This window comes from Oncorhynchus kisutch, linkage group LG8 (genome assembly GCF_002021735.2).
Source record: "Oncorhynchus kisutch isolate 150728-3 linkage group LG8, Okis_V2, whole genome shotgun sequence".
Classification (NCBI taxonomy): domain Eukaryota; kingdom Metazoa; phylum Chordata; class Actinopteri; order Salmoniformes; family Salmonidae; genus Oncorhynchus; species Oncorhynchus kisutch.
Genome location: NC_034181.2, coordinates 35,263,234 through 35,468,101, shown reverse-complemented (window position 1 = coordinate 35,468,101; position 204,868 = coordinate 35,263,234). Strand labels below are relative to the sequence as shown.

The 204,868-nt window shown below is 44.2% G+C and overlaps 3 protein-coding genes across 18 annotated transcripts; 2 read left to right on the top strand and 1 right to left on the bottom strand.

Moving 5' to 3' along the window:
• The first annotated feature begins 58,523 nt into the window (after positions 1-58,523).
• On the top strand, positions 58,524-122,016 carry LOC109895789 (homeobox protein cut-like 2). Of its 5 annotated transcripts, none has more exons than XM_031830208.1 (21): positions 58,524-58,628; positions 59,473-59,520; positions 90,081-90,159; positions 101,525-101,665; positions 103,281-103,428; positions 103,681-103,757; positions 103,841-103,907; positions 108,565-108,613; positions 109,376-109,480; positions 109,729-109,908; positions 110,008-110,066; positions 110,175-110,223; positions 110,504-110,594; positions 110,736-111,389; positions 112,639-112,755; positions 112,954-113,807; positions 114,166-114,331; positions 114,528-114,830; positions 116,035-116,223; positions 116,874-117,150; positions 117,262-122,016. In XM_031830208.1, the coding sequence occupies exons 2-21, from the start codon at positions 59,485-59,487 to the stop codon at positions 118,097-118,099; spliced, it is 4,479 nt and encodes a 1,492-aa protein (XP_031686068.1). In that variant the 5' UTR covers positions 58,524-58,628; positions 59,473-59,484; the 3' UTR covers positions 118,100-122,016. The 5 variants fall into 5 exon arrangements, with proteins under 5 accessions (XP_031686068.1, XP_031686067.1, XP_020345364.1 ...); XM_031830207.1 differs by having other exon boundaries at positions 103,281-103,446; positions 112,639-112,740; positions 117,265-122,016; XM_020489775.2 differs by having other exon boundaries at positions 103,281-103,446; positions 112,639-112,740.
• A 2,158-nt stretch (positions 122,017-124,174) lies between these two features.
• On the top strand, positions 124,175-147,712 carry LOC109895791 (myotubularin-related protein 3-like). 7 transcript variants are annotated; one of them, XM_020489777.2, is made up of 22 exons: positions 124,175-124,283; positions 127,375-127,454; positions 127,775-127,848; positions 129,232-129,321; positions 129,511-129,627; positions 130,788-130,808; positions 131,634-131,716; positions 131,834-132,000; positions 132,097-132,193; positions 132,483-132,596; positions 132,877-133,088; positions 133,382-133,513; positions 133,721-133,832; positions 134,404-134,599; positions 137,504-137,689; positions 137,965-138,135; positions 138,439-138,587; positions 139,531-141,088; positions 141,338-141,448; positions 141,573-141,661; positions 142,751-142,777; positions 143,855-147,712. In XM_020489777.2, exons 3-22 carry the CDS (start codon positions 127,804-127,806, stop codon positions 144,024-144,026), a joined length of 3,849 nt encoding a protein of 1,282 aa, XP_020345366.1. In that variant the 5' UTR covers positions 124,175-124,283; positions 127,375-127,454; positions 127,775-127,803; the 3' UTR covers positions 144,027-147,712. The 7 variants fall into 7 exon arrangements, with proteins under 7 accessions (XP_020345366.1, XP_031686064.1, XP_020345369.1 ...); XM_020489776.2 differs by having other exon boundaries at positions 124,195-124,377; XM_020489778.2 differs by lacking the exon at positions 130,788-130,808 and having other exon boundaries at positions 124,195-124,377.
• citb (citron rho-interacting serine/threonine kinase b) lies at positions 147,713-201,745 on the bottom strand. 6 transcript variants are annotated; one of them, XM_031830198.1, is made up of 40 exons: positions 201,448-201,745; positions 185,528-185,626; positions 184,345-184,488; positions 182,726-182,845; positions 179,040-179,210; positions 178,881-178,934; positions 178,603-178,656; positions 177,933-178,073; positions 177,654-177,779; positions 175,603-175,698; positions 175,275-175,391; positions 174,890-174,999; positions 174,610-174,784; positions 173,225-173,422; positions 173,072-173,125; positions 170,994-171,191; positions 169,822-170,015; positions 169,614-169,749; positions 169,355-169,459; positions 169,059-169,199; positions 168,634-168,756; positions 168,249-168,468; positions 167,737-167,907; positions 167,438-167,461; positions 165,666-165,839; positions 165,345-165,525; positions 164,970-165,058; positions 164,683-164,787; positions 164,407-164,576; positions 159,505-159,585; positions 159,212-159,347; positions 158,946-159,085; positions 158,734-158,826; positions 158,399-158,507; positions 157,848-157,976; positions 157,579-157,659; positions 157,318-157,396; positions 151,052-151,225; positions 149,892-150,183; positions 147,713-148,905 (listed from the first exon to the last, which is right to left on the bottom strand). In XM_031830198.1, the coding sequence occupies exons 2-40, from the start codon at positions 185,534-185,536 to the stop codon at positions 148,882-148,884; spliced, it is 4,938 nt and encodes a 1,645-aa protein (XP_031686058.1). In that variant the 5' UTR covers positions 185,537-185,626; positions 201,448-201,745; the 3' UTR covers positions 147,713-148,881. The 6 variants fall into 6 exon arrangements, with proteins under 6 accessions (XP_031686058.1, XP_031686059.1, XP_031686061.1 ...); XM_031830199.1 differs by having other exon boundaries at positions 168,634-168,744; positions 201,448-201,744; XM_031830200.1 differs by lacking the exon at positions 167,438-167,461 and having other exon boundaries at positions 148,011-148,905; positions 201,448-201,680.
• Between the last annotated feature and the right edge of the window lie 3,123 nt (positions 201,746-204,868).

The following is a 204,868-nucleotide window of genomic DNA, read 5'->3' as shown; positions in this document are numbered from 1 at the left end:
TATAGTCCTACCCACTTCTTCTGAGACCCAGTTAACCCACCATACACCAGCAACTGTTCAGAGATCAAATATAGAGCCAGTTGTTAGATTGATCCATTCATTGTCACATATGAATTAATATTTATAATAAAAAACATATTTGTATGGAAATGTGAAATATATATAATCTGTGGCAGCAATAGGCCTATATGTAGGAATCATTTATCAAAGTTAAGACAGTGGAAGGTTAGTTAAAGTTATTATGAAGTTATTATTTCAAATTAGGCAAACTATATAAGCAGTTTTGCAGTATTATTTCACATTTTGACATGGTCATAATTTAACATGGTCACAGAGTAAACAATTTTGTATTAGTTCACCAGCGTAGGTGGATGCATTCGCAATGGTTACGATCTGCGCCGCTTGCTTCTGATGAGCAGAAATACAAATGCACTTAATGGGTTTAGATTTTTTAGTGCAAAGCCTAGTCTACCCATTCACTGTTATTTGTAGCATAAGCTAATGGAAGGAGAGGTGTAAACATACATAGAGGTAGACTATGCTGTGTAGCCTACTAGTATTTAGGACTCAAGATATGGACGCAACTGTTTTATTCATACTATTGTAGACGGATTTCCATAAACACAATATGCATAGGTCACATTGTTGTTCTCTTCCCCTTTTCCAGACGGTTGTGGTCAACCCCTTACGTCAGTATTGATAACTTTGCCAAACCAAAATCAAGTGCAATTGTCCAGTTAATATCCGGGACTGCACAAATGCATGGATATTCTTTTTTTATGTAGAAAAGAGCACTCGGGGTCCACCGGGATATCACTGCTTTTTAAACAAACATATTTGTGTTAGTTCAGTGGACGTTCATGTGTTCATTATTATTTTTGTTCAAGTAGAACGAGTAGCCTTATCGTAAACGTTGTTAGCGAGGGGAATCCAGCCCACATATTTATTGCAGCCGCTGAAAAAAATCTCTTCAATATCCCCAAGATGGCCGCCGATGTGGGATCGATGTTTCAATATTGGAAGAAATTTAATCTACGGCGGCTTCAGGTTAGTGTTATCCTTTACCCTTCTGGTTATATCTGTTCATATAACATTATGTACTTTAAAATTATGTGAAATGTGTAAACTGTGGACGAATGGAGAAAGAAATCGGCGGTGTTGCATTGATAGTTATTAGAAATTGATCCTCTTCTGCCTTTGTTCAGTTCAATCATTGATCAGCGATGGAGCACCGACCATAGAGTAGCACAGGCGCACTGTATAGCCTTCGCTCTGCGTTCACCGCTGGGATCAACATCACCGATTTAACCCTTATATTTTTTTATACGATTCTTTCTTTATAGTGCTCATCATGGTGTAGATAGAGAACGGAAACTTTTTATGCCCTCATGAATTTAGCTCCGAGGACGTAACTTTTTACCAGCTTAATGTTTTATTCTATGAGTACATGATGGTCGTGCATTCTACTGCATCTCTTTAGCGACATTTGGTTCTACTTTATTTTCTATGTATGATAACAAACAAAAAAATGTCTTTCGTTTTTTATATAAATCAACTTTGTTTGCACAATTAGATTGATGAAAGTTTTTTTCTCTTCATCTGCTAAATAATCTTGATCGCTTATTCAAGCCATATAACCAGGCTAATTGATTGTCTGTTTGTTATTTCTCTTTTAGACTATAACCCAATCAGAAAACTAGAAGATAGGCTTAGTCTACCTATGATGTTATCATTTAGCCTATTTAGGCTATTGGTCATTCCGGTGGTGCGCGTTGTAACATGCGTGTAAAATGATTATAGTGTGTAGACTATAGATGCAGGCTAAATGCAAAGCGTGTTCAATGATCAATAGTCAGACATCTGAATGATGTTTTTACAAAATAGACAGCCCATATTTTGACTTGGTTATCACAAAGTTGTCAATGATCCAGTCGGTTTTACAAACTTGTTTAGTAAATTGACAAATAGTTTCACAATATATTGCCGACTTCCTATATAGCATATGTTATAGCATTTATAATGAACCAGTTTCAATCACATTTCGGTAACACTTGACATCACTAAAAAGCCACAGTGTTGATGATGTAATTCGCCTATCTGTGCGTCTCAGTACGAAATAAGGTTTTCTGTTTTCAGCCCGGTTCCCTTATCTCAAGCCGCATTGTGAGCACTAGGCTATTCGGGCAAGGACTGTGTAATTGTATTCCCCGCTAATGTTTGTAAATCAGGCTCGGCCAGCGCAAGGGCACTGTCTGCCGTATGATTGATGTTCTGTAACATGAGAAATGACAGGAGCATGGCAAGTCAGGTCCTGCGGAAAAGCCTACGGAGAAGAAATCAGAGCTGATTGTTATTCTGCCCCCCAATCGCTAGACTACTCATGTAGTCGGGGATCCAAAGGGCGAGTTGAGCTGTGTTGTGTTACGTAGGGGTTCATTCACATCTTGCCTGTTAGCCTACAAAATAGCATGCTTTTACATCATTCGTTTGCTGCAACCATGTATTAGTGGCCAATGTTAGAATCAAATATCCAATGTAAGGACTGCTTTTCAGGTTTCAGCAGACTACTTAAATGAGAAAATTCAAATTTTCCTACCTGAACGAGGTCTGAAAGCTTTTGTGCTAAGATTAGCTCAAAATAAAGTATTTCCAACCAAAAAGATCCAGATATCTATGACAACGTTGAGGAAGGCCACTGATCTTCTGTGTAACATAGTAATTCTAATTTATGTTATTTTTTACTACTACGTTGATATTGATTAGTGCATTGTTGGGTTTAGAGCTGTCAAGAAAGGAATTTCACTGTACTTGTGCACATTACCTTAACTTGAAAACGTAATGTTTATAATGCAAGGTTGAAAAGAAGAACATGTCTAACATGTCGTTTCTGAATAATATTATTCAATAGAAACATCTTGAACATGCCAATGTTGATGTCAGTCATGTTGGAGTTTCTGTAATGAAGAAAACACTTTAGAATCTATAGAAATAGCTATAAAACATATATATATATATATATATATACTGCAACTCAATATTAGGAAGGTGTTCTTAATGTTTTGTGTACTCAGTATATATATATATATATATATATATATATATATATATATATATATATATATATATATATATATATATATATATATATATATATATACATACTGAGTGTATATATATATACTGAGTATACAAAACATTAAGAACTCCGTATATATATATATCTGTGGTACTGAGTATACAAAACATTAAGAACACCTTCCTAATATTGAGTTGCAGTCACATTTAGCAAGTGACATCAATAAGGGATCATATTTTTCACCTGGATTCACCTGGTCAGTCTATGTCATGGAAAGAGGTGGTGTCCTTCTACACTCAGTGTATATTGTAGCTCTATACCTACAGTCATTTATGAATTATTCTATTAATCAACTGTCACTGACAGAAATTATTCACCATAACATTTAGGCTGCAATTTATATGTCTGTCCAGGGTCAAAATCATCTTATATTTTGTGCATTGCTAGTTTGATGACATGGTTTTCCATAATTGTCAAGGTCGTATTTGCATATTGACAATTTGAAATTCAATTCATTTTATAAAGGATACTAGTGGCGATCTATATCTGGAGATCACCACCAGCAAATAATAATAATATGCTTATAAACTAAGTGAGACATAATTGAAGCGCAGGGGAGATCTTTTAGTTTATTCTTGCTCTTTGGTATACCGATGCCATAGGATAAAAACATGTCACATGGCATGTTACATTATCAGAGTACCTTCCATTGTTGCTTCATTTCAATTCACCATCCTGGTGTCTATTTTAAAGAACATTGCTATGAATCATCTCATTCCAGATCAAAGTGTGACATGCCCCTCTGATCACAGACAGACTTTAATCCATCACCCTTTCAGTGCTATTATCAATATCAACAAACAGGATTGTGAAATATACCATGTCTATGAACTAGATTTCTGTGGTAGAATAGTCTGAGATGAATGATTCATCCACAGCTTTGTAAAAACAGGGCAGGGAAAGTGAGAGCATGGAAGTGGAGTGACCTTGGTTCTCGCTGGCCGCAGGTCACATGGCCATTGCCGCGGTAATCATTCACACCAGCCAGATGGCATTTCTGTTGGCGACCATGGAAAAGGACGGGTCAGGAGCTGTCCTGCCAGCTCCTGCCAGGCCCAAGCCAATTCTCAGCCAATAGGGAGAAAGCCCAGGAGATCATTCAGCCAGTAGGGAGCATTCTCAGACCCAAGGTGAGGTCTGACTACAAGAGGACACAGTTTATGAGAAGGTATTGCATTGTAATAACATTGTGTATTGTATTCGTATATAAAGTCACACATTAGCTCTCCAAAATAGAATTGAGGAAATATATTTCTTTAAAGTAATCAACTATCAATCAGGTACATTTTGAAGTGTAATGCAATGCAATGTGGTTTTTCAAAGTTTCAAGTAAGCGTATCCAAATGTACTCACTAACTTTAGTTTAATATCATTACTGTGGTCCCAGTTTATATTCAATTCATTTGAGGATCCCTCTGTTGTCTTAAAGTGATGTAATTCTGTGTTAATTTTATATGGTTTATTAGCAATATGCTTTTTTGATGCCATTTTCCAGCCCCATGCATCTCCATTCTCTTCTCTCCATCATTCTCTGGGGGATTGAGTCGAGATCAGGAACAAAAGGCTGTGATTGTTCTACATTTAGCATGACTCAGGCACTCTCGTGTCAGCTCTAATCCACAGACAGAGACAACACTATTGCCAAACAGTGAAATTGCTTTGCATCCTGTGAGCCTGGCTGCTTTCTCTGTACGCCGTTTGCTAGCAGCTCCCGCCCCCTTAAACCCTGCAATCTGAAATTGGCTGTGAAAACAGCTCTCTGTTTCCCTTTCATTCATGCTTTAACACTTTTGTTCTTGTAACATTAGGCGCTACCATAATCTAATCATTTTCCAGAAATGCCAGGTCTAGGGCACTATAGGGTTGAAAGGAGGGTTAGGATTTGTGTCCTGAGAAAACTGTGTCCAATGAGTGATCTATAAAGAAGGAGAGGGGGGAATAGCTCCTGAGGCATCCATTGATAGCCTCAACAACAAACAGCATGGGCAACCCAGGGAGGCAGCATGGGTGGAGACAGAGCCCCAGGGTATGCAATGAGAAAATGCACACAAAGACAGACACACTCTTGCACACACATGCACTTTTTTCTATATATATTTTATTTAACCAGGCAAGTCGGTTAATTACAATGACGGCCTACCCCGGTCAAACCCTAACCCGGACGACGCTGGGCCAATTGTACGCCGCTCTATGGTACTCCCATTCACGGCCGGCTGTGATACAGCCTGGAATCGAACCAAGGTCTGTAGTGACGCCTCTAGCACTGAGAAGCAGTGCTTTAACCGCTGCGCCACTCGGGAGCCCCACTTACCTCCTCCATCGGGTACATATTAATCACGTAAGGACAGCCATATTCGTGCACGCAAGGTAATGCAGATGTGCAGTTTTTTATTGACTCACTCCCACATACAAACACATGCAGAGTCAGAGATGGATGCTAAGCTTTGAAGCCGACCTCAAATGCTAAACAAAATGTTACTAGAGTAAAGGGAAGATATGTCCATCCCTTTGGAGCTGTCACTGCAATCTCCTCTTTGACTGGCCTCTCTCAAAAGGCCTCAGTGGATCAAGGATCATTTTAAAAAGCAGTGGGACATAAGCTGCAGCATCACCACCACAGGTCTGCGTTGCATCCCGTACCCTGCTAGATAAACATTCTTCCAACATGCTTTCACACCTCCTCCTCATTGGGAGATATCAGAAGGTTAACGTCTGTCATGGTCTCGTTTACCATAAGCCCCTCTCTTATTCTTTGACAGCGAATACAAAGCAAATAAGAATATAGACAGCTTTTACAGGACTAGCTGGGGTAAATTGAGTTGTGAAATCCAGGAGCCATAACCCGGGTACATAAAATGCAGGCAACATGAGAGAGAGAAGTGAAACTGACTTCAGCATTAAGCTGTTTAACCTCTATGTAGTGTTAGTGGTAGAGACTTCAAAGCAGATGCTTCAGCATTTGGAGTGGAATGACAAATGGGTTTAGAGACAGCTACGGTGAGCATTCCCACAGAAAGAGTAGACCTGTCATTAATGTCAGCTTAATCACGTTGACCTTCCTTCAAGCAGATTTCCATAGCCGCCATCCACAGCCATTTTGCCTCATTCATCTCCCTGTTTGCAGAATAAGTACACTCGGTTTGTTATGGGTGTGCGTGAGGATGTCTTTGTAATGATGATAAGTTGATGCTTTCACTAAACTCGGAGGTAGGCTTTCTTTTTTCAACGGTGTGAGACCATTTCTAACAAGGATCTACATTTGGATATTATTAATATTAAGAATCATAGATTAGTTTCTGATCATATGTTCGTGACCCTTGGGATTCTCTTCCGGTGTCTCACCCTCTGCTTTAGCATTCAGACCTACCTAAAAGCCCTATCCTATCCAAAGCCTGCACCCCAATCTTTCAGCAGTAATCCCCATTTGGTAGTTGACAGTGCTTTCTCGCAAAAGGCATGATATATTTCATGTTCCTGTTTATTTTATTCCGCTGCTCCTAGACTGAAGCAATTTCATTGCAGGAGTAAATAACCAGGTTTAACAAAACTTCAGGGACACATTACTCTGCAGGAGGCATGCTCTTCTTCCTTAGCACTGCGTCAGGCAAGCGGGCGAGGGGAGACGGAGGATTCAGGGGAGAGGTAATGGCTCATCGGTATGGGTATAAATCTGTGTCCTCTCTCCCTGCTGACAGCCAGTCCCCTGCCCAGCGAGTCCATATTGAGCGGTGTCTCTACAGTGGCCCCTCTTTATTTGTTTTGACTGTGACGGCATTGCAGACGTATTGAACACCAAGCCTTTCTTTTTCATTTTACTGAGCTTATATTGAATCCCCTCAATTCTCCTCCGTTCTCTCTCGTTCTCTCTCTCGTCCCTATTCCACCCTTCCCCTGCTGTATTTGGCAGGGCTTCAGTGGCTTTAATTCATTCCCTCTATTGTCCATTTTGTCCTTCAGGGATAAAAAAAAGAAGGAACCCTGGTTTTTGTGTGAGAGCTGGGCTTTGTATGGTGTATGATGTGTGCTGGTGATGCTGGCGGGCCTGTTCTGTTGTGCAGCAGAGGTGAGCGTAGTGTGAAGGGTGCTCCTGGGCCCCTAAGCTCATGAGATCAATGCTTCCCTGCTCTTCTCAAGGGTCTCTATGGGGATCCCGGGGCTCTTATTATGTGTCTTTGCTCAAAGTGTTTACTGGAGAGGAGGGATACGGTGGGCTCTGTGTTGTACATCTTTCTAGGGCCCATTTGTCCTCATTTCAACAGGAGAGGGAAGACCTGAGAAAAGATGGTCCCTCTCTTTCAATGGTTCTTTTTGAGAATCCAAACTGTGTTTGTTATCGCTAAGCAGATGTCCTCCATTTTATAGAAATAATACAAAAGGTGGGTTACAACAAAAACAGATGGATCAGGCTTGTTATGTTAGCCAGTCCTGTCTTTGTGCAGCTGCTACCCCCGCTCCAGTTAATTACTATCTTATTCATCTCCAACAATGGGAGCAGGATGGAATAAATCTGAGAAGAGTTCTGCTTTTTTACTACGAAAGGTGCAGACTGGGACCGTGAAGCGAGCGAGTGGCTTTAAGAGGAACAGTTTATCATTTTTAATGGAGAGGAACAGGAAGTGTAGACGTGAAGCGCTGCTCTATGATTAATACACCGCCTCACTCGAGGAAAAGAGAGACCAAGTCTATCTCTCCATCCAGGCTACTGTTTCCCTGATGCCACTACTGCTCTTGTCGTATCTCTTCTTTGGTGATTTCTGCTTTTTATAAAGTCATGAGGAAAATGCATTTGTCTTGTCGCTGAACTTCCATCTAAGTAACAGTTAACATGGGAGGAGATATCTTTCTGCTACTCGCCATACAAATGTAGACTAAACAATAGGGTCTTTCATTCATTCATTCATTCATTGGGTCCTTGATTGATGTCTTGCTCTGTCTATGATCATTGATGGGTTTTAAGATGTATGCGCTTTAGTGGGTAAATGGAGACTCAACTTAGACTGATTGCCCCCTCACATTTGGCTCCTTTACCTTTTTCTAATTGATTGTTTTTGGCCTAAGTAGTTGAACAGCAGACCGCAAATGTACATGAAAAAAAAGTGAATGTGTTTCATAAGGATTTATTTATAGTGTGTTTCCTTAATGATCTGACTGATGAAGTCACTATGTCCTGAGGGATAAAAGAGAGCAATGTCCCAGAGATCAGTTCTGCCCCCACATAGCCATGCTCCCCGCTCCCCATTCCACACGCCTTCGTTTCCATGCAACCACTTCTTTTGGAATCGCAACTGATGTCGTTCTTCTGTTGTCACTTTCTAATTTATTTTGGTGGCGGAGGACGTTGGGGGTATTGATTGTGTGTTGCGACTGTGTTAGCAGCTCTGCGCGTGTGTAAAGTAGGCCCTAAGGCAGTCTCTCTTTCTGCTAGTTTCAAGGTGGCTCCTGAACTCTCTAATCGGAATTAAATATGCAATCTTTCATGGCAACAGGGTCACTGTTTTTGCATTATAATGTGGTCACAGACTCCCCCCCCAGTTAAAACAAAGGGACTGTTCAGGCATTTTGAATCGTAATTAAAAATAAAATAAAGGAGAAGAAGAACAAAGAGCAGAATTGAATCGCTCCTTTTCAATTTCCCATGTTAGTCTCTTACTGCATTCCCCTATAGTTTTCTCTCTTTTTCCAGATTCATTTTTATATATTATCTCTCTCTTGCTCCCTCTCTCTCTTGCTCGCTCCCTCTCTCCCTCTCTCGCTCTCCCTCTCTCGCTCTCTCGCTCTCTCTCTCTGGCTCTCTCACTCTCTTTCTCTTGCTCCCTCCCTCTCTTGCTCCCTCCCTCTCTCCCTGTCTCGCTCCCTCCCTCCCTCTTTCTCTCGCTCCCTCCCTCTCTCCCTCTCTCGCTCCCTCCCTCCCTCTTTCTCTCGCTCCCTCCCTCCCTCCCTCTCCCCCTCTCTCGCTCGCTCCCTCCCTCTCTCTCTCTCTCGCTACCTTCCTCCCTCTCGCTCTCGCTCCCTCCCTCTCGCTTTTGCTCCCTCTCTCGCTCCCTCTCTGGCTCACTCTCTCGCTCGCTCTCTCGCTCTCTCACTCCCTCTCTCTCTCACACTACCTCTCTCTCTCACACTACCTCTCTCGCTCTCTCTCCCTCACTCTCGCGCTCTCGCTCTCACTCACTCACCCCTCTCTCTCTCTCTCTCTCTCTCTCTCTCTCTCTCTCTCTCTCTCTCTCTCTCTCTCTCTCTCTCTCTCTCTCTCTCTCCTCTGCGGTTTTCCCCAGACAGGTTCTACAGTGTTTTAGAGGGGATGGATTTAATTGCTCTGTGGGGATTGGTTGGCTGTACCGGGCTCGGCTGTTTAATTAGTGTACCCTGCCGGGATTGGTTTAATGCTTCATGATCTTGAAATTGTCTGATTGTTCAGCCCTCAGGGGACTCTCTCTGCCTACGTAGGCCAGCAGGTTTAGCTAAACGTTGCTCCAGGCTTCTGCAGGATGGGGCTGGAGGAAGAAAACCCTGAAGAGAAGAGAAGGAATAGGGAGGTTTAAACCTAAGGGCCATGGCCTTTATTATGACACCAGTGGACCTATTGCTGAACAGGGCAGCATTTAAGGCGCATCCCTTACCCTAGGTGCTCTCTCTCCTCGCATTAAGAGTTGTAGCTTTAGGCAGCATGACCGTCTTTGCACAGAGGATGAGTTCATGTTGCTCTCAAATTGCATGTGTGTGCAAAATATGAAGCCCATTTTTGGAGTGACTGAGGAATTTTGAGGTGGATGAATGTTATATACAGTGTATATATATATATATATAGCACATGCTCATTATCCATAGCCATACTACACACAAGACAACTGTGATTTACACCACATATTTACAACTATTTTGCAATGCTTGTGTATAAAATGTGTGTTTAGGACACATTTGACATTGGTTGTTGTATTTTGTCTATTACTGTTTTCCCAGTGTTTTGAATGTTGATCGTGCGTCTCCCCCACCTTTCTCTTTGTTGTGACATCGCCATCAGGAGAGCCCACGTGGATCTCTTGAGTTATGTGTAGAGTCACTGACGGAAAGAGATGTGGAAATTGCATTTGTGTAAATGGGAGAGATGTGTGTCCTGTATAGCCTGGGGTGCCCTTGGTTGGGTTCAATCATGGCAGGGATGTTGACCTCAACAGTAAATGTTCTTGGCATCAGATGCAGGGTAAGCAGAGAGCGCATGCAGTGGCAGAGACTGGGCGTAAATAGGCCTATATCTATTGAAGGCTGAAGTCATTCCGCTTCATCACTCTCTCTCTCTCTCTCTGTCTCTCTCTCTCTCTCTGTCTCTCTCTGTCTCTCTCTGTCTCTCTCTCTCTCTCCCTCTCTCAAAGAACTCAACCTTGAATCTCTTTTGGATGATTTTAGAAATATGCCGCTCAACACCAGCCTGGACTTTATTGTCTAATTGTCCTCTCAATTGACAATGGCTTGATGCTTGAGTACACTATACCTTTCATCTGGGAGCAGTCCGTTTGGGAATATGAGTCCGTTTGGGAATATGAACTCACTCCCCTCTCTGCCATTGCTACTTTGACTTGATATGTGCTTTGCTGTTGTTGATCGGCTAATCTCAGGAATACACAGGGGGGGGTGTAGTCTCCACTGGTTGTTTCTCCTGTAGTTGCTCATCCCTTAGAGAGGGAGAGGGCGGATGCACTGGAACATGGTCGCCAAGGTGATAGATAGAACTCATGGTGATGGGACGGTTGCCAAAAGTGTACCCCACCCTTGTGCCTCACCCTCTCGCCCTGATTACTGAATGACTCTCTGCCGTGGTGGGGGTGCCACTCTAGCTGTTTTAATTGTCTGCGTGATGATAAGGGGGTAAGTGTATGGAGTCAGTAATCAAGGGGGTTGCCCAGACGAGCTTTTGAATTCCTCCTTGTGAACATCATTTGAAGAGTTATCCTCTAATTTGATTTATTCAGTTATGTTTGATATGAAGTGAACTCTCTACAGCTGAGTGATTTTTGTTTAGATAGCGTGTGGCGGTAGACGGCACCATTAAAACATATTGCAAATACCAATAGAAATCATCATCAGCCGGTCATTGTTTCGTTCGGCTTATGTGTTGGCTGAAATATGAAAGGGAGGATGCACCCAGTGTAACCATGTGTGGATCCATGGCAACAGTCAATAACACCAGCTTATTATAAATGCCCCCAAAGAGTTAATGTTCTGGCACCGGTTTTCCTTTAGAGATAAAAGTATTAGTGGACCTTGGCCTCACTGCCCATAGCCTTTTGGGCAGGGTGTGAACCCGGCGTCCGTCTAGACGTGCAGCATCATTAACCCGCTGTGACCTCAGCCACTGATGAATTCGCTCTCACATCCCCTGCAGCCCTGTGCTATGGCCCCTCCTCCCCTCCTCCCTCCACGGGTGACTCCGCTGGGACCCAGGGCTCCTCTGGACTGGCCATTAGAGCCACTACCCTCCTCTGCCACGCATAAATAGACGTGGTGGCCGTAGCCTCTACTAGACTGCTGAATAATTCAGGGCGTCTGGGCCGTGTCTGGTCCCAGGGCGCTAAGGGACGTGTGCTGCTGGGGTGCAGGGTGCAGAGGGCTGTGTGGAGGTGCAGGGGCTAATGACAGGTCTGCCTCTATGTCAGCTGCTGACCCCCCCCCCCCCCCCCCCCCCACCCCCACCCCACCACCACCACCACTACGCCAACTCCACCCTATGAAAGAATCCTGTTCAGTTGATTAGATTTTTTCGAAATGGATCAATTTTTAATCAGCTTAGTATCTGACTACGGTCAATACCATTGTTGCTGGGAAGACAGTTGCCGGACAGCCATCTTTATTTACAGGAATGTTTTATTTTATTTTACTGTATGCAGATCCAGAGACAGAAAACGGCTAAGTCAGGCCGTACACCACTGCAGCAAATCTACCTCTCTCCAGTTTTCCATATTGAAGGTGTAGTAGGGTGTCTATTTCTGTAGGAAAACACAGTAGTGGACAATCATTATTATATGTGTGTGTCCAATAGAGAGGTCTTTATCATATCTGCCTTGGCTTCTCTCACCCATTTGCATGCGCATAAACATTGAGTAGGACTGAGGAGCCAGCGAACTAGCTGTAATACTGCCATCAAATTTTCATAGAGCCATGGGGAGACTCTTAACATGTTAAATAACGAGGCCCATAAACCCGATGTTCAATGCCCACTCCACAACTGCTGTCAGAATCTAGTGATGACTCAATATCTACAGAGAAATACGAGTCGTTTTTCATTTCGTTTGCTCTTTTATTATCACTCTTCTCAATTGCTCTCAAATATCGCCTGTGTCTCAGTTTAAAGATGCTTCAGCATAATTCATTATTAAAGTACACATATTGTATTTAAATAAGGCATTGTGCAAAGATGAACAATAGTTGGTATCCCTTTAAAAGGTTCCTTTCTTACTGACTTGGGAAGTTGTTTTTGAGTTTTTATGAAACGGTTGTTTTCCTCTATCCACTCTCTGATTCTACAACTGTGTGCGCCGGGCTTTTGAATTCCACGTTGATTGCATGCCTGGTTTTCTTTTAAAACCTTCTAACTTATTACTTTTGTACCACTCTTGAGACATCATTGTTTGACATAGAGAGATATGTGCACTTAGTGTTTAAGCTGAGAAATGGCCGTTGTGAAACTGAAACAGACTTATTTCTTTTGAATCAGACATGACTAAAAAGGGACTCTCAGGAAAGGTGCCTTCAGAAAGTATTCACACCTCTTGACTTTTTCCGAATGTTGTTGTGTTACAGCCTGAATGTAGATGTTGTGTAACTGTCCTACACACTATACCCCATCATGTCAAAGTGGAATTATGTTTTTAGAATTCTTTACAAGTTAATAAAAAAGGAAAAGCTGTCAATAAGTATTCAACCCATTTGTTATGGCAAGACTAAATAAGACTAAATAAGTTCAAGAGTCAAAATTTGCTTAACAAGTCACATAATAAGTTGCATGGACTCATTCTGTTTTTTGAATGTCTACCTCATCTCTGTACCCCACACATACAAATTATCTGTAAGATCCCTCAGTCGAGCAGTGAACACAGATTCAACCACAAAGACCAGAGAGGTTTTCCAATGCCTCGCAAAAAAGGGCACCTATTGGTAGATACAGTTGAAGTCGGAAGTTTACTTACACCATAGCCAAATACATTTTTAACTCAGTTTTTCACAATTCCTGACATTTAATTCCTCTCTTAGGTCAGTTAGGATCACCACTTTATTTTAAGAATGTGAAATGTCAGTAGAGAGAATGATTTATTTCAGCTTTTATTTCTTTCATCACATTCCCAGTGAGTCAGAAGTTTACATACACTCAATTAGTATTTTGTATCATTGCCTTTAAATTGCTTAACTTGGTTCAAACATTTCGGCTAGCCTTCCACAAGCTTCCCACAATAAGTTGGGTGAATTTTAGCCCATTCCACCTGACAGAGCTGGTGTAACTGAGTCAGGTTTGTAGGCCTCCTTGCTCGCACACACTTTTTCAGTTCTGCCCACACATTTTCTATGGGATTGAGGTCAGGGCTTTGTGATGGCAAATCCAATACCTTGACTTTGTTGTCCTTAAGCCATTTTTCCACAACCTTGGAAGTATGCTTGGGGTCATTGTCCATTTGGAAGACCCATTTGCGACCAAGCTTTAACTTCCTGACTGATGTCTTGAGATATTGCTTCAATATATCCACATAATTGTCCTGCCTCATGATGCCATCAATTTTGTGAAGCGCACCAGTCCTTCCTGCAGCAAAGCACCCCCACAACATGATGCTGCCACCCCCATGCTTCACGGTTGGGATGGTGTTCTTCAGCTTGCAAGCCTCCCCCTTTTTCCTCCAAACATAACGATGGTCATTATGACCAACCAGTTCTATTTTTGTTTCATCAGACCAGAGGACATTTCTCCAAAAAGTACAATCTTTGTCCCCATGTGCAGTTGCAAACCATAGTCTCTTTTTTACGACGGTTTTGGAGGAATGGCTTCTTCCTTGCTGAGCGGCCTTTCAGGTTATGTCGGTATAGGACTCGTTTTACTGTGATATAGATACTTTTGTACCTGTTTCCTCCAGCATCTTCACAAGGTCCTTTGCTATTGTTCTGGGATTGATTTGCACTTTTCTCACCAAAGTACGTTCATCTCTAGGAGACGGAACGCATCTCCTTCCTGAGCGGTATGACGGCTGCGTGGTCCCATGGTGTTTATATCTGCATACTATTGTTTGTAGAGATGAACGTGGCACCTTCAGGTGTTTTGAAATTGATCCCAAGGATGAACCAGACTTGTGGAGGTCTAGAATTCTGAGGTCTTGGCTGATTTCTTTTGATTTTCCCATGATGTCAAGAAAAGAGGCACTGAGTTTGAAGGTAGGCCTTGAAATACATCCCCAGGTACACCTCCAATTGACTCAAATTATGTCAATTAGCCTATCAGAAGCTTCTAAAGCCATGACATCATTTTCAGGAATTTTCCAAGCTGTTTAAAGGCACAGTCAACTTAGTGTATGTAAACTTCTGACCCACTGGAATTGTGATACAGTGAATTATAACTGAAATAATCTGTCCGTAAACAATTGTTGGAAAAATTACTTTTGTCATGCACAAAATAGATCTCCTAACCGACTGCCAAAACTATAGTTTATTAACAAGAAATGTGTGGAGTGGTTGAAAAACTAGTTTTAATGACTCGTAAAACTTCCGACTTCAACTGTAGGTAAAAATAAAAAGATAGGAGGTTATAGGAGAAAACTGAGTTACTCCACAATACTAACCTAAATGACAGAGTGAAAAGAAGGAAGCCTGTACAGAATACAAAATATTCCAACACCGGCATCCTGTTTTCAATAAGGCACTAAAGTAAAACTACAAACAATGTGGCAAATAAATCAACTTTTTGTCTTAAGGCAAATGTTTGGGGCAAATCCAACACAACACATCACTGAGTACCACTCTTCATATTTTCAAGCATGGTGGTGGCTGCATCATGTTATGGGTATGCTTGTCATCGGCAAGGACGGAATATAGCTAAGCACAGGCAAAATCCTAGAGGAAAACCTGGTTAAGTCTGCTATCCAACAGACACTGGGAGACAAATTCACCTTTCAGCAGGACAATAACCTAAAAGGCCAAATATACACTGGAGTTTCTTACCAAGACGACATTGAATGTTCCTGATTGGCCTATTTACAGTTTTGACTTAAACCAGCTTGAAAATCTATGGAGACACTTGAAAATGGCTGCCTAGCAATGATCAACAACCAACTTGACAGAACTTGAATATTTTTTTTTAACAATGATGTGCAAATATTGTACAATCCAGGTGTGTAAAGCTCTTAGAGACTCACAGCTGTAATCACTGCCGAAGGGGATTCTAACATGTATTGACTCAGGGGTATGAATACTTATGCAAATAAGATATTTCTGTATTTCATTTTCAATACATTTTCAAAAATGTCAAAAAACAGGTCATTATGGGGTATTGTGTGTAGTTGGGTGAGATTTGTTTTTGATTTCATCCATTTTGAAATCAGCCTGTAGCACAACAAAATGTGGAATAAGTCGGTATGAATACTTTCTGAAGGCACTATGTTCAAGATACATTCTCAGTATCCACAGTATTTGAATAGCATCTATCTAACATGCTGCTGACTATCAATTAGATTGTCAATTTCCATTTGTACACACTCTAGAGCACACTGTGTCTCTTCCCACCATGTCACTGCTGATATTTGGTTCCTCTCTTGTGCACCAGCAGTGTGTCTCCATTGTCTGTTTGTCTGCTTAATATGCAAAGGCTTTCATTCAGGGAGTCATTTTGGACCAGTGTAAACGAACCGGCCACAATGATTAGCTGAGGCTGGGAAGCAAGTGTCCATCAGTGCATCTAAGTACATTTTGAGCTCATCAACCCTCAGGGCCGGCCCTGAGACCGGTCTGTCAGGTCCACAAGAGCATTCTTCAGACACACTGTTTTTTCAAATTCCTAAACATTGCCATACGTTTAAATATAAAAGTGAATCTACTCAAAAGGGATATTTGCATAGTTACTTTCATGCATGCATTAAGAGTCTAAAAAATGCCTTCAGTACATTAAATAAATCTTTGATTCATACATGTACAGTATGGATATGCCTGCTTTAGATGGCTGGATTGATTCATTGATTACCTAGCTTTTTACCAGTGAGAAGCATTTCTACAAAAGATACAAACACAGTACATTGTCATAGCAACAGCATGTGAATGCGTTAGACAGTAGAGGGTCAGGTGTTTTGTGGATTTCTTGCCAATGGTGATGTTTTTTCATAATATCGATAAGAGAGGAGCCAGTGCCTGAATTGACACTGCTGTTTTGTTATTTTTTTTCTATATATGTTTACAAATCGTGCTTCAGGGTGGCACCATAAACGTCCACAGGAAAATATCAGCCTTATTTATTGGAACATTTTAGCTTCAGTTCAATAGCAGTAGTCTGAGGGCTGGGATACTGAGGGTCTCTCTGGAGGAGGAGGAGCCTGGCTTGGCCTCAGCTCCACTGACAAGATCTTATTTACCGTCCAGATCTATGACTCATTTCATGTACTTAATCGTAAAGCACTGAGATTTATGGAAGGGAACGGGACAGTGGGGAATACCCCAGGAGACACACTGATTGAACCCCTTCTCCCCTGGCCTGCTTCTGGCTGCCTGGCTGCAGCAGGTATAACGGAGCTGGAACATGTATGAGCCATTTCTGAGAAGATGGGAAGAGCATTTGACTGCAGATGAGGAAGTCCATATTTCTGGCAGATATGGACAGCTGATTTCTCATCTAATAAAGCAGAGGATGGGTTAATGGTGGGCTGCAGTGACCCCAGCAGTGCTAACAATGCATTGGCTAACTGGGCTGTCTGAGTGTGGGGTGCAGGGATGGGTGGATGACCACTGGACAGAATGCCCTACTACCTGCCATTGTTAAAGTCGTGTGTTTAGGCTACTATCTCCTCTGGTGGGCTTTCATTTCAGACTGCAGGCCTCTCATCTGCACTATAAAATAAGGTCTTTGGATGATTGACTTTGTCTCATTGTTCTGGTCGTTTCATGGATGGGAAAGGTAGATACTGTAAATTAGACTAGATTTACTACATGGAAATGTATAGAGAAATTGACTAACTCTGTATTCAGGAAGACATAAAACCAATGACTAAGGCTTAAAGTAGCCTGATCAATTCAATAAATGCTAGCAAGGGTTAGTAAACTTCCAGTTTGGGGTGGCAGGTAGCCTAGTGGTTAGAGCATTGGACTTGCAACCAAACGGTCTAATTTAGATCTGTCCACAAATTTGGTTTGAAAACATTGATTAAGTAATGTGTGAAAACGATTCACTAGTGTCATGACTCTCTCACTATCATTCCATAGATCTGTCCACAGTAGTAGTGACGGGGGGGGGGAATCGAATCGATACAGTTACATATCGGGATATTATTTTTGACGATTATATTGTGTCTTTTTGACTATCGGAGGGGGATCGATACAGTTACATATCGGGATATTATTTTTGACGATTATATCGTGTCTTTTTGACTATCGGGGGGGATCGATACAGTTACATATCGGGATATTATTTTTGACGATTATATCGTGTCTTTTTGACTATCAGGGGGATCGATACAGTTACATATCGGGATATTATTTTTGACGATATATCGTGTCTTTTTGACTATCGGAGGGGGATCGATACAGTTACATATCGGGATATTATTTTTGACGATATATCGTGTCTTTTTGACTATCGAAGGGGGATCGATACAGTTACATATCGGGATATTATTTTTGACGATTATATTGTGTCTTTTTGACTATCGGGGGGGATCGATACAGTTACATATCGGGATATTATTTTTGACGATTATATCGTGTCTTTTTGACTATCGGAGGGGGATCGATACAGTTACATATCGGGATATTATTTTTGACGATATATCGTGTCTTTTTGACTATCGGAGGGGGATCGATACAGTTACATATCGGGATATTATTTTTGACGATTATATCGTGTCTTTTTGACTATCGGGGGGGATCGATACAGTTACATATCGGGATATTATTTTTGACGATTATATCGTGTCTTTTTGACTATCGGAGGGGGATCGATACAGTTACATATCGGGATATTATTTTTGACGATATATCGTGTCTTTTTGACTATCGGGGGGGATCGATACAGTTACATATCGGGATATTATTTTTGACTGTCGCAATATTCTTTTTTTGCGCTAGTTTGCTGTACCAGCACCAAAACTCTAGTGTTTTTCCATCTTCTTTTTAAATAGTGAGCCAATTTGTTTTCAGCACTTTTATTTCCATGACTGATCTAAAACTCATTTCTCTCGCTTGTCCCTTTGCAGCAGACATATGGTGAGTAATATGTTTGGAACATTGAATCTCAACAAAATCGCAGTATTGAATCACAATACATATAGAATCGTGAAAATCGCAATACATACCGTATTGGCACCTAAGTATCGTGGTAATATCATATTGTGAGGTCCCTGGCAATTCCCAGCCCTAATGTCTAGTAGAAGTGGGAGATAGAACAATAGGGGTTATTGTAATACTGCCTTTGTTCTGACACATGCTCTCTCAGACTCAGAGCCTATTTCCTATGCGTGCCGAAAATTAAAATTTAAGTGTAATTGTTGTGCATGCTGTTTAATCCAATAACCATCTGATGTAACAAACTACTATAATATCTCTCAGCATACATAATTGGACCTGACTTAGCCCCGTCACTTTTTATTAACCTCTGTTGCAAAGGGAGAAGGGCTTCACTAATCTGCCATTGTTGGGTTTGGCAGTCTGTAGCTAGTGCAAAACAGATTTGGCAGTCAGCAGGAAAGTAAAGGCTTTATAATGACGATGGGGCCCAAACTGCTATTTGAGCTTATTAAATCTAATAATGTAATGGCGCTTTGAATTAGGAGGTGAATGGAAGGGGATTGTGGTGATCTGGCAGGGCTTATTTTGGGGGCTGGCTGAGGGTGGGTGTTCCCTTCCTGTGTTCCTTTCTCTCCTACCATTTCGCCCACTCGAAATCGGCAAACAATTTAATCCCTAATGGCCTTTAAATCCAAATGTTGTGTCTGTTTGCTAAAATGTTTTGTCTGGTAGAGCCAGTATCCAGTGTATATGCTGGAGATAATTGTATGTTATCTATTTTGGTAGTGTTGTATCAGAAATGATACATCAGCATTATGAGGAGGTGATTAACTGGGGGAATTCAGTCTCCTGTGACAAGCTGACCTCCTACTGTACACTACATTACAGCAAGGTAGCATCTGCAGCGTCATCACAGCACTTGACTCCTGTGTCCCCTCTGAATGCAATCCTGTAACTTCAACAGAAAGCCGATGGCCAGCTTGCATGCCCTCCTCCTCATCATCCACAGTGGACGAGGTCTCAGCTTGAGATAAAGTAGAAGTTATTTCTTATGTGCTTTGCTCATATTGTCAGTTTGACTGTTCCACTTATTCTGTGTTTTCTGACTTGCTGAGCTTGAAGGGATCTGAGTGCCATTTCACAGTCAGATCTGAGTTGTGTTGATTGAATTAGACAAAGTCAGAAGATAACTCAGAACCGCAAGGCACTGCAAAACTGTCTGCTCCCAAACTGGTGAAAATGAGACGCTGCCACATCAATGAGCGAGCCCGCTCTGCTCGATGTCAGCGCTGGGTTATATCAGTTGACACCCTACCTCCTAGAGCTGGAGCCATTTCTCCCCTCCCTTTCATGTTTATCCAAATAGAATGAATCACAAACCCTAAAACTCCTGCTCCTGACAGTGCAAGACATTTTTAAAGCTTTGTTTCCTTCTTTCACATAAGCATTTTATGACTTTAAGCTTCCAACTGTAGTTTAGCATAAACACCAAAGAGGTGTATGTGTCAAAGTGTAATGTGCCTGATAAGTACAGCGCCAGGGCTGTTTCTTTCGCTACAGTGGCTTCAGAAAGTATTCACACCTTTCCCACATTTTATTATGTTACAGACTGAATTCAACATGGATTAAATAGAGATGGTTTTGTTTCTGGCCTACACACAATACCCCTTAATGTCAAAGTGGAAGTATGTTTGTAGATTTTTTAAAACAAATTAATTAAAAATGAAAATGTGAAATATCTTGAGTCAATAAGTATTCAACCCCTTTGTTATGGCAAGCCTAAATAAGTTCAGGAGTTATCATTTGCTTAACAAGTCACATAATAAGTTGCATTGCCTCACTCTTTGTGCAATAATAGTGTTTAACATATTTTTTTATGACTACATCAGCTCTGTAGCCCACACATACAATTATCTGCAAAGTCCCTCAGTCAAGCAGTGATTTTCATACATAAAGACCAGGGAGGTTTTCCAATGCCTTGCAAAGAAGGGCACCTATTGGTAGAAGGGTAAAAAAAACTAAAAAACAAACAGACATTGAATATCCCTTTGAGCATGGTGAAGTTATTAATTACACTTTTGATGGTGTATCAATACACCTAGTCACTACAAAGATACGGGTGTCCTTCCTAATCAGTTGCCGGATAGGAAGGAAACCGCTCAGGAATTTCATCATGAGGCCAATGGGTGACTTTAAAGCAGTTACATAGTTTAATGGCTGTGGTAGGAGAACTGAGGATGGATCAACAACATTGTACTATACTGTAGTTCAAGGGGGGGGGGGGGGGGGCAAAGTACTGCGTGCTGGGCACTTCAATCCGGCCCAGGAAAACCTGGTTCAGTCTGCGTTCCACCAGACACTGGGAGATGAATTCACCTTTCCGCAGGACAATAACACGAAAACAAAAAGCCAAATCTACACAGGAGTTTCTTACCAAGAAGACAGTGAATGTTCCTGAGTGGCCGAGTTACAGATTTGTCTTAAATCTACTTATAAAAATCTATGGCAAGATCTGAAAATGGTTGTCTAGCAATGATCAACAACCAATTTGACAGAACTTGAAGAATTTTTAAAAGAATAATGGGCAACTGTTGCACAATCCAGGTGTATAATTCATACTGGTTATCGAACACTGACACCTCATCACATATCTCCTGGTTGTCACATAGGCCCACTTTATGTAGCTTCAGTGTGCACTGGTAATCTTTTCTGTCCTTGATAACAGATCATTGATGGTGACCGGCACAGATTTGATGCTTTCTGACCTTGATATCCTTGGCTATCCCTAGCCTTCTGTCTATTTGTTCATGAGCAACCAGACCTGGCCAGACCTTGTGTCTCACCAATAAACATATATATATAAACATATATATATATATATAAACTCAGCAAAAAAAGAAACGTCCTCTCACTGTCAACTTCGTTTATTTTCAGCAAACTTAACATGTGTAAATATTTTTATGAACATAACAAGATTCAACAACTGAGACATAAACTGAACAAGTTCCACAGACATGTGACTAACAGAAATGGAATAATGTGTCCCTGAACAAAGGGGGGGTCAAAATTAAACGTTACAGCCAGTATCTGGTGTGGCCACCAGCTGCATTAGGTATTGCAGTGCATCTCTTCCTCATGGACTGCACAAGATTTGCCAGTTCTTGCTGTGCGATGTTACCCCACTCTTCCACCAAGGCACCTGCAAGTTCCCGGACATTTCTGGGGGGAATGGCCCTAGCCCTGAGTTACACCTCCGATCCAACAGGTCCCAGACATGCTCAATGGAATTGAAATCCGGGCTCTTTGTAGGACATGGCAGAACACTGACATTCCTGTCTTGCAGGAAATCACGTACAGAACGAGCAGTATGGCTGGTGGAATTGTCATGCTGGAGGGTCAGGTCAGGATGAGTCTGCAGGAAGGGTACCACATGAGGGAGGAGGATGTCTTCCCTGTAATGCACAGCGTTGAGATTTCACTGCAATGACAACAAGCTCAATCCGATGATGCTGTGACATACCGCCCCAGACCATGACGGACCCTCCACCTCCAAATCGATCCCGCTCTAGAGTACACGCCTCGGAGTAAGGCTCATTGCTTCGACGATAAACGCGAATCCGACCATCACCCCTGGTGAGACAAAACCGTGACTCGTCAGTGAAGAGCACTTTTTGCCAGTCCTGTCTGGTCCAGCAACGGTGGGTTTGTGCCCATAGACAACTACCGGTGATGTCTGGTGAGACCTGCCTTACAACAGGCCGACAAGCCCTCAGTACAGCCTTTCTCAGCCTATAGAGGACAGTCTGAGCACTGATGGAGGGATTGTGCGTTCCTGGTGTAACTCAGACAGTTGTTGCCATCCTGTACCTGTCCCCCAGGTGTGATGTTCGGATGTACCGATCCTGTGCAGGTGTTGTTACACAGTCTGCCACTGCGAGGATGATCAGCTGTCCGTCCTGTCTCCCTGTAGCGCTGTCTTAGGCGTCTCACAGTACGGACATTGCAATTTATTGCCCTGGCCACATCTGCAGTCCTCATGCCTCCTTGCAGCATGCCTAAGGCACGTTCACACAGATGAGCAGGGACCCTGAGCATCTTTCTTTTGGTGTTTTTCAGAGTCAGTAGAAAGGCCTCTTTAGTGTCCTACGTTTTCATAACTGTGACCTTAATTGCCTACCGTCTGTAAGCAGTTTGTGTGTTAATGACCATTCTACAGGTGTATGTTCATTAATTGTTTATGGTTCATTGAACAAGCATAGGAAACAGTGTTTAAACACTTTACAATGAAGATCTGTGAAGTTATTTAGATTTTTATGACTTATCTTTGAAAGACAGGGTCCTGAATAAGGGACGTTTCTTTTTTTTGTTGCTATCTTGGCTGATTTATTTAGATTTTCCCATGATGCCAAGCAAAGAGACACTGAGTTTGAAGGTAGGCCTTGAAATACATCCACAGGTACACCTCAAAATGACTCAAATGATGTCAATTAGCCTATCAGATGCTTCTAAAGCCATGACATAATTTTCGGGAATTTTCTAAGCTGTTTAAAGGCACAGTCAACTTAGTGTATGTAAACTTCTGACCCACTGGAATTGTGATACTGTGAATTAAAAGTGAAATAATCTGTATGTAAACAATTGTTGGTAAAATTACTTGTGTCATGCACAAATTTATGTCCTAACCGACTTGCCAAAACTCCAACCTAAGTGTATGTAAACTTCCGACTTCAACTGTATATATATTTTTGTGTGTGTGTGTATTTTACCCCCTTTTTCTCCCCAATTTCGATCTCGTCTCATCGCTGCAACTCCCCAACGGGCTCAGGAAGCGAACGTCGAGTCATGCGTCCTCCAAAACATGACTCGCAAAACCATGCTTCTTAACACCCACCCGCTTATCCCAGAAAGGCAAGCGCACCAATGTGTCGGAGGAAACACCATTCACCTGACGACCGAGGTCAGCCTGCAGGCGCCCGGCCTGCCACTAGGAGTTGCTAGAGCATGATGAGCCAATTAAAGTCCCCCCGGTCAAACCTGGGTCTGTTGTGATGCCTCTAGCACTGCGATGCAGTGCCTTAGACCGCTGCGCCACTCTTGAGGCCCTCTATCCATGTGTTCTGTCCCCAGTTGTTTGATGTTCATCCTGCTCCCTTATTGTCTTGACTTTACAGTTCTTCTTTGATACAGTGTTTATGGGACTCAAAACCTCACACACAGGAAACACAGACATGAAGATTAACCACCCAAGCATCATTCTCTGAACTAGAGCCTTTATACTTTTATATGCAAAAGTTTGTGGACACCCTTTCAAATTAGTCGATTCAGCTATTTCAGCCTCAGCCTTGCTGACAGGTGTATAAGATCAAGCACAGCCATGGAATCTCTATAGACAAACATTGTCAGTAGAATGGCCTTACTGAAAAGCTCAGTGAGTTTCAACGTGGCATCGTCATAGGATGTCACCTTTCCAACAAGTCAGTTCATCAAATTTCTGCCCTGCTAGAGCTGCCCCGGTCAACTGTAAGTGCTGTTATTGTGAAGTGGAAAAGTCTTGGAGCAACAATGGCTCAGGCGCGAAGTGTAGGCCACACAAGCTCACATACCTGGACCGCCGAGTGCTGAAGCACGTAGCGTGTAAAAGTCGTTTGTCCTCAGTTGCAAAACAAGAACTGTTCGTCGGGATCTTCATGAAATGGGTTCCCGGCCTCCCGGGTGGCGCAGTGTTTAAGGGCGCTGTACTGCAGCGCCAGCTGTGCCATCAGAGTCCCTGGGTTCGCGCCCAGGCTCTGTCGTAACCGGCCGCGACCGGGAGGTCCGTGGGGCGACACACAATCGGCCTAGCGTTGTCCGGATTAGGGAGGGATTGGTCGGTAGGGATGGCCTTGTCTCATCGTGCACCAGCGACTCCTGTGGCGGGCCGGGTGCAGTGCGCGCTAACCAAGGTTGCCGGGCTTCCGGGTTGGATGCGCGCAGTGTTAAGAAGCAGTGCAGCTTGGTTGGGTTGTGTATCGGAGGACGCATGACTTTCAACCTTCGTCTCTCCCGAGCCCATACGGGAGTTGTAGCGATGAGACAAGATAGTAGCTACTACAACAATTGGATACCACGAAATTGGGGAGAAAAAGGGGTTAAAGAAAAAAAAGAAATGGGTTTCCATGGCCGAGTAGCCGCACACAAGCCTACGATTACCATGCGCAATGCCAAGTGTCGGCTGGATAGGTGTAAGGCTCGCTGCTATTGGACTCTGGAGCAGTGGAAACGAGTTCTTTGGAGTGATGAATCACACTTCACCACCTGCCTGCCCGACGGACGAATCTGTGTTTGGCGGATGCTAGGAGAACTGCATAGTGCCAGCTGTTTTTCATGGTTCAGACTAGACCCCTTAGTTCCAGTGAAGGAAAATCTTAATTCTACATCATACAATAACATTCTAGACGAAAGCGAGGTCCATACAGAAGTGGGTTGTCAAGATCGGTTTGGAAGAACTTGACTGGCCTGCACAGAGCCCTGACCTCAACCCCATCAACCACCTTTGGGATGATGGCCTAATTGCTCAACATCAGTGCCCGACCACACTAATGCTCTTGTGATTGCATGGAAGCAAGTCCCTGCAGCAATGGTCCAACATCTACTGGAAAGCTTTCACAGAACATTGGAGGTTGTTATTGGAGCAAAAGGGGAACCAACTCCATATTAATGCCCATGATTTTGGAATGAGATGTTCGACGAGCAAGTGTCCACATACTTTTGGCCATGTAGTATATTACATCCATAGTCCATTCTTCAACACAGAGAAGTCCCATGCAATTCAGTCCCTTCCCAAAACCCCCGAGTTTCTTGTATCAATAAGCCAAAAGGTGAGGCATAATGAACAGCTGCTACTTGACTGAAAAACAAATACTTTCCTGTGTTTAATGTAGAGCACAGGAGCTGCTCAATTAAATGTCAGTCTTGTTTTCTGGGATGAATCGTATTTTTGAGAAGTAGTTTATGTACCGGGAAAGGGAATAGGACAGTTGTCTGAGGCTTGGTCTTTATGTCTGATGATAATCTATTGATACCTCTTCTACACTCTCACTCACCATCTGTCTATTTCATGCACTTGGTTTATGGGCTGTTGTTCCCTCCCTCGCTGCTTTTTATATTTGGAATGGAACAGGGGATTGTAATTTACAGTATCACGAGGGGTGAAAAAGGGTGTGTGTTTGTTTGTGAAAAGGAGGTTCCCTGTGCAGAGCCCCTTGGAGGGCGGGAATGCAGTGGAATACGACATGTCAAAGGCTAATTTCCACAGCCACTCACGGGCGCCCATCTCTCACCGTCAAGTGGCAAGCGTGGAGAGTGGCTTGCATGTTGTCATGGCTACTAAAGCATGGGACCCCAGAGACGCGGAGCAGGGGGGCGAATGGCCGCCCTACGTATAGGATTCCTGTCAGCTCTACCCTGATAGAGGGCATTGATGGACCATTTGTCATACTGTAATTGTTCCAGCAAACATGGAATACCCACTAGTATAAACAGTGGTGTAGCGCTGGGCTAATAAAGCGGGGAAATGGGAAGGGGATGCGGTTATGCGCTGTCTGCGGCTCTCACTTAAAGAGACAATGCCTCTGTCCTGTTGTCCAAGCCAGCCGGACTGATTGGACCGGAAATAGTGGGGGTGGTGAAAAGAAAGGGAAAAGAGGAAAGAGGAAAAGAAAGAAAGCCAATCATGAAGCAAACGGCAGTCACTTCTCTGTATCGATGTGGCTAGGCGGGGGTGAAGCAGGCTGAGAAGTGTTGACAGCATGGGGAACAACAGTGGTGGGGTTGGGAGTGGTTCGTTCTCTCGCCCCTCTTTATTCTACCAGTGAAAATGCTGTGGGAGAATGCTTGTCCAAGATAACAAAATAAGCCGGGCAGAAGTGTAGATTCATGGCCGGGACTAGCAGTTCTCTCTTTGAGCCCTGGAGACGGCCAGACTCCTGAGTTGAGTACAAATGACACTGGGTACAAAGGTATTATTTGTTCGGCCCTGTACTGGCACGGCTCCTGTGTTTCTGGTAATGCTGTTGGGATAAATCTAGTAGTATCTCCCTGATGGATATGTCTCCATCTTGGCTTCCCCAGTAAGGAGGGGGATCTCTGGATCAGATATGCAGACTGCAGGGCTCTGGGATCACCCCGGTCATATACTTGGATTCCTAGTTCAATTTAAATTAGCATGTTGAACCCCCTCCCCATTTTACTTTCATAGGTCCTAATTCTGTGAAACCTGGACAGATCCTCCTGGAGTTAATGTGAGTACCATGACTCCAACTGGAGAGAATAGTTTAGGACCTGTGGACAACACATCACATGAATTATTCACATAGTCCTTTTTTTATTTTTTCTCTTCAATTGAACATTTAATTTAACTTTATTTAACATATTGGTAGTAATTCCAAAAAACCCAAGTCTGGAACTCTTTCCAAATGTTTCCTTCATAATTGAATCCTTTGCCCTCTTTTCACTTCTTCTTCTTAAAATTCGGGGTGTGTTTCCCTGAGAGTGTGTTCAGTTTTTCCCCTGCCCTTGTACCCCAATTATTGTGATTGTTAAGCAGTAAGTGCTAACGTCAGGAGGTGATGTGTCTATCAGTACAGCCTGGATCCCAGAGACCTGTGGTTTGGCATGGTGAGATGAGTGTTCATGGGGTCTCTACTGGAGGAGTTCGCCCCACTGGCTGGGCCCTGACACGGTGTGACGCGCCCAGCACTTTAGCGTAACCTGGCTGCTCACCTCCAGCCTGATGGACAGATTAAAGGACCATTAAGCATAATTACTGTTTCAGTTGGAGAGGCGAACTCACTCTGTCAGAAATGGTTACAAATTGTTGCCCTCCTGCCCCCTCTGCCTCTTAAATTCTGAATTTCATTAGATCCATCTTTTACTGTGAACAAGTTTGGACTTTTGACAGGGAAAAGAGGGTGTGGTGGTGTGGAATTGGAATCTTCAGTGCTGTCTACTCAAAGTGTAAGGTGTGCTAAAGATTATTTTTTTTACTGTAGCTAAAGGCATTTAAAAAAATACAATTTCTCTGTTTTCCCACTGAATCCAATTGTGACATGTCCAGTCAAATTGTAGTTGATGGCTGCGGAGAAGACGGTGACAGGTAGTTGATGTGATCCAGTGTGCTGCTGTTTGTGTCGTGCCGTGCTGTCTGTCTATCTGTCTGTCTGATTATGTAAAATGTGGTGATGTTGGTGCAACATTGGCTTGGTGTTACAGTGGTGTGCCAGCTCCTGAGAGTGTGTTGTCAGATCTGTGTGTGTGTATGTGCAGCAGAGGCTGGTAATGTACTCATCTCTGTATCCATAAGAAAACCCACACTACCGCCCAAGGGAAATTGGTCGATGCCATCGTCTCAGCGGGAGGCCCAGGCGGCAGACAAAGTTTTCACAGTTTTACGTCAACAGTAATGTTTATTGTAAAAAACCCTTTACAGTAACCTTCCCCTCTCTCCCCTTTCCTCCTCATTTGGGGCAATTATTACACCCATGGTGAGAACAAACAGTTTCTCTACTTAATAATTCACATCACTTTCATCTGATATTCAGTTACCATGGGCAATTTAGTAGTTGAATAATTTTGTGAAAAATTCATTTATTATCGCCGTGCGTTATGAATCTGGAGAGACGGAGAGTGGATGGTGGAGGATTTTAAATTGCGTCTGGAGCGAGGGATCCAGGGGAAGGTAATGTGTTCTAATGTTCTCAGCCATATGCATTGTTTTCAGGGCTCATCGGTTTTACATCGATTCCCACTGAAGTGTTTAATTGCATCATGAATATGATCTAATTTAGTTCTTTTCACCGAAACTGGAGCACTCTCCGCGAATGATGTACGGACTTGACAGCGCCACATAAGGATGTATTTTATATGGAATGTAAATTATAGTGTTAAATTAGCCCGGAAAGATAACTAGCTGGCACGGGGGAATGGACTCAACAGTTTAATTTAGTGTCAAAAGGCCGTGAAGGGGATAAATCACCTCTCTCGCTCCCCTCTTTACCACGTCATCTCAGGTTTGAATGATTTCCCTTCCATTTTAATATTGTATCTCTCTTATATTTCACTGTTGATGCTGCAGGAGTTCTTGGGAAGTTCGAAAGTTATGTTTTTTTTCAGCATCAGCTGACTGCTGCCGTCTGGTCGTAGTCAGAACATCTGCTTAGTGATCTCAGACCTTGTATTCTACAGGTCACTCCCTCTGTTCACTGGTGGGCTGCATTGACATATACATGTTATGTCATTTTACACCAGTGATCCAAGTGCTTGCAGGGTCTCGACGATAATGGCCCAAACTCAGATATTGTCCATTTGTACTGAACAGAAATATAAACTCAACATGCAACAATTTCAAATATTTTACAGTTCATATAAGGAAATCAGTCAATTGAAATACATTCATTAGGCCTTGATGATCTATGGATGTCACATGACTGGGAAAACAGATATGCATCTGTTGGTCATAGATACCTTTAAAAATAAGTTGTGGCGTGGATCAGAAAACCAGTCAGTATCTGGTGTGACCACCATTTGCCTCATGCAGAGCGACACATCTTCTTCGCATAGAGTTGATCAGGCTGTTGACTGTGACCTGTGGAATGTTGTCCCACTCCTCTTCAATGGCTGTGCGAAGTTGCTGGATATTAGCAGGAACTTAAACACGCTGTTGTACACATCGATCCAGAGCATCCCAAACATGCCTAATGGTTGACAAGTCTGGAGGCCATGGAAGAACTGGGACATTTTCAGCTTTCAGGATGTGTGTACAGATCTGTGCATTATCATGCTGAAACATGACGTGATGGCAGTGGGTGAATGGCACAACATTGGGCCTCAGGATATCGTCACAGTATCTATGTGCATTCAAATTACCATCGATAAAATGCAATTGTTCGTTGTCCATAGCTTATGCCTGCGCATACCATAACCCTACCACCACCATGGGGCACTCTATTCCCAACGTTGACATCAGCAAACCCCTCGATCCAAACAACGCCTTATATGTGGTCTGTGGTTCTGAGGCCGGTTGGACGTACTGCCAAATTCTCTAAAACTATGCTGAAAGGGGATTATGGTAAGGAAATGAACATTCCATTCTCTGGCAACTGCTCTGGTAAACATACTTGCAGTCAGCATGCCAATTGCATTCTCCCTCAAAACTGGAGACATCTGTGGCATTGTGTTGTGTGACAAAACTGCACATTTTAGAGTGGCCTTTTATTGTCCCCAGCACAAGGTGCACCTGTGTAATGATCATGCTGTTTAATCAGCTTCTTGATATGCCACACCTGTCAGGTGGATGGATTATCTTGGTAAAGGAGATATGCTTACTAACAGGGATGTAAACACATTTGTGCACAAATTTTGAGACAAATAAGCTTTTTATGCATATGGAGCTTTTCTGGGATTTTTTTTGTAGCTCATGAAACACGTGACCAAAACATTACATGTTGCGTTTTATATTTTTGTTCAGTGTACTAGCCACTTGAATTTCCCCTTTTCATTCTTCCCCTTACTATTCCTTCTCTACTCCTTCCCTCAACATCCTATTCTGAGTAAGCACAAGAGCAGGTGAATGAGTGCAGGGCTTTGAAACCTATTCTTTTAGGTGGGTATTCATGGAGCATTGTGGGTATTCAAGGGCGTGTGAAGGAGCTCTCACAGTTTCCCGTCTTCTGTACTCAAGTGTTTGTCTGAGGGCCCTGCCACTACTCTGACTTACCCTGAATGACCCAAATGGACCAGTGTTCCTACGATCCCCCCTCCAGTCATCACTATCTTGCTTGTCCCTTTTCATTGATAAAAACTAACAGAAACATTCAGCCCAATAGACAGGGTTGATGTGAGAACTTGCTGTGCCTGGTGTTCCCAGAGAGGAGGGGAGCCTGGTCTTGATATTGTCATGGGACAAAAGTCAACCTGTATACCTCATCCCCCTGGGCGAGTGTTGGGAACAAGATAGGAACAGAGCAATTCCCAGCAACAGAAGTCTTACCACGGAACAAGATTGGCTCATTATTAAACTTCATGTGACCCAACCTCCTTCCAAGGGCATCTCAGATAGTATTAGTGTGACATGTCATCAAAGTGGTCCTCTCTCACCTGAGTATGATGCTTCAGTATGGTGGTTGACATGTTAACACCTTCCTAATATGGAGTTGCATCCTCTTCTGCCCTGAACAGCCTCAATTCGTCGGGGTATGGACTCTACAAGGTGTCGAGAGCATTACACAGGAATGCTGGCCCATGTTGACTCCAATGCTTCCCACAGTTGTGTCAAGTTGCCTGGATGTCCTTTGGGTGGTGGACCATTCTTGATACACATGGGAAACTGTTGAGTGGGAAAAACCCAGCAGCGTTGCAGTTCTTGACACACTCAAACCGGAGCGCCTGGCACCTACTACCATACCCTGTTCAAAGGTACTTACAGTGCATTCGGAAAGTATTCAGACCCCTTGACTTTTTACACATTTTGTTACTTTACAGCCTTATTACTCTTAAATGGATTAAATAGTTTGTATACCTCATCAATCTACACACAATAACCCATAATGACAAAGCAAAAAAAGTTGTTATTTTTGCAAATCGCAGATCCTCTCAAGCTCTGTCAGGTTGGATGGGGAGTGTCGCTGCACAGCTTTTTTCAGGTCTCTCATGAGATGTTCAATCGGGTTCAAGTCCAGGCTCTGGCTGGACCACTCAAGGACATTCAGAGACTTGTCCCGAAGCCACTCCTGCTTTGTCTTGGCTGTGTGCTTATGGGTCGTAGTCCTATTGGAAGGTGAACCTTTGCCCCAGTCTGAGGTCCTGAATGCTCTGGAGCAGGTTTTCATCAATAATCTCTGTACTTTGCTCTGTTCATCTTTCCCTCGATCCTGACTAGTCTCCCTGCCGCTGAAAAACCTCCCCACAGTATTATGCTGCCACCACCATGCTTCACCATAGGGATGTTGCCAGGTTTCTTCCAGACGTGACGCTTAGCATTCAGACCAATGAGTTCAATCTTGGTTTCATCAGACCAGAGAATGTTGTTTCTCATGGTCTGAGAGTCTTTAGGTGCATTTTGGCAAACTCCAAGCAGGCTGTCATGTGCCTTTTTGCTGAGGTGTGGCTTCCATCTGGCCACTCTACCATAAAGGCCTGATTGCTGGAGTGCTGCAGAGATGGTTGTCTTTCTGGAAGGTTCTCATATCTCCACAGACGAACTCCAGAGCTCTGTCAGAGTGACCATTGGGTTCTTGATCACCTCCCTGACCAAGGCCCTTCACCCCCGATTGCTCAGTTTGGCCAGGCGGACAGTTCTAGGAAGAACTTATTCTATTTAAGAATGATTGAGGCCACTGTGTTCTTGGGGACTTTCAATGCTGCAGAATTTTTTTGATGAGGATCAATGGAAACAAGAGCACCTGAGCTTAATTTCGTGTCTCATAGCAAAGGGTCTGATTACTTATGTAAATAAGGTATTTCTGTTTTTTATTTGTCATAAATGTGCAAAAATGTATTAACTTGTTTTCGCTTTGATTATGGGGTATTATGTGTAGATTGATGAGGATTATGTGTTATTTTATCCATTTTAGAATGAGGCTGTAACACAACAAAATGTGGAAAAAGGCAAGGGGTCCGAATACTTCCCAAATGCACTGTAAATCTTTTGTCTAGCCCGTTCACCCTCTGAATGGCACACCATACACAATCCATATCTCAATTGTCTCAAGGCTTAAAAATCCACCTTTAACCTGTCTCCTCCCGTTCATCTACACTGACAGAAGTGGATTTAACAAGGTTCAACCATAAGGGATCATAACTTTCACCTGGATTCACCTGGTCAGTCTATCTATGTCATGGAAAGAGTAGGTGTTCCGAATGTTTTGTACACTCAGTGTATGTCTAGCCCTGTTTTATGTCTAGCCCTGTTTTATGTCTAGCCTTGTTTTATGTCTAGCCCTGTTTTATGTCTAGCCCTGTTGTTTTGTCTAGCCCTGTTGTATGTCTAGCCCTGTTGTATGTCTAGCCCTGTTGTATGTCTAGCCCTGTTTTATGTATAGCCCTGTTTTATGTCTAGCCCTGTTGTATGTCTAGCCCTGTTTTATGTCTAGCCCTGTTGTTTTGTCTAGCCCTGTTGTATGTCTAGCCCTGTTGTATGTCTAGCCCTGTTGTATGTCTAGCCCTGTTTTATGTATAGCCCTGTTTTATGTCTAGCCCTGTTGTATGTCTAGCCCTGTTGTATGTCTAGCCCTGTTGTATGTCTAGCCCTGTTTTATGTCTAGCCCTAAACCATGTACTATTGGATGAAGCTGTCTTTCCTTCATCACCTACTATTGGGGGTAGGTACAGTATGTCCACAGGCATTACTCACCCAGTATTGCTGATTCTGACAGTTCACCAGAGAAAAGGGCCCTTAAATGATCAAAAGGGGCTGTTGTTGTTTTCCTTTTTGTTTCCTTCTAGAGGTGGGGGGGGGCATTTGAGGGATTGGTATGTTAAATGAGCTATGGGAGGTCTGCTGAGGTGTTTTTTTGGAGTTCAGTCATACGAGAATTGCTATGTTGGCCGTTTGAGGCAGCTGTGTGAAGTCATTTTCCAGGAGCGCAAGCGGGAGAGAGGTGCGGATTAGGCAGCGCCTCTGAGCCGGAACAAGTCTGTCTGGAAAGGGATGAAGGCTACAAACCATAGATCTAATTCCCCGCTCACAGTGCTAGACAGCAGAGGCACTCACACACCCAGTGTGAATTAGGCCATTTGTTCCCCTCCCAGTCTGAGCCGATTGTGCTGTAGCAAAGGAGCCGCCTGACACAGAGAATCTGACAGGTTTTTCACATCCTGGTCTTTCTCCTGATTTTCCACTGTTTATGTTTCCAACCGAGCTCCTGTCTCCACTTCGCGTGCTTCAGGTCTTCATTATTGCTGACATTAACATGAACACACAGCGGAAAACAGGCTGCAACGTTGTGTTGTAGGGGGAGAAAAAGCATTCTACTGGCGGTGCAGAAAATGTGCGCACATGTACCCCCATTGATTACGTATTTGAAACTCCAATGCTGAGAAGTTGAGGCCTTTTTAATGTCAGTAATGCTTTGCCTCAGGTCATGCGATAGCCTCAAGGTTAGGGAGCGTTCACAAGACTGTTTGCAGTTTACAATACCCTTCTTCCCCAATCCTACATTCCAAACACACTCTCTCTAACAAACACACACACAGCCCTGACCCCCAGAGCCATGTTGTAGTGTGGGAGATCAATGTCGCTGACCCAAATAGATTTTATCCCCCTTCCCTTCCCTTTCCTCTGATTGGGGACAGTCTGCTAATGGCTCAATCTCTGTTTGGTTGTTGGGTGGAGAACTGTTAACAAAGCAGCTACATTTCCTGACCTGTACATGTAACATGCATGTGTGAGTTTTGTTTGGGGCCTGCTACTGTGAATGTTTCCTCAGGTAGCCCTCAGACAGTTTCTATGTCAGGATTGTATCTTGATTTTCGATATCGCATGTAGTATTCAAAACAGGAGCTAAATAGCCACCTGAATGTTTTGAGAAGTGTTACAGGTTGTGTGACGACTGAGTGATGGAGTTGTTGATGTACATACCTGTCCCCTGCTCTCTCCACTCTGTGTGCCCAGTAATGAGCTGTATCACATGCTCTGTGGTGGGCATGTCTTGTGTTCCCCAAGCTGCATTCAATCTCTTCTTAGCGAACCGGTAACATTCTCAGAACATTAGCTAAGATTCCCAATAAGTTCTTGTTTTATCTAACATTAGAATGATAACATACTAAAAACTTTCAAAGGGAAATGTTTTAAATGAAATATCCTTGGATTGTTCTCCTAACATTCATTAAAATGTTGTTCACAGCATCTGTAACAACCACCACAGAACATTCCCCAAAAGTTCTCATTAGGTTTCCAGGTAATGTGATAAAACAATGTACCACTAATGTTTTCCCATCAAAACAAAACTGGTTCCGTGAAAGTTCCCAGAACATTCATTAGGTCCCGGCAAATGTTCTCTGAAAGGTGAATTTGTCTCACAGTGTCTGTTGGAAAGCAGACTCAACCAGGTTTTCCTCTAGGGGTTTGCCTGTGCTTAGCTTTATTCAAATTTTTTTTATGGTGAAAAAACTCCCTAGTCCTTGCCGATGACAAGCAGACACATAACATGAATCAGCCACCACCATGCTTGAAAATATGAAGACTGGTACTCAGTGATTTGTTGTGTTGGATTTCCCCAAACATAACACTTTGTATTCAGGATATAAAGGTAATTTCTTTGCCACATTGTTTTGTCATTTTATTTTATTGCCTTGTTGCAAACAGGATGCATTTTGGGGAATATTTTGTATTCTGTACAGGCTTCCTTAATTTCACTCTGTCATTTAGGTTAGTATTGTGGACTAGTGTTGTTGATCAATCCTCAGTTTTCTCCTATCACAAATAGTAAACTCTGTAATGGTTTTAAAGTCAACAATCCCTGAGCGGTTTCCGGCAAATTAGTTAGGAAGGACACCTGTATCTTTGTAGTGACTGGGTGCATTGATACACAATCCAAAGTGTAATTAATAACTTCACCATGCTCAAACAGATATTATATATATATTTAAAAAAAATATATATCTATACACTACCAGTCAAAAGTTTCAGAACACCTACTCATTCAAGGGTTTTTCTTTATTTTTTTTTACTATTGTAGAATAATAGTGAAGACATCAAAACTATAAAATAACACACGGAATCATGTAGTAACCAAAAAAGTTTTAAACAAATCCAAATATATTTTCTTTTTAAGACTCTTCAAATAGCCAATTGCTTTGATGACAGCTTTGTGCATTCTTGGCATTCTCTCAACCAGCATCACCTGGAATGCTTTTCCAACAGTCTTGAAGGAGTTCAAATCAAATCAAATCAAATTTTATTTGTCACATACACATGGTTAGCAGATGTTAATGCGAGTGTAGCGAAATGCTTGTGCTTCTAGTTCCGACAATGCAGTAATAACCAACAAGTAATCTAACTAAAAATTCCAAAACTACTGTCTTATACACACAAGTGTAAGGGGATAAAGAATATGTACATAAAGATATATGAATGAGTGATGGTACAGAGCGGCATAGGCAAGATACAGTAGATGGTATCGAGTGCAGTATATACATATGAGATGAGTATGTAAACAAAGTGGCATAGTTAAAGTGGCTAGTGATACATGTATTACATAAAGATGCAGTAGATGATATAGAGTACAGTATATACGTATACATATGAGATGAATAATGTAGGGTATGTAAACATTATATTAGGTAGCATTGTTTAAAGTGGCTAGTGATATATTTTACATAATTTCCCATCAATTCCCATTATTAAAGTGGCTGGAGTTGAGTCAGTGTGTTGGCAGCAGCCACTCAATGTTAGTGGTGGCTGTTTAACAGTCTGATGGCCTTGAGATAGAAGCTGTTTTTCAGTCTCTCGGTCCCAGCTTTGATGCACCTGTACTGACCTCGCCTTCTGGATGATAGCGGGGTGAACAGGCAGTGGCTCGGGTGGTTGTTGTCCTTGATGATCTTTATGGCCTTCCTGTAACATCGGGTGGTGTAGGTGTCCTGGAGGGCAGGTAGTTTGCCCCCGGTGATGCGTTGGGCAGACCTCACTACCCTCTGGAGAGCCTTACGGTTGTGGGCGGAGCAGTTGCCGTACCAGGCGGTGATACAGCCCGCCAGGATGCTCTCGATTGTGCATCTGTAGAAGTTTGTGAGTGCTTTTGGTGACAAGCCGAATTTCTTCAGCCTCCTGAGGTTGAAGAGGCGCTGCTGCTGCGCCTTCTTCACGATGCTGTCTGTGTGGGTGGACCAATTCAGTTTGTCTGTGATGTGTATGCCAATGAACTTAAAACTTTCTACCCTCTCCACTACTGTTCCATCGATGTGGATAGGGGGGTGTTCCCTCTGCTGTTTCCTGAAGTCCACAATCATCTCCTTAGTTTTGTTGACGTTGAGTGTGAGGTTATTTTCCTGACACCACACTCCGAGGGCCCTCACCTCCTCCCTGTAGGCCGTCTCGTCGTTGTTGGTAATCAAGCCTACCACTGTTGTGTCGTCCGCAAACTTGATGATTGAGTTGGAGGCGTGCTAGGCCACGCAGTCGTGGGTGAACAGGGAGTACAGGAGAGGGCTCAGAATGCACCCTTGTGGGGCCCCAGTGTTGAGGATCAGCGGGGTGGAGATGTTGTTGCCTACCCTCACCACCTGGGGGCGGCCCGTCAGGAAGTCCAGTACCCAGTTGCACAGGGCGGGGTCGAGACCCAGGGTCTCGAGCTTGATGACGAGCTTGGAGGGTACTATGGTGTTAAATGCCGAGCTGTAGTCGATGAACAGCATTCTCACATAGGTATTCCTCTTGTCCAGATGGGTTAGGGCAGTGTGCAGTGTGGTTGAGATTGCATCGTCTGTGAACCTATTTGGGCGGTAAGCAAATTGGAGTGGGTCTAGGGTGTCAGGTAGGTTGGAGGTGATATGGTCCTTGACTAGTCTCTCAAAGCACTTCATGATGACGGAAGTGAGTGCTACGGGGCGGTAGTCGTTTAGCTCAGTTACCTTAGCTTTCTTGGGAACAGGAACAATGGTGGCCCTCTTGAAGCATGTGGGAACAGTAGACTGGGATAGGGATTGATTGGATATGTCCGTAAACACACCAGCCAGCTGGTCTGCGCATGCTCTGAGGGCGCGGCTGGGGATGCCGTCTGGGCCTGCAGCCTTGCGAGGGTTAACACGTTTAAATGTTTTACTCACCTCGGCTGCAGTGAAGGAGAGGCCTCATGTTTTGGTTGCAGGCCGTGTCAGTGGCACTGTATTGTCCTCAAAGCGGGCAAAAAACTGACTGACTTAGACCCTGCCACATACCTCTTGTGTCTGAGCCGAATTGAGATTCTACTTTGTCTCTATACTGACGCTTAGCTTGTTTGATTGCCTTGCGGAGGGAATAGCTACACTGTTTGTATTCGGTCATATTTCCGGTCACCTTGCCCTGATTAAAAGCAGTGGTTCGCGCTTTCAGTTTCACGCGAATGCTGCCATCAATCCACGGTTTCTGGTTTGGGAATGTTTTAATCGTTGCTATGGGAACGACATCTTCAACGCACGTTCTAATGAACTCGCACACCGAATCAGCGTTTTCGTCAATGTTGTTGTCTGACGCAATACGAAACATATCCCAGTCCACGTGATGGAAGCAGTCTTGGAGTGTGGAATCAGATTGGTCGGACCAACGTTGAACAGACCTGGGAGCGTGGGAGCTTCTTGTTTTAGTTTCTGTCTGTAGGCAGGGATCAACAAAATGGAGTCGTGGTCAGCTTTTCCGAAAGGAGGGCGGGACATGGCCTTATATGCGTCGCGGAAGTTAGAATAGCAGTGATCCAAGGTTTTGCCAGCCCTGGTTGAGCAATCAATATGCTGATACAATTTAGGGAGTCTTGTTTTCAGATTAGCCTTGTTAAAATCCTCAGCTACAATGAATGCAGCCTCAGGATGTATGGATTCCAGTTTGCAAAGAGTAAAATAAAGTCCGTTCAGAGCCATCGATGTGTCTGCTTGGGGGGGAATATATACGGCTGTGATTATAATCGAAGAGAATTCCCTTGGTAGATAATGTGGTCGACATTTGATTGTGAGGAATTCTAAATCAGGTGAACAGAAGGACTTGAGTTCCTGTATGCTTTTGTGACCACACCACGTCTCGTTAGCGATAAGGCATACGCCCCCGCCCCTCTTCTGTCGGCGCGATGCGTGGAGAAACCAGCTGGCTGCACCGACTCCGATAGCATCTCTCCAGTGAGCCATGTTTCCGTGAAGCAAAGAACGTTACAGTCTCTGATGTCCCTCTGGAATGCTACCCTTGCTCGGATTTCATCAACCTTGTTGTCAAGAGACTGGACATTGGCGAGAAGTATACTGGGGAGTGGTGCACGATGTGCCCGTCTCCGGAGTCTGACCAGAAGACCGCTACGTTTCCCTCTTTTACGAAGTTGTTTTTTTGGGTCGCCGGCTGGGATACATTCCGTTGTCCTGGGTGAAAGGCAGAACACAGGATCCGCTTCGCGAAAGTCATATTCTTGGTCGTACTGATGGTGAGTTGACGCTGCTCTTATATTCAGTAGTTCTTCTCGACTGTATGTAATGAAACCTAAGATGACCTGGGGTACTAATGTAAGAAATAACACGTAAAAAAACAAAAAACTGCATAGTTTCCTAGGAACGCGAAGCGAGGCGGCCATCTCTGTCGGCGCCGGAAGTACCTCCCACATATGCTGAGCACTTGTTGGCTGCTTTTCCTTCACTCTGCGGTCTGACTCATCCAAAACCATCTCAATTTGTTTGAGGTCGGGCGATTGTGGAGGCCAGGTCATCTGATGCAGCACTCCATCACTCTCCTTCTTGGTCAAATAACCCTTACACAGCCTGGAGGTGTGTTGGGTCATTGTTCTATTGAAAAACAAATGATAGTTCCACTAAGCCCAAACCAGATGGGAAGGCATATCGCTGCAGAATGCTGTGGTAGCTATGCTGGTTAAGTGTGCCTTGAATTCTAAATTAATCACAGACAGTGTCACCAGCAAAGCACCCCCACCCAATAACACCTCCTCCTCCGTGCTTTACGGTGGGAAATACACATGCAGAGATCATCCGTTCACCCACACCGCATCTCACAAAGACACGGCGGACAGAACCAAAAATCTCCAATTTGGACTCCAGACCACAGAACAAATTTCCACTGGTCTAATGTTCATTGCTCATGTTTCTTGGCCCAGGCAAGTCTCTTCTTATTATTGGTGTCCGTTAGTAGTGTTTTTGTTGTTGAATCAATTCACACAGTCTCCTCTAAACAGTTGATGTTGAGATGTGTCTGTTACTTGACCTCTGTGAAGCATTTATTTGGGCTACAATTTCTGAGGTTGGTAACTATAATGAACTTATCCTCTGCAGCAGAGGTAATTCTGGGTTTTCCATTCCTGTGGCGGTCCTCATGAGACCCAGTTTCATCATAGCACTTGATGTTTTTTTACGACTGCACTTGAAGAAACCTTTTACCAAATAGGACTATCTTCTGTTTACCCCCCTACTTTGTCACAACACAACTGATTGGCTCAAATGCATTAAAAGGAAATAAATTCCACAAATGAACTTTTAACAAGGCACACCTGTTAATTGAAGTGCATTCCAGGTGACTACCTCATGAAGCTGGTTGAGAGAATGCCAGGAGTGTGCAGAGCTGTCATCAAGGCAAAGAGTAGCTTTTTGAAGAATCTCAAATATAACATATATTTTGATTTGTTTAACACTTTTTTGGTTACTACATGATTCCAAATGTGTTATTTCATAGTTTTGATAGTAAAAATAAAGAAAAGCCCTTGAATGAGTAGGTGTTCTAAAACTTTTGACCGGTAGTGTATATCTACTAAAAGGTGCCCTTCTTTGAGAGGCATTGGAAAAATTCTCTGGTCTTTGTGGTTGAATCTATGTTTGAAATTCACTGCTCGACTGAGGGACCTTACAGATAGTTGTTTGTGTGGAGTACAGAGAGGAGGTTGTCATTCAAAAATCATGTTAAACACTATTATTGCACACAGAATGAATCCATCCAACTTTTTATGTGATTTCTTAGGCACATTTTTACTCCTGAACTTATTTAGGCTTGCCATAATAAAGGGGTTGAACATTTCCACTTTTCAATTTTTATGACTTTGTTAATATTTAAAAAACACAATTCCACTTTGACATTATGAGTCTTTCCTGTAGGCAAACGACACAATCTCAATTGAATCCATTTTAAATTCAGGCTGTAACACAACATTTTGTTAAAAGTCAAGGGGTGTGAATACTTTCTAAAGGCACTTTGTGTTTTGATTGAAATTGAGAAAAGGTTAAAAAACATTTTTTTGAAGGTTCTGAGTCTGTATTTAAGAAGCATATGAATAGACAATAATACAAGTTATTTAAAGGAAGCTCTATCTAACTAAAATAAAAATTCAGAAGAACGTCAACACATGACGAAGAAAGAAAATCCTAAAATACACACATTCTTTAACCATTTTCTTATGAAAAAAAACAGTGGAATGGATGCTCAGATATAATCTACTAAAATAAATGCCTTTATTTCATCCAAATGTATAAATCCAGTCATAAATGTAGAATTTAGACTAACTGTAAAAAATTATATATAATAACTACTTTGAGACACTTGATAAGGTCCCCCTTGGCTTATTTTTCATGATCTGAAAAGCAAAACTGATCCTAGATCAGCACTCATAGTCTTGGATACATTGTAAATGTGGGTGCAGAAGTATGCAGCATATAAACAGGATGGGTGAAGTGATGATGAATAACCCAGTTACCAGGAAGCATGGAATGCCTAATAGAACATACTGCCATGGTTATATACTGAAAAAATAAGACATAATAGAGCTTCCCTGGTGGTGCATAGGATAAAATACCTGGCCTAGGAACCAAACATTGCAGGTTCAAAGCCCACATGTGGAGATTGTCAAAATATGAACTATATAGGTGTATGTGAATGATTTGAATGCTGTTAAAATGTCCTGTGAATGAAATTAAAATACAATGTGTCCTAGATCAGCTACAACACTGTCCTCAAATGTTAAACCTAAAACACATATGCTATGAATGTCATAAAAATGGACTTATTTGGACAATGTGCAACATTGTGGGATTGTTCTGTGCAATGCAAACAAGAATATTCTTACAACTCCAATAACTTAATTAAATGTTCTGGGAACCTTTTAAAGAACTAAAACCAGGTGTTCTGTCAACATTCTTACAATATTATTGGAATGTCTTGTGCAACTTAATTTTTTAGACATTGTATGACTGTCATCACAACTGAGCATATTCTGTGTTTTGGGAACCTATCTCTTGTATTGTACCCACACTGTTCCCACAACCTAATTAAATGTTCCGGGAAGCTTTTAAAGAACCCAGAAAGGCTGTTCTGTCAACATTTTTTCAATATTTTAGGAATATTTTGTGCACCCTGATACAAACATTATCTGAATTTCAGCACAACCGGACAGTTTGAATGTTTCTGTGAACATTCTTGTAACATCAGGTGAATGTTTTTTTCACGCTAAAAGAAAAAATTGTAGAATCATCCGCACAACTGGACAGTTTTTGTGTTTTGGGAACATATCTTTTGTGATGTCCCCACAATATTCCCACCAGACTGTTCCCACAACGAAAGATTCTGGGAAACTTTTAAAGAACAGATGAAATGGGTTCTAGGAATGATCTTGCAACATCAGGTGAATGTTTTTGCACCCTAAAAGAAACATTGTAGAATCATCCGCACAACTGCACAATTTTTGTGTTATGAGAACATTTGCCACAACTTAACAAATTTTCTGAGAACTTTCACAGAACCAATTTTGGTTTGGTGGGTTTGCTCTGAATGGAGGGAAAGGCTCTTTGTGTGTCTTTGAGAAGCAGTGAATTGAAACAGTGTGCACTGAGTGAAGCTGATGAAGAGAGACCCAGTCCTGAGAGGTACATGCAGATGCCTGGCATGCAAGTTTGTGTGTGTGTGTGTGTGTGTGTGTGTGGGTGTGGGTGTGTGTGTACATGTGGGTGCGTGCGTGCGTGAGTGCACTTCTGCACATTTGTCTGTGTGAATGCATGTACGTGTGTGTCAAGAAATGTGCTGCCTAGTTGGGTGTGTATTGAATTAGTCTTTTTATTCAGTTTTTTACCCTGCATTTCCAAAGGGTCTGCCAAAAATACTGTATGAATGAAAACCCACTCTAGCCTGCTCGTTCATCATTTGAGAGACTTATTGTGCTGTCATTGTGACCCATTACAGGGACTGGTGAAGGACCTAGTAATAGGCTAAGTGATTTTATGAGCCAATGTCATAGGCTCAAGTCTTATATTGTTTTCCAGGAATGCATTTTCCCCTTAAATGGCAACAAACTACATTTGCACTTAAAACATATTCTTTAATCTTCTGTTATTTTACATACAAATTGCATCCTGGGCGATGCATTTATCATTGCTCATATCCACCCTGTTCCTAAATGAAAAATGTATCTGAAATGAATAATGGATCTCTTGCTAGTATAATTTTATGTTACTTGAAAATAGTTCAGGTTTCTTCCCATGCATTATTTTCCAAATGTTCTTCCTAGTTGCCTGGAAGAGGTTCTGATTTGGGAGGAGATGCTATGAAGGAAATACCAATGAAGTGTAGAGATGAGGATTTTAGAAAGGGAAAGCTCCTCATAAATAAGTCTGCAGGGAAGTTTGCCATCTTCTCTGTCTGCCATCATGACCCTGGTTGTGGTCCTCCGTTCTACAGTATTTTGTAATGGTGTTTTGGGATGTTTCTGTTGTGTATGGGAAGCTTCTGGATGTGTACTTAGTCATCCATAATAGGGTTGTGGGTGGTTATTCACAGTTGGCTTATAGATGGTAGAGCTGGGATGGGCGGGTGTCCTTTGGGAGGCTATAGGGGGGCAGTGTAGTGTGAAGTTGGCAGAGTTTGGGTTCAGTACCCTGGCCCTGTGTCTTTATCTCTAATTACATGGTGGAGCTTGGTGAGATTGGGCAGAACTCTAAAGCCCCGTAGATATATCTGCAGGGACAAGGTGTTCTGGTGCTCCAGCCCCCACAGTGTTCCAGGCAGCAGGCAGAGAGGCAGATATCAAGGTCTGGGAGTGTGAAGCAGAACCAGACCTCGTCATGCTATAATTCCACCACAGACGTTCTCCCCAGGGACCAGGGTTGGTGTTCCTTCCTCTCCTCTACGGTTCTACGGCCTGGCTGCCTGGCGTACTCCACCGAGAAGCCTGCTGAGGCGCTGGGAGAGGCAGCCCGCTCTGTCGTGCTCTAGTTGTTATTGTCAGTTTTGTCGTCCCTAAAGTTTCCAGCGTATCCTAGGAGACGTCCTGACACTCAGTTGCAGATGGGAGCCAGTGGACCATGGCAGTTTGTGTCACATTGTGTATTGAAATTCACAGTTGGAATGAAATATGAAACAAATATGTTATTATACTTATCTTCTTCCGAATTCACTCGTCTATCATTTACCTTCAACACCTTCCTCCTGCTTTCATCTCAACCTTGGCAGGATTATGTGATGATATACATGATTTGTCTGAGACATTGTGAAGGTCAATTTATTTTACTTAGCAATGTCTGCAGTGATGCTGCTGGTTAATATACTTGTTGACTATTAACTGACTGGTCCAATTTACAGTAATAACAATAATTGCTTCTTGAAAAAGAGGGCATTTTTGTCCTCTGCTGTGATGATGATGATGATGTTTGGCTTCGCCATAAAGAAGAACAGAGAACATACCTCAGCACAAACGAAGAGGGCAAGTTTAATCTGTAAAAATCTATAAGAGGACGCATGTTGGGTCAACAGCCCCGGTGTTTGATGGGTAAACGGACAGTTAAATGGATGAGAGACATTCATCTTTCTTTAGGCAAATTGGTCTGCTAGAGCTGGACTAATTGATTGATTGTGTGACTTGCTGATACAATCAAAGCTACGGCCTGATTTATGGCGATAAATCGATTGATTAATAAGGTTTTCTGTGATGGAGGGGCGACCCTGCGATGACGGTAAAGAGTGGGGGAAAGACACCTGCAAGTCATACATCCATCTTGGAGCCGACAGGCATGTGGGTTTAGTGTGGTAATGAGAGCATCCCAGATCTCCTTGCTGACATTTACAAAGAGCTTGCTGCCTCTGACCCGCTCCCTAGATTAACCTGCACTTGCTCACATAAGCACAGATGATATTAAAAAGATTGAGAGGGACAGATGGGGGTGAAGTGTGAAAATAATTAAGTGTGACTTTTTCGGTTCACAGTTTGCATACATCGTTAGGGGAAGACAAAAAATCTATTGCACATTCCAGAGTAAATAAAAACAAATATCTTCAGCGGGGGGATAATACGTGTTCTCTTGTTGACTCTCTCCACATTACATTTAGCTGGGTGTTTAAATGCTGATTTACAGCAAGATGGAGTCCATTCCCTCCACTTGCCTGTCTGCCTGTTCGGAATATGAAATGGAAGTTAAACACTGTGAATCTCCAGTGTGGGGAGGAGGGTTCTGGACGTGTGGGCAGTGTAGCATCAAATAGATTGTGTTTTCTCCCGTGTAAACGCCTAATGTGTGCCGAGTGCTATGACACAGATGAATGTAAAGAATTTGCTGTAAAGACTTTACGGCCCTTTTGAGAGACATGGCTGGGAACTGGCTGTGTGGAACCCAATCCACAACCCCCGGCACACACACACAGTACAGTACACACACACACACACACACACACACACACACACACACACACACACACACACACACACACACACACACACACACACACATGCATACACACACATGCATACATACATACATGCATGCAGCCACCAATTTAGTCAGCCACCAATTTAGTCAGCCAGCAATTGTGCAAGTTCTCCCACTTAAAAAGATGAGAGAGGCCTGTAATTTTCATCATAGGTACACTTCAACTATGACAGACAAAATGAGGAAAAACAAATCCAGAAAATCACATTGTAGGATTTTTTCTGAATTTATTTGCAAATTATGGTGGAAAATAAGTATTTGGTCACCTACAAACAAGCACGATTTCTGGCTCTCACAGACCTGTAACTTCTTCTATAAGAGGCTCCTCTGTCCTCCACTCGTTACCTGTATTAATGGCACCTTAATGGCACTTTCTCATTTTGTCTGTCATAGTTGAAGTGTACCTATGATGAAAATTACAGGCCTCTCTCATCTTTTTAAGTGGGAGAACTTGCACAATTGGTGGCTGACTAAATACTTTTTTGCCCCACTCCACTCTACACTGAGTGGACAACACATTAGGAACTCCTTCCTGATATAGATTTGAACCCCCTTTTGCCCACAGAACATCCTCAATTTGTCTGTGCATGGACTCTACAAGGTGACTAAAGTGTTCCACAAGGATGCTGGCCCATTTTGACTCCAATGCTTCCCACAGTTGGGTCAAGTTGGCTGGATGTCCTTTGGGTGGTGAACCATTCTTGATACACATGGGTAACTGTTGAGTGTGAAAAAGCCAGCAACGTTGCAGTTCTTGACACACTCAAACCGCTGCGCCTGACACCTACTACCATACCCAGTTCAAAGGCACTTAAATCTTTTGTCTTGCCCATTCAGCCTTTGAATAACACACATACTGTACATAATCCACGTCTCAAGGCTTAAACATCTTTCTTTAACCTGTCTCCTCTCCTTCATCTACAATGATTGAAGTGGATTTAACAAGTGACCTCAATAAGGGATCATAGCTTTCACCTGGATTCACCTGGTAGGTCTATGTCATTGAAAGAGCCGCTGCTCCTAATGTTTTGTACACTCAGTGTATATACACACGCACACGTGGACACACAGACATACACACGTACACACATACACCCCTTGAAGAAGAGCAGCTAAAACAAACTGTTAAGACTAGTCTGGACGTCAGGGATGTTTTTTATTTGCTGTGAGTCAGAAATGGCTGCTCTGGGGTTGTGCGGCATCTTACAAAAAAACACTTTGCCCTCCCTGAGATCAGTACAGTACTGTACAGTATGTACTGAAGAGTAAGCTGCACTGGGTGGCTCTTTTTCCACTATTTTCTTTGATACAGGAAGTTATTTTCATTTAGGCCGACATGATGAAAGTTACTGTGTTCACCAAAGCAATCTACTATGCTATCGCAAGTCTATAAATAGTTTCCCCATTGCAAATCTCACAAAGAAATCCCATTCATGTGTAAATTGTCATTACAAATGGCTGTTCGCATTTCACAGTATGATAACTTGTCTGCTGGGTCTCGCAGCATTTGACAGCAGCACTGGAAGTTTTCCTCCGCTTGTTGTCAGCCCAGGTTGTATTCCCACTCTCACCGTTCTATTTAAATATATTTATTTCTGGGAGAGAGGGAGATGGGGTGAGAGAGAATAAAGGAGCCTCTTTCTCTCAGACAGGTGGCCTGGTTCATGTCGCCGGACCCCCAGGGGCCCCTGGAACAGAGTGTGAGAGAGAGAGGAGGGACTAGTCTCTCAGCGATAGCGCTACACAGGTGGTGTGAAATGCAGCCATCTCTCCTCACCTGAAATATTCAGATTCTTCCGGTGGCGGCGCTTTGATCTTCCCGCAATCGACAAGGGAAAATGGAGGGTATAGGGGGAAGACAACAACAAAAACAAGAGGAAGATCAGCACACCTGAGAACCAACAGATTGTTTATTCTGTCTTAAGAAAATGTCAATCGCAGGTTGTCTATGTTGCACTGCTCCTCTATAGTCGTTTTTGGTGAAAAGTGGGCCAACGAGGTGATGATGGTGATGACTCGATTTGTACAACTTTACCAAGTGTTCTCTTCTCCTCACGCTGAAATGAGTGGTTGTTTTTTTACAAAGAAACAGTCCATCGCAGTCCATTCAAAGGAAAACAATAATTGTAGAGCATCATTAAATATTTATATATACTGTGTGTATATATACTGTGTGTGTGTATGTGTATATATATGTATGTGTGTGTATATATATATATATATATGAATAAATACATATATTTATTTATTTATTTAACGTTTTTATCCTTAGACATTGTGAGTCAAATCTTTTATCATTCACATCCAGTCACTATTTTACCTGCTGGCCTGTTGAGGTTATAATGTTTTCACTCAGGTTTCAACCTCCCGGCTTGCTGATGAATCCAGGGAACGTCTAATCAGTCAGTGGCCATGTATTACAGTATGACAAGACATTCTGATTGTAACCACAGACTTGGAGATGACGAGAACAATGGCCTGGCTTAATGATGATAAATAAGCTCTTCTAATTGGCCGTTCATTTAGAATGTCCATTCATAGATAGCTGTTTGAAGGTTGTAATTGGAGGACATTTAAATACATCCCTATGATTCCTTTTAGATTCAGTGGAGGGGCTATGTTTTTATTTGTTTGAATTTTGAAGGTGCTGAGCCTAGCTAGGCTGTTTGTATTAAGAAGACCATATTGGTCATGTGTTTTCCTGTGTTATCAGTGGTTGTGTGTGCATGCTTGCGCATGTGTTTAAAATGAGAGAGAACCGTTGACTGGCCGATGTGCTTTGGTGCATCAGGCGCTAAAAGTCCCTAAATGAAGCTGGGTACGACTAATAATGTCTGACAACACCAGTCACACCTTTTGCTGATGGCTGTAACGCTCACGCGCCTCTCATCCCCTTTGTGAGATTTAGCATGCTGTTTGAAGACAGCCTGACTGACTGGGGATTAATTATTGTGGATGAGTTATCAGGTTTACTAGTCCAAGGTTTAGAAAGGTGTCAAAATAAAATGAGATTTTCAGAGTTGAGCCTACACAAACTGTACAGCACCACCAATTTCTAATTTGTATGTACTGTACTACTAGCTGCACAGTGGACACTGGTACCAATCACAACCTTGTTTTTATTTATATTTTATTTCACCTTTATTTAACCAGGTAGGCTAGTTGAGAACAAGTTCTCATTTTACAACTGCGACCTGGCCAAGATAAAGCAAAGCAGTTCGACATGTACAACAACACAGAGTTACACATGGAATAAACAAACATACAGTCAATAATACTGTAGAAAAAGTATATATACAGTGTGTGCAAATGAGGTAAGATAAGGGAGGTAAGGCAATAAATAGGCCATGGTGGCGAAGTAATTACAATATACAAATTAAACACTGGAGTGATAGATGTGCAGAAGATTAATGTGCAAGTAGAGATACTGGGGTGCAAAGGAGCAAGATAGATAAATAAATACAGTATGGGGATGAGGTAGTTGGATGGGCTATTTACAGATTGGCTATGTACAGATGTGAGCTGCTATGACAGCTGGTGCTTAAAGCTAGTGAGGGAGATATGAGTCTCCAGCTTCAGTGATTTTTGCAGTTCGTACCAGTCATTGGCAGCAGAGAACTGGAAGGAAAGGCGGCCAAATGAGGAATCGGCTTTGGTGGTGACACCTGCTGGAGCGCGTGCTATGGGTGGGTGCTGCTATGGTGACCAGTGAGCTGAGATAAGGCGGGGCTTTACCTAGTAAAGACTTGTAGATGACCTGGAGCCAGTGGGCTTTGCGGTGATTATGAAGTGAGGGCCAGACAACGAGAGTGTACAGGTCGCAGTGGTGATTGGTCTGAACACACTGGGCACTCTGGTACCAATCACTAGCTTATGGTCTGAACACACTGGAAACTCTGGTACCAATCACTACCTCGTGGTCTGAACACAGTGGAGAGTGGATTAGTGGAAAGGAGAGCAGCTCCTGCCAAGCTGAGTGAACAGAGAGGTACTATAGTAGACAGTGTTCTAGAGATGTAGAGAGAGAGACAGATGCAGGGAGGAAGCAGCCAGGTGATAGCCTACCCTGTCAGAGTGTGTTTGGGGGAGGTTGAAGTTCCCAGGGCCAGGTCACAGAGGTCAGTCAACAGCCCCTCCCTCCCGGCTCCCTCTATGTCTGCAAGTCTGGACCAACCATCCACAAGAAGCTGCTTGCCTGTCGGTCAGTCGGTCGGTCCAGCCCAGGGATAGAAGGCAGATAAGGGATCATCTTCCATCTTTCATATGGACAGAATCCGGCCAGGCGTGGCTCTGCCTGCCCTGAACCCCCTCTCCCTCCCCAGCCTTGTTTTTCTTTTTTCTCCGCCCCTCAGCGGCTGGGGGGTGCCAGTAATAACGTTGAGACCAGACTAGACTGCAGTGATCGGGCCATTGATTGTGGTGATTTGATTTATTGATCGATCGCCCTCTCAAATGTGGCGTCTGAGATGCAGGGCTAATCTGAGACGGCTACGGACTCTGGTGTCTTACAGAGAATAGGAGGTGATAAGGAATGTATGAAAGGAAACTACACTCATCTGAATCACACACTGGCCCCTGTGCTGCCTTGCTACGACCACTGTGTGCATGTGTCTGTGTTTGTGTGTGTGCTCTTTTGTGTGTGAGCTTGCATGCAGTGTGTGTATGTGTGTGCTTGATTCTCTCTTGGTGTGCGTATGCAGTGGGGGTTGTGATGTAGTAAAGTCACCAGGCAGAACAGAGTGGATCTATAAATTGATGGAATTCAAAGCCTCCAGCATCGATTACCATTATAACAAACAGCAGCACACAGAATGTCTGATTATTTTTAGACAAAGATTCTGTGCTCTCAGCACCAATTCTGCTGATACTGTCGCACTTTCAGACATCTGCCTATGATTGCAATTAGATGGGATACAAAAAGAAAAATAATATCTCCATTTGCATTTTCCCCACTTTCCTCCCTGCCCGATTCTTTTCCTATTTAATTTGTGCTGTCCAAGCCCACTACGCAATATAGTGATTGTGACTCAGTCTAACTTATATTGCAATATCTTAGTAATTTTTTACCAGTTGTCAAAATCTTCCACCATGTTTTGTCTTTGTGGAAGGCCAAAAAAACGCGTACAACCACAGACGTAATCAAGAGGAGTAGCTTTAATGAATCAATGTCAAATGTAGACTGCTGTTCTACAATATAGTAGCTTCACATTTTTACTGTCGTTACTGTTGTTGTATGTATTTTGTGTATTGAATGTGTTTATAGACTAACGTCAGTGGATGTAAATGATTTGGAGTGGGATTGATGGACTAACAAGCTTTAATAAATATTCATACTATTTCTAATGGCTAACATCAATGCTGGCAATGGTCCAATAGGGATTTGTTTCATAGCATTGTCGATATATTCTAGTACCAAACGCATTATATTCCTGAGATCATCTCTCCACTGCTTTGTTATCACCATTACCCAACATTTTTCTTGTCTTGTTTTTCCTCTCCCTCCGTTGGGTCCAATGAGACCACTCCCTGCAGTCTTTTCTGCAACACAACACACATATGCATAAATACCTGACCCGCTCAATGCTGTGTGACTGGCTGTCTGTCAAGACATGTGATGGCTCCTCCACAGACGCTGTTCTCAGCAGGGCCCAGCCTAGGCCTCCCCATCACTCCCTCCCTCAGGACCGGCCTGCTCAGCATCCCCCTTCCCCCCCCCCCCCCCCCCCCTCCTCCAAATACACCCCCTCCCTACACCTCCCCACCCCAGCGACAGCTCCGCCCTCCCCAGAGGAAACTCATCAATTACGGCTGGATGTTTGACTGGCAGAGGCTTAATGACAGGAGCTCGGTATTGACCCGACTGCCACATACTGAAAATTCGGTCCCGATCGCCTTTTTTAAAACCTGTCAAACGATTACTGGGAAATTCTTCTTTGCCTAGGGAATGGAACTTGCTTACTCCCCCTATTTTCAATGTAGGCAATCAGGAGTATAGGACCTCTAGATTTGTGTGTGTTGTTGTTGTTTTTGGATTCTCCATGCAGATATAAGCTTAGCATCATGGAGATGGATAAGTGAATCTTATCAGAGATCTCAAAGTTGCCCAAAGCTCAAGTTGGAATGGATCAGATTTGATTAGTGCGGTGAAAATCTTGAAGAGACTTGAAGTACACTATGTTTTATAGTTGCTCCATCATCCGGCTCTTCAAGAAAACCAAACAGGCAAACAAAATGTTCTGCTTCAGTTCCCTTCAAGGAAGTGGACAGACACCAGGTTTTATTTGATGTGCTGTTGCCCAGCCTTTTCAGAAAGGCCAGGGAACTAGCTATTGTTGTTTTACTCCCATGGGAGTATTCACTGTTCTCATTGCTGAAGTCACTTACAACTGAATGGAAACGGAAGTCTGTTCCCTCACTGGTATATGTAGGATGCAATCAAAAGAAATGCTCTGCAATGATGCCATTTGATACGTTTTCAGAAGTGTTACATTCCTTGTCCAACACTGTAGACTGATGCTTCCACTTTTGCAATGAATTAACATGGAGAGGACTTTGAGCATACTGCAAACACTGTACTATACACTCTACTTACAAAATACCCACATAACTACCATGTAAATACTATACATATGTTGTTGGACTGTTCATGTGAAGCAGGACCAGAAATTGTTGTCAACTTGACTGAATGAGGCATCAATATGATTTGCTTTACTTTACAGCCTCTTTGTCAATGAATCAAGCACTGGGCAATTCAGAATCAGCACTATAATCCACACAAAGCCACTTCTACCAGGATTCTCTCTCAGCCAAATTAGCTGGTGGTCTAGAGCTGCTTGAATCTGTTGGAGGTTAGCCCACTCCTCACAGCCAAGTCCCAAATCTCAGAAAAATCAAATTCTAGATGTGGTAGAAGGGCTGACTGACGAACAGTGACTAGTTTGTAGGAGTGCAGGCAGTAGGGAAACAAATAGGAATATGTTTCTTACAAAAATACAATGCTTGGTTTTGCCGTAAACATCAGGATTCCCAATCTCCAATCTGTCTCTTAAAAGTATTCACACCCCTTGACTTTTGCCACATTTTGGTGTGTTACAGGCTCCACTTAAATTGGATTCAATTGATATTTTGTGTCACTGGCTTACACACAATACCCCATGTCGAAGTGGAATTATGTTCTTAGAACATTGTTTAACATTTTATTTAAAAAATGAAAAGCTGAAATATCTTTAGTCAATAAGTATTCAACCCCTTTGATATGGCAAGCCTAAATAAGTTCAGGAGTAAACATTTGCTTAACAAGTTTCATAATAAGTTGCACGGACTCACTCTTTGTGCAATAATAGTGTTTAACATGATTTTTGAATGACTGCCTCATCTCTGTAGCCCACATATACAATAATCTGTAAGGTCCCTCAGTCGAGCAGTGAATATCAAACAGATTCAACCACAAAGATCAGGGAGGTTTTCCAATGCTTCACAAAGAAGGGCACCTATTGGTAGATGGGTAAAAATACAAAAACAGACATTGAATATCACTTTGAGCATGGTGAAGTTATTAATTACACTTTGGATGGTGTATCAATACATCCAGTTACGACAAAGATACATGTGTCCTTCCTAACTCAGTTGTCGGAGAGGAAGGAAACCAATCAGGGATTTCAAAATGAGGCCAATGGTGACTTTAAAACAGTTACAGAGTATAATGGCTGTGATTGGAGAAGCCTGAGGATGGATCAACAACATTGTAGTTACTCCACAAAACTAACCTAAATAGCGTAGTGAAAAGAAGGAAGTCTGTACAGAATAAAAAATATTCCAAAACATGCATTCTGTTTGCAATAATCACTAAAGTAAAACTGCAAAAAATGTGGCATAGAAATGAACTTTATGTCCTAAATACAAAGTGTTATGTTTGGGACAAATCCAACACAACACATCACTGAGTACCACTCTCCATATTTTCAAGCATGGTGGTGGCTGCATCATGTTATGGGTATGCTTGTCATTGGCAAGGACTAGGGAGTTTTTTTAGGATAAAATAAACGGAATATAGCTAAGCACAGGCAAAATCCTAGAGGAAAACCTGGTTCAGCCTGCTTCCTAACAGAAACTGGGAGACAAATTCACCTTTCAGCAGGACAATGACCTAAAACACAAGGCCAAATATAAATATTGTCTGGTAATGATCAACAACCAACTTGACAGAGCTTGATGAATTTTACAAATAATAATGTGCAAATATTGTGAAATCCAGGTGTGCTAAGATCTTGGAGACTTACCCGGAAAGACTCTCAGCTGTAATCGCTGCCAAAGGTGATTCTAACATGTATTGACTCAGGGGGTTGAATACTTACTGTATGTACTATAAATGAAATATTATTGTATTTAATTTTCAATTAATGTACAAACATTTCTAAAAACTTGTTTTCACATAGTCACTATGGGGTAATAGTGTGTCGATGGATGATAAAAAATATATTTAATCCATTTTGTATTCAGCTTGTAACACAACAAAATGTGGAATACGTCAAGGGGTATGACTACTTTCTGAAGGCCCTGTAGTTACGTTAGAAATGGATGGGCCAAGGGGAGTGTAATCCGTTCGGACTCTTGGAGAAAGTCCTGAGGCAAAGGACTGTTTTGAACAAAGGCATAATTGTCACCAAGGGATATCAAATAAGACTCGTCAATGGGAGCATTCGGTCGCTGGTTTTGGAGAGAGAAAGATGGCCTCTTTTCAAGGACCAATACAGGAATCTAATTACATCAAGATGTGATCAAATTGAAGGGTTAAAATGCCTTCACTGGGAATAAGTAGAATAAGTTAAATGTTTCAAATATGGAACTGGAGTTTTATCCCTAGGTTTTCGCTCTCTTTTTTGGCTCGTGATAATTTATTAAATTGCCTTTAAGTAAGACTGGAGATTAATTAAAACAAAGTCAATTGAATTTTCCAGCATATATAAATTCACTGTGGTAATTGAATCCCCCACTCCAGTTTTATATTGTATGCCAGCAGTTACAAGGGAATACCTTCATCAAATAAAACCAGTCCAAGAGGAGAGGAAAAGAGATGGGATTGAAGAGGGACAAACGTTGTTTGCCTCAGTGGAGACTTGTACTCTAGGAAGATTTGAGATAGGTTTTTTTTTGGAGCTGGAAATTGGATGATTGATCAGTTGAATTTGTGGATGGCATGTGGTATGGTGAGGCTAGTATAAATCGCTTTGGATGTTGATAGGGTGGAGTTTTAGTTCTAACAACATGCAAGTACTGTATTACCAGGTAATGAAGGATCTATTTGATATCATATATTCAAACAATATGAATTGTTATTAAGGCATGATTTGTTACACTAGGGAAAGTGGATACCCGGTCAGTTGCCCAACTGAATGCATTCAACCGAAATGTGTCTTCTGCATTTAACCCAACCCCTCTGAATTAGAGGTGCAGGGGGCTGCCTTAATCAACTGTGTCCAGAGAGCAGTTATTGTTGGGGGTTAACTGCATTGCTCAAGGGCAGAACGGCAGATTTTTTCCACAATTCCGGCTCTGGGATTTGAACCAGCAACCTTTCGGCTACTGGGCCAATGCTCTGAACTGTTAGGCTACCTGCTAATGGGGAACATTTTAGTGACAATATTTGCACCGACGGTTATGGATGAAGACTGTCATGAAAATAAAATAACCACTCATAACCAGGCGTTTACATACCGCTCCAACAGATCCACAGATGATGCAATCTCTGAGGCACTCCACACTGCCCTTTCACACCTGGACAAAAGGAACACCTATGTGAGAATGTTATTCATTGAATACAATTCAGCGTTCAACACCATAGTGCCCTCAAAGCTCATCACTAAGCTAAGGTTCCTGGGACTAAACACCTCCCTCTGCAACTGGATCCTGGACTAGCTGATGGACCGCCCCCAGGTGGTAAGGGTAGGCAACAACACATCTGCCACGCTGATCCTCAACACAGGGGCCCCTCAGGGGTGCGTGCTCAGTCCCCTCCTGTACTCCCTGTTCACCCATGACTGAATGGCTAAGCATGACTCCAACACCATCATTAAGTTTGCAGACGACACAATAGTGGTAGGCCTGATCACCGACAACAATGAGACAGCCTATAGGGAGGAGGTCAGAGACCTGGTCGTGTGGTGCCAGGATAACAACCTCTAACTCAATGTGATCAAGACAAAGGAGATGATTGTGGACTACAGAAAAAGGAGAACCGAGCACGCCTCCATTCTCATTGACGTGGCTGTAATGGAGCAGATTGAGAGCTTCAAGTTCCTTGGTGTACACATCAACAACAAACTATCATGGTCCAAACACACTAAGACAGTTGTGAAGAGGGCACAACAAAGCCTATTCCCCCTCAGGAGACTGAAAAGATTTGGCATGGATCCTCAAATCCTGAAAACGTTCTACAGCTGCACCACCGAGAACATGGTTCTCATGGCATCACTGCCTGGTATGGCAACTGCTCGGCCTCTGACCGCAGGGTACTACAGAGGGTAGTGTGTACGGCCCAGTACATCACTGGGGCCAAGCTTCCTGCCTTCCAGGACCTCTATACCAGGTGGTGTCAGAGCAAGGCCCTAAAGGAGTCAAAGACTCCAGCTACCCATGTCATAGACTGTTCTCTCTGCTACTGCATGGCAAGCGGTACCGGAGCGCCAAGTCTAGGTCCAAAAGGTTTCTTAACAGCTTCTACCCCCCAAGCCATAAGACTCCTGAACAGTTAATCAAATGGCTACCCAGACTATTTGCATTGTCCCCCCCCTTTCTACACTGCTGCTACTCTCTGTTTATTATCTATGCATAGTCACCTTACCTCTACCTACATATTACCTCGACTAACCGGTGCCCGCACATTGACTCTGTACCAGTACTCCCTGTATATAGCCTCACTACTGTTATTTTATTGTTGCTCCTTAATTATTTGTTTTCTTTTTCTCCCAGATTATTTTAGTAGATACTTCAACTTTTTTTCTTAATGGGATTTGTTGGTTAAGGGCTTGTATTCAGCATTTCACTGTGCGTACTACACCTGTTGTATTCGGCGCATGTGACAAATAAGATTTGATTTCAAATTGTTTTCTCTTAATGTCAGTTGAGAGGCCATGACAATTTTGTTGTTGTTTTGGCTCTCTACTCCAATCACTTTGGATGACCATTTTGGAGTAACTTTTATTGTAAATAAGAATAGAATATGTTTCTATAAACACTTCTACGTTAATGTGGATGCTAGAATGATTACGGATAATCCTGAATAAACTGTGAGTAATGATGAGTGAGAAAGTTACGGAGGCATAACAGCATACCCCCAAAATATGCTAACCTCCCCTGTTATTGTAATGGTGAGAGATTAGCGGGGTATGATAGTTGTGTCATTGTTTCACGATTCATGTTGGTCTATCCGTAATCATGGTTGCATCCACGGTGTTTAGAAACATATTCTATTCTTATTTACAATACAATCTACTCCAAAATGACACAATACATTATTTACCATTCATTTCAATTGGGCGCTACATTTTCTGAAACACCACCAAAACAAACAGCAAATGCATCCAACAAGTTTGTGGAATCACAGACTTGATGTAATCATGCCGTGCTAGGAATATGAGACCAAATACTAAACTGACTACTTTAATACACCGACTGTATACACTACATGGCCAAAAGTTAAACATCTCATTCCAAAATCATGGACATTAATATGGAGTTGGTCCCCCCTTTGCTGCTATAACAGCCTCCACCCTCCTGGGAAGGCTTTCCACTAGATGTTGGAACATTGCTGCGGGGACTTGCTTCCACACAAGAGCATTAGTGAGGTCGGGCCTGATGTTGGGCAATTAGCCATAGCTCGATGTTGGCGTTCCAATATATCCCAAAGTATGGTTTTCGATGGGGTTGAGGTCCGGGCTCTGTGCAGGCCAGTCAAGTTCTTCCACACCGATCTCAACAAACCATTTCTGTATGGACCTTGCTTTGTGCACAGGGGCATTGTCTTGGTAGAAACAGGAAAAGGCCTTCCCCAAACTTCCCCTGGACTGCCAGAAGGTGAAGCATGATTCATCACTCCAGAGAATGCGTTTCCACTGCTCCCGAGTCCAATTACGACAAACTTTACACCACTCCAGCCGAGGCTTGGCATTGTGCATGGTGATGTTAGGCTTGTGTGCGGCTGCTCGGCCATGGAAACCCATTACATGAAGCTCCCGATGAACAGTTATTGTGCTGACGTTGCTTCCAGAGGCAGTTTGTAACTCGGTTGAGGAAACCGTTTCAGCACTCGGTGGACCAGTTCTGTGAGCTTGTGTGGCCTACCACTTTGCGGCAGAGCCATTGTTGCTCCTAGATGTTTCCACTTCACAATACCAGCACTTACAGTTGAACAGGGCAACTCTAGCAGGGCAGAAATTTGACAAACTGACTTGTTGGAAAGGTGGCATCCTATGACAGTGCCACATTGAAAGTCACTAAGCTCTTCAGTACGGGCCATTCTACTGCCAATGTTTGTCTATGGAGATTGCATGTGTGCTCGATTTTATACATCTGTCAGCAATGGGTGTGGCTGAAATAGCCAGATCCACTCATTTGAAGAGGTGTCCACATACTTTTATGTAGTGTAAGTGAATCTGTCCCAATACTTTTGGTCCCCTAAAATGGGTGGACTATGTACAAAAAGTGCTGTAATTTCTAAACAGTTCACCCGATAAGGATGAAAATACCCTCAAATTAAAGCTGACATTCTGCACTTTAACCTCCATAGTCATTATAATTTCAAATCCAAAGTGCTATTCAAATGGTTATTATGGCTGGCTTTAACTGTCGTCTAAACTTCCATGACCGTCCCAGCCCTACCTGACATCAATGTAAAGATGTAGGAAGGCAGTGGAAGAGAGATTTGAATAAGGAAGAGGCTTCACTGTTATCTGTGTTTATTGTGGCAGAAAGAACGGACAGTGCTTTGTGTTTGAATCTTGTCTGGGCTTGAAATCAGCTCCTCGTTTCTCCAGGAAGCTCTGTATTTGTTTATAAGGGTATTTGTCAGGATATTGGGTCCTTCCCACGTGACTCTGCCTTGTTTTTCCTTTTTCTCTCCTCTCTCTTTCTCCACACTCTCTCTCTCTCTCTTTCTCCACTCTCTCTCTCTCTCTCTCTCTCTCTCTCTCTCTACTCTCTCTCTCTCGTCACTCTCTCTCTCTCTCTCTCTCTCCACTCTCTCTCACTGGAGTTCCATGGTTGTTGCAAGCGTATTGATTATTTCAAATACTGATTATCTAAAAGGCTTTCAGCTACTGTAGGCATTGGATTTATTTTGGCTTAATTATTTATGGGCCAGGGCTTGCAGTAAGTATTACCGCTATAAGATCATGAAGGATTACATTGTTAATATTCAGCAGTGTATTTTTATTTATGTCACCTTTAAGCTGCACTGTATGACTGTTGGCAGCCTCTCTAAGTGCTGTCTCTCTCTGCCTCTCTTTTTCTAACTCTCTCTCTTTGTCTGTGTTTATAGAGGGAGCTAAACTCAATAGCGTCTGAGCTGGCGGGGCGACAGGAAGAGAGCGAGCACTCCCACAAGCACCTGGTGGAGCTGAGCCGGGAGTTCAAGAGAAATGTTCCGGAGGTGAGTGCCCCCCCCCCCCTGCCCCTTTCACCCTCCAACCCCGTGCCTTCTCCCAACCCTGCCATGAGTTCTGCGTGTCATTCGGCTCGTCTCCGCTCCACTAGGCAGACTGACTTTCTCAGTCTCTGGCAGTGTTTGAGCCCCGCTTACCTACAATATGTGCCTGTAATTTTGTATTTATTTTTCAAATCTGCTTTAGTGTATATCATTGGCGCACAATGCTTGGGACAAGTCAGTCATTACCCCACCCCCCTCCTCCAGGTCTGCTAAGGTTTAATTGAGACGCTGTGGCCTATAGCTAGGTGTTGTTTAAGGTCAGGGTTCCTGGGATCTCCCAGTCAGACTACAGAGCCCCTATCCCTGTGTGAGAGTGTGCTGTAATCTTGTCAGTATAGTACAGGTGCAGAAGGCAGGATCAGGCTGTCACCACAGGCAGACCAATCCCCTTACCGGGGGCTGACTGAGAGCCAGGAGGAAGGGAGCGGCTGGAGTTTGTACAAGCTGGAAATCCCCACTTACAGACTCTCACTCAAACTCCTCAGCTTTTCCCAATTTATAACACCCCCCCCCCATCTTCCTCCCTCCCTCACACTTCAGCCCAAACCAGAGATGTTGCTTCTTCTGCTGGAATTTGTGCTAAAGTAAAATACATCTGGGATCAAACAGCATTTGACATTTGACAGTTGTTCGTTAAAATGGTCCATAACAAGTATAAGCATGTTCAATGCTATTGAGACAAATTACAATACAAAGTGCAGTAGAAGTCTTTCCCGGTCCTCACCACGGCAATTGGCTTCTAATGTCTCAAAAATGGTACGCGTTTGTTCTGTTTGTCTGTATTCAGGAAGTCCGGGAGATGGTGGCTCCGGTCCTCAAGAGTTTCCAAGCTCAGGTGAGTCTACTTCTCCTTGTCCATGTTTTGCGCCGGTGGGGCTTTGACGTGATTTAGAGAAACTTGACCACTACATCCTGACACAAAAAAACTCAGCACATGAAACTGTGGCCTTGGATGGATGATAGGGTGGGTCCGGGATAGAAATGAATGTGTAAGGACCCCGTTTTCATGTTACACTTCATCTGATCCTTATTGACTGGTATCTTCTCTGTCAAAGTGGAGTAGCTCTCTATCTGCCATTAGATGATCAGATATCTGGCTACTCATATTCTCTTTCCTGAGACAAGCCCTCATTTCCTGTTTTGGATTGTGCATTCTCAGTGCCCTCTCTGATGTGGCCTTATTGAAAAAGTCATCTGATACCTACCAAGGCTCTGCTCTAGCCATTAAACCAAGGTCATAAATCACATTTGTGAGCTACGTTATGGTCCACAAAGCAGAGGCATATTGAAGTGATACCGCAAATAATGTTTCCAGTCTACCTCTCTCTCCTCAACTAACCTGAAAGCTGAATCACAAAATATGATAACACTCTGCATGGATTTTCTGGTTCTCATGTGTGATCATAGTCTACGTGTTTTTTTAAGTGGTTTGTAATTATCTATGCCAAAATGACCGTCTGTTTTGTCTGAAGTCATTGCTGATATGTGAGGTTGGTGCCAATGTCAATTAAATTACTGTGACTGCAAAGGCAGAGACATCAAAATACTGTATCTAAAGTGCCCTGATGTATCTTTATTGTGCTAACATGAACCTAGGGGACTCATTTGAGCACTATTGATGTTTGACAACTGGGAGCAAAGATGTTTGGTAAGTAAATAAAGTAGGTAGCTGATAATTAAGGATGCCTCTGTTTTGAAGGAAGAAAGGTATCAATGCTTCCACTGGAAGTTCTTTGTAGAACGACTATGAAACGGTCAACTCTAGTGACTTTTTAAAAGGACATTCTTCCCATTGTATAATACAGTTTTAGGGTTTGGGTCCCCAAAGCTCCCTTGCCCCCAGGTAGCGCATATGAACACGTCATAAGCCAGGTAGCCAAACCTAAGCGGGCAGGTTTGGCTACCTCACTTGCACAAATGGCTAAAGAACCTTTAGAACGATGTTGAACTCAGACAGAGCTAAATCACCTTTATAAATTACACGGACAGATTATTGAAAGTATGTTTGGTAGAAATGCTATGATGTGGGGACACTCATTTTTTATGCAGAAACACTGAAAGGTCTGCACCTCTACTTTGGATAACTCTCATCAAAGTGCAGATTTGAAAGTAAATTGTACTAGCTACTGTATATACAGTCATTCTCAGCTATTTTCAGAAGGGACATTTTTTTGCCAGAAAAAGTATGCATCATCATAAATAAAACCCCTGGTGTTTTCTGATACACTTTGACCTTCCTGCTTAATGTCAAACAGCTTGTGGAGGCTTGTGAACTTTACCCACCAGTAATCTGCCAGGCCTTAGAGTAAAGCTGTGGGAGTTATACCTGCTGCTTCATGTGAGAAGCACAGTAAATAGGACTTGTAATTGCAGGAGCTTGTTTGGCTGTGTGTTTTGGGATACACTAAAGCTCCTCTACAGCTGCACCGAACAGGTGGTGTATGAGTCACAAGCGTGTGTGTGTGTGTGTGTGTGTGTGTGTGTGTGTGTGTGTGTCTATATTTGAGAGATCTGCTACCCCCTCCTCGCCCGGGGCTGTGGCCCAGAGGAGTCCCTTTTGGTATTTGGACCCTCATCATGGCACTTTTAAAAGAGAAGTTTCTCCCTTTGAAGTGTTTGCGACATGACAGGCTCTATTTCTTTTCTGTTTCATTTCAATGTACCCCTCCTACTTTCTCTCTCATCCCTCGTCCGATCTCGTCTTCTAATTATCGTTAACCAGGCGACTGATTAGAAACACGTCGGCGGCGACCTAGTTTTCACAGAGCTGAAGCACCAGAAAGGGTTAATCCCAGAGCTGGTGGCTGTCATTGGTCGCTTCCCTCCTTCTTCTCCTTCGTTCCTCTTTTCTTTCTTTCCCTGGAAGTTTGCTAATGAGGTCCCGTCAGAGCTTGGGAGAGGTGTTAATTTGGCCTTGTGAAGTGGGAAGGAGATTAAGGACAGTGAGGAGCTGAGTTTACGGCTTAAAATACACCGCTGTCCTTATTAATCCACTGGGCCCTGGGAGACCAGCGTTTTTGGTTTTATAATGAACACTGTCTTATAATGAAGGTAATTTTAATAAAATTTACTGCAGAGACAGATGAGATGGTACGTGTCTCCATGGTCTCCGGCACACCTTTGGGGCTGGGGGATATGAGTTATTTCTCAGATAACCGATCGCAGGAGAGAGAGGCCTGTTGGACTGAGCCTGAGCCTCGTTTAGCGCCATGTGCCGTTCACACAACTTTCACACAACATTCCCTTGCCATCTGACTATACGGTATTGCAGTCTCCACCAAGCCTACATGGGATCCAAGATGCAATTTACACCTCGCTCTCATTTTAGAGTGTAAATCCCCCATAAGACTTCACCTTCTCAACAAAAAACTGTGATGGAATTCTGGAATCTGTTGCCTGTGGATTCCTGTGAGGCTATGTTCTTCTTCATACAGCTAGATACTGTAGATACAAGACACTGTAGATACTGGCTTTGAATTGTTGGGGATGTCAGGCCCAAATGAACCAGTCATCAAATTTTCCCCTCTTCTCTTGATGTCGTTTGGTAACCTACTCAGAGTAAGAAAACAGCAGCCCGGGACCCTAATTAAGGAAACTTGCTTTACAATAATCCGAGGATTAATTTAGCGTGCACAATGAGAGTTGTGGTGCTTGCGTTGCGCAGATGGAGAATCTGATAAATAGTTTGTAACGTGTAATTAGCTTCTCTGCCGGTTACATACCATTAACCCCTCGAGCTCAGGAATCATTATTGGCCCTCATTATCAGCCAGAAAGGTACAATCGAGCTGACTAGACGTCAAAACATCAAACAGCTATTAATGCAATGCCGACTGAGGGTTGGATGGGCGACACCTGTTTTCTAACTGTGCCATCTCTTACCCTGAGGTTGTGGTGATGATATGTGGAGTAAATGTTGATCATTCTCTAGGAGTAAGGAGTAGGCTATGCAATGTAGTGCTCTTACAGAGAGGAGATAATCCTAAATCTCTTCAAGTCAATAGCAGATATATTGGTCGAATTCTGTACAGGTGTATATTGGCAACTTGATCACCCGGGTAGGTGCTACACCGACATCAAGGGTTTCTCTGGTAAGAGGTGAAGAAATGACAGCCGTTTATAAAGCCATCTCTATTAGGAATCTAGGAATTCATATCTGCTTATCATGTTACACATGTGTTTTCATCCAAGCTCCATTAATGAGCATGTTATGAATGTGAATTTCAATAAATTTCCAATCAAGGCATATAGGTACTTCAGACGTCTGCAGAGACACCGGTCTATCAGGTGATATGAGACCGATGTCCTGCAGAGACACCAGTCTATCAGGTGATATGAGACCGATGTCCTGCAGAGACACCAGTCTATCAGGTGATATGAGACCGATGTCCTGCAGAGACACCGGTCTATCAGCCTCCTGTTGCAGACCTGCACATAAACCCTGAGCCCAGAGCCTGAACCCAGAGCCTGAACCCAGAGCCTGAACCCAGAACCTGAACCCAGAACCTGAACCCATACAGAGCAGAGCGGGCAGCACTGCCGCTAGCCAGGTAGAGACTCAGACACACACCCTTTGATCATCCATCGAGAGGAGACCAGTCCTTCCTCTTTTTGATGAATTCCTGAAGGAAATGATCATTCGTCTTGAATGTATAAATATGTTATGAATAGTGGAATGAATCAAAGAGTAAAGGATGATAATTAATTATGGCGCTGTGATAAAAAAAATCTGTGCGTGTTATGACGCAAGCTTCCTCCATGTCATTACGAGAGGCTCTATAATTACCTTTCTGCCCGAGCCAGCGCTCCTGGCTGTGCTGCCGGTGGTGAGAGCGACGCGGCGCTGCGGCTAACGGTCGTAAAGCTTTTCCCTGCCTAATTGTCTGAGGGGCTCTATGGCACTTTCATAGATGAGGGACTGCGCCGTTTGTGAAATGCAGCAGCGATGCTCCCGCTTAAACAGCTCAATGAAGACCGATCTTCGTCATGAACGAAATTGTCTGGATATAAGGTGCAGATAGGCTGATCGGATGGTCAGATGATCGGATGGGTCGGTGGGGTTGGGTTGGTTAGTAGAGTCCTCATCTCATGGTAGGTGTCTTTAACGGTGAGGTTGGCACGGTGTTGAAAGTGTGACTTTGTCCAGTAAAACACAATGTGGTAGCGATAACCCCCCCCCTTCACAAAATTCAACAACACGATTTAATCTCCAGAACAATGCAATGAGGTACGGTAGCTGAGATATCTCTGGATGTGACCCATTCCAACTCCCCTGTCTGGCTGGATCTGTCACACCCTACCATGTCCATTTTCACCAAGAGCTCATACTGGGCTCATGAGGCGGTTCTAATGCGGTCTCCACCTACCTCTGCTGTCTGTCTGTCTCAGGCTCATTGAGCAGCCAGCCAGCCAGCCTAGGTCCATACAGGAACTCCAGGCCATTAGGTATGAACAGCACACATCGCACCTCCGGCCGATTGCTGGGAATATAATGGGCTGCAGGAGCCATGTAAACCAGAGACACCCTCCGCCCATGTCTAGTGGAGAGAGGGTGTGGCTCGAAGCACCAATAAGGAGCTCATATTTAACATGACCTCCCACCTTTCATCTCCAGTGGCGCTCCACACACAGCCCTCCACTCACCTGATGCAGCAGTAGTGCTCCCTTTAAGAACATACTGTATTGTACTTGTCATGCTTCTGCCTTGTGGAGTTATTTTCTCTGCATTTGAATTACTGTCATTAATATAGTTACAGTAGCCAGTAGAGTAAGAAAACACGTTAAGAGGTTCAGTCGAATCTCATTTATTTTTCCAAGCATGAATTACTGGGTTAGAATATAATGTCCCTCGGCCCATGCAGTCTGTTCTGTGGAAGCAGTCATCTCTTTCTTCTGCTTCCTTTGACACTGGTAATAATTAGTGTTGCAGCTCTGCTAATTCAAAAGTCCATACACAGAGACCTAGGGAGTCGTGTGGGACATGCCACAGAAGAAGACCCAAAGCACAGAGTTTTAGATATGACTCTCTCTGACTTATCTTCTTCTTTCTTGACTGATGATTTGATTCAGTTGTGTTTGAATCCCTCCTCCTCCATCAGCCTCCCAGTGTTAGTCCCATTATACCTCTCAGTGTTAGTCTCATTATACCTCTCAGTGTTAGTCTCATTACACCTCCCAGTGTTAGTCTCATTACACCTCCCAGTGTTAGTCTCATTACATCTCCCAGTGTTAGTCTCATTACACCTCCCAGTGTTAGTCTCATTACACCTCCCAGTGTTATTCTCATTACACCTCTCAGTGTTAGTCTCATTACACCTCCCAGTGTTAGTCTCATTACACCTCCCAGTGTTATTCTCATTACACCTCTCAGTGTTAGTCTCATTACACCTCCCAGTGTTAGTCTCATTACACCTCCCAGTGTTAGTCTCATTACACCTCCCAGTGTTAGTCTCATTACACCTGTCAGTGTTAGTCTCATTACACCTCTCAGTGTTAGTCTCATTACACCTCCCAGTGTTAGTCTCATTACACCTCTCAGTGTTAGTCTCATTACACCTCCCAGTGTTAGTCTCATTACACCTCTCAGGGTTGTGCTTGAGGATGCGGTTGTGATATGTCTGCACATCCCAGTTGGTGATATTCATCATTATTGCAGCGTGTTTAGATATAAGGATTCACACCAGGTATAGAGAGAGAAGGGGCTGATGTTATAAATAGCTACTTTCCTCTCTAGCCATGTGGAATTGATGAGTTTCAGCACATTCTGCTCTGCAGTGCTGGGTTTAATTTCTATAGTCCTGACAGCACAAACCTCTGACCCCGGAGACGCCACGCCTGAGTAACGATACTGTGCAAATGTTAGCCATGTTTGAGGATGGACGCACACAGAGGTGTCTGTGCTGTGCTGCTCTTACAGGGCCTCAGACTGCCCGTACATCCTCTCCCTGTAAATCTCCTACCACCATAACAGCCAGCCACTCACATTCCCTCACACTCCCTTACCCACCCCTTTGACAAACAGGTGATCTCTGAAACACTCACTCCTCTCAACTCCTAACTAGCATGCTACTGTAGCAGATACCCATAGACTTCCAGTCATTGCGCTAACGCTAGTTAGCGTTGGCTCGCAAAATTACCTCAGACTTCCTTCATACTGGACACAGAGACATAAAAATGCTATACAGAGTTCTGGGGAAGTAGGTAATTGCCAAAATCTCGACATATTCGAAGTCAACTGACTTGTTATGAGACAGGCGTTAGGCTCCCCCAAGCACCCCAGTCTGAGATCAGAGCAGAGTAAAGCAGCCGTGTTCTTGGGATGCTCTGACTCCTGGCTGGCATCCTCTCAGCTCCTGGCAAGAGCACAGTCAAATTAGCCAATAAAAATGTGTGAAATCGGTGGCTCTGCGCCGGCGAGGACATGCCAGGAGAAATAAACATCAGCGTTCATACAACCAGGAAGAACCCATGTGAGGAGGAAAAGGCGGAACGGGGAGCTTCTCCACCAATTCCACATTGTGATGCTGTGATTTTCGCCAAACAACCACTGAGCCACAGACCCAGTCAGTCACAGAAACAGAACCAGTTAGAGACGGAGAGAATGTCTTCTTACGTCCACCACAGAGACACATCTGGAGATGAAACCAGTTGCAGTGCAGTCACATTTGGAACATGGGCTCCTGTCAGAAGACAAAGTCCTCCTGTGTGGTGAAATTTTAATTCCCTCTTGTCTGGATCCTCCAGTTTTCATTTCACATTGTGTTGGGCTGTGAAGTTTATTTTCAGTAGAATCTAAACCCACTAATTAAATATCATAACTTTCAGAAGAAGGCTCTCCTAAAGGTACCTGAAATTTTTTATTTAGACTTCAAAAGAAGCCTTTAAAGTAAATCTATTGTTTTTCATTTAGACTTGCAATTTTCTCCTCTCTTGTGAAAGCACCGCTGTATGTAGTTATGATTGATCTGGTAATTAAAATATGCAGAGAGGGAAAAATATTAACTGCTTCTTTTTTTGCTCTCTTTTTGTTTTAGAAAACAGCAGCCCCCTTTTTCTCTCTCTCTCTCTTTCCAGCACAGATAATTACATTTCATACATTGATGTTCTTTACACAGCATTCATCGGCCTCATTATTTTTCAATTTTCATCTTTCTGGTGAGAGATCGATAGATTGATAAAATGATGGAGCCCATCTTAAATAATGCAAAGGAGAGAAAAGTTACGCTCACTTTGCTGCTAGCTAAGTGTTTGAACTTTTATTCCCCTTTCAAATGATGTTTAATATCCCATGAAGGTACTGTAGGCCTCAATGCTACAGTCTTTAATTAACTGATATAATTCAAAGGGTTAAATCATTTATTTAAATTTTTTGCTGTCCCTGTACAGAAAATGTGGAGATTTGCACATACAGTGTAGGATGACGCTTGTCAGGGCCAATATCCCAAACTATAAAAAACTAGCAATTCAAAGAAAGACAGCGTAAAGTAGGCCAATTAGTACCTAGGGAACATTTAGCTAGGAGAGATAGCAGCTCAAAATGTCACACGCACTACCATTGGACCGATTGTTTATAATGTGACCTGACAGTTTGGGTCTCTTCAATAACGGATTAACTACAATACTAATTAACATGTGGTTATATTAAAGCAAGGAACTCTCCTGCAGAGGAAGAGAACTGTGCATAAAGAGGAAAGAAAGAGAAGCAACCCATAGTTTTAGCTCATGTATAGTTTAAGGGGAAAGGTTTTTTCCCTCTACATAGAGTACAGTCTAAATTCATTATTTCTAGTTACTTTCTTCAATAAAATACATTGTCCTAAATTATATCTCCCCTTGTGCAGCCAAACCCGGGCACCACAGAGCTATTTGACTTTCCCACAAACAGCTCTCGCCTGTGTGTCTCTTCCCTTCTTTCCTCTCATGAGAGAGGAGTAAAGTGGCGATGGTGGCCTGAGAGAGAGAGAGAGAGAGAGAGAGAGAGAGAGAGAGAGAGAGAGAGTGAGGGAGGGAGGGAGGGATCTTCAATTAAAGTAGCAACTCTGCATCTCCCTATGATTCCGTCCGAGTTCCGTCCCTTTTAATTGGGTCTCCGTGGAGTAGTGTGAGAGTTCCCATTCCTTCAGCATGATGGGCCCAGCCTGGAGAGGGGCTGCTGGAACAGCCAAGGGGAACAGCTGCTGATGTTGGGGCCCTGCCACTGACACAGGGAGAGAGATGGAGGACTAGAGGCGTCAGCTGGATCTGAATGGAGAGGGACACACTGGTACGAACAGGGGGCTTGGCCGTGTGTCACTCTTTACAGATGGACCAGGTTATTCACTCGGGACACAGAGTTGCTTTACAACACATCTCTCTGGTTTTTAACTGATTCAGTGCGTGGCTTGATCTGGTGTGGTGTATGTGTACCACTCAGTCTGTTTAACTGGAATGATGTGTTGAATACGTGGTTGTGTCATTTGCGTGGGTGCATGCATGAGTATGGGATTGCGTGCCTGTTGTTGTGTGTGCCTGCGTGTTGTCTAGCGAGACACATGAAGGACAGATGTTGGTGCTGGAGGATTATGTGATGTATCTGTTTTATTAATTGTTTACCACTAATAAATGAACTCAATTTAACCAGTGTCCACAAGCAGGCTTCTACAGACTCCCTTTATCACATGCTCAGACACACACGTATGCACACCCACTCACAAACACCCACGCTTATGAGCACATACACATTCTCAATCTGCCCTCTCTCTTTTCTTTTTCATTATTGTCCCTGTTGTCTGTTGTGAAGCATAGGGAGGGAGGGTTGGGGGTAATTGCAGGCATTGTGAGCAGGTCATCTGCTGGCCCCTGTTGGACGGGGCTGGAGACCCCAGCCTGGGGGATGTATGGTGACACTCATCTCCACAGACACTTCCTGGCATGCCTGGCCTTGGATACCATACTTATGCCTATGCATGTGTGTGTGCGTGTGTGTGTGTAGTGTTTGCATCCTGAAGCCATATGTAGCAGTGCCGCTAGTACTGTTACAGCAAGCCCATGAGGCTGTGGGCATTGGGCAAATGTGCTCTTCTATTCCTCCAGTCTTCCCTTATAAAGTATTTTGTAAAGTCTGTTTTTTCACTCATTGAAGATGCTTCCTCTCTCTCTAATGAGGCAGAGCCTGAAATGGTAGTGGGGCTAGCTAGCGTTGCAGAGCTATGATATCCTGTGTGAAAAACTGCCCAAATCACAGTGTCTGCAGCCGTGCGCCAGGTTGCTTCATTTATTCCCCGGGTGGAGTTGTCCTACACTCTGAGCGTATAGAGGCTTACGTAACAGTAGGAGCGCAGTCATGAAACTCTGATCTAAAGCATTCTGAAAGGTTGCTTTATGAGATTCAATTCAAAATGGATCTCCTGTAGGCTAAACCGTGTATATTTTTCATTATAAACGGTGTGGTTCGAGCTTCTGAATGCTGATTGGCTGACAGCCGTGGAATATACCACGAGTATGACAAAACATTTATTATTACCGCTCTAATTACATTGGTAACTAGTTTATAATATCAATAAGGCACCTCGGAGGTTTGTGGTATATGGCCAACACTCCGTGTTGCGTCGTGCTTAAGAACAGCCCTTAGCCGTGGTATATTGGCCATATACCACACCTCCTTGTGCCTTATTGCTTAATAACGCTCATATTTGAAACTAATTTTTAACAATATGATAAAACTTCTAGCTTCTGTAGCTTGGTATTTTCTCAGTGAGACTTGATCTTTCCTTATTTTCAGTGTAACACTCATCCCATCATGTGTCATGTGTGTTCAACTAGAACCCCAACATTAACCCCAAATCTAAACCAACCTGGACCTGTAACATGAGGGATCAGACAGGATAGATCCTCATTACAATCATGAGGAAATCAAACTCCTGGCAGGGGAGGTCAACGAGTGTACATTAACCAAACAGACCATTTGTTTTTAGAACAGCCTTGGCACCGGGGTGCATGGGCTTTAGGCTGGCATCCAGCGGTCATGGAGGATGTCCCAACCAGGAGGGAGTGCAGTGCGGGTCCGGGCCAGCTCTCTCACAGAGACAGGGGGGAGTGCAGTGCGGGTCCAGGCCAGCTCTCTCACAGAGACAGGGGGGAGTGCAGTGTGGGTCCGAGCCAGCTCTCTCACAGAGACAGGGGGGAGTGCAGTACGGGTCCAGGCCAGCTCTCTCACAGAGACAGGGGGGAGTGCAGTGCGGGTCCGGGCCAGCTCTCTCACAGAGACAGGGGGGAGTGCAGTGCGGGTCCGGGCCAGCTCTCTCACAGAGACAGGGGGGAGTGCAGTGCGGGTCCGGGCCAGCTCTCTCACAGAGACAGGGGGGAGTGCAGTGCGGGTCCGGGCCAGCTCTCTCACAGAGACAGGGGGGAGTGCAGTGCGGGTCCGGGCCAGCTCTCTCACAGAGACAGGGGGGAGTGCAGTGCGGGTCCGGGCCAGCTCTCTCACAGAGACAGGGGGGAGTGCAGTGCGGGTCCGGGCCAGCTCTCTCACAGAGACAGGGGGGAGTGCAGTGCGGGTCCGGGCCAGCTCTCTCACAGAGACATGGGGGAGTGCAGTGCGGGTCCGGGCCAGCTCTCTCACAGAGACAGGGGGGAGTGTAGTGCGGGATCGAGCCAGCTCTCTCACAGAGACAGGGGGGAGTGCAGTGCGGGTCCGGGCCAGCTCTCTCACAGAGACAGGAGGGAGTGCAGTGCGGGTCCGGGCCAGCTCTCTCACAGAGACAGGGGGGAGTGCAGTGCGGGTCCGGGCCAGCTCTCTCACAGAGACAGGGGGGAGTGCAGTGCGGGTCCGGGCCAGCTCTCTCACAGAGACAGGGGGGACTGCAGTGCGGGTCCGGGCCAGCTCTCTCACAGAGACAGGGGGGAGTGTAGTGCGGGATCGAGCCAGCTCTCTCACAGAGACAGGGGGGAGTGCAGTGCGGGTCCGGGCCAGCTCTCTCACAGAGACAGGAGGGAGTGCAGTGCGGGTCCGGGCCAGCTCTCTCACAGAGACAGGGGGGAGTGCAGTGCGGGTCTGGGCCAGCTCTCTCACAGAGACAGGGGGAGTGCAGTGCGGGTCCGGGCCAGCTCTCTCACAGAGACAGGGGGAGTGCAGTGCGGGTCCGGGCCAGCTCTCTCACAGAGACAGGGGGGAGTGCAGTGCGGGTCTGGGCCAGCTCTCTCACAGAGACAGGGGGGAGTGCAGTGTGGGTCCGGGCCAGCTCTCTCACAGAGACAGGGGGAGTGCAGTGCGGGTCCGGGCCAGCTCTCTCACAGAGACAGGGGGGAGTGCAGTGCGGGTCCGGGCCAGCTCTCTCACAGAGACAGGGGGGAGTGTAGTGCGGGATCGAGCCAGCTCTCTCACAGAGACAGGGGGGAGTGCAGTGCGGGTCCGGGCCAGCTCTCTCACAGAGACAGGAGGGAGTGCAGTGCGGGTCCGGGCCAGCTCTCTCACAGAGACAGGGGGGAGTGCAGTGCGGGTCCGGGCCAGCTCTCTCACAGAGACAGGGGGGAGTGCAGTGCGGGTCCGGGCCAGCTCTCTCACAGAGACAGGGGGGAGGAGAAAGAGAAAACTTGCTCACCGGGTTGCTGATTTACACTGCCACAAACTGGACTCTTGAGTCTCTAAATGGTCATCAGGTCACCTCCTAAAAGGCTTTATGTACTGTTATGACAGTTACTCTGCAAGCTGGTTTTTGGGAGAATGTTGGCTCACCTCTGAAAGCACTGCACTATATAATTGTTTTCTATTAAAGTGTCATCCAATTTTCTTCAGTATATAGTATTGATAAACACTCTAAGGGTGCACGTACACACACTCGCACACGCGCACACACACACGCGCACACGCACCTTGTGAATATTACTCTTTGTCCTTACCTCGTTCTAATTATAGTGTATGACGGCACACCTTCACAGATCTAACAGGGATCTGTCATTGACAGGCCCACAGAGCTCCATGCGCACTGTGAAAATGAGTGATATCTCTCTGTAAAATATGTATGACATCAAAAATCCTTAAAGGTTATTACAAATGAGTAATGGGGTGAGAGCAGTAAAAAAAATGTTTAAATATGTAATTTAACATGCTCCAATATAGAGCTGGACTGGCTCCCAGCAGTGGGATCGTGCCTGTAGGTCTGGCTTGCCCACACTGTCTGTCTGTCTGTCTGTCTGCCTGCCTGCCTGCCTGCCTGCAACATGGAACATGTCTTGTTATGAGCTCCAACCAATGATTTACAGTATATATACAGTGGCAAGAAAAGGTATGTGAACCCTTTGGAATTACCTGGATTTCTGCATAAACTGATCATCAAATTTGATCTGATCTTCATCTAAGTCACAACAATAGACAAACACAGTGTGCTTACACTAATAACACACAAATGATTGTATTTTTGTCTTGTCTATATTGAATACATCATTTAAACATTCACAGTGTAGGTTGTAAAAAGTATGTGAACCCCTAGGCTAATGACTTCTCCAAAAGCTAATTGGAGTCAGGAGTCAGTTAACCTGGAGTCCAATCAATGAGACGAGATTGGAAATGTTGGTTAGAGATACTCTGCCCTATAAAAAACACTCACCAAATTTGAGTTTGCTATTCACAAGAAGCATTGCCTGATGTGAACCATGCCTCGAACAAAAGAGATGTCAAAAGATGGGTCAGAAGTTTACATACACTAAGTTGACTCTGCCAGTAAACAGCTTGGAAAATTCCATTAAATTCTGTAATGGCTTTAGAAGCTTCTGATAGGCTAATTGACATCATTTGAGTCAATTGGAGGTGTACCTGTGGATGTATTTCAAGGCCTACCTTCAAACCCAGTGTCTCTTTGCTTGACATCAAAATATATCAGCCAAGACTTCAGAAAATAAATTGTAGACCTCTTCAAGTCTGGTTCATCCTTGGGAGCAATTTCCAAATGCCTGAAGGTGCCACATTCATCTGTACAAACAATAGTATGCAAGTAAACACCATGGGACCATGCAGCCGTCATACCGCTCAGGAAGGAGACGCGTTCTGTCTCCTAGAAATGAACGTACTTTGGTGCGAAAAGTGCAAATCAATCCCAGAACAACAGCACCTTGTGGACCTTGTGAAGATGCTGGAGGAAACTGGTGCAAAAGTATCTATATCCACACTAAAACGAGTCCTATATCGACATAACCTGAAAGGCCACTCGGCAAGGAAGAAGCCACTGCTCCAAAACCGCCCAAAAGATTCAGACTACGGTTTGCAACTGCACATGGGGACAAAGATCGTACTTTTTGGAGAAATGTCCTCTGGTCTGATGAAACAAAAATATAACTATTTGGCCATAATGACCGTCATTATGTTTGGAGGAAAATGGGTGGAGGCTTGCAAGCCGAAGAACACCATCCCAAGATGGGAAAATAACAGACACTGGACAGATGAACTGGCCTAGAGGGCCAGATGTTCCAGATACTCAACTAGTCTAAAGAAGGCCAGTTGTTTTGCTTCTTTAATCAGGACAACAGTTTTCAGCTGTGCTAACATAATTGCAAAAGGGTTTTCTAATTATCAATTAGCCTTTTAAAATGATAACCTTGGATTAGGTGACACAACGTGCCATTGGAACACATGAGTGATGGTTGCTGATAATGGGCCTGTCACGCCGTAGAGATCCTTTTATTCTCTATGTTGGTTTGGTCAGGGTGTGTCTCGGGTGGGACAGTCTATGCTTTCTGGTTCTTTGTTTTTGGCCAGGTATGATTCTCAATCAGGGACAGCTGTCTATGGTTGTCTCTGATTGGGAATCATACTTAGGCAGCCTTTTTTCCTTTTCTCATTTGTGGGTTGTTGTCTTCGTTTAATGCATGTATAGCCTTACGGAGCTTCACGTTCGTTTTTGATGTTTATTGTTTTGTTGGCGACGTTTAAAAATAAATGCTGCACCTTGGTCCGGTCATTTTCAAGACTACGCTCGTTACAGGGCCGCTGTACGAGGCACACCTATGTAGATACTCCATTAAAAATCTGCCGTTTCCAGCTACAATCGTCATTTACAACATGAACAATGTCTACACTGTGTTTCTGATCAATTTTATGTTATTTTAATGGACAAAAATGAGCTTTTCTTTCATAAACAAGGACATTTCTAAGTGACCCCAAACTTTTGAACGTTGCACCCAGGTATAACAGGTATAACAACATCAAAATCATTAGGGGGTTCGATTAATCTCGCCCAGGGGCCCATGTAAGGTGTGTCTCCCAGATGTGAGCCAGATGCCCCACTCTGTCTGACGGCGAAGTCGACTCAAAACAAAAGTGACGTAATTAAGCATGTATAGTAATGTGTAGGATTGTTTTCACACACAAAAGTGATTGCTTTTGATAAAAAATGTTTTATCTGCCTTCCCTCTCTGCTTTCGCCTGGTGTACCCTGGGCCAGATTAATCAAACCCCTCCCTGCTTGCTTAAATTGTGCGCCATGCTGTGCGCAGTCAAAAGAAAATGGCATGCTTGCTACCTACGGGATTAAATTGGTCTGTTTTCTGAACTATTCAGAACAACTATTTTAGACTATTGTATTTTAACCAAGCGAATGAAATAAAGAAACAAAATCCTTTTTGAGTGTTCATTTAAATCGTCTGTCAAAATCAGTGTTTTAAGAATAGGGTTCGTATTGTGATGGCTAGAAGTACTGCCTTTGCATCTGAAGATTGTGGGTTCGTCTCCCAGAGGATACATTTTGATTATAGTTGATAGTTTTCCCAGCCCCCTACCGACACACACACACACACAAACACATACACACACACACACACACACACACAAACACACACACACACACACACACACACACACACACACACACACACACACACACACACACACACACACACACACACACACACACACACACTTATTCTAATATATTAGGTGGCTCTTAAATAAACCGGTGCTTTTGTGGAGTGACAGGCAGGTGGCAGTGAGTGTGGTAATGTGTACTACTGCGTTCATCTTGCTAGAACAGTGGAGAGACCAGCTCACAGACACTCAAAGAAGAGGCCGTTGCCCTCATCCGTGCGATGCACGCCATCCCTACGGTACTGTCTCGGGACACGGTGTTTTATAGCCGAGTGGTGGGTTGTGGGAATGCACCTGTCACGGAGAAATGCAAGCTGGCCCATGTGTAACTGACAAACGACTTATGCCAATTCAAATGTACATGGGAAACATGGTACTTCGCACACTATCAATAATTAAAATGTATGTTCTGTTCCAAATCTGTGACTTCTCCCACCTGTTTTCATATTTATACTGCTATTTATAAATGAGGACATGTGTGCTCTTTTACTGGAGTTGTACAACTGTCTACAGCATTACTTAGGACATTTGTAGCTGAAGTTTTGTATTCAAGGGTTTAGAGCACCTGTCCAATTTCAGATTTGTAAATATGTCTATCATTTCTCTTAAGAGTTATGTAGTTGTCTAATGACTTTGTATTTTGCAAGTCCTTCTGAGCAGTTTGTCATTTGTTGCAGTGTTTGTATCAGGGATGATCAAAACTTCTCTTGGCGATTAACAGTGTTATGCAGGCTTTTTTGTTCAAGCCCAGTGCTACCACACCTGATACTACCACTCAGCTGTTCATCCAGACCATGAATAGTAGAATCAGGTGTGGCAGAACTGGGCTGTAGCTTGTCAAGAGTAATTTTTGCCATCCCCTGAATTGTATTTACAAAGTTTACTATATCTGATGACAAGCAGGTGTCCACATACTTTTGGTCATGCAGTATATATGCTCGTCTCATTCCAAAATCATGGGCATGAGTATGTAGTTGGTCCCCTCTTTGCTGCTATAACAGATTGCACTCTTCTGGAAAGCTTTTCACTAGATGTTGGAACATTGCTGCGAGGACTTAGTCGGGCACTGATGTTGGGCGATTAGGTCTGACTCGCAGTCGGCATTCCAATTAATCCCAAAGGTGTTCGTGGGGTTGAGGTCAGGGTTCTGTGCAGGCCAGTCAAGTTCTTCCACACTGATCTCGACAAACCATTTCTGTATGGACCTCGCTTTGTGCATGGGGGCATTGTCATGCTGAAACAGGAAAGGTCCTTCCCCAAGCTGTTGCCACAATGTTGGAAGCACTTAATAATCTGTACCGTAAACATTTCCTTTCAGTGGAACTAAGGGGCCTAGCCCAAACCATGAAAAACAGCCCCAGACCAGTATTCCTCCTCCACCAAACTTTACAGTTGGCATTACGCATGGTGATCTTAAGCTTGTGTGCTGCTGCTCGGCTGCTTGGCCATGGAAACCCATTACATGAAGCTCCCGACAAACAGTTCTTGTGCTGACGTTGCTTCCAAAGGCAGTTTGAAACTTGGTAATGAGTGTTGCAACTGAGGACAGACAATTTTTTACGTGCTTCAGCACTCGGTGGTCCCGTCCTGTGAGCTTATTTGGCCTATCACTTCGAAGGTAAGCCGTTGTTCCTCCCAGACGTTTCCACTTCACAATAACAGCACTTACAGTTGACCGGGGCAGCTCTAGCAAGGCAGGAATTTCAAATCAAATCACATTTTATTGGTCACAAACACATGGTTAGCAGATGTTAATGCAAGTGTAGCGAAATGCTTGTGCTTCTAGTTCCGACAGTGCAATAATATCTAACAAGTAGTCTAACAAATTCACAACAACTACAAGAAATAATACAGGTGAAGTCGGAAGTTTACATACACCTTAGCCAAACACATTTAAACTCAGTTTTTCACAATTTTGACATTTAATCCTAATAAAAATTCCCTGTCTTAGGCCAGTTAGGATCACCACTTTATTTTAAGAATGTCAGAATAATAGTAGAGAGAATTATTTATTTCAGCTTGTACTTCTTTCATCACATTCCTAGTGGTTCAGAAGTTTACATACACTCAATTAGTATTTGGTAGCTTGCCTTTAAATGGTTTAACTTGGGTCAAACGTTTCGGGTAGCCTTCCACAAGCTTCCCACAATAAGATGAGGAATGGGCCAAAATTCACCGCTGACATAGCTGGTGTAACTGAGTCAGGTTTGTAGGCCTCCTTTCTCCCACACGCTTTTTCAATTCTGCCCACAAATTTTCTATGGGATTGAGGTCAGGGCTTTGTGATGGCCACTCCAATACCTTGACTTTGTTTTCCTTAAGCCATTTAGCCACAACTTTGGAAGTATGCTTGGGGTCATTGTCCATTTGGAAGACCCATTTGCGGCCAAGCTTTAACTTCCTGACTGATGTCTTGGGATGTTGCTTCAATATATCCACATAAATGTCCCTCCTCATGATCCATCTATTTTGTGAAGTGCACCAGTCCCTCCTGCAGCAAAGCACCCCCACAACATGATGATGCCACCCCCGTGCTTCACAGTTGGGATGGTGTTCTTCGGCTTGCAAGCCTCCCCCTTTTCCCTCCAAACATAACGATGTTCATTATGGCCAAACAGTTACATTTTTATTTCATCAGACCAGAAGACATTTCTCCAAAAAGTATGATCTTTGTCCCCATGTGCAGTTGCAAACCGTAGTCTGGCTTTTGATGGCGGTTTTGGAGCAGTGGCTTCTTCCTTGCTGAGCGGCCTTTCAGATGATGTCGATATAGGACTTGTTTTAGTGTGGATATAGATACTTTTGTACATGTTTCCTCCAGCATCTTCAAAAGGTCCTTTGCTGTTGTTCTGGAATTTATTTGCACTTTTCGCACCAAAATACGTTCATCTCTAGGAGACAGAACGCGTCTCCTTCCTGAGTGGTATGGCCATGGTGTTTATACTTAGGTACTATTGTTTGTACAGAAGAACGTGGTACCATCAGGCGTTTGGAAATTGCTCCCAAGGATGAACCAGACTTGTAGAGGTCTACATTTTTTCCTGAGGTCTCAGCTGATTTCTTTAGATTTTCCTATGACGTCAAGCAAAGAGGCACTGAATTTGAAGGTATGCCTTGAAATACATCAACAGGTACACCTCCAATTGACTCAAATTTTGTCAATTACCTATCAGAAGCGTTTAAAAACATGACATAATTTTATGGAATTTTCCAAGCTGTTTAAAGGCACAGTCAACTTAATGTACAGTTGTGGCCAAAAGTTTTGAGAATGACACAAATATGAATTTTCACAAAGTTTGCTGCCTCAGTGTCTTTAGATATTTTTTGTCAGATGTTACTATGGAATACTGAAGTATAATTACAAGCATTTCATAAGTGTCAAAGGCTTTTATTGACAATTACATGAAGTTGATGCAAAGTCAATATTTGCAGTGTTGACCCTTCTTTTTCAAGACCTCTGCAATCCGCCCTGGCATGCTGTCAATTAACTTCTGGGCCACATCCTGACTAATTGCAGCCCATTCTTGCATCATCAATGCTTGGAGTTTGTCAGAATTTGTGGGTTTTTGATTGTCCACCCGCCTCTTGAGGATTGACCACAAGTTCTCAAAGGGATTAAGGTCTGAGGAGTTTCCTGGCCATGGACTCAAAATATTGATGTTTTGTTCCCTGAGCCACTTAGTTATCACTTTTTCCTTATGACAAGGTGCTCCATCATGCTGGAAAGGGCATTGATCGCACCAAACTGTTCCTGGATGGTTTGGAGAAGTTGCTCTCGGAGGATGTGTTGGTACCATTCTTTATTCATGGCTGTGTTCTTAGGCAAAATTGTGAGTGAGCCCACTCCCTTGGCTGAGAAGCAACCCCACACATGAATGGTCTCAGGATGCTTTACTGTTGGCATGACACAGGACTGATGGTAGCACTCACCTTGTCTTCTCCGGACAAGCTTTTTTCCGGATGCCCCAAACAATCGGAAAGGGGATTCATCAGAGAAAATGACTTTACCCCAGTCCTCAGTAGTCCAATCCCTGTACCTTTTTCAGAATATCAGTCTGTCCCTGATGTTTTTCCTGGAGAGAAGTGGTTTCTTTGCTGCCCTTCTTGACATCAGGCCATCCTCCAAAAGTCTTTCGCCTCACCGTGCATACAGATGCACTCACACCTGCCTGCTGCCATTCCTGAGCAAGCTCTGTACTGGTGGTGCCCTGATCCCACAGCTGAATCAACTTTAGGAAACGGTCCTGGCACTTGCTGGACTTTCTTGGGTGCCCTGAAGCCTTCTTCACAACAATTGAACCGCTCTCCTTGAAGTTCTTGATGATCCGATAAATGGTTGATTTAGGCGCAATCTTACTGGCAGCAATATCCTTGCCTATGAAGCCCTTTTTGTGCAAAGCAATGATGATGGCACGTGTTTCCTTGCAGGTAACCATGTTTGACAGAGGAAGAACAATGATTCCAAGCAACACCCTCCTTTTGAAGGTTCCAGTCTGTTATTCGAACTCAATCAGCATGACAGAGTGATCTCCGGCCTTGTCCTCGTCAACACTCACACCAGTGTTAACGAGAGAATCACTGACATGATGTCAGCTGGTCCTTTTGTGGTAGGGCTGAAATGTAGTAGAAATGTTTTTGGGGGATTCAGTTCATTTGCATGGCAAAGAGGGACTATGCAATTCATTGCAATTCATCTGATCAGTCTTCATAACATTCTGGAGTATATGCAAATTTCCATCATACAAACTGAGGCAGCAGACTTTGTGAAAATGTATATTTGTGTCATTCTCAAAACTATTGGCCACGACTGTATGTAAACTTCTGACCCACTGGAATTGTGGTGAAATAATCTGTCTGTAAACAATTGTTGGAAAAATGACTTGTGTCATGCACAAAGTAGATGTCCGAACCGACTTGCCAAAACTATAGTTTGTTAATAAGAAATTTGTGGAGTGTTTGAAAAAGGAGTTTTAATGACTCCAACCTAAGTGTAGGTAAACTTCTGATTTCAACTGTACATAAAATAATACATAAAAAAACAAATAACTGCATAGTTTCCTAAGGACCTGAAGCGAGGCGACCATCTCTGTCGGCACCATCTTGCTAGACTAACTGACTTGTTGGAAAGGTGGCATCCTATGACTGTGCCATGTTGAAAACTGAGCTCTTCAGTACGGACCATTCTACTGCCAATGTCTGCCAATGTTTGTCTATGGAGATTTCATGGCTGTGTTCTCGTTTTTATACACCTGTTAGCAATGGGTGTGGCTGAAATCATTTGAAGGGGTATTCACATACATTTGGCCATGTGGTGTGTATGTATCTCATTTGGCTGTATTAGGGGTGTGCCAACATGACCATAATCGTATCCCTAAACTGAAGTGTTTTGATATGCCTAAATAGATGTTGGTAAGATACCTCCCTGCACGTTCTCACTGCAGAAAAAGCTGCAGATTAGGAGCAGTGCATGGAGGGGTGGGGGTGTCTTCAATTTGCAGTGGCAGCTAAGTTTGCTATCACTCAGAATGTGCACTAGCGTTTCCTCAATTTTCCTTCTCTTGCCCTACTTGTTAGATATTATGCACATTGATAGCTTGATAGCAAACATCCACATAATGTGATTTATCATAGTAGCAGGCAGCAGCAATCTAAATGATCAAGACTGAAAACATGTGAGGAAAGGTGATCGGGTGAAATTATGAAGCGAGTGGACCTGAGAAAAACAGCTCCACTCTATCACATCAGAGCAGCATGATCAACCTTCTCTTTACAGACAGGCAAACTAGACAATTTATTTATTAAGACCACATGACTGACTCAAAGACAGTACAGTATAGTTTAGGAACTCTGTGACTGACATGAGAAATATGCTTGCTGGCACCCGAATAAAAATAAATAAAAAAATCAGATCATTACAAAAATGCTCAAATCATAATTGTATCTAGAAAATTGCCCATATCCGTTACGATACTTGTTTTGTCTGACTACTCGCCACACCCCTAGGCATATGTATTTTTAGATATAGGCTTATTGTAAATGTGTATTGTTGTTGCGTCACCATCTTTAATGCAATAATGAATTCAAGTACAAACAAGGATGTTGTTATGATTATTCTTTTTTTATGAAATGTATTGCTAAAATAAAGGTTTAAGGAAATAGATGCATGCACCACATTATTACAAGACAAAACAGCCCAATCAAGCCTGATGGTCTCGTAAGTATAAAAGCATAGCTTGCTTTCATTTAATTTTTTAAAATCATGAAAAGTAGCGTAATGGGATAATGTCTTACTGTGGTGTGTGAAGAATCCAATACTTTACCTTGTATCCAGTACAAATCACATTATTGTGGAAGCAGCTCATCTAACAGTATGAATTAGGCTGTTTGTGAAGGTTTGAATCCTAAGCAACCTGCCTACACATAGTTTGAAGTACAATACCAACATAGCTACTGTAATAGGTCAAAGCTGTGTGCTGGAAAACCTTGGTGGAGCATGGGTGGAATCGGCATTGTGGTGCTCATGTGAATTTCCTTTCTTTTTCGACTTCAGACCAATGCCTATTCTCACTTAAAACTTCGTTTTTTTGTTTTTAATGCACCATTTACTCCAACACACACATGCTCAAATGGACATCTTCAGCAGTCTAGTATAAATGATAATACATTTGGTTTCCTCATTGTTTCCGGGAATAGCTGCTTTGCCTTTATCTAGCTCTATACTTCTTACAGAATATGTGATACACACAAGCACAGGCTTTAGTAGCATCAATCTCAAATCCTCTGTAGGTTACAAGACAGAGAAAATCTCTCTCTCTCCCAGTATTTCTCTAAAGGAACTTGAATCATGGCCCTGAACAGCTCACGTTAATGTCTGAAGACACTGTACAAAATTGCCTTGTTTATGCCTGTAATGTAACCTGTCTGTTCCAGTGTCGCTTATTCTCAGCGGAACCGCCGACGGTGGCAGCCGAGTCTGGAGTGAATTTGCCGGGCGATTACCTGGGAAACATCAACAGTCATTAATTATGTAAAACTCTCCTCACAGTGGGAGCAGAGAGCAGCATACAACCGCAGAGCCGGCTCCTATTAGAGTCAATGTACTCTACAATAAGCCCCTGCTGATTATCAACCTCCAACAACCACCACCCCCTTTGAAACACACACACACACACACACACACACACACACACACACACACACACACACACACACACACACACACACACACACACACACAGGTTTTATTAAGTTTTGTTCAAATGTGCTAGTATGTTTAGCTGGGGATGAGAATGTGATGAGTCTCTGTGCTGTCTCCCTCTCCTAGCAGCCACATCATTCACTGCTCTCTACAGTTCCCCTTATTTTATTTATTTTATTTGTTCTGCAGTTGCCTGTTTTCCAGCAGCCTCGATAAGATGAGTGAAAGAGGAAAATCTGACAGGACAAATGATATGTCGTACTGGTGGGGAGGGGAAGGGACTGCTTCACTGCTGATAGTGGTGTCACAGCCAGCCCTGTTCACAGGAAGTAGTCTTGTTGTTTTGTTAACGTGATGAGTTACAACCTATCATCACCTTAAGCAGTCTTACTTATTGGAGACCTGTGTCCCCCAGGGGAGATTACTACTGACAGCTGATAGTGGAAATGGATGTCATTGTTTGGTCATTATTATTATTATTATTATTACAGACAGTTCTGGAACACACAATAGGTCTCAATTCAATGTCACCAATTTGTTTCGAGACGCTTGCCATCAGATGTTGGCTGTTCAGAGTCGCACTTTCCCTTGTTCTTACTGTTCATTGCAAACAGCGAGCTTTTGGTTTCCTCTCTGTCAGCTGTGCCTCTGAACCCCCATTCAGCACTCGTTCATCAGACGCTCTCCATTGAGAGAATGCAGGTTTGGCATGATGTTCCTCTACAGTGAAACAAAGGCAGGGCTGACACCTTTAATTTATTAGGCTATTATGCATTCTGCAATGATAATTGCTTCACTGGAAAGTCACCAGCCTTCTGAGAGGGAGAGACAGGAGAGGTGGCTGGAGAACGCTATCCATCATGGCAGAACACGCCCTCTCTCTCTGTCTCGGCCGTGCCGTCTCACCTTGACATGGCGTAGGCCAGGTGGAAAGATACATTGTTTTCATGTGTCTGAGGGAGAGATGCTGCTGTGCCAAGCATTTGCCACTGGTGGGTGCCGGGCTCCACTACTGGCCTCAAGCTGGTATAGCCTTCTCTGCGGTGGCATTGTTCACGGGGGCCATCCAGGAATGAGAGCAGTCCCTTTGCCTTGAAAATCATCCCTTACTATCTTCTCCACTTTCTCCTCACACACTCTTTTCATCCCCACTATAGTATTCTCCTTCAATGCTGAAATGTCCCTCTCTTAACTACATTTCATATGATATGCTCCTCCTTTCACCCCACTGTCTCTCCTTATCTCTTCATTCTCAGTGCATTCCCCTTACTCTCCTGTCATGTCACAGCGACTCCTCTTCTTCAGACACACGCTTTCCAACCATTAGGTCACTCAACACTTCAAACATTTTGAATCTCTTGTCTCAAAAAGAAATAAAGGCTCCTGTCTTTTGAACTACAAAGACTTTCAAAAAAGATTTGTTTTCCTTTCTTTGTCTGTCTCCCTCTGTGTCTGTCTTGACTTTGCGGTGACTTTGAGGTGTTAAGCAGAGGTTTGTGTTGGGTTTTGTCGTGTGGGTGGAGCTGCTGGCTGGCTCTGTTGTTCTGTTCCACTGTATGGTGATGGTGGTGGTGGTGGGGGGACCAAGCCTACTAAACACCTGCAGGATGGCAGAGCCGAGTGGGGCTTTGATCTGAGTTTAATGCCTCACAGTGTTCTGTCTCACACGGAGCTCACCGTGCCATGTCCATCAGGATTACTCTACTCTACCTTGATCTGCTGGAGATCTGCTCACGGCTCTGCCTGTGTCATTACCCTCTCTCTCTCTCTCTCTCTCTCTCTCTCTCTCTCTGTCTCTCTCTCTCTCTCTCTGTCTCTCTCTGCTTCTCTCTCTCTCTCTCTCTCTCTGTCTCTCTGTCTCTCTCAATGTCTCTCTCCATCTCTCTGTCTCTCTCTGTCTGTCTCTCTGTCTGTCTCTCTCTCTCTGTCTCTCTCTCTCTCTCTCTCTCTCTCTCTCTCTCTGTCTGTCTCGCTCTGTCTCTCTCTATGTCTTTCTCTGTCTATCTCTGTCTCTGTCTCTGTCACGTCCTGATCAGGGCGTGAGTTGGGGTGGGCATTCTATGTTTTTGTTCTATGTTTTGTATTTCTGTGTTTGGCCTGGTATGGTTCCCAATCAGAGACAGCTGTCTATCGTTGTCTCTGATTGAGAACCATACTTTGGTAGCCTGTTCCCACCTGTGTTTGTGGGTAGTTGTTTTCTGTTTTGTGTGTCTTCACCTTACAGAACTGTTTCGTTCACTCTCTCTCTTTATGTTGTTTTTATGATTATTGCAGTGTTCAGTTTATTTATTAAAATTAACATGGACACTTGCCACGCTGCGTTTTGGTCTGATCCTTCCTATTTCTCATCCGAGGAGGACAACGATCATTACAGTCTCTCTCTTTCTGTCTCTCTCTCTTTCTGTCTCTCTCTCTTTCTCTGTCTCTCTCTCTGTCTCTCTCTCTTTCAATTCAATTTCAAGGGGCTTTATTGGCATGGGAAACATGTGTTAACATTGCCAATGCAAGTGAGGTAGATAATATACAAAAGTGAAATAAACAATAAATAAATAAGTACAGAAGTTTCAAAAAAATAAAGACATTACAAATGTCATATTATATATATATATATATATATATATATATATATATATATATATATATATATATATATATATATCTTTCTCTGTCTCTCTCTCTTTGTCTGTCACTCTCTGTACTCTAGCTACTTCTAGAGGGCTCTCTTTAGATTCAGTTATTTTACAACAATCTGGTGTACAACCCCTGTTATTGAGGTATGGTCCACTGTTATAGATTAATAATATATCATTTATTGATTGGTGTGTTATTGATCGGTTAGATTGATTGATATTATTGATTTGCTTATAAATGATTGTTTGGAGTTGGTTTAGTATTGATTGGTGAGTGTTATTGATTGGTTTAGTATTGATTGGTTAGATTGCAATTATTGATTGTTTTGTTATTGATTGGTTAGATAGTTTTTTTATTGATTACTTTTACCCACTGATTGGCTCAAAGAGCACTGTGACAGAAGCACATCATGAAATGACCTTAGATGTTAGGATGAGGGCGTGGTTAGTCAGGTTTGGGAGTTGTGAGCTAGAGGAGGGTGGATCTGGGCAGCCTTGGTTCCTTGTGGATGGGAGTGTAACTGGGTGACTAGGAGCTGCTGATTGGTTCTGACGTGGAGGCGAGATGTATGTCAGGCACAGGAGGTTGGTGGCACCTTCATTGGGGAGAACAGGCTCATAGTAATGGCTAGAACGGAATACATGTAAAGGTATCAAACTCATCAAACACACGGCTTCCTCCTTTCATCGCCTGAAGAAGAGTGTGTGTGCGAGTGTGTTTTGCTTGTGTCCCTATCCTCCACCCACTCATCACTCACTCCACACCGGTTCATCCCTCTTTTCCCTCTCTCCTCCTCTTAACACTCAAGGAAAAACAAGCACTGATGACAGCATAGCAGCAGTAACTGTACTCCCCTATAGCTCCCACTGTCCCTCTCTGCACCCACAGAATGGTGTTTTTTCCACACCGCCCATAAGGATGCCATAAGGGTGTTGTCACTTGCTGCATGGTGGTGGAATTCCCAGTGTGTTGTTCTAATAGGCATTCAGGCTGACTGGGGCTGTGGTGACACACTGTCAGCTCCTGGGCTCTGTTGGGTCTCTGTGAGCAGCACAGAGGACCGACTCCCATGATTGTGCGCTGACCTTTGCATCATGTGCAGATGACAGGTAATTTAGAGGCCTCTGGGAATGTGCTACCATACATTCCCAGTCCCTTACACACACACACACACACACACACACACACACACACACACACACACACACACACACACACACACACACACACACACACACACACACACACACACCACCTCTCTCATCCACCAGCAGCGATAATCTTACTAACTCGCACGTCCATGCACACATACAAACACATTCGGACACACACACACACACACACCTAACACCCCCGGCACATCACACACTCTAATCACCTGCATCATCACACAACCTGTCCTCAAACACCCAAATCACAGGAGGTGGCATTCTGGTAAAAAAACAAGGATTTAGAGTGATAATTGCATAATCACCAGTTGTGATAATTGTAATTGATGTCTGCATAATTGCTAATTGCAGTCTTTATGGGAACCTCTTTCTCGCCCTCTCTGTCTCTGTCTGTAGCTCAGTGCCTGTCTGCCTTTCTCTTCCCTGCACTTCTTTATGTTAAACTCATCTTTCGCCATTATTTATTCTTCTCTTCTCACATGTTGACACACCATACACACACACACACACATATGCAAACAGACCCACAATTCGACCATGTGTTTCACTATAAGTATCCTCCTAGGCCTCGGTAAGCATTTCCCAGCAGTGCTGGAGACAGCAGCAGTAGCCTGCCCACACGGACTGGTCCTCTGTGAAGAGTTATGGTCCACTTCTAACAGGTTTCCTCTCTCTCTCTCTCTCTCTCTCTCTCTCGCTCTCGCTCGTTCTCTCTTTCTTTCTCTCTCTCGTTCTCTCTTTCTCTCTCTCTCTCTCTCTCGTTCTCTCTTTCTTTCTCTCTCTCGTTCTCTCTTTCTCTCTCTCCTCTCTCTCTCTCTCCCTCATACTCTCTCTCTCATTCTCTATCTCCTCTCTTTCTCTCTCTCTCTCTCTCATTCTCTCTCTCTCTCTTGTTCTCTCTCTCTCTCTCGTTCTCTTTCTCTCTCTCTCTCGTTCTCTCTTTCTCTCATTCTCTCTCTCGTTCTCTTTCTCTCTCTATTTCCCTACAATAAATTTCTGGGGGTTTACTCCTGCTGCTTGTAAAATGAATGTTCCCCACATCCCTCCCAGAGAAGCCATATTCGATCATTTTATGGCCAAACTGGCTAACATGGAACAGGTTTAGATACATTGTCCTACTACCACCATACCTTTGCTGAAACATACATTATTTATACCATACCTCTCCATAGTGTAATCTGTGTGGTACCAGGGGACAGAAGCTAATCCCATGTGTTTGGCTGAAGGTAGATTAGCATCAGGTCCAGAGGAAGACGAGTCACTCAGATCAGACCACATTATGCGTGACACCTCCGAGGTGCTTTGATGATGGCGGTGGCAGCGTGCATGAGGGGAGAGGGTTACGCATACCGAGTGTGCTGACGTGAGGAGGCATCCGGAGTGTGATTGATGTCTCCTCTAGCGGCTGCAGACAGGTTAATGGTGTGATTGTGGAGGTAATCTCCGTGTTCTCTCGTTAACGGGTGATGGAGGGCCAGGAGACCCCCGTGTCTGTGGGAAATGGAGTCTGTTGCGTTCACAGGTCGTGTGCGTTTTACATGTGCAGTTCAGGGTCTTATTTGATGTATTCTTCAGAAAGGTAGACAGGACAGGGACAGGGCGTCAGTCTGAAACAGATCCTGGTGAGTTCACACAACCTGCTATATATACACTGAACAAAAATATAAACACAACATGTAAAGTGTTGGTCCTATGTTTCACGAGCTAAAATAAAAGATCCCATACATTTTTCATACGCACAAAAATACGTATTTTGTGCATAAATTTGTTTACATCCCTGTTAGTGAGAATTTCTGCCTTGCCAACATAATCCATCCACTTGATAGCTGTGGCATATCAAGAAGCTGATGAGCGAGAGAGAGAGAGATGGCTGGTAGCTGCAGACTGTTGCATCTATATCGATTGGGCTCCAGCCTTTCCATTTTCCATGAACTCCGGCTCGCAGTTCCGAGTGGGAGGGATTTGCTTGATCTTTATGATATTTCTTTAAACATGATGCTGTCGTTATGCCTCTTCGGGGAGGACACAAGACAATTCCAGTCATTCAAGGGCTCTCCGTCTCTCTCTCTCTCTCTCTCTTTCCCACAGTTGTTACTTATAACCATCTCTAAACAGTGTTTTCAGACCTTGGTCCCAATAACATTGTCGAACTGATCTCAGACCAATAAAGAAGGTCTCAGACGATAACATGCACTGGGTTCCTTCAATAGAAGTCATTATGTTTGATCAGATAAAAACTGTAATCAACAGTGATAGGAATTCTATAGAGAATAGATGAAAATAATTAGAATTGAGTTTCCTCTTGGATTGGAGGGACATTTGTAGTGGACATGGCCTATCTGACACAGGAAGTTGCTGACACCTTATTGGGAGAACGGACTCGTGGCTGGAGCGGTTTCCATGTTTTATTTATTTTTTAAACTAAATTATATTGAACTTTTTATTTACCATTTTTTACAACCCCTTTGGCACTATTTTCAGAACCTTGTGGTCATTTTTCAAAACTCTAGACACAAAACTCAGAACGGTCATCACTTGTAACACAGGCTGGCCAATGTTCAAAACATTGCATTGTGCATTCATATCTTTAAAGAAACCTTGCACTTGCAGAATCATTGGTTCAAATAACTCATTTATCACGAAATACCATAGGAACATTCATTTAGATCTCCCACACACAAGATACCGATAGTTTCACTGTGTAGTTGTTCATTCAATCATTAAATGTTGTAGTACAAAATATGTGATACATGTTTCATTATGGTACTACACGTAAATACATCACTGTAAAAGGACTAGTAAAGAGAGTACTACAGACATCGTGGAATCATTGAACAAAATCTGAAATGTATTGACCGGTTTTAGGAAAGGAGAGTACGGGGTAGAGTACAGGGTGGTAAATTGTGGATGGGCCTGAAACCATGCTTGCATCATTTGAGAATGGTGGAACCTGACATTATCCCACACAATGACATAGGTCACGCCATCAGCTCTACAGACCTGATTTAGCTCATCAATGAAGGTTACATTTGAACAGCGAATCATGTGGCTGCCTGCAACTCAACATATAGAGTTTAATAGAGTAGAGAGCTTTAGTTGTTGTTCGACCTAACATTAGAACGGGTAAGATGAGTAATCTAAGCAACTTTGACTGTGGTATGATTGATGATGCTACACATGGTGATTCCAGCATCTCAGAAACAGCTGCTCCATAGATAATGTAGTCCAAATGGTTCCTTTTTCACTGTAATTGGTGTCAATGGATCTCATTATCCTAAAACTTTCATGATCTAAACATGGAATATTGTTTGTCAGTTTCCATAAAACTCTGCATTAAGAGTAACGCAACAGTTACTTATCATTTGAACAGTTGTATCAATTGATAGTTTGATCATTGTAATGAAATGAATAGACAGTCATCTCAGATGTCATGTGTGAATTGCATTTTGAAATGGTAATACTTTGATGTTAAGTTGTGTCATTTTGAACAGGTGATTTTAGTTCAATGAACAAATGATCTTAGCTTTATGTGTATTGTATCCAAGCAATTGGAAAAAGTGTTAGAGTTTTGAAAAATGTGCATTTTGATCAATGGTTGTGAGTTTTGTGTCTAGAGTTTTGAAAAATGACATCAAGGTTCCGAAATGACAGCCAAACTGTAACTAGGCAAGTCGGTTAAGAACAAATTCTTATTTACAATGACGGCCTACCCCGACCACCCCCGGATTGCTCTGGGCCAATTGTGAGCTGCCTTATGGGACTCCCAATCACGGCCGGATGTGATACAGCCTGGTTTCGAACAAGGGACTGTTGTGACGCCCCTTGCATGGAGATGCAGTGCCTTAGACCGCGGTGTATGATGCCATTCCATTTACTCCGTTCCAGACATTATTATGAGCCGTCCTCCCCTCAGCAGCCTCCTGTGCTATCGGATGTAGTATTTCAGAGAGTTGCTAAGCTAAGACTTTCCGACATTGACTTGTTCTGACTTACAGTAGATAACAGGGCTGCTGGTGTAATGTAGCTATGAGGACCGTAACCCACATACCCACCAGGGCAGGTGCCCTCTCCATGGGGCCAGGTGGTGACTAATTCCCTTCTTTGTCCATCCAAATGAATTGTTAATTGGTTTGCATCACCCGTGGAGTGGAGAATAGCAGGAGAGGCTGTGCGCCTGTGTGATGTAGGCCACAGACACTGACCTGCCTCATAGAGCACACCACAACTGCGTTGAACAGGCCAAATGTCACCTCAATACACACCGCAACGTTGGGGTTTAAGAGGCCAAATATCAGCTTGTAGTATTAGCTCGGCACCTTGTTCACATAATTCAGCACACAAACCCCCGTCAGAGCAACATGTTGGTGATGTACCGTCCTTCTGATTACCTTCTGGATTACCTTCAACTTTGTTTCTGTCTGTCTCGTTAGCACACTTACTCTATATGCTGCTTATTGACTTCATATGTCAGATCAGTGTAGAATGCATGTAAATGCAGATGTTCGGTGTGTATGTGTCGCTAAATGCCCGAGTGTCACCCTGACGGCTGTGTCCTGTCGTCTCCAGGTGGTCGCTCTGAACAAGCGCAGTAAGGAGGCAGAGTCGGCATTCCTGGGAATCTACAAGCAGCTTATCGAAGCCCCTGGTGAGTCTCCCACCTGTAACTGAGCCACACACATCACAACAGCACAGTCACAGACACAGACAACACACAACATTGCTCATGTAACAAACCTCCCACACGAGATCACTCTCCCCAGCCAGGTCAACTACACACCAAGCCAAAGTCAACTTCCTTAGGCCAACGTTATACATGAGACAAGCTAAAAATACAAAGTGACTGTTTTCTTGCCATAGATATATGAATATCCACAGGACACCCTGTAGTTCTTATCTATGTTTTAGAGTCTGTGCTCTGTGTGGGGCCACTTCAAAACCGAGCGCTGGTCCTTGAGCGTTGCATTGCTGAGGAGAGACGATCCTTGTGGGGATGGGCTGTTGATTGCAGAGGGCCAATTAAAAGAACAACTGTAGCTTGTCTTAGTCTGGAGTGTAGGCCTGATGAGGCCAGCAGGGAAAGAGAGGGGGAGGGGGAGAGATTGTTTATTCTGTTGTTGTTTGTTGCCAGGGCACACTATACAGCATTGCTCTTTGTTGCAGGAGACAAGAGCAAAATGCACTCCAATCTCCGGATACATCAGAGGAACACTCATTGCAAGAGTAGAGAACGCGGTTTACAGATTCAATGAATACAAGATAAAAGTGGGTGTCAGAGAAAATAGCGATGCAGCGACTGACTTTTAAAGGTCTCCATTTTGCCTTGAAGTCTCCTGCTTGATATTTCACCACACACTTTGAATGGAGTTATTTTCTTGATAAGAAATGGATGTCTTTGAAGATGTGTTCAGTTTGATTTCCTGACCTATACCTGCACGTATCAAGGGCTTAATAGAGGACACAGGAGGGTTTTAGGGGCTATATTTTGTCATGACAAATGTTCTATCAAGAGCAGACTGAACCAACAGTGATAATGTAAGGAATGAGGACTTCATCTCTTTAATTGCACAGGGCACTGACAAGAAAGAGTACTCATAAACCATGTTCAACTGTATCGGAACCCTTGTAGCTAGGATTGGGTTTGAAGATTTAAAAAATAGGAATTTAACGTTTACTTCTGCTCTCATACACAAGTGCATACACATACACACCCACACGCCGGGGGGGGGGGGGGGGGGGGGGGGGGTTGAGCCTTGTCGTCATGTCACAAAGCTAAAGGAGTGGCCCTGGTTACATCAGAGGGCCTTGGATTAGCATATTCAGAACACCCATCTTCCTCTGACCTTACCTGGACCTGCACTAGCATTAGCATCCGGGTGACTCTCCCTCACCAGAGTCTCTAGTCTTAGCTCTCACACTCTGTGTATGGATGACTTTTCCTGGGCTTTACTACTACAGAAGGAGTTATTATTTCATCCCAACACAGTAAAACCAAAAAAAACGCAGCCAGCTGAGCTGCTGATTTATTAGTTGCCGTCTAATCCTTTAATGCCATACCAATCATTTCCATTAACAGCTAATTGCTAAAAGTCTCCAAATCTATTCACTATTATCTTTCTGATATTATTTACCTCCTATCTGATGCCAAACAGGAGTCACAAAATGAAGAGTAGGGTATTTTGTGTGTCATTGTGCATCTCACTGGCCTGTCCAAGGTCACCCCCTGTTCCCAGAGTGGACCGCTCCAGGTACACCAGAGGACAGTCAGTTGGCTGTGATCCCTCACTTTATTAGTCTCCTCCCCTATGAACACATCACTGTGCTGCTTTCCCACCAGTCTCCAAACAAACCATCCAGCTCATGTATTTTTTATGTTTTGACAGACGCAATTATTCTTAACACACCGTGCTCGTTAATCTTAATGCCGTTATTACTATTCATTGGCAGACATTTTTTTTCTCCCTCTTATTTAATTTGAAAGGATCCCTCCATCCTGGCTGTCTGCTGACACTCACAGGCCGTTGGTCCAATCAGAGCGGCCCGACAACAGAGTTAATGAATGCAAGAGGAGAGCCAGGGAGGGGGAGGGGACAATGTGACCTGTTGTATCCAGTTAACAGCAACGTTTGGTGTCAGGTATCAGTTATCCACAATAACAAATCAGTTATTGGAATAGGTGCCAATGATGATGTCAGTTGCATAATGTTGGACACGCATGACACATGTTATGATGCTGCTTTCATATTCTCAGTTCATATGAATGTTATAGACAGAGGGTATGCATCGCTGACACAACCCAGGGCTACCCTGAACATGCTCTCAATAGAGAAGGTTTTAATCACGTCCCAATTTGTTAAAGCAAATGTGTATCTCTCACATCAGTGTGTTTACGAGGAGGAGAATGTTAGTGTAAGGGGAGAGAGGAGAATACATGGCTGGAAATGGTGTGCGTGTGCGTGTGCGTGTGTGAGTGAGATTTGGGTTTTGTTTTTACTGTAAAGTCAGCAAGTGTATCAAGCTCCAGCTGCTGAACAAGATAGCTATTATTATAGTGGTGGTGTGTCTGGACTTAGAGTGGCACTGTTTCCTATGACAAAGGATTACATGTAGTATGACAATGGCAACCTTTACCGGTGATGGATTCTGGGTTCTGAATAGTGTTAATTATCAGGAATCCTATTGAAATATTGAGTGCTATGGTCTAGAGGGACAACACCAGAAGTTAATGGTTATCTGTAGGAGGAATATATATGGTGGAGGCAATTAAGCTTGGAATGTACTGAGTGCAGGGAGACGATCATATGTTGGCAGGCACTAATAAAGATGGGGAGCTGTGGATTAGTGAGGAAGGGGGTCGAGGTCAGGTCAGGTCACATTAAGGGAGAAGGAACAGTTTATTGCCTGTATCACTTAACTTCCTGCCTATTTGGGCTATATATATATATTACCACTGGTGTGACTATTTATTTGGTCTTATGCAGCTGCATTGATCCAATGGGTGAATAAACTTGGTTTAAGCTTGACTAATTATCCGTGAGTTTTAATAGGTTCATTTAGAACACCGGTGTCATGAACAGTCAGTCGTACAAGGCATGCTCTTTAAAGCAACTCCAATGCGTCCTCTGCATTTTATGGGGAACAGTTGAAATAAGTGCTCTGAGCAATGAGAACACTTTGAAAATGTAATACTTCTAAAAAATGTCATTATTGGGTCCCCAAGCCAAAATGTCACACACCACAATCATAATGTGCGTTTCCATGCATTTAAGACATACAGTTGAAGTCGGAAGTTTACATACACTTAGGTTGGAGTCATTAAAACTTGTTTTTCAACCACTCAACAAATTTCTTGTTAACAAACTATAGTTTTAGCAAGTGTGCTAGGACATCTACTTTGTGCATGACACAAGTACTTTTTTCAACAATTGTTTACAGACAGATTATTTCACTTACAATTCACTGTATCACAATTCCAGTGGGTCAGAAGTTTACATACACTAAGTTGACTGTGCCTTTAAATAGCTTGGAAAATTCTAGAAAATGATGTCATGGCCTACCTTCAAACTCAGTGCCTATTTGCTTGACATCATGGGAAAATCAAAATAAATCAGCCAAGACCTCAGAAAAAACATTGTAGACCTCCACAAGTCTGGTTCATCCTTGGGAGCAATTTTCAAATGCCTGAAGGTACCACATTCATCTGTACAAACAATAGTACGCAGGTATAAACACCATGGGACCCCCCACCATCATACCGCTCAGGAAGGAGACGTGTTTTGTCTCCTAGAGATGAACGTACTTTGGTGAGAAAAGTGCAAATCAATCACAGAACAACAGCAAAGGACCTTGTGAAGATGCTGGAGGAAACGGGTACAAAGTATCTATATCCACAGTAAAACGAGTCCTATATCGACATAACCTGAAAGGCCGCTCAGCAAGGAAGAAGCCACTGCTCCAAAACCACCATAAAAAAGCCAGACTATGGTTTGCAACTGCAGATGGGGACAAATATCGTACTTTTAGGAGAAATGTCCTCTGGTCTGATGAAACAAAAATAGAACTGTTTGGTCATAATGACCATCGTTATGTTTGGAGGAAATGGGGGGAGGCTTGCAAGCCGAAGAACACTATCCCAACCGTGAAGCACGGGGGTGGCAGCATCATGTTGTGGGGGTTCTTTGCTGAAAGAGGGACTGGTGCACTTCACAAAATAGATTTTATCATGAGGCAGGACAATTATGTGGATATATTGAAGAAACATCTCAAGACATCAGTCAGGAAGTTAAAGCTTGGTCCCAAATGGGTCTTCCAAATGGACAATGACCCCAAGCATACTTCCAAAGTTGTGGCTAAATGGCTTAAGGACAACAAAGTCAAGGTATTGGAGTGGCCATCACAAAGCCCTGACCTCAATCCTATAGAAAATGTTTGGGCAGAACTGAAAAAGCGTGTGCAAGCAAGGAGGCCTACAAACCTGACTCAGTTACACCAGCTCTGTCTGGAGGAATGGGCAAAAATTCACCTAACTTATTGTGGGAAGCTTGTGGAAGGCTAAACGAAACGTTTTACCCAAGTTAAACAATTTAAAGGCAATGCTACCAAATACTAATTGATTGTATGTACATTTCTGACCCACTGGGAATGTGATGAAAGAAATAAAAGCTGAAATAAATCATTCTCTCCACTATTATTCTGACATTTCACATTCTTAAAATCAAGTGGTGATCCTAACTGACCTAAGACAGGGCATTTTTACTCGGATTAAATGTCAGGAATTGAGAAAAACTGAGTTTAAATGTGTTTGGCTAAGGTGTTTGTAAACTTCCAACTTCAACTGTACATTCCTATGCTCCATTGAAATTGGCGACAAAATATTAGGTCCCCCCCAAAAATACTTATTTGTTTAGATTTTCACCTCTATACTTTTTTGATCAGTGTAAATATACTACTTCCTCTTCACAGGATGTGAAAAACAGCGACAGTTTCCATGACTGAGTTGGCTCTCCTGAGTAGCACCTCTCTCCTCATCTCTCTCCCTCCTGTGTGAGCATCTCTGACTCTGCGGTTACGTTTGAACCTTGGTGTTTGTAGCTGTCGCTTTGAGAGGAGGAGCGGGGCCCTGTCGCCAGGAGCGTAGCCCTGAGATTGGCGCTCCAGGTGTTTGCTCTGCCCCCTCCCCTCTCTTTACTCACACACCTCCCTCGGGATCACCTCATCCCTCTCTCTCTCGCTCTCCCTCCGTCTCTCCTGAAGAACACAGTACCTTTCATCTGAGCAGGGAGCTCACTTACTGTGTGTGTGTGTGTTTGTGTGTTGTATGTTTGTTGGGCCCTTGGCAGGGCTGAGGTCTGCAGTAGTTGAAACGTTGGGGCAACAGTGCTAGCTAGTGGTGACCAAATACTACTGCATGGTACGGGTTCCAGGACCAGGAACAACTCCACACAATTCCATCATGGCTTTATGACTTCATTGCACAATGAATATTAATGTATTGAAGTCTCCTTGGCCTGCGAGATTGTCAGTGCAGTGCATATTGAAGTCTCATTGGCCTGCGAGATTGTAAGTGCAGTGCATATTGAAGTCAGTTTGTAATTTCCTTTGGCTCCAAGGTTGTAAGAATAGAGCATTAATGACCTTTGTGATTTGACCTTAGTCTATTCAAAGAGTTATGGTCCCCTTATAGCTCCCTGTATACACTGAGTGGATAAAACCTTAGGAACACCTTCATAGTATTGAGTTGCACCCCTTTTGCCCTCAGAACAGCCTAAATTTGTCGGGGCAGGGACTCTACAAGGTGTCGGAAGCGTTCCACAGGGATGCTGGCCCATGTTGACTCCAATGTCCTTTGGGTGGTGGACCATTCTTCACACACACGGGAAACTGTTGAGAGTGAAAAACCCAGCAGCTTTGCAGTTCTTGACACAAACTGGTGCTCCTGGCACCTACTACCATACCCCGTTAAAAGGTACCTAAATGTTTTGTCTTGCCTATTCACCCTCTGAATAGCACACAGACACAATCCATGTCTCAATTGTCTCAAGGATTAAAAATACTTCTTTAAACTGTCTCCTCCCCTTCATCTACACTGATTGAAGTGGATTTAATCAGTTAATCAGATTTAAGTGACATCAACAAGGGATCATAGCTTTCACCTAGATTCACCTGGTCAGTCTGCCATGGAAAGAGCATAATGTTCATAATGTTTTGTCACCTCAGTGTACATTGGCAGACGCTGGAGAGAGAGGCTTATTGAGGCCTGTAAGGCATTATTTTTTTAAATAATAAGTGTGATGCTGAGCACATTCCATCAGAAGATGAGAGGGAACTTGGAGAGCTGTGTGTCTACGCTCTGTTTGTGGCAGTATCAAAAATGAAAGGGTATAAAAAAGTTGATGGAAAATGAAAGCTCTTTTGGGCAGGACGAGATTCTGCACAAGTGATTAATAAGAGCAGTAATAAACAAAGGCCCAGGAGATGTTTGAGGTGCTTAATAATGCATTATGTTCATAAAAGAGCTGGGCCTCTCCAATGGATCCCCGTGGAGCAGAGACCCCAGAGGGACCGGCAGAGTGTGTGCTCAGAACAGAGAGGAAGTGTGTGTGCGTCGGCATGTGAGTGTATATATATATATAAAGGGTACGGGTAAAACTCAAGCTATGAAGTGTACAGGAGATGAATAGTTTCAGTTGTGTTTTTTCTGGGGGGTTTTTGTGATTTTTCACCGAGCAGTTATTTTGTTATTGTAACAACAACAAAAAGAGCAACACAACAAGAAGACCAACCCTATCAATTAAAGTTAAAGAGTGGCTGAATTATATTGTACCCTGATATTCCTGTTTATGTATATTTCTATGACCTTCTTTTTACAGTTGTAGAGATGTCCTTCAGTCTGCCAGACAAAGGCATGTGTGGAACACAGACAAAAGAACAGGTTAAAAAGTTAGTCTTTCAGATTGTCTGTCAGCACACACTTCTTTCACCATTTCTCTCTCTCTCTCTCTCTCTCTCTCTCTCTCGCACTCTCTCTCTCTCTCTCTCTGTCTCTCTCTCTCTCTCTCTCTCTCTTCTCTCTCTCTCTCTCTCTTCTGTCTCTCTCTCTCTCTCTCTCTCTCTCTCTCTCTCTCTCTCTCTCTCTCTCTCTCTCTCTCTCTCTCTCTCTCGTCCCTCTCTCTCTCTCTGTCTCTCTCTCTCTCTCTCTCTCTCTCTGTCTCTCTCTCTGTCTCTCTCTCTCTGTCTCTCTCTCTCTCTCTCTGTCTCTCTCTCTCTCTCTCTCTCTCTCTCTGTCTCTCTCTGTCTCTCTCTCTCTGTCTCTCTCTGTCTCTCTCTCTGTCTCTCTCTGTCTCTCTCTCTCTCTGCTCTCTCTCTCTCTCTGTCTCTCTCTCTCTCTCTCTCTCTCTCTGTCTCTCTCTCTGTATCTCTCTCTCTCTCTCTGTCTCTCTCTCTCTCTCTCTCTCTCTGTCTCTGTCTCTCTCTCTCTCTCTCTCTCTCTCTCTCTCTCTCTCTGTATCTCTCTCTCTCTCTCTCTGTCTCTCTCTGTCTCTCTCTCTCGTCTCTCTCTCTGTCTCTCTCTCTCTCTCTCTCTCTCTCTCTGTCTCTCTCTGTCTCTCTCTCTCTCTGTCTCTCTCTGTCTCTCTCTCTCTCTCTGTCTCTCTCTGTCTCTCTCTCTGTCTCTGTCTCTCTCTCTGTCTCTCTCTCTCTCTCTCTCTCTGTCTCTCTCTCTCTCTCTCTCTGTCTCTCTCTGTCTCTCTGTCTCTCTCTGTCTCTCTCTCTCTCTCTCTGTCTCTCTCTCTCTCTCTCTCTCTCTCTCTTTGTTCTGTGCTCTGAATATTGTATTCGTGAAAAGACACAGAAACGGACCGTTTTTACTGTCCGTTAAGATTTTGTTGAAAATGATTTCATCGTAGCTTCAAAAATCTTTATAATTTAGGTTGAAACAAGGATAAACATTAAAGAATTGTACCTTGTGAGCGCGAGTGACTATGTAATTGTTAAAACAATAGATTACTTTGTTAAAGACTATTAGACTTCAGTCAATGGAAGTGTTCCCACACGGCCACATTGGTTTGAGACTCCCGGTTTGAGACTCCCAGATTGAGACTCCCGGTTTGAGACTCCCGGTTTGAGACTCCTGTACTCTGTAGGTAGAGTATTGGTTGTTTACTTTTGGTTTAATTAAGAAAAGATACAACTTTTTTCAAAAGTAGCCATTTTGATGGTGCACTTTGTCTTTGAAGGTTGGACTAAGGACTAACTGTTCAGTCAACCTAGTTTCGGGCCATGACAATACACTACTCATGTACAGTGTTACGGTTTGTTGCAGCAGCAGGAAATGGCGTTTTTGGAACTTGAAGACCACAAAGAGAAAAACAACACAAAACAAGACTGTTTTGTATGAAAAGAAAAAACCCTCGAAGCACAGCCTTGTAAATTAATTTGTTCATGTTGTATGATGGGAACACAGCTGGCCTCATTAACATGCGCACAACAAATAATTATAGCATTTTTTTTTCTCTCCAGCCAGCCAGTGCTTGGCTAATGGGCTTGCTGGGTTAATTATGTCAGAGCGTAATTACACAGAGCCCAGGGAGACGTAATGGTGCACCCCGCTGAGCCCACACCGCCTAATGACAGTGTATCGCTGACATGGCAAAGACGGACCGTCCCAACACACCTGCTTGTCTTGGCTCACACCACCCTCGTCCACTCCCACCCACCACCACTGCCCACCCAGACACATCCTTGACCTGTCTGTCCCTCTGTCCCGGCCACAGTCCAGACAGTATTTATGTGGACAGTTCACACAGTGGGCCCTGGCCTAACCTAGTCTATATCCAACTCCATAGGAACAACCATAGGAGCTGGCTATCAAACATGAACATATCTATTGTGACCATGCTAGCCATGGCCTGTTTATCCTGGGCTGTCAAGAAGCAGCACCCAGAGAGCTGCCCCCTGCTATGGGATGAGCAATAGCAGCGTAATACCTGACCAGCGGCCACTAGGAACCAGCCATGGAAGCTCATTATCTCATCTGTAACACTGATGCAAACTCAATGGAGATGATGAGACCACACACACATAGACTCTATGATAGCCCTACCCTGGCTTACTAGTGTAGTGACTTTGCTAACACCACACAATACCACCAAATCAGGTGGAACTGTGTTGAAGTACAAATTAACAACTGTGCTGAAGTACAAGTGATCCCAGGATCCTCAATGCCAGCTCGTCTTTGCTGGTATACTGAGAGGACAGGCGTGTGTCCCTGGAATGACCTCTGAACATTCTCCTCCTCATAACATTCTGTTCATCCCCACCTTTGCCCAGCCACTGTGATTCACGTGTGAATGGACCATATTTGACTGGAGAATATGATGTATTAATGTGCAGTGATTTATGACCCTCAATGAGGTGCTGTTGTGCTATCTGTTATAATGACTACAGGGCAGACGTCCAATCAGCAATAATTAAGATACGGAGTGAATTTAAAAAACGTGCTGTTTATTTGCAGAGATAGTGATATGACCCACTCACAGTAGATAATGATGGTGGTGTGTGTGTGTGTGTGGGGGGGGGTTCTAGGTATATTGGCAGTATGGTGTAAAATTAAATTCAAGTATTCAATCTTCCTTTTATGGGAAGGATTTACTGTTAAAGAAATGCTCTTAAAGGAATATCCAGCACAGCTTATTAGCAACATCAATTAGCAGTCCTGTTCTCTTCCGTTATCAGCAGTCTTCTTTGACACTTCCCCCAACTGTAGCCCGTCTTGTAGAGCTACACCCTGGTCCCTCTGAGAGTACCCCTGCTGCTCTCCTCTTTGACTGGGTTCATTTTGTATACCGGGCTACCATATATCCCTTCACTTTTTTTTGCCTAGCCACTGATTGATAATCCCTGCTTGTCCAAGTGTGAGAGATCCCTTACTGTAATCTCTGCACTTTGATCATGGAAAGTTAAAAGGATATATGGAAAAGAGGCTGATAAAGGGATTTCTGTGACAGTGCGTCCATGTGAAAAGCACTGTTTTAAGTCGTTCTGTTTGTCTAAGAAGAGCTCTGCTCTTAAGTGTGATGTCCCATGTGACTGATGCAATATCTCCAGTGTGGGTGTAACAGTGAACACAGACACACAGGAGGCTCAGTTGACTGTAAACGGTCCTGGGGAAGAAATGGTTCAATCAATTATCTTTGTCCGAGTGTTTCTGATGAAACTTCAGATATGTCAAATGGTTATGGAAGTCTTTTCACAAATTGCTCATTTTTGACAGTTGTGTTTCTGTGGCCTGTTTCGACTTGGCTGTCTAGTCTCAGTGGTGTCTGTTGAAGTGTAAACGTCTGTGGTTAGGCTCTCTGAAAAGTCAGTTCAGTCTGTGCCCGTGTTGAAGAAAGGTTATGATCGCGATCCACACAGGTGCAGAAAGACGAGCGCATGAAAGCTGCGGGAGAAAAGTTTGTGCAGCAAAGCAGCGATTTTCCCTCCTTGGAGTTTTGAAAGGCTGGTGTGTGTGTGTGCAAGAGTGTGTGTGTGTGTGCGTATCTCTACATCCTCCCTCCCTCCTTGTCAGGTGGCTCCCCTGAGCCCCTCTCTCTGTGCTTTGGCACTAGAAGTCACCTCCTTTGGTGTGCGGCAGGCAGGTACACAACAGGAGCAGCTCTCCCTCTCAGAGCTGTTGAACTTTTCGGGAAGGGAAGAAAGGGAACGGGAAGATTAAAAACAGCCCTGTGATGTGGAGTGCCGAGCCACCTCCTGAGAATTCCTGGCATAATAATTTAAATGATCAAATGACACAGAGGAGACTTGTTAGCAGAGAAACAGCCTCCTAGTTGGCCCCATGGGGCCCAGGCTGCCGCACATGCATTGCAAAACAGCTCCTCTGTTGTGCTAAAGAATCAGTCTTCTTTTTCTCTTCTTTTCAGGAGCAGACTTTTTCCAGACTTTGTTGGATTTGTTTAGGTGTATATTTGGGACTGAAGTGCGCGTCATATTCTACTGCAGTCTATGCAGCTTTTTTTTGACATTCATTTACTGGTGATGAGTTCCATTGGATTTGATCTTAGTAGTTTAGTCTATTCATGTCATTAGGGCCAGACAGCCTGTGAGATTTCTAAAGGGGTCTCATTGGAGTGAATTCTAGAGTCCCTCTTTGAAACAATTTCTCAGTCTCCTACTCTTGGTGCTGTTGTGCAGGAGAGCATATGATAACTGTACTGTCTTGTGCAGAAAATGGTATAGTATATTATTCTTTTAATAGGCTATTTAAAAAGTTCCTTTTCAACATCCTGACATCAGTTGTATAACAGGAGACAAGATAATTGTGATATCTCATTATATTTGATCAAATAGATAGGCAATGAAATTCACTTGACTGAAGTGTTGAACTTTTGACTTTACTAATCCACTTCAGCATTTGAATTACCACTCAATATTATGGCTGTGTGGTTGTTTTGCATGGAGTGGTTCATAGAAAAATGTAAAATTTCTCTCCATCTTGTTTGTCTTTTTGCTCTCAGACCCAGTTCCCGTTCTTGAGGCCACACACACCCTGGAGGAGAGGCTGCAGCAGCTGCAGAGTTCAGCCCCAGACAACGAGGCCCTGGTCAGGGAGATCAGCGGGCACTGGAAGAGACACCTGGAGTGCCTTGACAAGCCAGGTCAGACCAGAGGCACAGCCTGGTCTCATAGACTAGACGTAATATAGTAAATGTAAATCCGGGACCCTCAAATTAGTATGATATGTTATGTTTGGTATGGTTACATAAGACTGATGTTTACTTAAGCCAAAAACTAAAGTAGGGGGGTTAGTCGGGGTGGATGGGTGCGCATATAAAGCGAACGTCGAGCAACCCAATGATTGCGAGTTCGAATCTCATCACGGACAATTTAGCATTTAACTAATTAGCAAGTTCTCAACTATACTGAAAAAAGATATAAATGCAACATGCAACAATTTCAATGATTTTACTGAGTTACAGTTCATATAAGGAAATCAGTCAATTGAAATCAATTCATTAGACCCTAATCTATGGATTTGACATGACTGGGCAGGGGCCCAGCCATGGGTGGGCATAGGCCCACCCACTTGGGAGCCATTTCCAGCCAATCAGAATGAGTTTTTCCCCACAAAAGGGCATTATTACAGACATAAATACTCCTCAGTTTCATCAGCTGTCCATGTGGCAGGTGAAGAAGCCGGATGTGGAGGTCCTGGGCTGGCGTGATTACACGTCGTGGTCTGCGGTTGTGAGGCCGGTTGGACGTACTGCCAAATTTTCTAAAATGACTTTGGAGGCAGCTTATGGTAGAGAAATGAACATGACATTTTCTGACAACTGCTCTGGTGGACATTCCTGCAGTCAGCATGCCACATTGCATGCTCCCTCCAAACTTGAAACATCTGTGGCATTGTGTTGTGTGACAAAACTGCGCATTTTAGAGTGGCCTTTTATTTTCCTCAGCACAAGGTGCACCTGTGTAATGATCATGCTGTTTAATCAGCTTCTTGATATGCCACACCTGTCAGGTGGAGAAACGCTCGCTAACAGGGATGTAAACAAAGTTGTGCACAACATTTGAGAGAAAGAAGCTTTTTGTGTGTATGGAAAATATCTATGATATTTTATTTCAGCTCATGAAACATGGGACCAACACTTTGCATGTTGTGTTTATATTTTTGTTCAGTATACCTTCTACTTTTTAGCTACTTTGCAACTACTTAGCATGTTAACTAACCCTTCCCCTTAACCTAACCCTTTTAGCAAACCCTTGCCCTAACTCTTTAACATAACTTCTAACCTTAACCCTAATCTCTAGCCTAGCTAACGTTAGACAGCTAGCAAACGTTAGTCACCTATCCATCTAGCTAGAATTCTTTACATGTTGCACGTTTTGCCAATTCGTAACATATAATATGAATTGTAATTCTTAACATATCATATTTAATGGGTGATGGATATCCACAAATTAATACATATGAAAGGTAACATATCATACTAAATGGAGTGTCGTAGTTTACGTACAAAATAATAAGAAATGCTCTGAGACCAGGTTGCAGCCACAGACCTGACCACAGAATGGGCCCAGGCCTAGCTCACTGCTGCTCGATTGTTCAAAATTTCAATTTCAGAGAAAAAAAATCGAATAAACTATTTTTGTTCTACAAACAATCCACTTTGATCCACACACGGATGTCTCTGTTCCATTTAGTCTCTGTGGCCTCTCACCTCATATGATCACAGCACTCATCTGTACTCTGCACCCTATCCACAGGAGACACAGAGGAGGACCCAGCAGCAGCAGAGTCAGGACCTGGGGAGGCATCGAGCTGGACATCTGGTGTGACTCCAAACAGCAAACAGGCCCTCAGAGTCACAGGCTCACCTCAGCAGAACCACCAGGGCCAGAACCAGACAGAAGGGTTAGAAACACAGGCCTGGTACTTGCCTCCCTCACAACCTTGTGAACATGATATGATGTGTACATGATAAAAGCAAAAAAGAGGACAGCCCCCAACCCGTCAGTCATACTGCACAATGACAATAGACCTGGATGTAATCACATTTAAACCTCAATCTAATGAGTGGAAACAGAATGTAATACAGTATGTGTGCTGTATGCCTGAGAGTATGTAAGCATGGTCATCTTTGACATTGCGTCTCTCTTCTCATAGGGAAGCCGAAGACACAGATGCCACTCTGGCCGACAGACTGGGTGAGGCCGAGGAGAGGATCAAAGTGCTGCATTCATGTGAGTGTTTTGTCCGGTGGTCCTTTCTGGACACAGTGAGGTGAAAGGTCATCACTACTAATCCTGTTTCTTTATCTCTCTAGCTCTGAGCACAGCCCAGACAGATCTTCTGGACCTGCGGTGTAAATACGACCAGGAGAAGGCCAACAAGTAAGAGCCTGCTTATATCTCCACTGTCTCTCAACTCCTCTGTTCATGTAACCCACTCAGCCTATGTCCATACTGTGGTCACTGCTTGTTCTCTAACATGTTCCCTAACCCTCATTTACTCTACTCATGATCTCTCCATCTATACTAATGCAGGTCCCTACTGCAGGCCCCTACTGCAGGTCCCTACTCAGGTCCCTACTACAGGTCCCTACTGCAGGTCCCTAGTCAGGTCCCTATTGCAAGTCCCTACTGCAGGTCCCTACTCCAGGTCCTTACTCAGGTCCCTACTGCAGCTCCCTACTGCAGGTCCCTAATGCAGGTCCCTAATGCAGGTCGTTACTCAGGTCCCTAATGCAGGTCGTTACTCAGGTCCCTAATGCAGGTCCTTACTCAGGTCCCTACTGCAGGACCCTACTGCAGGGCCCTACTGCAGGTCCCTACTGCAGGTCCCTAATGGAGGTCCCTAATGCAGGTCCTTACTCAGGTCCCTAATGCAGGTCCCTAATGCAGGTCCCTAATACATGTCCCCACTGCAGGTCCCTAGTCAGGTCCCCACTGCCGGTCCCTACTGCAGGTCCCTAGTCAGGTCCCTAGTCATGTCCCCACTGCAGGTCCCTACTTAGGTCCCTAATGCAGGTCCCTAATGAAGGTCCCTACTGCAGGTCCTTACTCAGATCCCTACTGCAGGTCCCTAATGGAGGTCCCTAATGCAGGTCCCTAATGCATGTCCCCACTGCAGGTCCCTAATGCATGTCCCCACTGCAGGTCCCTAATGCATGTCCCCACTGCAGGTCCTTACTCAGATCCCTACTGTAGGTCCCTAATGCAGGTCCCTAATGGAGGTCCCTAATGCAGGTCCCTAGTCAGGTCCCTAGTCATGTCCCCACTGCAGGTCCCTACTTAGGTCCCTAATGCAGGTCCCTAATGCAGGTCCCTACTGCAGGTCCTTACTCAGATCCCTACTGCAGGTTCCTAATGCAGGTCCCTAATGGAGGTCCCTAATGCAGGTCCCTAATGCATGTCCCCACTGCAGGTCCCTAATGCATGTCCCCACTGCAGGTCCCTACTGCAGGTCCCTACTCAGCCCCACCTATGCATACACCACTATGCTCAGCCTTCTCTCTTTAGCCATGCTTGCTCTACCCTAATTCACACATGGTCACTCTCCACTGGAATGTACCCATGTCCAGTCTGAACCTTCAGAATGCCATTGTAAAAACAGACCTGGGCTGCAACGGAAATTACACCCTATTCCCTATATAGTTCACTAATTCTGACCAGAGCCCTATGCGTGTAGTGCACTATATAGGGAATAGGGTGCCATTTCGGATGTTACTGTGGTGTGACTCACTGACTAATGCAGGTGGATGGATGGGAGAGCTCTGTGTTGGCCTCCTCTGTCTGACAGCCAGGGCCTTGCCTTGCCAGGCCTCAAGAAGAATGGCTTCATTTAAAGATTGCTTCAGAAAACACTCTACCTTGTCCTGGATCTGTGAGTGCTATGTATCCAGCTCAACGGTTGAAATGAATGTGAAGTTGTATGAAGGATGTCGATAGACATTGAAAGTTAACACTCCTTTGTTTGGGTAGTGCTGCGGACGGAGCACAGTGAGCCGGTGCTAATGGATTTTCTCCCAGGCTTAATCCATGGTGCAATTGAACTGTAGTTTCCAGACCCACCGCCATCCATTCTGCTGGATTTGAAGAATTTTCCGTTCGACTCCCCTTTCATGTTCAGCAGCTGTTCACAGTGACGGCTCGTTAGCTCTCTGTGAGGGGAGAGAGGAAGGATGGTTGTGCGTTGGTGTTAGGGCCACTGGGCCAGTGCTTCGTTTGTGAATGGCTCGGCTCGTAGTTAGTGAATATGAGGAATACATCCTATATGGGTTGTCCGATGAGTGGGTGGTGTCCTCAGCTGCCTGTGATAGGCTAATAGAAACACTAAACACCCCCCTGGTCCATTATCACCACTACCTCTCAGTACTCATCTCCGTGGCTCTGTGTAGCTAACTTCACCTCCTAATTACTCTGATTGACTTTTTCCTTGATGTTAATAATAAAGGGGATTTGGCTGTTTTGAGTATCTGAACAAGTAATCAATACAAAGCATTTTTTACATACTGCTCAAGTTCATTAAATCTGGATATGACACCTGTTACCTTTTTCTGTCAGTGTGGTTCCATCCATCCTGGGCTTATTGATGTGGCCTGGACTCTGCCCAGAGCTTCTGGACTGTATTGCACACCACACCACTACTAATTAATATAGAGAACTATTGATTTATTTGAATTTTTAATGGGTCTGGTTTTACTATTGTTTCACCCCCCCCCTCCCCTTCCCCCCCAAAAGCAATGCTCTGTGACTTTTCAGAATGGGTTATAAGTCATGCAGTTAAGTTGTTTGTGTCATTAATCTTCCTCAAACAAGCACATAATAACCAGCAGTGAGATGAAGGGCACTGTGGGTGCAGACGGAGGTGAGGAAGAACATGGTTTGTTTGAAAATAGTTTGTTTGATAGTGAACAATATCGCTGATTTGCTCTCAAAACACATTAGTGAAACGGAAAGGGGTTTCTTTGTCCTGAAAACATCAGAAATCTTTGCATATTTTAATCAATTTCACAGTTCTCGTTAATTCATCTTTCTCCACATTTTGAAAATCAACTCCCATGTGTCTAAAAAGAAACTTTTGAACTTCAAACAAACCTCATGAATAACCTGTCTATTTATATTGGACTTCTCTGATTGTTAGATGGATGGAGGCATGTAGGAATGAAATCTCCAAAGAAAAGTATTGTATTGATCAGACATGCAGTCCGTTTCTGTCTGGTTTTGGTTGTACTCTAGTGAGATATGTGAGGAATGATGCTTTGTTTATGTTGTGTGTGATTTAGTGTGAATCGTTTCAGAAAAGTGTGTAAGGGGTCTGATAACGAGTTGATGATTAGGTGATTATGCCCTCGAAGCCAGCGTTTGGAGGATATATTGGCACGGTGTTGTTAGGCCCTAGACAGTGGATTGTGCAGTGAGATGGAACATTAAATAGGCATTTCAACATCATGGGCTTAGCCGGTGGTCATTTGTGGACGAGACACCGGCTGGAACGTGGTTTTAACCAATCAGTATCCAGGATTAGACACACCCATTGTATAATTAAGTGATAATGCCCTCGAAGTCGGTGTTTGGAGGATTATATTGGCATGGAGGATCTGGCAAACTGTGACAATATATCCTCCAAACACTGGTTTCGAGGGTATTATCACTTTTGTTCAATGGGTTACCAACCAATTCAAATAATGATTGACATTTAAAAAAACATTATTTTGATGAATTTATTCATACTGTTTCATCTTTCCACGAGATATAGTCCCGACACAAATCTAGGGTTGCTACCCAAGCCGGCTAGTTGTTCCTTCTATCGGTTAGGTTGCCAGAGATGCAACCTAGTCGGGAAGTATTTTTATTCTGTATCTATGGACGTGACCCAGTCGTTAGTTAATGTTTCGTTCTTATCCCCTTTCTTGCTAGCTAGTCAACTTGGGCTAACACAGTCACGTCAAACAGTGCAGCCAGAATAACAGAAACGTAGCTGCATTTTCATTTGTTTATGCTATTTCCTAATGACATTAACAGAACAATGAGCTAGCTAGTGATGCGGGATTTCACCTGGTATAGAACATGGGCCCTCTCGCCAGGACACTGTTCAGAGAACCTAGCCATCTACATAGCTAACACAATCCCTTCAAATGCTGGAAAGACAGCAAACTAGCTGCATTTCATTTAGTTAGACCTGTTTTTTTTATTTTCATTTCTTTGTATCCATAAAACTTATGCTGATTCATGATTTGGAGAAAAGCTGCCTGCCTGTCTGTCTCATCCCAACTCTTGACACATTCATTCCTATGGGACAGCTGGAGATCAAATTTGAATATTGAAACAATGTTGCAAATGTTGGAGACAGACAGCAAGGTTGATACAAAGCTCTGCTGTTGAAAACCAAACGCTCATCTAAACGAAAGGGGAGATTATGTCTAGATGCTTTTTTACAGTGGAGATCAAGTTTATATGTTGCCTGGTTGGGCTGATGAGACAGTGGATTGCAGGGTGAGATGGAATAGTAACTAGCTATTTCAACGTCATATCCTTAGCCGGTGGTAACTTGTGAAATAGACACCGGCTGGAACGCGGTTTTAACCAATCAGCATCTAGGATTAGACCCACCCGTTGTATAATTAAGCAATAAGGCACGAGGAGGTGTGGTACAATATATGGCCAATATACCACACATTCTTAGAATGACACAAAGCGGAGTGCCTGGATACAGCCCTTAGCCGTGGTATATTGGCCATATTCCACAAACCTCCAAGGTGCCTTATTGGTATAAACTGGTTACCAACATAATTAGAGCTGTAAAAATAAATGTTTTGTCATACCCATGGTATACGGTCTGATATACCACGACTGTCAGTCAATCAGCATTCAGGGCTCGACCCACCCAGTTTATAATGTGTTATAGACTCATGTTATATGTATTGCGTATTGTGCTGTATGGTGTTGCCCTACATTGAGGTCAGACGTCAAGGAGGGTGTATAAATCATGCTAGACTAGGCGATTGCCCCCTCCGTAACCCACAGGCTGGTTGTGTTTGTGTTCCAGGGCAGAGGAGGTCGGTGTGATCATGATGAATCTTGAGAAGGCAAACCAGGTGAGTGAAAAATGCCGTCCTGTTGGCAGCCCTCTGAATAAGATGCTTCTTCGTTAAGATAATCACTCCTGTAATCAAGCCTCCTGTTTAATTAGACACCCTGCATTCTGCAGCACCCTTGCCTCTCCCTACCCTGCCTCCCCCTCCCTGAGCTCCTGTGATTAGAGGCAGTAAACCCTGGCCCCCGTCTGTGGGTGCTCCACGGCACCACTGCAACACTCAGTAAAGGACAGGAGAGACTGCCAAGCGCGATTGATGCCGGAGTGCCGTGCGCTGGGGCTCGTACCTACCTCATTGCCTTAATTGCTTCCTTTCCTTCCTAGTGATTTCTCTTCTCTCTCTGTTTTCTCTTTCCTTTTCTCTCTCTCTCTCTCTCTCTCTCTCTCTCTCTCTCTCTCTCTCTCTCTGTCATTCTCTCTCTTGAACCTTCTCTTTCTCCTTCTCTCTCTCTCTTTCTCTCCGCCAGCAGCCCTTAGTTAAATTTTCTCAAAATGAATCATTAATTAGCAGCCCGAGTGTGACGGAGCAGGTAAACAGTCTGGGAAGAAAGTACACTGACTAAACAGTCCTCTCAGGAATATCGAGTTGCAGTCTTCTGCCGGTGGTCCTCCTCTATTTATTTAGTTTCTGAAGGTCTGTCCTCAGAATCATCTGTCTGTGCTCTTCAGGACCAGTTCATCTATATATCTGCTGCGTGACTGACAGGTTGGTTGTGTCAGTGTTCTGTTGTGTGAGTTGTAATGCTGTGATGTTTGATTGTAGAAAGCAGAAATGGCCCAGAGGGAGGTGGAGAGGCTAAAGGAACAACTGGCCAGTCCCCGGAGCGCCACCCCAGGGAGCTGCCATCCACCAGAGGGCACTAATGGGGTGAGACGAGACCACATCCTCTTCTGTTCAGATCAATGTGTTCCTCAATCCCCCCCACCCCCCTCCCCCCCTTCAAATTCATTGAAGATTCACATCATGGATCTTTTAAGTGTGGGAATTCTGGACGGTATAATTTTAGCCTTTTTAAAAAGGAATTCTCACCTTCCATTTATTTACCCTTCAGTGTCTTTGACTCCTTTTGATTCTGTTTCCTCTCACACCCTGACTTTCTTTCTTCCACTTGGGAGAGGGGTGATGTGTTGCCATCCAAGCTGGAGGCTAAGCTGATGGCTAAAGACCGAGAGATCCTCAGGCTACTGGAAAACGTACAGAGACTACAGTTCGCACTACAGGAAGTCCAAAACATCTCAGCCAATCAGATCATTGAGCTGGAAAGCCAGCTGACCTATAAGACAGAAGCTATTGAGGTAAGTCCTACTGCACACACTCAAATGGCAAGCGGTATGGACCCACCTTCTTGTCGGTGGAGTTTGCTGATATATGCTTCCTCTCTTTGACTGTTTCAGAGATTAGAAGCTAAATTGCAATCCCAGTTGGACTATGAAGAGATTAAAACAGAACTCCGGTGAGACAAACACCCATGGTGCTTGAGAAGAGACGACTAATCATATTACAATATCTTATATATAGAAACACAATATAACATTCTTACTGTTGTTTTTTCCTCTTGTAGTATCTTGAAGGTAATGAAGCTGGCCTCAACGAATGGTAGCTCGTCCCAGGTGAGATATATATTCAAGTTTATTGCCTTGTTGTTCATAGCCCAGCATGAATCAAAATAGTTTGCTTCTTAACAAAACAGAACTTTCGTTTCCTCCTAATGTTCCACTGCTGTCAGGGAAGAAAAAGTTTAGCAGTGCCATTGAATGCCTCAGTGAGCGTCATGCATTGTAAGGATATCTACAGCCACTATAATTGATTAATCGAAATTGAACAGCCTGTGTGTGTGTGTGTGTGTGTCTCTCTCTCTCTCTCTCTCTCTCTCTCTCTCACTCTCACCAGGACACTGCAGAGGCTTTTTTGCGGGACAAAGAGGCCTTTCTTCCCTCTCCCAAGTACCTGATGGATAAGGCCAGAATCTTACACAACAATGGTGAGGCAACAGTATCAATGCCTATGAAATCTAATTGTAGTCTTGAAAGCTGTTTGTATTGTACTGTGTTGGCTCTATGCAGCTGTATACCCCAGTGGGTGTGAAAGTGCTGCTAATCTGAGTGTGACTCTGTGTCTGCAGATGAGGACCGATCGGAGGAGTCAGGCAGGGAGTCAGACAGGGAGTGGGGCAGGCCCTCAGGGTCCTTCTCCTCAGTCTCCCAAGTGGATGAGCGTACCTCTGCCAGCCCTGGACCCCCCACAATGGACGTCTCCTCCTCTAGCCACGACCTCCCCCGCCCCTTCTCTGTGTCCCCCTGCTCAAGGGACAGGCTGTCTGCGGACCACGTCGTCCACAAGCAGGTCCTCTCCTCCCCACTCTTTAAGAAGGAATCCGGCAGCCCCCTCATGGCCTTCCCCACCGCCCTGTATGCAGCCAAAGTCACCCTAATGTCAGCCAATCAGGGACCTGCAGGGGCCGGCGGCATCGAGGCCGGCCTGCCCAGTGACCAATCGGAAAGCGGGAGCTCCACTGCGGGTGATGACGACCAGTTGGAGACAGCAGAGATTGCCTTCCAGGTCAAAGAGCAGCTGCTGAAGCACAACATTGGCCAGCGTGTGTTTGGTCACTATGTGCTGGGCCTATCACAGGGCTCGGTCAGTGAGATACTGGCCCGACCCAAGCCCTGGAGGAAGCTGACAGTGAAAGGCAAGGAGCCCTTCATCAAGATGAAACAGTTCCTGTCTGACGATCAGAACATCTTGGCCCTCAGGACCATCCAGGTCCGACAGAGAGGTGAGTGGACTGGACAGTTGTCACTCCAGCAGAATACTCAGCAGGGTCGGTCCTGGGCGGTCCCTGGATGGGAGACCAGATGCTGCTGGAAGTGGTGTTGGAGGACCAGTAAGGGGCAGTCTTTCCTCTGGTCTAAGGTGATCCCAATGCCCCGGGGCAGTGAAGGGGACATTGCCCTGCATAGGGTCGTCTTTCGGATGTGACATTAAATGGGTGTCCTGACTCTCTGTGGTCATTAAAAATCCGATGCCACTCATCTAAAGAGTAGGGGTGTTAACCCCTCATAGCTAAATTCCCAACCTGGCCCCATTCCATCATGGCCACCTAATCATCCCCCTAATTCCTAATTGGCATAGATCATCTCTCCACCTCTCCACAAAAAGGGTTGCCATGCATCACCCAAGTGGATGCTACACATTGGTGGTGGATGAGGTGAGTTTCCCCCTGCTATGTAAAGTGCTCTGAGTAAAATGAAATAATATCAGGCATTAATCTGCTGTACATGCATTTAATGTGCTAAAGCAGAAGGTTGTGTGTTGCAGTATTTGTATTTGAGGATTTTATTAGTGCTGTGGGATAGAGCAGAGTTGGCCGCTCTGTCTCTCTGAGTTTTGAAAGGTTGGTGGTTTAGTTTCTGGGCCTCTCTGCATTTAAACCGTTTAATCTCCCTGGGCTGCACTTTTAACTTCTTCATTTGCATTTGACATTTTAGTCATTTAGCAGAGACTCTTACCCAGAGCGACTTTAGTGCATTCATCTTCAGATAGCTAGGTGAGACAGCCACATATCACAGTCATAGTAAGTACATTTTTCCACTAAAGTAGCTATCACCAAAGTCAGAGCTAGTAAGGCGGTAAGAACGTTAAGTGCGAGTGTTAGGTCTCTGGGGGGGTCCTAGCTTCAGGGGGAGGCTGGTCCCACCATTGGGGTGCCAGGACAGAGAAGAGCTTGGACTGGACAAGGCAGAAGCTTCCCTCCCATAGGGATGCGAGGGCCAAGAGAACAGAGGTGGCTTCCTCTCCCATGTTTCTTGTGTTACTTTTAAACTTTGTTTTCTTCCCAGATTTCAGAGCTTTTGAAAGTTGAGCTTGCCGTATACCGCAACCTCAGACGCCAACATCTCAAAGGCAGCCATTGATCTTCCAGTCGAAAGCAAAGCCTTGGAACTGCTCTCTGATCAGCCATCCCACTCACTCGCTCTCTCTCCCCCCTCCTTTTCTCTCACTCTCTGTTACCCTCTCTGTGGTAGGGAGCATCACTCCTCGCATCCGAACTCCTGAAACTGGGTCAGACGACGCCATCAAAAATATCTTGGAGCAGGCCAAGAAGGAGATCCAGTCCCAGAGAGGAGGTGTGTCTGGAACAGGTTATGCATCTACTCTTTATTCAACTGTGCTAGGTCAGGTGACATTTTGAATTATCATTATTTTTGGTTTGTACATTTTGAGAGCAATTTTCATTGATGGCAGGTGACGTTTTTGAAGTTGGTGTGGACTGTGTATTCGTTCTCTGTAACGGTTTGCGTGTGTTTGCGTGTGTTTGTGTGCGCGTGCACGATCTGCAGGTGACATTAAGTCGTCCCTGGGCAGTCCCTCCGGCTTGAGCAGTAATGGGGCGGGCGGCAGCTCAGACGACACCATCAAGAACATCCTGGAGCAGGCCAGGAGGGAGATGCAGGCGCAGCAGCAGGCCCTGATGGAGATGGATGTCTGTGGCAGGGCCTCTGCCACCAGCGCTGGGCCCCAGGTGGAGCGCCTGGGGCTCCCTGAGCCTTCCAAGGTCCTGCCTTTACCCACCTTCATCAAACAGGAGGAGGGGGGCACGGTGACCGTGTGCATGGCCAACCCCATCAGCAGCCCCCAGACCCCCCTCAGTGTCCTCTCCCCCGCCGCCTTTGTCCAGAACATCATCCGTAAAGTCAAGTCGGAGATCGGTGAGGCGGGGACTTACTTCGACCAGCACTGGTCTGTGGAGCGGGGGCCCATAGGCATGGTAGGTGGCGTAGGGGGCGGCAGCTCTCGGCCCTTCACCTCAGTGTCTCCCTCCCTGTCCTCCTCCTCGTCTTCGGGCCCCTCAGCCCTGCCCCGGCCCTGGCCCCGGCTGGAGAACGGAGAGTGTCTGCCCAACAGTGAGGAGGCGTCTGCAGCCGAGGAGGACACTGGCTCGGGGATGGTACGGTCTGTGGAAGTAAAAGTGGAGTCGGACGTGTCAGTGAGTGGGGAGTCACCAGGCCCTGGTCGTGGCCTGTCCTATTACCCATCATACCTCCCCCGCACCCTGAAGCCCACCGTGCCGCCGCTGACGCCAGAGCAGTATGAGATGTACATGTACCATGAGGTGGACACCATCGAACTCACCCGGCAGGTCAAAGAGAAGCTGGCCAAGAACGGCATCTGTCAGAGGATCTTTGGTGAAAAGGTGTGTGTTCACTTCACTCCATGCTTCCTCTAAAAAGGATGACATATTTTGGATAACTTACTGTGTCTCAATAAGTCATTTGTGAGGCCTCTTTCTAAGCCAAAAATGATTAAGCTGTATCATGTGAATATTAAACTGATTTTGAGCATGTATAATCAAAGTTTGTTCTTCAATTCGTATAGATTGAGTGCTTCTGCCCTCTAGTGGTTGTAGATATTCACTTAAATGGGTCCTTAGTGAAGCTGATGTGCCAGTCAGCATTTTGTCATGTCTCGAACAGATACCAAAGAGGAACTGAAATTGTTGCATTTGCTCAGTAGGAATAACTTGATGTTTATCCTGTGTATCCTCTCTCCAGGTGCTGGGTCTGTCTCAGGGCAGTGTGAGTGACATGCTGTCTCGGCCCAAACCCTGGAGCAAGCTGACCCAGAAAGGCAGGGAACCCTTCATCCGCATGCAGCTGTGGCTGCTGGACCAGCTGGGCCAAGCACTCACCCAGCTTCCCAGCCAAAGCCTCTCTCGAGGTGGGCCACTACACATCACACACTGCAGCTTGGGCCTATTTATTTTATACAAGTAATTATTTGTATACATATGGTCAATAAGAGTACGAATGTCTTTTCTAGCTAATCAGCTGAATATAGAAGGTCTCTTTGCTTCTTTATCTGTTGCTCTGACTGATGATTTCACCCTCTGATGTTTTGTGACTACCGCCCATAGATAAAAGCCCAGTGACGGCCCAGTCGTCGCCCTCCCCACCCCCCAGCCCAGAGGAGAGCCACCCCAGCCCATTGGTGGAGCCCGTCAGCCATACCCTGGAGAGCAGCAAAGAGAACCAGCAGCCTGATGGCCTGGGCCTAATGCCCCCCCACCCAGAAGGAGGGAAATCCACCCCCAGTCTGCTGTCCCTCCACCAGCCCCACACCCCCCTGGGCATCCAGGAGCTGGTGGCAATGTCCCCAGAGCTGGACACATACGTCATCACCAAGAAGGTCAAGGAGGTGCTAACAGACAACAACCTAGGTGAGTGTAAGTTGTTGTCTCTGGATATGGCTTTTAGGAATGAGTGTGGGATTTATGTTGTGGTGAGTTAATGGTATGTGTTGTGGTTTTCTCTGACCACCTGGTTAGGATAAACCCTGTGTCTTAGTTCTGTCAGGTGTCCACTAGGCCAGCGGACCTACTTTATGTGTGCTCTGGTTGGAATACAGTGTGTCTGTCAATGTGTGTGCTAATTTCCTGTGAAACTGGAGGGTGCGCAATTCAAATAAATAATCATAAATATTATGTATATTAAACATTTAGGTAGATATAAGTGTCTTATATCGGCTGAAAGCTTAAATTCTTGTTAATCTAACAGTAGCTATTACAGCGAAAACATGCCATGCGATTGTTTGAGGACGGCGCCCCACATCAAAATAGTTTTCCACCGGCACAGGTGTCATACATTCACATATAACAATTAAATATTCACTTATTTAAAAAAAATCTTCCTCTGATTTGTCATCCAAAGGGTCCCAGCATTAACATGTAGTGTCGTTTTGTTAGATAAAATCCTTCTTTATATCCCAAAATGTCAGTTTAGTTGGCGCCATCGATTTGAGTAATGCACTCGTTCAACTTGCAGAGAAAGGAATCTGAAAATCTACCCCTAAACTTTGATTCAACAAGTCAAAATACATTTCTATTTACTCCTCAGATACCCTAAAATGTATAATCAAACTATATATTTTTTTCTGAAAGAAGTATGTTCAGTAGGAAACAGATTTTAGCAGGTGCGTAATGTCTTCATGGTGAGCGCAAACACAAATTTCCAAGACCGTGTCCCTCTACTAAAACTGTTATTTCTTATTCGTTTTTTTTTACAAGCCTGAAACTGTGAACATAGACTGCTGACACCCTGTGGAAGCCATAGGAATTGCACCCAGAGAGCTAATTTTCAATATGACCTGTCTCTTGCATTTCTAAGAGGATGGTCTCTCTCAAAGAAATCTGGTTGTTTTTTCTTTAGATTCTCCCCTATCATATCTATTGTGTTATATTCCCCTACATTATTTAAACATTCCTACAAACTTCGAAGTGTTTTATTTCCAATGGTACCAATTATATGCAAATCCTGGCTTCAGGGCCTGAGCTACGGCAGTTTACTTTGTGCACGTCATTCAGGCAGGAAGTGGAGAAAAAAGGTGCCAAGCCCTAAGATTAAACCTTTGTTTGTGTGCTCTAGGCCAGCGGCTGTTTGGGGAGAGTATACTGGGCCTCACCCAGGGCTCAGTGTCAGACCTGCTCTCCAGGCCCAAGCCCTGGCACAAACTCAGCCTCAAAGGCAGGGAGCCTTTCGTCCGCATGCAACTGTGGCTCAACGACCCGCACAACGTGGACAAGCTGAGGGACATGAAGAAGATGGAGAAGAAAGGTTGGTCAATTTATGGCATGTTATCTGCAAATGATGCTCTGTTATCAGGGTTTGCATGTTAGCAGTATGTGTATTTGCATTTAGCCAATCATACAGTAGAGCACTGTGTGGATGTACCAATAGATGTACAGTGCATTCGGAAAGTATTCAGACCCCTTCCCTCTTTCCACATTTAGTTACCTTACAGCCTTATTCTAAAATGGATGACATCATTTTTCCCCTCATTAATCTACACACAATACCCCATAATGACAAAGCGAAAACATTTTTTAAAACATTTTTGCAAATGTATAAAAATTCAAACAGAAATACCTTATTTACATAAGTATTCAGACCCTTTGCTATGAGACTCGAAATTGAGCTCAGGTGCATCCTGTTTCCATTGATCATCCTTGAGTTGTTTCTACAACTTGATTGGAGTCCACCTGTGGTAAATTCAATTGATTGGGCATGATTTGGAAAGGCACACACCTGTCTATATAAGGTCCCATAGTTCACAGTGCATGTCAGAGCAAAAACCAAGCCATGAGGTCGAAGGAATTGTCCGTAGAGCGCCGAGGCAGAATTGTGTTGAGGCACAGATCTGGGGAAGGGTACCAAAACATTTATGCAGCATTGAAACTGTCTTTCTCTCTGTGTTGTCCTCTCAGCCTACCTGAAGAGGCGGTATGGGCTGCTGAGTACCGGCTCAGACAGTGACTCTCCCAGTGCCCGCTCTGAGTGTGTGAGCCCAGCTCTGGCCTCAATAGACCTGTGTCCCTACAGTCAGGTGAAGAAGCCCAGGGTGGTGCTGGGGGCTGAGGAGAAGGAGGCTCTGAGGAAGGCCTACCTCCTGGAGCCATACCCCTCCCAGCACACCATTGAGATGCTGGCCTGCCAGCTCAACCTCAAAACCAATACCGTCATCAACTGGTTCCACAACTACAGGTCAGACATGGCATCAGATCCCTACCGCTAGAGGGACTAGAATAATTACATTGAATAAATAAGGTACACGACTCCTTCAAACTGTTAGTTTGATTGTTGTGTTTTTCTAAGCAGGTCCAGGATGCGACGGGAGGTCCTCATGGAGGGTCTCCAGGACAACGACAACGACACAGACACAGAACACCACAGCTACTCTCCCTCGGCCATACAGAGCCCCATCTCAGACGTAGATGAGAGGAGGCTGCTGCACCCCACTGGACGCACCCCCCACCCCATCCGCCCCCTCAGCGCCAACACACCACTGCCTCATGTCAAACAGGAGGCCAGTGAGCGGGAGGACGAGGGAGAGGAGGAGGAGAGGAATGGCTACATCAAACAGCCTAAGATCCAGTGTTTCTCTATGGGTGTCCAGTTCCCTCAGTTGAAAACGGAGCATGAGGACCTGATGGGTGGCTGCCGAGAGCTCCACCTAGCTCCACACTATCCTCAGAGCATGAGGCAGGAAGAGGGTATGAGCAGCCAGGCTCAGGGGCTCTTCCAGGAGGCACTCTCCCTAGATGGTCCCCAGAGAACCAGCCAGTCCAGGCACGAGGTTGACGACTCCAGCAAGTCTCCCGTGGACCCGGTCAGATTCAAGGCCTCGTCTGAGCCCTCCCGCAGCAGCCTGGAGGTCTCACTCAACTCCCCCTCCGCTGCCTCCTCGCCCGGCCTCATGATGTCCGTCTCCCCTGTCTCATCTTCCTCTGCACCCATCTCCCCATCCCTGCCCAACCCACCCACGACAAGCACCAACCACAACCTGGACCCTAACCCCATGCCTCCCATCCAGAGCCCCAAGCCCAACAGGAGCGTTCAGAGACGCACCGAGAAAATTGCCAACCTCAACAACATCATTCACAGGCTGGAGAGAGCGGCTAACCGGGAGGAGACCCTGGAGTGGGAGTTTTAGGCCCCTCCCTTCCTCCACATTTCCTCAGTCCTGCTGACTCACACCAGACATGGGAGACTCTCAAAGAGAAGCTTCAGGAACACATGAAGTGGAGCCTGGCTCCTGAAGGCCTGTCCTCCCTGTCCTCCCATACTGAATAAATACCCTGTAGGATACCAGGGGAAACCAGAGCTAAACTTACAGACAAATTCCCTTAGAGGGCTTTTAGAAAATAAAAAATATTTATAAATGTGTTTTAGTTTTTTTGATAATGGATACTACTTTGAAATATATGTAACAGCACTAGCTGTTGTTTTACCTAATGGACTCTGACGTGAAGACTTTTGCAGCTATGGTGTCATGAAATGTACACTGAAGTTGTGTAGATTGCCACTGGGTGAGATTAAAAAAGACTCTGTCTTAAGCCATCAAAAGCACTATAATTATATAAAAAGAGACAATGACCAAATTTGCTAATTTTTGAATAGCAGTTTTTCCGATTTTGTCTGTAAAACGGGACAGTTTAAGTCAAGTAACGTGAAATTGTACTACTGACTAAGGGATAGTCCTTTAAGACTCTAAATATTCAACATCTCCTATGTACTTAGTTTCTTGGTGATATGTTTTGAAACATTTGTAACACAAAAGTATAAAGTGTGGTTGTACATGTTGTAGAATTGTCTGCAATAGCCTTCTGAACCAGATGTATCATGGTATTCAACTGACCCTGTTATCCTCTATAGTTAGTCACCTGTGATATACTGGAGCAAAAATTTGTGAAAAGAAATCTGTGAAAAATAAGAAAAAAAGGACATGTAAAATCTAACAAGTAGAATCTTTTTTTGTTGTTATATAATCCTGGAGGTTTACAGTTTTGAACCCTTGTGCACTTGTCAGTAAGTGAAACTCACTACACATGAGCACAGTTTACATGATTTATTTCAGACTTACCTCTATGATCCTTTAACCTCTATGATCCTCCGACCGTTTGAATAAATTGATTAAGATATGTTTGAATTATGTCTCAGACAGCAATGGAACCTGGGAATCTATTAGTGAGGAATCACAGGCAAATATTGACATTATTTAATACCACATTGAGAACGCCTGCTCTTGGATAACAAAAGACTTCATCCTCCTTTTCTCGCTTGATCCATCGTCCTTCTGTCCTCTCATGGGCTCTCATGCTGTTCCTCCTGCAGTCGTGTTTATTGTGCCCTTCCAGAGAGGTAACGCATTAATCCCTCAGTTGAAATACACTACATAACCAAAAGTATGTGGACACCTGCTCATAGAACATCTCTTTCCAAAATCATGGGCATTTATATGGATTTGGTCCCCCTTTGCTGCTATAACAGCATCCACTCTTCTGGGAAGGCTTTTCATTAGATGTTGGAACATTGCTGCGGGGACTTGCTTCCCATTCAGCCAAAAGAGCATGAGGTCGGGCACTGATGTTGGGCGATTAGGCCTGGCTTGCAGTCAGCGTTCCAATTTATCCCAAAGGTGTTCAATGAGGTGGAGGTCAGAGCTCTGTGCAGGCCAGTCAAGTTCTTCCACACCGATCTCGACAAACCATTTCTGTATGGACCTCGCTCTATGCACAGGGGCATTGTCATGCTGAAACAGGAAAGGGCCTTCCCCAAACTGTTGCCACAAAGTTGGAAGCACACAATTGTCTAGAATGTCATTGTATGCTGTAGCGTTAAGATTTCTGGGCCTAGCCAGAACTATGAAAAACATCCCCAGACCATTATTCCTCCTCCACCAAACTTTACAGTTGGCACTATGCATTCGGGTATGTAGCATTCTCCTGGTATCCGCCAAACCTAGATTTGTCCGTCGGACTGCCAGATGGTGAAGTGTGGTTCATCACTCCAGAGAATGTGTTTCCACTGCTCCAGAGTCCAATGGTGGCAAGCTTTTGAACTCTCCAGCCAACATTTGGCATTGCGAATGGTGATCTTAGGCTTGTGTGCGGTTTCTCGGCCATGGAAACCCATTACATGAAGCTCCCGACGAACAGTTCTTGTGCTGATATTGCTTCCAGAGGCAGTTTGGAACTCGGAAGTGAGTGTTGCAACCGAAGACAGACAATTTTAACATGCTTCAGCACTCGCCGGTCCTGTTCTGTGAGCTTGTGTGACCTACCACTTCACGGCTGAGCCATTGTTGCTCCTAGACGTTTCCACTTCACAATAACAGCACTTACAGTTGACCGAGGCAGCTCTAGCGGGGCAGAAATTTGACAAACTGACCTGTTGGAAAGGTGGTATCCTATAACAGGTCCACATTGAAAGTCACTGAGTTCTTCAGTAAAGCCATTCTACTGCCAATGTGTGTCTATGGAGATTGCATGGCGGTGTACTCAATTTTATATGCCTGTCATCAATGGGTGTGGCTAAAATAGCTGAATCCACTAATTTGAAGGGGAATCCACATACTTTTGTAAATATACTGTATTGTATCTGTGCACTTGTGAGTGCAAGGGAAATTGACTGTTAGATAAATGATTGCCTGAGAATGTAATGTTTACTTTAGCTCTGGTTTAGGCTTACTGTGTGCTACACCTAGCGTTTAGTTCAGTGGGCTAACACAGTCTTGAGTCATTCAAACATCTCTGGTTTGATTCCTTGATGATAACATACTGTAGAAAGACACAATACCCTATAGAGCACCAACAAGTTTCTCTCTTGTTCGACCTCTATCTGACTGGAATAAGAATCTGTAAGCATGGTTACAAGTCCTGATGGAAAGAACATGATACAATATGACCTCATCAAAATTCTACTACGTTGAATTCGGTTTGAAAGTACATTCTATGACACAAAATTAAATCAATTATTTCATATTATGCTTGCCGCTGGCCACTACTGTATTGTGTCTGTAATATGAGTTTTGTCATGCTTGCAGTTTGCTAATATCTTCTATATTTTGCTTCTGTTTGGTACTCTGAACGATTTTAATAGATATTCAATACCTTGTGTATGAACTACTTACAGCACTTAGATATTAATAATTGTGAGGATTCATGAAAAGTTCCAATATCGAAATGATCCTAACTTTTAGTGTCCACAAGTCTTTGCCTTTACTGTATTGTTCAATTTGGTAGTAAACACTTGCACATGTCTTACTAGTTCAGAGGATTTGGATTGTATGTATAGATATATAAATATTACACATTTACTGAAAATGATATCATATGTTCTTGAACAAAATGTCCTGACTATATTGAAATGGAGTGTACAGATCTATTAACCAATCCCATATGAGCCAGTTCTGGTCTGGCAAGCTTGCCCATGATTTCGACCTTCTCTCAGGGTAGTCTTGCTTCTTAAAGCTTTACTGAACCAGTCACTCTCATCACTGGTCAATACAATAATGAATTAATATAATATCAGAAGTAAACAGAAGACAGGATGGTTCTTCTGCCATATGTTATATGGGATTATGGACGTTTTAACTATGGGAATGCACATGGAAAACTAGTGGTTGGTTTTTGAGAACAATGGCAGACTATTTTGTAATCCGTTGTTGACAATGTTCAGAAGTAGGTCATTTAATCGAATGGTTTTTGTGAAGCAAACGGGGAGAGGAATAATTATAAAATGGCTGACATCCTGACAGAATTGACTCTTCCATACTTACTGAGCAGATAAAGTATATGTGCTTGACATTATATACCTCTAAGGATGAAAAAATAGGGGAATTTGGAAATCCCATATTAAACTATGACGAACTTTCCTTTGTTTTAACACCTAATTTTCTGTCTCAGTGATACTGTATATGGGAGTACTTAGAAGTAACTTTTCTTGTATGAGATATCATTGTCTTACAGAGAAAAATGTACTACACTGAACAAAAATATAAACACAACATGTAAAGTGTTGGTCCCATGTTTCATGAGCTGAAATAAAAGATCACAGAAATGTTCCATACGCACAAAAATCTTATTTCTCTCAAACGTTGTGCACAAATCATTTGTACATTCCTATTAGTGAGCATCTCTCCTTTACCAAGATAATCCATCCACCTGACTAGTGTGGCATATCAAGAAACTGATTAAACAGCATGATCATTACACAGGTGCACCTTCTGCTGGGGGACAATTAAAGTTCACTCTAAAATGTGCGGTTTTGTCACACAACACAATGCCATAGATGTCTCAAGTTTTGAGGGAGCTTTCAATTGGCATGCTGACTGCAGGAATGCCCACCATAAGCCGCATCCAACATCGTTTTAGAGAATTTGTCAGTACGTCCAACCGGCCTCACAACAACCGCAGACCACGTGTATGGCGTCATGTGGACGAGCGGTTTGCTGATGTCAACGTTGTGAACAGAGTGCCCCATGGTGGCGGTGGGGTTATGGCATAAGCTACAGACAACGAACACAATTACATTTATTGATAGAAGTTTTGATGCACATATATACCGTGACGAGATCCTGAGGCCCATTTCTTTTAAGGTATCTGTGACCAACAGATGCATATCTGTATTCCCAGTCATGTGAAATCCATAGATTAGGGCCTAATGAATTTATTTAAATTGACTGATTTCCTCATATGAACTGTAACTCAGTAAAATACTTGAAATTGTTGCATGTTGCGTTTATATTTCTGTTCAGTATAATAAATGGATGAAAATGAATGGATTTACACTGATCCTTATGGATACTTACCTCTTCACGTAAACCTCATTTCATTGTTTGAATTTTGCATGCAATTTTATATTGGTCACTTGGAAAGGGATTATACTTTGTTTTGTATTATTGTTCTGGCACATTGACATTGACTCGGCACTTCTCCCTTTTTACACTGGTGAATTCCATGCATGTTGCAATTGGCAGTTTTGGTGACAGACAATGTGTAGGTGTAAACCTTTACCCATTACCCACTGGTTAAATGTTGTAGAGAGTGTGTGAAATTATATTCAACTGACTGAGTGGACTCTTTGTAGTATTCATGAGACAGGTTTAATATGTGAATAAGTTGGGGAATTCTACCCCAAATCCATAAGTAAAAATCAGACATTTAGAAATGAGGTTTTGTTAAGCATCATGATTATTCTGGCCTTTGTCATAGATTGCGATTTGTTTGACACAGGGCTTTGTTTAAACTGGTAAGGGGAAATGCAAAGCTTTGCATCTTTTTTAAATTGACCTCCGTCACTGAAAGGTGTAAAGTGCTAGAATAGTTGGGTCAGCAAGAATATGATTGTATTAGTGATTTACCGTCTATGAGATTTAGTTTTGTTCATAAAGGGATTTCAAATGTTGTTTAACAATATATGCTCTGATGTTCCAGAAGTGAGCTAACAAGAGTAGACCTCTTAAATATCTTAGCCTCTGGCCCCACCTCTCTAGTCAAAAGAAATGTCATAACCTGTTAAAACAGATAATCTCATGTTTCAAGGCATTGGAACCTGTTAAAGAATGGATACAAATATGCTAAGTGTCTTTCATTCACATATGTATCAAGCCATCATCCAATACATTATTGTATAAGATCCTATGTGTGTTGTGTTTTTTGTTACCAGTATCAGGCTTCACAGATTGGTCTCCATTTTGTAAACACACACACACACCTGATAAACTAGCTAACATTGCAAATAATAAAGTAACTAGCTTCTTTAACATTGACAATGTGGTCAAACTAGCTACAGTATCTATATTAATAAGGTTGTAATAGTCAAACTCATTTGTTGTCATTTTTGGTTGAAAAGGTAAAAGGTCAGTGGTGAAACGGCAAATCGAGTAAGAACATTTTTTCAGAGTTTCCAACTTGTAAATCCGATTTGCAGGATCGTTCTGGGGAAATTTCCCACTGGGAACATAGGAGCTTTCGATAACTCCGATAGCACGTGAACGCTGCAATAAGACAAGGAAAATGGGTTATGGCTGGTTTTCTACATTCTCTCTGGTAGTATAAGGCATACTATCAATGTATGTAAAGTTTAGACATATGTAAACAAAGATCGTAGAATTAGGTTTAAAAACGTGTACATTTCCCTTGTATTTATTTATTTGTTTACATCCTCGCGTGGTTATTTTGCGTGTCCCACCCATATGCAAATAAACGTGATTACGTTGCGTCCACGTCGCGCAGAATATTGGGTTGAGGCAGACACTCTGAGGTTGAAGAATCGCGGCGATGGCGACTTGGCTCTTCTACCGGACGGATTGAAAGTGTCCTCGGATATGACTTGTATGTATTTCTTAAAGTGTACTTTATTGCAAAACCGGTGCACGGATCTTCAATTGAATGATTTGGCATTTCTATTCTCATTGCTTTATACATGGTGAGTACGCCGGTTGTCTCCTTGCTTCGGTGTGTTTTGACAGAGGCCTCGGTTTTGGGGTCCGCCCTCCATCTCATAACAACAACAAAAACTGTTCCAGGCAGACAGAGAGCTAGCTAGCAATTGCCAGTGCTGACTGAGTAGCTACGATGAGTAACTAACTGTAGGGGAAGACGAAGCAACGCTGCTTTGTATCCAAACAGCAACACATCAAAATCATAAAGCGACCTATCATTATCAAAGCGTAACGTTAGTTAGCTGCTTGCTAGGTTACGTACGTATTGTTTCGATAGAATGTGTTTAACTAGCGCTTAGTTAGCTAACGCGTTAGCTAAAATAGAAAACTGGTGTAAACAGTTTGATACGTTAGGTATGATTGATCAGAGAAAAATATGGCAAATTGTTAACGTGACTTCGCTAACTAGTACTACAGACTAGTCTGGTAAAATGGTCCGTAGTAAATGTTTACCTAGGGCCGTGATGTGCGTCGACGATAGTGACTGACACTGACAGAGAATGGATATTCGGAGTTAAAAAACAGCTAGTTAGCTAATCGTACGTTTATGATTATTCTCGTAAACTAATGTTAATCTTTAGTTGGCTAGATAACTATCTAATTATGTTTGTTGAAATGGCTGTTTTTCTACAGCTCTTTCGCCTTATAGTTGAGGCCGTTAGCGAACGTTACATAGTTTGCACTAGCTAGCTAACATTATGCCAGGTGATAGTTTATATATTCCCATTGCCTTGCTATCTAAAGCTCTGTAAAGGAAACAGTCAAGACAAACTGCTAACGTTCATCAACAACGTTATCTGGAAGTTTATGATTGGATTAATTATTACTAATACGTAACCTTTAGTGCAAGTATTGGGAAAGTTATAGATCACTCGTGATTCACCCAGCTAAAGCCAGGCACAGGACATGCTCTTAACTCTAAAATAAATACATTTTATTCGGCTGGATAGATATATTTTGATAATGAGGACTATGTGTCAGCATTACAGCTAGACCTATTTATGCACATGCAACTCCTCAACCTTCACTTTCCCCAATAACCTTACACAGATCCTGTCTCTCTTTCCTCATGATTTTGGTAATTTAGCAGACACTCTTATCCAGAGTGAGTGAGTGCAACCATTTTCATATTTGTTAGTACTGGTCCCCTGTGGGAACCCACAACCTTGGCGTTACAAGTGCCATGCTCTTAACAACTGAGCCACGCCGGACCTCATATCCTCTTCATGTCACAGAGAGTGGAAGTATTCACTTTGAGAGATGATGGTTTAAGCCTTTGGTTGAGTGCTGCAGGTTCAGATTAGATGCATGGAAGTCACATGACAGGACCAAGGGGCTTAGCCTGCCTTGTGTGACTCTGAACACAGAGCCAGACTGAGCAGAGGTCATGGGTCACGAGCCCGCTGAGGTAAACATGCTGATGTGTGTGTCTGCAGGCCAGTGTGTGTGACATAGATACGTTTTATCAGTCAGTGCCAGCAGGGAGGAGCAGGGTGCCTCTGGAGCATGCACTGCTACATGGCGCTCAGTAAAGTGACAGAATGACATCCCTTTAGGCCGAGCCTAGGTCTTCTCAATCTACACTGAGCAAATATGTAAAGTGTTGGTCCCATGTTTCATGAGCTGAAATAAAATATCACATAAATCTTCCAGATGCACAAAAAGTTTATTCATCTCAAATGTTTTGCACAAATGTGTTTACATTCCTGTTAGTGAGTGTTTTATCCTTTGTCAAGATAATCCATCCCTGGGGCGGCAGGTAGCCTAGTGGTTAGAGCATTGGACTAGTAACCGAAACTACTAGGGGTAGCTGAGGAGTATTTCTGTCTCCCCTTTTGTGGGGGAAATAATTGGCCGTGCATGGCTCCCCAGTGGCCGGGCATGGCTCCCCAGTGGCCGGGCATGGCTCCCCAGTGGCCGGGCCTAGGCCCACCCATGGCTGCGCCCCCACCCAGTCATGTAAAATCCATAGATTAGGACCTAATTTATTTATTTCAATTGATTGATTTCCTTATATGAACTCTAACTCAGAAAAATTGTAGAAATTCTTGCATGTTGTGTTTATATTTTTGTTCATTAAAAGTTGGTTCAGGTTCTACGCTTCAGAAAGGGCGTGCGCATTGGGTGCACTGGGAATATTGTCTAGTCACTGCTAGACAGGTCAAACTCAATGGCATGCTCCAGAGGGGGTGTGTGTGATCCTGAACCTGTCAATCAACTGTCTTCCCTTGATCAGGTTTCAGTCTGCAGGTTCTGACATTTACAAGCATTTTGTGGGCCTGCAGGTAGGTTGCATATCTTGAACAGAGATGAGACAATGAAGGTGCAATGTAAAATAATGTGAAATTGCTCTGTTGTACAAAGAGCAGAGATGGATTTCTGTTTCACAGCTGGTTCTGACACCATGCTCTTGCAGTTGGTTTGTTGGTTCTGTGTTGGTTTGGGACCTTGTAGTATTTGACCTGGTCTTAGGCCAAGACCTACAGCACCATCTGGGAGAGTTTTTCAGTTTCTATTTCAAGTTAAAGATGACATGAACAGGTCTCTTGCAAAATATGTCTTTTTTATTTTTTTATTCACATTAACCAAATGATTTATGACTAGACCTAAATATGACATTTTTGGCAGTCTTATTTTTGTCATGCTCTGTGCATGAAATATAGCACAGTTTGTGTATTTTTAATTTAAAGAGTCTCACTGTAACATTGATGTTCGTGTTGATTGATGAGCATAGTAAACTGTGGCTAAAGTGTACTAGGTACATTTCGTCTTTCCGTTCCCCAGATGTTTGTGGTGTCTCTCACCTACTTGCAGTCTACTATAACCACCAGCACAGCTATGTTTACCAGGGAATGAAAGGGTCTATTGTAGATTGAATGTTCCAGTGAAAAGTAAGCAGTTTGCAATGTTTAGAAGCGTTAGCAAGTTAACCATTTTATTCATTCCTTAGAACTCATTTGATATTCTCTCTTTTCCTACAGAATTCAATGTCTTCACTCTAAGTCAGATTTTCACAACGGGATCATCAGGATAGCACCTCATCTGTTGCTAGTTCTCTTTGGTGAGTTGTAAAACCGGTGCACACCACAGTTCTCACTAGGCAATTTGTTGAGCTTCCTATCATTTTTAAGTGACGTTGAAAATAACATTCTGGTCTGTATGAAATGTTCCACACGTGACACAGAATGTCTGTGTGCCCTACCCTCCAAATCCAGCGACTGCGGGGTATTACTCTCATCCATGTGGTCACTGGAATAAGATGCACGTTAAATGAAAAGACTAGGTTCCAGTTTGTGGAGAAATCAAATGAGATTGTTCTGTTATTTAAGATGAAGTAGGAAAGCATTAACAGCACCTTTCTCTGTCTTCCACTGTTTACAGACTGAGATTTGGGGTCAAGTGAGGAAGGCATGTGTTCCTTGTCCAGTGACCCACACTCCTTCACAGGGGCCATGGTAAAGTGCATCCTGATCATGGGCGTTTTCTGTCTACCAGTACAGAATAGCTGCTGTCTGTATGTGTCTGCATAATCGGAACTCTCAATTGATTGTCAGCCTTTTTAATCAACTGTGTTTACTGGTAGCCAGATGGTTGCATCAGACGCACAGTCAAAGTTTCACCCTGTCTGATGCCTCGGTAGTGAATCTTTTATTTAGACTGGAAGCCTTTGAGGGATATGGAGCAGTATTACACCCTGGTCAGTCATTAAAGAGCGTGTCTGGCGGTGTGTGTGTGTGACCGTGTGTGTGTGTGTCTCTGACCGGTGTGTATGTCTGCCAGGATTGACATTAAGAGTAGCCCTATAGCGCGGGGCAAGTGATTTGCCTGAAGGTCAAGTGCCTTTCAGACTTTACTGTCAATCGCTGATGTGTATGTGTGTCTCTGCCTGTGTCTGTTATGCGTTCCTGTGCCTGCCCCCTGGCTGGCCCCTGCAAAGTGTTACCCCAGACGGGACACTGTCAGCTTGGCTCCCAGACAGCGGTCAGTTGGTTGGTTGGTGGGGCTGAGGAAGCAGACCCTGTCCTTTCTGTCATGTCTATGGACCACCCTAATCTCTCTTTGTCCCTGGCACTAGTGCCATCATGCTGTCACTGGACTCATAGACGATCCTAACCTAACCGCTCAGGGGCTCCAGCCCCCTGTTTTTTTTGTCCCTGAATAAAAATAATTCAACTGATTCTGTGTTCATGCCACACATTCCCATCAAATAAACCCTCTGTGGGTTTCTAAGATATGCTGACCTTCTATTGGGCAGTAGGTATGCAACATCTAAGAGCTCCTCAAATTAGCATGGAAGGAAGCAGACCGTTTGCAAATGGATATCAGTTGAATGGATCTAGACACCCAAATTCAATTTGGGCCTTGATTGTTTTTAAACACACTTGGTTGTAAATAGATTACTTATGATATTTTCTACTTGGCGAAGTGTGCTCTGTAGCCGGTGTCTGTTTTCTGGCTCGGAACTGGATTGCACAGACCCGCTTTAGTGTCATGCCAGGCTGTCAGCCAGAGTTGAGGCACTCTTAGCAGTGGACTTGTGTGTGTGGAGAATTGAGAGATTGCACAGGGATGATTCAAGACAACACACCTACTGAGAGTTTGTTTTAGCATCAACACTATCTTCCTTTGGCTTCATCATTGGCTATTTGAAGTCCTATTCAGTGAAGTTACTGTTAGAGGTATGAAAACTGAGGTTAAATCTGGGAGTGGTTGGAGAATGGCTACAGTAGAAAGTGCTTGTAACCAGTGAATGGGGATAGTAGTGGACTATTGAGTTATTTTACAAGACACGGGTAATGATATTCCACATCATCAACTACACATTTTCTGATTGGCAGGAGGAGGAGGGGCAGGAGAGCATGGAATGTATCCAGGCCAATCAGATCTTCCCCAGGAAGCCCCCAGTCCTGGAGGAGGAGAGCCTGCAGGTGAGAACACTAGATGTCTGAGCTGGTTAGCACGATGACAAGTCATGCCAGTTATCGCAAAGCCATTTCTATACGTGTGTCAAGTATGTGTAATGGTCATGTCTGCACATAGTTGTGTTTTTATATGGCACCTCCTTTTCAAGTGATACGCTTCTGTGCCCTTTGATATCTTCCCTCCCATGGTGGCAGGTGCCCTTTCCCGAGCTGCATGGCGAGTTCACAGAGTACGTGGGTAGAGCGGAGGATGCCATCATCGCCATGTCCAGATACCGCCTCCACATCAAATTCAAAGAGTCCATCGTCAACGTAAGTACTGCTGACTAACTATGTGAAGGCTAGGGAGTTGGAAAGCACACAGTTTAATTTCACAGTGTCTGAAGCAACTCTGCAGCTGGCCAGGACAGTGACACCCTATTGTCTCCAGTCTGTCTGTGTATTGAGACTTTTTATGAATGGAGACTGCGTGCTGGGGCCAGTGACAGTATGCCACTACTGTTGTGGTGGCCAGGCAGACTGTCTGGAGAGGGCATTTAGATGGACTTGGTGATAGATAGTCATTGGCAGCGGTGCCGCCAGACTGTTCTTAGCAGGTCTGCTTTTGCACTCGGTCCTTAGCTTTTCTCTTTCCACTTGCCGTTGCCATGGTTGCAACAATCCCGTCAGTGATGCACAACACTCACCCTCTTCCCCTTTTTGCCATGTTGGCTATATAGAGATTGTATTTGTTACCAATGTGTGGTGATTTCGAAATGAACATATCATTATGCTGTTTTTATGGACAATTCCCTCCATTTACTAACAAATGACACTGCTTTACTTCCTCTCACCATCCTGACATGGTACAGTAATAGTACTGTAGTCATGGTACCATAGTAATAGTGCAATAGTACCGCAATAGTACTATAGTAATAAACAGCCTAGTTGTGCAGGTTCTGCTCCTTTTGGATCAGCATGATACAGTGTATGGTATGCAAAACATGTAGGCCTATGTCACACACAATCTATTTGTGTTCCAGTCACATCCACACTAACAGTGTACTGATCTGCACTAGAATGTTCCAGCTCTTACCACGTAGCCGACCTATTTGGTTTTATGCCATTGTTGCAGTCAGTCAATCATGTGTTTTATATTATAGCGAACTGTCACTGTGTTCCATGCAACAGAGTGTGCGTTCTCTTCACACCCATTTGGATAGGATGGTAAAGCGCTGGCGTCACATGGCTGTGGTTCATCGCTCACAAATCTGCCAGTGGGGGCGGGAGGCGCAAAGAATGGAGCGAGAGAACTCAGTGAGGCAGGCCGTTGATTTCATTGTGTGGCCCAGATTGGAGCTGTAGATTACAGAGCAGGAATTAAAACAGAGCTGTGGAATGTGAGACGAAGGAATCTATGGACAGTCAACAGGCTCAACAGAGACACACACGGCTTTAATTCAGTTTCTCTTTTCTCCTGTTTTGAACTACAGAGTGAGAGTTGTGAGGTGTCAGTAAGTGCCTACCCAGCAGCCCCTGCATGCCCAGTGTGGTGCCCAGACTGGGCTGGATGACATCATGGCGACGTGTGTGTTAACCCGTTGCATGGCATTGGACTGTGTTGGAGTTGTGACACAGCATTAGCTTCACTCTCAGAGCCACTACAGAAAATAAAATGTGCTTTGGGTGAAACTTTTAGTAAAAGTATGCAATTTTCTTTATAGACTCTTCAAAATCTGCTCAAACATCTTGTTCAAAACATGAATGAATCGAATGTCGTTTTGACGGTATTTGCCTAGATCAGATGAGGGTGTTTATTAGACCGTGTGGGGGAATTTACTGCACTAGGATCCAGCACTTTTACATAGTGAATCAGTAAATGATGGAAGAACATCAAATCAGAAGGCGGTATTCGAGGAGATGTGAAAATGACACCACCTTCGCCTGGAAAATACAGTTTGAAAACTAATGCCGCTGGCTTACGTTTGCGGCTGTAGGTGTGAAGGTGCAGCATGTGCTCAGATGGATTTCATGGTGACAGCGGTGTAGTCTATAGCACTCCCGGCATGATCGGCATTATCACAGTTGACACAACACTAACTAGCCTACTAACTGGCTTTGAATTTAGACATTTTGTGGGTGTTGGTGCTGCACAAGCATGTGATTGTGAGTTCTGCTAACTTATTTTAGGATGGCCCATTGTTCCGATGTTGAGCACATCTAGGCCTAGACCCTGAAGCTAGCTTATTTGTGTGAGCGTGGAGAAAAAATTCAGCCTGCTGGTTTGGAGATTGTGTGACTCTGCTGTTCCTGTGTCTGTGTGCTTATTCTCTCACCAGGTCCCTCTGCAGCTCATAGAGACTGTGGAGTGTCGTGACATGTTCCAGCTCCATGTCACCTGCAAGGACTGTAAGGTCGTCAGGTAAGACCACTGAAACGATGCATGCGTGTTGCAAATGCTATTTTTATTTCTCTCTCTCTCTCTCTCTCAAATAAAAGATCTTGGTTTAGGTCTATGATTGTGTTGCTTGTCTCACAGGTGTCAGTTCTCTACATTGGAGCAGTGTCAAGTGTGGCTGAAGCGGCTGAGTGCTGCTGTCCGGCCCCCGTCTCTCCTGGAGGACCTCTTCTCCTTCGCCTTCCATGCCTGGTGTGTGGGCGTGTACGCTGGGGAGAAGGAGCAGCAGGGGGAGCTGTGCAGGCCAGGTACGCTGGCGGTGATACTGGTGTCCTCGGACCTCTACTCAATTGGTGACAGACATAAGTCCTCACGTGTCCTCTGTGTCCCTGTGTGCCCGTTAGGAGAGCATGTGACCTCCTGGTTCAAGAACGAGGTGGAGAGGATGGGCTTTGACACTCAAAACGCCTGGAGGATATCCGACATCAACAGCAAGTTCAGGTATGCGCAGCCAACCGCCCCCGCTAACAGCCTGCATCCTACAGGGCTGATCTGATTACCAGGCCGCCCAGGGTAGTGCCGTGATGACCGTCTACTGTCCCCCTGCTGCACACACTGCTCTGTGTGTGATACAAGGCTGGTTGTGCTGTTGTCCTCCACTGATAATCAGCCTCATGTAGATAAGGGCCTAGCCCGGGATTAGGTGTCTGGTGATAGGGGCTTATTAGAGGCATCACACAGCCTGTGCTCCTGCTCTAACCACTGTCCCTCTCTCCTCTGGCGTTGACAGGCTATGCTCTAGCTATCCGCAGCAGCTCCTGGTGCCAGCCTGGATCACAGACAAGGAGCTGGAGAATGTGGCAGCCTTCCGCTCCTGGAAGAGATTCCCGGCTGTGGTGTTCAGGTGGGTGTGTCGGTCTTTGTAGTGAGTGAGGAAGAACGGGGTTGTCTGTGAATACAATGCAGAGCAAGGACAAGTCCTCATTGCATGAGTAAGGGGGGGGGGGGATTCTATCTTTGCAAAAGTCATTTTTGGGGGGGGACCCAATCCTCTCACAGGAGACGGTGTTATTGACTCTGGAGGCCGAATGGATCCGTGTTGCTCCATGTTGTTTTTTCACACAGTGCATTTTTTTTCTCAGTTATTTGTCTCCTGACTGTCCCATGCCTCTCCTCTCCTCCAGGCACCAGAGCACGGGGGCTGTGATCGCCCGCTGCGGCCAGCCGGAGGTCAGCTGGTGGGGCTGGAGGAATGCAGACGACGAGCACCTGGTCCAGTCCATCGCCAAGGCCTGTGCTGTAGATGGCAGCTCCCGTAAACACCTGGCCATCGGATCCTACACCAACGGAACCAATGAAATCAACGGCACCAATGACCTCGTCGACACAGACTTCGGTCAGTCCTTAATTAACATGCACACGTACCTCACACAGTGCTGAAGCAGCACCTTCCAATCTGTTTGTGTGGCTTTGCTGTGGACATTTGGTTAAGCGATATGGCTTGTCTGGTAAAGTGAGGGGCCTTTGACTCAGAGAGCAGACCACATAACTCAGGACGCAGGTTCACTGTCATGTGGGGTGTTTGATTTATGTTCAATCAGATTTATATCACATAAAAATGTCATTTGATAATACTGACTGTTATAAGCTATGCAGAGATTTAATTTGTTGTCTCTCTTTGTTTGTCAGAATCGTCCCTGACGAACAGCTCGGAGGTGGAGACACTGGCCATCCAGCCACAAAAGCTGTTGATCCTGGATGCCAGGTCCTATGCAGCGGCTGTGGCCAACAGAGCCAAGGGAGGGGGCTGTGAATGCCCAGGTAAGACGGCTCATCTCTGAGCCAGTGGCTCCAGTAGACTGAGGTCGATGGTTTTGCACGAAAGCAGGTTATTGTCAACTTAATGCCAACAGAGCAACTGTCCTAACTCACTATCCGCACTATTTTCTGCACTAAAGTAGTTGTTTTGGTAGTAATGATGTGTTATTTAACCACAAACGGACTCTCACCATGTCCTACTCCATACAGAGTACTACCCCAACTGTGAGGTGGTGTTCATGGGCATGGCCAACATCCACTCAATCCGCAAGAGTTTCCAGTCCCTGCGCTTCCTCTGCACCCAGATGCCCGACCCGGCCAAGTGAGTTCTGCCTCTAGCACTGCAGTGGAGCTCCGTTAAGATTGAGCTCACAGTCCAAAATGTATTACACAAGCAACAACTCCCTACCACACTCCAGTTTGTTGTCATGGTGGCGGCGTAACTGAATTAACTCCAGCTGTGTTTTGGCCTAGGCCACACATTTGGCTTTGGTTTAGGGAGAGCTGGCCCAGCCCCAAAGTAAACAATCTCTTTCCATCTGAACTCAGAGATTCCACCCGCCGTTTTGTCATTGAATTACAATGACTCCCTTGAAGCAAGAGCACACTGTTGAAACTACTCAGACAAGACAATGGCCAAACAGAATTCAGACATATTAAAGATGCATATTTTTCATTTGGGACAGCTTGAAAACACCCTGTTATGTTTTGTTTGTATAACAGCCTCTTTACTCATTACATTTGCAGCAGGTCCTTAGTTTGTCTTTATCTAAGATGGGGAGTGGTGTTTATAAGTCAGTGCTTAGTGCTTGGTGGGACTGAGTGTATGTGAGTGGTTTGTGTACACTACAGTGAAGCTGTGTATTCAGGAGATGATGCCATTCTCTCTGTAGCTGGCTGTCTGCTCTGGAGAGCACCAAGTGGCTGCAGCACCTGTCTCTGCTGCTGAAGGCGGCTCTGCTGGTGGTGAACGCTGTGGACCGCGACCACAGGCCCGTTTTGGTGCACTGCTCTGACGGATGGGACCGCACGCCCCAGATCGCCGCCCTGTCCAAGCTGCTGCTGGACCCATACTACCGCACCATTGAGGTAGGCTGGCTAGGGTGATCATTGGGCCCTGTTGCTTGATTTGAATAGGATCATTTTAGGTTGATTTAATCATTTGACCAGCGGTCTGACGTCTTATCTCACCACTAGTGATGAGATGGGTGTGCTGGATGCATGTTGCATCGGAGCTTCTCAAAGTCATCAGGGGGCGTGGTCGAAGGGTGCGCACCTCATCTCTGCTGTCACATCCAACCTGGTTCGATGAGAGCATTGAATCCAGTTAGACAGATATAAGCTGGTGAAGGGTACCATGAGTTTTACGGTGCGTTCAAGACAACTGGGAACTCTGTTAAATACGACGTCTAATAATGGCGTCCGTGATCTTCAGGTTGGTAAGTTGGACCTCTTTCTAGAGGCCCGAGTTGGAATTCTGAGTTGGATGACCGTTCAAAACTATTTTTCCCAGTCGGAGCTAGTTTTTTTGTTTGTTTTTGAATGCTGCATTAATGCTCAGTGTGAGACTGCAGGGTAGTAGCCTCACTTTTGAGGCAGGAACCAAAACTCATCCGTAGCGACCAGTGAATGGATTCGGTCACATGACAGCTCAATCAGCTGTTTGATTTCACTTACCGGCATGTCAGCTGAGCCAGGATCACAGTCAAACGGATTGGGAAGTAGGTCCCAAAGTGCTCTTCCAAGCCTCTGTGGTGAGCAGTCACCACTCGTGTGAGACACTTGGTGCTGTTTTCTGTTAGAAACATGCACAGCCAAGGGAAGGGGAGCATGGTTGACTTTTGAAAGACTCTCCACTAATAAGAATTCTTTCCTCTGAATCGAGTGATTCATCTGTAGAATGTTTTTGTATTTCCCAAGCATGCTTGCGTTCCGTTTCCCAAATATGTCTGTTACGTAGGCAAGGGGAACGTCTTTTCATTACACAAAGTTAAGAAAGTCCTTTAAAAAAAGAATATATATATATAGCTATATATATATTGCCTATTGCAGTGTATCTGAGTTCTGTGCTCAGCTCTTGCTGCTAGTTGCTCTCGGCGTATCATACAATGCGTCCATGTGGCAGAGGGAGACATTAATAACTAGAGGGCAGAGGCCTGCCTCCTATCCCGCCATAGATGGAGCCGCATCTGTGCAAAGCCCACCATTCGATCCCATGGAAACTGTTTTCCGTCAATATACCCGCTCGGCACACTGAACATCCCCTGTGCCGTTTCATAGTCGGGAATTGTAAGACAGAACAATATGTGCTCGTGAATAGCATCCTGCGACATGTACAGTACCAGTCAAAAGTTTGGACACACCTACTCATTCAAGAGTTTTCTTTATTTTTACTATTTTCTACATTGTAGAATAATAGTGTAGACATCAAAACGATGAAATAACGCATATGGAATCATATAGTAACCAAAAAAGTGTTACACAAATCAAAATATATTTTAAGTTCTTCAAAGTAGCCACCCTTTGATGACTGCTTTGCACACACTTGTAATTCTCTCAACCAGCTTCACCTGGAATGCTTTTCCAACAGTCTTGGAGTTCCCACATATGCTGAGCACTTGGTGGCTGCTTTTCCTTCACTTTGAGGTCCAACTCATCCCAAACCATCTCAATTGGGTTGAGGTCAGGTGATTATGGAGGCTCGGTCATCTGATGCAGCATTCAATCACTCTTCTTCTTAGTCAAATAGCCCTTACACAGCCTGGAGGTGTGTTTTGGGTCATTGTCCTGTTGAAAAATAAATAGTCCCACTCTGAGCAAATCAGATGCGTATCGCAGCAGAATGCTGTGGTAGCCATGCTGGTTAAGTGTGCCTTGAATTCTAAATAAACCACGGACCATGTCACCAGCAAAGCAGCCCCACACCATCACACCTCTTCCTCCATGCTTCACGTGGGAATCACACATGCTTAGATCATCCGTTCACCTACTCTGCGTCTCACAAAGACACGGCGGTTAGAACCAAAAATCTCAAATTTGGACTCATCAGACCAAAGAACAGATTTCCCCCGGTTTAATGTCCATTGCTTGTGTTTCTTGGCTCAAGTAGGTCTCTTCTTCTTATTGGTGTCCTTCAGTATTTGTTTCTTTGCAGCAATTTCACCATGAAGGCCTGCTTTCACGCAGTCTCCTCTGAATAGTTGATGTTGAGATGTGTATGTTACTCAGCTATTTCTGAGACTGGTAACTCTAATCAACTTATCATCTGCAGCAGAGTTAACTCTGAATCTTCCTTGGCCAGTTTCATCATAACGCTTGATGGTTTTTGTGACTGCACTTGAAACTTTCAAAGTTCTTAATTGTTTTGATTGACTGACCTTAATGTCTTAAGAGAAATGACAGTCCATCATTACTTTATCTTATTTGAGCTTTTTTTGACATAATATGGACTTGATCTTTTACCATAAGTTTATTTGGTTATGTCATGATTCCGTATGTGTTCGCCATTCAGCGTGGGAATGATTCACGTGCAACAGTGAAGTGCGGCCTTTTCCTTTGATCTAAGGGCACTTTCTGGTTTAACTTTCTTTTTAGATTTAGATTTTTAAGGTTAACCACATTACAAGGTTTTTGAGATACAAAGATGATGTTATATTAAAAAACATGCGCTGGCACACACCCAGAATAATAGTTTGTGTGGAGGTGCTGACACAGTGAAGGCACAGGGATGCCGAAACGTTGGTAAATAACCATTCATTGCCTGGAGTTTATACGTGCAACTTTCTTTGTTTTGTATATAACATTTTTCTCACAAGATTTTGGAAATTCTCCTGCGACTCCATTTTCATATCGAGCGACCCCACATAGTTTGCGAACCGCTGAATTAGACATAAACAGAGGCACATTTACATGGCTGGCTGAAATACATATTTGCCCATATTGTCTTATTTTAATTAAAATGCACCTCTAACTGTTGATATATTCTCTCTGCAGGGTTTCCAGGTGCTGGTGGAGACTGAGTGGCTGGACTTTGGTCATAAGTTTGCTGACCGCTGTGGCCACGGGGAGAATTCGGAGGATCTGAACGAGCGCTGCCCGGTGTTCCTGCAGTGGCTGGACTGTGTGCACCAGCTGCAAAGGCAGTTCCCATGCTCCTTTGAGTTCAATGAGGCTTTTCTGGTGAGGAGACCTGAATAGAATGGAATCAAACTCACTTAGTCATTTAGAATCTGAGAATTGAGAGTTGGATGCAACTCAAATGTTTATATTTGGATTAGTGTGAATTACAGTCATTTATTGGAGTGAGTTACTGTTTTATATCTGGCTGTGAGACCGGGATCTGTAATTACCATGGAGAGTGCTGTAATATTTTAGGCTCAGAGATGCATAGAATTTTTACTTTAACTATTATGATCATACCTGGGATTTGAGCATGCTCCTACGTGTGTGTGCAGGTGAAAATGGTGCAGCACTCCTACTCCTGTCTGTTTGGCACCTTCCTGTGCAACAGTGGGAAGGAGAGAGAGGACAGGCGCGTTCGGGAGAGGACTTGCTCCGTGTGGTCACTGCTGCGACCAGCCAACCGCGTCTTGAGGAACATGCTCTACTCCTCCCACTCCGAGACTGTATGTCTGAGCTCTGTTTGCTCACCCCTTTCATATTGGAACATTCACTCCATGCCTCAGATACAATGGGGGGACTTTTAGGGAACACCCTGGAGTGCTATAACTTATATTTGTCTACTTAAACTGTTCACGGTCCTAGACCTAAGCAATGTCATTTTATCTATTTAAAACTGTATTTTTTTGGCCACTTAGTTGCCGTTGTACTTTTTTGGGCCTTGCTTGCTCAAGTGTGAATATTGTTTTCTGTCACATGTATTTATTTACAAGCCCCTTCTATATCTAAAGTTGTGCCTGTTGTTGTAGGTGCTCCACCCTGTGTGTCACGTGCGTAACCTGTTGCTGTGGACGGCAGTCTACCTGCCCAGCTCCTCCCCCACCACCCCCTCTGATGAGTCGTGTGCACCGTATCCTGTGGTGCCAGGTGCCAACACAGAAGACACACCCCTGGGCAGGTGAGCCTGCCACTCGGCCATTTCATCCCTGATATAAGGTAGACCCAGGTTGAGGGCCACACAGCATAACCTGCTCAGCTGGCCTAACTGCTTTTGACTCGCTCAATGATTTGTCTGGGAGATGCACCGAGTTTTGTCCTCTGCTTATTTTATCTCTCTTGATTTTTGTCAGTGTCAGTTAATCCTCTAAATTCTAAGCCCTGTCTAAACTGGGGGGGGTATTGTTTTAAGAAGGTCATACCAAGGGTCATTTAGCTATTTGATTTAGAATTTTAAGACTCCTTTTTAAGGAATCCAAAAAATATTTGAAACATTGAATTTAGCGTTACTGCTATTAGCCAGGTGGCAGAGCTAGAGCAGTGTTTGACAGATCACGAGACGTCCCGAAAATCGGTCTTCTCACGAGAACGTCTGTAGCGTCCAAAAGGTTTGGCCTACAAAACTAATATGACTATTATTATTATTCTTCTTCAACGCGTTGATGCGGAAGGGCGATATCGGCGGGCCCGCAGAAACTGTAGGCTAAGGGTTAAGGCTGTTTGAAACATACCACAAAGTGTTTTGTTTTTGTGACCATTGTTATCGACGACAACTGTGGTGAGGACGTGGTTCAAAAACAATGCTGGATTCCTTCCATATTTTATTTTCTGTGCAAGCTTAACTGTCTAGTTTTCCCTTGATGATCGGCTCATGGGGATATCGCTTAATTACAATGCTAATCTTACATCTTCTCAATCACTTGAGCTATGTTTCGCTCCATATTTTCCCATTTGTGGACATACTTGTCTTAATCCTGAACACACTGTAGTGATTAGTTGATTATATACCCAACCTCAGCTTCAATCATGAGGCCTCAAAGACACTGAGCCATTGTTTAGGGATGAAAGGCTGTTTTTTTTCCCCACATGCTAATCAACTCAATACCTCTTTCCTCCTTCGAAAGACGTCCGAAGACCCGTTCCTTCGATAACTTGCCCAGCGCCTGTGAGCTGGGGAGCTCGCTGGCCCCAAACCGGCGCTCCAGTGACCCCAGCCTGAATGAGAAGTGGCAGGACCACCGGCGCTCTCTGGAGCTCAACATTGCTGTGGGGCCCGACGCAGGGGGAGCTCAGGAACAGGATGGGCGGGCTAACGGCCAGCCTATAGCAGCAGGGCCTCAGGCAGGCATGGACGACTCTGAGCTGGAGGACAGCCCTGAAGGCCAGCAGACTGAGCTGAGAGACGGAGCCTCCAAGGGGTCAGTAGCAGCAGGAGAAGCGATAGAGCTGTCCATTGAGCTAGCTGTGGCAGAGGGACAGATGGAGAACATTCTCCAGGAGGCAACGAAGGAGGAAGCTGGTGCTGAGGCTCAGCGAGAGGTTAACGCTACTGCTGCCGTGGCTCGATCTCCGATCGATGCTAATGGAACAGAGACTGAGAAAGAGGTCAAGGCAAGTGATGCTGAGACTGATAAACAAGCTAACGCCAATGGGGCTGAGACTACTATAACTAATGGTCATCACCCAGGGAATGGCACAGATGAGCCTGACGAGTCTGGTGTGTCTCCAGCCAGTCCCCCCCTACCCACCGATGTGTCCACGGATGTTCCAGAGGAGCAGGAGGCCCTAGAGAGGCGGGAGTCAGAGGAGCTGGTGGAGCAGGTTCTGGAGAACTGTACTGCCCAGGAGGAGCCAGAACACAACCCTACCCCCAGCACAGCCCAGCCAGCCCCCGCTGCCCCTAGAACTTTTACCAATGGCTTTGGAGAGAGGACACCAGAGGAGCCAGAGACAGCTGTGTATCTCCTCCCACTAGAGCCTGAGTCCAGCAGACACCACTCCGAGGCCCTGGTGCAGGCAGACCAGAGGTCTTCCCTCATGGAGAGTTCCACAGAGACTCTGACTGAAGAGGCCTGCAGCAGGCCAGAGGCCCCAGTGCAGGCACCCATCTGCCCAGGCCCCCAGCCCCGCACTGAAGGCAGGAGCCAACTTTCCTGTCTCAGGAGAGTGAACGGGGAGGCAGAGCCAGAGCAGGGGGCATCCAGGACTTTAAATGGAGGACACAAGCGGCCCTCTGTCAGTGCCTTCCAGTCTTTGAGTGCTGAGCCCAGCAGGGAGGGTCTATGTAATGGTGAGAGCTCAGAGGGGGAGCCCTGTGGTGGCCCTCACTGGGCCAAGGTGAATGGGGAGCGGGCCCAACTGAGCCGCCAGGTCTCCCTGGCCTCCTGCAGCTCCCTGACCCTCCATCGCCGGGGCAGCTGCTCCCAGCACCGCTGCCTCCACACCTTACTGGGGCGCCGCGCCGCCACACCCAGCCCCGAACAGCCGGCCCGCAGTCACCTGGACGACGACGGGCTGACGCTGCACATGGACACCATCCAGCAGCGGCTGAGGCAGATTGAGGCAGGCCACCAGATGGAGGTGGATATGCTGAAGAAGCAGGTGCAGGAGCTGTGGAGCCGCCTGGAGAGCCATCACCACGCAGCGTCCCTCAGGATCAACGGAGACACCGGAGACGAAGTGGTAAGACCCAGGCTCGCCCTGCAGAGGGAGAACTTTTCAGTTAATTGCCGTAACAGAGTTGATTTGAGTCAGAATTTTCCCAAACTACTTGATCAGACTGACAGACTTTTTTTTTTTTATATATATTTGTGAGAAGTATAGAACTTTTGAGGATCTAGACATTTGAGAGGAGAACCACCTAATTATGACTATTTCTAGTAAGATGTGAAATTACAGAGATGCTGAGTTGTCTCATTCCCTCTCACTCAGACCTCAATGACAGACTCAGAGTGTAACCTGGACGCTAACTGCCTGTCGCGCTGCAGCACGGAGCTCTTCTCCGAGGCTAGCTGGGAGCAGGTGGATAAGAATGACACGGAGGTAAGCTGCCTGGCCGAATTGGATGATACACTAGGGGACGTGTATAAGGGGTGGAAGCTGAGTGATGGAGTATAGTGGCTGTAGAGATGCTAGCTGAGAACTTCAATTTGGCTGCCTGTTGCAGGTGACCCGCTGGTACCCGGACCACTTGGCAGCTCAGTGCTACGGGTGTGAGAGTAGGTTCTGGCTCGCCACCAGGAAGCATCACTGCAGGTAACCAACCACAGGCTCTTATCCTTGCTATGGTTTTAACTAGGCCCTGGATGCCCTCAGACGCACTGCTATCACATCTGAGCTAATGAGACTTGGCTAAGGGGACACTACCTCAGTTCAAGATTGTTGATTTCAGTTTGTTTTGAGTTTCATGCTTTTGTTCCGTATGGGTCTTTTTTGGTTTGCAGATGTGATTGACCTTATTATGCCCGCAGGTGGCACTGATAAATGACAATGAAAGTTGTCATTCTATCATTACCGTTCTGTTATAGAAGACAAACATTTTGGGTTTTTTTTCTTCATAGGTCAGGTGAATGAATTTCATCTTTGGTTTTCTCATTTCCTCATTGCTATCCTTTACTTCCTGTTATGTGGGGGCAGCTTCAACATGTTGCCACTGCTATTTTGATGCCGCTCCAGATGCATTTCCACGCTGCTCCAAAAGCCGCATATCAATATGCTTTATCAGTGCTTTTGGCCTACTTGTTTAAAATCATCATTTGTCGGCAAAACTAGTCGGCAAACTAGTTTCCCCCGCAACGTTTTTGTTCACACAATCCTCACAATGCCTCATCGTAGCCTGAATGGGTGCAGCTAAGTTGAGTGTTTTCCCTGTTAGGCAAACTGGAGCTGTGACCAGGTATTTGGGCTTTGAACCCAGCTGTAAACGTGACAATCTTATTGTAACACTGTGTAGGGATGATTGCAGACTTATATGGTGTAATTGAGTGATTATTTGAATGCGATCGTTCAAATCAAGGCCATTCAAGACAGACCTGTTCATTCTCTGTGCTACTGGTGTTGTCTTGTCAAGACCATGGTGAAGGAAAGTTTTTTTGAATCCGAGCCAAAATGGTAGTGGCCTATAACAAAGTGTAGAGTTTGTTAGATATGGAACTGGGAAAGTAGGGGTTTTATCAGTATCTGTGAGTGTGGTAGGGAGAAAAGTAGCCTGTTGCCTGTCCTTGCAGTGCGGACTAGATGAGAGTGCTTGTGAGCCTGGTCTGAGCCAATCTCTGATGTTTGCAATTGTTCCATTCTCTACCCCCCCCCTTCCCCCCCCCCCCCCTTCCCCCCTCTCCTCCACAGTGACAGGGAGCATGTCCAAGAGGCCTGGTGAGATACGGCTCCGCTGTCCCCTCTCTCCCCTCTCACCTACCTTCCCTCTAATCCTGCATCGCTCCACCTTTTTGGTTGACTTCATCCTAACCCACCCCATACTGAATGGCTTTACCCCACTCAGTCTCTTTGTTGGCAGTATTCTCTTCAAGAAGCTCAGATGGCTCTCACATGACCCTGATGGTCCGCTCATTTCTGGTCCCGTTGGACGGATGAGCATGAAGCTGAGAGTGGCAGGCAGATGTCTGAAAAGATGATTTAACAACACCTGTTTTTCGTGGCAGTGCAAGGGGTGCATTTAGTGAGTGTGCTGTAGTGGAAGGTTGAGGATTTTAGTCCCTTCACCAATCCTTCCACCTGGAAACGTCTAATCGGTAACCTAAGTGTCGAGCCGCTAGTCTAAGAAGGTACAGAACAGCAGGAGCATGGTACCCCTCCCCCCAATAGCACCTCATTATTCTGTACCTAGGCCTGTTCACTTCCTGCCACAGTGCTGCCCCCTGCATCTCTCCCCTCAGCATGCTACAGGAGTCTGCTGAGTGCTTTAATACATGATGTGACCAGGCTGGATATAAATGTTGCAGGAGGATTTTAGTGTGTTTATATATACTCCTGGGACCACTTGGAAAGTAGAATATCCCCTATGAAATACAGCCAGTCAGGTGAATGCTGCCATTGTGGTGTGTGAGAGACCAGCATGTTCTTACTTGCAAAGTATATGCATGGTATGAGCTCTGCATTAGTTACCTTATGACTAGTTACTTTAAGATAATACATTTATTTGTATTTTATTTAATTTTTATTAAGTTGAGCTGTGTGATTTGCTGACCTGCCAAACAATATTGATCCCTGATGTTAGACTGCCATTGCTCTGTACTAGTATCGATGAGGATACTGTTTCTTATCAGGGCCTCACTGTTACAAGTTATGATGGTTATAAAGATCAGGCACCTTTGATAAAAAGGGTCTTACTCTTAAATGATGCTTGGGTTTTTGTCTCATACCCACTCACTGACTAAACAGCCCCTCTGTGAGCGAGGCTGAACCTGTGCTGCCTCTGTCTCCACCCTGTAGGAACTGTGGGAATGTGTTCTGTGCCAGCTGCTGCGACCAGAAGATCCCTGTGCCAAGCCAGCAGCTGTTTGAGCCCACTCGTGTGTGTAAGACCTGCTATGGCAGCCTCCAGATCAATACAACTCCCAACCCCATGGAGCTGGAGGAACCAATCACAGCCAGCTCCAACTAAGGACCTGGGAGGGGCGGGGCCTGCCAGCCAGCCAGCCACTGACACAGCCAGGCACACTGCTGAGAAGCCCAAGGAGCTGCAGAATGTCCCGTGTGTGTGTGTGTGTGTTGCAAAATATGGATTTTCATGTATATAGGCCTGCAATGCCGGATGTAGTGGAGAAGGTGAATTAGGTATTTTTTGTGAGATGCTAAGCACTTTGAATGGTGGTTATGCACAGGAATGAGTAAATGGGCAGACATATGGAGGGAGGGGGGTGTGTGTGACAACAGACAGGACTGCTGGTAGTGTTGGTGGAGGGACTGTGATGGAGTGAGGATAGCCTGCCTGGTCCCACTGGCCAGGGGGGGGGCACAAGAGTGTCATCTCTGAATGATGCTGCAAAGTCTGAGGGCTTGTGTTGTATTTTTTACCCCCACTCACATTTCTCTCTGACGAGAAGTACCATCATCCATCCTCTAGTAAAAGCTCCAGTGCTTCAGGAACCTCTTCCAGTGTCCAGAATAGGGCTGGACTGTGATGGCAAGATCTTTCAACGACATCTGGGGAACACCTGGATGAACTTGGGCAGAATTCTAACTTGAGTTATGTGTCTGAGGTTGGGACTCTACCCTAAGCAGGGAGAGGATTTGTGAGCCACTGAGATCTAACAAGTGTTAGTTTAAATGGCATCAAGGTATGAATCCTCACCTAGCTGGTTTCACTTTGCCCTCTCTTGGTGTGAATAGGTGCCATAAACCGATAACAGACCGTGTGGATCAGGGGTCAGCAAGCCTGTTCCTGGAGTGACGCAAATATGGCAGGATTTTGTTCCAACTAGGTACCACGCCTGACCAACTGAGCTAATTGATCAGTTCAATGGTTGCCTAAATGAATCACACCTGGACTTCCGGGTCTGTTAAATCAAACATGAAGTGCCTGCGGCCCTCCAGGACCAGGGTTACCTACTCCTGGTGTTGATAATGTTGACAGCTGGTATTATGACAGACAGCAATTCAGCACGGGCTCTCTTCCACACGGAGTCCCTGACTGGAAAGAGCATCTGATCGGTATGACAGCACGGTGGCGTTGTCACTTGATATCAAATACATAATACGCTCATGGGTTTTGTCTGCCAGGGAGAGGCTGTGGAAATTAACTCGTTAACTTTGCCTTCATGCCCTTCACTTAAAATTAGGATGACCCCCCCCCCCCCCCCCCCCCCCCCCCTCCTAATTTACCCAGCAGGCACTGGGACCATGGTGGTGGTGCTGAAGTGGACATGACATCATGTTCCATCCATCACAATCACGGTTTAATAGGAAGTGATGTAATGGTTGTCACTAAGGGAGGTGCTTCTGTCATGTTTCTGCATCAGTTTCCTCCTGTAATGACAGGAACTCATTTAACAATATGTCCTTGTTAGCAGGAGGGGTGAACTAATTACCCAACACTGACTGCTTAGTTACTCTTTTGCTATTTGTTGAACATGAATTTTTATTGTAGGGCGTTCAGTAGAGCCATAAATGCATCACAACGTGTCCCTTTGAACATCCTCATAGCCACCCTTGCATCATGTCCTATATAAACCAAGGAAGTGCTGGATAGTACAAGGTGATGAAATGTATAGTACAGCGTCTGTGTGGAACTTCCAGTGACACTAGAGGGTGCACTTCTCCTGGCTGGTTAGTGCAGTCTTCACCAGCTGAAATGAGATGAGTAGCTTCATTTATCTCCTCAGACACACCTTACCCTGCCTAAGGGCCATTCAATGACCTCGCAGATACATTTTTGTAAAATAAATGAATAAATAATAAATGAAATAATATATTCACATAAGTGTATATACCATTAAAGAAACTGTATAGAATCCTTGAGTAGTGGTTCACAAAAATTTTTCATTTGTAATTTTCTTTTTGAAAAAACGAAGATGGAATTATTTTTTTTCAGAGGACATGGTGTTCCTTTTTTTTGATGCTGCCGTGGTTTTACCTTTTTAATGCTATCACTACCTTTTTTCATTATTTATTGACTTTTTTTTTTTGAATTTTTGTCTCAAATTTAGACTATTGGATTGCCACAGGATAATCAGCGTTTATCAGTAGTGGATCTGAAGGGCCATGAGAAGATGACCCAAATCAATAAGAGATGGCCTATACTCTGACACACTGGTGGTCCAAAACAAGCAACCCTTGCTATACCCCCACTCATAATACATATACACACTACCTCTACCATACACAGATCCAGACAGAAAGTCCACACGTACATGGACACAGAGATCGTCTCCCTGCCCTCGCAGTAGTTCAGATTTGCTTTTCAGATGTTCATAGTCAAGAATAACCTTTTTGTTATTGATTTAGTGTTTTACAAGCTATCAGTTGGAACATTAAAAGTACAAAACAACCCTAGACTATATCCTGCTCAAGACTGCCAATCATTAATACTGACACCTGTTGTACTAGCAAGGACACCTAATTGAGTTGCAGGATTTCAGCAAATTTGGTTATAATTCACACATCTCTATCCGATCAGCCAGCCTATGTGCAAAAGGGCCACTGTATAGTTTGGACAGCCATTTTGTGAACTATTTGAGGGACAAAACTCGGGACTATTGATTTCTTTCAATGCCCTTTTTGAATCGCTTTTAGCATATGTTTCAATGGGCTGAGCTGTGTAGTCCATAGCTTCAGATCTCGATGCCATGCAGGTCTTTTTGGTTATCATTTCCCAAACTGAGGTTTGACATTGAGGGCTACATAAGGTCCAAAGTAATGTCTGGCCACTAATTTACTTCTGGCTTCCAGCTGTGTCCCTGCCGCCCTCTGCCATGTCGAGGACGAAGCTAGTGGGTATAGGGCCGTTTCACCATCACATGCATGATGGGCACCAAACTTGTCAATCCAACAATCCATTAATGTGAATGGTAAAAATATTTAAGTGACAATGTTTTTGCGCAGCATTTAAGTTTATCAGAGTATACACTGCCACAGAAATACATTGAATAATAAAGCTGAAAATGAAAGTCTGCTGTTCTCGTCAGTATTATGTTACCCACAGAGGGACTCATGAGGAATGAGCCTGTTTTTCTTTCGGTGCTGTTGTGGGGCATGGCTGGATGTGATGGCAATATGTGGTAGGGGTTGTATTTTGCGCATTGTCTGTCTGGAGGATCTCTCGCTACTCTTTGACCAGTTGGAGTTTTTAGGGATCTTGGTCTTTTGCTTATTAATGTTCACTGCCCATCAAGTAGTTTCCTGTACGACGCATCGCTTCAATGGCACGGTAATCAGGTGTAAATGCAAGTGTGTTTGGGAGTGTGTACGAGATTGTGTCTCTCTGTCGGAGGGAGACTGGTGCCAAGCAGTTTTAACACAGTTCTGTAACAAAGGGATCACTTATGTGCTTTTCTTTTCCACCTTTTCCCTTCTCTTTATTAACAAGCACTTTCAACCTCCTCATGTCTGTCCAAGAAGACTTTATAGCTGTTTCCTGGAACAGGACATAGCTGTTTGTTTATCTATTTTGTTTTGTTGAATTTGCTTTAAAGAGAATTACATTGATGTAGAGAATTAAAGTAAAATAAAATGGGCTATTTCCATCTATCATTTGCTAGCCGGAATCATTTCTCATGCAAAAGTTTATGATATGTAAACTGTATGGTGTAAAAGAAAAAATAATAATTAAAAAGGCATCTTGACACATTGCCAGGGTAGCTCAATCATGTTTAATGCGTGTACATTTTCAAAATTCAAGAAAACCTTTAGTTCTTGTCTTGTATCGATGTATACTCATTGAATGCAAATTTGTATAAATACACGACAGAAAACACAAACCCAAAAATCAAGGTAAAACTACTACTTCTGCTCTGAAATACTCATGCTCTTTGATGTGACATGAAGCTTTTTTTTTTGTTGATTTGTTTGAAAAAGAAGCGATTTTATTTTTTTAAACCCTGACAATTACTGGACTTCATAGATAGTTCACTGCACAGAAGTAAGAACAGGACATCTGTACCATAATAAGCAGCTGCAGACTCCAGAACGAGCTGAGGGCAGAGTTAGCCGGCTCCACTGCCTGCTGTTTCAAATCAGACAAAGCTTATAGGCTTATTATTCATCTTAGGTATAGTTAAACAACACAAGGAACACTTGTAGCAAAACATTTGTCTGTTAGAAAGTATGGTAAGATACGCGTTGTTACTAAGCAATCATATGCAATTAGATATCAAAGTCCGTCTAGTCAAGAGGACCATACAAAGTTGATCCAAAAAGAAGACTGGTCATGTAGAAACAATGAATTTAGAATCCTGTTCAAAGTAAATCTCAAGTGAAAAGCTCATGTGCATTGCTCTCTCGGAACACATTTTATTTAAACGGTACCTGGGTTATTGAATGTTCGCATGATTGACCGGCCATAGAAAAGCAAAAACTACAGTATTGCATCTGGGATGATGAGATTTTGAGATTGGATTTCGAGTCTCCCTGCAACATCATTAGAAACACTTCTTTAAAAAATATAGACTTGGCTCTACCAGCCTATTATTCCCTTTTATCTATAAAAACTGGAACAACAATATTTACAACTTGATTTGACTACTTATAAACAGTGTATCATAGATCCATAGGGTTTCCCTGCAAACGCTGCTCTGTTAAACAACCATTTCCATGAATACAGGTATCAGAAAGGACAGGATTGTCAAAGAAAATGTCCCCAGTGCAACAGTGTATGTGTTGGTAAATGGATCACGATTGCACTATATACAGGCGATGGGGTATGACTTGGTTTTCTGGTTGGTCGCCCCTCGATGGCGTAGCCATGTGCAGAGTGAGCAGAGGCTCACACATCTCCTCTTCTAAGCCTCTCCTTATGTCACTCACACAGAAGACTGGTCCCATACCTGAAATGCAGAGAGAGCCATAGAAGATCAACTCTACTCATGTGGGTCATTCCACCAATTAGGTTCCTTTTGAGTAGTGTAAACAAATCAAATTTTAACATTCTGTCATAAAGAGCACATTTTCAACGGAATAAAAATCTTTTTTTTTTTTATCTGTAATTTTTTTTTTTTTTTTAATAACTTAAGTGCCTGTCAACAAGTAAGTGCCAAATAAAATAGCAGGTTTACAACTTCATCTATATCTGCCATGAATGGAAGCTTGTTGAGTGCAACAGCGAGGGGCAATAACCATTTGTTACATTTCTAGCCTATCTATGGGTAACAGGGTTGACGTGTTATGTTCGTCACACTCAGTTTTCCACCCGAAAACACCAGGAAATGGCCAAAAACAGTAGAACCAACTCGTCTGCTTTTACACTATGATTTGACTATTAGATGTTCAATGTCTGTTTTAAAAAAATATATATAATAATAAATAGTTTCACCATATTAAAACGAGCGTTCAGTTCATGTAACAGGGTTGACCTTAAAATGAATCACTAATAACATGATATAAATCATCTTCAGAATTGACTTTGTCAAATCAACAAAATAACTAGGGCTCTATGATGGTGAAAACTTGGAGAAATGTTGGGGTTAGGTGGGTTAAAATCTTCATAGAAGTCAGTGTGTGCACAGATGGCCATGTTAAAAGGCTGAGTTTTGGCACTTTAGCAAGTCTATATTCATATTTTAAAAATCTGATTTATTGAATTTTTCATGTCTATCTTAAAGGGCACTTCATTTAATATAACAAGCTTTTACAATTTATACATTTGTGCACAATATCTACTTAAAATATTAATGGGACGCAAAGGGCACTCATTTCGTGGAATGACCCATGTAGTAATGGACTGTAGTGTACCAAATTCACAATCAATCCTAAAATGTTTGGCCAATTGATGTAATAGTGATGGAATTCCTAGTGTGGGTGTGTATGATTGTACCTTATTGACAGGGGTGAGCTGTGTGCGGCGGTCAGAGCCGGTGTGGAGACGTTGGTGGTCGTCAAACCTCCCAGGGGATCTCTCTCTGCGGCTGTCTAGTCTGGGGCCTGGGGACTTCTCTCTGTCCAGGGGGCGTGCCGGGGACTTGTCCCGCCGGAACTCGGTTCGGCCCTCCCGGTAGCGGTGTGGTGTGCTGGGCTCACGGTGAAGCCCCTCATGGCTGCCAGGGCCTGAGGCCAGACGCTTGGAGATGTGCTCTGTGTATGTGGGTGGACCTCTCTTACTGGGGCTGCTGTAGAGACGAGCAGAAGACAAATACATGTATGGAGACAAATAAGCTGCTGTTGTTTCAGCTCAAATTAGAGACAAGTCAGGGATAAAATCATTACCATGCAGATTTGGGCTTTAATCGACAAAATAACAATGGCTGCGATACACTGAGCGAACAAAAAAATAAGAACACCTCGCTAATATTGAGTTGCACCCATTTGCCCTCAGAACAGCCTCAATTCGTCAGGGCATGGACTCTACAAAGTGTCAAGCGTTCCACAGGGATGCTGGCCCATGTTCACTCCAATGCTTCCCACAGTTGTGTCAAGTTGGATGTCCTTTGTGTGGTGGACCATTCTTGATACACACACGAAACTGTTGAGCATGAAAAACCCAGCAGCGTTGCAGTTCTTGATAAAAAGTGGTACGCCAGGCACCTACTAAAAGGCACTTCAGTCTTTTGTCTTGCCCTCTGAATGGCACACGTACATAATCCATGTCTCAAGGATTATAAATACTTCTTTAACCTGTCTCCTCCCCTTCATCTACACTGATTGTAGTGGATTTAAGTGACATCAGTAAGGGATCATAGCTTTCACCATGTCAGTCTTTCATGAACAGAGCATGTGTTCTTAATGTTTTGTACACTCTGTGTATATTTGGCTTCCAAGCTTTGCTAACAGCAATGCAAACTCAGAACAGTAGGTGGCACTGAAGCCCCTTTCAACATTTAGCACAAGACTTGTGACGCAGTGTATCTAGTATTCTAGTTTCCTTTGTTTACTTGTATGTGCATCTACTACCCTTCACCATAGATGTAGTTAATGGTACAGTAGTTCCGGTCCATTAGCTAAAGGTTTGGGGTCTAGAACATGACAGAGAGCGCTCACCCCCGGCTGGAGCCGGTCCTCTGCAGCTCCCCAGACTCCCTGACCAGGTTGCCCTTGCAGCAGATAACCCGCAGCTTGTTCTGATAGGACGAGGCCAGGTAGATGGCCCCGGAGGAGATAGCTGGACCCAGGTAACGTGGGTTAGGGATGTCCAGATGGGCTAGAACTGGAGGGCTACACACAGGTACACAGACACAAGCCTAATTTATATCTGGTTCTAACATGCTTCCTTCCTCAGGCCCTTATGAACAATTCTCTCTTTTATGAACAAGTCTTATAAATGGATCTATTCTTTCTACAGCCTATCAGCGTACACCCAATATGTTCCCTCTGTTGATGATGCTTATTATGCATTATGGTTGGACCAAAAGATCACATGTAACAAAAATAAATAAATGAAATAGGAAACTATTAAATATGTGAAAGTGAATTAAATAATGTATGTTGAAGCTAATATTATGTACAATATTACATTGTTTCCATATGATAACAATAGCCTAATATATTAAATATTTTTTTAACAGTTTCACTCAATTCATTCTAAGTGACCTAATCATTATGACACACCCCTCACCATTGTCATTGGTTGCACTAATTGCACTGTTTGTCTACATAACCTGGTTAAAGAGTTAATGACATTACACTGAAAAAGGCAGTGATGCTGAAAGGTTGGTGATTTACCCAATAAATGACTGGGAGTTTATATATGGAGTGTGTGACACATGTTGTTTTTTTTATAGCTTTAAGACTCATATTGATGCCATAAGGTAATGGTGTGACTTGTCAATGATTTTAGAGGACAAGATCATGATGGTTTGAATGATTTGACTGTCCAGATCTGTCTACACTTGTAAGATATCCAAACACAATGCTTTTCTGACTACCTCCGGATGACATCTGTCTGAAAATGTGGGCATCAGAATGTTGACAAGATCAGGACAAAGGACGCATTGTTAGAACCAGGTATAAACAGGGCTATAAATGCAGGGTTAGGACCAAGGCCTAGATTCACTCAGCTAGAGCATTAATCAGCGTTAAACAGCGTTAGCCGATATCTGCATAAAATATGTTTTGGCGGTGTTGGACGTGTAACTGCTGTATGACCTGGCAAATACCGTAGGTGAGTGGCTTCTTGTGTGTTACAAAACACTCCTTTCATTATTATTATTCCTACTGCGTTAAGGCATCTCGGCTACGCGAAGCGAACGTATGTGCGCACATACTCCCTGAAGACCTTCGCTTGAAAAACGATAAACGGCAATATTACGGTTTGTTCCTTTTGAGCCATCGTAGCACCAACATAGCAAGAAACACTTCCTCTAAATAGTCAGAATTTATTTAGATGTTTCTGCCAAGAAGGTCTTTGTCGCGCAATTTTAACCAAGATAACTAATGTTTGGTTCAGTATTTTTAAGTGAAAAAATGGACTTGAACTTCTCTTGGCAACAAACACTTCATGTTTAGGAGTAGTACTGTTATGACAACAAACACTCCTACTCGGAGTAGTACTGTTGACCAATCACCGACGAAGGGGTGTAGACTTCGGCTACTAAAGTCTTTGCACGAACAGCCCCCAAAGACCAAAATGAACAAAAACGTCACAAAATGTTGTCATAACGCAGAAACTGTTTAGCTTTTGAAAGTAAAAAATGACACTAGGAAGTATATGCTCAATTGATTTTAGATATAAATGTCAAACCATTGTTAGGCTAATGTATGTTTTCATGTTCATTTGGATGGGGGGATTTATAGCCATTTACATCAGTATTATTTGAGTGTCTGAACTTTAAGTTTACTGTATGATTCCCAGTAGAAACAGTTTGCGCCTATATCATGGAAACATTTTTGTAAGTTTTTGGTCTTTGGCAGGTTTTTTTTCCTGGTATTCATGCAGCAACAAAAAAATATTCAGTCAAAATTCGGTAGCCGAAGTCGATGCCCCTTCGTCAGTGATTGGTCAACAGTACTACTCCTAGTAGGAGTAGTAACATGAAGTTTGTCATTCAACACGACGACTAGTTTTGTTGCACATGATACTGCACCAAACTGCTTAGCCAAATGTAAAACTGCAATAAAGACCTCCTTGGCAAAAACGTCAAATCAAGAAATCTGTCATTAATTATCTTAGATTAATTCTGACTATTTTGAGGAAGTGTTCAAAACTCATTTTATTTGTCACATGCTTCATAAACAACTGGTGTAGACTAACAGTGAAATGATAACTTGGTACTTATGGGTCCTTTTCCAACAATACAGAGTTAAAGAGATATATATTTTCAAATGAAAGCAGTAACAAATAAATACACAGTGAATAAAGTGTAAAAATAGCATGGCTGTATACAGGGAGTACCAGTGCAGGGATACGAGGTAATTGAGGTAGCGATGTACATATAGGTAGGGGTGAAGTGACTAGGCAACAAGATGGAAAATAGACAGTAGCAGCAGTGTGTGTGTGTGTGTATTGAGGTCTAAATACAGTATGTGTCAGTGTGTGCATAGGGTCAGTGCAAAAAACAGTCAATGCAGGTAGTCAAGAGTAGCCATTTGATTAGCTATTAGCAGTCATATGGCTTGGGGGTAGAAGCGGTTCAGGGTCCTGTGGGATGTTCTCACCACCCTCTGTTGCGCCTTACCAAGCGGTGATGCAGCTAGTCAATATGCTCTCAATGATGCCGATGTAGAACTTTAAGGATTTGAGGGCCCATGTCAAATCTTTTCAGCATCCTGAGGGGAAAGTGGTGGTGCCAGTCTTCACTACTGTGTGGTTGTGTGTGGACCATGTTAATTTCTTAGTGATGTGGACACCGAGGAACTTGAAGCTCTCGACCCGTTCCACTAAAGCCCAATCGATGTGAATGGGGTCATAATCGCCCCTCCATTTCCTGTAGTCCACAATCAGCTCCTTTGTCTTGCTGACATTGAGGGAGAGGTTGTTGTCTTGGCTGCCAGGTCTCTGACCACCTCCCTATAGACTGCCTCATTGTTGTCAGTGTTCTGGCTATGAGGTTGCTACAGGGGCTCAAGAGGGACAAACAGTAATATTGCAGATTTTTTTTTCTCATTTCTGAAGTGAAGGTCATTAGGGAGTATGAGAGCAAAGACGGCTGCTTCGGCTGCATGAACTTCTAACTCGGCTGCATGGGGATTTGTCAGATTATAGTCGGGTGTGGTTTTGTTTCATCCAATGGCAGTGTCCACGATAAGGTAAAGGTGCTAACATGGGACGAATGTCATTAAAACATTGTTGGTTTGGTTGACAAGATGAACTCTGCTCATTAGTCAGTCATGCGCGGTGGACCCTCAAGACTTCTGCAAATTTCATCTTTTGTCGCCTGGAGCTGCAAGCCAACTGCTTGTGTTTTTCAGGACGCTGCCCTACTCCCATTGAAGTCTATGAGACCTTTGCCGCTTAGGGCGGCTCGTGTGTAAGAGCCCTTGACCTGCAGTCAATTGACCAACTTCCCCTCTACTGGCCTCATGGGTCAACTGTTCTTAATATTTTTTGTTATTTCAGAATTAATCACCATTTTTGTTTAAAATCTGGTATTTCTATGTCAAACGTTTTAGTTATACAGTGGCCTCCGTAATTATTGGGCCCGTAAAGCACTTTTTATTTTTTTGGCTCTTTACTTCAAATGTTTGGATTTGAAATCAAACCATGACTATGATGTTAATGTGCAGACTGTCAGCTTCAATTTGAGGGTGTTTTCATCCATATCGGGTGAACTGTTTAGAAATTACAGCACTTTGTACATTGTCCCCCAATTTAGGGAACCATAACCAAAAGTATCACTTATAAAGTGCATTCGGAAAGTATTCAGACCCCTTGACTTTTTCCACATTTTGTTACAGCCTTTTTCTAAAATTGATTGATGAAAAAACATTTTTTTAAATCTATACACAATACCCCATACTGACAAAGTGAAAACAGGTTTTAAGAAAATGTTGCACAAAAAAATAATAAAATACCTTATTTACATAAGTATTCAGAGCCCTTTCCGTTGATCATCCTTGATGTTTCTACAACTTTATTGGAGTCCACATGTGGTAAATTCAATTGCTTAGACATGATTTGGAAAGGCCCCACAGTTGACAGTGCATGTCAGAGCAAAAACCAAGCCATGAGGTTGAAGGAATTGTCCGTAGAGCTCCGAGACAGGTTTGTGTTGTGGCACAGATCTGGGGAAGGGTACCAAAACATGTCTACAGCATTGAAGGTCCCCAAGAACAGTTACCTCCATCAATCTTAAATGGAAGAAGTTTGGAACTCCAAGACTTCCTAGAGCTGGCCACCCAGCCAAACTGTGCAATCGGGGGCGAAGGGCCTTGGTCAAGGAGTTAACCAAGAACCCGATGGTCACTCTGACAGAGCTCCAGAGTTCATCTGTGGAGATGGGAAAACCTTCCAGAAGGAAAACCATCTCTGGAGCACTCCACCAATTAGGCCTTTATGGAAGAGTGGCCAGACGGAAGCCACCTCTCAGAAAAGGCACATGACAGCCCACTTGGAGTTTGCCAAAAGACTCTCAGACCATGAGAAACCAGATTATCTGGTCTGATGAAACCAAGATGGAACTCTTTGGCCTGAATGCCAAGGGTCACGTCTGGAGAAAAATTGGCACCATCCCTACGGTGATGCATGGTGGTGGCAGCATCATGCTGTGGGGATGTTTTTCAGCGGCAGGAACTGGGAGACAAGTCAGGATCGAGGGAAAGATGAATGGAGCAAAGTACAGAGAGATCTTTGATGAAAACCTGCTCCAGAGTGCTCAGGACGTCAGACTGGGCCGAAGGTTCCCCTTCCAACAGGACAATGACCCTAAAGCACACAGCCAAGACAAAGCAGGAATGATTTTGGTACAAGTCTCAATGTCCTTGTATGGCCCAGCCAGAGCCCGGATTTGAACCCGATCAAACATCTCTGGAGTGACCTGAAAATAGCTATGCAGCGACGCTCCCCATCCAACCTGACAAAGCTTGAGAGGATCTGCAGAGAAGAATGGGAGAAACTCTCCAAATACAGGTTTGCCAAGCATGTAGCATCATACCCAAGAAGACTCAAGGCTGTAATCACTGCCAAAGGTGCTTCAAGGTACTGAGTAAAGGGTCTGAATACTTATGTTTTTGTTGTTTTTTTAACCTGTTTTTGCTTTGTCATTATGGAGTATGGTGTGTAGATTGATGAGGGGGGGGGAACATTTTAATCCATTTTAGAATAAGGCTGTAACGTAACAAAATGTGGAAAAGGTCAAGGGGTCTGAATACATTCCGAATGAACTGTGTGTATTAAAGTAGTAAAAGGGAAGTATTTGGTCCCATAGTCATAGAACACAATGACTACATCAAGCTTGTGACTCATTTGTTGGATGCATTTGCTGTTTGCTTGGGTTGTATTTCAGATTATTTTGTGCCCAATATACATTAGTGTTAAATAATGTATTATGTCATTTTGGGGTAACATTTATTGTAAATAAGAATAGAACACTTCTACATTCATGTGAATGCTACAATGATTACGGATAATCCTGGCTGAATCGTGAATAATAATAACAAATATCATACACCCCCAAAAATGTTAACCTCCCTTGTTATTGTAGTGGTGAGAGGTTAGCATGTCTTGGGGGTATGATATTTGTGCGTCTAACTTTCTCACTTATTCACAATTCATTCAGGATTATCCGTAATCATGGTAGCATCCACATTCATGTATAAGTGTTGAGAAACATATTCTATTCTTATTTCCAATAAAAAAACACCTCCAAAATGACACAACCCATCTGTGTGAGGTGTTTACTTTCATTGCAAAGTAGATTTAACAAGAAAAGCTGTATGACCCTGATTTAGCCCACTGCAGTAAAAGGTTAAAAGGTTAACGCAAGCCGCTTGTGGATTTGTCAGCTCCAGTTCCACCTCTGACACTGCCAAAACAACCGATGCGGATGTCAATCTGATTTCATCTAGCCCCAAGTCTGGAACAACAATACCCATCAGTCTATTCCGAGAGTTGAGAGGAATTAATAACATCATGCTAAAATCAATCATGTCTGCCATTTAGCACAATGGATGAATAGAAAATGAAAATCAGACATGGGGGGGGGGGGGGGGGGGGGGACGTTATTGGAGATCACTTCTCTATTAGTGTGTGTGTTATTCTCAATTTGTGGCATTGATTGTGGTCGCATAGGCCTACTCGGACAAATACTGAAGCTTTTGTCATGTGCAAGTTCTTATTGTGTGAGTTTGTGTTTCGGTCGTTTTTTCTTTACCCAAGTGCAGCATGTCCCTGAACCTCGATCACATCCAAGGAGTTAAAGTATGTCACAAACAGGTAGGGCTCTCTGTAAGCTGTTCAAGACAGATAAGGAAAGGGTTACGTTACAAAAGTCACAAAATACGCTACTGGTACTCAGATTCACATTTCTAGCAATGTTCTTGTTATGACAATACTACATCAAATCCACCACAACGCATACCACTTTGTTAGAACTGTACTATGTGAAGATACAGATACTGTATACTGTACACACCAAAGGCCAGGGGCAGACGACTCCATTTGATTTCTTCAGTGCGGCTCCTTCGTCCGTATGCGTCCACAAACACTCCAAACTCTGTGACAGAACAATAGTCCTTAACTACTGTGTCGATGAATGTACCTTGGAATGTTTTACAACCATTCTGTGGTTGTGTGGGGGCAATACAACACAATGTTATGTGATATGTACAGTAAAACAGGTAATACAATATCACCACGGCAAGATGAATTTATTGCAATTGCAAATGCCAAGACAGATCTCACCATGGAAGCAGAGCAGGTACTCCTCCTTCTGCAGAGTGCTGGTGACCTGCATTATGGAGATGGGGAAGCTGTGGCAGGATGAAGCAAACACCGCCGAGGCCAACGACATGTCCTTCTTATCCAGGAACTCTACAGGGGCGACACAGTGTGTAACACGCTCTCTGTCACAGATAGGGTGGTAGGTAGCCTAGTGGTTAAGAGCTTTGGTCCTGTAACTGAAAGGTCACTGGTTCTAATCCCGAGCCGAATAGGTGAACAATCTGTTGATGTGCTCTTGAGCAAGGCACTTAACCCTATGCGTTTAGGGTTGCATGAGCGTTCATGCAAGTTGTTCTGGATAAGCGCATCTGCGGAATGACTCAAATGTAAATATAGAATCAGCATTAGAATAACCATGGAAAGGATTTAGTGGCATCAACCTTTTTAACACGTGAATAGTGGAGTGGCTTGTTTACATGTAGCATTTTTGGATTGGTCACATTTCATTTTCTGGTACTCATGAGTTCCAGTGGGTTTACTGAGAGGAACGACCAACAACGAAAGCCACTAACCCTCCAGGACATACTGCTTCATCTCAATCTCATAGAATTTGTTGGTGCCGATGATGATGCTGTAGCTGGTCAGGTGGATGCAGCTGCAGGGCTCCAGAGTCTCTATCTCCTGATGGAGGGGTGGTAGAAGGAGGTTGTTAGAGAACTAGCGAGGGAAAACAGCTGCTGGACTGATAGGAGGAACAGACTTTTCTTCAGTTGCAGTTCAATATAAATGAGGTGCATGTCTAGTCACTGTGAGCTGTCTTGTGGGTCAATTTAATTTCCTCTGTAACCAGAAAGTGATGTTTATCGTTCCATCTGATAATTTGTTTCAACTTTGAGGTGATACTCACCTTGCGAATGCAGAACTTGTTGAGGTTGTCATTGTAACGCAGAATTGTAATCTTGTTAGGCATTGCTGCACAGATACAAGGCCCATTATCTATCTGTAGACAGACACATCCACAAAGTCATTGACAGTTATGATAAGGGATAAGCATTTCTTCGGTCAAAGGATGACCAATTGAATCAATGCCCCCAACCCCTAAGAAACCACTAGACTTACTCTGCCTGCAGAGAAGAGGTGGCAGCCCTTGACCGTCTCAAAGATAAATGGCTCCAGTTCAGACTGGGCAGGCAGGTGGGACTGGGCCAGAGACTGCTTCACCTTTTTAATCTCCACCAGACACAGAGCCCTCTCATCCCCTACAGGCCAAACACAGACATTACCCCTCCCTTCAATTCAGTCGGACTGGCAAATAAATGAGACAGTTGACGATGTACTGTATATATGTGCTGTTATCACTGATTGAGTCAAGTCGGCTTTCATACCAACAATCATCAGCAGCTTCTCATGCTCCTTCATGATGTGGATCTGGAAGACGGAGCCCAGGCCAGGGATGTGGGTCAGTGAGTTTTTGATTACATTCAGGGCGTACAGACCCTCCTCAGAGCCCACTAACACTATCTGTGAGAGGGGAAAGAGCACACGTCACTGGTAGTGTACTGTACACTGTGGGACTACATAGTGCATATGTTATCAACACACGTAAAAGTGGTAAGGCGGAAGAGAAAAACTATCAACCCATACACTCAAAAGTCTAGTTTACTCTTCATTATATTACCTGGTCTGTGAGGGGGAGAGTACAGTTGATGTCAAGCCTGTCATCTCCCTCCAGCTTCAGCAAAGAGTTCCCAAGCAGTTTCTGGTGGACGGGAGACAGAAACACAGGGTCAGGAGGCTCACAGGTTCAGTATGGTGGGAGAGGCACAGTCGGGAAGCTGTCAGGCTTGGTATAGGAACAGAAAGTGGGTTTATATTAAGGTAGTTGGGTGGGTGCAGAAACAGGGTAATCAGGCAGAGTGAATGGGGGGGGGGGGGGGGGGGTAGAGAGACTCCACAAAAGGGGTGTCAAACTCATTCCACGGAGGGCTGAGTTTCTGTGGCTTTTTGGTTTTTCCAATCTACTAAAGACCTAGACAACCAGGTGAGGGGAGTTCCTTACTAATTTGCGACCTTAATTCATCAACCAAGGACAAGGATTGAGTGAAAACCCACGGACATCCGGCCCTCCGTGAAATTAGTTAGACACGGGCTCTACATGGTAAGAAGTGAAAGCTGACAGTACTACCACAGACCACTTGTCCTGGCTACAGGAAGGCCTATTGTGTGCATAGGGCTGGTTATATCACTGTAATAGGCTCTGTGATGAGTATGTTCACTCATCATGAAAGTTGAACACCTCGCAAAACATGACATTTGAGTAAAGAGATATACAGCGAAAAATGCTATCCAATGATCTGATCACAATACATCAAATCAAAAATATTGAACAAAAGATAGTTGCCAGGTGCTACAACAGTCAGACAATCACTCACAGTCAACACAACTTCGATAAGACAATAGAGGAAAGGATGGTGGGGACAACCAGCGTGTGGTCACAGCGTGAGGTGAACAGCAGGAAGATGACCACGCGCTCAAGACAAACATGCACAGAATTATTCTGTTTTGTCATTGTAAATGTGGTACTGTAATCGTAAATGTATTATAATTGTAATTCCGTGTATAAAGTGCCTGTGTGTCTGGTATCAACAGGAAAGCAGACAAAAGTAGCCTCGTTAGACTCTTTACCTGGACCAGAGGAGACAGAACCATCTGTGTTTTGGACACAGCAGCCTATGTGCAGTGAAACCCCATGGAGCAGGCAGAATAGAGCAAATCAACAAAACATGCCCACATACAGTATGACATGATGAAAAAGCAACAAACAGGAATGAGAGAGAGAGAGAGAGAGAAGAAGAGGGACAATTAACGCCACATATAAGAGACACCATGGATTATTTATAAAACTTTACTACTGCAGTAAATGATTAAAAAACAAAACAATTCACAATTATTTATACAGATTTAATGGATGGATGCATTATACCTAGGATCCTATCAAGCATACAAGTATGCTGCAGCGAAGGAAAAATCTGATGGTAAATGTAAAGTATATCCCTCATACAGTAAAAATGCTGTTTTAACCTTTGATGAGTAAGACCTCAGGCATCCAAACAGAGAAACTACCTTAAAAGACAATAGCCAGGGAAACAGGTCTATATTTCCACCTGGTATTAATGACAGATATATAGTGTAGGTGAAAGCTGAATGAGGACCGACACTTTCCACCATTTACCAAACTCTTATAGTAAACGATGAGTTCTCTCTTGTTGCTGAGTGAGCCCTGTCATTAACTGTTGAGAGTTGAGCACAACCAGGATGTGGACATGAAGCTAGGGTTAGAGTTGAACTTGGATGTGGACATGAAGTTAGGGTTAGAGTTGAACTGGGATGTGGACATGAAGATAGGGTTAGAGTTGAACTTGGATGTGGACATGAAGCTAGGGTTGTTAGAGTTGAACTTGGATGTGGATGTGGACATGAAGTTAGGGTTAGAGTTGAACTGGGATGTGGACATGAAGCTAGGGTTGTGGTTGTGGTTGAGGCTAGGGTTAGGGTTGAACCGGGATGTGGACATGAAGCTAGGGTTAGGGTTGAACCGGGATGTGGACATGAAGCTAGGGTTAGAGTTGAACTGGGATGTGGACATGAAGCTAGGGTTAGGGTTTATGTTGTGGTTGAGGATAGGGTTAGGGTTGAACTGGGATGTGGACATGAAGCTAGGGTTAGAGTTGAACTGGGATGTAGACATGAAGCTAGGGTTAGAGTTGAACTGGGATGTGGACATGAAGCTAGGGTTAGAGTTGAACTGGGATGTAGACATGAAGCTAAGGTTAGGGTGGAACCGGGATGTGGACATGAAGTTAGGGTTAGAGTTGATCTGGGATGTGAACATAAAGTTAGGGTTATTGTTAGTGTTAAGGTTAGGGCTAGGCAGTGGGGTAAAGTACTTAAGTAAAAATACTTTAAAGTACTACTTAATTGTACTGAAGAAAAATATAAACACAACATGTAAAGTGTTGGTTCCATGTTTCATGAGCTGAATTAAAAGATCCCAGAAATGTTCCATATGCACAGTAAGCATATTTCTCTCAAATTGTATTCACAAATTTGTTTTCATCCCTGTTAGTTAGCATTTCTCCTTTGTCAAGATTATCCATCCACCTGACAGGTATGGCATATCAAGAAGCTGATTAAACAGCATGATCATCACACAGGTGCACCTTGTGCTGGGGACAATAATAGGTCACTCCAAAATGTGCAGTTTTGTCACACAACACAATGTCACAGATGTATCAAGTTTTGTGGGGAAATGCCGTTGCCATCCTGACTGCAGGAATGTCCACCAGAGCTTTCTCTACCATAAGCCGTCTCCAACGTCATTTTAGAGAATTTGGCAGATCGTCCAACCGGCCTCACAACCGCAGACTACGTGTATGGCATATTTGGGCTAGCAGTTTGCTGATGTCAACGTTGTGAACAGAGTGCCCCACGGTGGCGGTGGGGTTATGTTATGGGCAGGAATAAGCTACGAACAATGAACAGAATTTAATTTTATCGATGGTCATTTAAACGCACAGAGATACCATGACAAGATCCTGAGGCACATTGTCGTTGTCATTCATCCGACAGCATCACTTCATGTTTCAGCATGATAATGCACGGACCCATGTCGCAAGGATCTGTACACAATTCCTGGAAACTGAAAATGTCATGGCCTGTATACTCACCAGACATATCACCAATTGAACATGTTTGGGATGCTCTGGATTGACGTGTATGACAGCATGTTCCAGTTCCTGCCAATATCCAGCAACTTCGCACAGCCATTGAAGAGGAGTGGGACAACATGCCATAGGCCACAATCAACAGCCTGATCAACTCTATGCGAAGGAGATGTGTCACGCTGAGTGAGGCAAATGGTGGTCACACCAGATACTGACTGGTTTTCTGATCCACTCCCCAACCTTAAGGTATCTTTGACCATCAGTTGCATATCTCTATTCCCAGTCATGTGACATCCATAGACTAGGGCCTTAATGAATTTATTTCAATTGGCTGATTTCCTTATACTGTATGAACTGTAACTCAGTGACAACTTTGGAAATGTTGCATGTTGCATTTATATTTTTGTTCGGTACAGTTTTGGGGGGTATCTGTACATTACTGTACTATTTATAGTTTTGACAACTTTTACTTTTACCTCACTACATTCCTAAAGAAAATAACCAACTTTTTACTCCATACATTTTCGCTGACACCCAAAAGTACTTGTTACATTTTGAGTTCTTAGCAGGAGAGAAACATTTTCCAATTCAGGCACTTATCATGACATCATCCCTGGTCATCCCTATTGCCTCTGATCTGGCAGACTCACTAAACACAAATGCTTTGTTTGTAGTGTTGGAGTGTGCCCTTGGCTATCCATAAATTTAAAAAATAAAATAAAATGGTGCCTTCTGGTTTGCTTAAACCAGTTAAATGTAACTAAATGTATTCGAAAAGTAAGTATGTATCATAAGAGAGCCATAAAAAACAACTAGTAATGCTGCATATTCAATGAAAGGTTAAAATCTCACCTTTCTGGTAAAAATAGTTCTCAGTTGCTGAGGTGTAGTCACTTTTGAGGACACAAGCTCAAGTGCACAGTACAAATATGATAAAAAAAATAGGCAAATATTAAATATTTTATACAATGTATTAGTATTCAACAAAACTGTATGAATAAGGCTTGACATGACTTATCTGGTTTCTAAATATAGCATAATCAAATTATGAAATGACTAACTACAAGACTTCACTTTCCTTATAACTGTACAATACATATTTGTATGTTTAGGGTTAGAGAAAATGTGCATATTTTCTAAAGCGAGACATTCGTTGTGAACAGAGCTCTAGCTTGACTTCCTGAACTCGTTAGGAACTCTCCTTTCATCTCATATTAATCTTGTCCATCTATGACAAACAGAAAGTGTTTTTTGTTTAAAATCTAATAATTATTTTGATTAATGGCTATAAATCGATCTACCATAATGACATCCCTCTCTCCTGCTGCACTATGATGCAATGACTGCAGGCAATTGTTTTGTCAGTGGCTGTGATGTAGGGTTCAGCCGGGAGTTGATGGACAGTCGAAAGAGCGAATTAAATGGTTGTAGGGACATCCATCCCAGCTTCTAGTGTCGGTCAGAGGAGGTACCAAGAGGATTTATAAGGAATTTTAATTATTTATACTTTTACTTTTGATACTTAAGTATATTTTAGCAATAACGTTTACTTTTAATACTTAAGTATATTTAAAACCAAATACTTTTAGACACTTCCACAAGTAGTATTTTACTGGGTGACTTTTACTTGAGTCATTTTCTATCAAGGTATCTTTACTTTTACTCAAGTATGACAATTGGGTACTTATTCTACCACTGGGGCTAGGGTAAAGTTTAGGGTTAGGGTAAGGTTTAGGGTTAGGGTAAGGTTTAGGGTTAGGGTTAGGGATAGGGTAAGGTTTAGGGTTGTATGTTATGTATGTCAGTAAGTAATTATACTAATTTAACTCCATAGTGGTGAGTACTGTGGTACTCACTGCATCTGCCTCAGCCTTCTCCCGAGATGCTCGCCCCCCTGCCACCACAGACTCCAGCACGGCCACCCAACGCTGCTTGTCTGGGAAACTGGGAGCCATGAAGTACAGAGTCTGTCCAGGCCAGCACGACGTGTGGGGGTGGGACTCCAGCTTCAGCACATACGGCACATCTACACACATCACAGCACAGTGAGGGAACGAGGGGAACAGTTCTTTCCTAAGCACAGATCATGATACTACTAATAAGTTAATAAGTCAACACAAGTTTGTGGGTACCTGACTTTGCGGTGTTGGGCAGCTCAGACGCCCCGACAGCCCCGTGCACCATCACCTCTCCATCAGACAGACACAGCTCAAACTCATCCAGTGGCTTTACTGAGTCTGAACAACACAAACAGAGGGAAATCAACATTCACTAAGAAATACACAGACTAAAAGGCACCAACTGGCAGCAATCATGAACACTGTAAGCTAAATGAAATAAGAATGAACCAAAAAAATCGAAAATAGTTCAACCTATTTCATAATCATATGTACTGTAGGGACAGGAAATGGAGTGAGACCTTCTCTGGGCTCTGTTTCATAGATGGTCACCTTGGTCCCATCCAGCACCACATACTTCCTCTCCCAGCCCTGGCCACGCTTCCCATTCCTACAGAACAAACATGTCTGTCACTGGGCCAGCAGCATAGACTATCACAGAGATAGTCAATGCCTGAGGATAATACTGTAGCCTACAACTATACTTCAGTACTAAAGAAACATCTCAGATCAAATCCAATCAAATACAGTGAGAGGGATTAGCAATCAGTGTAAATGCAGTCAACTTGAAGGGTAAGCAGACAGTCCGTGTTGATCTATAGTATAGTCCTATTAGTCAAATTTGTTTCACAGTAGTAGTGGGCATGAAGTCCACACACCAGAATTAACAGACCCACCTGGGCTGCTTCATCCACCCCTCCAGGCGAACATGTCCGCTGGCCTCTTTCAGCTGCAAGCCAGGGGAGCTGCCCTTGTCCCGGCACAGCGCCTCAGCCATGTGCAGGGCACAGTCCCCAGGCAGGCCGCACGTGGCAGGAAGGCAGGGGGAGCATTTTGGATGGCACAAAGCATGACATTCTGAAGGAGAGAAGAAAACTGTTCAAACTAGGAATGCCAGAATCACAGTACTGTATGAGACACCCTTCTGAAAAAGCCTTGCTCAACAGAAATGTGCCTGATCATTGTGATGGGGAGAGGATGGTTGGAACGTGACATACCGACACAGGTGGCTGCCTGGCGACCAAAGTGCACGGTATCCAGGCACACAGTACACTTGGCAGCCCTCATGTTGAGTCCCACGGTGAAGCGGTGAGGGGTGTTGTGGTGAACGCTCTCCCTCTGCCTCCCCCTCTCCCTGTCCCTCTGACTGTCCTTCATGCGGTGGCCATACTCTGAACACAGCCAGGAAAGACAGTGAGGAGGGACGGTCTCTATAGCAACCACAATTATCGGTTTGTTTGTTTTTTAACAAGGGAAAAAATCCAGTGCACCGTGTCATGACAGTTGTGCAAGTGAGGCAACGGAAAGGAAGCATCACCAACATAATGTGAAAACGTTAAAGATAAAGAGGACCTGAAATGAAAAGGTAAATCATATTGATCCCAACATTCACCAGTGATCAGTTCATAACTGGAACTTAACACATGCATCCAGGAATCTTCTCATTGAGGGAACAGGATGAATATGTTCCAACCAGGGGAGGCTGCTGAGAGGAGGACAGCTCATAAGAATGGCTGGAATGGCGTGAATAGAATGGCATTAACCACATAGAAACCAAGTGTTTGATATATTTGAAAACATTCCACTGATTCCGCTCCAGCCATTACCACGAGCCCGTCCTCCCCAATTAAGGTGCCACCAACCTCCTGTGGTTTCTACATTGCGGAATAAGGTGAAAAGCTGAAAAGAAAACCCCCCTCTGTAAGGTGTGCAGGTCTGGGTTGCAGTGGTTCAAGGTGCAGGGCAGATAGCTGCCTGAGAGTCAATGGATTGGAGTGTAGGCAAACAGAAGTAAAGGCAATTGCTTCAGATTTCCAAAGCTGTGCACTTAGAGGGAGGAAAGTTTAGCTCAACAACAGAGAACTATGGAAATGTTTTCAGTCTCATTTCTCCAAGTAGAATACAGACACATACACTGTGTGTCACAAACACACAATGGCTTTTTTTAACATGATATGTTGATTTTCTGTTAGCTGGTAATGTCCAATCATCCAATATGCTGGTTTGAATTACATTTCTACAATGATTTACCTGACGCAAGCCAGGATTGAAAATGTCTTTATGATTTATGTACAGTACCAGTCCAAAGTTTGGACCCACCTACTCCTTCAAGGGTTTTTCTTTATTTCTGCTATTTTCTACATTGTAATGTTAGTGTTAAAGAAATCTAAATATATTTTATATTTGAGATTCTTCAAAGTAGCCAACAAGTGCTCAGCATATGTGGGAACTTCTTCAAGACTGTTGGGAAAGCATTCCTCATGAAGCTGGTTGAGAGAATGCCAAGTGTTTGCAAACCTATCATCAAGGCAAAGGGTGGCTACTTTGAAGAATCAAATTGGTTTAACATTTCTTAGGTTATTACATTATTCCATATGTGTTATTTCATAGTTTTGATGTATTCACTATTATTGTACAATGTAGAAAATAGTAAAAATAAAGAAAAACTCTTGAATGAGTAGGTGTGTCCAAACTTTTGACTGGTACTGTATGTAAAGACATGTAAACTTACATTCTATGAAAATACTTTAGTTATTAATTGAAGTGAATACTAGAATAGCTAGAATAATTTAGTAGAGAGGCATTACTGGAAAGTGGAATCTCCAATACAAGCATTAGAAACCATAACGTAGCATAGTATACTCTATAGAAACATCTGCCACTTGATCCCAGTGCAGAGCTTTTCAAATCTGGCCCATTCGGAGTGTGGTAGAGAGGCAAAAAGGAAGGGGATAGCAAATTGCGGGCTCCATGAGTTAGGAGAACTTACTTTCAAAAGTGACTCTCCTTCTCTCTGTTGAGTGTGAGAGACAAAGGACAAAGGTCTAAGGCATTAGGAGGAAGAGGAATTTCTGTAGGACAGTAGTAGCCATCAGGAAAGCTTGCCTGAGTGATTTTAGGTCCAAGTATCTTTATAATGTCAGTTGGTGGCCTATTACTTTAATTATACTGCATTATATGGAAATATGGACACACTGCTGAAGGCCACACAGAGGTCTCATCTGATGCAGTGTGTTAGCTGGGCATAAACACTCCCATGTCCCCTTTTTCTCCTCCTGAAGGACTCACCCTCGGGGGTGGCAACCTCCTTCCTGCGGCCAGAGTTAGCGGTAGCCAGCAGGCTGCTCGGGCCCTGCTGGTGCTCGGGAGACTTCACCATGGCAGACATCATCATCTGCTGGCGCGATGTGCCAGGGGTAGCAGGGGTACCACCATGGTCCACAGGCTTGTACTGGACTGCTGAATGTGTGTATATGTGTGAGAGTGAGAGACACACAGAGAGAGAGCGAGAGAAAGGAGAGAGAGAGAGGTGAGAGGAGAGAGAGAGAAAGGAGAGAGGAGACAGAGAGAGTGGGAGAGAGAGATCGAGAGAGAGATCGAGAGAGGTGAGAGGAGAGAGAGAAAGGAGAGAGGAGACAGAGAGAGAGCGAGAGAGAGGAATCAAAGGAAAGTCACAAAGAAGTGTTGTTTGGGCCTGGTGTGAGTTTGATGTTCTGCTTGAAGCGATAGCATGCGCTGGACTACAGCCGTGGTCTTTAGTGGGATTATTTCCTGTTTATTTGAGATGACTGGGTCCTTACCTTCCTCTCGTAGGGAGCGCAGCTCCAGTCTCATCTTCTGCAGTGCATCCTCCAGCTCAGAGCAACGGGAGCGCTCCTTGTCCAGGGCCATCTTCATGTCGCTGTACTGCAGGGGCACCGGCTGCACAGAGGGTACAGGGGACACCTGCTGGGGAACCTGGGACTGGCCCTGGGCCACCATGGCAGCCAGCAGGTCCTCTCTGCGCCGCCCAAATAGACCCTGGAACACACACACAGACATAATAACTGTCACAGGCAAACATTTTGAGAAAAGATTGGGGGTAGAATGAAAAGAGCCCATAGCAGACGCTAGTTAAAGGTGCTCTAGAAATGTATTCATGCACTCTGTGTCTCTGTACCTGTGTTGTGAGCTGTCCAGTCTCACCTTTTTCTTCTTGGAGCCCCCCTGGTCCACCCTGGCCTGGAGGAAGTCTATGAGTTTGGATTGCTGGGTGATGGTCCCCTCCAACTTCACTTTCTCATGGGAGAACACAGCCTGCAGGTGGAGCTAAGTGAACATTACTAAGGCAATGAATTTTTACTAACGTACCTCTGTGTGTGTGTGTGTGTGTGTGTGTGTGTGTGTGTGTGTGTGTATTCATGCATGTACGCACGTGAGTGTTAGTGCGTATGTGTTTGTGCGTGTTTGCACATGAGCATATTTGTGCATGTGTGTTTGAGTGAGTGAGTGAGTGAGTGAGTGAGGGAGGGAGTATGTGTGAGGGAGTGATTGTATGTATGTGTGAGTGAGTGAGTGAGTGAGTGTGTGTGTGAGGGAGTATGTGTGAGGGAGTGTGTGTGAGGGAGTACCTGGATGTTCTCCAGCTGGTACTCCAGGTCAGTCCTCTCAGTCTTCAGCAGGTCAGTCTGGTCCAGAGCCTCCTGCAGCCCCTGGGTCAGCCGGAAGATGTGGCTCTTCTGAACATCCATCTGCTGCTGCAGGTTACCTTGCTGTGGAGGGACACCAGCAGTATAAACATGATGTGATGTTTCACTTCTCACAAGACGCACAAACATATCGGGTTATAATAGAGGCATTTTTAACATGACATGATATTAATGACTTAATTGCAACACATGCAGAATGAGAGGAAAGCATAACCCACGTCATCCAGCAGCCTCTGTTTCAGCTCCCTCTCACTCTCCAGTTTCTGCTGCAGACTCCTGGCATTCATCTCCAGCATGGCATGCTTCTTCTCCAGTTCATTCAGCTAGAGGGCCAGAGGCAAGAAAATATGTACAGGTCTGCTTTAGCCAAACAGACAGAGAGACAGAGAGACAGACAGAGAGAGAGAGAGACCGAGAGAAAGACAGATGGATACACAGACATAGAGAGAGATGAACAGGCAGACACATAAGGCTCACTGTGTCAGAGAGGCTCTCTGCTTTGAGTCTCTGGTCCTTGAGGGCCTCCTGCAGAGCCAGAATCTCAGCCTTGTGCTCCTTCACTGCCTGTTCAATAGACTGACGAGCCTCCGAGTTGCGCTGGTCCGCACGCAGCCTGAACAGGAGTAAGAGAGGGGGCCATATGAGTGTGTGTTTGTGTGTTGGTGTGTGTTTGTTTTTGTGTTACCTGTTCTGCTTCTCGTTGTCCAGCAGTCTCTGGATCTCCCTGGTCCTCCTCTCAGCCTGGTTCTTCTCTTCCTCCAGGGCTCCCCTCCAGGCATCCCATTGCCTCTCCTTCTCCAGCAGCTCATCGTTCAGGGTCTCCAGCTCCAGGACCTGCTCCTCCAGCATGGTGCACGTGGTCTTCAGCGTCTCAATGTTCTAACACAGGACGTGGGGGGGAGGTTAAATGAGAATAGGAGAATAGAAGGCACTGCTCTGCTCTGTTCCTACAGACAACATGAACAACACAGAGCGATTGCAGGGGGAAAACGTACACTAATACAACCATTTAAGGAGCTTTTCATGGTGCTTTGTGGCCTTAATGAAGCAGCCCTCTGAGTAATAGACATACTATCCCAAACCAACATCAGCATTGTCATATATCAATGGGTTGTGCGCCACAGTTCAAAGTGCTTTTGAGAGTTGTATAGATTCATGAAGGCAATGCATTTCGCCTATGTACTGTACATAGGGCTAACACTGAGCTAGGTTTTTATGCTTCCTATTTCTCTGCTTGAGACAAACACTGGGATACAAATATAGCTGCAGCAGCACCATGGTCCTCTGAAGTCCACGCATCCAGGGCTGACACGACCTGGGAACGATGTGGATGACACATCCCTCCCACTCACGGTCGGATCCCTCATCTATGACTTCCATCCCTGGTTACACAACCACTAGCTAGGACAGAGAGACTGAGAGATGAAGCTACTGAACGCCTACACACCCCCTCCCACAGGGGCAGAGCAGAGCGTCACACAGCCTCCTATTCCTCTCTCTGCTCACTGAGCTAGCGCTTCATAACAAAAGAACAGTCCAGTATCTTCTGCCTGATTTATACTCCACTTAATCACAGTAGCTGCTGAACTTTGTGTGTATGTTTTTGTGTGTGTCACCTGTAATTGATTGTTGAGGACCGAGGAGAGTTTTGGGGCATATATGAGAGAGAGAGAGAGAGAGAGAGAGATTATTTCACTTCTGTTCATTATCCATTTCACTTTCTTTGGCAATGTAAACATGTGTTTCCCATGCCAATAAACCCCCTTGAATTGAATTGAATTGAGAACATGAGAAACTAGACTCTCCATGAACACATTCGAGTAACATTAGAGTGTTGTACACTGAGCAGAGTCACACCTGTTTCTGGTTGTTGAGGTGCATCTCACGGTCAGCCACCTCGCGGCGGAGGCGGTCCACGTCCTGGCCCAGCTGCAGGCGCTCCTCCGTCTCGTCTGTGGCCTCGTCCAGCTGCTTGGACAGATAGAAGTTCTGTCTGTTCAGCTCAGAGTTCTCCTGGGTCAACTGGGTCAGCTGCTCCTCCAGGTCTGTGATCACCTGAGGGAGGGATGGAGAAGAATTACACTAGGTTCATTACCAGCATCTCAACACAACAGTATATGTTTTCAATGTATACTACGATGTAGTGATGTAGTGGTGGACCTGTTCATCATGTAGTGAAATAGAATGACCAATCAATGGGAAGGAGGGAGGAGGGCATTAAGACGAACAAGAGTGGAAAGTCCTCACCAGAGCGTATGGATTGAATCGAAACCCGCACAGCGTTTCGTTGGATTACCGAACACTTGAGACGATCACCGTGAGTTTCCTTCAGTGAATGCTGCGTACATTACAGCCCGCTAAGGCAACCATTTTGCAATTAGAGATAAATATCCATGGAAACATGATTATCTTAGACAGCCTTCACTCTCCAGGGCTGAGCAGGGAACTGCATAATCTATTCATCTGCACCATTATGTCCTCTTAATCAGCCAGCATACTAGCGCATACCCTATTCAAACGAAGGTTAGAGGTTTCTGAAGCTGAGTTAGATGTTATTCCTCTCTCTGGGGAGCCGGCGGCTCTGTACCGTGCAGGACGACAGGGCAGAGGAGTGAACAAACATCAGTCATCTCTCTCTAGCAGGCCCTAGGGGCTGAGGACTGACAGAAATGACAAAATACTCAGAAGAGATGGGAGGTCAACAATGGGACTGATAAGCCGGGATCTGTTCATCAGCAATGTACTCTCTCCATCCTACTGGGTGCTCATGATAACACACACACACACTCACTCACTCACTCACTCACTCACTCACTCACTCACTCACTCACTCACTCACTCACTCACTCACTCACTCACTCCAGGACAAGCCATGTTTGAAGCTCTGTAGTTTCCTTAAAGGACACACAGAAACACAGGACAGTCTAGTAGCAGAACCTGGGGTAGATTAACACTGGTGCTAGCATCCAGGTGTTTGTGATTTATTACAGTGGGTTTGGTTAGAATTCACTACCCTCTAAAGATGTGTAAACAAAACCTAGCCAATTCCCAACAACAGCCAAAGCACCCAGACCTTCACCTCCAGGCATGTTACATAACACTTGTCATCAGTACATAACAGTATCTATTATTGATATACTACTACCTCATGTCAATGCAACCTTGCCCATGTTTCATTTCTGCTGTTTTTAATGGTGCAGGGCTGCAAGAAGCACTGTGTTATCAATGATCTAAACAGAACAAACTGGTGCCATACACAGAAATAGGCATGGGGGGGCCAGGCGTAACAATCTCAATTTGTTTCCAAACTTGGGAATGATTGCCTGAATATCGGCCAGCCGAATCTAGGAAGAATACTCTTTCTCAACAGCTTGCGAGTGGGAGGATCACAAAAGTAGGGCAAGGGGATAAAGAGAGACCATTATGTATTAACCACAATGAGACCCAGCAGTGATTCAAACAATGTGACTTTGAAGGTTTTTAAATCCCTCACCACAACACAATAACCTCATCTTCCCAGGGTTAGTTTTCATGCGCTCGCTGACAAAGAGGTATGAAAAGATATGGGTATATATTATTCATCACACCAACCTAAATACAAGACTTAGTTCTATTCTTGGCAAAAAAGATATGGAGGAACCGCATAAAACAAATGGATATTTTTCTAAATAGTAGAAATAGCAGTGGGGATTGAAAACAGACGGATAACCTAATTGATGCTCTACTTTTTTCCTGGAAAAACATAGGCCTCACTGAGCGTGATGGCTGGAAACACAGCCAATGGAAATCTGTAATAGCTGATCGTATCTGATTCAACTCAGTTAATGCCTTCGAATCCTGAAAGGAGTGAGAGAGAATAGAAAGAGAGAAAGAGACAGGGTAAAGAGAGGTAGTAGAGAGAGAGAGAGAAAAGGTGATACAAAGGGGTGGCCTACCGCACAGCTGTCTCTGAGGGCATCATACTTGCGCTGGATCTCGTCTCGGTGGGCCTACCAGACAGAGAGAGAGACAGGTTTGGTGGCTGTACTGTACGTCATTATATCACAGTAATAACAGCGGACTGGTATGTGTGTCCCTCCTGCACTCACTCTGAGAACACAGATCTCCTCCTCAGCCTCAGCGGTGGTGTCCTCCAGCTCTGACTTGGCCTGCTGCAGCTGACTCTCCACGGAGTGGCGTGCCGCCTGCAGCCCGCTGATCTGAGACACCCTCTCCTGCAGCGACAGAGTCAGCTCTGTCACCTGACGTTTGATCTCCAGCTTCTGCTCCTCGTGCTCCAAGCCCATCTAACGACACGAAGGACACAGAAAGGAGAGACAGAAAGGAGTCAGGAAGACGAAGGAGGGATCCAGATGGGTCAGTGAGTCAGAAAGATGCTGATCTGGCAAATCAACAACCCACAGTGGAGCTTGACCTTTCACCTTACATGACCCCTCTATTTGGCATCCCTCTCTGCCCAACCCGTCGACTGCTCTCCTGGGCCTCTTTTCCTCCTCCTCTTTTCACCTTCCTCCCATCTCCTCCTTCCTGTGACCCCAACCTTCTTCCCTCTCCTCCTTCCTGTGGCCCCAACCATCCTCCCCTCTCCTCCTTCCTGTGACCCCAACCTTCCTGCCCTCTCCTCCTTCCTGTGACCTCAAACTTCCTCCCCTCTCTCCTCCTTCCTGTGACCCCAACCTTCCTCCCCTCTCTTCCTTCCTGTGACCCCAACCTTCCTCCCCTCTCCTTCTTCCTGTTACCCCAACCTTCCTCCCCTCTCCTCCTTCCTGTGACCCCCAACCTTCCTCCCCTCTCCTTCTTCCTGTTACCCCAACCTTCCTGCCCTCTCCTCCTTCCTGTGACCCCAAACTTCTTCCCCTCTCCTCCTTCCTGTGACCCCAACCTTCCTCCCCTCTCCTCCTTCCTGTGACCCCAACCATCCTGCCCTCTCCTCCTTCCTGTGACCCCAACCTTCTTCCCCTCTCCTCCTTCCTGTGACCCCAACCTTCCTCCCCTCTCCTTCTTCCTGTGACCCCAACCATCCTGCACTCTCCTCCTTCCTGTGACCCCAAACTTCTTCCCCTCTCCTCCTTCCTGTGACCCCAACCTTCCTCCCCTCTCCTCCTTCCTGTGACCCCAACCATCCTGCCTTCTCCTCCTTCCTGTGACCCCAACCTTCCTCCCTTCTACTCCTTCCTGTGACCCCAACCATCCTGCCCTCTCCTCTCCTCCTTCCTGTGACCCCAACCTTCCTCCCCTCTCCTCCTTCCTGTGACCCCAACCTTCCTCGCCTCTCCTCTCCTCCTTCCTGTGACCCCAACCTTCCTCGCCTCTCCTCTCCTCCTTCCTGGGACCCCAACCTTCCTGCCCTCTCCTCCTTCCTGTGACCCCAACCTTCCTGCCTTCTCCTCCTTCATGTGACCCCAACCTTCCTACCCTCTCCTCCCCTGTCTGCCCGCATCCTCTCCCCATCTCCTCTTTCCTCTCTCCTCACCTCTCTCAACCTAGTCTCCAGCTCTAGCACTCGGCTCTTGTTGCTCTGCTCCTGCTGGCTTATCTTCTCCAGATGCTCCTCCAGCTTGGCATTCTGGGCCTCCAGTTTCCCAGCCTGGGACTCCAGGTAGAACTTCTGCTGCCTCAGCTCCGAGATCATCTCCTCCTGGGCTTTCCTGTCCGGCCCAGACAGATAAATATACACGCAGCACAGTCAGTAGACAATCTTCCTAACTAACTAATTAACTATGTAACTAACTGAAATAGTCCACAACACTCACATGTTCTTCTGGGTGTAGATGCTGCTGTTGGCTGCCAGTTTGTTGGCCTCAGACAGCTCGGCAATCCTCTGCTCCAGGCTGGCCATCTTAGAGTCCATGGCATTGATGGTCTGGGATGGACAGAAGAGACACGTTTCAAAGCACATTTACACGCAGCCTTAACATGTCTGACAGTTTGCATCGCATTTATAAAGTATCAAATGCTCACTACTCTTGTCAGAACAACACAGCGCATGTACGACACATCACAGTTTCCTGGCAAAAGGTTATTGGAACTTTGTAATAAACCAAGTCAGCGTGGTTAATGGGAAAAATAAACCAGGTCCATGTGATTATTGTAAAAAATCGTCCTGGCCACATCCTAACTAGCTTGGGCAGCTCTTACCGCCTTCTGTTCGCTGATGATGCAACACTTCTCCTGGACCTCCTCCTCATACTTGCTCTGACTGGATTCCAGCATCTCCTTATCTGCCATGTCTGCCTTCATCTGGTTCTCCAGAACCTTGTCAATATAAGAAAGATACAACACAGGATCAACCATGCTAGAGCTCAGGATCAAGGCCCAGAACCGGGATCCAAGGAACCTGCCCAGGAGATCTGGGCTCCAGTTATAGCCGACAACCTCCCCTAACAATGTAAATACACCAGTAGCCCATAACATTATACGGTGCAGAATGTTTGTGATGAACAGTAGAGGTCCCTTGAGGCTCTACCTTGATTTTCTCATCATAGAGCTTCTCCTTCTGCTCCATGTGTGTTTCCACTCGTTGTCCTGTGGACTGGCTCTCACGAAGACTCTCCTCCAGGTGCTATGCAAACAAACACACACACACATGTTACAGTACAGTACATTGTTAATTCACCCTTTTCAATTCAGGACCCAAACACCATGAAATTATTCAGTACAGCAAGGATAAAATGCTCTCTCCCGGGTGGCGCAGTGGTTAAGGGCGCTGTACTGCAGCGCCAGCTGTGCCATCAGAGTCCCTGGGTTCGCGCCCAGGCTCTGTCGTAACCGGCTGCAACTGGGAGGTCCATGGGGCGACGCACAATTGGCCTAGCGTCGTCCGGGTTAGGGAGGGCTTGGTCGGTAGGGATGTCCTTGTCTCATCGCGCACCAGCGACTCCTGTGGCGGGCCGGGCGCAGTGCGCGCTAACCAAGGTTGCCAGGTGCACGGTGTACCCTCCGACACATTGGTGCGGCTGGCTTCCGGGTTGGATGTGCGCTGTGTTAAGAAGCAGTACGGCTGGTTGGGTTGTGTATCGGAGGACGCATGACTTTCAACCTTCGTCTCTCCCGAGCCCATACGGGAGTTGTAGCGATGAGACAAGATAGTAGCTACTACAACAATTGGATACCACGAAAAAGGGGTAAAAATTAAATAAATTAAAAAAGGATAAAATGCTACAAATAATTGTTGAGAGAGAGGAGAGAGAGAGAGAGAGAGAGAGAGAGAGAGAGAGAGAGAGAGAGAGAGAGAGAGAGAGAGAGAGAGAGAGAGAGAGAGAGAGAGAGAGAGAGAGAGAGAGAGAGAGAGAGAGAGAGAGAGAGAGAGAGAGAGAGAGAGAGAGAGAGAGAGAGAGAGAGAGAGAGAGAGAGAGAGAGAGAGAGAGAGAGAGAGAGAGAGAGAGAGAGACCTATAAATAATCTCCAGAGAGGGAAGGGAAAGTGGAAGTACGCTAACACTATACATGTGCTTGCAGATCTCAATTAGGATTTGGCACAAACTGAATAACAAGTGTGTGTGTAACTAAGAGAAAGAGTTTGTGTATGTGTGTGCAACTACGAGAGAGAGTATGTGTGTGTAACTAAGAGATAGAGTGTGTGTGAACATTTGAACATCTTGGCCATGTTCTGTTATAATCTCCACCTGACACAGCCAGAAGAGGACTGGCCACCTCACATAGCTTGGTTCCTCTCTAGATTTCTTCCTAGGTTTTGGCCTTTCTAGGGAGTTTTTCCTAGCCACCGTGCTTCTACACCTGCATTGCTTGCTGTTTGGGGTTTTAGGCTGGGTTTCTGTACAACACTTTGAGATATCAGCTGATGTATGAAGGGCTATATAAATACATTTGATTTGATTTGATTTGTGTGTGTGTAACTAAGAGAGAGAGTGTGTGTGTGTGTGTAACTAAGAGAGTGTGTGTGTGTGTGTGTGCAACTACGAGAGCGAGTGTGTGTGTAACTAAGAGAGAAGAGAGAGTGTGTGTGTGTATGTGCAACTACGAGAGAGAGAGTGTGTGTATGTGTGTGTGTGTGTAACTAAGAGAGAGTGCATGTGTATGTGTGTGTAACTAAGAGAGAGTGTGTATGTGTGTGTAACTAAGAGAGAGAGTGTGTGTGTGTGTGTGTGTGTGTAACTAAGAGAGAGTGTGTGTGTGTGTGTGTGTGTGTGTGTGTGTGTGTGTGTGTGTGTGTGTGTGTGTGTGTGTGTGTGTGTGTGTGTGTGTGTGTGTGTGTGTGTGTGTATGTGTGTGTAACTAAGAGAGAGTGTGTGTGTATGTGTGTGTAACTAAGAGAGAGTGTGTGTGTATGTGTAACTAAGAGAGATTGTGTGTGTATGTGTGTGTAACTAAGAGAGAGAGTGTGTGTATGTGTGTGTAACTAAGAGAGCGAGTGTGTGTGTGTATGTATGAGCAGTGAGAACACATACTCCCGGAGGGCTTGTGTGATGCTCACTCGGATGGAGAGCAATCCTCCAACGAAGGGCAAAGTTGTGAGGACCGGAGGGGGGCTGAGTTGCCCTCTTTCCCCTCCCCTTACCATGATTTTATCAGCCATCTGCTGGATCTGCTGGGCCTTGCTCTGCATGTCCTCCTTCAGCTTACACTCCCTGCGCTCCACTATCTCCAGCCTCTTCACCTGGTTCTCCAGGGTCTTCCTGCCATCCTACACACACACACACACACACACACACACCCACATACACACACACACACACACATCACTCAGGCTAGAGAACATCTGCTGCCAACGGTAACAGGGAGTTTCAATTAGTCCTTTCTTTGCAGTTATTGTCTAATGTGTGTCAGTACTGCATACCTCTGTCTCCCTCAGGCGTCTGCGGAGGCTGTCACTGGAGTCCTCCTTGGTCTGCAGCCTCTCCAGCTCACGCTCCATGCGCTCCTTAGCCACCCGAATACTATGGAGGAGATCTGTGGTCTCACTACTTCCCTTCACTGCCTGTGTTATGGGCCGGGGTACAACAAACACGGTCTGTCATCTATCTTACATTGAAATAACTTTAAAATGTTGTGGTTTAAACTGTAAAGACTTGATTGATAATTGAATCCATGAATAGCGTAGAATACTGGGTGAAAATGTGATTGATTGTGGGCCCATACAGCTTAGAGAATTCCATTTGGATTTTAAAAAATTATCACTTTTTCGAAAAGGGTATTAAATGTATATTCATCTCTATAAAACCTAATAAATGGAGAAACCAGCCAATGTCTGACAGGGGCAGAATAATTCGATAGCTGGCAATGAATCTGAAACAAACTACTGATGGTTTTAGCGGAGACAGTTGAATTACTCTCAGGCCACAACTCAGCATCTGCTTCACAGGACAATGAGGAGTTGACACGCATCATTAGCAGGAGAGAAAGAGGACTTTTCACATGTCTGTGTGTGGTGAACATATCTTCTCCCCTTACAGCATATGCTGAATATGAATTAATTATCCAGGAAGTTTTCAACCAAAATATTCTACCTTGGCAAGCTTATCTTGGAGATCCTGAATTTTCACTTGCTGTTCAGTATTGGTCTGAAACAGAAAGAGAAAGATAGAGAACATCATCCTTTTAAGCTGCACATTCCTTGGTCCCTAAGAGTTTTACACCCAAACCATCTTCATTGTTTCACTCATAATAACTTTTTTTAAATAATTTGGCATTTGTCTCCTAACCATTGACTGAACAGCATTCCTTGAAGGACCATATCGAACCATATAGGATGTCAACATGTGAGCCAATGGAACTGAAGCGGTACCTTCTCCAGCTTTGACAGAAGCTCCTCCGTGTCAGTTTTGCCTTGCTCCTTAGCCTGTAAGACAAAAAGCTGAAAATCAGTCAAACCAACACGCCTTTCAACTTCTCTGAACGTGGGTCTGAGCCAAGAGATCAATATCAATGTGAACAGCTACAGAACCTTCTGCATCCTCTGTTGATAGTCAGCTGCTTTCCTCTTCAGCTCCTCGCTGCTCTGGCGAGACTCCTTCAGCTCCGACTCGTACAGGTCGCTACGGCGACGGGCTGCAGACAGGTCCTCCTCCAGCTGCCTGATGGCCACGCGCATCTCCTCCAGCTGGGCATGGTACTCCTGCAGAGGGATGCGAGAGGAACGAGGGATGAGAGAGAGGGATAGCGGAGGAGTGCAGAGGTGAAATACATGAGGAGAAGGATGAGTGCCAAAAAATAACAAGTACATAGAAAGGAACGGAAAGCATCGCAGAAAGAGATTAGATAGGCAGACATGAGAGAGGGAGGGATGGGGAGGGGAGGTACAACGAATAGACAGAAAAGGACATACTGTGTAATGGAATCTATTGAACAAATCATAAGTAGTGAGTTTTCGTATAGTTTGTTTTTAGCTGATAAAAGTGGTTTGTTTATTTGTTTGCTAGTTATGGTCAATTTTAGGGTTTGATTTAACTTAGTTAAACATTGTGTTCTGGCGTGTTTATGAAACAAGGAAAGGTAGGGCAGAGAAGAAGTGCATCAGCTAAAATCCATTAGTGTCCTTATCTTCTAAAGTTTTAATGAATGATTAGCTATGGCTAACAGCTTTCATTTCCATCTCGTGGTCTGGTCACGGGGCATGCAGCAGTCCTGTCAACCGGGCTGGTTAGGACTAGCAGAGGCTAATGAAAAGTAGCATGGTCTCTGTGCCTGGGAAGGGTGAGGACACCCTGACAATGGAACACGACAGGCGCAGCAGATAACATCAGCAGCACCAGCCAGCGCCTCGTTAGTCCCTTTTCATTTCAAAGTTCTCCTCCTGTTTCCATCCAGTTTCAAACCTTGCTAAGTGTTCCTTCATCAACCCTTAAAGCATGTCTCCGAGGACGTCCGCCTGTTGTCTACAGTAAGTGACAGGAAGACACTTCATGAGTCATTAACTATTATAATAAGAAAATGTGTAAGAAATGACTCATGCCGTGTTTTGAAAATGAAAATGAAAGACAACGGAATTTCATAATCAGTACAATTTCCTCCCAAATTATGTTTGGACCTCCTTATAACTCTAATTAAGATACAAAAAGCATTTGCTATTTGAGTAGATGATGATTGGCATTGTCAATTAGGATTCATGGCATGAAGCTATGAATTGAGGAAGAAAAAGGTAAACAGTAAATTAAATTGATAATTGGAATGATAATTAAGGTTTTCACTTGAGCAATACTTGCATCTACTGAATAAACCAGAAACGACAGGGACCTTTCATTTAATCTCTTTGTAGAGTCAAATTAAAATCCATTTCAAGTAGGAAAGAATCTTCATACAAAATGACAGTGTGTTTCGCCAGCGGGCCGACTCAGCATATCAGTTCCTCAGTGTCCCCAGTCCCCTAGGTCCCTGACTGGATCACAGCAAATCTCTGGCAGCCCTAAACATCAATTAGCAGGAGAACTGATCTAGGCCTGGGCTTAAGTACAGAGCTGAGTGATACCCATGGAGGAGGAGGGAGGAGTGAGCCAGGGGCAGGAAGGAGTGGATAGGATTAAAGAGAGAGAGAGCGAAAAGGGGGAATACAGGGTGAATAGAATGGAACAGTGCACGCCAGAAGAGCTGATTCAGAGTGTGAATTACCCAACTCACACACACAATCACACAGAAAGTCCCTCCCTATCGTCCCGACCTGCACAGTCCCGCTGGGAGCTTCAAATGCAGTAGGTGTAGCCCTGACAGGGAGAGTGATAGTTCTGCTGTAGCCTCTCAAGATGGGGGAGACTAATCCATGGTACTGGGGGGGAAAAACACTGCCTTGCCTCTAACTCTTCACTCTGCCTTACAGAACAGAATAATCATTCCTTTCAGTCATCTTCAGACATGTTGTATGTGCCAAAGGTAAGTTTGCTGACAAAGTGGTCAAATGAAGCTTACTTTAGGTAGGCCTTAGAACTGGATTAAACCTACCTATCACAAATACAATACTAAGAGGTAGAATAGTTGTCTTATCCCAGTTATAGTCTGTCAGCCTGCGTGCTTTGTGTTCAGTGTTAGGGATCGGTTCCAATTAGCCTAGTGTTTAATTCTCACTGCTTCTCAGAATTACGGAATTTGCATGTTCTGATTGTCTTGCAATGGATTTCTCTTTCTCTCACTGAAAAGCTTGTATTGCTCATATCCCCAATCTTCCATGTTTGTTGAGCCAACACTGAATACATTCTGCATAAATATGAACATGACTTCCAGACTCCTAAAACAGAGCATGGGAGAGAGGCACTGTTCAAGACCTTATGCAGCCTTCAAAATCAAGCAGGAAAGTACCTCTGCAAATATCCAATAGCCTAACTTCTTCGCATGTATGACAATTACGAACCACTTTATAAACTTGAACTATAAGTGGCTCAATCATTTCCATAGCTAATTCCCAGGTTTGCATTAGCCGTATCAGTAAGCGGTAACGATACCACCACGGGGGACCATGGAGTGGGTGTGAAGACAACAGTGCAGTGGTGAAACACCAACACTCTGGTTCCCATAATGTAAGATCCAAAACCCCATCGCCTCATCACGACAGGCTGCCCACTGCATCAGCGGCACTGCACACTCTCCACTTCTAGGTATGGATGGTTCACATTGCCATGGCAACCATTGCGCTATAGCGCCTGTGCCTGGTAACCACTGCCAGGGATTCTGCTCTGTGCCGTGGAGGGGGGAGGGGGGGGGGGGATTTTTCATACTGTCTAACTGTCCTCTGCTGTCGATCTTTCAATATCTTAATTCACGAACTTGGCAACCCTTCACCAAATCAGATCATTGTTGTATCCGCATTGCACACACACACACACACACACACACACACACACACAAACCCCCCACGCACAAACACAAAAACTCACACACAAACACACTATTTGGATAATGGTGGGCTGAACGTGACTCTATCCTACACTCCTCAATCAGCAGAGACTCAGGAGACACTACATCACTCCTGAAAGTGGCGAGTGATAAACACAGGAGACGCCTTGATGTACTGGGGCGCTGAGCTATGCAACGCCACTACTAGAGAGATATCCACTGAGACTTTCTTTATGGTCAGGACAAGTCCTGTGTGCACGGCAGAGTGCGTTTTGAGTTCACGCCCACTGTTGGACACCATACTGCAAACTCCTAGTAAATTGTCAATGCTGACACTCACTGAAGGCTGGCGCTACTAGAACGTCTGTTTCAGACTTCTATTATGTGGCACTCAAGGCTTTTTCTCTATTATCTGAGAAAGAAACAACAGTAACAACACTAATTCACATGAATTTGGTTCCATGTATTCAGGAATCCAGACCCAGGGTGTTTAACAGTCTACTGACTCCACCTACACAGAGAGCAGTGGATAAAACACCCTCCTCCTCTGTAATTAACCCGGCTTTGACAGGGTAGCACTCTCCTCACACCCCATAGGGATGGGCAATCAACCCTTTACAGCACATCCCTCCACAGCACTCTGGGTAGAAGTTGCCTGTAGGCACTGAGCTAGGATCAGCTTACCCTCCCCAAATCTTAACCCTAAACATTACAGTTAAACAGCGTTTAGAGGCAACTTTGTGTTACTCCCTCCACCACCCACAACCCCTGCCAGGCATCTGATGCCCCACAGGAGGCGCTCTCCTCTACCTGTTCTTTGATCTCCTGCAGCTTGTTGCTCTGCTCCCGGATGCCGTGGAGGAGCTGCAGCGCCTTGTCGTCTTCCTGGGAAACCTCCATACGGGCCTGCTCCAGACTGAGCTTCAGACTCTGAAACACACACATAAAATTCAGCAAAGAACAGAAACAGACCATTTTCAGGACCCTGTCTTTCAAAGATAATTCCTAAAAATCCAAATAGCTTCACAGATCTTCATTGTAAAGGGTTTAAACACTGTTTCCCATGCTTGTTCAATGAACCATAAACAACTAATGAACATGCACCTGTGGAACGGTCGTTAAGGTCACAGTTATGCAAACTTAGGACACTAAAGAGGCCTTTCTACTGACTCTGAAAAACACCAAAAGAAAGATGCCCAGGGTCCCTGCTCATCTGCGTGAACGTGCCTTAGGCATGCTGCAAGGAGACATGAGGACTGCAGATGAGGGCCATAAATTGCAATGTCCGTACTGTGAGACGCCTAAAACAGTGCTACAGGGTGACAGGACGGACAGTTGATCGTCCGCACAGTGGAAAACCACGTGTAACAAAACCTGCACAGGATCGGTACATCCAAACATCACACCTGCGGGACAGGTACAGGCTGGCAACAACAACTGCCTGAGTTACACCAGGAACGTATAATCCCTCCATCAGTGCTCAAACTGTCCGCAATAGGCTGAGAGAGGATGGACTGAGTGCTTGTAGGACATCACCGGCAACAATGTCACCTATGGGCACAAACCCACCCTCGCTGGACCAGTTTATTATCTATCGTCGAAGGAATAAGCGTTACACCGAGGCCTGTGCTCTGGAGCAGGATCGATTTGGAGGATCGATCATCGGACTGAGCTTTTTGTCATTGCAGGCAATCTCAATGCTGTGCGTTACAGGAAAGACATCCTCCTCCCTCATGTGGTACCCTTCCTGCAGGCTCATCCTGACATGACCCTCCAGCATGACAATGCCACCAGCCAGACTGCTCGTTCTGTGCATGATTTCCTGCAAGACAGGAATGTCAGTGTTCTGCCATTGCCAGCGAAGAGCCTGGATCTCAATCCCATTGAGCACGTCTGGGACCTGTTGGATTGGAGGGTGAGGGCGAGGGCCATTCCCCACAGAAATGTCCGGGAATTTGCAGGTGACGTGGTGGAAGTAGGGTAACATCTCATAACAAGAACTGGCACATCTGGTGCAGTCCATGAGGAGGAGATGCACTGCAGAACTTAATGCAGCTGGTGGTCACACCAGATACTGACTGTTACTTTTGACCCCCCCCCCCTCCCCCTTTGTTCAGGGACACATTATTCCACTTCTGTTAGTCACATGTCTGAACTTGTTCAGTTTATGTCTCAGTTGTTGAATCTTGTTATGTTCATACAAATATTTACACGTTAAGTTTGCTGAAAGTAAACGCAGTTGACAGTGAGAGGACGTTTCTTTTTTTGCTGAGTTTATATAAAGCCTGTTGGTAACACCGCATGTAGTACACAAGAGCACCCACACACACACACACACACACACACACACACACATAGTACCTATCTGCTTTACAGAATCACACACACACACACACACACACACACAGTCAGGATCTTGGGCCACTCACAGTGCACTCGGTTATGTAGGTAGCCAGGTCTTGCTCCAGGATGGTCCTCTGTGTCTCTGAGGCTTTCAGCTCCACATCCTTCTGCTGCAGCACTGACTCCAGATCAGACATCTTACTCTGGACTAGAGAGATCTCCTGTTCCATCTGAATACAGCAACATGGAGGACAGCTTTATTTGTCCATTTCAGCATTAGTTCATCTTCCCAATGTCAACTGAACTCTTGCAGGTGACCACAACCTTACATTACTGTAATAAACATGGCCATTTATAATAAACCAAAGGACTGAAGTTGATTGTGCAAAGCATTTCCTTGATCACAGCGATTGGGGTTGAAGAAGGCTTTGTGCTGAGAGCTGTGAAAACATAGATGAATCATTGCAGCAGTACTTCACAGGAAAGCACGTGAAAGACAACAGCACATTTAAGTCCATTATGTAAAAAGAAATGACCGATGCCAAATCTCCTTTGAACCCAGCCTACTATGAAGAAATTGTGAGGTAAAAATCTTTAAGGAAAATTCCACCCAAAAACTGCAATCAAGTTTTCAAGATATAGAACTTTCAAAATGCAGCATCAGATGATGCTAAATGCATCGCGCCAGCTGAAGTTCTGTATTCTGAAAGTTATATCGATTGAAATCTTGATTGCTGACATGCAAAACATGTTGGGACTATATCAACAATAGACTAATGAACCCAATATCAAAACATAAAGTTTTCCTTTAAGCTATTTCTGTACCTCCTAAGCCAAGCTGCTCGTCTCAGTATGTGTGGTTTAAGAGATGAGCCAGTTGGGTGATGGATGGATGCAATTAAAGAAGCCATTAGAGCCCCTGAGGAGCACTGAGAGTCACGGGTGCAGGGCCGTCAACTGTGTCACAGATACACAATCGCAGTACATACTGGAGTGCATAGACTACATGCTGTGTTGGAGTGCTACCACTAACACAATCACAACATAACACACAAAAAAAAGGTTATGGTATGGAGTCCCAGCACTGGGTAGCAACACAAGGCGCCACAGTAATGTGGAGTGACAACACAGACACCACATAACAACAGTAGTCTCAAATCAGAGAACCATCAGTCAGTCACAGGACATGAACAAATAATCATAGGCACACACTGATAGACACACACAGAGTGACTTGACACACACAGAGTATATCAAACATAAGAGTACCTGTGACATGTGTCTTGTGTCTCTCAATGCTCTCTGTATTTAGTGTCTTGATGTCTTTAGCGGGTCTTATCTAGAGAGCTGAGGGCTGTAACCACTAATCTGCAGGAGAAAAAAGAGCGTGGGAGAGAGACTAATTGCAGTAAACACTCTATATACACAATCTCTCCTGAAAGCTGTGGGGCTTTTATTTACAGCACTTACCTTTTCATGTCATTATGTTATACCACACCACCTTTTACAGTTTATCAAATGGGAAATTATTAGTACCATTGAATTGATGTTTAATGTCGCGACAACATTACATAAATGGACTTTCAACATTCCTTTTCCAACATGTTGTAGCTTGTATAGGAAACAGGGTTAAGAGCAGAAAACCCCATACTAAAGCTGCCTTTAGTGCCATTCATAATCATCATTAAATGTTATCGTCTAATCAAACAATTAAGGTAAATAAACAATTAAACTAATCAAGTGAAACGCAAGTCAAAGAATTCAAAAAAACTACATGAGCCCTTTCATGCCCATGTTCAAAACTCAAAATTCAAAAATCCGTAATCAGACCAAACCCAACACTTAAGCGGCCCAAGTAGCCACAGCAGCAGCTCAATCTGCGATGCTTTACATTTGAAGGCATACTCCTTATATTACATAATCACACACATAATTAGCATCTATTCTGAGAACTACTTTTAATCACAGAATGAAAAAAACATAGAATCATACCGTGTGGACCATGCCGTACGAGTATATTCTGGAATAAGACAAACCTAAAAATAGAGTGTGATTCTGAGTGTGTGCACATGGCCGCCTCTTTAAGCACTATTCTCTATATTTGGCAGCCTTTGAGATGGAGAGGCAGGAGAATGAAGAAAAGAAGACTGTCACTGTCTATTAAGCATGGGCTTCTCTCCCACTCCTGCTCACAGCAGCAGCTCAGTGGAGGAGTTTCGACAGCCACAGGCCCAGGGGTTTCACATAACATTCTGCATCCCATGATGCAACGGAGACTATGGCTTCACACAGAACAATCACCAACCCCATAAGATAACACTTCCCACATCGCATCCAAACAGACAGAGTAGCATATATCCATCATGTGAAAGGAACAATGAGCACTGTCTGCATGGAGTATAGCACTGCAGCCTTAGGCAATGTATATTTGATTGGTACATAACATTATTGATGCAATGCAAGACAGGGTTCATGCGCTCTGAGAGATCCAGGCCCCATTCCCCAACACATGCAGAAACCACCAGAAACCTTTGAAATAGATAAACATATTTTTTTCATTTCCTGTTGTTAATATACAGTATCTCAAATCAGGAACTCTGTCATATCCTGTGTAATATGTCAAAACTATATGATAGATTTCTTATCATGGTGGAGTGGATTACTGTTTGATTTTGGGGAAGGCTGTCAACAGCATGTACTGTGTGACACTATCTGTTTTCTAATGATGTCAACAATGCATCTAGCATAGAATCAGGTATTAGAATATACATTTAAGAGGATCTATATGGCGTCTAGACATATTTGATGTCATGAATATGATGTCTTTATGCCATGGGTAATGTCCATATTCACTTCGGTTCATTGTGTCTGCCGAAGGTTCACAGACAGGTTTTCAACCGAGCTACATTATCAGAGACGCAGAGCGGGCAACTTAACGGGTCACACATAATGGCTGACGACAACCAGATAAGGTTAATTTAAGCCTACATTTTTAAGTTTAATAGAGAAATCAGTAAGTAGCTTTAGAATTTTCCTAATGACATGTTGTTGAAAGGGCGGTTCTTCCTTAAGGTCAAATGTGATTGATATTAGGGCGGAAGTATGATTTGAAGTTTCAGCAAGTAATTCCAACTGGGTAATTGTTGTGGGATGTCAGTGTGCCATAAGCCTACTGCGCGTGTAGAATCAGTGCCATGAAGGATGGTGCAGGCCGGCAAGTTGCTACAGTAGCCTAGCATGGAGTAGCAGATGGGGATCAGATCTGGCTGACTTGTTCGCAGGCTACATTTCTCACCACCAGTCCATGATGAGCCAAGCGAGCAGGCTGTGCAACTGGGCTCATCCTCTGTAATAATTACCTCCCAGAAAGCAATTACAAATAACTAATATTGTTTTTAAAAGCACCATTATAACTAGCGACATTACAGTCAGTCACCTCTGGCTGAGAAGGACTCGGTAGAACAGTGTTGGATTTGTTCATGTCTTGCTAAATGAATCTACCATAACTGGGGAGACCTTATACTGCATTTTTAAAGCTGGAATACTTAATGGTGAAACTACCACGTCTAATATTACAACAGCAGATAAGTTACTGCAAACAACAAACTGTTTTTTTTCTGCTTCGTGCATCATTGCACACAAGATAGAACATAAGTATATCCCACTGGACACATACGTCAATTCAACATCTATTTCACATTGGTTCAAGATAATTTCCTTTAAATGACTTGGAAACAACGTTGATTCAACCAGTGTGTGACCAGTGGGATGTAAGCCACTGCTGCTTTGTCAACAAAAACATTTCAGGACCATGCCACTGTCTCAGGTGCTGCCCAGATTCAAAACATTTCAGGACCATGCCGCTGTCTCAGGTGCTGCCCAGATTCAAAACATTTCAGGCCCATGCCGCTGTCTCAGGTGCTGCCCAGATTCAAAACATTTCAGGACCATGCCGCTGTCTCAGGTGCTGCCCAGATTTAAAACATTTCAGGACCATGCCGCTGTCTCAGGTGATGCCCAGATTCAAAACATTTCAGGACCATGCCGCTGTCTCAGGTGCTGCCCAGATTCAAAACATTTCAGGACCATGCCGCTGTCTCAGGTGCTGCCCAGATTCAAAACATTTCAGGACCATGCCGCTGTCTCAGGTGCTGCCCAGATTCAAAACATTTCAGGACCATGCCGCTGTCTCAGGTGATGCCCAGATTCAAAACATTTCAGGACCATGCCGCTGTCTCAGGTGCTGCCCAGATTCAAAACATTTCAGGACCATGCCGCTGTCCACTAACACCTACAAACTCAGACATTGACAGCTCAACAGTGCTGAAATAGTTCGAGCCCCAGAGAACATCAGTGATTTTAAACTACTTTAAGTGCAAGTGAATATAATGTATTGCACATGTTAGTTTTGCTGATTTACAGCCTCAGAATTATAGCTAATGGGTTGCAGCGAGTTACGTTTTTGAGCATGGTGATGATGATGCCTAAGAAGAGGATGAGGATGCTTGATGAACCATATATTACATGCTATGATCTTTTTTCTGATATTGTCGACAAAGCGTTTAGACATTAGAACATAGAAATATAACAAATCCATTGGATTTATGCAGTAGATTTAGGCCTAATTGTGACATCATGTGTATAATGTATTTTACGAATCCCTATGCTTAAGCCTATCAGAAACGAGTATTCAACAATGTTGCGTCTGCCGACGGTTCACCCATGTGCTTTTAAAGGGACTATCAGTATTACCTACAAATAGCCTGCTACAATAGGCTACACATCATGTCTGACGATACCAAGGTATGGTTAATTACGCATGCTTTGAGTTTCGAGGAGAAATCTAATACCTGAGCTTGGAGGGTACTATGATGTTGAAGGCTGAGTTATTGCCAATTAACAGCATTCTTACATAGGTATTCCTCTTGTACAGATGGGATAGGGCAGTGTGCAGTGCGATGATGATTGCATCGTCTGTGGATCTATTGGGAGCGGTATACAAATTGAGTGAGTCTAGGGTGTCAGGTAGGTTGGAGGTGATATGATCCTTAACTAGTCTCTCAAAGCACTTCATGATGACAGAAGTGAGTGCTACGGGGCGATAGTCATTTAGTTCAGTTACCTTTGCTTTCTTGGGTACAGGAACAATGGTGGACATCTTGAAACAAGTGGGGATAGTAGACTTGGATAGGAGTAGATTGAATATGTCCGTAAACACTCCAGCCAGCTGGTCGGCACATGCTCTGAGGATGCGGCTAGGGATGCCGTCTGGGCCGGCAACCATGCGATGGTTCACAAGCTTTAATGTCTTACTCATGTCGGCCATGGAGAACGAGAGCCCACAGTCCTTGGGAGTAGCCGCGTTGGTGGCACTGTGTTATCCTGAAAGCGGGCGAAGAAGGTGTTTAGCTTGTCTGGGAGCAATATGATGGTGTCCGCGACGTGGCTGGTTTTCCCTTTGTAAATCCATGATTGTCTGTAGACCCTGCGTCTGAGCCATTGAATTGCAACTCCGTCTTTGTACTGACATTTTGCCTGTTTGATTGCCTTACCGAGGGAATAACTACACTATTTGTATTCAGCCATATTCCCAGTCACCTTGCCATGGCCAAATGCGGTGGTTCGCGGTTTCAGTTTTGCACCGTAATTGGCTCAGTGTTCTGTCACTCATGGGGACACTATGTCACCACCAAATCTAAGGGTAGAGCTTGAAATTTCAAGCCCCTTGGGTTCTGCCATAGAGTAACATTAGAAGTGCCCATCCAAGAAGGCTCAAGGTCATTGGAAACAGATAAAATGACGTAAAATCACATTTTATCTACAGTAGCTTTGATTGGACTGATCACGTCAACATCATACCTTCAAAATCTTAGCTAGCAGTTATCATCATGAATCAAGTCGACAATCTACTGGCAAATCCTGATTAATTCTTGTCATATGAATAGCCTGCTATTCAGTGGAGTGGCTGTGTGGTCGCAAGTCTGGGTTTAAGGGTCTCTTTTCCAAGCTTAAAACTATGAGTTTCAACTTTGGCAATGCTGTCAATCCAGCATGATTTCTAACGCGCTCAAATAAACTGTTAACTCAGAATTGGGAAATCTGACTTCAGTGAGTTCAAGACGACTGGGAACTCAGGAAAAAACTAGCTCCGACTGGGAAAAAAATGTTTTGAACGGTTATCCAACTCAGAATTGTAAGTTGGGAACTCGGGCCTCTTTCTAGAGCTATGGCCTGAAGATCACTGACGTTATCATGATTCGACCCTGTTTTTTTGTCTTGAAAGCACCATGAATCCAGAGAATGCCAGACTTTGATGACAAAGTTTAATGACAAAATTTGCCCACAAAGGACCGCCGCGCCACCTTCCTGTTGAAGTGAGCACAGCACAACAAGGTTTGTCCAAAAATGCTTGTATGCTACTGCGTAAATAATGTAATATGCCTGGAAGATACAATTGAAGTTGGAAGTTTACATACACTTAGGTTGGAGTCATTAAAACTTGTTTTTCAACCACTCCACAAATTTCTTGTTAACAAGAAGTTGAAGATGAAGCGTGGCTTGGTCTTTCAGCATGACAATGATCCCAAACACACAGCGCAGGCAACGAAGGAGTGGCTTTGTAAGAAGCATTTCAAGGTCCTGGAGTGGCCTAGCTAGTCTCCAGATCTCAACCCCATAGAAAATCATTGGAGGGAGTTGAAAGTCCGTGTTGCCCAGCAACAGCCCCAAAACATCACTGCTCTAGAGGAGATCTGCATGGAGGAATGGGCCAAAATACCAGCAACAGTGTGTGAAAGCCTTGTGAAGACTTACAGAAAACGTTTGACCTCTGTCATTGCCAACAAAGGGTATATAACAAAGCATTCAGATAAACTTTTGTTATTGATCAAATACTTATTTTTTCACCATAATTTGCAAATAAATTCATAAAAAATCCTACAATGTGATTTTCTGGATTTTTTTTCTCTCTCATCGTTTTAAGTGGGAGCACTTGCCCAATTGGTGGCTGACTAAATACTTTTTTGCCCCACTGTTTGTGTGTGCATGTGTCTGCATCTATGTTTGTGTTGATTGTAGTCCCTTTACGCCATAGTTTGTACATCTCAATTGTCCGCTATGTCTTTTTAAAAGGCAGTAAATGAGGGTGCATGAACTGTTTTGCTGCCAGACAAGGCTCCGCTGAGGTGTAGCAGTGGTAAGGTGTTGGGACTGCTTTTGGGACTCTGCTGTTGGGACAGCTTTATGTAGGCCCTAACAGCATGTGGGCACTGTTTGACACCGTTAAAGTGCAATTAATGTATTGTTTAGTGTGTGTTTAGTTATGTTGTGTTGTGTAGTGGCTTTGGTGGTATGCATCCCCAAAATGTTTTTTTGTTTGTTTGCTAAAATCGCCACTGGATATGCCATTTTCAAGCTCCGAGTCTCTACTTTTATCCCATTTTAAAAACACAATTTAAAATGTTACTACATAAGACCGAATCGAGGTTGTGGAGGCCCACAGAGAGATATGCTTTCACCTGTCCAGTGCAATCAAATCAGTACCAATGAACGAAAATGAGAAATAAAGTTTTGATTTAACTTCAGATTTCTCTTTGTGGTTTCCCAGGGTCTTCTCATGCACCCAGGTGTAGTTTCCAGGACAGGGGATCTATCATTGAGCAGCTGGAGAAGGAGGCTCAGAGGACTCTAATGCCTTCTCTCAATATTGGGACAAGCTGTTCCCCAGTCCTCCTCTCCTTCCTGAGTAGTCTAACTAATGAGTAAGTCCCACGTCTTTCTTCAACCTCACATACAACAACTCTGAATTTGCAGTCATAATGCGCCTTCTAACCACAAATGTGATTTCAACCACTACCTTAACCATACCCTTATCTCTATCCCTAAATCAAGAACAAAATGTCTCATGTACTTAATTGCTTAATCAAATACACTAACTCAACACTAAAATATGCAACTCAAATATGTTCCCTTTCTTTTCTCTAGCCAATGGAGAGTGATTCAGCATGGCATGAAGAATAACGTAAGTCTCCGCAGTCTCCACATAAGGATCTGATCAAAAGTAATGCATTATTTAGGAGAATGTGTCATGGAATAGCTTGATTTAATATTACTCTGTTGGCCATAGCTGACATTTGAGCAGCTCTCCATGATGTGTCTGAAGGTTGTTAGGGTCGTGACCCAGACGGCCCTCCGTATTCTGCTACCAGTGCTGGCTTGTAATCATGGGGGTGAACCTGAGGAGTGGGGCAACCTCCCCAGAATCCCAGTGCTCTTTGACAGGGTCTAAGGACTTCTTAGACAGTCTGGATGAGCGGGAGAAAAGGCTACTGATCAGTGAGATGAACTACTTGACCAAGGAAAGGAGGAATGGCAGGGCAGACCACCATGCTACCAAACCACCATGTTACTCTCCTAAGAGGTATGCTCACAGCAATATTTCAACGTATTGATTCAGTTTATCCCTGACCCATACCTAACATCAATTGGAAAGCACACCTTGTATTTTTATGTTCTGATAAAAAAAATTGCCCCAGAGAGGACAGGTCTTGGGTAAGCCATTATAAAGTAAACTATGAATAAAGAAATTGGGGGCAGTACATGCCTTTCAGAAATAATCCAATTCTGATGTTGTAAAAACATCAAAATCATGTTAAAAATGTTGCTTTTGGGATTCTTTGCATGGCATCAGTGATGTTTGTGTGTGTATCTTCAAGATGACAGACCTGGTTACAGAGCTCGCATGCATCTGGAGTGGAGCCTCTGACGGATCTCTTTGGAGTAACAGTGGAAAGCCTCCTGATGTCCTTGTCTAAGGGCCACTCCAACCTCGCCTCTTCCAGCTCCTCTCAGCTGAGCTGTGCTATCGCGGGGGAGGTGTACACCAGCTTAACTCTGGCCTCTCAGTGGCCATTCAGGCCAGCCCTGGTAGTTGCCCCCCTTTGGAAAGTCAGGAGGCAGGGAGGTAATTCGCGTAGCCTCGGTGCAGATCCTGGCTGAGCTACAGAGCCAAAAGTCTGAGCCAGAGTGGATAGGGTTTATCAAGCCCCTCATGGACCCTGCGATTGACAATGTGCTGGATGCCATTGTCGGCACTATGGAAAAAATGGCACAGGACTTCAACACCCTATTGGATCTGGCCAAGAAGATGAGCAGTCAGAGTTATTGAAAGTGGTGTAACGAATGCACTGAGTTGGTAAGCAAGTACAGGGAGTGAGTGTTTAATAAATAAATGGAACAGAAAACAAGGAACACGAACAATGCACTGACATGAAACAGAATCAATAACACCCGAGGAAAGAACCAAGGGGAGTGACAGATATAGGGAAGGTAATCAAGGAGGTGATGGAGTCCAGGTGAGTGTCATGAAGCGCTGGTGCGGGTGACGATGGTGACAGGTGTGGGAAATTATCAGCAGCCTGGTGACCTAGAGGCCGGAGAGGGAGTATATGTGACAGTACCCCCTCCCTGACGCGCGGCTCCAGCCGCAAGATGCTGACCAAAGGGACAATGCGGAGGATCAGTAGCGGACCAGTCGCCTCCACCAAGGCGCAGGAACCTGACAAGCAGCCTGAAAAGCTGGAGCCTGGCGAGCCAGCTGTGGCATGGGAGCCTGCCGAGTCCACCGAGTCTTGAGAACCTGACGAGCTAGCTGAGGCATCCTCGGTAGACTCGGCAACAGATGCTTGACAGGCCAACCGAGTCTTGAGACCCCGTGGTACCGGCTGAGGCATGCAAGCCTGATGAGCCGGCTGAGGCACACTCGGTTGCTCCGGCAGCAGAACCCAGACCGACGTCACCTCCAACACAAAAACGAAAAACACTCCCTGATGCTTCCCTTTGGCGAGGTGTTATTTACTCTGTTCCGTGTCGGTGCGTTGTTCGTGTTCCTTGATTTAAGTTCTGTTTATTTATTAAACACTCACTCTCTGTACTTGCTTCCCAACTCTCAGCACATTCGTTACAGAATAACACCTCACCTAAGGGAAACATCAGGGAGTTATTTTATTTATTTTTGGTTTCGATGGGAATGACGTCAGGTCCGGGAGCCGCTACAGGCTCTTATGCCTCAGCCGGATTGCCAGACTCCCCTGCCTCCGCCGGTTCGTCAGGCTCTCATGCCTCAGCCGGATTGCCAGGCTCCACTGCCTCAGCCTGGCTTGTCGGGCTTTCATGCCTTCGCTGGATCGCCAGGCTCCCCTGCTTCCACCGGCTCGTCAGGCTCTCATGCCTCAGCTGGTTCACCATGCCCCCCTGCTTCAGCCTGTATGTCAGGTTCCCATGCCCCAGCCGGTGACAGGTTCCCGCACAGCAGCAGGGGCGACCGGTCCGCTCCTGATCCCCGGGATCGTCCCTTTGGTCGGAGTCCTGCGGCTGGAGCTGTGCGGCGGGAAGGGGGAACTGTCATATGTGCTTTATCCGGCCTTTAGGTCACCAGGCTGCTCGTTATGGAGCACACCTGTCACCATTGTTACGTGCACCTGGGAGTCATCAGACTCACCTGGACTCCATCACCTCCCTGATTACCTTCCCTATATATATGTCACTCCTTAGAACCTGTTCATCTTTGTCAATTTCTTCAAAGTGTCATTGTTCCTTATCCAGATCTGAAAAAGGGTCCAAGGTCAAAGTGTGAGCTAGAGATCAACCTCCCTGGTATTCCCATCCCTGATGAGGTGCCTGATGATTTGACCTTCCCGATCGCCAGGAGCTCTTGCATCGACACTAGGGACTCTATAATGCCAGGGATTTCTATGAGTGACCTAAGGACAAAGATGATGACACACACAGATGAAGCCCTGCATCGTAATAGTCCAAGGACTGAAAGTAACCGACAATCGAGTGCCAAAGCCTCTCTTCGATTCTTCACTCCCTCTTGCACCAGCAAGGGAACATATTTGCTAACAAAGGGAGTTGGGATTGACATGGAAGAGAAAGAAGTGTGCTACCCTAGCAGCTCTGGCCATCTGAGGGAGTTATTCATCCCTTCAGACGTCAGCAGTGCTACTGCATTCCCTCTGCAGTCCTTGATGGACTCCGACAAAGATGATTTCATCTGTTTTGTCACGATACTGGTGATAAGGTTGCTCTCAAAGATCGGTCCCTCAGCCCTAGATGGACTTTCCCAACAGGCAGTAGATATGACAATATTTCAGCAGCTCATCAGACAAGTTCTGTCTGAGTTCTGTGCTGCATCTGGATTCTCAAGGACACAGGCGTACCCTCAGGACCTGCACATCCACACTGTGTTCAGGGGTGCACATAAAAACCTCCTGGAGGCGTTTGGCTCTTGTAACGCCCTCCAAGCCGTTATGGCCTCCCAGGAATCTGAATTTGACAGAGTCCTGGTAAAATCATTGACCCAGCAGCTGGTGCAGGGATATAAAGAGGCATCAAGACCAGGTTTTAGCTGCAGTTAGCTCAGATGGAAGTGGAGATACAGCAGTAAGGCTATTGATCATGTCCTTCTGGCAACACACTGCATTACGCAATGCTTTTGAGCCAAAAGCGAGTTCTATTTCTAAATCCGAACAATTAGTTGCACTTCAAAGCATATCAAGAGATGTTTAGAGAACACTGATTGGTTCTGCAGGTCTATGTATACAATGCACGCACAAACATCAAATGGCATAGCATGGTATTCCTTAAGGGATAGTACTGTGCAGTATTTTGGTTTTCAAACCCAGGTTCGGGAACCTGGGTTTGTTGTTGCTTCTACTGCAACAAACCCAGCAGACCAGGCTGAGACAGAGAGTGGGAATGAGCAGAGAACAAGTAGGAGCTTTCTTTGCTTCTCAATGACCAAACTCAGGATCAACAATAAGGTATAGGAGATGTTGCTTTATGTTCCAATTAGGGGCTGGTGTCATTGATGTGGCTATGATGAGATAAATATGTTTTATTCCTCACTATATTGTTGCGTTGCATTCAGAAGATTTTATTTACATTTTCTTTACCTTTCTCTTTTAGCATTCCAAGAGAGGAAACAAAATGACTGCCATTCAGTCTAGGACCAGACTGAGATTCCCTCTACTGCATAGGTAAGGATGTTTAAAAGCTCTGCTATAGCTTGAAGTTTTGTTTAGGTGTGGTAGAAACATAGAGTAGGTCTAGTAAACTTATAGAACTTTTATGTATTCATATTTATTATACATAAAGTTATTACATTTCTCTCTATCACCCCTTTCGCTTGTGTTTCTAGCCCCCCACATTGGGGCTCAGTGTGCTGAATCTCCCGTTGGAGAGGTTTCTCGGTCCCTCTCCCAGCCTATCAAATAACGCTCCTTGATAATCAGGGTCTCCTCAGCAATGATGAAGCGGCTCAAGCGCTCCTCCTGGAAGACCCTGTAACCTGTTACGCTGTATGAAGAAATACTTTTGACAAGAGGAATCTGCATGTCGACCCTTTGAAGTCTATGTGATCCAAATAAATGCTAAATATTTGTTTACAATGGTTTTACATGTTTTGGATGATTGCACTGAAGCAGCTTTTCTCACATACTCTCTGGTCAGACAGTGAAAGAGAAATGCATTAGTTCCGCCATGGTTACCCATCATTTTGTTGGGCAGTTGTTGAGCTGGCAGGGCTTCAACCTCAGCTTGACTCTATTACAATAACGTTGGTGCATAGCCAGTCAGATAACCAGATGCTCTCTATTCATTTAGTTACAGCGATAAGAGCTTTATTAACAGCAAAGGGAATAACACATCGTGGAGAATTTGATATCTGCAGCTAGATAAACTCTGAGATGTTTTCTGTGGGTTGAATAATGTGTGGCATGAGTCAGTCCTGTTGCAGAGGAGGAGAGAGAAGTCATGGTGTTGCTCTACATTCAGAATGCAGGAGGACCAGCAGCTACTGGGACTCTGCTGTAACATATGGGCTGTGGGTGGCAGTGAATCACTCACCTGTTGCAAATGTACAGGTAACTGCCTAAATAAATGAGGGATACAAAGTATATTAGAAACAGGTGCTACCACACAGGTGTGGTTCCGGAGTTAATTAAGCAATTAACATCCCTTCATGCTTAGGGTCATGTATAAATATGTCCAGTTGCCTATTATTTTGGCTTACAATGGCCAGAAGAAAAGGTCTCAGTGACTTTGAAGGAGAGGTATCAAAGGAGCATATGAGGTTAAAAGTCTCTGTGTGTGTGTGTGTGTGTGTGTGTGTGTGTGTGTGTGTGTGTGTGTGTGTATGCGCGTCTCAGTCACCAGATCTCAACCCAATTGAACACTTATGAGAGATTGAGGAGTGGCGCCTGAGACAGCGTTCCCATCACCAAAACACCAAATTATGGAATTTCTAATGGAAAAATGGTGCCACATCCCTCCAATAGAGTTCCAGATCTATGTCAAGGCGCACTGAAGCTATTCTGGAGGCTCGTGACGGCCCAACGCCCTGTTACGACACTTTATGTTGGTGTTCCTTTATTTTGGCAGAAGCACAGATTCTGTTAAGCTCCCAGTTCTATTTCCCCTATCTAGACCTATCAGGTCCAATCCCTAAACCCTAAAATGGACAGGAATTGTTTTCTATAGCTAAGTCCCTGGTCATGACAACAGCAACTCAGTGAACCTGATGCCACATGGGTACAATCAATCGTACCTCAGACTCTTTACAAAGGAACTACTAGATGTGGAGAGATCCCACAAAGAGGATCACAGAAGAGGTAAGGGGCCTTTTAGAAATGACACTTGAGGGTACGGGAGAGCTACAGCAGCAGAGCTCTCCTCTCATCACGACTCACATTAACATGCATGGATTTGCGCTAGAGAGCAGCTACACCACCTGACCGTATCTGCTCGCCGCCTTCAGCCCTTTCTCTTTCTCCGAGTCACATTTCACACTGTTCTGTGCCGCCTCCTGTCTACAGGTGAACACAAGTGCAAATGAACAAATTCTTATCTTGCCAATTCCTCTTGCCTTACACTTATGTAATCATATGGATACTCCCTAAATATAGTCCTAATATACACTACATTGCCAAAAGTATGTGGACACGCATTAGTGGATTCTGCTATTTCAGCCACTCTTGTTGCTGACAGGTGTGTAAGATCGAGCACACAACCATGCAATTTCCATAGACAAACATTTGCAGTAGAATGGTCCGTACTGAAGAGCTCAGTGACTTTCAACATGACACTGCCAATGACTGGAACGAACTACAAAAATCTCTGAAACTGGAAACACTTATCTCCCTCACTAGCTTTAAGCACCAACTGTCAGAGCAGCTCACAGATTACTGCACCTGTACATAGCCCACCTATAATTTAGCCCAAACAACTACCTCTTTCCCAACTGTATTTAATTTTAATTAATTAATTAATTTTGCTCCTTTGCACCCCATTATTTTTATTTTTATTTCTACTTTGCACATTCTTCCATTGCAAAACTACCATTCCAGTGTTTTACTTGCTATATTGTATTTACTTTGCCACCATGGCCTTTTTTGCCTTTACCTCCCTTGCTCACATTGTATATAGACTTGTTTATACTGTATTATTGACTGTATGTTTGTTTTAATCCATGTGTAACTCTGTGTCGTTGTATCTGTCGAACTGCTTTGCTTTATCTTGGCCAGGTCGCAATTGTAAATGAGAACTTGTTCTCAACTTGCCTACCTGGTTAAATAAAGGTGAAATAAAAAAATAAAAAACACAGTCATAGGATGCCACCTTTCCAACAAGTCAGCTCATCACATTTCTGCCCTGCAAAAACTGCACCGGTAAGCTTTAAGTGCTGTTATTGTAAAGTGGAAATGTCGGCTCAGCCGCGAAGTGATAGGCCACAAAAGCTCACAAAACAGGACCGGCGAGTGCTGAAGCGCAATGGCGTGTAAAAATCATCTGTCCTCGGTTGCAACATTCACTACCAAGTTTCAAACTGCCTCTGGAAGCAGCGTTGGCACAAGAACTGTTCGTCAGCAGCTTCATGAAATGGGTTTCCATGGCCGAGCAACCGCACACAAGCATAAGATCACCATGTGCAATGCCAAGCATTGGCTTGAGTGGTGTAAAGCTTGCCGCCATTGGATTCTGGAAAAATGGAAACGCGTTCTCTTGAGTGATGAATCATGCTTCACCATCTGACAGTCCGATGGATGAATCTGGGAATGGTGGATGGCAGAGGAACGCTACCTGCCCGAGTGCATAGTGCCAACTGTAAAGTTTGGTGGAGGAATAATGGTCTGGGGCTGTTTTTCATGGTTCGGGCTAGGCCCTTTAGTTCCAGCAAAGGGGCATTTTTACGATACAGCATACAATTACGTTCTAGGCGATTAAGTGCTTCCAACTTTGTGGCAGCAGTTTGGGGAAGGCCCTTTCCTATTTCAGCATGACAATGCCCCCGTGCACAAAGGGAGGTCCATACAGAAATGGTTTGTTGAGGTCAGTGTTGAAGAACTTGACTGGCCTACACAGAGCCCTGACCTCAACCTCATAGAACACCTTTGGGATGAATTGGAACACCAACTGCGAGCCAGGCCTAATCGGCCAACATCAGTGCCCAACCTCACTAATGCTCTTGTGGCTGAATGGAAGCAAGTCCCAGCAGCAATGTTCCAACATCTAGTGGAAAGCCTTCCCTGATGAGTAGTTTCTTTTAGCAGCAAAGATGGGTCCAGCGCCGTATTAATGCTCATGATTTTGGAATGAGATGTTTGACGAGCAGATGTCATACTGTTGGTCATGTAGTGTACTTTATCCTAAATATGTATATTCTTTAAAAAAGGGTTCCAGAAGAGTTATTTGGGCTTTCCCCATAGGAAGACCCTTTTTGGTTCCAGGTAGAACCCTTTTTGGGTTCCACGTAGAACTCTCTGTAGAACCCTTTTGTAGAATCCTTTTTTGTAGAACCCTTTTTGTAGAACCCATTTTTTTCCCCAAGAGTGGGGAAATGCCCCTTACTCAGTCCACTCCACGTAGCCCTCTGTGCCCCATTGGGAACACTAATAAAGCCAACTATATCTGTCCCTAGTTAGACCCTATACAAACCCCTTCTCTGTCTTTGATTGGAACTTTAGTACATTGAAAATCTTTACACGTCCAGTAAGTAAGATATACAGTATTATTTCTTCATGAGCCATCTCAGTGTCAGACAAAGGGGAAAGGCAGATATTTCATCATCATACATTATTAATGATGATTACTTTAAAACAACCGTGGTGTGAGGGATATTGTAACAAGACTAAAGACTTAAATATCAACATTTATCACTTAACTATCATTAATATGTATGTATTGTAGTCTAATTGAATGTTGGCCAGATAAAGAAATAGGAGCTACCTTCTCCTTTCACCTGCTCTGAGAGGTAGCTGAGGGAGGGGAGAGATAGAGACAGAGGTGAAACAACTGTTTCCATAGAAATACATGTTCTCTCAACATAGACTTGATTGATCATTTCAGGCATTTCAGCACTTCTTTTCTTGTTACAGAATCTATTTTTGGCCACACAGGCCTTCCTACGCACACATTTCCCTAACAATAACTCACCAAGTGCCTTATCAATGGCAACTATCTCAATTTGTAGTGAACAGTTCATGTGATTCACGATCGAACTCTCAATAGAGATGATTCTTTGTTCTACCAAGCTTCGATATAACAAGGACAATAAACACACAGTGCCTAGATTCTGTTTTTCCAACATGAACTTCCTACTTCCTCAAATTCTAGGAAAAAGAAACCCATCAGGAAAAAACTGATATTTTCAGAATCCTTTGAAACAGTACATCAAAGCAGAGAGAGAAGTCAGAATGTGAGAGCTGTGATTCCCCTAAGAAGTTGATGGAGATCTGCTGAAAGGAGACAGAGACACTATGAGAGGGGAGATACTAATGTACACCGTTGCCTGAAGAGGATGGGTAAACAAAGACAACCATTTAATGCTAACACAGCATCTCGGAGTCGTGACAATAGAAGACTCTGCTCTCCCACTGATGCATCAGGCACCTGTGCTATACCGCGATCACATCGGACTGAAACTCCCCTGACAATAGCAGAACCGCAAATCAATCAATTTGAACAGCATGCTGAGATGGGCAAACAAAGGCAGATCAGTTGCAGTGTGTCGAGGCAGTTTAGAGGATCTGCACACACAGGCTTGTTGTTACACACAGTCCTTGTTGTTACTCTGTCAGTGCAATCAATTCCATCCTGTTATTAGTGAAAGATTCCTTCAGAGCAGTACTTACTCAGACCTGGCCGGTGCTCTCGGTGCCTTGCTGAAGAACCACCTTAGAGGGGGCACATCCTCACCCAGAAAGCCCGATCATGTGGGGTCTTGCTGGGCAGCCACCGGCCAGTACGAGGGACTCGCTGATTCATCAAAACTGGGGATGTCATCTTCACTGTAGAGAGTAGAGCCAAACGAAAGGGAGAGAAGAGGTTTGGCAGGAGAGAGAGATGTGAGCAGTGAGAGCGGGGGAAGATTAGCACACAGAGAGATAGAGTGAAGGAGAGAGGGAGGAGAGAAGGAAACTGCATTGAAGAGTAATGCAGTAGATCAGTGAAAACACAATCGCATAGACACGCAGGGAAAATCTCTCTCTCTCTCTCTCTCTCTCTCTCTCTCTCTCTCTCTCTCTACTGCAATAGATTACGCTAATCACTGTAATACATGCAGCCAGAGTCACTGCCGAAACTGTGTTCTCTCCCGCATAACACATGCATCTCAGTAACAACCCCTCCACAGAGACCCCAGCTCTTCTCAGACATCAAACACAGTGATCGGTTACCTATCGCAGTCTCTCCTATCACACTGCACTGCTAATGTCAAATGTCCAATTTAGTGGACGGCACAGTGGTCCTGTAACTGATAAGACTACTTCTATGCAATAAAAACAAGTTCAAGCTACACCTGTCCACAGCTGCTCCAAATCAACTCCAATGATAAACACATGAATACACTTCAATGCCAAGCTGTTTAGACATGCGTTTCAGCTGTATTAGTAATTCTAGAGAAGTCAGTGAGGAAGCAAATCCATCACAAAAAAAAAAAATATTATAATTAGTCAGGCTGGTTGGCCTTTCTGTCATTGTATCAATGCTGAGTTTAGCCAAACGGACACATACACGCACGTGAGCAGAAGCACACACACACACACACACACACACACAACAACATACACACACACACACAACAACATACACACACACACACACACACAACAACATACGTCACACTGGGGCCGCTGAGGTCCCCGCTTGGGAGCAGACGGCAGGACCTGTCCTGGTAAGCAAAACTCCATCACAGCAGTAGAGATATGAAACAGCTTGGCAAGTTCAAGTAACCAATCAATGGTTGTTATGGCCCTGTCAACCACCAGAACACAACTCGGCATTCATATTCCGGGCTACTATTGCTGTTATGAGTGTATGCAATCATTCACTGATTTTAGATCTTAAAGTGTAGAATTGTTTGAAATGAACTTTTCAAATAAAATTGGATGTGGAGCATAGCAGGCAATAAGCAGGCTATAAACTTGCATCGCGCATGAGGGGGGAAATGGACCAGCAAACAAACCACAACAATGACTTCTGTTGAGTGTTTACTCAGCTCAGATGAAAGCAAAATATTGGAGGCATGCTTTGTCTTATGAGCCGAGAATATAATTGTTTCAGACTCACAGTGATTCAGACAAGCAGCCGTCTCAATCTGAACAGAAATCTGGGCCTGCAAGAAATCAAATCCAGTAAGAATCCTCAATTACTGATTTCTCGGAGAAGACTTCTGCTATTACAGCATGAGGTCATGCTCTAGGTCTATGAAAACAGTACATTTGTCTTTGGACTAGGCTGAAAACCAAAATACTGCACAGTACTATCCCCTAAGGAATACCATGCTATGCCATTTGATGTTTGTGCGTGCATTGTATACATAGACCTGCAGAACCAATCAGTGTTCTCTAAACATCTCTTGATATCCTTTGAAGTGCAACTAATTGTTCGGATTTAGAAATAGAACCCGCTTTTGGCTCAAAAGCATTGCGTAATGCAGTGTGTTGCCAGAAGGACATGATCAATAGCCTTACTGCTGTATCTCCACTTCCATCTGAGCTAACTGCAGCTAAAACCTGACAATCTGCCTCCTGATGACGTCTCTCTAAAAGACCATTCAACCTGACGAAACACAAAAAACTGTTACAAACTGTTACAATTCAAACACATCACATCATTTTCTGTAAAAGTATGCAATTTTGTGCCATTTAATAGAGATCGATGCATGCAATGGTATACATGTGCAGTATAATAAAGTTAGCTAATTAGGTTAGGACAATTGTCAACATTTGTCGGAGAGATCTTGGATTACACTCCTCTCCAAAACACATCAGTATGAAATTGGTTCTGGTTTCGTAGAGAGAATATGAGGATGGGTAGAGGCTTTTGCAGAGGCTTTTTGCTGATGTTACCTAGCAACAAGGTATTGTACATACCTTAGGCCAATCACAGCTTAATATCGAAGGAGGGAGAATAATGAGAGTTTCATCACAATTCACTGAGCTTGTATAAATGATCCTTCAGACTGGATTTATCTGCTGCTAGAGTCCAGAGGGGAATTCTTAATCCAGGGAAAATGACACTCCTCAAAGCACAATCAATTAAATCTTATATTCCACTCACCTTTATAACAACGTGTCACAGACTTCTTTCAAGACATGCTGAATTTCAGGGACATCAGGAGGACAAAAGTTGCATGAAAGCTCTATGCAAAGCTCAATATGGCTGGAAGACTGTAAGAAGGCTGTAGGACTAAGATGGTTAGTCTGGGAGAGTGGTGACCAATGTGTGCAGAACATGCTGAGGCTCTCCTAGAGAAAATACCAGTGATTAAATATTGCCCTCCATTGGTACAAAAATGAAATGACATTACTGGCTATAACACGTGATGGTTTATGTAAGGGTAGAGTTCTTAAAGAGGAACACTGCTGCAGTCTGGAGGTGAGTGCCTCTTCATCAAAAGTGACTCTTACATAACTGAGAAGAGCCTGGAAGATCGCCCTTGCATTGGCTGAAATGTAGCGAACAGGCAGCACACTGACAGGCAGACATAGTGTCAGACCAGAGCAGGCCTGCTGTATGACTAAGGCAGGTGTTACATAAGTGTTCTCTTCTCACCTAGTAGAAAATATTTACTGTTAACCAGTGGTGGAAAAAGTACGCAAATGTCATACTTGAGTCAAAGTAAAAGTCACCAAGTAAAATACTACTTGAGTAAAAGTCTAAAAGTATTTGATTTGAAATATACTTGAGTTTTAAAAGTAAATGTAATTACTAAAATATACTTAAGTATCAAAAGTAAAGTATAAATCATTTCGAATTCCTTATATTAAGCAACCCAGACAGCACCATGTTCTTGTTTTTTTATGGATAGCCAGGTGGAACGCTCAAACGTAATTTACACATTTATTACATCATTTATGTGTGTTTTGTGAGTCCGAGGCAGATCAGAGGCAGTAGGGATGATGTCTTGATAAGTGCGTGAATTTGACAATTGTCCTGTCCTGCTAAGCATTCAAAATGTAACGAGTACTTTTGGGTGTCAAGGAAAATGTATGGAGTAAAAAGTACATTTTTTTCTTTAGGAATGTAGTGAAGTAAAAGTTGTCAATAATC

What these genes read in the sequence shown, in the direction of transcription:
- LOC109895789 (XM_031830205.1), top strand. Translation starts at nt 59,485, where the DNA reads ATGGTGGCTCCGGTCCTCAAGAGTTTCCAAGCTCAG. An exon ending in GGGTTAGAAACACAGGCCTG is followed by an intron (nt 103,447 to 103,680) that starts GTACTTGCCTCC and finishes CTCTTCTCATAG; the next exon opens with GGAAGCCGAAGACACAGATG. An exon ending in GAAGAAGATGGAGAAGAAAG is followed by an intron (nt 116,224 to 116,873) that starts GTTGGTCAATTT and finishes TTGTCCTCTCAG; the next exon opens with CCTACCTGAAGAGGCGGTAT.
- LOC109895791 (XM_020489777.2), top strand. Translation starts at nt 127,804, where the DNA reads ATGTGTTCCTTGTCCAGTGACCCACACTCCTTCACAGGGGCCATG. An exon ending in AAGGACTGTAAGGTCGTCAG is followed by an intron (nt 131,717 to 131,833) that starts GTAAGACCACTG and finishes CTTGTCTCACAG; the next exon opens with GTGTCAGTTCTCTACATTGG. An exon ending in TGGATAAGAATGACACGGAG is followed by an intron (nt 141,449 to 141,572) that starts GTAAGCTGCCTG and finishes TGCCTGTTGCAG; the next exon opens with GTGACCCGCTGGTACCCGGA.
- citb (XM_031830198.1), bottom strand. An exon ending in TCATCAGCGAACAGAAGGCG is followed by an intron (nt 175,000 to 175,274) that starts GTAAGAGCTGCC and finishes TGTCCATCCCAG; the next exon opens with ACCATCAATGCCATGGACTC. An exon ending in AAGGAGAGTCACTTTTGAAA is followed by an intron (nt 165,840 to 167,437) that starts GTAAGTTCTCCT and finishes GGCTGTGTTCAG; the next exon opens with AGTATGGCCACCGCATGAAG.